This window comes from Gymnogyps californianus, chromosome Z (assembly GCF_018139145.2).
Source record: "Gymnogyps californianus isolate 813 chromosome Z, ASM1813914v2, whole genome shotgun sequence".
NCBI lineage: Eukaryota > Metazoa > Chordata > Aves > Accipitriformes > Cathartidae > Gymnogyps > Gymnogyps californianus.
This window is the reverse complement of record NC_059500.1, coordinates 56423391-56711748: the sequence shown is the minus strand read 5'-3', so window position 1 is coordinate 56711748 and position 288358 is coordinate 56423391. Positions and strand designations below refer to the sequence as shown.

The 288358-nt window shown below is 38.9% G+C and overlaps 4 protein-coding genes across 4 annotated transcripts; all 4 read right to left on the bottom strand.

The window, feature by feature from the left end:
* Nucleotides 1-17981: 17981 nt before the first annotated feature.
* On the bottom strand, nucleotides 17982-19676 carry TMEM174 (transmembrane protein 174). The gene is made up of 2 exons (XM_050913740.1): nucleotides 19045-19676; nucleotides 17982-18084 (listed from the first exon to the last, which is right to left on the bottom strand). The coding sequence occupies exons 1-2, from the start codon at nucleotides 19674-19676 to the stop codon at nucleotides 17982-17984; spliced, it is 735 nt and encodes a 244-aa protein (XP_050769697.1).
* A 6469-nt stretch (nucleotides 19677-26145) lies between these two features.
* TMEM171 (transmembrane protein 171) lies at nucleotides 26146-33839 on the bottom strand. Its single transcript, XM_050913126.1, has 3 exons — nucleotides 33167-33839; nucleotides 31299-31440; nucleotides 26146-26722 (listed from the first exon to the last, which is right to left on the bottom strand). Exons 1-3 carry the CDS (start codon nucleotides 33795-33797, stop codon nucleotides 26494-26496), a joined length of 1002 nt encoding a protein of 333 aa, XP_050769083.1. The 5' UTR covers nucleotides 33798-33839; the 3' UTR covers nucleotides 26146-26493.
* A 23176-nt stretch (nucleotides 33840-57015) lies between these two features.
* FCHO2 (FCH and mu domain containing endocytic adaptor 2) lies at nucleotides 57016-154061 on the bottom strand. The gene is made up of 26 exons (XM_050913746.1): nucleotides 154005-154061; nucleotides 143842-143933; nucleotides 137752-137826; nucleotides 136370-136511; nucleotides 136133-136285; nucleotides 131969-132073; nucleotides 126049-126147; nucleotides 124831-124927; nucleotides 104506-104550; nucleotides 102660-102732; nucleotides 97335-97359; nucleotides 89602-89656; nucleotides 86881-87059; nucleotides 86295-86306; nucleotides 85857-85881; nucleotides 85073-85115; nucleotides 84275-84369; nucleotides 78329-78432; nucleotides 76125-76254; nucleotides 71383-71494; nucleotides 70614-70769; nucleotides 68302-68434; nucleotides 65626-65825; nucleotides 62296-62360; nucleotides 59630-59794; nucleotides 57016-59396 (listed from the first exon to the last, which is right to left on the bottom strand). The coding sequence occupies exons 1-26, from the start codon at nucleotides 154032-154034 to the stop codon at nucleotides 59374-59376; spliced, it is 2433 nt and encodes an 810-aa protein (XP_050769703.1). The 5' UTR covers nucleotides 154035-154061; the 3' UTR covers nucleotides 57016-59373.
* Nucleotides 154062-170610: 16549 nt separating this feature from the next.
* Nucleotides 170611-227968, bottom strand: TNPO1 (transportin 1). The gene is made up of 25 exons (XM_050912466.1): nucleotides 227822-227968; nucleotides 227494-227607; nucleotides 223624-223699; nucleotides 208370-208519; nucleotides 203201-203307; nucleotides 201954-202087; nucleotides 199438-199519; nucleotides 198575-198697; nucleotides 194945-195063; nucleotides 192425-192485; nucleotides 191603-191771; nucleotides 189342-189494; nucleotides 187977-188202; nucleotides 185099-185270; nucleotides 183527-183613; nucleotides 182627-182734; nucleotides 182266-182424; nucleotides 182085-182172; nucleotides 180915-181013; nucleotides 180605-180700; nucleotides 177633-177708; nucleotides 176741-176840; nucleotides 175226-175300; nucleotides 172289-172431; nucleotides 170611-170720 (listed from the first exon to the last, which is right to left on the bottom strand). The coding sequence occupies exons 2-24, from the start codon at nucleotides 227596-227598 to the stop codon at nucleotides 172324-172326; spliced, it is 2673 nt and encodes an 890-aa protein (XP_050768423.1). The 5' UTR covers nucleotides 227599-227607; nucleotides 227822-227968; the 3' UTR covers nucleotides 170611-170720; nucleotides 172289-172323.
* Nucleotides 227969-288358: the final 60390 nt, after the last annotated feature.

Here is a 288358-nt window from a genome sequence, read left to right as displayed (position 1 = left end):
AGCAACTTCTAGTTTCAGTGGTTTTGCGGGATATATGTCTTGTCATATGGCCTTGGTATTTTAATTGTTGGTCCTCTCGCTGTAGAGATGCGGTCTTGACACAGCTGAGTTGTTAAGTCAAGAAGCCAGCAAGAGACAATCACAGGCAGGGCTGTCTCCTTCGCTGAGAAATGATAACCGAACACATTGTAAATCCAGCGTTATAATCTCAGTGGCAGTTTAACTCACGCTTACCAGTGCTCTTACCATAGAGACGCTATTCGTAAAAATTTCTCCGTAGTAAAATGGTTCGTTTTCGTTTGAGGTCTCTATGCATGCCATTTCCCAGTTTTCTGTGGTGTACATTCTTTGCTGGGAGTTCATGAAATTAACAAAAATGGATTTAAAAACTCTGGAATAGTCCCTTGCTGAGAATAAGTGTTGTGTTCTCGGGCTAATATCTGCTATTAAAAAATATTGTTCTTCTTTCCCCCTGTCTGTGGAACAGAATATCAGACAACTACTCTTTGTTTGCAGCAAACGTGGGGGAGAGGAGAATCCCCCTTGATAACACTACCGCGAGTGGTCAGGTTTCATTCAGAAATCTTGACGCTGCAATTGTGTTTTGTTTTTTTATCCGAATCTCAGTGACTATCCCCTTCCATCCCATTTTGCCACACCTCATTTTTCGCTCTTTTTCTCAGTCCAGCCTAGCTTTCCCTTCTCTAGACCCAAAAGTTCCTTTCCCCTTAAGCTCTTTTCCCTACACACCTTAAGGACCTTCTCCGTCATTCCTGAAAGACTCTCGTTATTAGGAGACATCCCCCCAGGGCGGTGCATTCAGCCTTGACCGCAGCCTGTGTGTCTCCAGTCTGACATACTGGGAATTCAAGAGGCACACTGGATGAAGGTCCAGATCAAAAGGAGACAATCCAAACAACGACGCTGAAGTTTGAGCTGTATCGTTTCCCCGTTCTTTCTAAAATATTTATTGAAGGCAACCGTTCATTAATTGGAGTAAGATAGGATAGCACTATTGATGCCAGTGGTATACCACAATTTATAGCAAGTACAGATCAGTATCATAGTGAAATGTCAACCTAACAGAGGCAGAACACTTCAGCAAAGAAGAAAGCCTGTTTGGGGGTTGGAGAGGAAGGGACAAGAACTAGAACTGAGACTTTTTTTGAAATCTAAAAAAGAAGGCAGCTCTGATTCCATTTGAGGTTTGTGCCATTTCTTATTTTATCCTTGTGGTTCACCAGTTCCTTGCTAAACAATAATAGACATTCCTACATAATTTGATATTTAGCTATTAAAACGATTCAACATGTTCTATACATAATTTAATTAAGATCCCACCTTAAATCAAGCGCTCATGTGTAACAAGCCTAAGTCCAATGTGAGACAATTGCTCTGCTGCTTTGAAACCCTGGTGTGGTGTGCGCCCACTTAACGCGGGGCAATTCCTGGGCTGTTTGCAGCCGGTCCCTGTGGATCTGGGCCTTTCCCTTTGTTAGACATCTACCATGTGATCCGTGTGGAAGACTGGAAAGGGCAGCCTTGTAACAACATTATTTCAGGAGGATAATAAGTAGCCATCATAAATTCCTTTTTTAATAGTTTATTGCCGGTTGTAGTCTATTGACAGTGCCTGTTTTATAGCATGGAGGAAAACAGTTCCTTGTTGGCACTAGTCACTAAAACTGTTTGATAGCTCTGGCCCTTTTTAGTGCCTTCAGAGAAAACCTAGTGTCTCATGAAATGAATCATAAATAGCTGAGTTGAAGTTGAACAAAAGACGGAAAGAGGGAGGAAAAAACCAGTCTTGCATTTACTGAAATATGTTTACTTTGGAAAATAATCTATTAACTAGTTTAACAAAGATACTTTAAGGTTCAATCCTGCTGTCTTGGCTGGAAGAAAAAATAAATTCCATGAGGTTTGTGTCTTGGGCCTTTATAAGGAGACTGTTTAGCAAAGACTGTCTTTCTTCTAGCTCACAGAGCACTACATACAGAACTCTTATGTACTAGATTTCACCTTTTTGAAAGCAGAAGCAACACAGTCGAATGCTTAGACCTATCTTGTCGTCACTATCCTGTTGTGTAACATTGGACAATTTATGCAGTCTCTTGGGGTAGGATACAATGAGATATACAGGTATTTAGAGAGTGCTCAGAAAGAACTGGATACCCACTGGGTCCCACAAAATCTCAACTAGGCTGTTGTGTAACTCGCCAGACGTTTATGTTTATAGTCCCTACCCTGAATCATTTTACTCTGAATCCTAGGGCCATCACTCCTGGTGATGGTCTTTAAGCCTGTTCAATATCCAGAAACCTAGATGTCCCAGTCAATACTGGGCTTTGCTGGCCATGTAGGAGGACTTGCAGTCTTTACGGGCACCATCATATAATTTTGCTAAAGGTTACTGTCCAGTCTTTCTCTTTTGCCCTTCCCTCCCCAAGGGCTGATGAGTGCAATGTGGATCCCGAGAGTCCAGTTTCAGCCTGAAATATTAATTTAAAATTTTGCTAGTTTTCTCCCTAACCAGGTCTTCCCTATGTGGCCTGTCTGAACAGGTGACTTTTAAGCTTATCTAGAGGCACCAGGAAGATCTGACTTTGGACCTAATTTATTTTGGATGAAATACGCTACCAGAAGCCAGCTTGAAAGACAGGATTAAATGATGGAGCCCATTGTATATATAACAATGAGACAGAAGCGACAGATATCCATCAGGTGCTTAAACTGCAGAAGGTCAGACAGGATTTCACGTGCTCCCCTGTCCCTAGCATTCTTCATTAGCCCATTCTGTACAGCTCCATGCTCCATCTCATAACTGCTTGGGCCCTCTTCTTAGGTGTGGATGCAGTGTATAGGAAACCTGGGCACTTTAGGCTGAATTTTGGATTTCAGTTCAGGCTGACTGGTGTTGCCACTAGTTTGTGACAGCTTTTGTTCCTCATTGTATCGCAGTCTCATGATTTTATGGGGTGAGAATCTGTGATTTTTTTTCCAAGTAGTCTCACATTGCTATAGTTATCCCTGCCTTGTTCACTTCAGGGTTAGATTTCTCTTGAACCCTCTTTTTGGACACTCCTCCTGAACATCATCCATTTCAATCTACTTCTCCATCAGACAACATTGTGCCTATGATTTATGATTGGCAGTGGTTCTCAGTTTTGTCCTAGGGCCAACACAAAGCATCGGCCTTGTCTGATGATCTGAAATCTTGTCCCAGTAAATGCCTTTCTCCTCATGTTATCTCCTGAGTGTTGGCATTGGCTGAGGAAGAAGACCTAACACCTCTGGTTTTGGTGCAGGGAGAGAGAGGTGCCTTTCTTTAAAAACTTTTAGTGAATAGTCATGATGGTGGAAATTGTGTACTCCCTGTGGTATGATCTGGGGTAGACTTCTCTGAGGAGTTCACAGAATCTGATCTGTTACAGAATGTGTTGGAAAACTAAGGAGGGGATAGGGAAGTCCAAGCAGAAGTTAATAATAAATATCAGATCACTCCTTCATTTCTGGCACTTATATTTTTTTATTTGCTATATGCTTTGAGTAAGACCTAAGGGCATTAATAAATGAAATAAATGTTGCAATAATCCTGTCTGTTATTTGTCAACCATCTGAAACTGCAGATGAAAGACATGACTTGTGCCAAAATGAGTATGCAATGCATATCTTGACTATTTTTGCTATGCCAAGCATGAGGCTCATGTGAATGGATCTCTGCAGCCACACACAGCCCCAGTGAAACCAACTGTGCAGCTGTTTGCATGCAACAGGCTACAGGGTTAGAGCCACAAGTCCTGATTTGCACGCAGTTACACACAGGTAACTTTGCACCGATGAATGGTTTCCTTTATTTTTATTGCCTCTGAAGCAGAGATAATTGTCTTCCTTATTTCATTTATGTTGTAAATGCAAAGTTGCTTGTTATCTTTCAGCGCTTGCAGGATCCTGGCCCACAGCAATAAAATAAACAAATAATTTATTTTATGTCACTGTTTCTTTTTAAGAATTCCAGTCACCTGTGAGCATCTGGTGCGACAGCCCATGTTTTATTAGTGTGCTCTACCTTTCTTTCCCTTGGGTTTCAAAGTCCACTTGCTAGACAGAGTCAGCAAATCCCTTTTTTCCACCGTCACAGCACACCTACAATTTTCAGAAGTCTGCAGAAATGTCTGTGCATGGAGAATAAGTACAGTTTTTTTTCCTGTGAGATATTCCACTTTACATATTCTGCCATAACATTTTGTCTTTCTAGATGGTTCATTTACTATTTTGTTTGATGTAACGTCTTAATCCTTTTCCCTCTAGCTTTTCCTCCTGTTGTTGGGACACAGTAAGGTGTGGAAATGCTGTGCAATACTGACACCTGCCAATATCTCTCTGGAGAGCACCAACGAACTTACCAGTGTCTCCTCATGACCTGACTCTCCTGCAGGGAGGAAAATCCTCTTGACTTAAGCAATAATTGGAGAAGACAGACAGAAATGTTGGGGTCTTCTATCCTTTTCTCTTAAAAATATTTTTTTTTCTTCAGCTGGGGAAAATAAGTGCAGAGAAGTCTTCCAAACCAAAGAGAAATTTAGAATCATCGAAGCAAAATACATATGCACCCAATTATTTTAGTGATATATTACTTTGCCTAATCATTAACTTAAAATGCCATATAAGAATTTGTAATCCACAGTAAATCATTTGGTAAGAATGATTTAAATGTACTGCTGACTAATGTAAAACAGTCTAGTTTCCACACTCAGTTGGCTGCCAAACATTGTTTAAGAAAAAGGGGGGGGTGTGATCCAAGTTGACATAAGTTATAGCAGATAGAATGCTCCAATATAGTGGCGGTTTGCAGATTATTGGGTTTAAGAGATAAGAAGAAGATGACATATTAAGTACCACCAGGATTGCCAGGCCTATTTTGTGCCTTAATTAGGATGCTTTGTAACTCTATGTTTAATTCTTCTCAAAGCCTGCTTGGAAATGCCTTTATGACCATCTTATCTGCAATGATACTGGAGAAGTGAAATGCTGGTTAATTTACTGACACAACAGCAAAATAAAGAGGCTACTTCTATGGTAGAGACACAAGGTTGCTCTTCGTAGTGTGATGACAGAGGAGTTAGTGTTTAAAAAACAATTAAATCAAGCATACTCTGTGCTGAAGTGCAGAAGGAAACAAGGAGCAGTGAGAGAAGACACGTCAAGTGGATGCTTTGTTGAGGAGGGAGACTGGGAATGGCCTTGGGCTTAAAGAACAACGATGCTGTGAAATGCAGCAAGCAGTAGTAAACAGTGGGTGTGAGGGAAACATCTTCTCTATCCCCACGTCTTTTAATTTAGATTTTTCTTTGAAAGAAAGAAAACAAGGATATATAAATAGTGATTTTAATGTAGACAACAGTCGTTTCAGTGAAGTGCTTCCTATTCACTATCTTGTAACAGATATACTATTTCTGCTGTCACAATCAAAGTATTCTAGAAAATGAACCACTTCTGGATTGGCCGGCATGTTGTATCATCTCTTATCTTTCCTTAGACTAAGATTATATCAGCACTACAGTGGTGCAAGGAGGGGGGAGGAGGTCTGCTCCACAGCCACTGCAACGTGATGCAGCACGGCTGAAAATCAACTTTGACACTCTTAGTAGTCCAGCTGTAGCATCATGGGTGAACTGTTTGAATATTTACTCAGCTTTTCAAACAGTTTGTTCAGCCCTCTATGCTGCCCCCGCTACATGATTGCCAGTATCTGAGGCAACTAGCTCTAGCCTTGCTGGCACTGCTGTCTCTTGCATTGCAGCCACAGCAGTGCAGTAGATCCCAGCAATCTGGGTAGGGTGTCTATGATCTCAGATCCCTTTGGTGCATTGGAAAACATCTACCCCATGGTGCCTGTCTGCAAATAACGCCATCACAGCTTTGCTCGCATGTGAGGTATGAGAGCACGTTCCCATCAGAGGAACGATAGGGAAATTAGCTCATTCTGCACAGTCACTATACAGTTCCTGCAGACCTCCCCTCCATGCCACCCCCTCCAATGCTCCTTTTAAAAATACGTCATGATCAAATGAGTGTAACTCTTCTAGACACTGTGCAGAGAACAGCCTTTGCAAACTCAAGTGTTAATACACCAGACAGAATCAATGGGTTTACAGAAAAGCAGAGATTAACAACATTGAGAATGCATATAGGAGTATGGAAAGCAAGGCTATTCCCTAGGAAGTTAAAAAATCCATTTCATTCATATATTTTATAGCCTAAATGGCCACAGATGACTAATGACTTCTGAATTAATCATTTTTGGAGTACCCAGCTGTAACACCTTAAAGCTATGTGGTTTTCAGAGCATTGTTAAGCATTTTCTGACAATCTTGTTGCTTTTAGGCAAAGGTTCTCAAAAAGCAGATGCATCTAAAATTAGTGTTAGAAAGCAGACAGCAAAGAGGGGAGGAGGCTTGTTAGAATGTGTTCAAGAGTAGGTGACGTTGAAGGGGGAGGGAAGGTTTTGTGCAGCAGGAAACAAGCTAGCCAGGCAATTACAATGAAACTAAGATAAACAGTTTCAAGAGAACTATTTGAGCTGTTTGGACCTACTTTCTCTTGCCATTATCACTGACCAGCATCTGTACGCCCAGGAGTAACTTACCTCCCACATGGTGCAGCACCTAGTTCTGTGGAGCTTTAGCCCTTGTGCTTACAAGTCATGTGAGTCTCATTGAGTGGGGGAGCCAGTCACCTTTTCCACTGCTTTGGGCACTGCACAGCCACCTGATCAGGAGCTGGGGGGTAAATGTCCCCTGCAAAGCTCCTGACTCACATACATGTTAAAGTATGAACTTGTCGGCAGAGTTTTTATGCCACTGCCTCTCCTCTCTCTCTCCTACCCTCCACAGATGATGATGCAACAGAGCTCTGATCTTGGCTAGGCTAAAACTGGCCAATGACATCTGACAGGACCTTGAAGGTCAGGAATTGGGCATCATCTCTGTATGCTACCCAGGAGTGTAGACAAATGGTGTCCAGTGGGCATGCCAGCTTTCCCTGCAGCAGAAGAGCAGAGACCCTGTCTTCCGCTCTGAAGCACCAGCTCGGCTCCCTCCCGGTGTCTTGGGTTCAGGGTCTGCAGCTGCCTCCCACAACATCCCCTCAGTCCCTTCCAATCTTTTTTTCAACACTTCCGTAGCTCCTGGCTCAAAAGGAAGCCATCCACATAAGACAGCTTCAGGGCTCCTCTGCTTGAAATTCTGTCCACTTCTTTTCTGCCATTTCCTTTAATCCTGTGGCTGATCTTGCCATAACCTCTAGCAGCAGAGGTTTGCCCTTTGAGGTCTTCCTTCCATCCCAGTGTGTCCAGCACCTGTGATGCTCCCAAGTGCTTGGCCTGTCCCAGTGGTCTGTACTCCCACTGCTGAGGGAGAAAACCCTGCAAAAATGGCACTCCAGGTCACAGCTTTTCTTTGGCTGCCTCAGAAAGTCTTGTCTGCTCAGCTGATAGCCTTGCTAGCTGTGACAAAATTAATGCGTAAAAGAGACATATCTGCATGCATGTGCACATCACTATATCGTCTAAACAGCGACATCTCCTGACACCCGAGCTGCAGCTGTGTTAGTGGGTTACTACTCCAATAAAGTTGTTGTTGTTGTTACACACAGTAAATGGCCTCCCGAGGGCCACCCTTAACAAAAACCATGTCTGCTCCTGCGTTTCATTCAGTGCCAAGCATGCTGTCAGCACTTAACAGCTATTAATAATAACAGAAGGAATTACAAAGCTTCATGGGATAGAATAAAGCCTGCTTAAAGGCAGTTCTTTGAGGGCTGTCCTACTTTGCTTGTATTCATACATCCAAACTGGATCTACTTAAGATGATAAAGTTAAAATTACCAATGCAATGTAATGCTGAGTTTGAAGCTTTGCCAGACATTAACTGCTAAGACTATTTCTATAAACAAAGTGCACTTTCTAAAGGAACATTCACTTCAGCTTTTAACTGTGATTTCCTGGGGAAAACAGTTGTGTTGGTGAAAATTCAAATATGCAGTTTATTCTTATGTTAATTACAAATTGTTTAGAAAAGCAGCAAAGATTTCTGTTTGGGGCGTTTTCTGGCAGCTATTTGATTAAAACTGGTTTGAAGAGTTCATCATATCCTTTGGCTCCTATAGCTGGTTGGTAAACAGCAGCAAATACCTGATATGAAGATAATTATTTTTCAGATGTATTGGGCCAATCTGGCATAACTGGGGGCAAATGACATTATTGTAAATGGTTGCACCTAGGGAACCATGGCTGAATTTATTCCAGTACTGCAGGTAATGAGCATCTTATAAGTTTTCACAGAGGGCTGAAAAACATATTCATGTATGAAGCATCAAAGGCAGTGTGTAGTTTTCCACTTTTGAAACAGATGGATTTCTCTCAGTTCTCTGTGGCAGGTCAGGCAAAGTTAGTCATGCTGGTGAGAGGCAAGAGAGCTGGGTAACATAAAATTCTGCTGTTGAGGGGCATCACATTAGGATTAGGTGGCTCTTTAGTAAATGGAAGATGGAAAATTTATCTGCAAGATGATACAAATTCTGAAATATTTTTATTATTATACAATGCGTTGTAACTCCTATTAAACTGAACAATGAAAATAATTTATGCTCTGATAAACAATGAACAAAAACATCAACTTCTGAAAAATACCAAAGGATACTTTTTCCCTCATATTTCCATTCTTGTTTTTCAGTCTTCAGTGACTTAATATAGACGTGTGTTAATAGGCTAAATCAAGATGTATGTATTTTAGGCGTGCCCACATGTGCATATCAACTACATACACTCATGCACCCCAAGATGCTCTAAATGGGCACGTGACTCGACTCTGCAATCACACACTGTTTTCTGTCCTCACTGCTCATACCGTGCATGCAACTTGACTAAAATATGTGTTCCAGTGCAGCAGAGAAGCATACAAGCAGAGATCTGGTTCTATGTTTAGGATCCTGTTATCACCTCTATGCCTTTGACAGTGAGTCCTTCAGACTAGCCTATTGCTCTTATATTTCCACATTGATTTTCATACACTGTTGAAACAACAGCAAAAAATAATAGCCAAACGAAAACAGTTATTGTCAGTTCTGTTTGCTGGATGTATAAAAGCACATGATGAATCTGGCAGCTGTAACATTTTTGTTAGTTGTTTTATGAGGTCTAAGAAAAATCTCTGACTTATATTGTGCTGTGGCAGTTTAATGGTGTTGCTTGTTATGAAAAATTGAAGGACCTAATGCTCCCAACACCAATATAAACAGCTAAGTGCCAGATAAAATGAGCCTGAATTAATTAAGTTACACCTGCACCAACAATACTCAGGCTGATACTAATTCTGAGCTGATGATATTACAAGTGAATTATTACCCAGTTAGATCACAAGCCCGGCTCTGGTTATGAAGGCACATTTATTCACATTAAGGTTTCATTATTTGTTTGGAAGCAGGGGCATAGTTTTGCAGCTCATTTGGATTTTTTTTTTACTAAACAGATGAAGGAGAGCTTGTTTTTTGTGAAAATAACAGAAAGGTAATATAAAATACTTGAACATGTAACGTAAAACTAAAACATCTCAGTAATGCTACCCTGTAGGTCACCACCTCCTGGTCTGCATGGCTAAGTAAACATTAAAGATTAACACATTTATTGCTTGATTTTGATTAACCATCAATATTAAGTGCAACACACAGAGCGTGAGCTAGGAAGGTAGAGGCATTTAAAACAGGTAGCATAATGTGTAAAAGGAGATAATTTTTTTTTCCCTTAGCCATTACCTGGTTCTCTCTTTTCTGCCATGTTGGGTCTTACTCTCTCTTCTTGACTTTTTCCTACCTTCCATTAAAAGCAAGGCCAAATCCTAACTAATTTCAACATGGAGCTTGAGCAATTTATGAAAGGGTTTGTGCAGTTGCCTACCACAGCAGGAGCCGTGCAAATCTTTTCCACTTTGATGCTCACAGTGCTGCAGTCTCTCATCAATTGCCGCATTAGTCCAGTTCCCACTGACACAGCACTGCAATAGGTGACTTTAAGCAAGTTATTCTACTCTTTGAGTGTGCTTGCTGGGGTTCAGGTGTATCTATGTTTGCGTATTCTTGTGCTTCGCACATCTACCTAGCAGCTTTTTTGAATATAATGGACTTTATTCAGAAATACAGTTCTAGGAGGAAATCTCAAATGTGTTTACTTGGAAGAGTTAAGAAACTATTTTTAACTGAAACATTGTTTAGGAAAGTGTTCACTTGTGTCATTTGGTGCGGTGAAGGGCTCCCCATTTTTTTCCCTCCCCATCACTGATTTGTTGTCCTTGCTCTTTTTTTCCTGCCTTTCCTTCTCATTATAGAAGTATAAGAATAGAGGCTATCCTCCACTGGCTTTCCCGCAATTCCCTGTTTTTCTCTTTTCTCACTTTTCTGGACATTCATGCCTTTGTCCTGTGGCTTTCTTGAAGCTGTGTGGAATTCGATGTCACTACAGTTAAGGGAAGGATTTGAAGATGCTATTTGTACTGCAGCTTCTTCTTTATGTTCCTTCCTGTTCTTTCCCAGCATATCCAGGTTTTAACAAGCTGAAAAAACCCCACAAACACACAAGAAGCATCAGACATTTCATACTACTGCCTTTATTCATCCTATCAAGCATTCTGTACCTCTGAAGATTTGTTAGATACAAATAAAGGCCACATTCAAGGACCTTAAAATACAAGAATAAAGTCAATATCTGATGTGATTGATTTGTAAAGATGAAGCATGTGCATATTTGCACAGCTTTTACAGACACAGCTGTGCTCATTCTGCCTGTGAAAGAAGGCATCTCGTCAAAACCCAACCCTGATGCAAAGGTGCTCTGTGCCCCTGTGGCAGCACGGTGCTGTCTGCTGGTGTCCTGATCAGTCCCTGTCCAGCCAGCTTGGAGGGCAGGAGGAGCAAGCACCTGCATGACAGCAAAAGACCAAAAAGACACAGAAGACTCTACAATAATGCAGAGTGTTGGCACATTGCAAAACACTCAAGTACCTCTGATTTTGAGGGCAAAATCTGGGGAAGTGGAACATATAAGCCTTATTTGAGCAAATATGGTAAAAATAATATTTATTTTCCCTTAATGTTTTATCAGGATTAGTAAAACCACAGTGTTGATGGATTATATATATACAAATTTGGAGCGATGTGAATTCACTATTTACAACAATTTGCTTGTCTTTTTCTGTCCCTTTCCATGGAAGATTTTGCAGAGAACTGTTGTTTTGTGGCAAAAATCCTATTGTACCTCTACAGTTCTGAAGAGATTAATTTCTGCTGAAGTCTTATTTGTTTATTTTCTTCCTGCCCTTAAGATGGCATGAGCAGAGTGAGGCCAACATTATCTAAAGAATGTGGTTTTTGAAAAAGGTAATGAAACAGTTATCATGATGCATGTGCTATGGCAACGGCTGTCCTGCTCTACATAAATGCAGAAGGTGGTATGTTAAATGGTGAAAAACAAATGGTGACAAACAAAAACAGCAAAGAGGTGCAAACCACAGCCTTCTCAAGCCGCCAGCTTTTGCCAGGTCTCTGTGTGAGGCAACACTGTGTGAGCCGACCACAGTGATATGTGGCAGGTGCCTGGGGACACAAGGCTGTGACAAGCCAATGCTGCCTTGAATGCTAGCGTGGCCTGCTGCTGTCTGGGTTTGGGTTGCAGAGCAGCAGAAAAACAAGAAGGGCACTCCAAGCGGTGTCAGTTAGCATGGAAGCTACCACCAGTTTCATGTTTAGAAGTTTAAAATGCACATCTTTCTTTTTTGGCAGTCACCTACTCGGACTGCATTATTGTTCGATATTTCCTTAGGTATGTCTTCAGGCTGACAAAGCCTGAAGCTTTACCTTAAAGCTAAGCTCTTGATAGTACCCACTGAACCATAAGTAAATAGGAAGCTGCAGCTATGCAAAACAAGAAAATATCAGGCCATCTACCCAGGGCTGTTAAATAGCATGCCCCGTTCCCTAAGTAGCAAGCACAGCATCTTACATATAGACTGATGACTCACCTGCAAAAATAAACAAAAAGCATCCACTATCTTTTAAAAAAATCTTACACAATATAACCCAAACAGGAGAGCAATAATCTCATCCTAGGATTTTATAAAAGATGTACAGCGGCTACTCTGCTACAGCATGTCCCATGGTGTTTGCTAAATAGCGTGCGTAGCTGCAATCAATTGCTCATTAGAGTTGCCACACATGGCACAGATACAAGCAAACATGGCATTACTGATTTCCCCTTGACCCTGTGCTGTTATCACATATGGGGTGAGGTTCAGGAGGGCATTTTCTGACTGATCACATGAGCTAGGGAGCCATTTTGGCCTGTTCCTTATGGAAAAACTTCTCCATCACTTTGCAAATGTTTTTCAGGAAGACACAAGCCTACGACATCTCAAAATTAGACTCCATGTAACTTTGGAGTTGTTGACACTGTGCCCTGAGACCTCTCAAAGTAACCTCCATCAGTACTGGGAAAGGCTCTCCCATGAGCTCACTGGTGTCAGGAAGCTGAGGAAAGCCTCATGTAGGTCCACATGGGTCTGCTCCACCACATGCAACTCCTGCAGCTGCTGCAAGTCACCCCATGCCTGTAGGGCAACGAGTGTTTCTAAATCAGGCACTTTTGAAGAGACTCTCCCTACAGTCCCCGCTTGCCCTGTGACACTTTGCATCACATCACAGGTGTGAGCTGAATAATGTCTATTGGATGAAGCTGAACCAGAAAATACACCCTAGGAGAATAACTTGTATATTTCAACTGCTAATTGGCATTCAGTTCACAGGACTAAGTCTGATCTAGACCTCTCCAACATGCAGTGAATGTGGACACTGGGCTCTCCGCACCTGCTGTTTCACTTTGCAGACCCACTCCTGCTGAGCAGCACCGCTCAGCTAATGCAGGCACAGCCCATGAGATCCCACCTGGCTGTGCTGTATGCTTCTCTGCCAGACACACTGGCGCACACTTGGGGATCGAGTGGCAATAGTGACGTTCAGCATGTCCTGCTGATGTCTATTCACTCTGACAGCTAAAGTGGAGCCAATAAAGATACTTGCAGCAAGCACAGATTATCTTACGTGCTGTATACAAACAGCATGCCCTAGTTCTTCGCGGATGACCCTTGGACTCCCCCTGCTCCTTCATGTAGAGAAAAGTCTGTCCCATTAGGTCACAGGGGTGAGGAGGAGGAGGAGAGCGCATGTGAGCACACAGTGGAGCATCTCTCCCCAAGCTGAAGTCCTTCCAGATGTCCACTCCTCCTGTGAGATCAGGGATACTCAGTTCTTCGGTGACTTCACTAGGCCTTTCACCACAGGCATTTTTTTCCTTAGGCAAGCCAACTGTCAGTTGTGTGGGAGCTCACGGTACTTTGTAATGGCATCTTTAGCATTCGTATTAAGGAAGAAAATCTTCAGCTCTCCTGGCTCAAAAGCCAGCTGGCATACAACAAGGCAGCAGGTTAAAATGTACCGGCTCTGCATCCTTGCCACCTGCCGAGTCAGTGGGGACACACGACCGCGTTAACGCCGTCCAATTTCAACTTGGGCGGGTGAGCAAAAGGGGGGCCCCGGCGGCGCCTGCCAGCTGCCGCGCCGCCATGCGGAGGCAGCCGCCGGCATAGTAGCTCCGCCGACCGGGGCTGCACCTGGGCGGCCCCGGCCCCGGCCCCGGCCCCGGCCCCGGCCCCGCAGCTCCGGCCCCGGCCCCGCAGCCCGGCCCCGCCGCCCCCGGCCCCGGCCCCGCCGCCGCCCCCGCCAGCCGCTCCGGGACACTGCGGCGCCCCCTGGCGGCGGCGGGGGGGCGGTACGTAGCGGGGGTGCGCCGGCAGGGCGAGGGGGGCGCTGGCCGGGGGCCGAGGAGGCGTCCGGTCAAACCGCTCCGGCGGCTTTCGGGGTGACCCTGCTCGGCCGGGGCCCAGCTGGGGCAGGGGAGAGCGGGGCGGCCCCGTGGGAGCGGGGGCTCGGGCTCCGCGCGGAATCGAGGGCGCGGCGCAGCATCCCCCAGCAGCCCGCGGGGACCCCGTGCCGAAGGCCTGCCGTGTGCGTAACTAGGGCTCTCTGGAAAGGAACGAGCCCTACTTACAGGTTTATTTTTTTCCCGAGACCCCAATTTCCTAAATCCCGATTCAGTTTAAAAATAACTAACTCACTCTTTGACGGATTTCAGCACTACTACTTCTGAACACCCACTTGTACAGGCTTTCTGCTTGGGTATGTGTGTGCAGGCACTTGCACAGGAGCATCAGTGGCACAAACAGGTACCTCTGGTGAAATTAGGCTTTTGTGAGAAAGTGCTACAAGACCAAAGCAAAGCAAATCTTGACTTGTATATTCCTGCACTTCCTCACAGATACGGCAGCACTGATGTTAAAAAGCAGACTTCAGATTTAGATTTTATCTGAGAAGAAATTCACACCCTGCAGCTGCATTTGGCATGTGGCATTTAGTGTTTTGAAATAGCTCCTTGATCTTAGAGCAGCTCTGTGCAGAAGTTTTACTGCAATGAACAGATTGTGCTCAGCTTCGTATCAATAGGCACGTCTCTACCGATTTCATATGTTAACCAGCTTATGGTCAAAATCTTATAAACGGAGTCATGTTAGGAAAAATCCCAATAACCCATTCAGTGTTACATAGTTGAATACTCACATACAACATTCATTCGCTGTGGCTAGAATTCGAGATGCATCTAACTATAATAAAGCATCATTCTGCAGGTCTGCGGTAGCATTGCAGGCAATGTGGGAGAAGGTAATTTTGCTTAAAGAGCACTGGTTTAAATGAAAAGTGGATTGAACAAAATCTCAAATACAATCTTCCGGGCCCTCTGAGGAGTTAAATCAGCATAATCTAGCAGAGCTGTGTCAGTTCACCTTGCTTGAAGGTCTGGCCAAATAGGCTTGTTCTTTCACTCATCATAGGGCAGAAAGAGATTGTAATGCTGAGAGGTGAATTCATGTGACGGCTGTATCACTGAGGATACAGTAACAAAAGCAAAAAAACCCTAAAGATAAAAACATTGTTAAAATAGAAAAAAGGATGAAAGTAGAAGGTGGAAGGAAGAGGAGGAAGAAAAGCCTTCATAGAATATTACTCTATTCTTAAAACCAATAATTGGCAATCAGTACAGCAAGGAAAAGTCGTCAGACCGGAGCTTCTCAAATATTTGTGCAGCATTAAAAGACTCCTACAGAATTCAGGCAGAATTCATCTGATGGGTCAAGATCATTTTAATACCTAGTTATTTAAATTTATTTATTCAGCCTTCTCTCTAAAAAGAAACCCAGGGCTCTTTCAATGAACTTAGTGTCTACAGAAGTAAATTTTAAAACCAATATGGAGTCCACAGTGCAACCTTCTGGATTTCTCGTATTTACTCTGACAGTATGATTTGATGTTGTAAAAATAAAGCTATGATTACCCCATGAAACACGCTTATGCCACGTATTTGAGAAAAAAAAAAAAGTAGCAGCAAAAGTCTGTGGTTTCTGATGGAAGGTATTTTCTTGTTGTGGGGAGGGTGATTGGGTAGAAATTTTGACCATGGTCCTGCAATTGGATCCATCAAGCCTGACCTCTGTGCTCCTGCAGTGCTTGCTGGAGTCAGCAGAACTACGTGCTAAGTGCAGGGATCTGTCCATGTGGAACTAACTGGGGATTTGGGACCTTCCAGTTTCCTGCTGTGGAGGGAGGATGAGTTCACTTCCACATAAATTCTGGAAAAGGAGCAAGAGATTTCCATAAGAGAAACTTGCATTTATTTTTAGACCTTCTGTTCTCTCACTCAGTCCCGTAGAGATCATGCTGAACATAGAGTGTCTGCCTTTCTCCAGCTACACATGCCTACCTGCTAACACCAGGCCATTGCTGCTGAAAATCACCGTTCCCCATATTTCTCTAATGAGAAAAACCTGGCACATAGTTTGTAGTCACTGTCCAGTAGCTGCTGCTGCAGTTGCTAATCCAGTTTTGCATCGGTTTAAGTGTTGTATCCAAATATGACCTCCGTCAGTGTCATGTCCATCACTGTGGAACACAGTGGTTGTCTTGTGCTCCTCCAAAAATGCTATATTTCTTGGCACCCTCCAAGTAGACAGGACAGCGAGGTCAGTGTGCACCTGCAGCTCCATGCAACTGGACAATGTTCTGAATGCACCTCTCCATCCAAAGCTACGTCTCCTGATTGCTAGCAAGGCTGCATGGACACTCAGTGACTTCCAGCTGCCAGGTTCATCCTGTACCGCCTGCCTGTGCTCAACACCAGGCTTCTCCAGCCCTCAGGAATGACATCAATGAGATCAATCACAGATTGATGACAACTGGCAGGAGCTGAGACAGCTGTGTTGGCAAGTAAGAGAAAGTTCATGCGTTCCATAATGGACACTTGCTTTTAGCCATGCTGTTCCAGGCCAGGAGACTGATGTGCAGGCACACCAGCAGCACACTGCTCGGTTACTTTGGACAGTGACCATTGCCCTCTAGATCATCTTGCGTGGTGCCTGCTCCAGCAGGTGTGAGCTGAGAACAGCTTTTGGTTCGAGTCCTTTGAGGGAGATGATAGGCAAAACTGATGGGATCCTGCATGGGGAGATACTGACTTGTCCAGCTGTGTCAGGGCACTTCTAGGCACACTCAAAAGCAGAACTTGAAGCATATGTGGAAATACAAAATAAAAATGAAAGGACTCATGGCATTCTCATTGCTCTGGGGTTTAGACAGCTCCTGAGCAAAGATTTTTGGGACCTCCGTTCTGGATTGCAAGATTTCAAAGCTTATGCACCTCATCCTTTGTTATATACAGCTGTAAATCCATTTGTTGATACAATGCCTGGAACCATGTTGATCTTGAAAGTTGAACTTGAACAAGAAAGTTCACTGCAGTGCATAGTTGCCTGGATGCTCTGGGGGAACCTACAGCCTGAGTTGTGTGCTGAGGATCCACATTCAAACAAGAAGGGACCTCAGGGTGCCTAGGACCCACATTCAAACAAGAAGGGACCTCAGGAGCGGTTCCACCACAGCTCTCCCATAGAATGAGGGTGCAGCAGGAAGAACCTGTGATTATTAAAGCCTTTTAAACTGGTAGGACCACACACCTCTGTCAACGCTTCAGAAAGGTGCCATTTTCTTTAGTGATATTAACCTAGTAGTTGTTAGGACTCCTGGTGGGAGACAGTGCTTTGCATCCCATCAGGTGGGGAAGGGACCTGAATTTGATGCATGCAGGATCTGTTAGACATCTGTGTAAAAATGGGCAGAGGTCACTATTTGTATTTTCTCTGTTCTGGGATGCTCTGGTTCAAGCAGGGTGCTCCAAAAATGGCTACAAGACTGGGTTGTATAGGTGAACCAAGCAGAGGAAGTCTAATCTGTAGACTGGACTTATTAATGACTGAGCTAGTCTAAGATATCAGATAGAATTAAGACATTATAGGCACTTTCATGGATCAGGCACTTGAGCACTTTTGAAGTTTCCCAAGCAATCAAGATGGAAAATACATCAAGAATAAATGAAGTGTTTTCTAATGATGCTGAATGTCCAGGAGCAAACATGACCTTCCACAGACATCTTGTGCATTCACAGTTCACAGTGGTTGCAGCAAGTCTGAAAATCAGGCTTCTTGTTGAGGAACCCTAATATGGATTTGGATCCTTGAGTTTAATAGCTTTACTATTAATAGTTTTGCTATTAAATAATTAATACCTCTGCTATTAGACTGCATAGCAAAGGGCTAATGAATTTTGAGGGAGAAAAAGAAGGGATTGGTTAAATATCTTCAGTGATACTGAACTGTGTATCAGTACCAAGATCTTGCTCACACTTGCTTATCACACAAGTGTTTAAAGAAAAGATTCTTGGGGATTAAAAAGCTGGTGTCTCTTAGAATTGTTGTCTGTCGTCCATGGTTATTTTATGAAGATAGTGGGTATATTTCCTCATAACGTGGAGGTGACAAGTCATCACAGGCGTAGTCTTCTAGCAGTTCTTCTGGCTCATCAGAAGTATCCTCTGACCTGAAAATAGGAAGAGGAGCAGGTGCAAAAATAATTTAGCAAACACAAAGCATGCAAGTAACCTCAGTGCTGTGTCCTGTCAGCCTTATCTGGGAAAAGCACTTCCTGACTTCTTGAGAAAATGCTACGAGATGAAGTTTTACTGCGATTCAACCATTTGCTGTGTTTTTTTTATGAAGTATAGAAGTGTCAGGAGGTGACCTTTGTTTTCATGCTGCCTATGCCTGTCACACATGTTGCGGAGGATGATGAGTGAGTCAGCGGTTTTTCAAACAGACTTTGATAAATGAACTAAAAGTGACTTGTGTTCTAGGAAGGATATAATTCTGAGTAATTCCTGTAATTATTTTTCTTTAGAGGAAAGAACTATATAAAATTATTTTGTGTCTGATTAAAGCAGTTTCATACTGCTCTGTAATATCAGCCATCTTGTTTATGCCCCAAAACTAGGAAAAGAGTAAGTGCTGGAATGTTGCTACAGTGGGAGAGGAGGCCAAGCGTAATCAGGAGGGAGAGCATCTGGTACCAAACTGATTCTTGCATTGTCATAAAAATGCTGTTTGTGCGCTGACTCGTGTGTTGTGATTGTGTTTGAGTGGAAGCTTCTGGCTGTACATATAATAACCTTCTGGTCAACAGTCTAAAGGTAGTAAGATAAGCATAAAAAAAAAACCATCGGCAGGAGCATATATACTAATATCTTCAAAAATAACAAGAGATTTAGTAGACTGAAAATTGAAAGGGATTCATAAGTGAATTTAATTTGGATAAAAATGCTTTCCAGAAAAATTATGTCTCCATAGTCTTTACTCAAGAAATACTCCTAGCAAAGAAAAAAAAAAAGTGTATGAAGAAGGATAACACCCTGGACTAGCTTTTGTTTCCTTTGAAACCATACATAGCACTCAAAATACTCAGAAGCCTGTGTCCAAACACATTAAGGCATTTCAGAAGATGTACCTCTGATTCCTGGTATTCTCTGCAGGATAGGCAGCGTAGTTCCCGTCTCCGGTAAAAGCTGGGTTATCCAGGGTGTAGGCAGGGCAGAAGTGAGCAGAGCCTGGGGTGGGAGTGGGTGAGGCACTGGAAGAAACAGCACCGCAGCAGCTGAGCACCGGGTGAAGGTAGCCAGGACTCACAGCAATGCCTTCCTGGGCTGGGTATGGTGGAGGGATGTACTGTACCACTGTGGCACCGTGAAAAGTTATAGGCTGGTTAATGCCAGTGAAGACAAAGGACTGTCCGCTTGCAGTCTGGTCGAGGTCTGACATATTTTCCTCTCTTTCTTTACAGGGTTTGCAGGTAAGCATGTTAAATTTACAAACAGCAATCAGAATAAAAGTCACCCCGACAGACAGCAGAATAGGCCCTAGTAACTGAGTCCACTCCAGGTGAGTAATGCCGTCGTATTTTATCCATCCCATCACGGTGAAAGTGATCCCCACCAGTCCCAAAAACACACCTGAAAAGAGCAAAGTGGTGCCGGCTTTATCCCCATCTGACACCAGGACATCGGATCTGTTTGGCTGATAAGGAGTGACAGAAAAGACATTCAAGGAGAAATCTTCTACATTGTTGTTGTTCTGCTCCATTACTGAGTATAACGTTATCTTCTGCCTCAAGAGAAAGGGGGCTTGTAAGGGACTCAGCAGAGCATTTAAAGTCGAAGGTTCAGGTTAGTTATACAAGAACTTTGTGCATGTATGGTTAACAGAGTTCATCATGTGAAAGAATAAACTTTGCTTAGAAGAATAAAGGTCTGGGAAGTGAAGCTTGAAGCGATCACTAAAGACTTCTTGAATTACCACCATCGCTTCCGAAATGGCCCTTGCATGGCTGCTTATCTCTTTGTTTATCCTCTTCTTTAATTTGGCACCCACTGCTACTTCCTCACTGTGCCCATGCCAGATGGGAGAGAAAGGAAGCTGCAGCCACCGCAGCTTTTCCTAGGCCCCCTGCCAGCTGATGCATTCAACATATGGACAGCATACGTTTAGTCAACAGCAGTGCGGTGACTCTCGCTCTCCTAGGGCCACCACTCCAGCAACCCAGATCTGCAGGAAAACGCGTGGCCATTGCTGGGAGTGCTTTGCAGTGCTCTGAAGCGTGACATTTATAGCCATGCCTGGACCTCTGTTACAGCTCGTTCTGCAGTCCAGAGCTTCTATGGTTTAAAAAATATCAAAGTAGGCTTTCTGATATTCTGCCAAGGGGGAGCAGTGGGTGGGTGGCTGGGAGGATAAGCGGCAACAGGGTGGTGAGGGCTGAACAGCCTGGGAGAGCTGCTGGTTGTGGGAGAAAAGTTATTTCAAGCCAGCCAAAGCTTTCCAGCTGTTTGAAGGTAGCATAATTGCTCTGTAATTTCCCCTTAATTGTGGACATTTTTTGTTGTGGGATCTCCACCCCTTCCTCAAAGTTTATACTGAATAAAGCCCACATACCCCGAACAGCGCACCACTGCAGGAATGAGAAAGCATCTCCTGTAATATTAAACCTGGTAAAGCAAGGGATCTTATCCTGTACTCAGAAGTACCTAGAATATTTTTTTACATCACAATGAATTGTTCTGTTGAACAGATGTCCCATATATTAAACAGACAGATTAATTGAATGTTGAGATTTTCTGTTTCCTAACAGTTTCAGACTAAAATAATTGCTGTCAGAGGGTTCTGGTAGAATGTCTTGGTTTAATTCCTTAAGGCGGAAACATCTCCAACTACTCAATCTGTTTTGACTAGCATGGCAGGGGAGTACACACAGGACAGAGATTCCTACCCAGGTGGTAGAATGTATAATGCTACTTCCTGCTACCAGCAGCTCTCAGGGAAGCAAGCTTATCCTGAGATTTATAAGATAAAAATAGCTCTAGAACTAGAAAACTCACCTTTCAGACTGCTTCTTCAAAATCCGTAACGGTGCCTTTAGTCTACTGTGCATTCATATCACACAGTGTGACAACAGCTCACTTCTGAAAGGGGCTGCTCACCGAATTTGGCACCTTCAGAGCTGATGCTGAATGCAATTGCAGATGTGTCTTTCTCATTTGCTAGCAGATAGACCTTGAGGAATATTAACGCTGGACTCCTCTAAAAAACATCTGGGAAGTTTCCAAAGTCAGTATTATGTGTCTTCTATTACCGAGGGTGCCAACAAATTTTCTGACAAATACACTCAAGATCAGCCTTTCCCACAGCACCAAGTCTACTCAGGACTCTCTGCACCACTTGAGCAAAGTGTTAGTGCTTGCAAGGCAGTGGTTTCGTATGATGACAACTAAATTACAAAGTGCTGAAATACTAGATAAGCTGTCCTTGTATTGGTAAGTATAGCCAAAACCTAAGTCACCTTTAACCTTATATTTGGTAAACTTAATGGAATTAGCTTCTGTTACTGCTCTCTGCAAGTCAGGTTTTTTCCATACCATGAATCATTCTTGTTGCTGTTTGCTGAATCTTCCAGGCTTTCCAACATCCTTTTAAAAGCAGCATTATATCATAATAGCTGTCTAACTAATGGTATATACAGATGTAGTGTCACCTTCCTCCTCTCATTCATTCAAGAACTCTGCAACCGCTATTTGCAACAGGATTTTGCTGGAGCACTTCCTCGGTCCTACACAATGGTCCTTGGATGCTGGCTGGAGTCAGAGTTTTCCAAGTCAGGTGTTGCATCATCCCATGGCTGACACTCTTTGCCTCTGGCCTAGGACATGAATTCATGGTTGTTGAGCAAGTACACAGTAGAGCTGGAGAATACAGGTGGTTTCTTCCAAGGCTACTTGTCACTTGAACTTTGAAAATGGCATGGCAAACACTGTTTGGTACAGTAGGATCTAAATCAAAGTTACACCTTTCCCTATAAACTGCCCTCTCTTTGTAAGATACAATTTCCTCTAAGCCTCCCCCCATTTTTCCCATTATTTCCCCAGACAGTGGCAATGCTGCCTTCAGGCACCTGTCAAGGTCTTAAGAGATTACCAGATCACATTGATTTTTTAAGGCCAGTACTTTACTTTGCCAAGTAAGTGTATGTTCTGGGAACTCACTTAAAGATACTGATTTACTAAATGCATCCCCTCTTACCTGGAATAACTCCTAAACAAATGAAAACAGTTTTGTGAAACCTAAGGAATTCGTCAGAGTGAGGTTTTCAGCATGGGTGCTGTTTTGAGATCTCACTACAGTTTTGTTCCCATCTGCTTCAGGGACCTTAGCCTGAACACAAGCACTGCTTTGCTTTGTTACTCTGCGTAATTTTCTGTCACCAGTGCAGACGTCCCCCACAGTGCCTGCTGCTGGAAGCAGGTTTTCTGTAATGCTCTGCACCTCCTCAGTTCTCTAACCTGTTTCAAGAGTCATCTTAGTAAACACTGATAGGCCTTCACTTATCTTTTTCTCCTCTCCTTCTGCTATTTATTTTTACATACTTGTTCATATTACCAGCCCATTGTAGTGAGGTTTTATTTTCTTACATGCCTGTAATATAGTCAGGGACTTAAGTCATAGAACATGCAAAAGATGTCGTATAAAAGAAAATTATACCATGGTATTGCACACTGGCTTTAAAAAGAGTAGGTATAAAGTATCACTCCATAATGAAACATTCAATTGTAGGGAGATTAAGGAGCCAATGATTTGACTAACAGAGACTTTTTCCTAGAGAAAAGGTGACTGTATGTGGCATCTTTAGTGGAAAACATGAATTACATGTGTAAGAGCAGTACCTAAAGAACCACCACGAGTAGGCCTTGCACCCTGGGGCCCTGTACTACTGCACTGCCAGCCTCAAAGCGTAAATAAGCTGCGAGAAGCAGGTTCAGCCAGCTGCCCACAACTGCATCTACCTGCAAGGTGGTTTTATATGCTCCCAGGGAATGTTGTCTTGTCATCAGGTACACCAAATTGAAGGTATTTCCATACCTAATTATCCAGATACATGCGTGTGTGATAGAGGGAGGAGCACAGATCTAAATGAAGGCTGACACATTCACTGCAGAAACGTGGAGGTATTGGCAAAATGTCTGTGTGGACACAGAAATGCCCCACAAGCCATGACTCTGAAAGGGTAGGGTGGAAAAGGCATAGATAGATACAGCACTACCAACCACAAAGGGCAAGGATGGAGTGGGTGCAATCCAGCGAGCGCTGCTATCCTAAAAACATTGCATCATTGCAGAGATCTGTGCAATCTGTTTTTCAGATGAGCTAGCTTTCCATTTTTTTAGCTACTGGTGATGTAGGAAGAAAGACTTCTAGAAAACAGGCATCCATTTATATTTTTGTGAATCCTTCTCATATTCAAAGGATTGTAGTGTTGCAGTTAGAAGCAGAGCAATGTCAGTGCAGGCAGCACGGAAGAGAGACCTTAACTTCACTTACAGAGGATAAGCAATCCTTACCTCCCACTCCGCCTGTTTAAGTAAGCGTGAATCAGTAACCAACCTGATTTGCTCCCTAGCATTTGTATGTCAAGCACTTAAGCTAACCTTAGGGCAGAAAAGGGGTTATAGCACCATTAGTGTGACAGTAAAGTATCTCACTTCCTCAATAAAAATGCTATTCCGTATTATTTTAAGCTACTTTTATAGTTTTACAAGGTGTTGCTTCCTTTCTAATATAGACATTGCACCCCTACTCCCCACATCAAAAATTCCTCCCACTAATGCTGTTCACCCATTGGCAGCCTTCAGTGGTGGAGGCAGACCTGCTAGCCTCTTACTCACAGTTTCTGACCTTGCTGAAGCAGATTTTGACAACACAGTAAGCAAATACTGTTGCCCTGGCTATGCTAGCTCTCTCAGTGCTGAGCAAGTTATGAAGATGCACCCAGCACATCCACTGAGTTTTCAAGGAATGATTCTCCAAGTCAAAAATAGAAGATGCTAATACAGCTGTACATTGAACTATTTCCTAAGCATCTTCTCAAAATGATACAGAGAGAAATTCTCTTTTCAGTCCTTGTTTTCAGAGGTAAGTAACACCTACCCTTCCCAGGAAATTCAGGTGCTGACTCCGAAGAGTCAGGTCAGCAGCTTTCTAAGGCGTGCTTTCCGTGAAGACTGCTTTTTTAGAAATAAAGTGGTCCACACTGGAGAGTCTCCAGTAGAAGATCAAAACACAATAACCTTGAGGAAAACCAAGAAGATCACATTTCAGATCCAGAGGACTCAGCTCAGAGTCAACATATTCTACTTGATTTCTCTGGTCTCTTGGGTACATCTTGGGAACAACTGATTGAGCAAATTGCAGGCAGCACAAAAGGTTAATACCTTTACAGTTAGCAATCAGATGTGACTATTTTTTTTTTTTTAAGAAAAAGATGGTGACATATTTCAAGATTTGTTTAAACGCTTTTTGATGTTTAATCTTTTCAGCAAATGAGTGTTCCTTTGTAATTCAAACAACAGAACAAAGCCAACATGGGTGTTTGTTTGCATGGGATCTTTTAGGTAAAATACCCCAGCTTCTGTACTTGCTATATAATAGCATCACAAATCCAGAGAGAGAGACAAGCTCCTTTGACATGTGCAAGGCTTTGTATGCATGAATCATGGAAGGCAGTGGGCATCACTGTCAAAAATCAGGTTAGAAACAAAAGCTTTAAAAAAAAATAATCAAAAAGATGGTAAACCATAGCTTGGATTACAGAAGGCATTCAAGGAACAGCATCCTTGAAAAACTTACTAGGTAAAAAACACTTGAGAGAAAAGAGGACAAAATGCCTGCTGGCTTTTATGGATCCTCTTTCTTCATATAGACATTTCCCATGGCTGAGTCATGCCAGTTTAATCAGCTCCCACATACTAAATCCCTCTCTGTGCTGCGTTTGCTCATTACTCTGCATGCATAAGCCCCTCAGCTCTATTGCTGGCTAAATATACCTCCCTCACTGGCTGGTTTGTTTTTGTGTGCCTGCACAAAGAGCTGCCCTAGCACGACTGAGGGAACAACGCAGAGGTGGAAATAAATGGCCAAATGCAGGAGCTCCTGAACATCTCTCTAAAGAGCTCTGCAAGCGAGAGGCATGTTCATAGAAAGATGACACAAGGCAATCCCTGTTCCCTAGGCACAGGAGGGAACTTGAGTGCTTAATTCAAACCTTGGCATTCTGTTACAGCCAGGTTCCCTGAAATTCAGCATGGCAGAAGACAAGCTGAGGTGTAGCTGAGGTCCCAGAGCACGTGGGTGTTCAGAGACTCAGCTGAACAAGACGGAGATCGCTCTTGCAAGATGTTCTAATGCTGCGAAGTTCACCACGCTGAACCAACCCCAAACACTAGCTCTGCCACCTTCTGTTTCTGGGCACAGACTCAGGTCTGTTTTTCTCAAACAGGGTTCAGAGCAAGTCATAAAGTGTCAAAAGTCAGCAGCAACTTGGTTCCTGCTAATTATCCTTACCTACTACAAGCAAACCCTTCAGTTCGGGAATGGGTGCAAACAATCACAAAATAGAACTAGAACCTGTTCTCACTCCATCCTGAAAGCAGGCAGCTACCGCTAACTTAGGGGCTGCACAGGGACAGAGGAGCTAAGGGGGCTGTATTTCTGAATGGTCTGTCAAGTGCTGTGTCAGTTAAAAACATCTGTTGCATGCGCTTCCATGAAACCGCCTCTCTTGCATTTGCTGATAAGTAACGTCTGCACCTGGAAGATACCATTGCTTAGTAGCGCTCACTCCCACAAAATAAGCACTCCTTGCATAAACCATGAATGATGATATATAACAGTAGTATAATCCCCCTGAAATCAGTCATCACCACAGTTAAACTGTTAGCCTATTAACTATCCTCAGTGTTGCCTTAGGGCTCTTAACTGCTGGCTAAAACTGATTTTCATAGGGATTATACTTATGTAAGGACCAGAGAGGGTCTAAATTAAGCTATGGAGTGTTTGTTACCAGGCAGACCAAAAAGTAACCATTTAAATTCTCCATAACATATTTGGTCCCAATCTTAAACACCCCTATTTGTGATGCTCTCAGAGTACATATAAAGTCAATAACTTTGCAAACAAGTATTTTCCACAGAAGTCATACAAAAATAGAAATAAAACCACTTCCTAATTATTTTTTTTGAAGCTCCAAACAGATTTAATTAAAATAAGCAAAAAAAGTTCGTCTCTACTTAGCGCCTCCATTATATAAAGAACAACTAAAATTAGAAACTGAAGCTGTAACAGAACAAGATGTGCATTTAACATTCTTGCAGTGAACTGAATCCCTCCAGACTACTTGCTCAGAAGCCCAGTATTATCTAATATTTCTTGAAACCCAAATTCATCATTTATGCTTTTTGATGAAAAATTAGACACAGCCAATATTATTGCTTTTATTACAAAATGTAAATAAATTCAAAAATTGTAAATCTAAGTGTACAATTTAATTTAAAAATGAAGTCTAACTGACAGTCCTCTATGAGCTCGTGTCAGATGTGGCTACGGAAATAGATGAAGAAGATGAAGAAGAAGATGGAGAGTATTCATTATTTGTTACTGATGCTTTTTCTTCATATTTTGGAGGTGATTCAGAGGAGAGGTATAGCATCGGTAAAATATCTGAAGGTGAGCTGCTTCCAGAAATTGTATATATGGTTTCATAGTCTCTAACAGCAACTGTTCTTTCATCATCTATAAGCTGTGCTCTATAAAACACAAAACTGCATATTAGCATAATTCATTTCTCTACAGTGAGTGAAATTCCACTTGAGTTACATAAACATACATGTATGCACACACTCCCTAAAAATCCCTGAAGCAAAGAACTTGCATAAGCATTAGGATTTCATTCTGTGGGCTACATTATGACTCATATGAAAATTCTATTACTTCAGAGGGGAAGGGCAAACAAGCTCCCTTCTAACCTTTCACCAGTCACAGCCTGGCTTATGGGTATTAGCTGCTTCTGGCAGGACTATCTCACAATCTTATTAAATCTTCTTCTGATCCTTAGCTCCTAATGTATCTTCCCTTTTGTACTCTATCACATACACACTGTCCTCTTCCCTTATGAAAGACAACTACTAGACTTAGAATTGCATCGCAAAAATCACAATCCTTAGCCCTTTGAGATCTTAGATGAAAGGCAACTTAAAACTTTTATGAAGCATTCCAGTAACTCTTTGACAGACATAAGGAGTAGCATCCCTGCTCAGAGCTGGAGAAACAGAAGCAACTGGACATGACTAGACTGCTAAGTTCCCAGTGACAGTCAAGGTGGGCAGCCAAGTATTCACTGCCCTCCTCTGACCATCATAACTGGATCCCAATCGGTTGCACCTGCATGGTTCTGGTACTCTGCTCATCTTGCCCTGGAGTTGGCCCTCAGCATATTGCTTCAGCTGCTTCCCAAGGAAAGGGTAGAACTCCTCATTCCCCATGACTCACTCCCAGAGCTGACTCTTGCCTTTGTGCATATACCCGTACCCCCACCAATACTGCGTGAGGAGCAGGAATACAGAGCATAGTCACCTCATCTTCAGTGCTGTTACTGGTGTGTGAGGGTGTGTGTTTAAAGGAGAGAGAAGAGAACATACTACAAGACAAATGCTGAAGTACTCTATAACAGATTGCAGGAAAAAAACAATCACTTCTGGAATCAGATCATGACTCAGCTTCCTACAAGCTCTCATCCAGCACAGCCTCCACCCCAGCACTTGCTGACAGAACGTGGAGCAATGGACTGAAGAGGCAAATCACATTTGCCTAGTGTCCTGGTTTCAGCTGGGACAGAGTTAACTCTCTTCTTAGTAGCTGGTACAGTGCTGTGTTTTGGATTTAGTGTGAGAATAATGTTGATAACACACTGATGTTTTAGTTGTTGCTAAGTAGCACTTATCTTAAGTTAAGGATTTTTCAGTTTCCCATGCTCTGCCAGCAAGCAGGTGTGCAAGAAGCTGGGAGGGAGCATAGCCAGGGCAGCTGACCCCAACTAGCCAAAGGGATATTCCATACCATGGAATGTCATGCCCAGTATATAAACAGGGGGGAGCTGGCCGGGAGGGGTGGATCGTGGCTCTGGCATCGGTCTGCAGGTGGTGAGCAACTGCATTGTGCATCACTGGGGTTTTTTTCCCCCCCTTTTTCCCCCTGTTCTTTTTTTTTTGTTATATTCCTTTTCATTACTATTATTATTATATTTCATTATTATTATTGTTAGTATTATATTTTACTTCAGTTATTAAACTCTTCTTATCTCAACCCATGAGTTCTAGCTTCTTTCCCAATTCTCCTCCCCATCCCACTGGGAGCAGGGGGGGAGTGAGGGAGCGGCTGCGTGGTGCTTGGCTGCTGACTGGGGTTAAACCACGACACCTAGTAACCACCCACGTATGAAATGGGTATTCCCTTCCAGCTTTGGGATCTTCAACCATGGCACTACGTTGGGAGGAACGAGGCTACTGCTTCTCCCGCATGAAAGGGCTTGGGAACCAATCTGCACTAGTCAAGATGCTGTGGCTGCTACCAAGTGCTGAGCCATGGGAGAGCATGATCGAGTGAAATACCCAGAGGTGGTATCAATTCACAGGGTCTCTGTGAGAACCCTGGGGAGCATGGAAGGGCAACAGCTAGAGCACCCCCAGCCACAGAACACCAAAGCAGGAGGTCAGGGTTTCTGCATCCAAGGTTGAAGTGTTTTGTCCACTCCACTAGAAACTGCCCCAACAAGCTGGGCTACAAACTGCCTGGTCTTCTACCTGTATTTAAACTGAAATGCTTTTTGAGGGTGCCCTTGGATCATATTTAAATTGGCTGTCTCAGGGCTACCAGAGGTCCAGGTTCACACTCGGGGCAAGTTATCTCTCCGCACACATCCTTTTGCTTTGTATGTACATCTGGGATGCACATACCAGAAGGGAGTTACAGCACACGCTGGACTTGTAGCACAGACAGGCTCAGTGTGGGGCCTAACTCCAGGACTAGCAGCAGCTGGTATGAAACACCTTCCAGCTGTGGATGCCTTCACCTAGCCCAATAAGAACACAGAGACTTCATGTAAATTCCTTCTTTCAGCAGCAGTTTATTTTCTCTCCTGCTTGCTCTGGGTGTCCTTTGATAGCAGTAGTATAGCTCTGAGAGCCGATATATTTCACTTGCAATCCGAGAACAGGCAAAGACTTCTACACTTAACAAAATAAAATGTTTCTTCAAACAACAATTTGTGCCTGGTCATGAGAGCCACTGCTCTCTCAAAAGCACTTTTGCTTGATCAACCCTGACATGTTCTCATCCCCACATCTACCCTTGTCATGCTGAATTGGCAGGTGTTTAGGGCACTTAGTAATGAACAGATTCTCATCAGCTGTGTACAAAAAGTACTCTCTCTAAAACAATTTAAGTGGAAGAACAGCAGACTGAATGAATTATGTGTGTAGATAGGGTTTATTAGGCATTGCATCGCTCAGCACAAGTAATCAACCTCAAGCTGGACCTCAGTCATTGGGAACCAAACACTGAGTGTCTCCCTTCCCTAGGTGATATCTACATGATCATTTTTTTGTTTGGGGGCCAGTCCCACTGTGCACTAGAGAGTGTTGCACTAGTAGCAAGGAAGAGTGAGTAGGGGTTTTGATACAGAGGTGTTTTTTCTACATTAAAAAAAAAATTTTTTTGAGAAAAGGCAGAAGGACAGTCTGGCTTGTGGCAATAGCAACAGAAGGCAGCATCTGCTGTCTCCAACAAAGATGGGGAGAAAATGTTTGGAAGAGGGCATTAGAAAATGGAAGACAACATGAGGAGCTAGTGACGGTGACTGACTAAAGAACAGAGTGCCTCACACAGTGGGCCTGAGCCTCAAGAATCCACCAGGTATACTTCAAAGGATGACTAAAAAAACCACAGACATGGCTGCACACAGCGTGGTAACAAGAATAAGCACCATTGCCAACACAAGTTTCCTCCTCCTGTGGCATTTAGGTCTTTGGGCAGGAAGAGGGTTTCTGCTTGCTTATTTGCTTCAAAAGGAAGATTAGCACTAGAGTTTTGAAGAAGTACCAGCATCAGGCACACAGCTGGTACAGCTGATCATGGAACACACTGCCTCGTGTGAGTGGAGAAGTCTGGAGTATAGTGGAAAGCTATTAAAGCAATGGCCCAACAACTACTATGATTGGACACAGCCGGGCAGGCTGGGGCTCTTGCTCAGTGATGGTGCTTAGGATGCTGCACGTTGAGTCTTGTAAACTAAACTTTACAATGAAGTCCCATACCACCTGCTAACTCACAGATCAAAACCAAGCTGACATAGGACCTTCCAGAAGGTAAAGCCAAGTCAATTCTGGATCATTAAGTGCCTGAAAGTAAGTTGGGGGCTCTAGGCATGTGGCATCTAGCTCTCCTGGCCAGATCTAGTTCTGGCTCCTAGTATGTGGCCCTTGCAGTGACCTCTTTCACCCTCAGGTTAGCAGCCCACTGGTGGTAACCCACAGGGGATAAATAACCCTGCAAGTTCTTGTGGTGCAGACAACTCTTCAGTCAGTCGGCAGCTCTTGCTCCCTGAGCTTGGTGGTGGCAGCATCTAGCAAATTAGCTGTACCCAATGTATGGAAGAGTGGCTGCATGGGTAAGGTACAACACCTTGAGATTAAGTTGGCATTGCAACCTCACTTTTGAGCTCCCTGGGGCCTCCTGCTCTTCTCCTGCAATATCAAGGTATCCTTTTATCTTGAAACACTGCCACAGCAGGAACAAGGCAGACCAGCATGGTAGGTCTCAGTTCCTCAAGACAGTGAGATAAGGGTCACAGGGAGAACAGAACACACTGAAGTGGTGTTCCCAGGGTCACAGGGCCTGTGGATAGGTGTCATGAAGGGCTCGCTGCATTGGTTCTACAGAGGCTTCCTAAAATCTGGCAGTGTGGATATCATGCCCCTTGGGCACTGCTGTCAGGGGCGCTTTCTCTTGGACAATCTGTGGAAGAAACCTAATCTAAGTATATTTAAATAAGGCCACTGATTTAAGGCTTTCTTTTCACTTCAAGTTCTTTTCAGTCATAACAAACTGGTAAGAATTTAACCCTCATGAAGGACACTGTGGTTTGTGATTCTCCTTTTATACTAGGTATATAAAAGGTTAAGGTACCTGAAGTAAGTCAAGCGATGCACTAGAAAACTTTGTAGTGCCTAGTAGAGAGTTAATTCACAGTGATTATTTAAGAACATGGTCTTGGATACCTTGAGAAACAGCTCAGATTTCCAAAGACAGAGAAGAAAACAGCCTTACCCATCGCTGAAGATAGAGTGGTAGGGTGGAGGATTTTCACTTGTAGGCAAACCACTTGACATAAGACAACGTGTCACAGTTGGTGACACAGGGTCAGCAAAATAAGGAGGTGGTGGAGGTGGGAATACCATTACAGCATCACCTAGGAAAAAACCCACCAATTACTACCTCTGAAAAATTAAGCACCACTGTTTATTCTCACTGTATCCTAGAATATTTCCTGTCTTTGGAATTACAGTATTTGTACTTGTCTACCTTTTAAGATAAAGTGCAATGATCCCACATACAGAACTGTTAAAGAACATTGGAGGTACATTCAAAACCAAAATTATCCCAAAACAAAGATGCAGCATATTCATAAATGGAAGGTTTCATTTAGAAAATACAGCTGGGGAGGGGGAGTGTTCCATCTAGCTGAGACACAAACCTCTTCACTGCTGGCTGTCTTCAGAAACTGGAAGTGCAAAGCACACAGTTACTGTGGGCTCACTTTAAGGGTAGGCAAGTATTTAGTTTTCCTCAAATATCTAAAATAGGGCAGTTTAAGTTTCTCCACATCTACTGCAGTGTTATAACAAAAGTATTCAAGTCATTAATGGTTCTGATGACTGATTTTGTGTACCTTGACAGCTTCCCTACTAAATTACTCGTAGCTGAAGGCACACTACTAACATCAGTACCACAACGCTATTGATACATAATTCACTATTAAGTGTACTGTGCAGCATATCTGCCAGTTTCAACTTTGTAACTGAGGAGTTTCAAATTATTTTTTTTTTTTAAAACAGAAAGTTCGTATCAGTCACTGAGCTTGCATAATTTATATAAATATTCACAGCTGCCTGGCACCTTTTTTCCTTTGTAATTTGTATGCAGCGACAGGTCAGGGACCTTCAAAAGTGTTGAGTGAGGTGGGGGTTGTTTTCTAGCTTAGTCACCACTGTTCTAGAACATCACTGTGCCAACCAGACCTCAGTCTTTAGCCTTTCAATTTTACTTTTCCTGATGGAAGTGTAAAAGGAATCCACTAATTCTGCTTTCTTGCCTTTGAAGACAATCTGAATTCCTTTCTATGACCCTTTGATTTATCCCAGTGGCTGGAAAAGTGACTGTAAACCCTCACATTTTCTGAGGGTCACCACATTACAGGTCTGTACATTGGTTTGACAGGCAGAAGGAAAAAAGTTTTGCACAATGAAATTTCAAGTCCTGTCAGTCAGATGACAGTCAAGCAATACTATGATTGACTCATTAATCCTTTCTGAGAGCTAGAAAGTTATCAGAATAATTTATGCATAGAATGTATTCATGGGGTATTAAAAGCAGTGCTATATGCAGGGGAGCATTCCCTGCTAACATACCACGTTTACTCAAATACTGTGCAATTAACAGAAGCATCTTGCAATTACATCTCTGACTGATGAAGATGTGGCCATGATTAAAACAAACAAACAAACAATACACTGCTTATGAATCAGATTTTCTGTTTAAGGGGTCAGAGCTCAAGGCTAAAATAAATCTTAAATATAGTCACAGAAGTCATTAGACCTGTGATTTGCAGTGTCAGCTACACCCTTTGGGAAAGGAAGTGGGATTGGACTCATTTGTGTCAGATTACGTGGCTTCTTTTGCACAGTCAGACCTTTCTTTTTATGCTAAAGGAAAGGTTTTGTCTTTGAGAGAAACGTAACTGAACTGACCATACAGAAAACATATGAGACAAAGCAACATTTTTCTGTTTTGGCTGGTTTGACATGCCAGAACTGACATGCTTAGAGCTCAAATGAGTAATATTCAGAGGTAAATCATTAGTGGAAAAAAAACTGCTACGAACTCTCAAATGTAAAGTTCACACATTATTTACCCACCTACTGTAACCTGAAAAGATTCAGGGCTCTGAGGATGCTCTTCACTTTCGCAAGATTCTTGGTTGAGATTTAAGTTTTGTTTCTTTTTAACATGAGCTATCACGAAGAAACACAACCCAGTGAGCACAATCAAAGGTCCCATGATTTGAAGTGACAGGAATCCACAGCCCTGGATGTCCACATCAGAACTGCCGGTGTGGTTGAGCTGTATGCTGTGCCAGCCAGGGCTGCAGCCAGGAACCCAAATGCCCAGGATGCTAATTAGCATTCCACTAGTTAAAAACAGGAATCCAAATATGAGAAACTGGGCAAACTGACAGCTCCCGCGACAAAAAACAAGGCTGTACACCTGCTCATTTTGCAATTGTCTTTGTCTTATATACAGCCTGGCCCTTGATCGTGCCAGTAAAACACAAACCAGTCCAGTTACAGCCAGCACGGGCCCAGCAGCCTTAAGGACCTCGTTACAGTCACTGAAGGTTCCAGATGGGCACGACTGGAGAATAAAGACTGAAAGCAGGAATCCAGCGCAGAGCAACACAGCTCCAAAAACAAAAAGGAAAAAAATAAGTTTCCCATGTTGTCCATTATTTCCTTCACCTCCTGGTGCAGGAACAGCCCCTGGATACATTACCACAGAATCTCCTCAAGCAGATGAGTTGTTTTTTTTTTTTTTTTTCCTGTTAGCATTAAGTGGCAGAAAACTACAGTAGATCTGTGAACATGAAAATACACAAATCAAAAGAAGAAAAAAACCAGTGGGACTAGCTACATTATAATACATACTTCTACATTTGCTACTTGGCCTATATTGTATACTCTTGGTGTATTTTCTGTTTTGTAGTACCTCCATTATGGATTAAAGGGCCTAATCAAGTTTGCTGCCATTGAATGCTGATGAAAAGACAGACCTTGCTTTACAGTTAGACTGAACACAACTGTAATTGCTGTTGCACAACTAAATGAATTGCTTCTTTAGATACAAAGTCTTATGATTAAGGGGACATTATTTTCAAAGGCTGAATCTTGGGAACAAGGACAGGGTAGCTTTCCCCTTGAAAACAGAAAGCTAGGGGAAATTTCTGTAGTGAATAGCAGGAAGTGACAGCTCTTGAGAGAAAGAACCTTAATGCAAATGAGTCTTGACGACTACTGGACTTTTTACCAAGTAAATCTTCTAATACATACCTTTTCAAAGCATATAAATCTTGCTTCTCCTTCCACAAGCAATACAGACTTTTCTGTTTCTCTCCTTAAATCAGGTTCCTGTCCTATACAGCTGCAAGAGCAAGTACACAGACGATTTTTGGTTCTGTTCTGAAAAGACAAAAAAAAAAAAGAAAAAAGAAAAAAGCCATACTAAAGACCGTGTACTTCAACTCTCACTGATTCCAGAGTTGGTAAGCATACTGCTCCCACACCTCCTTTCAACTTCCCCTACTCCTGAATCCTTTGTCTGTGCTCCAAGAAAGCTTTAAAAAGAAATATAACAAAGGTGGCTCCCAGAAGGCTTCTGAGCCCACAGGAGTCTAGATTCAGAAGTAAAACAGAAGAAAACAGAAACTAGTGCTGAGGCCAATAACAGTCCTTATGGTAATACAGATAACAAGTCTGCTGTATGTGGACAAACTGGGGCAGGGAAAGCCTGACTGAAAATTGCCATTTCAGTGAGTGGCACTGAAGACTGCCATTCAGTGAGCTCTAGGGAAAAAAAAAAAAAAAAATATTTCTGCCATTAGCCACAAGGAAGTTTGCGCTGCTCTGACACTCTGGCTTACAGGGCTCAGATGGACACCTGTACTCCATACCACGGTGACTAACAACCACAGAGATCTTGGTCCAAGTGGCTACCATCCATCAAAAGCCAACCTGAAACCCAGGGGAATTTCAGACTATGGAAAATAACAAGTCTGGATGGACCATGAGAAAGCTGTCCCCTACCAAGTGTAGGAGGTACTTAAGTGTGATCATATCGCAGCATTTTAACACTGCCCTCTTCCCCTCACCAGCAGTCTCCCATCACAACTTCATCTATGGCTTGGATATATCAGGAAGGATAGATACGGACTGGAAGAGTCAGTCACAGACAGAAGCCGGGAATCCGCTTAGTTACTGCTGTTTGTTAGTTAACCTTCAGCCTTTCCTCTACCAGCTTCCACTGCCCTGCTACTAATTCAGATGACTGGAAGCTAAAAGTCCAGTTAGATTGACAACTCCTTACATATACCTCAACAACAGTTATTCCACAAGAAAAACAAAGTATTTTGTGATTTCTGGAAGCAAACTGTTGAACATGTGTCAGCCACAAGCTTCGCGTCACTCCCCAGTAACTGCAGTGCCCCACTGGGATGAAAACAAAACACAACCATAAAACCCACTAGTCACTCAAATACATAATTATCTGTCTGCAATGCAAGGCAATCTATCGAGTCACTTTACTTAGCCACTTGTATGAGCAGGACCCAATTAAAGAATCGGCTGAGCAGATACATGAATGATGAAGTTATTAGATGTTTTACTGCTGAATATCAAACCAGATGCCCAGCAGCACAGGAGAAGGCAGAGAGCAGCATGCAGGTAAAAGGCACACTAAGCACGAGACCCAATGGGCAAGGAAACAGTCTGCACCACACAGCAGGAAGGCCACTGCAGGAAGCAATGAAGTTTCCCAGCTGGCTATCTCGAATAGCAAAACTGGGGGACCTCTCTTAATGCATCCCATTACAGTGGTCAGTTAATTTGTAAACTATGTCTGCTAAGTGTTTCTTCACTGTTCTGAATTCAGTCTATCCCTCTACTAAGATCAGTTTGAAAAACTGCTAACTGAGGCTCCCTTGGTAGAAGAGTCACAGCTTCATTCTGGAAGAAAAAAAAGTTATAAAGAGCACTAAAGATAGGACAGCATGTCACAAAAAGGAAATTAAAGACATTCTGATAGGTTTCAAACTGAAGACCTTTAGGCAAGCACACTTTCAATACTGTGTGAGCTGGAGTCAGTTTGAAGGCTCTACTGAGCAGAGAAAATGGATTAGGTTGCTCATGCCTCCTTCCTCAATTTCACTGGTCTTTCCTAAGTTAATAAAATTGTTTCTCATAACTGCATATGCTCCTTCATGTCTAGAAATTTTCCCCATTGTCATAATTGATCTGAGGTGGCTCAGATTTACTGACCTACCAACAAATGCACAAAACTGAGTAAAGGGCCTCTGAAATACAAAAAAAACCCCAAAACAGCAAAGCCCAGTTTCAGACACAACTGTCTTGAGATATTTTCTGCTGAGGCACATTAACCATTATAACAGGAATACACTACAATTAGCGAGAACTCTGAATCCTTTCTTCGCAGTTCCCTCTAGGGAAGAAAACATGGACATAAGTACAAGTAAATAAGGACAAAAGGAAAAAATGTGAAGGAAAAAAAAATTCCAACATTTAGCCCTTAAAAAGAAAAATTTAGAGATTTGTTCTCATTACGCCAACACAGCGCCTGCTTCTCTTCCACCAATCTTGTTGTTATGAGATTAAGTTAAAACACACATTAGAAATGAAGCATGTGCATATTTTCTTAATTCTTTCAGGCCACAAAAGAAAGAACATTCAGAACAGTCTGTTGCGCCTTTGAAGATGAAAGCCACAGATTTTATGCTGCAAAATCCAAGGGAGGACTAATTTTCATTTATGCTACCACCAAATTTTAACAGAAAACCCAACACAAGATTAAGCTTTATTTCTTGTGTTTCAGGAAGAAGTCTTTTAAGAAAGAAGCAAGCCTGGTATCGACTATGTGCTTGAAATACTTCTATTAGATCCGATATCTCCACAGGCATATTGACATAAGGGAATTTTCCCTTCATATTGACCCCAAGTCTGAGAGCAGACATGGAAATACCAGGTCAGAAACTGCTAGAACAAAATCCAGTAGTGTGGAGGCAGTTAAGTATGAGGGAACAGGGAATTGGAAACATAGCTTGTAAAGGAAGTCTGGTTATGAGCTTAAGTTAAATGATGTAGTGCTTTGCCCTTTTGTAAGTCTGGCCCATGCCAGGTATATAGAACAGGAAATAACATCACAATTCCTTGTCATTTTTCTGTGTAACACTTGTATTACAACTTTCACACTATGGACAACTCTAAGGGTTTTAAAATACAAGTTTTAATGATGAAACTGGGACTTTTTGCTTTCTGTTTGAACCTTCAGAGTTCATATTGTCCAAGAGTTCCACTGCAAACACCTGGGCTATAAATTTATTCCCCCTTACTCATATGAAATTTGATAGCCTCATGCAGTCACATGAATTCAGGAACTGAGGATTAAAAGAAAAAAGCATTGGAAGAATTAAAACACTGCTGTCCCTCTGTTTTATGTTTCCCAGAGTAGGCCCCATTCCTGCTCTTTCGCTTGCAAAAGTACCCACATCATTTCATGCAGAAGGATCAGGTCTAGCCTGTGTTGTTATTTCAAGAACTACAATACCCTGTCAGTTGTAGTCCACAATGGAAACCCCATTAGAAGTCACAAGCCATCCTTTTCAAGAATTTTCCATTTAGTTTTTCAGCCATACTTCCAATTTTTGAACTGCTACTGGGAAGCTGCCACTGCCATTGTGTGATTATTTTTTATTATTATTTTTTTTTTCTTCCCAGGTTTCAAATTAAACCATGACTCCTGATAGGACAAGCTACCTAGAAAGAAAAGTCCTCTTAACTTCATTCAGTTTAACTTCCACGTCAAAACACGAATGGGTCTCCACTTCCTCTCACTCCCTATATCTAATTTCCACTTCCATTCACATCTGCCTCTGTACCCATGCCATTTTCTGTTCTTTATCATATCACAGTTTCCCCCCTGGATTGCACTCTTAATTTGACATTCAGCAGATGCACCCATCCATGAGCACAGCTGGTTAAACTAAAGTAAAATGGAGATTGCAACCTTCATCCCCACACTCTTCCCTCTCCATGGTGTTTTTAATCACTTATATGAAGAGTAGGGGGAAATGCCCGACAGGATGTACTTTCAGTTTTCTACTTTCAAGCAACATTAAGACTACAAGCACTAACAAGTTTTGAGATGCCAAATATATCCAATTTGACCTCTTGTATATGCAGTCTCTAATTAGTGCCTGACAGCGCTCTCATCTCACAGAGCACGCAACTCTGATATCCCAGGAGGAGTATCTCCAAGATTTAGACGCTGTGCAAAAAGATCCCTAAGCAGGGACCGGATGCCACAGAAAGAAACTCTGCCCATATGGGGACAAAATGATTGTGTCAGCTCACAGTATAAGAAGGGTAACACTATGCTGTTATTTATGACCATTGCAGGTGGGGCAGGAGTCAACGTCTGGAGAAGTGCTGGAAAGCAGCTGCAGTAGGAATTTCCAGAAAATGGGATGAATCCTGCCAGTCTCCAGACACATGTGCGTCAGGGATCCTTCTCACCACAAACCAGCAGAGTCAGGGTCTCTGACCTGTGCCAGACAGAACTGCGCTCCATGAAGAAGCTGCCAACTACTATCCCTGTGGGCTCCAAGAGAAAATTGGCTAGAGTAAAAGCTGGTCCACAAATGTTCCCCACTCACTTTGGCAGGGAAGAGAGACCTGATGCCACGGCTGGATGCGAGGACCCCAAAAGGGTGTCTGGACACAGAGAGGAGCTTGCAAAGCAGTTTGGTAACACATTGGTTGGATGCCATGCAGGCAACTAGGACAGCACCTAGATTCAACAACTGGCTCTGAAGGGTCCCATGCATGTGGGTGGGATGCTTTTTACATGACACACTGGTGGCACACAAAGAGCTGGGACAAAGCAGCTCCTATTTTCTGGAGTACCTGCAGGGAGACTGGTGAGAAGGTAGACGGACACAGTTAAAGCCAGAGCTGACTTTCTTCAAACAGGTAACACAAGATAGAGCAATTTCTGGCAAGTTCTGGGAAGGTCTGTCCCATGGAGCTGACGTACCTCAAAGTGGCAAAAGGCACAGGCATAGAGACTTACAGATCTTCGAGATGATATGACTGTGACCATCAGGAAGATGTAGGACTCCAAAAGCTGCCCAGTTTCTTGAGGTTGGCCTGGGGCATTAAACCACAACCAACTCATGGACAAGCAATTAAGCTCTACTCCACCCGGGAAAAGCAGCATCCCATCGTATACCCCTCCTCATGCACCAGCCCATCAGGCATGCTCTCTTCTAAGTCACTGCGTCTTTTAAGTCACACTAAGGTCTTCAACAGGATGGACCACGGCCTGAAAGCACAGCTCCCGTGCATCATGCTGGAGCAAGGGGCAGGGCAGCCTGGCCACCACCTCCCTACTGTGAGGGAGCAGCACTTGGCACACACACAAGGCCAGCCTATCACCCCAGCGAGAGCCTCCTCACTAGTGCCTTCCCAGCCATATGCCACCAGCAGCAACTGGAGCATTCTGTGTCAGCAGAATAATTTGTAGAGGCCCCGTCAGAGACATCCCATCCTCTCACAGGGATGGCATAAAGGTCACTCCGGGGAAGCAGTGTGGGGAGCGGTGGGCTCTTCAGGGAGGAGATAAAGAGGCTTTTCTTACCCCAGGACATTTATGCCCCGGATAAGTGACACGCAGGGGCACAGCCCTAGCCTCCACCCGTGAGGGGAGTGAAAAACACGGCAGTGACAGCGGCCGAGCCGGCGGCGGCCGCCGGGAGACACGGCACAAGCCCACCCGCCCGCCGCGGCCCGCTCACTGGGGGCAGCCGGGGGACGAGCCGCCCTCCAGGACCGCCCGCCTCCCGACAGAAAGCCTGCCCGCCGGAGGTGCCCCCTCTCCCCACCGCGCCCTGCTTCTCCTCGCACCGGCGCTCCCAGGCTTCCCCCCCACCCCCGGAAGAGCGGCCCGGGACCGCCCGCTCTTTTCGCGCCCGCCCGGTCGCTTTCTTCGAGCCGCGGCGGGAGCTGTGCCGGCCCCGGCGGTCAGGGGAAGCGCCCCGCCATGGCGGCATGCAGCGCGGCGGCATGCAGCGCGGCGGCCTCCGCGCACCACGGCCCGGCCTCGGGGCCCGGGCCGGCCGCCCCCGCGGGTGAGCAGAGCGAAGCAGGTGCGGGAAAAGGTCGGCGGCGAAGGGCTCCTAGCGCCCGCCCCTTACCTGGCCGCGGTGCGAAGGGCTGCGGCGGCGCAGCCGGCGCCGCTATTTAAGCACCTGCGCCCGGCAGCGTGCACCTGGGCGGTGGCGGCGCCGGGCAGGGCTGAGCCCAGCGGAGCCGAGCTGCCTCGGGGGACCACGGGCGCGGCGGTCGCTGCTACAGCACCGCCTCCCCCCCCGTTGCCGAGCGCCCCGCCCGGCGACGGCCTCGGCCGGCCGGCGTCGCCCCTCAGCCGCCCCGCCCCGCCGCAGTCAGGGCGCTTCCTGCCCTCCCGCGGCCCTCAGGGAGGGGGCGGCCGCTGCGGGGGTCGCTCCGTCGCCTCTTGCCCCCGGGCCCGACCCGCCTCGGAGGGCTGTACCGGCGGCCGGCTCTGCGCTGGGGCCCTGGCCCGCTGCCCTGACGGGTGAGGAGGCGGTGCGAGGCGACGCCGTGTTAGTCACGGCCTTCGAGGCGCTGAGGTAACCCGCCGCACCTGGGCGCTGAAGGCCAGGCTGAGGAGATCCTCCCGGCTGGTTGTAAGCCGGCACCGCGGCGGTGCGGGTGTGTTTGCCGCCCGGCTGGGAGATTTCCAAGCTGATGGGCTGGAGTGCGGGTGCAGTGCGCTGGGCAGGGCTGTTGCAGGTGTCTCTGGAGGCGTGTGTACGTGGCCAAGGTCTAGTATGCCCCTGAAATACCGGTGGCTTCGAGGTGAGGTGGGTGAGCAGCCCTCTCGGGGAGGTTGCGCCGCATCTCTCATTTCAGGAGCCCTTCTTGTTGCTGTAGTGACTTTGGTGTTACCAACGTTAGCCTTACTTCTGCACACGTGGGAGCTTGCTAGGCATTAAAGACAGGCCAAGCCTAGATGTGACAGGCTTCCTTCAGTGGTGAGCCAGTTCAGCCACTGGAAATGGGAAGAGATGCTTTCTCTTTTGCTTGCTAGGTGCGGGCAGTGTGGAGGAAGAAGCTGGCTTTGGTAGTGGAGACGAAAGAGCCATGAAGTGCAAGAAGCAGCTGTGCGAGAGGACAAGGAGCCAGGGGAGGAAGGTCAGGATGTGCCACTTGTAAGTGGGTATAGCAGCGGCAGGACCTGAATGACAATGGGACTAAAGCTGCCCCACTGGTTAGACGCAGCCTGGTGGCTGGTGAAGTGTGAGGGAAACAATTTGGGTTTATGTGAGTCAAAATGAAAGGTGCCAGAACAGGGGTGAAAGGTGGAGTCATGCCCAGGAGATAGACGGCAGGAGGAAAAGGGAGTGGATTAAAGTCTTGCTTGACAGGGAGATAGTTTGGTTTGACGATGGGATTGGGGGGAAAAAGGGATATGTAGGATTTTGGAGGGGATCTGGATTTGGGTAGAGAACTAGGGAAAACTTGGAATTAATGAAGAACCAAAGAGTGTATGAAAATACATGTGGGGTGTAGGAAGGATCTTGTGATGGGGTAGAAGGCTTCAAGCTTTCCAGAGTTGTAGATTCCTGGATGTTAGTGACCCTTTGCTGTCTCAACTGGTTTATGTACCAACTCAGCTACCGCTGACTGGAAGGTGGGCTTCGGTTGTGAAACACTCAGATACTGCTGTGAAGAGTCTCACGGTAAGGAGAAACTGGGAAGTAACGATTCCTGTATTCTGTGAAGAGTGAAGTATTTCAGTGAAGAAAAAAAGCAGGGAATTAAAAGTCTGAAGAGAACAAAAGAAGATGAGCACTGTTGATTATGAACACAAGCTGAAGCTGAAGTCTTGCGAAGAGTGAAAGTGTCAAAATCTATAATCAGACTATTTTATGATGTGTGACAACAGTGACACAAGGAGATTTAATTATGTTTATGTGGCAGTTTTCTAATATCTGATTCTGGTTCTGTTGTTCTTCCAACATAGAGCTTTAATAATTAACACCCCACCCCACCCCCATTTCTGTGGTGCTCATTTCTGCATGAAGTATTTTGTCAGGCTAAACTTTCTTTAGTTGTCTGATACCATTAAATGATAGGACTACGGCTGTGATATATGTTCTCTCTCTTTTCCTGTTATGTAAATACTTTTTTCCTGTTATGTAAATACCTCTTGTACCAAACCTAACATGTCTTAAGAATTTCACTTTAAAAAAAAAAAAAAAAAAAAAGCCAGTCTTGACAAAAGTTAACAAGCTTGTTGGCTAGCATCTACATGCAAATGATTTCTCTCTCCAAAGCTTGTCGTCAGCTTTTCCCCTCTGTCCACCACTTGGGTTTCTTGTAGTGTTGGGCTTCAAGATTTGACACCAATGATGAAAGAAGGGATTTCAGGAATATCATTCTTCAGTTCGTGAGATTCTGACTCAGCCTGGTGTGAGTTTTCAGTGGATTAAGTGGATGTTGATTCTGTCTTATGACTACAGTCATAAAACAGTAATTTTGAGGCGTATCTTGTGATTTAAGATAAGAATTATTTTTTAACTTCTTTTTTTTGAACATAGTAACTGTGTAACTATGAGTAATGCATATTTTAATTCCAGACCCTAAGTGGTAATATTTGGCAAAAATGGAGCTAAAGTGTTTTTCGCCATACAAGAAAGTACTGAGAGAGTTACGTTAAGTCTGGACATAGTTGTATGACTGTTTTTTGGATGTTGATGCTAATAGAGAAAATAAAGTATTTCAGACTGGCATGGAGAGCAGTCCCAGAGCTATGGAAAGCTACAGTGCATTCGCACCTGGAGTATGACAGGGAACCCAGAAGTACCAGAAAGTCATTGCTTTTGAAATTATTTCTGGGGTCGCAGTCAGTAACACTTGTGAAGACACTGACAAGAAGATTACTATTTGGGATAATGAGCAGAGAAATCTAGTTGATGATGTATTGGTTGGGAATTAGTCAAGGCTCTTTTGATGGAAGCCACTACTTGTAGCGATAATCTGATGAAATATAAATGAAAATTACTAACTGGCATTCCTTTTTTTTTTTTTTTTTTTTTTAATTAGCAAACATGCTTATGAATGGCAAAGCCATTTATGTGGTTTGGATTGTTTGCCTAATGATGATGGTCTCTAGAAACAAGGCCACAAGTGCAGTAAGTTAGACTAAATGCTGGTCACTTCTAGAATAAAATTCCACTGTGCAGAAGAGGTGTTAATCTGTTAGGAGCAATATGAGACTGGTCAATAAAATCACAGCTGTTAGGGTAATTTTTCTCTTTTGAGATTAGACATGCGAAATACTGGATGTGCTGAGATTGTGCTTCAGTTCGAAACACTAAATATGATCTGCAGAACCTGTTCAGATGTTTGAAAACACAGTGAGAGAATCCAGACTGTCCTAAACTGTCCTGATGAGAATGTAACCCCTAGAGAAGTACCTAGTGTTTATAATTCACAGCATACTTGGAAGCTTTCCGGTTCTGTTTTTCTGAAATCGTACAAGATCCTTGAGTCAAGGCTGGTGCTACTTGCTTTGTTTCTGTGAGAGCTGACCTTTTATTAGAAGCAAGAGCTGCTGAGGAACGCATGGAGGTAACACGTAGTAAATTTTACTTTATTGCAACTTGCTTGCTGTGATGGTGTGGACCAAATGCGATGATGGCGCAGAAGTCAAGAGTGACTCAGTTCTCCAACTCTCATTAAGTTCTGTACAGCCAGTTCACAGCAAGCACTTGGTGTGCATAGAAACCGCAAAGCTCAGCTGAATAGCTAAGAACTGTGTGTTTTGGTTTATTTAAGTTCTGGTAGACTCAAAAGAGCTATACTTAGAAATATGAGGATATAAAAATGTTTGTTTTATTAGAATTGTCAATTCATAGGCTCAGAAATGACAAAAGCATTGCTGCCAACATTCAGTAAGCTTTTGAACTAAACTTAATTAACCCTGAAATAGTTCTTTTGCAGTTTGGCAGATAGCTACAAAAGAACCACAGAAAAGGGTATCATGCTGGCTGTACTGGAAGGGAGGGTGAACTAGGCATTGACACCCTCCTCTCAAAACAACAGCCAACTGGGTCTGTGGCATTGTGCTCACGCAGCATACCCTAGTGACCTGCGAAGATCCCTCCTCCAGAACGAACTGAGAAAGACCCAATAACAAAACCAAGATGACTGCTCTCTTCAGGGCCTGGGCATGCCAGGAGTGTTCACGACTTGGCTGGTGGTCACTGCCTCTTCTTCATAGATCTTTCCCACCTTTCCCCCCGTCCCTCTAAAAAGTGTGTGCATGCAACAGTCTCATTCAATATTTCTGTTAGTAAATCATAGAATCATAGAATATTTTGGGTTGGAAGGGACCTTTAAAGGTCGTCTAGTCCAATGCCCCCTGCAATGAGCAGGGACATCTTCAACTAGATCAGGTTGCTCAGAGCCCTGTCCAACCTGACCTTGAATGTTTCCAGGGATGGGGCATCTACCACCTCTCTGGGCAACTTGTTCCAGTGTTTCACCACCCTCATCATAAAAAATTTCTTCCTTATATCTACTCTGAATCTACCCTCTTTTAGTTTAAAACTGTTACCCATTGTCCTGTCACAACAGAACCTACTGAAAAGTCTGTCCCATCTTTCTTACTACCCCCCTTCAAGTATTGAAAGGAAATTAAGATGTTTAAAGAGAAGTGATTAAAAATTAATAAAATTCAAAGAGGTTATGCATTAACCCAAATAAAAATCAAATAGCTTTGTTTTGGCCGGGAGAGGTAGGCCTGTATCTCACATCTGCATCTTAATTTGTTGGGTTTGCTTATCATGCTTGCATTTGGCTTCTAAGAGAGAGGTGTGACAGATACTTCAGCTGGTGGCGCTGGTAACCCTTAACCTGTTGCATTGCACTGTGATGGCACTGGGCTCAGGAAATGAAGGTAAGCCCTGTGAGTGCTCCTGCACGCTGCACCCATCAGTATAGGGGTCTGCGTCAGACACCCCTTCCCTGGTTGAAGGCTGTGCTGCCTCTCATGAGGAGGTCAGGAATTGAAGCCTGGAGAAGAGCAGCTTGGTCATGCTGAGGAAGGAAGCAAAGAGGGATGGAAAGCAGGATGCAAAACTCTTCCATTTCTTCTCATCCAGTGCACAGAGACCCAGTCTAGACTTGAGGAAATCTTTCCCCGTGTAAGCTGCACATTTCTAAAGCAGTCTTGAAAGACCTGTAATTTTTTGTTGAAGACTTCATCATCAGTGTCCTTATTTAAAAGGAACACAGGGCCAGTAGGTTGAGTATACACTTAACCAGGAGAAAATGCACGTTGATAGTGTGTCGTTGACTGAGTTCAGTTAACTTTTAAATGTAAATGAGTGAGTCCAGGAGAAAGGACTCACTACAGTGAGTCCTTTCCAAGAGAAACCCCTCGCTACAACCCCTCACTACAAGAAAGACATTGAGGTGCTGGAGCACGTCCAAAGAAGGGCAAGGAAGCTGGTGGAGGGTCTAGACAACAAGTCTTAGGAGGAGTGGCTGAAGGAACTGGGGTTGTCTAGCTTGGAGAAAAGAAAGGAGGCTGAGGGGAGACCTTGTCACTCTCTACAGCTACCTGAAAGGAGGTTGTAGTGAGGTGGGTGTTGGTCTCTTCTCGCAAGTAACAAGCGATAGGACAAGAGGAAACAGCCTCAAGTTGCGCCAGGGGAGGTTTAGTTTGGATATTCGGAAAAAATTTTTCACCGAAAGGGTTATTAAGCACTGGAACAGGCTGCTGAGGGAAGTGGTTGAGTCACCATCCCTGGAAGTATTTAAAAGAGGTGTAGATGTGGTGCTTAGGGACATGGTTTAGTGGTGGACTTGGCAGTGTTAGGTTAACGGTTGGACTTGATGATCTTAAAGGTCTTTTCCAACCTAAACGATTCCATGATTCTATGACTCCAAGGGTTGAGTGTTCATTTCTAGGCTACAAGGTCAGACTGCTTACTTTCTGTGAACTGGGAGTCTTGCATTTTGGTTTGCCAGAGGTCTGCATCCAGGTGTTTTTGTCCTCCCATCCTATTACATTTTCCAGAGCTGTAGGTGCTGGTTTTGTGCTTGCCCAAATTACAGCAGAGTTTGAGTAGAAGAGAAACCTTGAACTACTCAGACTGAGGGCAGGTCCCAGCTGGGAGGTTATTTGCAGATGAGGATCCGTTTGGAAGTATACAATGAGATCTGCTGTTCGGAGGTTCGTACTACCAAAAGTGCCTGAGTTGAGTGGTCAAAATGCGCTGTTTACATCTGTCTTCGTGAAAGGATCAATATTTATACGAGAGAGATGGTGACACTATATCATCCGTGTGTGATATCAGAGCTAAGGATGCTATACTTAGCCCTTTTGGATTGATATGTGTTGAATGGGAAATAATATCTCTTTTAAGGTTATAGAGCAAAACCTTACCAGGTTGTGTGTCAGATGTTACTGGCTTGATAAATATTTTGAGCACTCCTTTAATTAATCTCCCTTGGTTAGTATTAACCAAAATTACCTTCTGAGTGCAGTTTTGGAAAATACTTTTTGCATTCGAATGTTCAAGTGGTGGTGCATAGCTGGTCATATTGTACTTTGTGTTGTCTTCTGTCAGTAGAGCATTGAAATTATTAACCTTTTGACTAGATAAATTTATCTCTGTAACATATACCTGTACAGCTTTTTGGCTGGAAAACCATTTGCAAAGGTAAAATTTTGTGTTGTATGAAAAGTGCAGGACTTCCTGTTTATAATGTATCAGAGGCTTTCTGTGCATCTGACGTGTTTCTTAGCTAGGACTAAATCATCTATCGGACACAAAAAATTAGAGCATTTAATTTGATGTTGTGAGACTGCAGCTTGAGGAAGGACAAACTTCCTGGAGTGTGAAAATTTTTTCCTGGGGGAGGGGAATAACAAGCCTTAATGAATCGTGATTAGTTCAGCAGTCTTTTTTTTGTTTTATCTTAATACTTGTAATGAAATCTCATTTCTTTTTAGGGGGAAGTTACCAGGCTATTAGATCATCAGCTTTAACTACTTTTACCGTAGTTGCCTGTACATTTTCCATCTAAATTCTCACTATTTCAGTGTCTCATCAGTTCTTTCACCTTCTAAGCAAGTTTTACGTTCTGAGCATCCTAGGTGATATTTAGCTTTGTTTTGATAGTTTCACTCATACAGGGGAAAATCCTCTTTGAATTTGGTCTCACTTCTCTTGAAGACTGGGACTTGGATATATTTGAAAAGATAAACCTGGCTAACAGTGAACTGTGGTTGGGTGAGGTAATCAAATTGTTGTTGCTGTTGAAGTTGTGTCCCCCTGCCCTCTCCCCATGGCTGAAGCGGGCGCCATTTAGGTGCCTAGTGATCATTACAGCCAGGTAAGTATAGGAAAAGATGTAGATGCTCCAGACGCATAGCCTGTGAGTAGGACTTGAAGGAGAGGCTGTCTTTGACTCATGAACAATTTTTTCTGCAGTTCTTTAACGGACGACTACTTTTTTTAATCTAATCCTGAGTATTCAGAGAGACACTTTTAAGTAGAACATACAGAATATGTTGGAGGCATGTCAGTGCAGGTTAAGATTACAGAGATATTCTTGCTTCCAGCTGTTCGTACTTATGAAGTTCCTGTGAGCACAGGCTTTTGCGTGGAATTCACTGCTTCATGAACTAACCGAAGAGTTAAGTGATGAATGTAGGTGGGTTGCCTCAAACAATGGAAGCTTCTTTTTAACAAGCCTACTTAGTATTTAGAGAGGAAGACTTTTGTAGTGAAATTAGACTTCACTATGTTTCATTGAGCAAGATTAACTGATTTTTGTGGATAAATAAAATGAGCTATACGAAGTTCAGTTTGCCTGCTGATATCACCAGGCCACACATCAAATGAAGGCTTCATCACACTGGACACGCTTTCATGTAGAGCATATCCCTGAGAAGGTTTAATGATGCCTTTAATTAGATATAGAGAGAGAGCTGAAGGAAAACTAAGAATTCTGTAAGTAAAGTACTGTTTACTGTCCCTTAGTAATGCAATTTTGACATACTGTGTCCTTCTCTTCAACATTTTTTCTTGATTAATTTTATCTAAAGGAGACACGTGCATAGAACATAAGGTGTTTCTGTTGTGTAGGTGATTGATCCAAACTAAGAATGATGCTTTCTAATACTGTTTATGTCAGCTTACAAGTTCTGTTTTTGGGGTAATATTTAAAGGATATGCATCTTCAGTTTAAAAATAAGGATGAACTACATTCTGACGGATCTGCAAGTTAAAAAAAAAAAAAAAAGAAAAAAACCTACAGGTATTATTTTTCTGGTCCTTCAACAAAGAAGTTATAAGCCTGGAAGGATTGTTTATTGGAATTGCATTTAAGGTAGTTCTCAAGAATTGTTGTTCAAACTTACAGCTTATAAAGCACTGCAATTTTCTAGTACAGCCTGTAAAGTGCAGGCCATGGCACATTTCTGTATCACTTCCTCCTTAAATTAGAGCACGTCTTAAAAAGTTACACAGTCTTTGTTTTAAAACCAAGTAGCTAAAGAATCTAGCATAAGCCCTGTTAGTCATACTCAAGTTCAGTTCACCTTTCCCTTACAGTGCTGTTGCCATACATGGAGTGCTGTTTTTCTACCTATGTTCATATCAGCTGTGATGAAGTCAGTCCTTTAGACTTTGATAGTATAAAATAGACTCAAGTCATGGGTGTCCTGTTCCACTCAAATTGCAAGTCCCATGGCTTTTTTTTTAATACTTTCCATATTGGCTTTAAAGTAAGTTAAATGGAATAATATTAAGATTATTTTTAATGTTTCTACCTCTGCATTTTACATTTCAGTGCATCTTATTTAAAAATAAAAAACAAGAAACAAGGAGTGTTAGCTTAATCATGGCCAGTACTTTCACATGATTATAAATGCAGTAGTTGTTTGTTTGTTTTTTTTTTTTTTTTAGAGGGACCTTGCCTAAGCTGATTTTTTTGGTAATGTTTTGCTTGCTTTATTTAATTATTTGCCATTATAGATGATGAGAATATATTTCTGTGCAATCTCAAAGTTTATTCTCCTATACTGTGGAATTCATCATCACAGAAGAAAGGCAGGTTACTCTGATTCTTCTGAGTGTCGTAAGTGCATGCCTGTGCATGAATGGATCCAGGCACTGGAGCTGAAAGCCTTTCTCTAATGGTACCTATGGGATGCTACTGCCACACACCTAAGCTACTTGTCTCCCAATGTGAAAAGTGATTTAAATGGCTGTGCGGCACCACAGGCTGTTGGATTCTCTCAAACTCAGATTTCTCTTACTTATTCAGGAAATTTGTAGCCAGAGGTAATTCCTGAAAGCCTTGAGATAGAGGGAAAGGGAGAGGGTTGGGTTATGTGCCACGAAGAAGAATTTCTGAATATTGATCATATCTTTTTTCTGACATATGATCTGTAGGCCTTTTTATACTATAACTGACTCCAGGCAGGGAGTCACTGATAAGCCTTGGATTATCTGGATAAAGATTCCAGAAACATAAGAAAAAAGTGACTCGGAGACTGCTCCACCAAGGTTGGTGTCTTATGTGCTTGAATCATATCAGACAGCTTAATCATCTTTAAGGGCCTGGTAGGATCTGACACAGACACTGGGAAAAGATGGGTGGAGATTGCAGGAAGATCCTTGGAGAAAGCAACAACAGAAATGTGTTCTGTCCAAATAAAGAAAATCTAAGCACGTTAGTATGTAGGGTACAGAGTGTTGCTTCTGTTGCGGATGAAAAAGATTTAGGACAGGATGTAGGGAGGTGTAGTTTGGACTAGGTGAAGCTCAGAAATCACCTTTCAGTAGGAACTTTAGAGGTCAGTCTGAAGTGAACCCTAGCCTCCAAAACTCCTTTGTGTAGGCAGATCTGTCACACTGGCCTGTGTCTTTTCCAGTCATTCTAGCTGAAGTAAAAGATGCCAGATACCAAGTTTTATTGAGGTGGAAAAGAGTAAATGAAAACAAAGACTTACCTCACTATGCCATTGAGGTCAAGAGATTAAAATCAACCTTTCTCCAGGGAACTTGTTTCTTCATTAGAAGAAACGCTCAGAGGAGGATGCTGAGAATGGAGCTTCAATCAAGTGGGTGTGAATAAAAGGAGGAAAAGAGTAAGGTAAGAGTGATAGTTAAATAGATGTTCACTGAACTAACGGAAGGTCCAGAAAGCCAATATAGCCTGGAGGAGGTTGTTCTGGTGAATGAGGGAATGATTGGTTTCACAGAAATCACTCTTTTTGGACCTTTTTGTTGTTAAAACCCACATTTTAATCTCTCAAGAGTTCATTAGTTTGGTAAGACTTCAGGTCTTTGCCCCTGCTTTGAGCAGGGGAAATGGCTAGATGATCTCCAGAGTTCCCTTCTAGCCTCAGCTCTTCTGTGATCCCATGAAGATCTGCGGATTTGTTGTCAGCAGTTCTAGCCTTGGATGTCTTTTAAAAATAGTTCAGAGGAGTCCTTAGTTATCCCAAAGTGATAGGTTATTTTGTCCTTATTTATTTGATCTTAAACTCTCTTCCTGCTATTCTGTGTGGTGATTAAGTGGTAAAAACTGTTTACACATGAGACCTAGCTTATTTTTTTTCTCCTCCAGTCTTTGGCATCTGCAAAACTTCAGGTATTTTAACATCAGGTAACTCGAAAAATATTGAATATTATGAAGTGTGCAGGAATCCATCAGAAATGTGCTTAAAGTTGATTCCCAGTTTAGTTACGTCTTAAGACTCATTTTTTAATCTATCATGTTCTTGCATTGCTCTAGTTATAAACCAAAATGTTGTGTACTGCTAAATCAGGTATCTTACATAAATCTTTTTTTCCTTTGACCCTATTACTCTTATGATCCAGATTTTCAGCCTAATCTTAAATTAGTTTAAGACCTCTATTCAGTACATCCATGACTGATACTAATTATCTTAACTGTATTTTAATTTTCTTACCAAGTTCTATATTACAGTTATTTGGATTGTCACCTTTTCTTTTTTTTTGTCATGGTGCAGTGTTAGCTTTCTTCTAATCTTCCAATAGTTTCCAGCATTTTAAGATTCACTGAAATAAAAATTAATAGTCCATACTATGGCTTATTCAACTTCCTAAATTCTTGGATGTTGTTTATCTGATCTGCTGGTTTAAAAGTATTTAGTTTTAGTAGATGATGTGTTAACATCTCTCTTTAGATACTGTTGGATTGCAAAGTATTTTCACCATGTGACTACATAATCTAGATATCCTTTAAGAAATATGGCAAAATATTTGTCGAACACTCTTCTTTCTCCCTGTTTTGTGTTCTTACTGATTCTGGCATTTCCAGCTAGTAAGGGTCCAGTAACACAGTGGAAGTTAAAGATTTTTGTTGTTGTTTTTCGGAACAAACTCCTTTCTATCACCCTCAGTTAAACTATCTACATGGACTGTCCTACCCCCTATGTTTATTTGCTTTTCTTATCAATCTCTTATGGTTTATGACTTCAGGGTTTATAGCCACTATTAAGAGAAGTCTTCCATTATGTCATTGGAACCAGCTGCTTTTAGTTCCCCTCTCTGGCTGTGGTTTAGTGAACAGCCAAGCCGGGCTGATGTGTTGCTGCCAAAAGGGGGAGATCTCATTCCCTACCCCTTCCCTGCTCTTAGGTTGGGAATTCCTGTGCCTGGTGTTTGCCAAACGCTGCGGCAAGCTGATTCAAGTGGCTTAACTTAGCATAAATATTTTCTTCTTCTTTTTTTTTTCCCCCAGGTTTATTGTATGTCTGGCTGGTGAGTTGACTCATAAACAGATATGATGCATGCCAGAGCTGGCACAAGGTGTGGTGGGTGAAGACGGAGAGCATGGCCTATGTCTTTTGGCAATATTGAACTGTTCAACTGGCTCATCATGAAGCTGTAGCCTAAGCCAGTTTGGTTGGTTTTAATTAGTGTAGGCATCTCAATCATGGGATCATTGCTTTATGAGCATCTAGAAAATCTAAAAGTTGACCTTTTGAAGTACCACCTGCCCATACTATTTGAACCTGATTATAAACAAGTGCAATCAAGTAATGATGACTTGGTTGTCACTAATATTTGGTTGTGCAATCCAACCAGGCAGTTGGATGAGGTATAATTTATGATTCTTTGTTTGGTGACTGCATCAGAGAATGTTTCATTTATGTTTTTCTTTCCACAACCTCTGTGCACCAGCCTCCAGTTTTGAGCTCTGTTTGGGGCACTATAAATGAGTTGCCCATAATCTGCTCACAGCCAGCAAGCGTGGGGGCTTCTGCAGAGTTTAGGACCCTCCTAGAGGAAAGCAGCTGCTGTACAAAATTATCAGAGCACAGAATTTCTTACCTCAGGAAAGTGACAGGCCAAAGGGAATCTCCAAGATCAGATATGGCTGACAGCAGATCACTTGAATGCTAACAGTATCTCTCTAAGTCAAGGTGTGGGCAGACTGTAAGTAGTTCCAGTATGGTCCTTACCAGCAGCCCTGTGTGTTTCTGATTTAAAAGTATATCTTGACTACAGCAAGGAGGTGTCTTGAATCTTGGTGCAGTGTGCTTTATTCTGGAAGGATGGCACCAGTTTGTTCACTACAGAAATACTCCCACATTATTTTTAACATATTCCTTGCCTTGACCTGATTGCTACAATTACCATAGTTGGGTTACAGAGATAACAGTGGAGTGCATACAAGATGCTGAGAGTATTCTCTGTAGAGCCAGTAAAGTCTGGGGAGAACACTGAAACACGTACCTTATGTGATCTAACATTCATTTGAATCATTATTTGCAAACGTCTGGTTAGATCTGGTTGTGTATCTATTGTAAACATACAATTCATGTGTGTCTTTATAGCTAATGGCAGCAGTAACAATAAAAAAACCCTACCTTGCTCGGAGAGAGGTGAAGAAGGCTTTGCTCAGCATTCATGGTGGAAGTACAGAGGCAAGTACAGAATGCTTTAAAAAGTCTACGAGAATAAAAGATCCTTTAACTAAAGGAAAGTGTCCAGAAGAGACTTAACAAGAATTTTAATTCAGTTGGATAACCCATCTTTGGACTGGACAGATGGGTGATTTTTTTTTTTCTGCCTTTACTGATGACCTGAATAGGAAGTATAGCTGAGTCTATGTTCCCCTGGGCTGGGAGTGACTCTTTAAGGGTAGAACTCAGCATAATTTTTGCTAATAAACTGGTGTCAAGGTAACAGTCACCACTTTAAGAAAGATGCAACACTTTTTGAAAGTTTCTTTTCAGCTGTTGGCTTTTCCTAACCATCGGTAGCATGAAAAGCAGGAGACTGCGCTGTTGCTGCCCACACAGGGGACAAACTGCTTCCTGAAACACAAATTATGGTTTTACTCTTTTTGACTAAAACCAGGTAATTGTAGGACTGTTTTAAGCTGGATGATCCCTTGGAGGAAAGGCTAGAAGATGGTATTTGCCAAAAGCCTCTGAATTCTAATGTGTGTTTTTGTGGCTTCTCTTGGGGATCAGCTGGCAGAAGTGCTGCCACCTTGAGCCGTCTGGAAAGGTCACAGCTCAGGGAAATGGGGGTACAGGTTCCCCACTTCTCCCTCTAGGAAACTTATTGTTGCCTGGAAGCGAAGGCGGATGCTTAGGTGAACTGTGCTCCCCACGCTCAGTCAGCACTGAGTGCAGTAATGCCAAGTTCTAGCTCATAGCTACATGGACAGAGCAGCACTTCTTGCAAGGGAAGACATCCTGCATGCTCTCCCACAGTATTAAAGATACAAGTTCAGTGTTGAGAACGTTGAGGTTCTCCCCAAATATCTTGCAAAACTCCAAGAGAAGAGCGGTAATGGCCCATCACCTTGACTTTGTTTTTTTAATTTTCAACTCCTTTATGGGAAAGTTGTGTCAAATACATATTCTTCCACTTAATCTAATGAGAACACTGGAGCCCACATTTGTTTTTCCATGTAGTTTCCTTATTCTGTCTCCTGTGAGTGTAGTGTTTGCTCTGTATTGCCTAGAGAAGTTATGTGAGAGTAACTGTGTTCATCTGAGGCCGAGTTTCTTGCCCTAGATGTACAAGATGCCATTCTTAAATCAAGTAATCTTCTGCATTTTAGACCTTAAATAAAAGTAAGTTTATTCTGTCTTCTCACTAGAAGCGGACATCCAGCCTACTGTTTGTTACCAAGTGACTCGGAACATGGAAATGTGCTTTCAGCAGGAGAAAAGCTGCAGCAGCATTTGGCCTGTACATGGGAATAGACTGCTGAGACTTCAGAGAGATGTCAGCTGCAGAGATGGCGGATCACAGACGGTGACGCTCCTCCTGTGCTCACATACGCAAGTACTTAGTGCGTGTTGTCAATCTAGGAACTGCTCAGAAGCAAGAAGGGACTCGTACACAGAGGCTGAGGGATTCTGACATGTGCAGGAGAAATGAGGTCAGGTGCTTAGTCAGGGGTTGAAAGTTGTGTCTGTTTGGACTTCGGTTCTCTTTCAAAATCCACAGTCCTGTAAGGCTCCAGTGAAATAGAGTGCAACACAAGTGGAAGGTAAATAACAGTTTTTGAGCTTGGGTTGTTGCGTTTTGTTTTGTTTTGTTTTTTTTTCTCCTTCCCAGCTTGTATTGGTGCATCTTGCCTGGATGCAATGTCTTATCAGTACTAACACTACAACAGCTTTAATATTTCTGTATTAGTGATGACTATTCATATAACCTATAACCAATGACAGTATTGGGAAGTGGAAGGGAAGGCTGTGGATATTATATAAGGAGTTTATCCAATTACAAAGCAGGAGGGGACATCTGGAGGGGAGAATTAGCAATTGTTGTAAAAATGGGCTGCTTCATTTAACTACAATGAAGGAAGAATCGAGTCATCACTGAACACATTACCACTGCTAACTTTCTGAAGCAGAAAACATGACTTAGGAAATGAGAACTTTAAGAAGGCAGAGTGGTGAAGTTGGCATGATTTATGGCTTGTGATTATTAACCTATTTTTAAAAAACATAAACAGCTGAGTTTTAGTAATGAAGAAAAAAAGTTAAGTTACAGAACAAGGCTTTTTAAAAGAAATACAGCTGGGACAACGGCAAACAAAATCATACTTCAGGTTATAATAATTACAATAGCCATTCCAGATTTAAAAACAGAAAGAATGGATTCCAAAGGAAGTGAAAGCAGCTACAGAAAATGCAGAATTTGAGTATTAAATGTTTAATAAGTAATCCAGAAGAGGCCTCTTGTGTTTTTAAGATTATTTTATTCTTCAAAGACTGTATGCTTTCTATTGGTTATTGAATGAACTAAGGGAGAACTTAAAAATCAACGTCAGTAAACATTGAGGTCAAACTGAGTTGAGAAGGAATACTCAGTAGTGTAATAATATGCAGCGTTGAAGATAAACATTAAGTTTTCAATTAAGAGGCCTGGTAATCAGTCCAGTCAAGGGCACCACACAGTAAATACGTTATTTGCTGCTTTAGTACCTTGAACTGTTTTTAGCTTACTCTATCCTTGGAGGAATTCCTGAGTTTTTTCTTGCAGGCTCTAAAGTGAAATTGCCCTTTCATGACAACTGAAATGGAAACCAATTAACTAGCAATTCCAAGAAAACAAAAGGCACACAGATATTAAGGTGCCTATCTTAAGCTTCTCAAACACACAAGACTTGAAATGTAATCCTTTTTGGCATGATGCAAGACCTTCCTTTCTAGTTAGATAGCAAAACCCACCACACTTGTTACTCCCATGCTGTTCCAGTTGATAATCAAATATCTTAGCTCCTTCAAATAACCTACATAAATATTATTTGGCAGTGGTAGAGGTAGTCAGTTATCCCTGAAAAACTACCTGATCATGTACTTAGATAATCACAAACCTGCTTGAGCAGTATAAATCCAGTTTATAGTAGTTGTGAGTAGTATATGGGCACTGGCTTACAATAACAAAAGTCAAATGTTAACAGAAGTGCCAGAGCAGTGATCTCTGACGCTTTTAAGTTCAATGAATACTAGAACTGGGCAGCGTTGTACCCTTTTGCATCCCTAACCAATAACCGAGGATGCTGGGGGAGTAGAAAGGAAATGGCTGGTGAGCTCTCCGTGCCATAGTCTGTTCTTTGGCCATTGTTGAAGACAGACTACTAGGCTAGATGGACCACTCGCTCTGACTGTCAGGCCCTTGCGTTCTTCACTCCTGCCTTCCAGCAGGAGATAAGAATCAAGCCCTTGGCCTATTGCTTTCCAGCACGACAAGAATGGTACTTCTTGCAATGATATCCATCCAGCTGAGAAAGTCAATTTAGTAAGTCATTACTTACTAAACTTATACAGGCTGTGGGATTAGTAGGAAAGAAACAGATTCAGACGCATTTGTTCAGTTTCAACTTTTGTTTCTGTGATCGCAGCTTAGAAGGACTATTCTCAGACTGCTGAAGTAGTACTTAAATCGTCTACTTTTTTGGACTGGTGGAACATAAGAAATCAGAAAGAATTACTTTAATCTTCTCACTGATTTTTTTCCTGTGCACTCAACAAAATATAGGCTTATTAAGGAAGTTAGGAAATGTACAGCATTTGATAGCACTGTTTACAGAAAGCAGCTCATGTCTGCAAAGTCCAGATTTGTCTGATAAAAATATCCGCAGCTTTGTCTAATCTAAGTTATTAGTTAAGCATATGAATTTAGTAAAGGCATAAGTCATTGTAGACATCTCAGGCATTCCAGTTTAGTAAGGCTGCAACTCTTTGCAGAAGGCATGTTTCCACCCACCTTCTCTGTGGTGTTTTTTAAATATATAAAAGAGTTCGTCTATTATCTGTACTCCTTATCACTTAAAAATCAATTATCACTTTTAAAATGTTCAATACAGGCATAGTTTTGTTCTATTATCTTATTGCTTAGAAGCTCTGTGGGATTAACTGCAAAAGTATAGGCAATATAAATCAGTATTTAAATTATATATTACATGTTTATTATGGGTGCAAATTTTTTTAAAATTTACATTTTATGAAAAATCAGAAGTATTTACAATTTTTGTAAGATAAACTTGTAAGTTCTAATTTACAGTCTGACGTAGTAACAATTCATAAAAATTCAGATCCTTTAGAGCTGTGTTTACAAATTAATTTTCTTAGGAGGCAGCTACAACGGATATTGCTGTATACACAAGCAAGAACCAGCTTGCTACATATGGTTTTTTTTTTTATCAAATAGCTACATGTACTTTTTACATTGTTTTTGAATTTCTTTACAAAAAGTCTATATAAACTTGTATGGCTTCAAAATTGTAACCTGCACCCAATGCAAATATATGTATAATCACCTGAATGAAGGCTAGTTTAAAAGTGCCAAAACATAACTACTTCATTTAACTTAAAAATGAAAGTAATACTTGATTACAAATAGCAATACAATTTTGGGTTTTCATTAATAAAATATTGTCATGTTAAACACAGTTTGATTGCAAAGCAGATTACAATTAAGATTCCAGTAAAAAGACTGTACCATTTTATGAGTTAGAAATTTACCATTCAATAAGATTAGCAAATTAACAGCCAAATATACTCTTCCAATCAAATCTACAGTACAGTATGTGCTTAGTGCTAACAATGGAACTCTTGTCTGCAAAAGTGTGTAGTATACATTAGAATTTATGTAGCCTCTACAAAGCTTAATTTCTTGTAAAGCTTCAGCAGTCCAATTCATTACTGGTTTTGCATGAATTAGTTCAAGCACATTTTATTGTTTTAATAGAGAACTTGAAATAGATACTGGTATTCAAAACGGCCATATGAAATTCCCACATGCAGGTTAATGAATTATTTTGCCCCAATACTTTTCATGTCAGCATTGAAAAAACACTTGATAATACGAATACATAGAAGATTTTCTAAATTAGTAACTTGCTTTAAAAAATGTTACTAATGTATCACTTCCCTGTGCTTAGGCTGTGGCAAGCAGATTAGATGACAATAAATATATTAAAATTGGTGGTTATAGAAAAAAATTTAAAAACTAATAGAAATGGCAGTACTTGTCATCCTGCTGCCATAAAACACCCTTCTAAAACGCTATTCCTCCCAAAGTACTATGTTTACATTCACATCACACAACCCCAAAAGCACTCAAAGTCTGCAGACTTGCAGTCAAAGTGAAGGGAAATGCTATTTGCTTTTAAAAGTTTGCTTTTACCACCTTCGGTGATTTTTCAGGATTCTCATCTTTGGTGACATTAAAGTTACTATCTCAAAGTTTCAACGTCCTGCATGACGCATCTCCCTTTACTATAGCTGCATTTATTGCAAGTACCCCATGAGGAAGTAATCCAGTATTTTAAACCTCTTAAAACAATCTCCAGTTTTTGCAAATCTGCCTTCTAAATAAATCCCCGTTAAAGGAATTTTTATAAAGTTGTGTGTATTATACAAACACCGTGCTTTCGTGATGAAGAGCCAAACTTTGAAAAAGGAAGTGAGGCACGTGAATAACAAATTGGATAGGCACAGGCTTTTTGTAAAGGCACAAATGTTATACAATTCATATAAAAATAAATTAAATCTACAGCATTAATTCAAACAATCACAACGCCCATAAAATCTACTAACTGCAGAATTAAATCTCTGCTGTCTTTTGCAATTTTATAACACATTGCACTTAGGAAAAAAACCCTATATAGAACAACTTACGTGTTAATAATATATGATACATGGGCATCAAGTTACATTTCTTTTATACATCTCTAACTCAGCTGGTTTTGTGGCATGAGTGGATAGAAGAACTACATGAGACTTTGCCTCTGCTTTCTTTAAAAACTGGCAGTTAAAGAATCTGAAAAAAGAATATTACTTATGGAAAGCTCAAATATTTCTTACTTGCTCTCCTACATTTTTAGATTTAATGTTTACAGCATAACATACAATTTCATGCTTTCATTACAACTATGGATTACTGTTTTGACTTCATCTATATAAATTTACTAAAATTTCAACAAATTTTCCCAAATATTGCAGTTGATAATTTACAGACAGTGTTGAAGTTAACTTCAGTGCTATTATAAAGTAATAAAAAGTTTGCAAAATGACTTTTAAAAGTGCATTTTCTCTTCTGTAGTTCAGCCTCAAAGTAGGTCAACATTTTGAAAAAATTAATGCATGTTAAAATAGTGTTTGAAAAGTAGAGGGCAGAGCGAGCTTCTTGCACTCCTTTGATCCAATGACTTTCACAGGTACATCAGCAGTCTGCCATATACCGTCCTGAAAAATAAAGGTAGGTTTTTTGTAGCCAGTAGATAAAACAGATTTTGTCAGTATTTTCCTGGGAGCAGTTTGAGTAACTATGGAAAAATAAAAAACCTGTGAAACAGTTTTCAGCCATGTTTTAACGAAAAGTAACTATGCATCACTTATTTAACAGTTTCACATTTTATAATTTAATACTATAGACTATATAATATTAATTTGACTATAAAAGCATGTCAGTGTCTTACCAGTGGCAAATCTCTTCTTAAGGAGGGAAAGCCGATAGCCAGTGCCTACAAGCTCTACATCTACTCCTGAAAGCGTGCTTCCTTCGCTAATGAATTGCACTGCAAGTGTTGCTGGTTTACTGGGTCCTTCTGAAAGTTCAAATTTTGCCCTGAGGGATCCAGAACCTATAAAAATAACAAAACTGAAAAGCTGGTTGTTTTGCAAGAACAAGACAATCTCCCAAAACTTTTAGTAGTAGGAAATGAAACGAACATCTATTCCTAGTGGCAGTCCTACATAAATTTTCGAGAGAGATGAGCGTACAAGCCTGGTTTTTTTCCAATACTGTGTTTAAGACAATGACTAGTGAATGATTAATGAGAAATGATACACATTTCTGCAAGATTATACAGAATGTGTGTATCAGACAGCCTGGTAATCACTTATTACTTGAAATAATCTGATTGGTCCCATTAATCATCATTTATGCTTGCTGGTCTGTAAGTACTTAATACCACCTATCTCATATGTAGTACTTTTCATTAGCAGATTTGAAAGTACATCTGAATATTTAAATGTTGTCACAATCTGTCTGGATCAATGTACATGAACAAAACCATTGGAAGAAATGCAGCTATACAGAATGTACCCAGAGGAAAGAAATTTTTATTTTTCTAATAAAGACAAGGTCTGATTAAATACTTCTACCCACAAATTTCACTTGATTTTTCAGAGCTAGTGGTGAAGTGTCATCACTTTGATGCTATTATAAAGCAGTAATAGTTCAAAATTACTTTAGGGACATTTCTGTAGTCAAAGCAAGGCATTTAAAAAAACCCACAGCATTGTTACTAGTCTCTTTTTCTAGCTCTTAAACAAGTCTTTTCTCGTTCTTGCAAAATATGCTGGGAAAAATGAGATTTAAATAATTAATATGGAATAATGAAAGTAAAATATTTTTACGTCTTCAAAACAACTTGCTATTCCTAGTCAATAGGAACTGCTAAATGACAAGGAAAGTTAGTAACTGAAATGTTACCGGGGTAAAAGCAGGAATTAATGAATTAAATTGTTTTATGCAATGGCTTGTTCTTGATAAATTTGGCTTAAGGTCCATTTCATTTCTTCAGTAGGTGTGTCATAGTTTGGGTAAACTGGAACTTCTTTCCACTGTAAGTATGGAAACTCATATATTCAAGGGCTTTGAAAGTTTATTCTGTGTTTTATCTCTGTCTGCAACTGACAGCTTACATAATGTGTTGGACCATAAAAAAACCCAAAACATTTTACCACCCTGTACACCAGAATAAAGACGACTTCAAGACATTTGTCCTAGTATTAACAGTGTTTGTGCAACTTCTCCCCTTGTTTCTGTAAGTGTAAGACCAGCATAGTGTTACTTTCTTTTAAACACTGAGTTGTAAGTACTATGTGTTTATACTTGAAGAAAAGAGGAAGACACATAGTGGGAAGAGAAGGGACTACAGCAGAAGCAGTGGGATATATGCAAGTCTACTGAACACACACAAGATGCAATCCACGTCACTGGCAGCCCATTTTATGCTGCTCTGCAGGTGTACAGTAGCTTTTCATCTGGCTGCATTTGTGTTTTAGTATGATTTTTTTCTTTTAAAAGAAGCTCCACAGTTTAGAAAAGGAAAAAAAAAGAGGGCTATCCCTGCGTAATCATGATGGAAGACAGATGGCAAAGAACTATGAGGCCAGTGAAGGACAAAGTACACCACACTACAGCAACAACCTCTGTCAGATATTCCCTCTGATTTTCTTTGAATGCGGACCACAACTTTGCAGCCTTTGCAGGAATAAAAGAGGTCTTCCCTTTCCAGGCTTCTGGTTTCTATATGAAACCAGTCATATTTACAAGCAAACTGTGCTCTCATAATGCCCTTCACTAAATTCTTAACAGGACTAAACGCCTTTCCTTTATACCACGAGTTCATTTCTCCACAGAGGCTTTGAGGATGAGATGCCTCCCTTTGGCTCCTGTTTTTCTGCTTCAGAAAAACACTGCACCTTGCAGAGGCTGCAAGGGCTGTGACATCAACTGGACTTCAGGGAAAGGCAGCTGGGCAGAGGACAACTATTGGTACCTTACAAAATGCTATATAAATTACCACTCTGAGCAGATGTGCATAGATTCATTTTTCTCCTGGAGTCGCATATGGTCAAAACAAAGACCCTCAAAATGTTGGTCAAGAATCATCTATTGTTGAGTTTATCTCAGCACAGGACTTTTGGGTCTTTTTTTTTTTTTTTTCTTCCACCCAGTTCTTCCACTTACTTCTTTCTACTTTATTTCAATTATCAGTGTGTGGAAAGACACAGATACTAAACACATTTTCCTTTGAATAACTGCTCATTTCCAAATCGCATTGATGTAATAATTTCCTACCCAGTCTAAACTCTATTTTAGAGCTACTAACTGCTTTCAGGGGACTTGACTACTTTTTTCCTTTTATAGCTAATTAATCAATTTATATTTTTACATCTCACTGTTAATGGAATCTCTGAGGAGGAAATTAATTGAGAAGAAAGTGAACTGGTAAACAGGATACAGCATGAGAAGACGTGTAAACAGGCATGAGGGTGTAGAGGCTAAAATGATTACCTTTTTACTGTTACAATTTTTCTGTACAAGAAAACAAGACAAAAGAGTTCAACTTGCCTCCATTCTCAGACTTCTCCGAAATGCTAGATATTTTCCAATATGCTTTCATCTGGTCTGCATTCCTGTAAGAGAATGGTAGGTTAGTTATGAGCACCAGTTTTAGCATATTGTTTCCCTAGATTTACACTGTTATGTTACAGACATCTCTAAACAGAGGTTTATAAAAATACTTGATCATTTTAAGGTAAATTTGTGGAAAACTATAAAAAGCAAATAGAAAGAGAGGAGGGTGTGTCTGTGTTGCCCCAGAGCAGCAGAGCTCAGAAGTACACACCACCTTTTTATACAGTTAACACTGTCATATGCCCCGGCTATGGCTCCACAACTCAAAACCCTCTGTAGTCTCAAAGGGTAAGGACAGGCAAAATGCCCTAGAAGCAGTTTGAAAGCTATGTCTTTATGCTTCCTGATGATGGTATGAGGGGGAGCAATGTTGATTGCTCTCCCCTATGTGAGACTCCTGGCAGCATGAGTTTTATTCCATTTCCAGTCTAGTAAAACTAGTTGATGTAAGTGACACAGGGTTTAAGCCAACTTCTGGTGCTGTAAAGGGGCAGAAAATGGCACCAACCACCAGAGCCTCTAAGCTGACAGGGCATTTTAACTCCTGGAGCACTTTGCAGCAGTTCCAAAGGAAAGTCAACAACTTAAAGCTGTGAGCAGGATGAAGTGCTGATAGGTTTGAAATTGCTTTTGGCACTGGTGTAGCAGGAGTGAAATGCTCACACAAGTAGCACAGGTAGTAGCAGTTACTTGCAGAAGGTTAAGTTATAAAACATTTATTTTAAAAAAAACCAAAACCTCGCCACCTGATCCACTAGACCAAACAGGTAGCACAATACAAATACTATAGGTGCCTGGGACATGACTGTATTTTTTGGGGGGCGGGGGGGAGGTCAGCTTTCTAGGCTCAAAATTCTGGCCTTGGGTCGTTGCCTAGGTGAAAGAGAATTTGGGCTCAAGTCGCTTAATCTGATGAATCTGTAATGAAACTGTCACTAAGATTTCAGTCTTCCTAGCTAACACTAGGTGTTCTGGGTGGGCGTTCCTGTTCTCACTCAGGCATCATTACAAAGGCGTTTGTGGAAGAAGCCTGGGCAGGGAGACTGGCTTCACCAGATGTTCTAGTCATGTTGTTCAGGCAGGATACTGAACCTGCCCTTGCTCAGAATAAGCTTAAGGTGATTTGGTTAAAAGTATTGCTCCCTTGAAATACCAAATCAAGAAAGATTCAGTCTTGCCAGCATTTTTTCCACTTAAAATGATACTGTATTACTACTTTGTCCAATTAACACATTTAAATGTATTGCCTCCAGAAACATCAGAACGTATCTGATAAATGCACCAGGTTTATTTTTTTTTCTGAACCTTGCTTTATAAGGTAAACTGATCTATAAGTAACAAGGTTAACAAAGCCTGACTTCCTTCAACTTGGTATTCTTTGCCCTCTTCACGTTGAAAAGACCCTCTTGGAAATAAACAGTTGTATTGGGTTTGCGTGGCAAGGTTTTGGTAGTGGGGGGGCTACAGGGGTGGCTTCTGTGAGAAGCTGCTAGGAGCTTCCCCTGTGTCTGACAGGGCCAGTGCCAGCTGGCTCCAAGACAGACCCGCCGCTGGCCAAGGCCAAGCCCATCAGCGATGGTGGTAGTGCCGCTGTAATAACATATTGAAGAAGGGGAAAAAGTGACTGGGCAACAGCAATTGCAGCTGGAGAGAGGAGTGAGAATATGTGAGAGAAAGAACTCTGCAGACACCAAGGTCAGTGAAGAAGGAGGGGGAGGAGGTGCTCCAGGTGCCTGAGCAGAGATTCCCCTGCAGCCTGTGGTGAAGACCATGGTGAGATGGCAGGCTGTTCCCCTGCAGCCCATGGAGGTTAACAGTGGAGCAGATATCCACCTACAGCCCGTGGAGGACCCCACACCAGAGCAGGTGGATGCCCAAAGGAGGCTGTGACCCTGTGGGAAGCTCGCGCTGGAGCAGGTTTGCTGGCAGGGCTTATGACCCCGTGGAAGGGACCCATGCTGGAGCAGTCTGTTCCTGAAGGACTGCACCCCGTAGAAAGGACTCACGTTGGAGAAGTTCATGGAGGACTGTGTCCTGTGGGAGGGACCCCATGCTGGAGCAGGGGAAGAGTGTGAGGAATCCTCCCCCTGAGGAGGAAGGAGCAGCAGAGACAATGTGTGATGAACTGACAGCAACGCCCATTCCCCATCCCCCTGTGCTGCTGGATGGGGAGGAGGTAGAGGAATTGGGAGTAAAGTTAAGCCCAGAAAGAAGGGAGGGGTGGGGGGAAGATGTTTTTAAGATCTGGTTTTATTTCTCATTATCCTACTCTGATTTGACTGGTAATAAATTAAATGCATTATTTTCCTCAAGTCAAGTCTGGTTTGCCCGTGACAGTAATTGCTGAGTGACCTCCCTGTCTTTATCTCGACCCATGAGCCTGTCGTGATATTTTCTCTCCCCTGTCCAGCTGAGGAGGGGAGTGACAGAGCAGCTTTGGTGGGCACCTGGGGTCCAGCCAGGGTCAACCCACCACAACACTCCAGGAATTACGTTACAGCTGGGCAAGTACCTACGTGCTGCCAAACCACAGGTGCAGTGGCTGAATTCTGCTCACCTTTTGCTGCACGGATGTACTGCTCTGCCTAGTCCCGCTACACTCTGCTTGTTTTCACAAACTTGTAGAAACATAATTACCCGAGATCTGTGTCTCACTTTCAAATGCTACTGTAAAGGCAGGCTTAGAAGGTGGTGGCAGGTAGCTGCTAGTCAGGTAATAATCTGCATGACGCTTGAATTGAGAGACAATGCTACTTGGCTTATGAAGAGCTCCTCAGTTACTGAGGTTTGTTTTAAAACCATTTCAATTAGAAGCTAATTTTTAAGCTAGAACAATCAAGAAATCATTTTAAGAAGTGCGTTTCTTCTACTCTCTCTCTATAATCCATATATATGGATATATTTATACACACACACACACAGTTTTTTAACCATTAAGAGATTTTGGTTTCAAATTACTGTATTAAAAATGTCTATCCTGCCTATTGGCCAAAAGAAAGCAAACATTGGAAATTTCATAAAAGCTTGTATTATTACACAGTTGGAATGGGTGCATATTGTCTCATTTTATTTTATGTGACCCCAACTAATGTGCACATGATCTGTTTTGGACCAGAAAATGTCCTAAACATCTGATACTACAGATTTTATCACGACAAAAAAATTTAGCTGTTTCTTCCAGTGAAATTTTTCAGGCTGTCTATGACACTAATGAATACACTGAAATGAATCTCAAATAATAAAAAGAAAAGTTATTAATGTTACCATTTTGCAGGTGGAAGTGATTGCATGTTTGTTACTCCTCCATCTACTGGTACCACAACCTGGACATTAGACAGCATACTAGGCACAGTCATAGACTCTGGATTGTACTTATAATCCACTCTCACATCAGTAGTGCTAGCATTACATTTCCAGTAAGTTGCAAGATTCAAGGGAGTGGACTGGATGCCGTTTGAAGATACCTGTAAAAGAATAAACCATTGAAAGCAGCTTAATTAAAATATCCCCCTTTTAGGCAGAATTAGGGAACGATGGTAACGAATATAACTCTAAATCCTGACAAAAGATCAAGAGAACAACTGACCTCTGAGTCCTTAATTGCAGAATTATGAAGACTATTGCAGCCTAAAGTAATTCCTGTTCTTTAATTTTAAATTAAAATAATTAAAGAAAAGGTTTTAAATCCCTCTGGCCCATGAGGCTGCTTCCTGTTCTGGCTTTTATAAGTCAAAATACTTTTGTTTTAGTCTTGTGTTCTGCCTCACACAAGAAGCATGCTTGTGGCAAAGTGACTTCATCCTTAGCAGTTGTGTGCCATACCAATTCAGCTGCCCAAGCAGCCAGCAGCAGAGCGCAATACCTGTCATTATGGGACAGGCAGCCAGCAAAACAGTTCTTACCTATTCAAAGCATTATCTTCCTGCTGCAGGAGGGCTGGATGCTGCTTCTGTAGCTGAGCTTGTGCTACGACCCTGCTGCATCTCCACCACCTTCCTAGTCTACTTCAAGAGCCTTCTATGTCCTGGTGCCCTCTCTCACCTTTCCTTGGCAACTCAGAACCTTTACTATCTCTGCCAGGGCTTCTGTATGCCAATGCCTCATTTTTCCCCGACAGTAAAGATCTTAAATAGGTATCATTCTTCCACAGTACTCATTTCTGCATTCTAAAGAAAAGTTTTGTTCCTTCCATCTTTCTCAGGAATTCTGTGCGCCTAACATGCTTTTTATAGATTCAGTATGCCAAGATTTTAAACTATATTGGGGGGATGTAGAAATAGCTGGGCTGACAGGTTATTTTGTTTTTTGATGTAGACAGTTGTCTCAGGTGTTCAACCATTTCAGTGCAGGCCTAGCAAATCCCTGTTCTCCCTTTGAGGTAAGTCTGTCTGTCTTGAATTTTCATGAAGGTTTTTTATTGACAGCCAGAACATCTCACAGATTCATAGAATAGTTGAGGTTGGAAGGGACCTCTGGAGGTCATCCGGTCCAACCCCCCTGCTCAAGCAGGGCCACCTTGAGCCAGCTGCCCAGGACCATGTCCAGACGGCTTTTGAATATCTCCAAGGTGAGAGACTCCACCACCCCTCTGGGCAACCTGTTCCACTGCTCGGTCACCCTCACAGGAAAAAAGTGTTTCCTGATGTTCAGAGGGAACCTCCTGTGTTTCTGTTTGTGCCCACTGCCTCTGGTCCTGTCACTGGGTGCCACTGGAAAGAGCCTGGCTCCATCCTCTTTACACCCTCCCTTCAGGTATTTGTATACATTGACAAGATCCCCCTGAGCCTTCTCTTCTCCAGGCTGAACAGTCCCAGCTCTCTCAGCCTTTCCTCATGGGAGAGATGCTCCAGTCCCTTCATCATCTTCGTGGCCCTTTACTGGACTCTCTCCAGTATGTCCATGTCTCTCTTGCAATGGACAACCCAGAACTGGACACAGTACTCCAGGTGTGGCCTCACCAGTGCTGAGGAGAGGGGAAGGATCACCTCCCTTGACCTACTAGCAATACTTTGCCTAACGCAGCCCAGGAGACCGTTTGCCACCTTTGCAGCAAACTTGCTGAGGGTACACTCTGCCCCACCATCCAGATCATTAATGAAGCTGTTAAACAGGACTGTAAACTCAGTATTGACCCCTGGGGTACACTGCTAGTTACTGGCCTCCAACTAGACTTCATGCCACTGACCATCACCCTCTGGGCCTGGCCGCTGAGCCACTTTTCAATCCATCTCAGTGTCTGCTCATCCAGCCTGTACTTCACCAGCTTCTCTATGAGGATGCTATGGGAGACAGTGTCGAAAGCCTTCCTGAAGTCTAAGTAGACAATATCCACTGCTCTCCCCTCATCCACCAGGATAGTCATTTCATCATAGAAGTTTATCAAGTTGGTCAAGCATGACTTTCCCTTGGTGAATCCATGCTGACTACTCCTGATGACCTTCTTGTCCTTCATGTGCCTGTAAATGGTTTCCAGGATGAGATGTTCCATTATATTGTGAGAGGTCAGAATGTCATACATTCTCTCATACTACAATTCATCAGCTACAGCATCCAAAACTTATGCAATTACAAAATCAAAGACAGTACAACTACCAACTCAAACAACACCCCACCAAACCCCCTAAATTCAAGGAAAATTTGACTTTACTAACAAATACCTAAAGAAGTAGTGTTTGAAGGTTGCACACGTGAATCAGAGTGACGTATGAGCAAGCTGAAACAGGTCATGAATCCAAGGGAATGACATGAAGCATAGCAGGAATGCACTAAGCCTGGGCAGAGCCTATGCATTGTGAACAGTGACATACCCAGAACTGGTCTAGATGAGGGATGACGGTTCATCTGCATGCTAGCAGGCAAAGAACAATTCTTTTAATTTCTGTGTAGATATCAAAACTGCCAGAGTTCCTTAAAAAATTCCGAAGGGAAAAAAGTGTTTACCTGATACTTTAAAACATCCACATTGTAATAGGATGCAGATGGATTCTGCTCTGATAATTTCTTGAGGTAGACAGTTATAGCTTGCATGTTCATCCAAAAATCCTTAGTAATGGAGTCACTGTGTGACTGATCACTACAAAGAACAAGAAAGGTAGGAATCAGAAGGCAACACTGAGTTTTATTATTTTGGATGTCTAAAAATTAAGATTAGATCTTTCCCCTTCTTCACTATTTCAAGCAAGAATTTGTTCTAACGCTTTGTAACACATAATTGTACCTTCCTAAATATTAAGACAAATGAACTGCTTGTTGTATCTGGTAAAAATTCTCGTTCCAGGTTGTGGAGCAGTGAGTTTCCTCCACTGATGATCTGCATCACAAGATGGAGTTAATGCTGAATTTGGATTTTACATTGAATAAAACACAATTTTAATACAATTAGGTGCCGTGAGGATGTGTGGGAGGTGGGGATGAAAGTGGTATCTGAAAAGGAACGTTACCCAATTTGGAATAAATCCTAAAATCATAATTAGCTTGGGTTATGACATAGCTGCACTAATGCACTATATTAAGATTTGTGCTGTATGTGTTACCATACTTTCATATATTTGTAGAGAGTGTAAGCTTTCAAAATCTTTTTCAATTAAAAGTGATTTTCAAAATTATTATAAACAATTGTTTCTCAGATACTTATAGTTGCACTCAATCTTAGTAACAATTTATTATATCACTTCTATATGTAGGTAACAGCTCACATGACTGCAGAAGCAAAATCCTGTTTGGGAGCTAGTGGAGCATGGTGTTCTGCAGATCAAGAATATTTTCAGCTCTGGTTCCAACAGGTTTATTTTGAATAAGGACGAAGCTTTTAAGAAAACTGATTCAAAACCAAAACTCAAATCACTTAAGAATCAAAGACCTCCTCTGAATGTCTGTGGATACAGTGAGGAGCTGCATTCATCCCTAAGGAGGAGTGCAGAGTGTGCCTGCAGAGTGAAAGCTGACAATGAGCACCTGGAACACAGTAAATATGACCGCAATGGGTTGAATGTCCTAGAACAGTGACTTACGTACCAGTAGTATGTCCAATTTACTTAGAATTTGGTTCTCAATACACTGTTGTGAGATTCATGAAATTTCCATTTTCAATAAAATATATAGATAAACACTTATCACTACAGAGGCCTTCCACAATTTAAATAAATTAAACCAGTAGTAAAATCTTTCTGCTGCTCCACAACCAAGTGCAATTCAAATCAGAAATTCTGACATCACCACAAACATCACTCTCATTAAAAACTTTAATCTCTATAAATACTAAGCAAATGATACCCTTTGTAGTATATGATGAAAAGTCAGATTATTACTATATGGGTTTAACTTCGTAAATATCCATTACATGCATCCTTTCTAATTAGAAGTGAAGTCTTACAGCACTCAGACAAGAATACTAGACATTTTCACTTTTTTGCAAAATACAATTTTTCAGTATAATTCACTTGGTCAGATACAGCTCTGCTAACATTTCAGTTATAAACTGTTATGTCAAAAAATGATTAAATTTAATTTTGTATGAATCATTCATTACATTAAGTATGAATGATCAAAATGAAATTAAATACAAAAGAATGGATGCATATGGTTTGATTCTTTCAGTAATTTAAAAAATGTAGGATCTAAAAGCATTTGACTAATTTTCAAATAATTTCTCCAATAAATGAAACAAAGTACTCAGCTGAAACAGTTCTCTGCTAAATAATTACAGCTTTTATACTTTTTTTTTAAAAAGATCTCCAAGTGCTGTGATCTCAACAATTATCCTCCTCAATCAGCAGCCTTTTTTCTTAAGAATTCTCCCAAGCATGCTGCTACACGCCTGAGAGATACAGTTATGTAATGGATCTGATCTACTGTAGAAATGATACAGCTTAAAAATACACTAGTATGTGACAAATGAGATTAGGTGTGGCTCCTACTACTTGTTTTCCATTTAAGGCTACTGTTTCATCATTTAATCTTACCATTGTTACTACTGTATAAAGAAATAATTTATAAAATGCATGTAAAAACACAGCTACATTTACAAACTATTTTTTATGGCTCCTGTTATACTCAGCACAAGTTTCAAGTCCAGTAATCACTGAGATTTTTAATGGTGGCATGGGAGAGAACTGAGCTGAACAAGATTAATTCAGGAAATTAGATTATGTATAAGCAAATCAACAAGACTGTAGAGAATTCTGATTTATATATACAACAACTCACATTTTACAAATCATGTAGTTCACTATTATATTAAAAAAATACAAAACCTGTATACAAGTTGTGCATTTGGAAGAATCTGCTCTAGTTTGCTTGTGTTTTTCACCCTGAAGCAGAGCACAGCTGGAGATGGGTTGCTGGTGAATACTTTAATAATCCCACTTGGGAATGATACTGTCATATCACCAGTAATCTTCACAATACATCTAGAAGAGAATGAAAACATCAGTTTCATTGCAACTCATTAACTGCCTGGTTTTAATACTAATTTTAAAGCAATCACTGTACTTTCACAATCTGATGAACTGAATTAAAAACAGAAAATCAATTTCAAATGAGAGTAATGTGACAATGTAATGTCACTTTCAACTTGGAAGTCAGATGAAATAAGTAAAGAAAAAAAATTCAGCTGGTTAAGCATACAGTAGTCTTGGTGGATATTTTTCAGGCTTTGAAAACATGGCACAACTATGCTTAGGCAAGGTCTAAGTAGCATAGCAAGGGATGTGACAGCAGGAATGAGGTGCTTTTAGCTGCCCAAATTTACGTGTAGCACTTACCTGACTATGATAAAAACCCTTCTTATTTTCAGTGTTCTCATTGAACACGTTTTTGTAAAGCAGGGATATACGAATTCCTAGCGGGATGCAGGCCAATACAGAGCAATAAGTCACTTTTGTCACTTATACTAGGGAAAAAAAACCCCTTTGAATCCCCCTTCTACTGTATATACATTTTCCCCCAAAATATTAAAAGTAAAACCAGTGTGTTTTCTTATTGTAACTTATTACATTCAAAACAATTCACTATTTAACTAACTTTGTGGGATCTGCTCCTTTAAAGTAGGCGTTAACAGATTCAGTAAGGGCTACTGCAACAGGCAAGGTGTCCTGGTTTCCAAGGCTGACAGGGCTGGGACCACGAGAAACACCTAGAATACATACAGTGTATAGGTTTAATCTTCAAAAAGCTTAGCAATAGATTTTAGAACGGTTGACTACATCTGTAATTTTCACAAGAGGTTACTACCATCAAGGTCACAGTAGCATCTGAAGTATTACTTAAAAAGTGTGTAGAAAAATATAAACATAGTACAGTACAATCGTACCATCAGAACACTGCTTAGCAGCCTAAGAAAACAGGACTATCAGTATGACATTATGTAAACGGACAGACGCAAAGAAATACATATGAGACAGAGAACACTGCATTAAAATGACTACTGATGAAGGTGAAGTCAACAGATCCAAAGGAAATTAGACATTGACTAGAATACTTAAAACCCGCCCCCCCTACTGTATGCTTATTGTATGGAAAAATGTATGATAAAATGGTCATGGAAATGCAAAGAATTCCCTTACAGTATGCATGAACTTAAATGCAAATACATTAATATTACCCTACATAAGTGCACTGTTGAACATTCTTTTAACTATTTCAGCCAACAAAGATTACAATTCCCAAGTAGAAATCGTTGGAGAAGCCTTCACAGGTGCCTGTGCCAACACAACACAGTTCCAATGCATAGCTATAAAAATCAACTCAGATCTCATGCTAAGGCTTTTTGAAATGTATGTGTACAATTGAAGAAATTGGTTGTCATGGGATTTTACTTTTCAGCAATTTTCTATATGTGTACTGAATATAAAAGACAATACTGGAAGTTCCGTCATTTTATTAGTGCAGCAGCGTAGTGGAGAGCATCTTACTAATTTGTTGTACCACTGCTGAAATGGCCTGTATCCCATAATATTATCTATCACAAAGGAGACACAATCTTTCCCGTTTCATGAGCAAAATGAGAAATTTTTCTTTCATACCATAAAGCAGAAACAAAATACTTCTGTATGATATTGCTCATGGCAAACTAATCCTATTTACTCTAAAACAGTGGCTGTGCCTTCTGAGCTCTTTCAGAAGCAAAAAGGAAGTTGGGACCTTGTTCTCCACAGAAGGTCTAATATGAGATATTAGATCTTAAATTCATAGATAAGTGAAAGAAGTAGTAACAACAAGAGAGTAAAAGACAGGAGTTGGTCTAATTCTTCTACCTCACACCTCACTCTCCATCATGATTTCTTGCCTAGGAGAGTAAAATGTTCAGAATACTTTTCAGCATGATGGGGGGGGGGGGGGTGGAATCTTAGTGCAACATTTAGGCCTCCTTAGATCAAAAGTGATACTCTAGTCACAAGTGTTCAAACCCAAAAATTCTTAGATGAATGAAATATTATGATGCTGGCTACAAAACACCGATTTATTTATTTTTTCAGTATGAACAGTAGGTTGGCTTTATTTATTCTTTCAGACAATACATGGGTCATGTTTCCAAAGTATTCTTTCTTTCCCTGAAAACTACCAATAAAAGCTGTGATTCTCAATAATCTCAGGAATCTAGAAATCATTATTTCAAGAAGCAAATGTGCAATAAAATAATGAGTTAAAAACAACCAGAAATTCTGTTTGGTGAAATACTGAACTCCAGAAGTATTCTCCACTAAGGCCAAAATATGCACTCAATGGATGTGGCGCTACGGTTGCTGGGGTGTTTTGCTGTCTTTTTCCCCCAACCTACTAAGGAATAACAAACAATTGCAGAGCAGATAGGAGGTGATTACCCTGTATTGATTACGCCAGATTGTTTACAGATGTATAAATTATTTTTAAATCTTTTACTTATAATGGCCTTGTGTATATTTTTATACTGATATTTGAAAATCATGCAGAGTAATGCAAATATATGAATGATATTCCTATTGGTAAAAGACAAATACTGATTTCTTGACTGAAGAGTGAAATTTATTAGGAATAATACGACTATTTTTACTTTTTAAGGGGCTCACCAAAGCAAATATATATATGTATATACCTTTCTCTGAGATGTATTTAAAGGACTACAAATGAGATAGTGTCTCTCTCATTTGCTCTGCCCCCACTGTTTGTCACCCTTTGATTCATAAAAATCTATGTGTTCTCCTAAAAAACAATAAACTGAAACAAACATAACTGCTTAACCTAACTCTGGAAGTCGTTGTTTTGCCTTGCTGCTGAAAATACAATGCAATGCAGCGATATCCAGCTTCAGGGCCTTTGACGTCTGCCGCGAGCTCTCAGAGGGATGGGATGTCACAGAGCTGTGCCAAGGCAGCCTTGCTGCATCTCAGGCTGCAGCCCAGCTCAAGGCTCCAGTTCTAGCACCTCTGGCAGTGACAGCAAAGCTGGCTTTGATGCCCTGCCACCTGCCTCAGCCCTGACCACCATTAACAGCCCCTCAGCTGTGCTAGTGGCGCAAGAGCTAGTGACACAACCATGCAAACAGTTGCATTGACACAATCAAGGAGGTTGCCAAACTGCAGAATAAAAGATTGCATCATTGGTCATAAAAAGGGCAAATAAACAAACCTGATCAAATGGTTTTAGTTCAGTTTAGGAACAAAGATTCACATAATTTTAATATTGGCTAAACAGCTGTCAAGAAAATAAAATTTATTTTAAAAAAAGATTACCTTTATTATGTGTATCTTCAAAGATTTGTATTGTATGTAAATATAGAAATATTTTTACCTACTTGTCTTATGAGAATAAGGACTGTCAAAGTAAAAAGGTATTCACTTTACTTGAAAGAAAGTAGTAATGACAAACCAAAGAAGCAAGACCAAGTTTCAGCTTGTTTGGGGGGGGACGGGGACGGGGGGGGCTGATAGACAGAAGATTATGTGATTTACAAGCAGTTATATCCAGTTTTGGTGATTTCAGCAACATATAACTTGTCAAGTAGTTGAGCTTTCAAGCTATTTATATGTGCCAGATACCAGAAATAGCTGGAGAAACTTGTTTCAAAAGAAATACAATTTTATTAGGTGTAGTGTATTAGGATGATTAGTTAACATGTAAATCTGCTTTCAGTACAATACCTGCCGGTGTCTCACAAAGCTTTTCAATTGTAGGAAGATTTCCAATCAAAAGATCATCCTCTATTACATTTAAATGAAACAAAACGTTGCAAGAAAACAAAATATTTCAAGCAAAAATAGATGTTAAAAAAATTAATATATATAAAAATACTTTGCAAATTAAAGAAAGGCTAAAGCGTAAAAGAAACGTTCAATTACGCATGCCTTCAAGTTTGCTTGGAAAAAGATAATTCTCCATTATTCAGAACAAATGAGGTATTGGAAACACTGGGTTGTGCAAAAGTCAAAAGAATACAGACAGTAGTGCAGAGCATATCCTCATGCCTCAAAGTCATTCAGCCGTCTGCACTGTCCTTCCCGGCTCTCTGGGACCATTTAATTCATACAGTCAGTGCAGATGGAACTGGCCTTGTTTATTTTTGCTAGGCCAGGTTAATAACCATGTCAAACCTCGGTGTCAGCACACACCTCCTTACCTCCTCCCTCACCTCACGATTTCTCTTGTCACTGTCTCCAACAACACACACTCAGAGCTGAGGTTTTATTGATGCTGCTGCCACCAACTTTTGGTTCCTTGGCACCAGTGCTGAAGCCTGAGGATGTGAGCCTGGATGGACTTTGGCAACCAAAATATCAGTTATCTTTCTGTGATGCTTCTTGGCATTTGGGAAACTGGTGGACACTGAACTGTAGCAGCTAAGGTTGGGCAGACCTTACTAGCTTTGGTCCTGCACAGGGCAGAAACAGCTGCACTGCTTTCAGTGCAGAACTCCCACTAGAAGCTGTGCAGATGCCCTCCTGAGCTGCTGAGCCTGGGCAAGGAATCCTTGGCATCGGTAACATTCACAGATAACTGAGTGTTAACTCAAGAATCTGATTTAACTTGGGACTAAAGAGGCAATAGTGTTCAGGAATGAAATACTTCAATTCTGCTAAAGAAACAAGTTAAAATGTCTTTAAAAAAAACCACCCCCCCCCCCCAATAAGTCTCCTTTTCATTTGTTATAACCAAATATCAAAACTGAAGGACTTTCCTTTATAAACATGAGAAAACCTGAAATTACTGGCAACACATGAAGACTAATTTGCTTTTCATCTTCATCTTTTTTGGTTGGTTGGTTGTTTTGCTTTTACTAAACACCTCTGTTTAGCTTATATACTTCATTAACTTGAAGAAAAAGATGCATTAGTTTCATTTTTTTTGGAAACTGCAATTACAGGATAACAAACAAAAAGAACATAAAAGAACTCAATTGTGTGAACATTTATATTCATTCAAATTTATCAGTATCCCAGAATATTTCTGCACCTATACAAGAACATCTTCTGCACAAATACATGATAACATGTTGTGCTTGATGAATGGATATACAAGCACACCAAATAAGAATTCATGGAATATTAGTTTTGAAAAAATATTTCCCTAAAGAACATGCCATAATTGGACCTATGGTCTAATCTAATTAAATTCACTGTCCTGTCTCTCAGTGTCATTCACAAGCAGGTATTGCAAAGGATGCTTGATGTACCTAGACTGGACTCACATATGGAATAACTAACTCCAACGAACGGTTTTCCTAACAGGTGGAACCTAGTGGCAGAATTATGCTATTTCTAAAATAAGTTAAAATGGTTAATTTAACTTACCAACTGTAGGTGTGTTTGCTGCACTGAGGGAAGCAGAAGAGGATATTGAGGAAATGCTCTCTGCACGTGCCAAGGGAGCTGCAGGAGGTGGACTTGAGTTAGATGTCAACGGAGGGCTGAATGGCCTAGGCTGAACAAAGGAGATTACAAGAATATTACACAAATTGGTTTTAAAGAGCTGAAAAAAAGACTGTAAATAGAATAGTTCTTCATTTCATGCCCCAGTCAATTTCATAGTGTTTCTCAACATAGTTCCTTTAATGCTTTATCTACCCTAGTTTTTAGTGTAAAACAGAGAACCCACATTTTCCATTGGAATCAATTCCACTATTTCATAGATGATCATTATTAATTTTTTGCCTGGGTAGTTAAGTCTAATATATTTGATTATGTAGCAGCCTGTCAATAATTGTGCTATAACACACTAGCAGAACCTAAGCCTACAGCCCTGTGTATGTGTGCAGCAAATGTGGATTTACAGAGCTAAAGGAGAGCTACTAACAAACTGGAAGTGAGTCCAGCAGAGGGCAACTAATATAGTTGGAACTGGAGTAGGGAACTGGAGAGAGGGACAGGCTGAAGGACCTGGGTTTGTTCAGCCTGGAGAGCAGAAGCCTAAGGAGGGATCTACTAGCAATCTTTTACTAGCTAAAAGGGGGTACAAAGAAGGCAGAGTCAGGCTCTTCTCAGAGGTGCAAGAGCTACAGCAAAGGAAATTTCAGCTGAACTTAGGGAAAAAATTCCTTCTTGTAACCTCGTTGTTAAACCCTGGGACAGGTTGCCCAAAGAGATTGTAAGATCGCCCTCTCTGGAGATTTTCAAAACTCGGCATGTCCCTGAGCAACCTGATGCAATTTTGAAGTCGGCCCTTCTTTGAGCAGGAGTTTGGCCTAGAGATCTTCAAAAGTCCCTTCCATCCTAAATCTCTGGATGGTTTTATGATTCACTTGACTGTTAAGGTATTAAACAAACTAATGATCATTTTGGGATTAAGCTATCTAAAAGGTACTAGAACCCCTGAAGCATCTATTTTGGCTGGGTAACTGGTTGGCTTTTTTTGTTAATTTCTGTTCTATCACACTTGTTGCTGGGTATGTGGCTTTTATACAGACTATGGGAATTGTAAAAGGAGTTGATATATAATGAAGACAACTGACAGTCTTCCACTGGTATCCAGATAATAGCCAATTTCTAAAACAACAGTATAAAATGAATGTAACTTCATGCAGAATCATACTTTATAGCAGAACAGTACCAGCTAAATTCTTCTCTTTAAATATGAAGACATGAAGAACAGATTCCTTGGTCTAAGAGCAATTACTACAGTTTTATATTGGAATGAGAAAAGACTCTCCAGATGAACCCTATTCTGACCTTGTTCTGACCTTACAGAAATGCAAAACAGTTCAAAAATGTTTCAGTTTTGTCAAAGCATAAGACCAGAATTTTGTCCATAACAAGAATATGGTGAAAATACCATGCTACTTTGAAAGACAGTTAAGAGGATCTTACCACGGTAACATTTTTCCAAGTCAGTAAGTCAAATGAAACCCAAAGAATCCTAATATTCACAGAGGAGATTAAGCATGGCTTGGTCTGATATGCTGTCTGGGTATTTGCATTCTTTGCCACATTCCTTATCGGCAGGTGGACCTGCACTGCAGGCAGTGAGCAGAGATGCAGGCAGTGTGCAACCTCTCACTATACGGATGGGCAGCTGCTGCAATCTGCCACCTCCCTTCTCCACCAACCAGCACCAAGGGCAGGGAGAAGTCACAGCAGGGCTACTTGTGTCAACACATGACTGATAAAGATCTACTTAATACCATTCATTCCCCAGAGCTTTGGTGATATCCCTAAATCAATGGAGCTTTGTTAATAACTTCGAAGTTTTCAAATGTGAAATACTAGCGATCTCATACACATGCTATCCTTTCATTATAAAATTATTGATTTGTTCAATTAAAAACATTCAGCTGCTGCAAAAATTATGTTTTGGACCTTTGTAGTTCTGTTAAGAATTATTTTGTTACAGTAATACAGTTATCATGAACAACTTCCATGCCTATCTGGCAATGGTGAAAATCTGCTTATGTGATTCCTTGAACATTGGCTGGAAAGTAACTCCACTGTGACAGTGGAAATGAATGGTATATCTGAAATCAAATTACAATGGAGAATTAAAAAAAACAATCAATACATACTATTTCATTAATCCCACTAAGTTTCCCAGTAGACAGCTTTGGTCTTGAAGCAGGCCTTGGAGGGGGTACAATGGTGCTTACAGAAAGAGGAGTTGTGGGCCTTGCTGAAAGAAAGCAAATTTAAGGAAATAAATATTAGAAAGGTCACACTGAACATAAATATGTACTTACTTGAACAGAATAACTGGAAGTTATGTTTCTATTAGAAATTCCTATTTTACAAGCTCCATTTTGTAAGATTTACCACTAATCATAAATGCTTTTTAAATAGGGCCATGTGACACCTTGAAAAGTGACTCTAAAAATGGCATCATGGGCTTTCGCATTGCTCTCAAATGATTTTATACCAACTATTCTTGGAGGTTTGTATGTAAAAAGATGGTTTTACCTGAGTTTCCTTTTGTATATAATCTATATGGATTCAGAATATAGGACAGTCTTTCATGTCTCACCACCAAGGGAAAATTCAGTGGAAATTCATATTTGGTCTTGGCTGACACTCTGTTTACACCAAATTTTGCCCACTGAAATCCCATTGACTTCAATAAGTATACACCAGTGTAACAGATAAATTATTCTGTTGATTGTAAGAACACACTAATTCCTTATTATCTCTTAGCCGAGCTATCAGAAGTAAAAAGCATTTAAAAAAAATACTGCCCCATGTCCTTTTAAACCTAACAGAAACAACTAACAGATGGTGGCAGCACTACAAAGATGCCACTTTTACAAAGTCACTTTTCTGAATAGAACGAATAGAACTGTATTTCAAAATAAATGTTAGATGCCATTCAATGAGCACGCCAGATCTAAAATATACTTCAAAATAGACTGAAATCCTAATACATGACTATGTTGTTGCAGCACATCCTATTATCTCCCTCAAATTATTCTGGATAGTTCTTTTCCAATTAAATCAGTTAATGTTACTTAAAATGCAACTTTTAAGTATGGAGTTTTCTCAGGCATTCAGCATAACTCTGCTGTTGTTTAAGCATGGGAGTTTCATCACTGACTTGGAAAGAAAGAAATTTGGCTAATACTGATCACATCCAACTTAAGAGTTGCAAACTCAAATGTGCCCAGATAAATTACCTTCTAAAATATCAGCCGTTGCTTTAAAATTCTTATTATGCCCCAAGATGACAGTGCATGCTAAACACTGAGTAGTCTGCTGCAGTACCACTGGTATTCAGTGAGTCATGGCACACTCGCCCAAATGCATTTTTCCTTTGGCGTCCTAGTATGTTGCATTATTGTGATATCATCCACGCTTCAAAATACTGGGTGTTAAAAAGGAACCAGTTTTAAATCCAATTTATTTAACTTTATTTAATCTGAAAATATCTATACAAAGCCATTTAGGAATGGAATTGTATTTGCAAATTCAATCACTTAGTTTTTGAGATTTCACTGCTGTCTGACATCCCACAAAAATACATTCCTATTTCTAGAAAAGCAAAGCTCCGCATAGTTAAGAGAAAGCAATGCCTTTAATTGAATAATTTGAATTTTTCTTCCTATTTCAAGCTGAATATTTATCTCAATGTCCTAACTTTCAAGGAAGTTGGTGCTAACAAGCAGTTTAGTACATTCTAAGTAAGAAGATGAGTTAATTTTAATATCAGGTGAGTGATAATAACAAAAAGAAAAATGAGCCCAAAGCTTGCTTTTTGGAGTCAGTTATTAGGAAAGAGCAGTACACAATGCATGCTTGCCATACCCTTATTTGTATGAGCACAAGAAGACACTAAGCTATAGTCCAGTAGTGCTGAAGATGATGCGGAAGAAATTTCAGCAGCAGTGCCAGTTTCTTCAATGAATAATTGTTCATGGCATATAGTATTACTGAAAAGGTCACTTCGATCCTCAGAAGCACAATTGTTGGAAGAATTCCCAAGCAAAGCAGAAGAGGCAAGGCAGGCATTTTCAGTTTTAAAATGCAATCTTTGGGGCTCCTTCTTGTCTGTGCTTGTGTGTCTAATTGTAAGAAGTTCATCAGCAAAGGAAATCCACTGACTCTGAGACTGTGAAACACAGGATAAAGTACTGGTACTCCCTGATGGCGCTGCTGTAACACCAGATTTGCACAAAGTGACAATGGTAAAGTCTGGTGAGGATGGGCTTGTAGACCCAGAATCTGTCTGGTGTCCAAGCAAAGACTGAGATACTCTACACCCAGGCAAATCAGTGGTAGATGAGGAGGAGCTCCTATTGTGCTCTTTTAGTGTAGCTGAAGGAAAAGGGAAGAATTGAAACTAGGACCAACACTGAAAAGATAAGAATTTCAATATTCACAAAAGTATTCAATATCGACTGCATGAGGATTACTAGCCAGCATGAAAAATAACTGCTCTACTAGGCTAAAAATCCCACCACTTACAAATAAAAGAAAAAAACCCCAGCCACATATCACATGTACTTCACTCATACTGCCAACCACATCACTTTCCATTTTTTAAGTAAGCCAAAAAGTAATTTATTGTGTTTCTCTCCACTTAAGGCCCTACTTCTCATGACTTTCCTTATTCCTGTAACTTCCTCCCTGTTGTGGTTTAACTTCCTCTCATATTTGTCTTTTCCTCCTTGTGTCCTACTCCATTTTTGTTTTCTCTCCATAGCTTTCTGCTTTTCATTTCTTTCAAAGTTATTTAATCAAACCTATCCTACCCTGTTCCTTCCAAACATTTTTATCCTCTTACCCTTAACATTTGTAATGGGAAGGCCCAACATAAATGGCTGTCTGATGAACGAATGAAGACAATGCAGTAATGAGATCCTGTTTGATACTCTTCTGTGTGTTATCAACCCATATCTAGTGAGTAACTATATGTATGAGGCATCATCCACCCCAGTTTATTTCCTCTCTCATCTTATAGTCTTCAGGCTGCTGGAAAACAGAAGTTTTCCACAAGTATTCCCTGCACTTAGCTGTTGCCTGTTGCAGTAGATGACAACAGAAGCAGAAAATGCAGGGTTAGTCAATTCTCAACATCCTGCAGATAGGCAAAGCTAGGAGCAACAGCAGAGTGACATACAGAATCAAAAAAGAGCGCAACATGTTTAAACATTCAGATCAAAAGTATAGGTGTCCTCTCTACAGTGGTCCTTTTGCCATGAACAAGTACATTCTCTAAGCCCACATAAACAGAGTTTTAACACAGCTTTCCCTTTCTAACAGATATTTTAAATATCATTCAAAGGCTTTAAAATACTACTATAAATCCTATTCAAAAAGCAATGTGGAAATGTTCAAAACTATTTTAAAAATACATGTGGATGAAAATGAGGAAGATAATAAAAAGAAGCATTTTTACAATATCAATAGCTGGCTAAAAAACGTCTGTTGTGTTTGTTCAAGATAACAAAGTTAGCTTAAACTTCTAATAAAGCAGGTTTATTCATGGATGACCAAAGTTTACTTCTGTGCTGCATAAACCACTGTCTGCTCAAATGCCACGGTAGTTTAAATGTTCAATGATTAACACAGAGTTACGAAACAATATCTAAAGAAATGTTTTAATGGTAAAAAGAAAAAAGTGATCTGTGGGACATGCTACATCATGATACGCAGACATGCTGTATACAAACCAACTAATTTATGTAATTTAAGTTTTGGATTGAGATTTTTCAAAAGCTTTAAGCATCAGCTTACCTATATTAACCTTCAAGTTGAAGATAAAACACTGATTTCAAGGAAAATACAATCAGATCAAAGTTGTGTATTTTTTAAAGTCTTTAGAACTGCAGGTTAGTGAGCATCAGAACTTGATTTAAACAACAATATGACCTACATCAATCCAGTATTTTTTTTTTCCCAAATGTATTAGTAATTTGTTATACTTTACAACACTCACTTTCTACTTAACTTCATGGATCATTTCAGAAGTGTAAATATCTTGGTTAACTCCTAGAAAAACAATCCTTTAAATAATTATTTAGCAGATAAAGTTTGCCAAGGCACAGATGTCTTATATCTAAAATTGACTCATGCCCACTGGACACTATATTCCACCAATTTCAATGAAATGTAGGGCTCTGTGCATAAGCCTCTTTCAGGTATGAGGGCTCGGGTAGATGACTCCCCCCCATATATGGCTACAGAGGATGTTAGAGATCCCAGTTACCTGTCACTACTCGTCAGCCAGAGACTACTTTCTCCACAGTTCTGCTGCCAGGAGGGACTGTATGAACATTTCCTGACCTGCTTTGACTTCCCATCCAGGTGTAGCAATAAACAACTGGATACAGTAACAACCACCAGCACAACAAATTAAGTATCCTCTGCCTTCCTCTACGGATTCCAACACCAGACAAAAGCTAGCAAAACAGATTATTTTGAGAAAGCACCACTTCTTTTCAGTGTATTCCAGTAATAGATATCTATATATAATTTATCCTTAAATATGTTACAAATTTGGATGCACCAGCCAATAATCTTGACTGGTTACTTAAGTGAAGAAGAAATAATCTAATGATTTCTGTAAGCTAGATTTGTTAAAAACCATAACTTTTAAGGACCACGAATTTGTAGTGAAAGAATAAGTTCCACTTAAAACCCAAAGGGTTACATAGCAATGATGGTGGCTGCTAAAAGGACATTACTAAGACCAAGAAGAGTTAACACTAGTTGTGCAGAATTCCCCTACTGATACATGTACTCTTCCTTACTGTTCTTCAATCTGTATGATCAAGCATAGAGGAAAACAGCTAGAAAGCCATGATTGTGAACAAAGAAGTCAGGTCTATTATAATTTTTGGAATATGACTACCTAGCTAAAAGAAGCAGTGAACACTTCCTTTCTCAGGCATGTGGGAGGAGAAGAGTCTCTACATTAAGACAGCAGGGGTTGGAAAATAGATACACAGTAGGTAGACTGAAAAGAACTATGGAAACATCTACTACTGTTAGTAAATAGTAGATTATGCTTTAAATCCCCTGAGATAATCAACATACATAATAAATAATTTAATAAATACTTTTAGTAAGCAGGTCCTAACATAGCCATATCATCTGTTTTTGTTTCGGTCTCTCCTTCCTTTTTCTGAACTAGTTTCTCAACATCTCCGGCTCTCAGCCTCTTCAACACGCATACCCACTCACATGCTATTTTGTCTCCTTCTCCTTCACCGCCTTTTGAATGCAACAATCTATATTGACTATTTTTGTGATTTTTTTTCTTTTTTTTTCTTTTCTTTTCTCTCCCCGCCCCCCCCCCCCCAAAAGACCAGGTTTCAGGAAAGCCTGCCAGTATCTTGCCCACACTAATATCCTCCAGAATCCTGCACCCCAAAATTCCCATGCAATATCAACCCTCCACCTCCCATACTCCTCAGCCCATCCTTTTCCTCCCAATACCCCTGCTCTCAGGTGGTGCCAGGAACTCCCCCTTAATTCTAGTCTCAGTCCTGCCATTTTTATCTAGCTCCCCTTAGATTATGCCTGCACATCTTCTAGCAGAATCATGGTTTCCTACAGGAAACAAGTTCCTCACAGCAAAGCTCTGTGGTGCCTTTGTCCTACATAGCTCAATGGACTTCCCTGGAAAGAAGAAACCCATCCCTATTCACAGTGCAAGCTCAGCTTGTCTCACAGTTGCTGCGACAACCTTCATTTAATCTTCCAGTCCCACCAGCTGCAAAAATAGGATTATATTCTAGATGGTCATCATTTTTTTGGAAAGTAAGAGAAGGTGACCAAAAAAGGCAGAAGCAAGACAGAATTTTGCTAAGGTTTCTACTGTTCCCTCCTCCTCCTTGCTCCCTAGCTTGAAAGCCTGATATACTACACCCTCAGTTGTGTATTGCTTGTAAGATAGTATACTGCTTTGCAAAATTCTTTCATTTCAATAGTCAAAGCATGTCCCCTTGCAATAACTAAAAAAAGCAACAACAGAACATCCTGAAGTATATGGAGAAAACATTTTCTACTATCAAATATTTTACCTGAGGAGGATGAGGATGCCAAGGAAGCTGAAGAGGAAGATTCAACAGAACTGCTGAAGAGTGGATCCCATGCCAGGAGGTCACTGTTCCCCTTTCTATATTAAGAGTTACAAATGGAATATAAATGAAAGATGCATATACTCATAAAAATCAAACTACAACTTCAGTTGTAGTTTGATAATATAATAAATATAATAATATGATAAATAAATTTGATAAATTCTTCTTTATTAGTCTTTGCATCTAAAAATAAAAAGTACTTACAAATTGCAGGTCAAGGAACTGATTTACACATAAGGAGACTATCTGAACTGACACCTTGGTGCAAGTTTGTGTGTGGACATACTTCATAATGTCAGTTAAATAACTGTCATTTTCAAGGAGACATACATCTTCAAATCCATCTATTTCAGGATATACATATATAAGGAATGTATACAGACCTGTCCAGATTTGGGGCTTGTAATCTTAAACACTTTACCATGGAACACTACAGGACAGAAACTAAACCTGTCTTATTAAAAACCTGAGGTTTTAATAAAAAACAGTATTTTGTAATCATGTAATTATAAATATCAATTGAGACAGATCACAATGAAGCAAATGCATCAGAAGGGAAAAACAATTGAATAGAAATCTCCATTATTACACGATTACTCCTTAACTCTTACGATGCAATAGATGCCTGACTTAAAAAATAGCAGTCAGCTGATATTTCCAATGAGTTTGAGTATTAGATCAAAGTAAGACCAAATTCCTGCAAAACTGCATTTGATAGAATTTTAAATTTGAACTTACTCATTAGTTGAAGCAGAAAGCTTTGATTTTGTTAACTCTTCACCTAAGCAAAAGACACAGTATTATCACCAAAGCTGTGACACTCTAAAAATTTCAGCTTCATTATAAAAAGATAGTAAGTATTGGTTTGCAGTTGAACGGTTGCAGTTTGAAACTAATTATGAATTTTTAAAATGGAAATCAGAAAATGCGTTATTTCTGATAATATAAATTCAGATACTCCTGAAATACCTTCTACTAGGAGAGGACTACACAGTGCAATGCATTTCGGGAGGAAGTGTTGTTCACTTGAAATTTCTTCCTTAAATTATACTGCTTACACCGATATTACTCTTCAGCAAATCTGGCTTGGTTTCCCACTGAAAAAACACCCTACAGGACAGAGACTAATGCTCTGTCCTCTATCTCCATTTTATGTGTTTGACTACAAAACAGAGAGAGTGTGCTTTGCTGGTTTGTGGATCATACTAAACTTGAGCGGGTGGAAGGGTTTTAAGAACTTGCACAGGAGTCTGTTCCATGGGGTCTGCCCTTTGGCTCCTGGAAGTGTTCCTCATCACTGTCACAGACAGCCTCATCTGTTTCCCAGAATAGGGAACAGCCAAGTATATAGAAAAAGAAGAGGTATCTAAAACTGACAAGAGAAATATTTTTTTCTATTTTTCTATTTGAAATACAGGTACCTCAGAAGTTTATTACTTCAACAATTAAAAAAAATAATCTATTTTCATGCTATGTTAAAAAACTAACATAAATAGACTAAAAGTTAAAGACTCACACTTACTGGATGAATTTTGATTCATTTGTGCCTGAAACAGGGGGAAAAAAAAAAAAGAGGAAAAAAATTCTTTTACCAACTGTCAAATAAAACGCACAATAGTCCCAGAGTTCTTATTTCCACTCAACTTGCTATGAGATACTTTGCTTTCAATGCCAGGCAAAACATTCTGAACTTGCAGAAGACCAGAACAGGAGCCACGACAGAACAACCGGTGCAAACCCACCACACCAGTATGAAAAGACAGGAATGAACACTGTAGAGCTGACAAAGGGAGCAGTATTACTAAATTCCTTTACAGGCTGGGGCGGTAAAATTAAACAGCTTATATATCACATGGTATATATGAACAGAAACATTCCTAAGGTTTTCGCAATAACTCCCCTCACGTACTACACTTGGTTTTAATCTAAAAATGTGAATAAAAAGCCATTCTGTACTTACAGGACTGTGTCTCTGCTTTCAAAACATGAGAGAAAAAAAGAGAAAAATCATAATTATTATTTTAGTATGTTATGCACAATATTTTCCTTAAAATCAGAGCTGTTCTCATTCTGATCTGAATATTGTACTAGCATACTTTAACGCTATTTATTTGTAATATCATCTCATGGCATAAAGGATCATTCTGTGGATTGGCAGAATACATCAATAAAGCTGCACTGTAAATGTTACATGTAGCCATATTATATGATCTGTTTTAAAGGTTCGTACATGATTGAATACTAACTAGTAAACTAAGTTAACTAACAGCTAAATCCACAATGTATTCAAATGTCTTGTGGTGGCAACACCAGAAAGACAAGGACTGAGCACTCCCAAGACTCAAAGGAAAGTTAAAATCTGAGAAGGGAGAACTACTTAATGTTACACTGCAATAATGTATACCATAGATGACCTAGTGCACAAGAAAAGAAGAATCATTCAACTTCAACCTAGAATAAATTCTGAACAGTAAAAAACGAGTTTACACCAAAGATTCTTCACCACTTTTCTACACATTAAAAATACAAGGAACGAAATAACTTACAGATATTGCTGGAGAAAGTGTGATGTTCCCTATAGATACTTTTAATTCATCCAAGGAAGGCATGGTATATTGAGAGCTATTATTTGGCTGGACAGGTTTTATTTCTACATGAAACCTCCTGGGTTCATCATCTTCAGAGTCAGAATCACTGGATGTATAGAAATGGTTCTCTTTGGTATGTTTTTTTCAGTTAAGGTGGAAATACTTCAAATTCATCTGCTTAATCCATTTCATAATTATGCTCTACAAAATGTTCCTATTAAGTGAACACCACAGATAAACAATGCTGCCTAACCTCTGTGCGCTTATACAAACAATTCAAAAATATCCACTGTCCAAAATTCACAACTCAGAGTTAAAATTTAGTTTTTGTATTCCAATCATCTTCATAACAGTATTCTGAAAGGCACTATGGCACTATGTCATATAACTGAACAACTGCATCTTTGAAGGCACCAGGATAAATTAGATTCTACAGTAGCAACACTGCTGCATGTTAAATTTATTATTTGTAAGACTCAACCAGAGATTCTAACACATGTGTGAAAAATGTCAAAATCCTTTTAAACCAAGTGAAGGACAGCCCTAGACTTTTTAATTAGCAGTGAAATGCCCATGGTACCCGTACCAAGCATTAACAGTAGAGGAAGCAGCAGCAGTGGCAGCCACCATTACTTGCCCCTTTCGCAGAGTGGCACTGAAAATTTTGCAAGGATGCCAGTTACGCAGAAGGCTGCACAGTAAACTGAACAATTTCAGCTGCTTAAAGCATTGTCTTCCTTGGCAAAAAAAGGAATCCCAATGACAGCTCAGCCCTCAAAATAAGCAAAATATACAGATGAATTTAGCCTTGCTTCTTTATATGCACAGGAGCCATGCTGAACAAAAGCTCTGAAAGGCCTATGCTAAGTCTTAAAAGATGCATTTGTTTTGACAAGAAAGAATTTGAAAATTTTCCTCTACTTAAACATGGAAGTTTCGTACCATCTAGGGGGAGCATACATAATCTATACCTCGCTTCTGTTATTTTCACTTGGAAATATGCCAGCCATTTGAATTAAATCTCTTCAAACTATTCCCTGACAAAGATTAAAACCTGAACCCTAAAGACATTCCAAATCCATTTCAACTGAAAAAATCCCTGAGTCATGGTGACAAAAAAGTCAAAGTTCTTCATCTTACAGCCTATCTGTCCCCCAAAATGGATCATACCTAGAAAAGAAAGTTTCAAAGACAAGTCGTTTTTCATTTCATCAAAAGATCTCGTCTTCAAAGTTATCACCGAGTTTCAAGGTTCATTTCCTACGAATCAGGCAGCTCTTGTAAAGTGCTTTCCCAACACTTAAGACTGGGCTTATTAAGACTGATTGCCATTATGATAAAATAATGTCCTCCAACAAATCATCTTGAGAGTTCCCATCAACAGAATAAATATCCACTCTTGGAGGCTAAGGGAGGAAAAGAGGAAGGGAACTGATGACTTCGTTAATCTGGTCAAGACTTTCAGAAGCTGAATTACTACCTGGCTGACAGGGACTGCAAATCATTGAGCTTTTTCACTGAATGTATGGCCTTTTCTATTGTTTCACAATAAAAAGGATAATGTAGAAAAAGATGCCCAGATGAATGATTTACAAAGCATGAATGTTGTTCACTCCTCTCTCCCTTTCATAAATATATGCAAAGCATGAAATAATACTGCTCTCAGAACTGGATAAAAGTCTTTGACTTTTATATCAATTTTGTAAATAGGAGATAACATGAACTGCTTTTATTGGTACAGGAATCTTCACTGGGGGCAACAGAGGCATATTCTGCAATGCTGATGAAAACAGAGAAGCTATGATGATGGACTGGCCCACTTTAAGGTGCTCTTAACCGCTTAAAAGTTTTCACAATTTAAGGTAATTGCAAACTGTAAGTTTACCTTTTACCTGCAGTACCCAGAGAATTCAGTGAATACATTTCAAAAAATGAGCTATCTTGCTAACGTATTAGGCTTGCTTAGATCTACAGCAATTTTCCTAGCTTTTAAGTAAAGCTTCCCGCTGTTTCTGATGGGAGGAAAAAAAAGAGGGCAAGAATTTTTTCCTTCAAAGGAAGAGAGGAGAAAAATCATGAACCTCCATAAAAAATGACTCATAACAAAAATCTATTCCGCATATCAAAGCTATTATTAAAAAGACAATAAAAGCTAGAAGCACCAATTAGAAACAGCATGTGGTGTAATGACTTCATTAAGTAACAGAAATTCTATTTCTAGACTGCTGGAGCTCCCAATCTTTTTAATGGTGTTATAAAAAAGTGGGAGGGTGCAGGTATAGAACAGATAACCATTCCGTATGCTTAAAAAAGTTTACAAAATTTACTTTACAAACTCTCTGAGAGCTTTTCAAGGAGAAAAATCTGCATGGTCACCTTAAAGCTTTTGTTCAGGCTTTTTAAATTTTATTTTGGTTTTTTACTGTCAGACGAAAAACATCCTCTTAAAGTTCCCAAGACATCTGATCTAATCTTTAACATTTGCATACACACAAAATCTAAGACAGACAAAATTTTGTACATTTTGCAAAAGCTATGCACATAAGAACACAAGGTTGCAACATAAGCACGTATGTCATTCATCTTCCTTTACTTAACACTTTATTAATCAGTACTTCCTCTCTCCAAAGAACTGTAATAACATCAAATAACTTGGCATAATACTAGTGAAAAGGATATCCTGTGTTGCTTCTGGTTTAATGCTGTATCCTTCATCATCTACATCAGGAATGTTCTAAAAACAACAACAAAAATTACAATATTGACAAATAACTAAAAAAAATGTTGTTCTTACAACAGACTGAATTTTGTATCATTGACAAATTAAAATTTGATTATGACAGCTCATGAAAGGCATTGGCATTCACCATTAATTATTACAGTTATCTCAAGTTATGATCTGTAGTTCAGAAGTAGCGTGACAAGATACCTGAGGAACAGAATACAACAAAACAACCTCCAACTTTCCTATCGAAACTGGCAAGTTTGAATGCATCTGCTTTTACTGGTACTCTATCAAAAAGGTCAGAAACCAACAGAAGCATTTTAGCTTTACTATAGAGTGTTAAATAAGCCTACAATTCTCTCAGCCCAAAATATTTTCTCAATTTCTACTTTTAATGCTCTCAGCTAAGCCACTGGAGGCTCTGATGGTGCAGGAGCAAAACCTTTCCTAAGTACTAGTCAGTATTTTAATATGTGGGTAAAAGCATTCCAGGTTACACAGGTTGCAGCTTCCTCTCCCCCCTTGAAAAGGCAGCAAGCTTGCACTGCTGGCTTTAGCAAAGAATATCCCCATTAATTAAAAGGCATGGATGAAACTTAAATACAAGGGCTCAAAATCAGGTTCCAAAGTTTTCCTTTACACATCTGACGCACCATCCTGGATTTTTAAAGCTAATAAGCATCTGGGAATTTCAGACTAGTTCCGTTTTTCAGTTCTTGCAGGCAGTTAAATATAAATTGAAGAAAATTATGTTAAAATAATTTAGAACGCTTAGCTAAGCACTTAGTTTCATAAAAAAGCTTTGGGGCAGAGAGAAACAAGTCTCTAATATAATAATACAAATTTTTAAAATGTGCAAAAAACCACACTGGTGTATATTATATATAAAGGGTTAAACTTGGATACACAGATACTTTCCCCATTCAGAACAGAAAAGCCCATTCATGACTTTGTATGCATAGTCAGTCTATGTGAACCGCTCAGATGCCTTAGTAAGTTTATTACAAAAAACCACAACCCAAGTGCCTTCAAAATGTAGCAATTTCACCAGTTATAAATTTCTTATAAAAATGACAAGATTCTTAGAAAAAAGTGATATATTCTAGTGTACCAATCAGTTTGTTCTACCAGAAAGTAGGTACTGGGAGGCAGTTTGACTAATAAAGATAGATACAGTATGGCCAAAATATACCTTGCTGTTTTAAGTCACGAGATATAACAAAATGACTTACACTGGAGACTTAAGTGGACTAGCAAGGAGCCACTTGACTTCACCTAAAATTTGAAGCCAAATTTAAATAGATATTCACTTTGAATAGCTTTTGAATTACAGAGGAAGATAAACATAAAAATGTAGTTGTCCTATTCCTTTTACAGATATCACAAATGGGATGTCTGATATTTTACTAAGAAAGATTGTCCTCTGTATAGCTCTAAATCCAGCACTTCTGAATTAAATAGAATGAATTTAAACATAGATCAAACTTTCTGCTAAAAAGAGTAAGACATACAATCCTGTATAGATGTAATACTGTACCCAATTAAATAGTGCATCAAACTAAGGCCAAAAAATAATCTTTAAGCTCAAATCTTAAAATATATAACATATAGATGCAATTTCTTGAAATACTTGTAAGAATTGGACTTCACTGCTCTTTGATTAAAAAGAAAAAAAAAAGAAGAAAAAGAACTGAACAACAACAAAAAAAAGTAATAAGAGTAGGATCATACGGTCCAGTACCTTAGCTCTACTTGCTCAAATCAGGGTTCTTAGCTACGCTTGACCTCAGGCTGACCTTGTTTATATACCAAAAACACTAATGAAACTTGACATCAAAGTAAACAGAACAAAAACATATAGCTAGAGGGTAGGTACATTTTCCTACAATACTACAAGTTCTGAATTCTGAAATTATTTTAGTTGTCATACTAGGCAATTTTCAATAGACTGGGATCATTCATGGTTAAGATGAATTGAAAACCAACAAAAATCTTTAAATATACAACATTTAGTTTTTCTTCCAGCTGGGCCACACATGTAAAGTATATTATTACTGGACACACACAGCACGCACAACATAGCTGGCAAATATGACTATTTTGATATAAAATTGTGAAAAAACTGAGTTTGCAGAAGTTAGTTTCATTGCATTATTTTTAATTTACTGAATAATCTCTGGGATAAAGTAAATCCTTAGAAAGCACTAAAATCTTAAAGTATTACATTTCTTTCTTAATATTTTCTTGTTAATTATTTCTGATCTTGCAAATTCGAATGACCTATTCCTCAGCAATGGCACTTTACCATGTAGCCTGTATTCATAACTTCAGACAAAAAGTCAAAGTTAGTAAGCACATAACAGAGACAGATGCTTTACAGGCTAAGTTCTGAACACAGGAACTGAAAAATTCCTTGCTTCTTTTTCAGCAGGCCTACATTACTACTTTTTTCTAACATTGTACAGAAAACTTAATTTGTATTTCTTTTTTTTTTCCCATTTCTAAAATTTAAATATATGAAATTTAAAACATCTGACTCTACACAGTGTATACAGTCAGAAATCATCCACTTCGTATTTCCAGCTTTGTCAATGATTCAGATTGATCTTGTACCAATTTATGATCATTCTTAAAATACCTTCTGCTTTCGTTATAGATATTGAATTTATATTTTTGTGTAAACCAATAGAAGGGTGGAAGAGATACTTAATGTACCTTTGTATTGACAAAGACAAATTGTGTCACACACAATCAAAACCGTACCTCAAAATCTTACTTACAAGTTAAGTAGTAATTTCAAATATTATTCTCAATATTTTGAACAGTTGAACAGGTGAATGGTTCTGCTTTCTGAAACATCAGAATTTATTTACTAATCTACATTTTGTAACAGTGGTAGAGGACACAGCATTTTGAGAGATACATATTCATGAATCTGATGCTAATGAAGGCATTTACTTGACTAATTCTTACTCCTGTCTCCACACCCCTACAGTTACAGAACTATATGTTATGTTGTGGATAACAGTGCGTCTTTTAAGTGTCAGGCACACAATACAGACAAGACCTGATTTCCCCTACCATGTTGATCAGAGGGAAAAACCACAACCTTCATGTACACGTGTCATTTTTTAACTTCAACACAGAGGAAGAAGATCTTGGCAAACTTCGGGTTTCTGTAAGAAGTAGTTATTAATACCATGGGGATGAAGGTCTGGTCTAGCCCCCTACCCAAACATATTATCTGTAGTCTTTGCAGTAAAAAAAAGCTCAATACTGATGTGAATTGAACTCTGTGGAAGTAACTGGAAAGCTGGACTTCCTTGGAAGAAGGTTTCACATTCTCAGAGTTTCTGTTAAGCAATTAAACATACAGCTACAAAAACCAGAGTTTGCCCTGTGTTTGCAGATGTAATACAACACATAACTACTTGAGCTATTATATAGTTTTAAATATACATTAAAAATTTAGGGCTTATAACTCTGTCTTTGCATTAGTATGTTCTATGAACTTTCTGGGGTGAATAATTTTTTAAAGCAATAAAATATAAGGACACAATAAATAACAAAGTAAAACTGCTTATAAAAAAAGCATGAGGACTAAGCATTCTATTGCCAAAACTTATTTTCTGAGTTTTGGTGAATACTTTGTCTCAGTTTCCTTGCTCTGTCCCATCTGTCATCCAAAAGCAATGGAAGAAGCCACACCATTACCATGCCATTAGTTCCTCTGGGCTACATACAAAGGACAAGAGAGGAACATGTGGAGTATATTGCAGTCTAGCTACTTCATTTGGCCCTTCCTCAGCAATGTTAGCACTGCTTATGCGTTGGTCATCGGTCAAGAAGCAAAGAACCTTCACCACACTTCAGCTTGATTTCTGTCTTTTTTCTTCTCCTGGGATATCTACAGTGGTTATGAGAGCTCCTTATCAAGTTTTCCTCAGGGTATGCTTCAAGACACAGTGTAGCTGAACAGCTCACTGTTTCTTTTCCTGCCAGATCAACTTTCTACCATTTTACTGAACCGGACTGACTTCCTGTAATCCAGATGAGGACTGAAGCGAACTCAAAGTAAGCAGCTGAGGCTCATAGCCTGGAACAAGAGAAAAAAGAGCCTCTCCACTTTTGACATATTTGAGATGTAAATTTGACTCAGGTATATCCTTAGGTTAAGACAGAGGTATTACATACTATCAGCCTCCTCTCCTTAGGGTGCCTATTTACCCAAAAGACATGGAAGAAGAGATCAGCCAGTCAGTTTCTTCCATTGCCAGAGATGCAGAAAGAAAGAAAAACAGGTATTCAAGGTGCCCCTCTCTAGTGCTGTGACTACAAAGCCTTGTACACTGTATCAATGGCAGCTATTCAAAATATGCCAGAACTAAACATTACAAAATGCAAATAAAGAAAAACATTTGAATTCACTAAATACAAGGTTACACTTGTGTTCCACTGATTACAGTTTGATGGTTCCAAATTCAATCAGTCCCCAGCAATAAAAATGGTGTATAATTCTATACAACTGTAATTATGCTACACTCAAATGTAAAGAGGTTAATGAAAAGTTTTGGATGTCTCGATATATTTGTTTGCATTCCAGTTTCCTATGAAAAAAAGTTTCAGCATTATGTTCTGTGCATCTGTAGCTCCCTTCTTAGTTACTTTTGAACTTACTGGACAATTTGAAATGGATGAGACAGACAGAACAGAGGACTTAAAGATAACTACATTACTACAGTCTTCATGAAAATAGGCAGTCAAGTAGAAGAAGGAGATCTGCAAGTATCCCAACCAACAGAAGGGTTGCAATCCAAAGTCAGTTCTTACTGGACACAAGTGGAACCTTGTAAATGCTTCCCCAAAAGAAAAGTTTCTACTGGGGCTTGTGTATTCCTATAGACCATCCCTAGAGACATGACAAACCCATGGGAAACAAGACAATTAGTTCTGCCTTTAGAAAAAACTTCCTAGGTTATGAATATATAGAGCCAGACTTCAGTTGCTATCTCTTTCTCGTGTACACACAGTTAACTTTCTACTTTTCTTAATTATCAAGGCTTAGCTTAATGGAAGTTACATGTGTAGATTGACATGTAACAACACAGAAATTTTAAATCTCATGACATACTGTCATCTACATCTAAACAGAGACTGCTTATTGAAGTGATCAACCTTTTTAACAAATTCCAGTTCTCAGTTCATAGCTGCCTTCCTACTCATGAGCACATAAAAACCTCTTCCAGCACTTACAAAAAATTATTGATAGGAATTACCAATTTATTCAAATGCATCACATTTTCCAATGTATATAATCTGGTAGCTAAAAAAAGAATGAGCATAAGCGGGTGGCTTGCCACAGATAAATTTGAGAACTTCCATTTTGGTACAAAAGACATTTTTTAGGACCATCTCACTGTTTCGTTTTCTGGAAACAGAGAATACAAGTTTGAACACACTGTATTATACATTTTGGACTAGTGAGAAGGCCCTAATGGTATTGACTACACACTGTATATTCAAAGATCCGCAATATCACACAGAACTGGTAGATAAAGTATTGCAGTCAGTTCTTACTGCATCCTTAACTTCTAAAATTTCAATATATTTACCTCAGTGTTTGTAGTTATAAATAATTGTAGAGTGGTTATCTCTTACATTCCTTTCACACAATTAAAATTCTTGACAAATAAACAAAAGCCACCTTTTAAAAAACGATCATGTTAATGATATAAAAGCCAGACAGAGATTTTCTGTGAGTGAGCAAAGCTGACCAAAATCGTAATTGGGATGCCTTAAATAAGTTGAATTTTCTGACGGCTGTCCCTCTATTTTCTAGCAATCAAACACAAATGATAATTGCTTTCAATTTTTAATTTTTTTTGCAATAATACTTTTCCAAGTTCAATTTCTTGAAATGTGTAATTTATTGCAAAGATTCATACAAAACAAATCCTCACAGAGATAACAATATAGATGGCTATAACTATTTAGATCAAGTTCGAAAAACTAAACAGAAAGGAAATCTTGAAGTAAAATACAAGAAAAATGAAAAACATTTGAAATGGGACCTTCCAGAAGAGGACACCAGCCTTAAAATGTAAAAGCACTCTGGGGTGCTTGTTTGTAAGGGGTGAAATGAATCTCATCTATGGTATGCTGCATCATTTTTCACGAGAACGACAGTAAGGCCTTCTGCTATTAAAGCATTCTACCACTCAGAATAATACTGTTGCTTGTAAAAAGCAAGAAAAAATGATAGACCAAACTTTAAATTCCAAATGCAGTCACAAAATGTTGGGCATAATAAAAAAAGAGAATGCAATGAAAGTATCAGTCTTGTTAGGTCTTTTTTTTAACCAAATATAAATTATATCTAGACAGAACAATTAATTTAGATGATCATATGGTGTGCCTCATGCAGCCAGAAAGAATGTCAGAAACATTTACACTTGAATTTTTTGAACTAGTTATTTTTAAAAAATGTAGACACCAAAACATGCAAAGAAGAAAATAAACATTGCAAGTCAAATCCAGTTGCGGTTCACTCCAGTGACTCAACTTGAACTGTCAAAAGATACTATTTCCATGAAAAGCCTGATAATTATAGGGATGAATCTAAAGTTACTTTACTTTAAATGTACCCAAGAAAAGAAATTTGCTCTAAATCAAGATGACTTTGCACAGGATAAAATAACTGTCTCGATGATGCTTACGAGGCTGTTCTTACACATATAGTTCTATTATGTGGCAAAATTTACTTTTCCTTATTTAGAAGAATGGTTCTACTAGATTTGTTAAACCAAACTTCTCAAAAGAAGGTTTCATATTAGGTACTAAGACTCCCGGATACTAAATCTAAAGACGAAAATCCACAAAATAGGTGAACTTGGAAACTTAAATTGTTTAATATAAATTGGCATCTAAATAAATGAACTGAAAAACAAATCAGTCTACAGAAAATCACTTAAATTATTCTGTAAATTATTCCCTAGTATAGCTATAGGGAGCTACAATCTGTTACATATAATCAGGACAACATACATGTTTAAACAAAAAGAAAAGACTCAATTAAGGAAATAAAAAAGCATTAACATACCAATTTAATTTGCAACTGTCACTTATTTGAATTTAATAAATAAAATTGTAAGATATATCACAGATCAAACTGACAGCAATGAAGAACAGGCCATTAATAAAGCGCATCTAGAGATAGCATTTAAAGCCATATTTTAAAGAGTATATTCCTACGCTCTATTGCCAGTGATAAAGCAAAACCCCATTGATATTAGAAGGATTTCTCAAAGGAAACAGTAGTAAGCAGAGAAATATGATGATGCAAAGTTGCGTCCACAATAAATGGAACCTTTTTCTTACTTAGAATCTACTAGCCAAACAATTTAAACTATTAACTTGAAAACTGAAGTAGTAAATACTTGCAGTAAAAATACCTTGTTTAAAACCTAAAATTGTTAGGAAATACAAATGTATTATTGACACATATTTGTATATACTGCTGAAGATTATGTACTGAGCAAAATTAACACTTCAGCTATGTTACCAAACCACTAAATCCTCTATCAGATAAATAATGCATTGCAGGGACTGTATATAAGTTAAGTTTCATTAGATTGTAGTGCTTGACAATATTAGCATATGCATTTGTTTTGGAAATAAGTCTACTTACAACTGAGTCTGCATCTGGACACTCCCTATTAAAAAAAAATAAAGAAAATATACAATTATAAAATGCACAAATTATCGTATTCATACAGTTCTGATACATCCTTTAATATTTTCAATTAATTTGAAACATTGCATTTGACCCTTACGCCTCTCAGACTCTGTTAAAATTTTCACTATAAATAATCCACATTCAACTGAATGACACTTAAATAAAAGCTGAAAGTTCATGCTCAAAACACTGCAGAAGAAAAACTCAAAAGAAATGTTGAGAAAGCAAACTCACATCATAGTGAAAAAATAAAAAAATAATAAAAAAAAAAAAAATCAACGGAAGCCAGGAGTACCACGCTGTATTCTGGATGAATATACTTAAAAGTCAGGTCTCTGTGGTTGATGTGCACAATAAGTAGAAGTCACCAATCCTAATGAAATAGTCCACATGCAATTGCAACACATTTTGGACAATAATCAGTTCCCAAAGAAATTAAGACTATTAGAGGAATTCAGAGCCTCCCTCTTTTGGAATTTCATTCTTAGTTTGTGTTTGTCAAGCACAGTTGCAGTCAAGCACTAGAAGATGCTGGAAAAAATAATAGAGTACCCTCCTAATAAACACTTAAAAAAAAAAGTTGTCAGCAGAGAGGCAGTGATTGCAAGCACATTATTCACAAGTGTTACATTTTTCCACTATAACTTCAATTTAAGCAGTAGTATTTAAAAAAAATGAATTACACTGATTCTCTCTGATGTCTCCAAAAAAGCAGAAGCAATTACATTTACAGATTGTGGGAATACTGGAGTAGCATACAAGTCCTCTCTAATTTGCATCCTGACAAATAAAGTTGTAAGTGCCAGTGTAACTGAGTAAGTGTTTTTATATAATCAAACCGAACATCCTAAACATGCACTTACAGAAAAAAGAGGAAAACAAAATCAAATTTATTGCAATCTAAATCATCTTCTCTGAAAGGCTAAACGGGTTAAATATAAAAGCTACAGTGTCTTTAAAAACAGGTGCAAAAACTTGCTAACATTGAAGCATTAATATGAAATTCAGTACAGCCTGTTAAAGAATTGACAGCGAGATGAAGGATCCCATCTCCTCTGAAAGGCCTCACACAAAAGAAAACATATGGGACCAAGTTTCTAATTGACTTTGTCTTAGCTCCCTCTGGTGGCTAAACTGAATTCACAGCAATAGAACTATTTTAAAAGCTATTTTACAGCTCAAAGAGACAAAGTATTAGACTACTCTTGAAAGAGATAACAAACAGATTTTCTGACATGTGGTTTTAAAAAGTGTCTGTACTTATACAAGACAGCCTGAAGTCCATAAAAGTTAAGAAATGTGAAAGATATGAGAAACTACAATGAAAGTAATTCAGCCCATAATGAAGATTTTCAAAATTAGCGAGCGAATAATTCTCAAAAAGCAACGGCACATCTAGTATCATTCAGAGGAGCACCAACAGCACCTCCCAGGATCCGTTCTCAAGACAAAGGAAAACTCAATAGTTTGCAAATGCTGATGAAGTGGAAAATGAGGACATCAGGTTTTAGACAGATGTGCACTTACATCACTAGATGCATGATCTTTCTTTTAAGATTAAAGAACTAGGTCATGCTTCTAGTATAAGGTAACATTTCAGTAAATGGGGATTCTGTAAGGGAATTTAAGGATTGTAGATAAAACCAAAAACAACCAAATCATGCAAAGCAGTAGTTAGAAAAAGAAGTGAAATCCTTGACTAACCTGTATAGCAATATGTAATAGAATACACCGTGTATGGTATTTCCCTGTGTAACTAGACACAACATCCAGTTTAGGTGCCAACACTTTAAAAACTGTATTGATAAACTGAAAAGCCTACAAACCATGAAAGTTTTTCTAGATGTGGAAAGCCTGCCCTACACAAACTAAACAAACTTGCAGCCTAATTTAACAAGAGATTAAGAAAGGACTTGACCTCTATGTGCAGAGAAGTTTCTGATGATACAGTTTTATCACGTACAGCCTATAACAGGATCATCAGCTGAAGATGAAATCAAGACAAAATTTAGACAAGCAATAAAATTTTTTAAAGACATCATAAATAAGTATTAGAATATTTTACTTAAGCACATAATGAATCCTCTGTTATTTATTTGTGATATTCTAGTTCATTTAGAAGTTGTGGATTAATGCAAGAATTTCTGTAAAAGCCTATGGCATGAGTTACATAGGAGGTCAATAGCCTACCATCATACTACTTTCTTTCTGACCTCAGAATCTATTCACTTTTGTATTGTGTGTAAATATAGAAACAAATATATTAATATAAATTAAATTTCAGCCCAACTTGTTGAAAGCAAGGCAAATTCCCTTCCAATTTCAGAGTAGCTGAGCTGATTGATATTTTCTGATGACATCACTATGCCATGAAAAAGAAAATTTTTTCGAGAAACAGACACTAATATTATCTTTCAATGTTAAATAAAATGTCTTTGGGAAAAAGCAGCTTTTAGAAAAAGTATTCAAATACTACAATGGATAAGCATGCAAAGGTAGAAAGTGTTTCACATAGTGTAGAAGCCAGTTTTCAGCCTTCAGTGCCTACGAAAATTTTCTTTCTGTTACAGGTCAAAGAAAAACATGATCTCTGAGTAAGGATACATTAAGTCATACACCTGGGAAGAGCTAATTTGAAGCTTCCAGGCCATTACTGGCTCCAGAAAACTACTATTAAAAGCCCTAAATATTTGCTGAAGCCAGATTACATTTCATCATCTGCCAAAGAATGGATGGAAGGAGATGGCTGGTTTGCAAGGAGGCTTATAACATAGATGACATGAGATTAGCTTGAGTAATAACCCATGTAGTGGCAAAATAACTATTTGGTTGGACAAGAAAAGCTGACAGCTACAGAATTCAATCATACAACAGTACTCAATACTATCAAAATCACTACTCTGCAATTAAGTAAATGCAAGACACAAAAGGTAAATGATTAAACATACTTTTTTGCTGCTATTTGATAGTGCAACAGTTTTGCATCACAAAAAAAAAGTGTAGTAAATAACTTTCCAGATAGAATGGATTACTTTTAAAAAGGGCACTAAAGCTGTTTAAAACATGAATATCAAATATTTATACTATTTTAATTAAATATTTATAACATTTTAATTTAATTACTTTAAACTAGACCTTCATCAGAAAAAATAATTCTTTGTAACAAAATAGTATTCTCAGATTACTGCTGACCAAAAATCACACTATATACAATACTTCTCTCACCATTTACTCCAGCTTAATAAAGTACAGATGAGAGGGTGGAGGAAAGACTAAATCACAGAAAGAACAGAAAAATAGAGGAATGACTTAAAAAACCAACACCTTGGAGCCCTAAAGGCATAATGAAAGAGAGAAGAAACAGCATGGTTTAGAAGTGCATTTCTATTAAACAGCAAAAGAAAAATACCTATAAGGCACTTTGTATGCACAAATAACTAGCACCTGCAGTTCTTGGGTGTGTTGGGTTTGTGTGGTGGGGTTTGGGTAGCTGGGGAGGGGCTACAGGGGTGGCTCCTGTGAGAAGCTGCTGGAAGCTTCCCCAGCTCCAAGTTGGACCCGTCACTGGCCAAGGCCGAGCCCATCAGCAACGGTGGTAGTGCCTCCGGGATAGCATACTTAAGAAGGGGAAAGACTGCTGACAAAAAGGAAGAGCTGCAGCAGAGAGAGGAGTGGGATGTGAGAGAAACACCCATGCACACACCGAGGTCAGTGAAGAAGGAGAGGGAGGAGGTGCGCCAGAGCAGAGATTCCCCTGCAGCCCATGGCGAGACGGCAGGCTGTCCCCCTGCAGCCCATGGAGGTTAACGGTGGAGCAGAGATTCCCCTGCAGCCCATGGAGGACCCCACACCAGAGCAGGTGGCTGGGCCCGGAGAAGGCCGTGACTCCGTGGGAAAGCCCACGCTGGAGCAGTTCGTGGAGGACTGCAGCCCGTGGGAAGGACTCACGTTGGAGAGGCTCGTGGAGGGCTGACCCCAGTGTGAGGGACCCCACGCTGGAGCAGGGGAAGAGTGTGAGGAGCCCTCCCCCTGACGAGGAAGGAGTGGCAGAAACAATGTGTGATGAACTGACCGCAACCCCCATTCCCTATTCCCTGTCCCCCTGTGCTGCTGGAGGGGGAGGAGGTAGACGAATTCGGAGCAAATCTGAGCCTGGGAAGAAGGGAGGGGTGGGGGGAAGGCGTGTTTTTAAGATATGGTTCTATTGCTCATTGCCCTACTCTGATTTGAGTGGTAACCAATTAAATTGATTTATTTTTTTGCCCAAGTTGAGTCTGGTTTTTGCCTGTGACCATAACTGGTGAGTGATCCCTCCCTGTCCTGGTCTCGACTCACGGGCCTTCCGTTGTATTTTCTCCTCCCCATCCTGCCGGGGGGAGGAGTGAGCGAGCGGCTGCCTGGTGCTTTGTTGTGAGTGAGTGGCTGCGTGGTGAGGCTGGGCCTCAACCACGATATTAGGTCATTAATTTTTCAGCATTATATTAAAAACTAAGGCTGGTAAAATATTTTTTACAAGTAATTTTAAAAAGTATGTATGCAGATGTTGCTCTGAGAGTATTTCTATATTGCCAAGTTTATAAAATTCTAAGCTATTTTCTATTCAATCAAACACTTCTATTGAGAAAACACATCTAGAAATTATAAAAAAAATACATTGGAATATCGTCACCATAACTACTAATATGTAGACTGTGACCAATCCATCTAAGAACTTTTATTCAAACTCACTTTCTGGAGAGTTTTAACTCCTGGGAGACAGAGCACATGCATCGGATATGGCAAAGGGTATAGCTGGGATATCAGTCATGAGTTAGAATGATGGTCTTTCAGAAATGAGTATGAGGTACTGAAAAAACATTCAAAGATTTTTCTGTCTTTTGATACTGTACACAAAAGTTTTTCTAATAAATGAATAACTGAAGCTTCAGTTCTGCAAACACAAGCATCCAGTACTTTTTCCATGTATAGAGCTATTTCATTAGGAGTACACATGAGAATGACATTATTTACAACGTTCAAATGTAGAACAAGGGAGAACTACTTACCTATGCACAGGAAAGAATGAAACATGAGTAGACTACTACAAATACATTTATGTTATTTCCTTAAAATTCTTAGTTACAAAAATCTTAAATAGCTGTGATGTTTTCATACTCATAGCATTCCTCTAAACTTCTGTTATAAACCCATTTTTACGTTAAACATCAGCTAATGTTTATCCCCATACTGTTACTAGTTTTCATAAGAGACAAGGCTTCAAGATGGAAATACACTTACACAGATTCCATATCTTTTTCTTTTTTCATTATTCCTGATAAACCAAAAGGCTTCCTCTTCCGTGGTTTTATCCCTATGGAACAAACACTTTTCATTTAAAGATCAAAGAGGTAAGTACGTATTTAGCAACGTCAAAGAGGGGTGCATACCAATGCCGATACATTTTAAATGCTGCCGCAAGTGATACAAAACTCTGGAGATAGGTATGGAGCCAAATTAAGGCAATATTATTCCAATTTGTTGTTAAGTAACATACCAATCAAAAAATTAAATTAAAATATGGTTCAACACATTAATAACATAAGTCCTTATAAAACTGATTTGCATTGTACATCCAACTCTCCAAGTTGGGTATGCAGACTGTCACTTTTTTAAATAGAAAAATAGGTGTACTGCCAGTTTTGAGGAAAGGGACTCTGCTCACAGAAACTCAACAGGTGCTATTGCTCTGGCTGATGCTGAATAGCCAATGCAGTTGGATCAGAAACTGAACCCTGCCTCTCCCAGCTACTGCAGTTCAACACCCTGTTGTTATTTCCCTGCATGTTCCCAGTAGCTGCAAGCCCTTGTCTCTCCTAAGAAGTAGGATCTTGGTCCCGTAAAAAAAGACAACGTCTCTTGGCTTTCCAGCTGATGCTGAGTTCATGATTTCCCAGTGCTGTAGCCAGCTCTAAGGCTGGATCTCACTGAGTCTGGAACTATGCCTCCTCTCTGTCGTTTCTTCCCCGTTTTTAGCACTGGATACATAGCTATAGTACAGGAAAAAATCTTGCTTTCATACCCGTTTAAATGTACTAAAATTAAAATACATTTAAATATTCCATCAGACTTGCTGTCACGTTTTTTGCTGAAGCAAAGTAGACCGCCAAACAAAATGACTAAGTGCAAGCATCTGATCCAACTAGTCTACAATTTTGTTTTGATTTATGTTACTACTGACAGCATGCTTTTGAGCAAAATGGTGGAAATAATTTGGTTTCCAAAGTTTAACAACTGACAATTCAAGCACATCATTAAAAAAAAAATCATTATATTCCCCTTTACAGAAATACATTACACAACACATAAGGAATCTCTCCACTCTGAGAAATTTTCAGGGTTAAAAAACTCAAAACTTCTCAAAATAGGTAGCTGTAAACTCAGCCAAATCTTACATTTTAATAGAGACAGAATTTGCTCCAAAATTATTTTTAAATGCTAGTCTGGGCTTTATTTTCTTTCTGTGCCTTACGCAGCCCCAAACAATGACAAATGGAGTATGAGAGTAGTTTCTGAACATGGATCCTCTCTGCTTCGGTCAAAAAAGATTTTAAGTCTCAGGTGCAATCTTGGCAACTTAAAAGTTGTCAGCTGCTATAGCTACACTGTCAACTCCTCTGTCGCAAAAGTAAACATATAGCTTATGCAAATAAAGCCGTTCTTAACCACTTAAAACAATCCCCGAAGTAAAATAAGCTACGCCAACAAAGAAGACCATAACACTGCATTAGACTTGGTGTAACTAACACGGTAACAATGGAAAGAGCCTGGGCCATGTTTTGACACTTGTAAATTAAGTTACAACACAGTCATAAGTGAATCAAACCCAAACCTCTGCAAAAACAGAGTCTTAGCCAAAGTACATTTATAAGAAACATTAAAATTCTCTGACCTTTGTGCATCAGGCTTATAAAGTGTCATAGGTCTTATTTTTGTTGAACTTTGTTTCTCAAAAGGAAAACTGCTTTTTAGTCTACTGGAGTACTTTAAAGTTATACAGATTCACACACTGAATACCCTTCACTCCACAGTTTCAGATCCTTATCCACAGCATTCTTACATAAATAACTATGCTACAACAACTCACCTTCAACTGCACTGGATGTGTTACATTCTTCAAATTCAATAGGGCCTTAAAGAAATGACAATGAATATAAACATTAGGTCAAATTTAATCTAAGATACTTTAACAGCGATTAATATTTCCTGAAAATACTAGATAATCGAATTATAAATTTAGGTGGTAACTGAAAAAGCACAATTACCCTGCCAACGGTCAAACAGATTGCAAAATCATACGTGTACACCAAATCATTAAATATTTTCACTCTTTCATACTGAAAAATTAAAATACTAGTGCACACTATCTAAATACAATTCAATTGCCTATGTTATTACAACCACATGAAACATCTCTAATTGGTATCCTCTTCTCGTTCAAAATTGCATCTATAATATAGTATCAGTGTGAAGTTTTCAATTTATCTTCTTTTAATGAACAAGAGCTATATAAAGAAAAATCAAAAAGGAAAAAGCACAGCTATAGCCCTAATTTTGAAATTCACACTTCTGCTAACTCTGTATTGTTAGTTCTTCTATTTCCTCTTCAGAGCCAATTACCTAGACAGTTAAAGGTGGCACGCAGAATCTTAAACAGAGCAATAAAGAAGATAAAAAACTTTAAAAAAATCATTAAGACTAAACAGGACAAAAAAAGCAGAGAACACTAGTTAAGTGCTGTATCTAAATAAATTCACTATTATGGCTTTCCATTACAGTTGACACAAGATAACAGTCAATTGTCATTGCAAAGTGAAGTCCTAATCCTCATTCCTTCAATCTGGCCAGGTCTAGAATTTATTTAACACCACTATGAGCCATTTTAAGGAGCAAACGTGCAGAAAAACCAGTGATTTTCTGTAGGACCTTGTTCAGGGAATGACAGAATCACACCAGCACTTGTGCAAGTGCAAAGAAAAACAGAGAGCACATGCAGCCAGGCACCATTACTTTCAGCCCATACTAAGAATGAGCCCGTTGGCCTCTGTTTGAAACACTAGCTTGCAATTGTATCCGCAGACGAAAAAAAGTTTAGCATGCTAGCACTGTGACACAGGGGTTATTACTTATCTTTCTATAATAATTTTGAGGGAGTGCACACAAGTTTATATATAGGCACATTACAGATAAGACAGAGGGGAAAAAAAACCCTGTTCCCAATTCTATACTCAAAGGCAGCTAAAATCCGCCCCCCCCCCCCCCCTACTTCAAGTGAGAATTTAAAATCTTGAAAAATTCAGTTAAAACCAACTGGAAGTAAAGCGATTGTGGAAACTTCAAATACAGAAACCACCTTCACTCCTGCCCCAAAACACACCTGCTAGTAAGTGCTCTGATTTATTTATCTTTATTATGAAGTTATCATTATTTGTGAGCATCCACTATAAAACCAAGAGCTGTGCAATTTTCAGGGGGTTTTCACATAAAATAAAAGGTGTACTTGAAAGCATTTTCCAGGATTTTCACTTGTACTCTTTTCAAAATGAATATGTCATACTCTTAGTCTTAAAATAAATAGCTGGTATAAACAGATCTCAGATACAAGAAACATGGAGAATACAAGCTTCAGTTTGATTTTAAATAGTACACCATAGCAAATCATGGTGCTGCAATTAGAGATGCCACAATGAAAATAAAAAATAATTTAGCTGTGAATTAGCATTGTAAATTACACAACTGGGATTAATTTGTATTTGATTCATGCAGTTAAGTACCTCAAATGGTTCTATTTGTAATGTAACCCCAGTATGTATATTTAACTCTTGCAGTGCAAAACTGTGTTCAATTCAGTATAAATGCTACACTTTGATAGCATTTCTCAAAACTGCAAATGAAAGAATTTATGCTTATGTCAAACAAACAGAAAGACAATTGAAAAATTGATGATGTAACTCAATACTCACTGATTTAAGCAAACTGAATTATTTTAGACATATTAGATAAAATCTACCAGATATTTTCATTGAAATTTTGCAGACTTCTAATGATTTTTTTTTTTTTTTAAAAAAAGGCGTGCTCAAAGTAATGACTTGTATTTATTGTAATCAAGATTGAGTCTGGAAAATTTTCCTTGCCAGTAAAAAAAAGATCTGAGTGCTTGTAAAACTAGCAACAGGATGAGAATCTGGGACTAGAACCCATCAATATCCCATTTAGCATAATGTAATTGTTTGGCCTCCAAATGAAGCTCTTGAGAGCAGAATATCAAAAGATCAATCTCAAATGGCAGTCTTAACTGCCCTTTAAATTTCAATTATTAAATAATTTCAAACACAAGTCTAATTATACAATGTAACAAGATGAAATACAAATCCCTAACAGCTCTCTCATTCTACTAAATATTGTAAATATATGGGCATTTTAAGCTGGTCTTCCAATCCTTTCTCCTTTGCTCTCCACTAAATTCACAGTAAATCAAAGTCAGCATGCTCCACAAATCAGCAAATCTGGGTATCTCACAAAACAAAAACCAGCAAAAAAAATCCAGAAAAATGGATTTAGAGAACTGTAGATGTCTACATCCCCACACTGATTTCATAAACATTTTATTTTAGGAATTTAAACTCTATTGTTCAAAATACATTGAGCAAGAAATTCAGAAAAATACCATATAACATAGAAGCTGAAGAACAAATCCATTACTTCTTCAGCACTACACTTCAGACAATACATTTTTCATCACTTCACTAAGGATTCAACTACTTCTGTTTCTTGCTTCTATACATATTCCCATTTGGCCAGGAAAAAAAAAACAAAAGCCAAACCAACCACAAACACTCATCCCCAAAACAAAAACAGAAGGAAAAAACTGTAAACAACAGAGACTTAAACATATTTTTAGAGAAAAACAATACTCAAGCTTTTTCAGAATACCATCTTTTTCTTTACCCTTTCCAGCTACTGAGACTGATCCCCACACTGTTAAGACTTTTACAGTAATGATTAAAATAAATATTCAAGGCTCAAGTAAAACTCATCCTTATTTCAGATCACTATCTTTAACTTTCACTTCTAACATAAGCAAAAAGCAACGATTTTCTTTAACAACACATCCAAGTTCCTGTACTTTGTCCATTACACTTGCCTAACACTTGTCTTTGAAGGTGAGTTTTTTACAGCTTGATAAACTTTTTATTTGAGGAGACAAACATTCATGCTTAGTACAGAAATGCACAGATATGAAGATCGGATTAGCATTTTCAATTAGATTTACCAAAAGCTGGTTTACCCCCCAAAAAATTCACTTCACTTTTGCAATGCTGTATTCTTTTCTCATAGGGAAGACAATAAAATGCAATCTGAAAAAAATCTCAGCTACTGAAGAATTGCCTGAGATAGTAAGGAGACAGAAGCTGCGCAAAAAATTTCAGTAAGCAGGTCCCACTTTTCACTAAGGTCTATGAAGTTAACTTGGAAATTTTAAATACACTTTCTTCTTAATGATACCTATTAGCTTATTTTATGATTCCCCAAAATGGTTAGAGTTATCATAGGAGTCCCTTCTCCCCACACGTGCTCTCTTTCCTTCCCCTGCATCTACTAGCTGCTTTACTGCAGGAAAGATAAATAAAAATCATGAAAATAGCATTTTCTTACAACAAATTGTGTGAATCAGTTACAATTCGAAAGCATCTTTTGATCCTAACTTACTTTTCCTACTTAACTCAAATTTCTATAGGGCTGTTCATCCTTTGGAATCTCAGAACTTCAAGATGCCAGTGGCTGTCCCTAATGAATCCACAGACATTAAAAAATCAAGTTCAGCATTTTTCTCCAATGCCCAAAGACGTTTGTTGGGTTTGTAAATTTGTATTTAACCCACCCCCAACAATATAACATGTTGCATTATTTGCTTGCAGCAAAGGCAAATTCATACCTTTTGCCCTTTTGAGCAGAGCAGAGTGAAATTTGTAGCAGTTTTTAATTTTCTTAGAGTTTTGTTCTGTAACTTCAGATCTCCCAACAATTCTGCTTCCTATATGCCTGCTGTAAGGAGCACCATGTTTTGCCTGGGGAGTAGTATTTTTAAACCAAAATAACATTACAGAAATAGACGTTTTCTGTGGCGCTCTATGGTGAACCAATTTAGAAAGCAGGATAGCTGTGATGAGCTTTTGGTAGCCCACATAACAGCTGGAGTCTCCTGTGGGCAGATGTCTTTGTGCCCAAAGAGGTAATAATACTGTTGCCCAGCCAGAAGTGTGTACTGTGATCATATCGTCTCCTGCTAGAACCAGCTGCAGTCTCCTAGCCAGCCAAAAGGCACACATATTGCTATGGGAGCACAGCATCAACAAGGAATTCAGATGCTTTCTTAAGAAGTTCCCCCACATTGTCCACTGTACTTGTGTATATGGTGTGTTGGGTTTGTGTGGTGGGGTTTGGGTAGCTGGGGAGGGGCTACAGGGGTGGCTCCTGTGAGAAGCTGCTGGAAGCTTCCCCAGCTCCAAGTTGGACCCGTCACTGGCCAAGGCCGAGCCCATCAGCAACGGTGGTAGTGCCTCCGGGATAGCATACTTAAGAAGGGGAAAGACTGCTGACAAAAAGGAAGAGCTGCAGCAGAGAGAGGAGTGGGATGTGAGAGAAACACCCATGCACACACCGAGGTCAGTGAAGAAGGAGAGGGAGGAGGTGCGCCAGAGCAGAGATTCCCCTGCAGCCCGTGGCAAGACGGCAGGCTGTCCCCCTGCAGCCCATGGAGGTTAACGCTGGAGCAGAGATTGCTCTGCAGCCCGTGGAGGACCCCACACCAGAGCAGGTGGCTGGGCCTGGAGAAGGCCGTGACTCCGTGGGAAAGCCCACGCTGGAGCAGTTCGTGGAGGACTGCAGCCCATGGGAAGGGCTCACGTTGCAGAAGCTCATGGAGGGCTGAGACCCGTGGGAGGGACCCCACGCTGGAGCAGGGGAAGAGTGTGAGGAGCCCTCCCCCTGATGAGGAAGGAGCAACAGTGTGTGATGAACTGACTGCAACCCCCATTCCCGCCCCCTGCGCCACTGTGGGGGGGAGGAGGTAGAGGAATCGGGAGCAAAGCTGAGCCTGGGAAGAAGGGAGGGGTGGGGGGAAGGCGTGTTTTTAAGATATGGTTCTATTTCTCATTGCCCTACTCTGATTTGATTGGTAACCAATTAAATTGATTTCCTTTTTTCCCCCAAGTCGAGTCTGTTTTGCCTGTGACCATAACTGGTGAGTGATCCCTCCCTGTCCTGGTCTCGACTCACGGGCCTTCCGTTGTATTTTCTCCTCCCCACCCTGCCGAGGGGAGGAGTGAGCGAGCGGCTGCCTGGTGCTTTGCTGCCGGCTGGGCCTCAACCACGACATATGGAAACAAAAGCATCTGCACCATCACTGCAAAAAAACCTCAAAAAGCTTTCTTCTCTGAACCACCGTAACATCTATCTTTCTGACTCCTGATTCCTTAATCGTTAGATGGTATAGACAAAAACTCACAGTGGGTTGGTGTTAATGGAGATTGCCAAACAGGTGTAATATATAGATGCAAGTCAAAGCATGCAAACTCGTGTACCACAATAACTTTTGTAACAGTTACACAAATATTTTAAGGTGGACGCACTACTCTTCTCCATGAAGCAGAAAAGTTTTCTGAACAGACTTGTGCCCAATGATTGAAGTATAGACAAAGGCTCAACACCAACAAGGATTTCAGCTCAAAATCTGGAAGCTTATAATGGCCAAAAGTTCTGAAGTAACTACACAGATTCACTGTCCTTTGCAACATACAAAGAAAGAAAAGCAGTTGTTTCACATTTAAGAAATATTGCTGATGCTGGGGACTGAAGTAATTTCCTGAACCAGTCTCTAGAGTCCCTGCTACATGGTAGCCCAAAGCACCGAAAAGGACCACCTAGATGTTGCCATACTGCAATAACGATGACAACGATATTCTGCAGTACTACAGTCAAAGCATTGAGATTTCCTTTGTTCTTTTTCTCATAACCAGACAGACAACAATGTGAATTGAGAAGGAAGCCTATTCTCAAGCATTCATATGAACACAAAATAAAAGCAAATACTAGAACTAAAGCAGCACTGTAAAAATAAAAAATACATTTTAAGACACTTATCGGAGTAAGTTAAAAAGTTCCAGCTGAGATCTAGTCCAACCCTTGCAAAAGTCTCTGAATTAATGTTCTTTTGGGTTAAGCATGGATAGTTTCAAGCTCAAGGTAACTTTTTTACAATCTGGTCTGCCTGTTGTTACATTGGTCCATAGAATGGTAACTATGGCTTAAGTGTCTCAAATACCTGTACGTAGACTTGAAAGTATTTGTTACTGTACACACACAGAACAGAAAAAAATAGTACAGTGCATAAATGAAGGTTAGCCTTTACAACAGAAAGAGATGTGAGTATCTAGTGGGATTTCAGTCACTTAAGGATACATACCTAGCTATCAGGATCCTAATGAGTATTTAATGTAGTATTCTACAAAGGGAGCAGGTATCAAAAATCAGTAAGCTCCTCTAATTGTATGTAAACATTCCCACCAAGCATCATCCTAAAGCGTTTTCCAAGGCAAGCTGCTGCAGCTCACAGCATTCTACCAGCTGGGGCAGATATAGACATGAAGAAAAGGCAAATGGTGATGGTTTTACAGACACATGGAAGCAGACAGCTGCTATTTGACAAGAGACTGAAGCAAATAAATCAAGAGTGGCTCAGTTCTTAGGCTCTTGAAAATGAGGAAGCTTTGGTTTACTAGAACAGAAAAGGCAAAAGGTAATTTGAATAAATGGATTTTTTTTATTTTAATTAATCTAATAACTTACAATAAGTGACACTGGCATAAATTAAGCACCAGTGAGTCTGCAGCTCGGGATGCATCTCCTACACTGTTCAGAAAATACATGTACTGTTTTCTTACTACAAGAGGCATGTGAGTATGTGTGCTTTCATGACACTAAGAGGCAAAGTGGATGGCTAGCAATAAGGAGATACTGATCTTATTCAAAGATGAATGAAAAAAATGTAATTGCACTGTAAATTATATTACGGTATCTACTACATATTTAACCCACGTCTATGGGAACAGTATTTTCAGAGTATACACAAGGCAACTACAGAAGAGAGTTTATAAATAACAACCTTACACCTGCTACTTAATTAATCTACAAAGTGGCACTAATTATCTTGAAGACAGTCAAGTTTGTTGTCAACTGCCTTGAAAAGAGTTATAAAACCTATCTCTACAAAACCCTAAAGATAGGTTTTCTAACCTACCTGTATACCTCTCACACAAAACCTCTGTGAGGGAGACATCGGGAGAATGTTTTGCTACGGTCAAAACAATAAAACATAAAGCAAGAAAAACATAATATTATGTCATACCCTGAAAAAGAGCCCCCAGTAAGTCTATCAATGAACTGGAAAATCCTGCAGAGCTAAAAAGGTAAACAAATCAAGAAGTCAACAAATCAACTACAAACTGCTTTACATTTGCATCTGCTTTTAGAAACTGTCTCCCTTCTAGTTTAAGAGGGGTATGCGTGACAGAAAGAAATGTTATCACACCCAAGCATATATTTTTATTAACTACATTTAATTTTCAGTAACTGGAAACACTCAGACACTCAAAAAAAAAATCTGCCCTTCCCCTCATCCTGAGGAATCAGTTTACACACACACGCACACATATAAATATTAACATATCTGTTTCAAGCAAAGGCTTTTAAAAAAACCCTGTAAATGTGCACTTGTAGTTACAAATACGATAACAAACCATAGTCTTGTTTTCTATAAAAACAGAAGTTTATCTCTTTGAGTGTAAATCATGCATGAAAGGAGGACAATTTTTTTTAAACTGCATATGCTTCACATGCTGCTTCAAATGGCAAAGCTTTGCGTGCCTGGCTCAGTGCCAGTTGACAGCTCAGCTGGATATCAATGCACATTCTGACCCCCCTTGCAGCGTGTCACTTCTGAATTGTTTCCGCAGTAGAAAGTTTATTCAACCTCTCTCTCAAATTCAGTGGACCGACCATCATTCTGCTATTTAATCATAGCAGAACAGGTTATTTTTCTGACAGCAGTAAAGCCAGACAGCAATTCCTAATGAACAGCTTGATACAAGTGGAATTTCGACTGTTTTAGCCTCAATTAATTCTGCTGTCAAAACAAATGACTGCTTTTAGTGTTTAGATGTCAAGCTGCATCACAAAGGTCAATTTTGTATGTACACAAACATATAAGCAATCTTTTTCTTTCTATCATCTGATCCTGTGACATGTTTATCAAAAAATTTCAAGCTTTCAAATTTAGAAGCCAGGAAGCCAAAATATATTTTCTCAACATTACTGTTTCTAACACTAACTTCTCATTTTTATTGCCTGTCCAAAAAAGAGAAGTGATTTTATAAAAAGATAAGGAGGATTTTATTTTTCCCTGGAAAATGACTTATTTTAGATTTAAAAAGAAGAAACAAAACCGAATTCAAGCATAGCTTATTTGTAGGCATGCAGACTAAAGATGAATGGCTGTTACCATCTTTGAGGTAAATAACATATTTCTGATATATTTATTATGCTAGTACCAGACTGCCGCAAGCAAACGTTAGTTTGTGGATTCGGTCAGCTCCACTTTGCCAAAAAGAGGATAAGGGACAGAAAATACAACTGGCCTGTTAACAGGCCAATCTGAGGGAAAACATTGAAATAATACTGGTAAAACTGTTTCCTTTAATTCTACAAATACACAGTTCCACCACAATAATCACTGAATTTCTGACTACTCTTTGTTACATCCTCAGGATTATATATCAGCTTAGCTAATACATAGCCTCTAGAGATGCTTAAGACTTGACTGAATCCTCCTTTTTTAAAAAATTCATGTTGACAGAAGAAAACTATAGCATGGTGATAGCACTCCTTTGGAAAAAGAAAAGATAGAGGTGACAGTGGCAGCTTAAATAACTACCATAGCAAAACATGTAGTAGCACTTCCAAGGAAAGTCTTTTTTTAAACGAAGAAATTAACATACAAGGAGAACATCTACTAAACAAGCAATCAATTCTAACACTGATCTGTTACTAGGCTTCCAGCCCTGCACTCAGTTCACCGGATCAAAAGAAACATTATTCATCTCAGGCTCTTCTGGTACTGTGGCTACAAGCTCCATGAATACAGCAAGCACACCACTCTCAAGCGGCAGTATTTCCACGTGGCTTACAGAGCAAAAACAAAGCAGAAAAGGATCATAACCTGAGCAGCTTTAAGGAGAGAGAAGATTTTTTTCCTCTAAACTAAAAAGGTGGCAAACATCTTCAGTTACAAAGAAAATATTTTTTATTGCTCAGGTAACACAAGAATTTTCAACAAGAGACATTAAACACATACCCAAGGCAACGTTTCAAGTCAGAGATGCAACTAGCCTGCAACACCTGAATGTGAAAACAAACACTGGAAGTTTCAGCTGCAATTTATGAAAGCATGAGGTCTGTGAGCAGCAAAATTAATGTCAGCTAAGACATCAATCTGCAGAACACTACGTTCTCCAAGTCCTGTCCTCCACACCACTCCCAGCCCCTTTTCTCGTCCTTTTCTACTCTTCTCCTGCTTTCTACTTCAACTTCACCCCGTATTTCCTTTCTGGCTGCATAAACAACAGGATGTGAGATGTGGATGGCTTTGAACTATCCACAGGCTAAGTGGCTGGCCAACGTACACACATATATACAAACACACACTCAGCTGTCTGCTGACTCTCCAAATGAGTAACCTACATCATTACAACTGCCTTTCTCTTACGTGGCATGACTAGTTTGGGTCCTTCTTCTCGACTCCTCATTTTTATAAAGTCTTTGAAACCTCTACTTTTCTGTCACATTGGGTTGAAGGTAGCAAAGTCTTGTGAGAGCTATATGAGTGCGTGGGGGAAAATACTAAGAAGCAGCAGAACTGCATAAGCCTAGTCTATAAATATAAGTAACAAGTGGCTCTGCCTGACTGCATGGTGCATGATTCACCTGCTGAAAGCAGACCATGCAAGTATGCAGTGATGAAAGAAATGCACACACACATTCAAGTAGTTTTCTTCTTCAAGAAGAGTCAGCTAAGATTTTGGAACACTAGATATTGTAAATACATTAAATTATAGCCCTCATCTTTAAAGGCTACTTCAAAGAATCATGTCTTTGTAACAGTCACACATCGTCCCTGTAAACCAAGAGGGGTATGGTTTCTTACTGAAGTTCTGAACTTAAACCCATGAAATCAAAGGTTAAGATGTTTAATGGGACCCATTTCCAAAAGAGAATAAAGAGGATAATACATTTTATAGTATCCAGAATTTTTCAGACAGAAAAAAATCTTTTTTCAGTTAGACAAAATCCTTTCCATGGGAATGTTTTCCTGCTTTGTAGTGCTTTGAAAGTGTTTTCCTATTTACTTCTACAGAAGATTCATTTTGTGGGAAAAGGAAGAAAAGCATACATGCTTAACCACCTCTCCACCTCAACTGTAAAATGGGAAGTATTAATTAGCATATGACAGTTTCCACACATGCACCATCAATAAGCAAAGAAAGTCAATGTGAAATTCCTCCTTGTGTGCTTTTTCTGCAGCTTATGGCGAGTATGAGACACTTCTTTGTGGGGGGAGAAAGTTGAAACCACAGGAACAACACTGAGAGACATGTTATTAAGGATTACCACAAAATCTCCCTTCCCCACATTTATGCCCAAAGAGCTATCGGGAGCCCAAGACAGTATAGGTTTGACCTTGAAATACGTCTTGGCATTTAAAGATGCAAAATATGCATACTATTACCCAATATTATCCATAATAGTATCCAAGTCAGTGGTTGCAAAGAGGGCAAATGCATGTGACAAGACCCCAGTTCCCCCCTCCTGTCTGTTCTTCCTGAACCAGGCTATCAAAAACGATACAGAACTACACAATCCTCTGAAGGATTGTATCAGCTATGACAGTAAAACAGAGAGGGACTCTCTGCAAACTAAATTCCCAAGGCTTAGGAAGAAGTTTAATGATAGTAATGTTGGAGATATGCGAGAAACAAAAACAAACGATGCTACTTTGTTAACGAGGCGTGACCTTGAGAAGAGAAATATGATGACACCATAAGTCAGCGGGTAAAGAAATACCAAGATAAGCACAAGCGCAACCAAAGAGCTACCTGAACTTTGAGTGAACTAGCCTAATTAACATACTAGAAAACCCACCCTTAGGTAGGGAGAGCCCCCTACCAACAGAAGCCCCTTCCTCACAGAACATGTGCAGTAAAAAAAGAGGATGCTGCGACTTTAAGTGGAGATGAGACTTGCGAGAACCAACAGGAACGAGAGTAACTAAGCAAAACTGTAAAAATACTGATAACTGTTGCTCGAAAGGTATAAAATGCTTTACTGTGTGTTAACCAGGTGTGCTAGCTTTGTGGAGTTACCACCTAGCACCCATCTCTGCGCAGACACGAAATAAACAAATATCGACTCTGTGTGTTAATCGGCTTTTTTGCACACCGGGTGAAAGAATCCTGATTTTTGGGACAACAGTAACAGCATTTCTTATACTGTTTTTCAAGATATCCCCTTTCCCCCGAAAAGAGCAACCAATAGAGAAAACTCTTCAAAACAAATTCATTTCAACATTAAATAAAGAATTTAAATTACAGACACTATTAATAAAAGATAGGAATTTGAAATTTTATTGTTATGGTTAAACCTGGGCTTAGGCCTGTGCAGCTAGCTCGATTAGCTACTGCTTAGACATTTTCCTTTTTCCTACCTTATATACTATTCAGGCAACAGGTCAAGAGGTATCCATCACTTAAAATGGAATTACTTACACAGAAGGCCACACAGGTGGTCTATAACAATTAAGACAGCAATAAAAAGATAATGAAGACAAAGCAGAAAAGATCCTGCACTTCCTGAGAACCACCACGGGCACACAAGGTTAAATACAAGTTAAGTGAGAATTCGTTTTTAAATGCCAGAATAAATATTTGTGTTCAAGAAAAGAGTACGACATACAGACCTAGTTGACTAGACAGTCAATGCAATGCAGAAGTGGTCCAATGGTAGTTTGTCCTGGTATAATGTACTATCACTTTGCAGTATTATTGTCAATGAAATTATGAGTTAATTAGAAGCAGGACCCTCTGCAACACAACTTAGTGACCACTAATACTAGACAGACTATTATATGCACAGTTTAGGATTTATTTCAATTTTATTAGAAAGGTAGACTATTAGACAAGATAGCTGGTTTTGAGTTTAAGTCCAACTTTAGCTTCCTGTGTTTACTTCCCCTGTTTAAAACGACATTTTTCCTCAAAAAGCTTGTGTTACAAGACTCAAGCCATTGCTCTTCTCTAACATTGCAGTCTACTAAGAATGACCTACACGTACAGATGTTTATAAATAGGTTTCCAAATCTTTCCAGATTTCAGGAAGTTTCATTTCTTGTAAGCTTTATCTTCTGATAGAAAAAAAAAAAATCAGGGAAAAGAATACACTTCTTCCTTCTAATTTTGCTAAGTACACTTCCTGTGAAAATCTCACGTTTGAAAAGGCCACTTAGTTTTTTTAGTTAATTCTGTCCAAAGAGCATTTGCTATTTTAAAAGAAAAATATGCCTCCAATAAATAAATTAAAAACCCCAAACCTTTCCCTCAGTATTAATTCCATATAAGGTTATGCTACTTTATGTAACTAAAGTACAGGTCTTATTTACTTTATTAGCATAAAACACATCTCAGTATATTTCTGTTCTCAGGTGTTTAAAAGCTCTTCAGTAATTTTTTTTATTATCATAGTAGCACCTATCCTGCATACTACTGCATTTTCTGATGACTATCACCTAATTAATATCTCCTTCCTACTTAAGTTACTGAAATGGACATTGCTTTGCTCCCACAGCCCCCCAAAATTATTTGCCTCAGGCTGCAACTGTTTTTGTTTGTTTGTAGCAAGAAAACTCAAGAGAACCCAACAGTACTTCACCTTACCGAGTGTCCAAGATTATTCAAAACCCAGCTTTTGCCCTGTTGTATCCACAGATGTTGTCTAAGGTATTTTCATCAATGCTACTAGTCTTCCACTTGTATTAAGAGACTTTTTGAACAAAACTTGTACAGTTAGAACTTTCCAGACCGTTAAAAATAAATAAATCACAATCTAAAACAAGTTTGGAACATAGGTATATGTAATTATTAAAAATCTATGCTGGCAGATGAGACTTCCTAAAGTCCGCATCAGCTTTGGCAGGTTTGTTGTTTATGAATGGACCCAATTTTTGCAGGCAAAACAAAACAGACATGTAGGACAGGAATTAAGACACATTTATTGGTACAGCTCTTGAGCTTCCAGCTCCTCATTAAAAACAGAGCTCTACAGCACAGGACCCTTAAATACTTTTTTTACCTGCCTCAAGCCCAGCTTCTCATAAAAATGCTCAAAAATATCCACACTTAATTTCTTCCATTAACTTATGAAATATAGCAATGGTCTGCCTTCCTTTACAAAGAATACTTTTCTGAATCCCTTGGGTACTGTCAGTGTTGACAAACTAAACTCATTCCTTAGTCAGCCTTCTGTGTAGAATTATGTGTGGGCACAGGCTTTGAGAAACTGTGACACTTCATGCTATTTATGCACCTAATCACAAGTGTTGGCAGCATTAAAATATTCACAATATTTACAGAAAATATAAAGAAAATAGTTTATACGAACATAAAATAAATACTTGCTTTGTTACACTTCCTTGCAGAAAAGAAGCTCAAAGATGTCATGCAGAGCTGTTAAAAAATTAGCATTAACCACTTTCAGTGTTTATTTCCATCTACTTTGTTGCTGTTTAGTGTCCTAGAAAAGCTTTATAAATGCTATGAACTATAATGTTATCAAACAAACCCATAGAAAAAATAAATGCCACACCCAGCACTGTTTCAAGTCTTTCTCTCAAAGCAGAGTTCATTATTCAAATGCTATAAAAAGCTAGTAGTTTTAATCAAAGGAAGCTTCAATACTCCATGGCCCTTGTTTTGCCTCTTGATCCTTGGGAAAGGACTAACTTCTTTCTAAAATTTCTTACGATGAATACAGTTATTCTTAACCCTTTTTTTCTACTTTATCCTGTTCATCTTGTACATTTCTTCATTAGATAGAAAACATGTAGTTTAACACAACACACTAACTAAATAGGAATATTAACATGGAGTGAGCACAACTGTGCATTTACAGTATTTGCACTCGCTTCCCAGTTGTGGTGCAGCTCACTTCAATGCTCTTGCATTCACTTTGGAAAAAACACATAAGCAGTACGGTCCATAGGCATTTAGGACTAAAATGCCCACATAAGCAATTAGAAAAGACCTGATAGCACATCATAAATTCACACCAAACTTTGCACTACCTACCCCCCGCCCCCCAACAGAGAGCCACATAAAACATTATTCTAATCAAATAATCAATAATTCAGTTGAGTTCACTGAATCAGAAATCAGGTGAATTAAAGCCTAGGTAAAATTTGTTTTTTAAATGTTTACTAAATGGAAGCTTTAATGCTTTATGATTCTGGTAACAGGCAATGCTGACAGCATTAATGAACTTGTAAGGAATCCAGATTAAACTGCTTTGCTTGCCATTCAAATAGTAAACATTATGGTTTATCAACAGTTTTGCAGCCTGTGAAAAGTCCACATGGCTTTTAGCAGGAATGCCATACCTAAATAAACCATTATTTTTTAAGACTTCAAAATACAAAATGTGTTAGCTCTACAGAAACAGAGCTCCCAGATGTATTCCCTCAGAACAGACAAGGATCACCAGCACATTGACAAGAATGCCAGGATATTTTTTTCTGATATGTGCTATCTTGTGAGGCGGTGGAGATCTTGACATTATAGCTGTCTTAAGTCACTGATAAATTTCTTAACTCTAGACTACGTGATAGCCTTCCCAGAAAGAATTTCAAAATGATAAAAAAACATAATCCTGAATAAATGTCTCCATCTGACATCCATGACCCTAAACTTTCCCATGACTGGAGTTACCAGGAGCCTTGAGACAATTTTTTCAGCATGGTCAAATACAGCAAAATAGGTTTCAGCAGCTCCAAAACCCAACAGACCAAACATATTTTTAACCAGCATTACTGATCGATTACTGACCAAATTGCCGATTTCTGGATTTGCTGGAGAGACGAAAGGGAGTAGAAATTCTACATCTGTCCTTTTTTGAATCCTGTTTTCTGTGAAAGCACCATTTGATTAAAAGGACTTACACTATTATTCCTAATATCTAAAAGGGCAAGGGAGACAAAAGTCAAATGTTTTACTATATGTGCAAGAGCCAGTGATGGCTGATCAACAGCAATTGTGGATGATAAACATTGTAGAGTACTTTTGTTACCATTTAATCCAAAGGGCTGATGGATTGCAGGCACTAATTTTACAATGTTTTAAAAAATGCAAAATTCTTCTAGCCCCTCCATAAAGTTCGAATTTATTGGGTGGATAATGAAAGGAGACAAGAAGTATTTTTATGGCCTTGTGTTTTCCACAGCCCAAATTCTAGATGCTTTTACTGGTACACTTAGAAGACAACTTGCATGTGACTATTTCTCTGTGCCAGATCTTCTCTGCCTACTTGTGTGTTGCAGTTGCAAATCATGTTATGGCTTATTCAGATTGTGAAAGATGGATCAAGCTAGCACAAAACCAACAATTTTTTTTTTTTTAATTATAGTTAAAAGATGACTCAGCACCTCTCTACACTGAATAATGGCACAACGTATGTAATAATGCCATCTGCAGATCATTGTTTTATTGGCGGGCTAAGGAGCCAGCAAAGATTATGGCTTTCCATTTTTTGTCTGTATTACAATAAAAATTTTTACTTCCTCTCTATTAAATTTTTAAGAAAAAATGCAAAAATAAGAGGAACAACTTAATAAATTACCAACAGCCATTAACAATGACACCAGAACAAATTAATGAAAATGAATCATCTAGATTTCGCTTTTGTTCCTGTTTTTTTGAACAATGCAGCACAGCTGAGTCTTCTCATTTGGCCTTCAAGGTACCTTCTAAGTAAACTGTGTAGTGGGCAAAAACTAATACAGGGACAAACATACACAGTTAGTTCCCCACATATGAGAAGAGGGCACAGTAATTCAGTAGCTAAAAATTAAAAATCATTCATGACTAACTACAGCTATATAGGCATTCACTAACCTCTTCAAAAACATTAGATATTATCCTGCCAATTTCAGACATAAGATCTAGAAAGAACATGAGCTCATACTTCCTAGCAGTTTCTATTTCATGTGACATCAACTTTTCATACTGGAACAAACAAATTTTTTAATAGATTATTAGAAGATTAAGTAAATAAAGCTAGAACTTATTGGTACGTCATTACCCTGGAACAGACACCATCTCTGTTATTGATTTAACATATACTTTGGGTGAAAGAAAAGCAGATATTATTCTGCAATAAATGAATTCTCCAAGAAACATGGAGCAACAGACTATCACAAACAGAAAACTGATTCATCAGAAGTGGCCAACAAGTTTTGATGAACACTGCAGGACCATGTGAGTGACAAAAGTATCTTCCAGCCGATGGAAGCAAACGTGCTATTAGACCTAACAGCAGGAGCACATCATAGAATAGTTTGGGTGGGAAGGGATCTTTGAAGGTCATCTAGTCCAACCCCCTGCAATGAGCAGGGACATCTTCAACTAGATCAGGTTGCTCAGAGCCCTGTCCAACCTGACCTTGAATGTTTCCAGGGATGGAACACTCCTGTTCCAGTGTTTCACCACCCTGATTGTAAAAAATTTCTTCCTTATATCTAGTCTGAATCTACCCTCTTTTAGTTTAAAACCATTACCCCTTGTCCTATTGCTACAGGCCCTACTTTCTTGTCCCCATCTTTCTTATAAGCCCTCTTTACTTATTGAAAGGCCGGAATAAGGTCTCCCCAGAGCCTCCTCCGGGCTGAACAACCCCAACTCTCTCAGCCTGTTCTCATAGGAGAGGTGTTCCATCCCTCTGATCATCTGGATCTGCTCCAACAGGTCCATGTCTTTCTTGTACTGAGGACTCCAGAGCTAGACGCAGTACTCCAGGTGGGGTCTCAGCAGAGCGGAGTAGAGGGGCAAATGACCTCCCTTGACCTGCTGACCATGCTTCTTTTGATGCAGCCCAGGATGGGCTGTTGGCCTTCTGGGCTGCAAGCACACATGGCTGGCTCATGTCCAGCTTTTCATCCACCAGTACCCCCAAGTCCTTCTCTGCAGGGCTGCTCTCAACCCCTTCATTCCTCAGCTGGTACTGATACCAGCAGTTGCCCCGACCCAGGTGCAGGACCTTGCACTTGGCCTTGTTGAATCTCATGAGGTTCACACGGGCCCACTTCTCAAGCTTGTCCAGGTCCCTCTGAATGTTAGAAACGGTTCGGAGAACACATTAAATTCTGACCTGAAGCCTTACTGGTTATTGCAGGTCCTGCCAGCTCGCGTTCTGTTTTTCAATGTTTTACAATAAGTGATGTTTTTTTCAGTTAAAATTAAAAGGTTTGCAACTGGATGTATATGTCTTTTTTTTTTTTTTTAACACTGAATGGAAGTGAGAAAACAAATAACGAATATAACTTCTTCAAATACTGTATTATTAAAAAAAACTAAACCAAAATTAAAAAAAATATTTAAAGTAAATTCAGTAAGAAGTAGGTGATAAAGCTGACGAGATACGTTATTTAGGTAGCAGTTAAAAAAGAACCATTGCAAAGAAGTCCATAAGTGAAGTTAAAAAACATTACAAAACATTACTGCTTGAAAGAAACATTATTTGTACTAGAAAAACAGTGTTAAACTCTAGAAGCCCCTGTATATTATGAATTCAGGTGACAGAAATTAGCCACCAGAGGGAGCCCATACAATCTGGTACAAAGGACATCACTGTACAAAGAGAAATTTCAGATATGCAGATGAGTTTAAGAAAATAATTGCCTGTATCTAGAAAAACTTTACTGTAAATTGTTTATAGTCCATGCAATAAAACAGCCCTTCTCAGTACTTCGTTTCAGATTAATTCTTATTTTTACAGATATAAATAACAGCAAGTGAACTCTGCTATGAAGAACTATAACTATAGCTAGAATATACTGAAATAAACTGAAATATTTTGTTATGCATTATCTTTTTAGTTTATTTTCTTCTCAAAATTCAGTATTTCAGAAAGCGGCCCACCATCTAACTTAGCATACTAGCCCACAAACAATATGGAAGGGAGAAGGCCTACATAGTCCTGGGGAATTTTGAAGTATTTCCTTCGAACAGATTTAGGATTGGAATCTTAAGCAACAGTGACATACATACGACATTTTTTCTACATCTGTTTTGTATGCCAAGTCAGTATCATTTTTACATCGAATATTTAGATCTATCTGAGGAGCCATTGCCTTCTCCAGCCTAATTAATAAATACATCACACGGAAAGACTTCCAACATTTGCTCCATGAGTTAAAATACCTTTCTATTAAGAACAGTTCTCAAATGCAGAAAAGTATTTTTTAATCAAGAAAAAGCAGTCCTTACCACACTGGATGTTTCCGTTTCATTCTTAGAAGGCTGATACCTCACTTGGCCTTCCAAATCTTTGTAATTGTCAAAGCTGTATGATTCTAATTTAATACAACGAATACAATAGAAGCAGTACCCATAATTAACATCACCAGCGGTCTGTGTTTCTAGTTTTTGACACTTCACAACTTCTTGTGTATTTGTATTCTTTTACTGCTGAATTTGCCTGTGCTTTCCCTCTGCACCATTACTGCTTTACAAAGTTGATATCAATAATTTAACACTGTAAAAGAAAATTCAAGGTGCATACATTTCCACACTGAACTCGCTATCTTTTCTTAGAATACTTTGCTATTAAAAGAGTTGAAGAAATGAAGTTTGCTATGGCAAAAGCTTTTATTTGGCCTCAGAGACTACAAAATGGATTTGAAGAACTCTTTAAAGCAGCAAATAAGTACAGTGTGTATAACTTCTCCCACTAAATTAAAAAGTGTTACTTTTCTTACAATTACTACGTTGTCTAGCAAAAAACCACACTAATAACATGGATGACTTGAAGTGCACAGTGCTCTAGGATACATTAGCAAGGGTCTTTGCAACCCAGGGAGTCAGAATCCTAAATGCAAGATGGAGATCCCTAGCCACGACATCTTGGCAATAGCTAGTCAAAGAGGTCTGAACACTGAATTTTCACGTCTTTGTCCTGATTTTAGACCAACTGAACTTGAACCCCTGAAGTTCATATTACTTCTTTCCTAATTTTTACTGAAAAATTGCAAAATACACAAGAAACATTTGAAAATTGTTCCATATACAATCTTACCTCAGCCCACTTGGATATCAGCATTAGTGGATCACAGAAAGACTATGAAACAACGTTATGTTAAAAATACCTCACAGAGGCATTGTAAGATACCTAGTAATCATATTTAACAATTTAATATAAATTCTCAAGATCTACTCTGTTATGTACATCCTTGCTTTGAAAAAAAAAAAAACCCTTTGTGCTTCTGTACTAGAAGACAGAGATGCTAGTCAGGACTCCCAATGCTGAAGAAAACAGAAAACAGTACTACTGAATTCCTGTATTCACACACCTAGTGACTGTGTATTCATGCCCAAATATTAAAGTGAACTCTTTTATTTTTCCTATAACATTAGATACACAGTACTGTGAGATTGTCTTTTTATGCTAGTCCAGGGAAGTCTTGTACACCACACCCAACAAGCAGTACTTTCAGAAAGTACTACTCAATTTGCTGCTTAGTAAAGAAACAATCTACATACAATCTGTTAAAATGGATAATTTTGTAAGCTAACCAAATAAACTGATACAACTGTTCCAAGAGTTCAATAAGCAGCTTTATAGACATCTGTTCTGAATATATCCACAAATTTATATTAAATAAAGTTTTGAAATATAATTTATGCAGAAACACATAGCAGACAACATATAGTTTGTGCAAGGAACTTCAGCTTCTTGACAAATTTCATTGATGTACCAAGGAACAGTATAGTTTAAAAGCCTCCTTGAAGGTCTACATAGAGGGACTCAGAGCTACAAATTGCCATGCTTTATGAACACAAATACTACACGTACATAATAAATTGTGTGTTATCAATTTCTGTGAATCATTTACTATCAAAGCTAATGAATTCTGAGAATTTGAAATTGTAAGTATATTAAAAATATAACACATTAACAAATAGGGGTTTGACCTTTTATTAGGAGTGGAAATCTACAGTTTTAAAATTAACATTTCCTACTTTTATTTTTAATCTCTTACCAGGTCTTTCCTTGCCAGTTCCTTTTGACTCAGCAAATTTCTGTATTAAACTCTCAACTGTAGTGTTTGTCATGTTATTAATAAACTCTTCATGCACCTTTAAAAAAACCACACCACACACAAAAGGAATTTAAAAACCAGTAATTGAAATAATGTAATTAACTTTAAAAAGTGGTTTTCTCTAGAGTTAAGGTTCAAAATACTTCTCTCCAAAATACATTACAGGGCTTCCAGAAATCAACAGGCATTTTATCAAGGAAATTTCTTCTTTGCTTTAGTATTAGCAAGTGTGTGTACAATACAGATACAAATTAGGAATGAAAGAATACAGCTTGATGATGGGTCTAGGATTTACTTCCATTTCTTCCATCTAAACAACTTGTGTATATATTATTTTCTGAATTTGTCAGCAACATGTCCCACTACAATGTCCGGAAGACAAGTAAGTCTCTTAAGCCAGCACCAGTTAAGGGTGTGAACTGTTACTACTGTATTATCACAGCTCCCACCTGCTTGAGTAAAAGCATTACTGTTGTCATGTTTTTGGTCTGACAATGGAACAACAACATGTTGTTAATAAGAAGTTTTTCCAACAAGGCAGTATGTATATGCTTTAGAAATAAATAACATGACCCTTGTGACCATCATTCATTAGCAGAAAACCTCAAAACTGAGGAAAATAGTGACTTTAAGTGTACACATATAAAACTACACTTCAAAACATCTAAAAATTAAGGACCACTTGTAAGGATTATTAGCTAAACCAACTTACGTCTAAAGAAAAGATACTATAAAGGATTCTGTTACTGAAGATCTTTTGCTCATAAAACCCAAAGTGTACCAAAAATTTGGAAACTTTTCAGAGTGGTGTAATTTCAAGTTTTAGTCAAAGACAAGCACAAGTATCCCGATTATGTGTGAAATGAGTGCTAATTTAATACCTAGGGAACAGAACTTTGACATACACTAAAAATTCTTCAGATTGTAAAAATGTTTTCTGTTAAGACGAAATTTATTCAGAGTTATTCTGTAAATTTTGCGATAGTGAACTTATAAATGCAACCAGAAGCCATAAAAATTTGAGCTTATGTTGAATTTACCATCATTTGAAAGATGTGATCTTGTAATTACCACAAACACAGTAAGAAATGTTCCATTTAATAGTTAAGAAAAATATGTAGCATAATCCAAACAAACAAATGATAATATAAAAATTACCTCTCCTATTTGTAAATGAATTTCTTTTATGGTATTTGACAATGCTTCTATAATCTCTTTCATACGAAGAAGGTGCGTTTCTTCAATGTCTTGAAATTTCTGTAAACCAATACAAGCAATTAATCATAATGAAAATATTTCTTGAAATACTAAACCTTAAATTTTAATAATTAAATACACTAAATGGAAAAAACCCACATTTATTTTTTTCAGATCTTGATCATGGTAATTACAATGTTCAAGAAAGGAAGGTGTAAAATTCAGAGTTATGAAATAATGTATTTTAAAATATAATATATCCTTTTGGAACCCTTATCCAATTTTTTTACTTACTCTTTAAACTTACCTCTCTCCTGATTTTTCAAAAAATCTGACCTATTTCTACTAAAAGAAAATAGGGTTAGAGGGCATTTAAAAAAAAAAAAAAAAATCTTTTCTCCATTACTGAAGAGTCTCATTTTTTCATCTAAACCCAGAAATCTTACTTCTGGATCTGTTTTGCACTTCCTTCTCAGCACCCTCTCCTCCTGCACACAATATACACATGCTTTCTCTTTTTCTAGTTAAATCTATATCCTTTGCTTCTTTAAATATGATTCATTAGTTTGATCTTTAAACTCACCATATATAATATTTGCAGTTTGTTCCATTTTACCCAAACTTCCAGCTGACAGCCATTTTAAAATCACTTCCAATGTTTTCAATGACCCCTTCCTAGCCAAAGGTCAGAACTAAAAACGTCCTCATCCTCCCCAACAGTCAACCATAATTGTCTTGAAATCTTTGTTCACTCCTCCTCTTTTCTAGTTCTCTTCCTATTTCTGTAACTGTCCTTTCAAGCATGTCCAAGCTTTGGAGCACCACTTAATCCTCTCTCCAATTTGTACAGGGTTCTCTGAAGACCATCTCACCACATTTCACACCTCCTACTACTCTGACTCACAAACACAACTCCATACAGTCAAGTCAAAGATCTCTTAACTTCTAAACTCTCAATCTTTCTTTTGCTATACTTATATACCTCTCTAGCCATCAATCAAGCAGATTAAACTTTTTTTTTTCTCCAGCAGCCTTCCTCTTAATTACAGAGGATACGGTCATCCTCTGTAGCCTACTCTATGATGTTACTTCTTTTACTGATTGCCTTATTATATAAACTGTATTATTTTGCTTTCAAAGCTATGGTCCATATCTATAATATCTGCTCTCAGTCACTACTGGGGTGTCAACACATGTGCACAATGTGTCCTTCCAATGTGTGCCTGTTTCCACCATCTCATTTTAACCTAAACAAAAAGTCAAGTTTTGAGATTATGCCAATGATGCTTCCTTCATGTTTGGTTTGAGGACCCCATAAAACTCCGCAAAACAGAGGTACCAGTCTCCTTTAAACTCTTCTCTATAATGCATATCAAAACAGTTGGCCGTTCAGAGATTTTTTTGTCTCATATCAGTGGAAAGCATCGCCCTCCCCCAATTGTTTCCTTATTTTTTGTTTATTGTTTTATACTTAAGATTTAAAGTCTTTGAAGTAGAGCCATCTTGGCCTTGTACAGTACATAATACAAAGAGGTTCTGATCAAAGAATAAAGCTAGGTACTATAATACATATACAACCACATCATTCATATCACAGATACAATCATAAACCAAATTGTTTACTTTCACTTTTGAAAGATCAGTCCATATTAAAAAGAGGTACTGAAATGAATCTGTAATGTTAGCGACCCAACAAATGCAAGGCATTTTTAGTGTTCTAAGCTACAATACAAATGAAAAATTGAGAGGATCTTTAGCTGTCCAACTCAGTATACACAGTTTAAGTAAGCATTACTCCTTTTTATAAACATGTATGTTTTCCTCTAAGTTTTACAATGTTTTTTAAAAACAAATTATTACTCATTCTTTATTTATATGCAGACTGCTCAACACCAAAATCATCTGAACTCTGCTCAATTCTAGATAATACAGAAGACTTCTAAAGAATAATTTAGCACTTTCAGCTGTTTGATCCTTTCCAATAATTGACTCTGCTATGTGATTCTGAAAAAAGCTTCTAGCAAGGTGGAAAATCTGGCAAATAAGACATCATGTTTTCTTAGCAACTGCATAGCAATTGCATAATACAACTATAGCTTTACTCAGAAAAATCTTTCAACGTGAGGAATTTCTGCCAAATTCAATTTCTAAACAACAGTGAACTATATTTTCCTACTTCTTTAACCACAATAAAACCTTCCATGTTTATCACAGCAAAAACCATAACTTGCAATTCAAGATTAGGAAGATCGTATGTTTCAAAATTCAACCTCTCAAAATCACATATCACGAGTCACTTCACTTTGATAACTGCAGGTAAGATAGTAAATGACAAACGAAGAAAAATACATAAAATTTATGCAACAAGATCGGTGGAGTTTAACTAAGAAGAGAAGAGCTAAGTGAGGACATTACTACATGATTACCTAGAACAACACCACAGCAATTCAAGATGTTTGTCCTCAGAAAAATGGTATGTGAACAGTATAAGACAGATTTAAGCTAAGCCAACTGATTTTGCACTGAAACAGCTGAAAATCCTCACACTCCTCATTGATTTTGCTTTCAGAACTAGTATATTTCAAGCGAAATATACTCTAAATTAAGATAATCTAGGGTGTGCTTCGTATAGAAGTGGGCTTCCACATATTCATGGGTGTTGTTATTTTTCCTATTGCATCATCTTTAAAGTAGCCCTCCTGCAACCAAACTGTAGATGCAAGCTACGCCATTATACTTCAAAAAAATTCCACAGATACAACTTATACTGGCAGAATGGCAATTTTCATTTCCAATGTGGACAGGTGTGGAAAGTTTCCAGGTGTCCATTATCACATTAAGTGAAAATTTAAATTTTAAGTAAAAGGGTTGTTGCATTTAAGGAACTAAGGACATTTAGACAAGTGTGATTTGTAGCGAGAGGTAACTTCGTACCATCTCTGTATTGGGAAAAAACTCAAACCAAAAAAAATCTTAACTGCCCCCCCCAAACCCATCAAAACCAAAGCACCCAAGAGCACTGTGAGGTTTTCCCAGTTGTAACATCTGATACAGTGAAAAAGATTTTTTTTCCTCTCGCTACTTCTCAGCCTGGTTTAAATACATAATACCTACCTAATAACACAAATAAGAAAGCTGAACAAAGAGAATGTTCATATTCTGTCTCTAGATACAAAATACTTTTCTCATTCTTTTGTTGTAGTGGATTGTTCAAATGGATTTTTTTTTTTTTTAAGTACATAATGAAAAGCCCAGCTAGTTTGCTTGCTGAAAGCCCCTACATTTTCCTTCACCGATTCACTGACAATAAAATCCATTTCAAATGCTCTTCATGTTTATCTTCTGTCAGTTCTAAACAAGAACTCCTTTTCATTACGCACCGCTTTCTTGCTCACTGGGGACAAGTTTACAGTGCAATTTAAGCAAGGCCAGCTTATTGAAGTCATATGTGTTAATTTTTTTCTTACTGTTTCAGAGAGCAATAAGTCAACTGCTGTAAACACAGTCTTTTTCTTGTAAGGTAAGGAATAGACAGCAGATAGTTTTTGTGACACTAAGTAAAAGATTTAAAGCAACCTGACTGAACTTGCTTCACAGTTGATCAGAAGCATTCACAGGATCTATTTCAGTGGGGGTTCAGTAACTTCCAGAGCAAGGTAAATAACAGGGCAGGAACTTCTTGATGCGGAAGAGCCACACTTGTATATGACTTGAAACAAATAAATGGAACGGTATTTTTTCTGGTATTACTTGATTTCTTTGTAGCAAAAGGTGGGGTCTACAGCAAAAGTCAGGCTGCACTACAATTTATACAAACCACACAATGATGGAGTTACTGGAACGCTTACTGAGCAAATACAATAGTTACATTAACAGGAACACTACAAAAAAGTTACCGTTTGGGGTAGCAGCAGTATGTGTTCACATGTCAATTTGATTCCACCTACGCTTATTTCTGGAAACTCTCCAGGAGGAATGTTACACTTCAATGATTCTTTTGTTCCTATTATATTATACTTGTTTCTAAGAATTGTTTTAAGATACATTTTAGTTAAGTTTAAAAGGGTTGCCTAGTCCCAAAATTCTCAAGTGATTGTAATCACACATGCCAATTCCAGTCCTAATCCCAGTCAAATTGCCTAGGGATAACTGGTACGCAAATATTTTGAGTTACAGTGAGAGACACATAATGCTAAGGCAACAGATGTAAATGTGTAAGGTGGACACATATGCAAGTGAGTCCAGGCCAGTGTCACACGTTAAATCAGCTTGAAGATGCAATTCTCTACCCTTGGTACCACATTGCCGCTGCCTTGTGTCAACATAAGTGCTTGTGTGATCTCTTAATAAACCAGACCGCAGGTCTCTTCTTGGTTAAAGCCAACCTTCCTTCATACATTAGTTTTAGCTGGGTTAGTTCTACAGCGTAGTTCCTCACACAAATACTTCACGACGGAAGAAGCATGGAAATAGGACAACTGCTACTTTTGACAGCAATACTAACTTAAAACATATATTGAAAATATATGTGCTTCACACATCAGAGAGAGAAGTACAACAGGCCTTATGGCCTAGACCACAATACCCATGAATTTTCTTGCTGAACTTCTATTTTTAATAAAGCCTTTTTATACCACTGAGTAACTGCAATCATCACTGTTTTACACTCCACAATTAAAAAAAAAAAAGCATTTAAAAGTCACAGATTTTTTAAAAGGAGAGAAAAATAATGTACGTAACCAAATTTAACTCAAACTGAAAAGAAAAGCATAGGGGGTACAGCTCCTTCAACCAGAACCGAGTCAGGATACTGCACAAAAAGATTCCTTCTGCAAACTCTTCAAGGAAAGGTTGTCAAGACTCCTAATGTAACAGTCATGTTAAAAGCAGAATTTTGCAATAGCATGCCTGAGCACTTCTTTGTTGCAAATGCCTGGACTGGTGGGTGGGAGGGAAGAGTTCTGATATGTAATGTATGTGGTATCCTTTCTCTAACAGCTGTGTTGAGTATCTACTCAGAGATGAACTAGATCAAATTCTAATGAAGTTCTCAAAGTAGAAAAGCAGTTTACAGTTTAGGACAGGGCAGCTTTTTACATGTCAGCCTACACAATCCCCATGCTGGGAAATCTTAATTTCCAAGGAGTTAAGGAAAACCCTAACACTTTCCCACTTATATGTTAAAAATACAAGTATGACTGAATCTCCGTAATAATTCCATCTATGCTTAAAAATTAATCTTTGAAACTAATGAAAAAAGCAAAGAATTTTCAACCAAAAAGAAACTTCCTATCTTGTAAAAGCTTTACTAAACCACGAAACATACACAAATAAACATGTCAACCAGTCCTCAACTAACTATTACGACTAAAAGCACAAATGATGAAGTTTGCTTTTTGAAATCTGGGGCAGCAGAAAGAAGTCTGCTATCAAGAGATTTGAAAAAGAAACTTTAAAAGATAACCAGAAGCAACATATGCAATGATACAGAGAACTTGATATCCTCTGGAATACAGATTAAAAGTCTAAAAAAACCAGAAACTTGAACAGATGTAAGGGCTTTTCACAACCTCAGGTAAACCCTGGGAAGACACTTTAACAAGCTGTAACTAAAGCGTTTTGCCAGAATGATAATGAAAAAACCACGACGGATCCCAATATTAAAACTCCTATGAATGAGTTCTGGGTGTCCAGCAATTCATAGGATTTCCCACATGATCACAATGCATCTACAATACTTCCAGAAATTCATTTTGTTTTCTTTCTAAAAATTATCTAAGTCATCTATCATCTAAATCATCCAAATCTAATATCATCTAAAAGAGATGAAATAGCATATAATAATCTATTTTAAAGGTAACTCATTTAATATAGCACTTACCTGTGCAGTTTCTGTCATTTTCTGTTCAAAATCAGATTTAAATGCAGCATATTTCTCCACATATAGTTTATAGGTATCTGTTGCTTTTTTTGATTTAACCGCTGCCTGTAGATCAGTAGAAAAAAAGTGTCAAATGTCACACATCCAATCTGATCCAAGGTTTTTAAAGTCACTATTACAAGAAAGCCCAGGATGATCTATAAAAAAATATTCAGGGGTATATCAAAACTGTGAAGTGTCATAATAAAATTTCACCACCAAATAACTCAGATTCAAGCCATTAAAGATTTCTATTTAAAGCTCTACATAAACCACATCACAAGGTAACAAAGCAATTACCTCATTTAAATCCCTTCCCCTTATCAGCAATGACAAATTTATATTATACTTATTTTGAAATCAAATTTGTATTGCTAAAATTAACCAATTAGTTCTTGTCAAATATTTTTTATGCAACAGCAAAACAGGAAGAAAGCAGGGTTGGAACACAGAGCAAACAGTTATTTGTGCAATTCTGAAAGAGTCAATGGTAAAAAAATCAAGAAGGTGCAGTTCTCTGTTGGAAACCAAGGAAGAAATCCAAAAGTACAGGTGTTACATCGATGGAAATTTTAAGATTAAGAGATATTTGAAAGTGAAGTTAATGCAGAACATACTGATGGCCAGATTTTTGCAGCTCAGTGTTGTTTATAATAGTCCTTTTTGGCTTTATAATGTATTGATTTTTTTTTTTTTTTCATTATTTGTTGCTAATAAACCCAAATCGTCTTTCTGGGAGTTTAATATTCTTAAAAGACAAAACAAAATACAAGAGAATCCCAATATTACATGGAGAACAAATCTGAATTAAGTGATTGTTTGTGGTAGAGAAAAAGTTATTTTCAAAGTTTACAGCATGACACACGAGATGGAGTTTTTCAAACCTTTGATATTCTTGCTATTTCCAAGTTAAAAGCCAATGAAAATAAAAATCATCTTGAACACCAGCTTTTTTCTAGCTTTTTTGTTCAACATGCCTACTTTATCTCATTGAAATTTCCCATGAGTTGTAACTCAAAAGTATTCCTGAACTGTTAATGACATCAGTAAAGACAGCTGTGTATTTACTATTTGTTCTAGTTCTGAATAGCTCTCCTCCCCTCTTTCAAATTAATTTAATCTGACCCACCGTAAAAACAGAAACTATTTCTCACTTGCAATGACTTGTAAAGCTGACCACTATCTATAACTTTCAAATGAGTTAATACAAAGATGCCCTCCGGAAAGAGAGAGTTATATTCTGCAATTTCCAATTCTCAGGTGCACCAATTGCTAGAACTCTATTTAGGAGATTTACAGTAAGTGAAAGAATAAGGATCAGTCAAGAATTTTTTGTCAAGTCACTATAAATAGAGAAGTTGACATGTCAGAGAACAACAGGAAATTATTACACAAGTTAACACTAACTTTCAGCTGCAATGAAAATTGCAGATACCTCCTCAGATTCTTCAATAAAGTATTTTTCCAAATATTTGGCTTTGTGATAAACTCTTAGCATATTGGTGCCGATCCCTTGCTTTCTGATAAAGTAGTTATTCTGCAACTTTGACAGAAAACGTTTTTCATGTTGTGCTAAAAGTAATAAACTATTCTCTGCCAAGGGAAAAATAAATGAATACAATCTTTGTCACCATGTTTCTGAAATTACAAGTGTAGATTTGAATAAACACATGACTGAAGAGATGTGATGGTCACCGTTACCTGCTCCCACTGGAAACATTTTTAAAGTACTTACAGAGCATTCAACTATGGCCTAATTGTTCAAACAGAAGTACCTAGGGAAGATACATAAAACAGTAAAAAATGGCCTTCATCCTATAGCGCTTCCTCCTTCTCCCTTCTCATGTAGACATCAGTCAGACTGAACATTTTTTTCTTTCCAACTGAACAAGGATAATGTTACATCTTAAAAAGAAGCCTTCCATCAAGTCACCTCCTACTGAAAAGTTTCAATCTATTTACAAGTATTCAGAAAAATTATACTTTCAATAGACTGGCAGGAAAACATCTGCCAACCCACATATTTCTGATTCATGTCTAGAATGCAACATTGACTGTCATTTGAGACAGAAGCTAGGAAAAAAGGCTAGATTTATATCAAAGATAAAACAATCAGAACATGGTCAACAGGATCACTTTTGTCATCAGTGAAAAGACAAGCAACTCTATCTGCTCCATCAAGACAGCAGTGTAAAAGGCACTAAAGATCATTCTAACAAGAACAGAGTTCTACACCCATCAGGTAATTGAAATGGACATAGGCAGAGGTATCAAGATTTAAAAAGAGCAGACATAGTTAGAGGCAGGGAAACATGACCTCTTTCCTCTACTACTTAGTTTCCTGAAAACAGGAAAAAGTTACAGTGACGCCAGCAGGTCAAGGGAGGTGATCCTTCCCCTCTCCTCAGCACTGGTGAGGCCACACCTGGAGTACTGTGTCCAGTTCTGGGTTGCCCATTGCAAGAGAGACATGGACATACTGGAGAGAGTCCAGTAAAGGGCCACGAAGATGATGAAGGGACTGGAGCATCTCTCCCATGAGGAAGGGCTGAGAGAGCTGGGACTGTTCAGCCTGGAGAAGAGAAGGCTCAGGGGGGATCTTATTAACAGATATAAATACCTGAAGGGAGGATACATAGAAGACAGAGCCAGGCTCTTTCCAGTGGCACCCAGTGACAGGACCAGAGGCAACAGGCACAAACAGAAACACAGGAGGTTCCCTCTGAACATCAGGAAACACTTTTTTCCTGTGAGGGTGACCGAGCCCAAAGAGGTTGTGGAGTCTCTCACCTTGGAGATATTCAAAAGCTGTCTGGACATGGTCCTGGGCAGCTGGCTGGAGGTGGCCCTACTTGAGCAGCAGGGTTGGACAGGATGACCTTCAGAGGTCCCTTCCAACCTCAGCCATTTTGTGATTCTGTGAATGGATCAAACTCCCCCATAACCCAAGAACAGTACTAAATACAACACCAAGATACTCATCCCTTGGGCTTTTGGTCCATAAATTGGAACCCTTTAAATTAGCACTGAAAGTAATGTTAACTTGTTTTTCTTCTCAATGGAAAAGACTTCAAATACTGGTGTAATTAGCTACTTTGCCTCATTGAAGGGACAACACAAAACCTCCTACTCCTTAATTCAATAACAAGGGCATTAAGTGGTCATGTATTTACCTAAGGAAATTTATCCAAAAACATAATAAATGGTGAAACAATTATACACAATTTCTGTAAAAGCCACTAAACAAAATTATCATATGATGCAGGTATTTACAAAGTAAAGAATTAGAACTGCAGTGCAGTTCAAACAGATAAGGAAGTAAGCGTAAACAAAACATAACTAGGTATTCAAAATATCATGCGCATTATGAAATAGCCACAACTACTACTTTTAACTAGTTTTAGGCCTTTCTGAGCATTTCACTTACTAACACAAGGTGAATGTGTTACTGATTGACAACTGTCATGGTTTAACGCCAGTCAGCAGCTAAGCATCATGCAGCTGCAACCTCACTAGCCCGCTACCCTCCCCCCGCCGCCCCGTGGGATGGGGAGGAGATTCAGGAAAGATGGTACAACAAGAAGGTACAATTTGTGGGTTGAGATAAGAACAGTTTAATAACTAAAGTAAAATATAATACTAACAATAATAATAATGAAACATAATAATAATAGTAATTAAAAGGAATATTAAAAAAAAAAAAGAAGAGGGGAAAAAAAGAAAAAAAAACAACCAGTGATGCACAATGCAATTGCTCACCACCCACTGACCGATGCCCAAGCAGCGATCCACCCCTCCCGGCCAACTCCCCCCTGTTTATGTACTGGGCATGACGTTCCATGGTATGGAATATCCCTTTGGCTAGTTCAGGTCAGCTGCCCCAGCTATGCTCCCTCCCAGCTTCTTGCACACCTGCTTGCTGGCAGAGCAAGGGAACCTGAAAAATCCTTGGCTTAAGATAAGCGCTACTTAACAACAACTAAAACATCAGAGTGTTATCAACATCATTCTCACACTAAATCCAAAACACAGCACTGTACCAGCTACTAAGAAAAAAATTAACTCTATCCCAGCCGAAACCAGGACAACACCACAATGAATTAAAGTAAGATGTCACAGAATTACCTTATCAACTTCTCTCTGTGTTGCTCCTTCCTTTTTCAAACGTTCCTGTTCGACACACTTTGCATTGTAGTTTTCCTTTGATTTCTGTAAGGCCTGAGTGATACTTTGAATATTTTGCACTGCTTCCAATGTTCCTGAAACATCTTCTTTAGTCTGCCAAATATCACATGGTTGTCAAAACCAAACCATTTTAATGTTAACAAGTCATTGGACATGCATAAGAAAAAAACAAATAACCTTTTTATAAGCTTTGATTTGTTCATCTCCATACTTGTGAACTTCTTTTATTAGTTCTTGTAATCTCCGCACAAGATCCAAGTGACAGCTTGCTAGTTTTTCTGTTGAGGTTTTGAAAACATCCCAAACTGGTGCAAATGTCCTAGATTGAGGAAAATAATATTTAATGTTCATCTGGATTTTTTCCTTTTAGTTGGCTATGATTTTTTTTTTAATAGTGCTGAAGTATAATTGATAAGTTTACAGAAGTTCACTTCTGTTCCTAAAACTGAAACAAACAAAAACCCCAACAACTGCTATAAATTCTTATTAAATATGTTTCAAATGTACTTGGAACCCTATCTACTAATTTTTCCATGCTTTATGTTTTACCTGTATTGACTCTAATGAGTAAAACACAGCAAAGTTCACTTAATCTTCTATATCATCAGCACACAATAATGCCAAGTGGTATTCCTAAAGATGATGCAAGAGCAGCTCAAAATAATTTAACATGTAGAAGTATTTTTACATGTATACTTGAATAGTGCAAACAAATCAGAAATTAGTTGGTTAGTTAAGTTTCTAGTTGTCTTACATCATTACAGCCACAAGATGCAGGAAAAAAATATTGGCAAAGATGGTCTGCCACTAAAAGGGATTTACTGATTAACAGAGATTAAACCGTATGGCAAAGGAAGGGACAGGTCATTCCTCAGATTCAGATTTCTATACTGAACGGACTTCTCCAGCTATTCTAAAGATACACTCCTACCTCAGTTTCCTGGTTAATGCTGCCAAAAAATCAATACTATACATGGCCTTTAAAGCACTGATGTTCAAACTAACATGCGGATACAGAACCTTTGAAGAGCAGCAACAACTGGTATCAAATTATCCACCGACGAAAGCTCCCCACATTTCTAGCTGTGATTACTACAAATAAAAAAATCTAGCCTCATCTAAGAAGTCTGAGGTCTCATTGGCATAATCTTTCTAATGAAAAAACATCCATTAATCATTCCAGTTTTAAAAAACATACCCCGTGTATAAGACTTTCATTAAACTATGGAATAAATCCATTGAAAAGCCTCATTTTTAACATCTCTGAGGACAAAGTCACATTCTTTATTATGTCTGAAAAGAACTCAACCTTAAACACAGAGGAACAGACAGTTCCTCCATGTTTGGGCTTTGGTTTTTTTAAACTGTGAATAAAGAACTGTACTGTCTTTGTTTTTGTCACAGCTGCATGATATTTTGTATGATTACCGAAGAACTAACAATAATTTTTAAAGGTGGCGAAGTTATGCTAGCTTCAACATCATCAATAAAATATTCAGAATCAAACTTCATTCTTACATATGCAGTTATTTATTTCTCTCTTATGTATACTTACTTACCCAAGTTGTGTGTAATTGCTTGCTGATTTGGCTAGTTTTGTCATTGACCTTGAATACGCCTCCTCTATTGTAGCCCTATCAAAGAAAGCCATCAAAAGCATAATTGAAATTTTGACGGTATTTGAAGACAGATGAATATGCATTCTACAGTGCAAAACAGAGAACTTCTTACTTTAGCTGAAAATTACTCCATTTTAATGACCCCTCAAAAACTACATGAAAAATCACACAAGTATATTAAAAAAAAAAAAAAAAAATCTAAGAACCCTGTGACAGAATGTGGCAGGGAACAGAAACAAGTAAAACCTAGGGACTCAAGACTTGAAAAAGATGATTCCTTCCTTCCTATACTCTCTGCTGTTCCCCTCTGCCTTTAACATTCTTTAGTATCAGTCAGAACAGAGTGACATAACAATCACCTGCCTAGCACTGTCTAAACACCAGAGATCTACAGAGCAACAAAATCAAATATATTTGTAACAAAAACATTAAAATAAACAGACTGAACGCTTACTGAGCAATCACATTAACTAAAATGGGGTCTTGTCCAGTCTTTTTGTAGGGGTGTTTTGGTTTTTTGTTTAAGTTCTTTGCATAGTGATATTTGAGTTTGGAAAACAGTAAAATAATGTGCAATGAAAAGTATCGTGTTCTACTGTTTATATTCCTTTTTAAAGAAAGTCTTTATACATTCTGTCTCAATACATTCTGATTTATATTGGAAAACCTCTTCTCTACTTAAAGTTTCATTATATTTTCCTGCACTCAAACCCACAATTTTACTTGTCTTTTGGAGATTCAAAATCCAAGGGTTAGCACGGAATTCCTCCTTAGAGCCTTTGCTGGGGCAATTGACATGGAACAGCAGTCACACACAACATATCACAGCAGTGACTCCCTGCAAGTCCTTCCCCATCAATCTTCCTCATCCTCTTATTACTAAGGTAAAGGCACACACTATTTTAATTTTCCACTCTAAATCAAAATTCAATATGTAGTGTCAACTTAGATTTAGAAGCATCCTGGATTCGAGTAAATACTGTAATTGTCTTTTCTTGAAAGTGCAAAAGCTTGAAGCAATTTCTTTCCTGCTGTGTAATACCTTTATTCAGGGGCAAAAGAGAGAAAAAAAGGGAGATGAAGAATTCACCCCTCTCTCAAGTTATACCATGACTATAACCACTTATGCTGAGGCAGAGGTTTTTATTTCTCCTTTACAGCAACACTTTTCAAGCAAAAAGAATTTTCTTATGAAAATATGAAACAAAGTAGCAGTAGTCACCTGAAACAGAGGGGCATGTCTTTAAACCTACTGAACTTCCAAAATAACTATCCAGTCAGTTGGACAATAAATTTGGAAAAGGGGATTAAACTGTAAAATACAGTAACTGAATTACATTTTAAATCTCATCTACAAACAACTGTGAAGTTATTCACCATAAAAAAAGCCAATTATCCTCCTTCCACATATATACATATTTTTGATGATAAGAAAACGTTTAAGTTTGCAAGGTTTGGAATTCTTGCTCACTGCACAGCAACAAGCACATATGCACAGACACCCAGAAGAGACACAGATGGTTTTTTAATTACCATGATGAGCAATATATTTGGATTATCAGTAGCTTCTATCAAAGTTTTCTAGATTTGAGAGCTCAGTGCCTTTTTTTTTTTCTCCCCCCCCCCCCTTTTTTTTTTTTGAAACACAAGATTTCTGACCAAAATCAACACCTCTTTTCTTTGGAGCAATTTACAGCATAGTTACCTGAGCAATCTCCACAAAACTGGAGTTCTGTCATTTACCACACAATATCAACACACAACAGTTACAAACACTAACAACTGAAAGATGCTGTTACTGATCAGTTGAGCATGTATATCTACATTCATCCTATCGACTGACCTTCCAGAGCACTCTGATGTACGAGTAACACACTATGAACGCCTCAGTAAATTAATTTTCACCCATTTGAAAACCTGTCTTTGCTTGGGATCTGTTAAACATTTAAAAGTTGAATGGGAATATATGCATTGCCAGTTTCTTCTGATCAAAGAGATTCTTTTTATGATACTTACAGGCAAGTGGTACAGAAAAACTTTTGAAAGGCTTCTGGAGAAAAGCCAACACAATACCTATTCAGTTCCTAGCTGAGCACAGTGGTTTCTTACATGTAAACAGTTTAGGTGTTAAATACGCCCAAACACAGGACAGTTCACCTACAAAATCTTCCCAGTATTTAAAGAAAAAAAACATGCGGGGGCAGCCCAACCTTCTTATATGTGAACTTCTTTAAAAACAAAATTTCTACATGCTTTATCAAGAACAGAACAAAGACAGCTATCTTTCAGCAGACAGACAGATAACCTGCCCCACTCAAGATTTACCAACATTGAGCAGATTGCCTGCCACAAAACTCACTCTTTCAGATGACACATTTCTGAACCACAGATCCAACTGTCTCTCACTTCTTTTAGTACTTGACCATTAACAAATACTCAAAAACAAAAACGTGAAATAACACTGTTGAAAATTGAATCGGTGTGGACTAACTGAACACAGCCAAGGAGGAAACCTTCTGCTCCTTCTAGGGACATCCAGTTGGAACAGCAGATACAGTATAGAAATATTATATTATTACAAATTAACACATTTCAAACATTTTTGTTTTTTTCAGAGGAGACAACTTTGCAATTTCAGAATGTTCTTACAGAAGTTTTGAAAGAAAAATCTTTAAAAAAATCCTTAAGCTGACTATAACAAAAAAAACCCATTTTTCCACATCCTATACAATTTTTCTTCTTACATTACTATTTCTAAGGCTGGAGAAAAGGGAACAATAGACTCTTTCCCGATTAGGCTGCACACAACCAAAACACTATTCCGAACAGCGCAAGTAACAGAGACTGGCTTCATAGAGACATGTGTCCTTTGTGCCCTTAGCAGTGTGTACATCCAAATACACTTAACCATCTTTCCTTTCTCTTTGAGATCACTCCATTAAAAAAAAAACAAATTCTCTGGCTAGCCTGGAGATTCTAGCAAGCCTGACTGACCAGGTGACTACTGTGAAACAGTACATACAAAGGTTACGTACTCTTAACTTGTTGAAAGTATTATCACCACCTCAGATGTGTCTCCTCTATCTATGCAGCAGTTTTTAGTTTACACTCTCCTATGTCTCCACTTCTGGGAAGAAAAGGCCAATATGTTCAAAAGGAATGGAAGGACAGATGTGAAGAAAATTCAAATGTATGTAAGCTTAGTTTTCACAGGGAACTGTTCAGAAAATCAGGTACATAAAAGTCAGGGCATAAACACACTACATCTAGGAAGCTCCCAATAAATGTTGTTCATCCACTTATATATTTCTAGCAGAAAACAGTACTGCAAAACAATATTCAGACTATGCTCAGTGGAGGAAGGAGAGAAACAGATAATTGTGTGCAACATCTCTGAATTTCTTTGCAATAAACAAAGATGCAAAATAGAACATGGTCAAGACAATTGGACTGTTGTAAAATACTGTTGAAGTACTGACCAATCCAATTTCTTTTGAGATTAAGAATTTGACCCCTATGAATAAGTGTGTGCTACTGAACCATATTTATTTCCTGGGAAATTGACTGACATCCCACAGTAACTTCACAATGGTAGCGAAGAGCTTCACTGCCCAGATATGGATATGGACACTTGCAAACATTTTTACTGAAGCAAGGACACCAAATATTTAAAGTCCAGCTATTTCTTTGAAACTACAAACTATATGCCACAAATTACCACTAGCTTAGACTGAGATTGATCAGTGATGCACCCCCCACTTGAAAAGAAGTACCTATTTGGCATTCAACTGCTTTTTTTAATGGCAGCCTGGCATACTGAGATGCATCAGTAAAGCAGGGCTGAAGAAAACACAATGGAACAGAGAGGATACCAGGTTAATATCCTGATGGGAGAAGGTCACTGGAAAGGACTGAACTCACTGCTGCTGGTCTGCATCACTGACAGATGTTTTCCAATCCCAGGGCAAGTTGCTCTTAAGGAACTATACTGAAGCCTTCTCAAATAAATTAAAATGTAGCACTAAGTGTCTAATGAATCTCAGTGTGTTAATGAGAACTGAAATTTTTCACGTATTTTACCAAAAATGCTATAAGATGGCTGCCTATCTCTTTGGCACATCCTGATCCATGCACAAGAACAGAAAATACATTTCTTGATCTCTCATTGAGGATGACGCGCCCATGTGGATCCTCATGTACTCCTACATGGTCATTAATCTTTAGTCTTAAATGTTATTTAAACTTGTTTAACTGGGAAAAAAAATTGTCTTCTTGACAAATCACTAGAATTCAGCTGAAACATTTTTAATATGTGGAGAAATGTCCAAATATTTTATTTACTGATTGCAAAGGCACATCTCATTTAAAATTTAATTTGGAGGAGCTTATAGAGTGAAAAAAACTAGAACACATTCTTTTTACTAGGAATTTTGTGTAGAATGAAGCGTCAAGTTTTATTTATGTCACTATAATAAAGCAAAGAATCCAAGCCAGATATAGCATCAAGTTATTTTTACGCATTTACATGAGACCTTTCGCCTTAGGACCAGTATGAGTAAAATGGAGCATGCCCATTCTTATCTCCATAACGGAGATAAGAAGCAGAGTGAATGAGAACTTCTGATCGAAATAGGGAGGTAAATCAAAATGCAACGGATGTAAAACTAATAAAATTAAATGTGTCTAGGTGATGTACAGCTCAGGTCTATGAGTTACTGCTATAAAAACTGAGTGATTCCAAAAATTAAAGCAGGTTTCAAAGGAAAGATCCAGGCACTCACAAAAATAACACAAGGCAAACATTTGTAACAGTCAATATTAAAAGCACAAGCTTGTGAAGCCTTAAGCATTTCATACTAAACATGAACAGCGTGATACTCCTCTGCTCAATCCAACGCAGGATGTCAGTGGAACCCTGTCTGGCTTCATAATGTCTTCTCTGGAATCAGGGATTCTTGAAACACAAGATTCCTTGGGTTGGGTAGTCCTTCCAACAGGAGACTGCCCATCACACGTGGACTCTGGAACTCACTCGTTTCTACTTAGTGGAAAGATTTTTGTCATTTTCTCCAGTTCATTTTGAAACTATGCAGATGTCAGTGCAACTGAGCACCTGCCAGATTTGTGGTGGTTACATTTTGTGGAAATTTAAAAGAAATTCTTTGTTGCGATCTATTTGAGGCCAAAACTGAAATTTTGATGAAAAATTCCAGAAAACAAAAGCTGGTTTTTTGGACAGCTTTTACTGCAAGAAATCTTCACTGAAACAGGTCCTCAATCAGTCTCTTGCAAGTTTTTTCCATGTGTCATCTGGTGCCAGTAACTGAATTAAGACAAAATTCTGAAGCAGACATACAATTAATTTCGTCCAGAATGGAAATTCTTATGTTCAACGTAGCAGCAGCAGTCGTCTTTTACAAAGAAGAACTAAAAACAGCACTAGGTCATCTGTTTTGGAAGTTGTCACATCTGCAGTTTTCAGTTCTGTCCCTTCCATCCCATAGAGAAGAACCTGTGTTATTTGCTGCATATTATTTTCTTGTCCCTACATATCACTCCCTTTTCTTTAACAAACCTAGTTTCTCAACATCTTAATATGAAAGTATAATTTTTGTAAGATCATACTAGCAGTTGCTAAAACCCGAATTCTACATCTATGGTCAAAAACTTTGTAAGACTGATAATTTTTGCTACTTTAAATTATTGCTTTTCTTCCAAACATGATGAAAAATTGAGATTAATTTAAATAAACTGCTGGACACCTAATGTGACACCTCTAGCTTTTTACTCTTGTTTTTTAATTCAAACCTGAAAAATTAGAAGCTTGTTATTAATTGATGCTTAAGAGTCACTATTCAGTTCTAAGTGAATGGAATAAACCTAGATATTCTTGTAGGATATAAGAGATATTTTTAAATGCTCATTGATTTTTATGTATTTTGCATGTTACTGTTAAACATAACGATAAACTTAAATAAAAATCACAAACAGTATATTAAAGAGCTGGGATTACCAAGGATGAATACTTACCTTTCTCTTATAAAGTCTGCTAAGTCTTTTGTTGACAAATGTCCATGTTTCATATTGTGATAGAGGACATCAAAGCCATTGTTCCTTTCCCCCTAAAGATTAATAAAAAGAAAGTAGAACTATGAAACACAACATGCTAAAGCAATTACAGAACAAAGTATAGAATCTATGCATTTTAATAACTAATCAAGTTCCATGAAGTGAATGATTTCTAATGCTTCAGCTTTTTACCAATTGCTGTTAGTTCACTTCAATCCCTATATGTAAAACAAACTAAAATCAGCTACTACTACCCTTATAATGACAACTCTTCTACTACATATTTCTAGGCTATATTCAAAGCCATTTCTTTTCTAGATTCCTACAGGTCTTGTATTCTTTCACTTCCCATCTTATTAAACACATACTTAACATTGTACTCTCTCTCCATTCTCTCACATCTTTCATTATTTCCCATGAACTAAAATTCACACTTTGGGATCACTGGGTATCCCGCTTCCTCAATTCTTCACACTTCATGTATCTTCCTCTGTTTTTTGTAAAATTAGTAAAATAAAAAAAAAAAAAAAAAAAAAAATCACTAATCTCTTTAAGTTTTAAAATTAAACTTAAAACATTTTCCAGTGAGTAAGGCGTACCTCACCATTAAAACTGAGACACTGCCCTAAACACTAATGAATAAACTCAGCCAGCTTATCACCTCTGGCACTATGGTGAACTTCCTCCGGACAGGAGAAAGCAACAATAGAAATGAAAGGAAGGCAAAGCAAGGCATGGCATAATAGCACTGCTACTATAAAAGTTTTCCTGTCAAACTATCCATTCCCATCCTCCCTTCCAAAAGCTTCAGATCCGTAACACTGCTGCTGCTACAAAAGACACAGAAGCATGCCCTCAGAAAAACTGCATGCATGTTCAGAGTGGAAGGGAAAGAAGGATGGAGTGGAATGGAATATTTCAGTTGGAAGGGACCTACAACGATCGTCTAGTCAACTGCCTGACCACTTCAGGGCTGACCAAAAGTTAAAGCATATTATTAAGGGCATTGTCCAAATGCCTCTTAAACACTGAGAGGCTTGGGGCATCAACCACCTCTCTAGGAAGCCTGTTCCAGTGTTTGACCACCCTCCTGATAAAGAAATTCTTCCCAATGTCCGGCCTAAACCTACCCTGGCGCAGCTTTGAACCATTCCCATGCGTCCTATCACTGGATGCCAGGGAGAAGAGATCAGCGCCTCCCTCTCCTTTCTCCTCCTCAGGAAGCTGTAGAGAGCAATGAGGTCACCCCTCAGCCTCCTTTTCTCCAAACTAGACAAGCCCAAAGTCCTTAGCCGCTCCTCATAGCACACTCCTTCCAGTCGTTTCACCAGCTTTGTTGCCCTCCTCTGGGCGCATTCAAGGACCTTAATGTCCTTCTTAAAATCCTGGACTTTTCACAAAGGCAGCTCTACATCTCCAGTGATAGGAGCCTGAATATTTGGTCATACACCCCTCCAAACATTTCTGTCCTTTCTGTTCTGGAAAAATGTGTTTCGGCAGCCATAAGGCACACCTGATCAGGGAAATTATACAGCTGAAAAATAAAGTTGGCAAATAAAAATAAGGATCAGTGATCCAGATCACTATGAGGACAAGAACAGCTGCATTGCTCAGCAGAAGAGGTGGGAGCAAGGAGGAGAAGGCAGGCAGGGATCTGCCAGCTTAAGTGAGTGAGAGCAGCCATGGATGGATGGAAGAACTTCGTAGCAGCCACAGTAGTAGGCCCACACTCTGAAGTGTTAACTGCACTAGATAATACATCGGTCAATAATGTAGCAAGTTGCCCGAAAGGACGCCACGCATAGACACATAAATTTACAAATAACGGACAATTGAAGGCAATTTGATTCAGATTACTAGCCAGGATTATTTGCTTTACTTCTTCCAAGCATGGGAGAAAACAAAACCAAACAAACAAAAAGAAAAAACACCTATACAATCACAGTTCTCAAGGTTGCAGTAAGTTGTAACCTGAAAAAGTTCATCAAAATGCAGATCAGTTTAGCGTAAATGCAATTACAGAAAGGTTTGTAAAAAGTACAAGCAGAACTAAATTGAATACATGAAAATACAGCAAACTCTAAAAGGACTATCTACAGAGCAAGGCTTTTATAAGTTTGAAAAATAAAAGAAGGATAAGAACACCAATTAGTACGAAATGTAATTTTTTTTTTTAAATGTTGTCTTACTCTTTCAAGTAAGAGTCTAAACAGTTTCATTCCCCTTTCACTCCTATCTAACCATTTTTCCTTGTAGTTTGCAGCCCACAATAATTTTGACTACTGGTGTACTAATAGGTAGCTTATTAACTTTCTGTATTTACTCAATATAAACCCTGAATGCCACCGCATTACAAAAACACCAGAATAACTCTGTAACTATGACCTCACCGATATTTTCAATTAGAATACAAAATAAATTCTTGTTTAACTACTCTGAAGTTGTTACTGTACCCAAATTTGGAGATAAACATTTACAAATAAGTGGTAGGCATTTCTTCCAGAAAAACGAATAAAATTCTCCTTTATGAATTGTTCTTTCCCTTTGTCTTAAGGTGTTTCTTCTAGCTAAATCAACACGTTGATCAAAATGTGCTGAACACAGACTGCTTCTGAACTTTTCATAATGGACATTTTAATGCGGACTTTTCTATACTGGAGCTCCATAAATTTCCTGCCACTTTAGAAATACCGGAAGTGTAGCACAGCCATGACCCAGCCTCTGGCTGCAGCCTTCCTGATGGCTGATAATCTATCAGAAATGTAACTTTGCAAACGTTTAGAAAATGGAATGAGCCAGAACAACCAATTCCCATCATCATCTTGTTCCCTAACTGTAACTGAAGGTTACTGCAAAGGAACTAATTCTTCCACTTAAATGAAGTTTTCTAATCAGTCCTACTCTTGTTCCTGACTTCACATTGAATAGCAGAAAGCACAACAGAGAAACAGGACAGACACTTCCCTCAATTAACAAAAGTCCCCTGAAAGCCATATCTTTTATACATTATCATTAGTTATCAGAGGCTAAGAGGCTACGTGAAAAATATTTCAAGGTTTAAACAAAGCAGCAAGTCCAAAGCAGGCTCCCAGATTTGAGGGCCTATGTGGTTTAAGCTTGGCACAACTAAAAGACATGTTTTCACTTGTGAATATAATGTCAAGTGTAGCCTATTTTACCAATATCAGGTTCTACCTGTAAGCACAAACATCTAGACTTCAAAATTGTTCAATAGTTTACATGATCAAGACTTCTGATGATTAACCCAATGACAATTCTATAAATTGTTATCTTCTACTCGTGTTTGTAGACATATGCATACCTATGTCAAATTCAGTATGGTATCTCAGTGCAGAGAGCAGACATTTTTCTTAGGAAAAGCTATATGGCCTATACACAACTCCTTCATTCAGTAGTTATGTTCATGAAGAGTTGCTCAAATAATTCATACAACAAAAATCAGAGTTAAGGCTCTGTATTGAGGATAAAGACAGAGATGTATGCTGTGGCTAAGAGGAAAAGTAGTTCAGTTTACAAAAACCAAGTATGTATCCTCTTACATGCCAAAATTACTTCAAAGTTTATTAGCAGTTTTCTCCTTCTTCCCTAGAGCCAACAAAACTCTCTCTTCAGAAGCTGGTGTTCTTGAGGTTTCCCATTTTACACTGCCATAAGAGAGCTCTTTTGTGTATATAGTATAGATGTCCCCTGACAGCAAGCCATAAGAGGAAACAAGACTTCAAATACAAGTAAACACTTCACTTAAATAAGCCTACAATGAGGCATTACGGACCAACTTTGCATACAAAGTAAGTCACGGAAAGTGAGGGCAGGCAGTCCTTCCATTTCCCTTCATCAAGAACTAACTGCAATGATTTTCTCATGGAAATGAAAGTAACCCTGTCAGCAAATGTGAAGTCAGAATTCAGCATTTCCATGACTTGTGCATAACAGGAAACAGATTACAGGAACTCTGTTTTACTGAACTACTTAATAGACTGAAAAATTTTAAGAATAAGTTTGTTTGTTGCATATAAAGATGATTCTGAATTTAAAACCTACATTTGGTAAAGCAGCCAGAAATTTCTGGGCAATCTGCAGCAGTGTTTATTTCCTATGTTTCTAATCAAATTGTATGAGTGCAAACTGTGCTTACTTTGGACTAAAACTGTTCAACATGAACATCTATTAGTGTAAAAAGTTAATACTCTCTATTATAGCACTGTCTTTTACCCAGTATAAACAAATGTTTCTCAATTAGTAAGGTGATTCTAAAGTTCCCATAACTGGTCAGATACGTACTACTTGTTCAGCTAGTGTAAGAAGCACGAAAAGGACAGCTGCAAATACTGTTTTCACAGCAACACTAAGCATATGTGACAATAAAAGGCACATGCCATTCTTAAACACATTTTTATTTCGGTCAAACTTTAGAAGCTTGATGAGAGAAGTTCAGACAAAGTTTGACTTTTTCTAACTAAGTTCAGCAAGTAAAGAAACATTTGACAATAAGTGAGTTACTGTCATTTCAAACTATGCTTTTAGAATATGCATGAGCAGTGGTTAAACGTGCACAATGATTCCTTTAACCCTTTAAACATGACCACATCACCACATTACAAAGAAGAAATGGAACAGACTGAGAAAACTACTTTTGATTATAAATGACTTAAGTCACAACCTGCCTAATCCTCTTTTTAAAATAGCCTACCAAACTCACAACTTACTCTCCAGGAAACAGGCAGACAAATACTCAAACTGCAACATTTGGAAGTGGTACTCCAACTTAACTACAGGATTTCTTTTTAACCATAAAAAAAAATTTAGGTCCCTAATTTACTTCAAATTGTCATAAAATTAAAACTGGATCATCTCCAAATTAAGTTTCCAAATCCTAGTTAAACCTCACAACTGCCTTTGGCAAACATGATATATCAATGAAATATGACCAACATCCCCCCACCTTGTTAGATAAATGCTAAATAAGAAAAGCCTAGAAAAGAATGAATGTGGGAAATAGAATCACTTCAATTTTTGCATTGAGAATAGAAAAATTTGTATCCTTTGCCTCTTGTCTTGGTCAGGTCCAGAGAAGCTGTCCTACAACTAGTTTTACACTTAAATTACTACTCATGCTCGTCTGTCAGATATGAGTATGGAAAAACCACACCCTTGATGAACAGATTATGCATGCAAGAATCCTAATACAGATAAATCATAATGGCATCAAAGTCTTTTTGGTAAAAAAATTTTGTATCAAGAAAATTCCAGAGTTGCACCGATATGCCAAGTAATAACTGTATACAATCCATTAATGGGGGACGGGGGAGCACAACTCCCTCATGTAGGTGAAATTCAGTATTTGCTGAAACTACATAAAACTGTTCAGCAACTACAAGATTTGATTCATGCAGCTTAAAAGATATCCTATTTTAACAATTAATGTACAAATTTTAGTGCAACAGAACAACAGAGACTGAGTGTTCATTCCTACAATTCTAAAATGAAAGTTCCAAATATTAACCAAAACCAATCTTTTCTTTACCCACAAACTTAGAAAGACATACACTACTCATTATGGTTTGTCCATTTGTACTGTCGACTTCTTTTCATTCACTCATAATGGAGTAATATTTTGAAGAAATAAAGCAATAGAAATTCTTCTAACTCCACGGATATATGCAAACTCATTTTAGATGCTGTGAAAAACAGCGTTGTCATTTTCTTTAAACTGTTACTCCTTGTTGCAGTTTCAAATAAGTAACGTGTTTCATCCTTTCCACCTAGGCAATTATTTAATTTAATGGGCCCTGTATACATGAAAATACTCCTGTGATTAATATTATGGTGTCACATTTTTGAAAGCTAGCTATCAGTAAATTTCAATTTCTGAGTGTCTGAAAGAGCTACAGAAAACTGAGAGCACCAAAACATGGGAAAAAAGCAGTCACCTGATGTTTACACAGGCAACGTATCTTCTTCGGTTCTGAAACTTTTGAGAAGTTTGAACACAAAAGCAACCCGGCAATTTCAATTTCCTTCTTCCAGCTTCAATAAATTAAAGGTCAGCTCTAGAGAAGCTCTATGCCTATGAGGAAGGACAGATATTTTCCTCTACATCTAGATAATTAAAAATTTTTTTTGAACAAAAAGATGGCAAGTTGCCAACTCATGCTAGATGCACACACGCAGAGGGAGGAGACTAAGCAAATATTGCACAACAGCTCTCTTGAAACTAAGCATCCAACTGTATGCCAAGCAGAAGAGTAGCACTGCGTAAACATATGAATGGAACTCCAGATGGAAGCATGACAAGTCTCAGTGTCACTCATATCACGTAAGTGCGTAAGACAATACGTCTTACACTTACTAGAGCAAGCCTCTTCACAAAGCTAAGATTATTAACCCTGGATACCGCCAGCCCTTACATGTTACAAAAGCTCCTGAAAAGAAAGGAATCCTCCTCACAGCCGTTCTCAAAAGCTACAGGTAACAGAAGCAAAAAGATGAAAGGAATTCGTCAAAGCCAATTTAAACACACATTTTAATATCCCAGAACTTCCAGAGTTACCAGGCACAGCATTACACAGAGACAAGTTTCAGCTATACACAGAACTTTCAACAGTTCAATCAAATTAATTTAAAACAATTAATAAATAAACACGAACTGGCTTAGAAGTGGGTTATTTTTGTTGACTTGACATAGTTTAGTAGACTGACAATTAACAAAAGTATCACCTGTACCAGTCAGTTTAAATACAATGTCAAAGCTTATGCAACACTTCCTAAGCAGTGTTAAGAAAACAGTAAGTCAATGACAACAAACACTTTTTATTCTACTGTACCTGTATCAGTGTACTCAGAGCGACAAAATGTAGCTATGCATAATGGAAGTAACTTATGAACGTGTTCCCTTTAAATTACATCATTGTTTTGATGTAGCACATACATAGCAGCAAGCACCCAATGTTTTATGACAACATCCTAATTAGGAGCTGGGAATGTTTGGCCACGTGATTTGAATGCCTAAAACTCAGTCATAAGAATCAAAGCCATTTATAGCCTGTACTACTAGTTCATAATTTTTGATACCACAAAAAAGTAACTGTATTCTACTGACTTTGAAAACTGCTGCTCTAGAGTGCTGTGCTCTATTAGCAGACCCCTACATTTTTCAAGTGATAGTAAAATTCTTCAAGTGACAGTACAGGTCTCTGTACTTCAACTTTACACATCCTGAAAATAGTCTTGTTTATCTCTCAATGACCTCTTAGAAGCAGCCAACAGATGGCAGGCCCATAAAACATCCGTTTTTCTTACATTATCTAACAAAAAAAAAAATTGTAACTATTCAAACACTTTTAAAAGCAGTACAAGATGAAAGTCTCATGCTAAGCTTCAAGACTATTACAACAAAGAAGCTAAGATTTGTTTTGTTTACATGAGCACTTTTAGGAAGTTCTTAAAAGACAGCAGCCTAAATAGCGTGTAAGAAATTGATACACATTCACATATATGTCACTCCCCTTTTCTGAAGAAATCAGTTAAGTCCCTCAAGTTTCTGATATATTTTCTGTGTATATATATATCAGTTACAGCAAACTACCAAATCAAGAGAGAGCATCCTACAAGCTCAAGATCCAGACTTCCATTTCCAATGCACAGTTTCAGCTACAAATTGATGACAGCATGTACACCAAATGATTAAGTATTATGTTTTGGATTCATTTTCACATCAGTGCTTCAGGAAGTATAATTATGCCATTGCATAGATGACAAAAACAATTTGTCTGGTGTTACCTAGAAGGGCAAGGCAAAAGCAAGAAACAGAAGACAATTCTTCTAAAGTTCTACACAATACGACCTTTCTTTCTCCTTACGGATTTCTCTTCATTATTTTTAGTCATTATGCATTCAGTGCATTTTAACAGCAATCTTCTAATTTCCATCTTAACTTTCTCACCACATTTCAAAGCATATATAGATTGCATCCCAAGTCTTCCAAAGCACTGCAGTAACAATTCTGAACAATAACCTGTTCTGAAAAGCTAGTAGATATGGAGAAGCCTAATCATTCAAACTGCACAAACCTGTAGTTTATGCTTGGTTCTGAGGATATATAGAAACTCAACACTTTCTGACTTCAAAAATCCATCATATTTAGACACTACAGTTAATCTTGACGGATATTTACCCACAACAGCAAAGAAGGAGCCCCTATTCCTTTTTATTTTATGTCTACACAAAATAAAACCCTGTCCATGGTATTAAAAAGGTTTCTCAGTCAAATTTTGCTAGTTTAAGACCCTGTCTAATGTCTTTGTTGTCACTGCAAGACAAACAAGAAGAATACACTTGTTCTCCTTTGTGTCATTTTTGGAGCTAGGAGAAAAACCTGCATCAACAGAAGAAAACGTCCTTCTCCTCGCACTCATTGCTGACCCACACTAGGAGTTTTGCCAACATAGCTATAAGGCAGAGACTTCGCAGAGCATAAAGAGAGCATAGGAAGTTTGGATAGATGTCTACTACCCCATATTTGCTGGTAGCATCTGTGAATACACAGACAGGGAAACAGAATGTACGGGAATGGCCCACTGCCTTCACTGATTTAACAAAATTATTGACTAACAAAATAAAATACAACTGATCAGACAAACAGTTAAATGAACATACCATAGTACATAATGTATTTAAATAGAAAAGTGTTTGACTTCAGTTGAGATAGCTGAATAAAAAACTTCTATTTTACTTTAATCTCAGGAGGAGGTAGTAACTTTCCTAATAAAAATGCGACTTTTTATATTAATTTAAATCTTATTTTTATGAAAGATAAAAAATTTCCGCATACTAGTTTAATACTGATCTCCCACACCGCGGCTTCAAATTAAGCAGATTTGTACACTAAGAGAGCAAATCTAATATCTTGTTTTATTAAATTTTAATATTCTGTTGAAAGCAAAACTTAACAGTCAAAATTAAACACAATGCTGCAAACAAAACATGAAACCTGGCTTGAGCTACGCTTTATATTCAAGAATAGCATACTGTATTTGTGAAATTAGCTTTCCCTAAACATTAAGGATAACTGTTGCTTACACAGAAAAAGCAGACATGTAAAAGATATTTTCTCTTTTTTTTGTTTCAGTCTCAACAAATAACCATTTTTATGTTTCCTCTATTAGTTGGTAGAGATGCACCTTAAAAATTAAACACGCAGAGAAGTAGCAACACTGTAAACAGCCCGACGATTACAAGAACACTTACTTTAATGTTTCAGACCAGCTATGGTCACAACGAAAACAAGTTTCATTTCACGGGAGGCTCAATAATAATCCAAATCCATAATTTAATTTTTTCTCCGTATATATCCACCACCTTAAAAACATATATACCTGTGCAGAGATGACTGACAAATTGCGTTTCTAAAAGAGAGTGGAAAGTCTGTTGTTTCCCTAGCTGGCTGCTGTTCAGGCTGTACCTTCTGACATGCAGACAGAGATAAGTCACTGGCACAAAAGCACAGAGCTCCCAGGCGCAGCTCTGCGTTTGCGTGATACAACTCTTAAGTTTTTACAGTCGGTGCTATTCCCCCGAACAACTGCATTGTTTGGGAGGCTGAACGAAGAGAGATCGGACTGCAGCCCAAGCCGCATCCACGCACCACGGTGCCTGCGAGAGCGAGACCCCCGAGCACAGGCTCTCCCGCTCGTGTCCGCGCACCCCTTGGCCCAGCGCCCCCACGGCGACCAGCAATCCCTCTCCCCCGCGTCTCTCCCCCGCGGACCCCCCAGCACCGCGCGAGGTGGAGGGCCGGGCAGGGGCAGGGGCGGTGGCGTCCTCCCCCACCGCGGGCTGCCCGGGCGATGCCAGCAGCGGCGCAGGCAGGTACCCCGCTCCCCCCTCGGCCCAGCCCGGCCGAAGCGAGCCGCGGCGGGCGCAGGGGGCGGCGGCCGCCATCCCCCCGCCGCGCCCCCCTCCGCGGCAAGGCCCCGGCCCAGTCCCGGGGGTGGCGTAAGAGCCGAGGCTGCTCCCGCAGAGGGGACCCCGGCTGCACCGTGCCCTGCCCTGCCCTGCCCGTTCCACCCGCGGCGCGGCGGAACCGGCGCGCGGCGCTCCCCTACCCAGAAGCTCTCCGCGAAGTACGCCATCATCACCCCGCCGCCGCCCCGGCCACCGGCGAGCCCGAGCTCTGTCCCGGCCGCCCCAGCCGCCGAGACGCGACGGAGGAAACGGGCGCCGCCGCGCCGCGCCGCCCTTCCCGTTACGGTGCAACCGCCTCTTTCCCCACAGCTCCTCCGCCCCCGGCCCCGCGCATGCGCCCAGCCGCCGCCGGCCGCCGAGGCTCCTGCGCAGGCGCATAGCGCGGCGTCGTCCCCTCCCGCTCGAAGGGGCATGCGCGGAGCGCCGGCCCCGCCGCGGCCGCTGTGGCGGCTGGGCCGTGCGGCCCGCCGTCCCCTCGTAGGCGGCCGGGCGCAGAGCCACCGCCCGCCGCTTCTGCCGCAGCGGCCGCGCGGTCCGGCAGCTCCAGTCCACGGCGAACGGCGGGGTGCCATCTCGTGAGTGAAGAAGCCCTGGCCTGTAGAAATACGAACGTAGTTGCGGAGGGCAGACTCGGAAACCTTGAGGAAAACCCCCTCAAACGTATTCAGTAACCACTAGGGAAGGGCTACAGTGAGTGCTGCAATGCATGGAGGAGAAGAGATGCATGCTGTTTGAAGTGGCTTCACAACCAAGCATCGTTCCAGCCAAAGTATGATGAGATCCTTCAAAGCGGGTGATGACTAGTCCTGCTGGGAACTTTGCTGATAAAGCATAGCTTACCCTCCCAACTGTCTCCTCTCACAGGATTCTACAGTTCCAGTGGCGTGCTCCTAAAAACAATGCTCTCCTTCTAAAGCCAAAGAGTCTGGAGAAACTGTTTACTTCAAACCTTCATCTTCTTCAATGACAGTTCAGTTTCCAGACCCTTCATTTACTTGATGTAGATTATCAGCCAGCGGGGGTGATGCCGATAGCTAGGCCATAACACAGAGCTATTCAAGTGCTGTCTGTGGCCAGTCTGTACCTGCAGTGCTGCTTTTCAGTGAGGGTATCTTAATATATTCTTCATGGCAGAGTCAGCACCACTGGGCTCTTTCTGGGACCCCAAAGAAAGGGGGTCTTGTTCTACCTTCTTTTCTTGTTCTACCTTAATGAGATGATTCGTTGCCTGAGACAGCAGTGAGGTTTTCATTATTGACTGAAAATAGAGGGCCAGGTCTAAGCCCTCTAAGCCCCTAAACATGTGGTAAGCGCTTTACCCAAACTTTATCTATGGTTTTGTCAGCACAAAGCTTTATCCAAGATACAAAAAGTAAGAAGTTGATACTCTATGCTGGGTGTTCAAGGTCCTCCCTTCCCCCTCAAGGAAACTTGTCAGTTCTGGTTTGAAAAATCTCACCTGCCTCCACGTTAATACTGATGTCCTTTGGCCTTTGTTCTGTAAGATATTAGGTAAGGCATAGAGCAGAACATTCAAGTCATCCCTAAGAGCCTGATGAATTCACCAACTTATGTCAAATTTATGTTGATTAAAGACTTCCATGAAAGCCAAATGGTTAGGAAAAATGTAGTTCAGAAGTTTACAGGGCTATATAATTTCATTAGACAAAAAAACCCTAGTTAGGGCAAACAAGACAGCCAAAGCTGTATTATCCATATCAATATAAGTCAGTGTGATTAATTCTGCATTACAAAATTTCAACTACCTTTACCAAAGATACCTTCATGGAAGATGAACAATATCATTCTGAACTGGTATGACAGTCATTGGTAACTGACTGTAGCTTTAGTCCATCACTTCCTGTAGCTCCATGGTAAATTTAGGAGTTCCTTTCTTTCTAGCAATGTTCTCCCAAACTTTCAATATATGCAAAGCTTGCTAAGTTGCCGATGCCAAGACAGAGAAAACTTCTGGGCCCCTTTCATAGTCAAAATTTCTTTAGAAGTCCCAAGACTGTTAGACCTGGATCTCTCTCTTTTGATAACAGTAGTAAGCATGTGTACCATAATTCTAAACAGTAGCAACATGCTATAGGACTACATTTAAGAAAAACTACTTTATGCATGTCATGGTTTAACCCCAGCCAGCAACTAAGCACCACGCAGCCCTTTCCCCCTCCCCCCTCCCAGTGGGTTGAGGAGGAGGAAAGGAAAAAAAAGTAAAACTCGTGGGTTGAGATAAGAACAGTTTAATAACTAAAGTAAAAAATAATACTAACTAGTAATAATGAAATATAATAATAATAATAGTAATGAAAAGGAATATAACAAAAAAAGGGGGCAGGAGAAAAAAAAAAGTGATGCACAATGCAATTGCTCTCCACCCGCTGACAGATGCCAGAGCCGCGATCTGCGCCTCCCGGCCAACTCCCCCCTCTTTATATACTGGGCATGACGTTCCATGGTATGGAATACCCCTTTGGCTAGTTCAGGTCAGCTGCCCTGGCTATGCTCCCTCCCAGCTTCTTGCACACCTGCTTGCTGGCTGAGCATGGGAAACTGAAAAGTCCTTAGCTTAGGATAAGCGCTACTTAGCAACAACTAAAACATCAGTGTGTTATCAACATCATTCTCACACTAAATCCAAAACACAGCACTGTACCAGCTACTAAGAAGAGAGTTAACTCTGTCCCAGCCGAAACCAGCACAATGCATCTATTTACTTGGTATACGTAAGCAGTCTGCATTATGATCTGAAGAAAGATATGGACATAATACTTTTTGCAGTGTGCGTTGCTATCTGTAAGGATGTACACCAGGGCAAACAGTGAGATAAAAGCTGCATGATCAGAGCTGAAGGTTTTTATTCCATAGAAGATAGAAAAACACCTTTCACAGGGACAGATACTATGCTATGATGGAAGGAGAGTCGGGTTCACTTCTACATTTCATAGAAAAGTTCCCATCTTCCACATTTTCAAAGCTATATAGTAATCCCTTATCTACTGCTACTTCTAGATGTGAAGCAGCTGCTGCAGTGCTGCAGCAGTCTACCATCGCACAAATATCAAACCCATCCTCAGGTTTTCAACAACAGCTTTCCACAAAAATTCGAGTGAAATGCAAAATCTTAGACCTGAACTTTAAGGCATCCTGCAGCATAGGTACAGTTATATAGAAAACCACTTTGATAGGGATGATGATCAGGATCAGTAGTTACGTTCTTAAGGCACACTGGAATTCCCCACAATAAAATTCTTAGGAGTGAACTTTCTCTTGAACTCCATATCCTATCATAAAATGAGCTCTACCAGCAACAAAGGGCTGCTATTAAACTTTACCATCCTACATGCCAATCTTGTCACTTATCTTTTAAAGTAGCACATACTGGAAAATCCTTACTAAAGGACAGTCCTATATTAATGCACACTTCTTCTTTGGAGACTGGCCTGGATAAGAAAATCCTAGATTACTGATTACCTTGCTTTATGTGCTGCTGGATATTATGGAGTGAGCATGACTGAAGAATCAGTCCATGTACTGTGCCAGTGCCATGGCAATATCCAGCTCGTTTCTACAGTTTTTCAGTCATGCTTCTTGCATAATACCCAGCAGCAGCTATTAGCAGATATCAGCGCTCAGTATCTTGCATTTGAATTTAAAATTCATGATAAAGAAGCACATGGAGGTGTGATGGGGAGGTGATTTTATGTACTGGGTTGGCTATTTTATGTGCTGAGTCAATATCCAGCCAGTTTATTAAGGTCATTCTAGAAGGTGACAGACTCTGAGCTACACTCACACAAGATCTTGAGGTTATGAGACCAGCTAAATATAGTACTTAAAGGCAGAGACTGATGCTCAGTCATGTTAAAAAACAAATTGTTAGACATATTGGGAAAGGAACAGAGAACTTCATCCAGTGTGTAAACCTCTGTGTGTGTGTCCTGGTTTCGGCTGGGATAGAGTTAATTTTCTTCTCAGTAGCTGGTGCAGTGCTATGTTTTGGATTTAATGTAAGAATAATGTTGATAACACGCTGATGTTTTAGTTGTTGCTAAGTAGCGCTTATCCTAAGCCAAGGACTTTTCAGTTTCCCATGCTCTGCCAGCAAGTAGGTGTGCAAGAAGCTGGGAGGGAGCATAGCCGGGGCAGCTGACCCGAACTAGCCAAAGGGATATTCCATACCATGGAACATCATGCCCAGTATATAAACAGGGGGGAGTTGGCCAGGAGGGGTGGATCACTGCTGGGGCATCAGTCAGCGGGTGGTGAGCAATTGCATTGTGCATCAATTGTCTTGTCTTGGGTTTTATTTCTCTCTTTTTTGTTATATTCCTTTTTATTACGATTACAATTATTGTTATTATTAGTTAGTAGTATATTTTATTTTACTTTAGTTATTAAACTGTTCTTATCTCAACCTGTGAGTTTACCTTTTTTTTCCCCCCCTCCTCCCCATCCCACTGGGAGGGGGAGGGGGAAGTGGCTGCGTGGTGCTTAGTTGCTGGCTGGGGTTAAACCACGACAGTGTGGGCACCTGCACCATGAATGCTATGCACAGTACTGGTATCCCTTATCTTAAAAAAAAAAACAAACCACACACCCCCCAATAAAAAACCCAACACCACAAACCAAAAAAACTCTCAGAAGACTGAGATAAAAGCAACAAAAAGAATCCAAGATATGGGAACTAACATTCACCGAGTAAACTAGAACTCTTCAGGCTGGAAAAGAGATGACTGAGAAAGAATACGATACTGAGAACTCATGAGTAAGAATAGAGGAGATGAGTTCAAAATGAAAAAATACGTCTTAATGAAAGCACAAGCAGAGAATTCAGTCCACCTAGAAGGAAAGGGAAACTGGACAAAGTTTCTAGATTTCTTTAGATAGAGAAATCCATAATGGATTACTAAATACAAAGACAATATCACTTATTCTGGAAGTCCCTGATCTGCAAGTTAGTGAAGCCTGTGAGAATACTTTGCAATAGTATCAAATTGTATGTATTTATTGTAGTCCTGTATAGTAAAACAAACATTCCCATTGCATATTTTGAGCAGCTTTCATGGAAGATCCAAATAGTTTTCTGGATTACTAATTTTTTAGTAGAGAGTTAAAAAAAGCAATTCATCTCCCATTTTTGCCATCTACATGAGTGTAAGGTTAGAGAAGCGCAACAACAAACCTCACAGGAAGGGTATGAAGAACTAAAGAGACTTCTTGGCTATACTAGTTAACAGTTATATTTCATTAATATAATCCTAATTTTTGAAAAATGATGCCATTTGGCACTAATGTGGGTTGCATACATGTGAAAGGAGGTATTTAGTTCAGAGTTCCCCTCTCACAAAAGCATCCCTGATTCTGCAGTTGGCTCTCTGCATCTCAGTTTACCCATCCTCCCGTATTTCCAGCTTCTAGTTTTATAAGTGTTAATATCAACTTATTTTCAACAATCAGTTCTTTTAAAGGGTGTAGGTCATCTGAGATGTGGCATTATATACACTAACTTGTTACTTGAAAGAACTTGTTAAATATGATACTAAAGATACAGTGCATCTAGACTACAGACATTAATATGATTGAAAAATAAAGACTGTATATTGTATTTTTACCTGTAGTAACTAAGTTAATTTGCATTATGTCTAAGCCATTTGAAAATGGATTATGAACTCTAGGTGAAATAACCGCATTCAATTATTAGTAAAACCCTTGATACATGAACCTACAACTGAATACGCTAATATTTTAAGATAAAAAAAGAATGAAGAATCCAAATAATTGCCAAAAATAATTCAGATTATTACATTATTTAATGTCATAATGAACTGCCAAAGAGCCAGTTGATATTTAAAGCTCTTTATAAATTAAAAATGAGTGACAAACTGATTCAGGTAAAATACCTAATCCAACATTGCACTTTATTTTTAAAGAGAACCTGAAGAAGTAGACGGAGGTGGAGCCATTTTATATACCAGATATATATTTCATATATCAGATTGAGGATATGCCTTTAAAAATCCATTTTCTTTCTTTACTGTCCTTGTTAAAAGAACTACACAAAGAATCTTGATAGGTAAACAGGAATTTATACTGCCAATTGAAGTATGTTCTGAAGATTATGAGCACCAGAAGGAGATATAAAAAGCCATAGTTTTTTACCACTGTGGTGGAGAACAAAAGATGGGGAAAAGGAAGACAGAATCAAGTGCTAGCTAAGTCCCTTTCAAGAGTCATTTAACTTTGGTAAGTACTGTCAGGTTACCGTGTAGGATTTAAAAACTACCAGGATTATGTTCTAACCAAGCAATTGTACCTGAATACCTGCAGACGTTACCCAGAAGTGAAATAATTCACTTGCTTATGACCTACACATTACCTTCATGACTAGACATTTATTGCAGCCTTTTTGTACAAAAAGTGTCATGAAATCCCATAGGCAGAAATAAAAGCTAGAAAAGCTTACGAAAAAAAATCTGGCTAGGAGAAAGAGGTTATAAAGTTAGCAGCAAATACAGCTAACTTGAAAGAATTTATTCAACGGGTATTGGGAATTCTCCAACACAATCTTAAGACAGGCTAGGCTCTTTTCTGAAATATATGCACAAACATAAATCGTGGTCTGATGAGAGATCGCTGGTGAGATTATGGGTACATTACACTTCTGGGTAGGATGGGTGTTTCCAACATCTTTTCTGAGTTTAAGATAAACCAAAATACTTGTGCACAGTTATAGATAACCACATTTATTACAGTAAGAGATGAACTAAATTTTTTTCAACTTGGTGCGATACCTCAATCGAAGTTCTTTCAAAGCTAGTAATGATTTCTGTGTTCTGTTGAAGATTTACAGCAAGTTTTAATGACACTGTTTTCAACATTCCTGGAATGATGTATTCCATTAGGCTGCATCATCTGACTCACTGTATACTTAAATGCACACTTCTATTGATCTAGTCACCAAGCTTGATCGCATCCCATTCATTACTTCAATTACTTAAATTATGAACCCAACAGCATTGTTTCACAGTGAGTCACTCGGTGCCAATACTCCACCTTTATTACTCTTCTGCTCTGTTGCTGCCAAAAGCATGTTTCATCAAATCAACCTTCAATCAAATGGAAGGTTTAGAAAGCATTAGTGAACATCAGTAATGACAAACTGGAATAGTTTAATGGTTGTAGATTCCATTTTGACTTCTTTTAGTCACACTTCAGCCCTGCATGAAAAATTCTGGGAGATTTTTAATATATTCAGGAGGTGCATTACTACAGAAACACCATACTGAGTTTTTTCATCTATATTCTATGAAAGATGGGGAAATATCATGATAAATTATTATGCTGTAATACTGTCAAGAATACATTCAATGGTTAGCTGAATTTATACTGTCAAAGTATCAATATATTTGACATTGCATACATATTTTAGGCACTTACTGCAAATATGTCAATCAATTACCTTGAAGAAGCTTCTTATTTGCAGTCAACCAGTAAAAATAACCTAAATGAAAAAAGACCGAAGTATTTAAAGCATTTTAATTCAATGAAAAGCGAACAAAGCTGAAGTGTTTAGAAGAGCAAGCTCTGATTGTATAACTTCACTTAGTAGCAAAGTGCTCCGTAGCACCTACCACACAAGCAAGATGTGGTGTCCACATCACAAAGATCTTCTCCACTCTGGTCATAATATATGACAGAAACAGAAAAGGTAACTGGCAGTAGAAGGGTCTGAAGCTAAGCTAGTAAGATTACATAGTATCTCAGGAAAGTATTCTTAGTACAGCATGGTGGAACAAATGGTGCTTGTGTTCTTAATTAAACCAAACACAGCTTATAATTATTACTATACTAACAAAGAGGAAGGGCAAAGGCTTGGGAATGAGTTCATGAAAGAATGTAAATGAAATAATGGAACAGAAAGATATCAGTCTGGACAGACTTTTTAGCTGTCTAGGTAAGAAGCTGCTATTTGAAATATTGTGAAAGAGGCAAAGTGATTTGGTTATACAGGTACTTAATTAGGATTGCACGTTAAAAATCAGAATGGCAGTATGAACAGGATGGGCAGTGAATGGTTTGCATTTGGGCAGAAGTCATGCTAAGTGAAAATAATTCTTATCTTTGATTCTTCACAACATCCATAGATACACAGACTAGTGCTTACTAATGGCAGCCACCAGCTTGAGTAACTGGAAGAAAGACGTGAACTTCATAGTGTCCTTATCACCTTGATAAAACTCTTAAAGCCTAAGTGCTTATGAAGATGTGCAGACTTGTATTAGTAATGGTTTAGAGGGCCTCCTGTCTCCACACACATCGAGTAACATCCTGTTATTTCTGAAAATTTGAAATTAAGATACTGAGGTTTGGGGTTTTTTTTTAAAAGAAACAGAAGTAGCCAAGATGCCTATAGTTCTTAATTAGACAAACTCAACTCTGAGTTGTTACACTGGGCAATTATTTGCCCAACAACCCGCTGTTAAACACTGCCATTTTATGGACTGAGAAGCAGTTACACAGATGAGTGAATGCTTGCAACAAATGAAAGCTGCGGTCTAAGGTTCCAGCTAGTTTCCATCTGGTTTTGGCCCAAAGACGACAACGGTTTCGGTGTGTAACGCCTTCAATAAGGAGGATGGGGATAAGCAAAACTAAAATTAGCTAAATCTTCTTATGGCAGAGTACTGGAGAAAGTGATGCAACGATCTTACTCCCTAGCATAAGGTATGTAAAGAATTAATGAATACTTGAATTCTTACTTTGCCATGTGATTCATCTGTTCTTCCAAAGTATTTCCAAAGCTAGAAGGTGCACAAATTTACATGCCTGGGGTTATTTTGGACATGGTTCCAAAGTGCTTATTTGAGCACGTACATTTCAGAATGAAAAATGCAAGACAATGACCATCAATGCCTTAAGAAGAAAAAACCCCCCATGATGTAAGATGACTCAAAGTTTCCTTTTGAGATAATGATTAAGTTAAAGGAAGACACTGAAAGATGCCTTGTGTCAAGATGTGGTTCTGGGAAGAAAAATACCACCTCAGAATTTAGTTGTAAAACAGTTTGCTTTTTTGGGGGGTTGTTGTTAGTTTTAAAGCAGATCCCTTTTTTTTTTTTTTTTTTAATGGTCTCATTCACTATGTTTCTGTTTTCAAACTATGGAACCCTTCAGTTTCTATATCTGCAAGCCACAGATCCCCTCAACAAGTCAACATGAATGTAAAGCTGGAAGACAGCTTGAGAAAACTGCAAATTAAATATGCCCTACATGTAAGGACATTCCTTGACAATCATTTCAAGGTAAAAGGACTAGCAAATTAACATTGTTTGTACAGTACTTTATCAGAGAAACAAAATTCTATTTGGCATTTGTATTAAGCACTGGGGGTGCAGAGAGAAATAAGGAAATACTAAAAAATATTGATACCAGTTACAGTAATACTGCAGTAGTTATGCATCCAAATTAACCTGTATGCTGTAAACACAGGGGAAGACTTTAAGTTCCCCTGTATATTTAATAGAGGAAATTTATGACTATCGATTTTGCCAAGGGGCAATAAGAAAAGGAAAAATGGGTCAATCCGTCAGCGTAACAGTTCAACATGTTTTATTTCCATATTTTAAATATAAATTAAGATTTGACAAAAATTATTTATACCTGATGCTACAAAATAAGTACCTCAATTTTCACTTTTATGATACAAATGAAAGTCTGGCAAAAAAGAACTGGTGTCACAAAAACCCCCTGAAAAACTACAATTAAAAAAAAATTCCTTACATGCCATCACTTACACATATGCATTAACGCACGTGCAGCATAATTACATCTGTTTTCCTTAAGAAGTGGACTGATTATTGGAAACAACCTCATTTTAAGTCTGCCATTATTAAGATTAACATTTGGGTGTCTTTTGGGAGGTTTCGATGGTATATACTGCTCATTTTATGCAAAACAAGGGTAAATGCCTCTGAAAGAAATGCACTTTACATATTAATACTTTATATAAGCAGTATGTTTCATTGTGAGTCATTCTGGGATAACAAAAGCTACCAACATCTACTCTGTCAGCACTTAACAGACATGAATTATTTTACACACACAATATTCCTACTGAAATGCTTTTTCATTCAAGTACATCTTTAAATTAGACGCAATTTTTTTTTTTAAAGAAATAGCATGACCTACGTTGAAAGTACAGTCCTTTGCACTGCTGCAATCTCACCACAAACTTAGTCATAACATTCATTTCACTTATTCAAGATGCTAGTACTCACTCTACTCATCTCTTGTCTGTATATACAGGTAGTAGTTAATCTCAGACTCAGAATGAGAGGCCACAGCTTAAGATCAGGCTCTAAGCTGACAGTAGGAGACTTGAACAAAACATCTGACTGACAGCAGGATGTTCTATCATACGTACCCTGCAACATAAGGGGAGTGGGGAGGCCTATTTGAAAGAAAACAAAACTTCCCCCCCATCCCCTCCCCCACAGCCACTGGTACGCTCAGGCAACAGCAACTGATCTTTCTGCTAATCAACTTGGTCTCCTCACACCTACACTGCTGTTAACAGCTATTTCATGGCCTTCTCCTCTTTCTGGAGGCAGAAATGGAAGTCCTCCATTAAGCAGACTTTCAGCTGAGTATGCAGCAATTAATTTCTACTATAAATTTTATTATAGTAAGTAGTTATAACAATACATTTTATTGAATTTAATCATTACACTATAGAAGCTATCTGTGCTAGATATATGTAATTGTCTAAATTGTCTACATGCTATGGACCAGCTGTTAAATACTGGAAATGAACATAAAATGTTCAAATCAAGATAGGTGGATTTTGTCCAGAGGGCTACTACTGTTAGTTTCACACTTTCATGTTAGAGACTCCTGTATCAGGAAGTTATATAAATGGAGGCACAGATCTTTAAATAGTTTGTATTACCACAGTCCTGTAAAAGCTAGATAAAATTAGACTAAGACCACTGCAAGTTTTGGTTCAAGGTCTTCAATAATTTTAATTTATTTCTAGTTTACTCCTTTTTTAATTCACATTACTGATAGCACAGGCAATGAGAACAATTGTTTTTTTCCCCTTTTCCATTTGGTCTGACTTAGCAAGCATCAGCTGTTTCAAACAAAAATACAGTCAATGTACCATTTCTCAGTAGCAAAGCAGTTACCAGTTATCACCCAACAGGCATTAATTCCAGTTCACATAAACCTCCTATTTCTACATTGATTTGCCCTCAAGCAGCATGAAGCATCTAAACTGAACTGACCGTAACTTATCCAAACATTGTTTTCTTTCAGATAAAATGAAAGTGCTTATTCAAGAGATTCCAGAACTTACATGTGTGAACCTGAAGAGTGCACTACTGGGTCAGGCAAAACATAAATTGAACATGAAATTTTAATCTTTCATTAAAAATTGGAATGCAACATCTATATTTAAACAACTTTATTAACATAGTCAAGCAGTGATTAACATTCACATCTATTATGTCACATCATACAAATGTAAATACAAAATTACTACAGTACAATATATATTCTCTGCATGATCCAAAATATTTGGTGGCCCCAAAAACTCTTTAAAATTCAGCAGCTTATCAAAAATTAAAACCATATTCTATTTAAAATGAAGTTCTGTTAGCACATAGGCAGACTTCAAGAAATATCACTCAATTTAGTACAGTTTGAGAGGTTGCAGGAGGATATGTTTGAAGGAAACATTCCAACATTGTGGCAGATACAGAAACATCAGATTTAAAGCTTTCAAGCAAAACTCATCCAACCTAAGTTGTCAGCAGAAAGATCCAGTCATCTTTCATTTTAAACTATTTTGTATACTGCACCCAATTAAAAATTTTAGAAGTGTCTAGTATTAGTAAGTCAGACAATGTACAACATAACTACCTATCTCTTCCCATGAAAAAAGATATTATTACACTGGATATTTCAACAGCCAAATGAACCTGCTTATACCAATCTTTTTTTCCAATTGCTGTCCTCGCAAAAAACACCCAGGCCTTCTCAATTTTGTTGCTCACCCAAAGTAAGGAAATAGATACCTAAGGCAAAAGTAGCACAACAGAACCAGCTTATAGAAAAATGATACTATACTGTAAGCGCTGAATTCTTCGAGATGTAGATTTGGCTTACTTAAACTATACTGCAACATCACACAGGGATTCATCTTATAGAGCCATTTTAAACTTCCCTCATATAAGTACATTCAAGTGAGTAAGTATCATTATTTTAGCAGAATATACTCTACAAGGCAAGCAACGCCTCAAGTTTCCCATTTAAAATAATAATAATCTAAAACTAGCTTGCTCCAACCATTAAGTGCAAAGAGCAAACATCAGTGGCAGACAAAAAACAGTTTCTATTGGAGAAGAATACCTAGAAGACTGATGGATGCAAGTCATTCTGGAGAATGCATAGGTGAGTGAAATACACAGCTACTGATCGAGCTTTATTTATTCAAGATGAGGTTACTGGAAATACTTATGTAATATATAACAAATATGTATGCAAACTACATCAGCATCTATCTGAGATAACTGCAGAATGTTTTGCCGTTTCACTGGAGAGCTTAACCTTTATCTAAGATAAAAAGTTACTCTTTAGACCCTATATAGAAGCTTTACGCACCTATCATCCTCATGAGAGTATTGAAGCAATTAGTGTTAAGTTGCAACTTCTTTCCTTGACAAAATCTTCCAATATAATGTTGCATTTAAAGCATTTTTCAAGAAGTATTTCAGTTGTTTGAATATGGATGCATTCTCCTCAAGGGAAGAATGTTTTTGCACCTTATCTGTTAATACATTCAATATGAATAAAATAGGTGAAGCAAAAGTCATTATTGTCCCACAGTAGAAGGTTAATTTAGAGTAAGTTTAAGACAGAGGAGCTGCCTAAATGAAATACATAAACTGATATAATTAAGACACATTATTATTAGCATGTGTTCTGAACAAAAAGGGTACAAGAGTATTCACCTGAGATAAAGCTAGTATTTGAATATTTCTAAGTAGCAATGAGTTTCGCTTGAGGAAAGCCATTTGAAGTTTCAAAATATACATTTTACTATTATACAATATATGCAGTTTAAGTAATTAAGATTGATGCTAACATAAAAGTCCTAACAAAAAAAAGAAATCACAGTGTGTATCAATATTGTTAGTTACAAAATTTATGCTATTTCATAACTTTTAAAAATTATAATGATTATAAATTTTAAACCCATTCTTCTAAAAGTGATCTTTTGAGTACAAGCTTTAAGGAGCAATAAACGAAAGCATAAGAATTAGCTTATTACAATTTAAATATATACATATTCACTGATTTAGAAAATAATCAAGCTTTGGAAAAAGTTTACAAAATTGATTATTTTTGCTTGCACTGGTTAAAATAATGAACTATTCTGATCTTTTTCCCTAAATGAAACGAGCTGTTTCCTGAATGTGTAATGAAAAAAATTTAGTATTAAACTTCACTTAAGACTAATTTAACAGCAATTTAGAACTGCCAAAAAGATGCATTTATAAGGATTTTAAATACACTTTCTGTTACCAACTTAGGTTGATCAGCAGCTTTTGTTCACTCTCAGAATCCTTCAAAAAGGGAAACTCAAAACAGGAAAAAGGCATATATAAAAACAGTAAACACTGACCTCCTGAGGTTCCTACAACAAAAATATTCAAGTAGAAAATCTACACCATTACTTAGCAGCGGCTATTTCTGTAGTTTAGCACACTAACAGCACTTTATTCAGTGTGTAAGGAGCAAATGAAGTAAGCCGTGCTTTTAGCATGCCAAGAGGCAGAAACACTGGAATGTAACAAAGACAAACTCACAATTCTACCAGCATAAACATTCAGTCAACATTCAAGAACTGTCAAGACTACACCACAAGTATTAGGATGCTTTTTATATATCCCATGATGCAATAATTGAATTATAAATGTTAATGCTGATTCAGAACTTTTCTTACCTCACATTATACCCTAAATGGCTTCTGCAAATCTCTGCGCTATATTATGCATTAGGAATATGGTTTATTTGCTTTAAAATATACCATGGGAGAACTTACTGAGACAAAAGACTATTTTGTCTGTACTGTTTATTTCTGCCTTATTTTAATTATTTTCCTTGCTGTTATACCAGATCAGTTCACATCTGTACAAATACCTGTTAAAATATATATGTAGAAAAGTGGCATCCTAAGCTAATCCGAGGTGAGGTGGAGTGGTTTTATTTGGTTAAAGGGGCTTTCTAAAATTTAAGAAGTTTAGTTAAACTCAGATTCTAGCTGTTATTCTACAGTATTATTTGGGTAGGTTTTCTATTCTACAAATTTTTTAATGTCATTTCTCTGAAACTCTTCCCTAACGTTCACACACACTCAAAATTAAAGCAAGTTTGGGTCTACAATAATATCCCACCTTGCTAAATTTTAAAGGTTTGGGGTTTTTTTCCTTCCAGAATTTGGTTTTAAAGTGTTTTTAGTGACTATTACTAATTTACTTCAGAGTTATTAGTTAAGAAGGAATTTTGTATTTGCTACCAAAGCAATGTAATTTGAAAGCAAGTTATCACATGCAATTTTGACCAAATTGAATAAATACTATGTACTAGCATTACTGAATGTACTTCATACAGTACCTGTCCAAACTATTCTTCAGGCATAATCCATTAAAATTTGCAAAGCCAAAAAAAAAGGGAGTGGGGGGCATGTAAAACACACATGCTATCATGCATTAAAAAAAAAAATAAAAATCAGAACTCTTTAAACAGCATTTATAAGTTCACACTCACACATCTCAAACTTCAGTGCAATGGCTAAATCATTCAACAGTCAAAGAACAGAACCATGCAAAGAAGAGCAAATTCTTAAAAAAAAAAAAACAAAAACAACCCCAGACAAACAAAAACCCCAAAAACTGTTATCCAGTATCCATTCTGCAATGCAAAGGTGAGAAACTAAATCTAGAAAAAGGCTGTTATGGCTTAATTTTGTTTTGCAGATTAATTATGCAGCACTTGAAAAATGGAAAGGTGTGGCTTCAGCTCTGACCAGCAGAGTTAAAAATCTCTCCATTTTCCTTTATCATCATGGGATACTCTTTAGGCAATCTAAATTATTAAAGACTTGCCACTTTCAGATGGACACAAGATCAAGTGTACCAGTTAGGATTTCACATTCACAGTACATAAGAAAATACACATGGAAGGAAAAGTAAAGGGTTAACTTAACAAGGATTTATTCACAGGAATACATGTAAGTAGAGAAAAAAAACACAACAGAAAAGCTAAACAAATGAAATGAAGAGGATCCAAACCAACTTTCACTCCGTAGCTTTAAACTTGCACCCTTGTGCATTTAACTACATCACAAAGGGCCACCAACATGCGCCGATACAGTGTAGATACCCTGCATTACATCCATTAACTTAAACATCTCTTTAAGATCATGCTTTGAACAAAAAGAAAGCGTAGAAGGTAATATGTTGAGTGGGAATAAACACAAATATAGCAATCATGTCATCAACTTCTACAATTGTCTTTACGTGCCAACTAACATTTATGCAGCCTTTAACGGGTCTTACCATGTAACTCATTTTTAGAGATTCTGATAAAATCACTAGTATATAACCATGCAGAAAGCACATCACACTGACAGCACAGAGGCAAATATTTTGCACAGCTATATCAGCTTTCCACATTGTGCAGGTGACACACAATACAATATCAATCTTATTCTTAACAGATTCTAAAAAGGTATTTCAAGGCCTAATTGTTAACTACAGTACTTTATATCTATATTCTTAATAAAATCCACAGAATCTTAAAAAGGAATTTTAAATGCAGGGCTATATTGAATTGGTAAACTGCAACACAAAACTGGCGCAACATAGGTAAATGTATACCAATTTCACTCTATGTGATGCAAGCATGCTACTTTCCCACTAATTTAAATTACTTCTGATCACTATGAGCCAGAACGCATGCCTGAACCTTAAACTGCACGTTAAGAATAATGCCTTACTCTAGAAATTAAATCTAATGAAGTACAATAATCAAATCATATCCACTACTTTAATTCTTTTTTTAATGTAAAAATTAAGATGTCAATCTTTCCTTTGAAGTGTCCCTCCCCTTACCCCAAAAATGAAAGGAGTGACTCATTTGGCAGCTTGCAGGTTGCTTCATTTTGTCGAAGTTAACCTTTATTAATTTACGATGGGGTTTCTATATTGTACACTGCAAGTGCCAGCTTCTAATACAGACACAAGCTGCATTTTAACTGTACTAACTTCATTTGTGTAGTTCTTCATTAACATGCAAATACCTAGGAATCCCATCAAGCAGGATGAAATAATGTAGAAAACCCTTACTTAAAAAAACATAAAAGAAAAAAGAAAGCCTTTTACTGTTTGTGACCCCCATTCTTAGGTTTCCTTTATTGTGCGCAAAATAGTTTTCCTCTTTACGTATCCCTATGGTTCAATTATATGGTTCTTATTTTGGTACAATTCCCCACAATATTCCAGAATGTGCTGTTTTGTGACTATTCTTTTTTTTTTTTTTTTTTTCTTCTTCACATCCAGTGCAGAGTTGTAATAGGAGACAGATTTCCACCCACAAAGGCTCCAGATGTTAAAACATTTCCCAACATCGACTTAATACAGTGACGGCAACACCTCCCTCCCGCCCCTCCCAGTAGGGTTGGGATTGTACTGTATTCCCTACTGGTTTACCCTTCCCCCCAGTAAAGGGTAACATTTTCCCTGGGTGCAGAGGCTCCTTCATAGTCTCCCAGACTGAAGGACCTGTAAAAGGAAAAGATAAAGGTATAAATAAATCTTACCTTGAACCTTAACTGACAGATCTGTGCATAAACAAAGAGCTTTTTTGCCTTTTTTAAGCAGTAGGTGCCAACCTTTAACTTAAAAATGAATTTATGCCTAGATTTTCCCTTTTAAGTTTGTTAAGAAAAGAGCCCATTTATATTAGGTAAATTATTATTCATGAAACAACAATGTATGCTTTAAAGCTACACTGACAGTTCCCCTATTGTGGCTAAGCTTAGATTTAAGATAAAAGCAGTCCTATATATGCTAACAAGCTTTTCCATTTTTAGCACAAAATTATGAGGTAGTTATGACATTGAGAAAGAATATTAAACATATCTGCTACTGACCTAACAACTTCACTTTTAGGTTGATTAAACAAGATAGCCATAGTGTCTCCTCAGTTCAAACTGAAAGTAATGGTGAATTTTATCACTTTGGATTCCTCTTCATTAGGAGGAGAAAACATCCTTGTCAGAACTAAAATGCCCTCATTGATATGAATGTTTGAAACTGGTTTATTTTTAATCCATTGTTCAGATAAAAAATGTAATTCAAACAGGATTTCTTATGTCACTGACTTTGACAAAATCTTAGGCTGACTTTTAAATAGTTGTTCATTCAACAATAAAAGAGAATTGCATCATTCACTCCCATAATTTCAGTACAAAAATTCTACAGCAAGTATCAAATTTATATAAAGACTGAATGAATAAACTTAATTCACCTTCTTTTTTGGGTAGTACAATAATCTCTTCACAGTATCACACTACTTCACACCTGGGAAATTTGCTTTATACAGTGTGCACAGACAGCATACAAAGCAAGGTGGTATAATAATATAACTATTCTAGAATGCACTATCACTGTTTTTTGCTGAAGTTGAATCATTCTCCACACAGAACTGTAACAATTCTGAATTGGTGCACAAAATGGAACATGGCAATAATAAACACATCAGACTCCCCAAAACATCCAGCTCTACAGTTACAGAGGAGTTACAGATTAGCGTAACATCCTTTATTCAGTGCAAAGATCATCTAGTATGTGATTAGGAGTATATAGGACTTCTCATGGCTGAAGTGTGTTAACAAACTTGCTTTCCTATCCTAGAGCAATATTCCTGCTTAGACCACATCTGCCGTCTACTAATTCATAAGACATAAGGGAGCCTGTGTCTTTAGTATGATGGCTTGAGGATCATATTCATCACTTTGCTTATTAAACTTGAATCGGCACTTTGTTATACCTACACTTCCAACCTTATCTTGATACACTACCATGCGTATCATACACTCACTTTTTCTTTCTTTCTCTCTCTCTCTCTGTAAAAATAAAATAGCAGAGTCAGACAACTGCTTTTGCTATAGCTACCATCATTTAGGTATACTATCATCCCTTTTTCTTCCTTCTTACAGGAAGGAAAGATATCTCATTCAGCGTATGTGAAAAATTTAGTCTGATGAATTAATTATCTCTCTTATAATACAGACAGGGGCGAAGTCTGTTATACAGCTCTGTTTATCAAGGAAGATTTGTGTGCTTACCTCTAATTATGGGACTGCAGCTACAGTGCATGAGGTTAAACTCCATAGTAAGCTGCAAGGCGCTCTTTTAAGGGAAGAGGAAACTGGTCAGAGAAACGCCTCCAATTCTCATCCCCAACTTGATTTTTAAATCCATGAAGAATCTACAAATGAGAGGGGGAAGATAATAACTAAACAGAGGATACATTATTTACTAGCAACATATGCAGTAAGCCACAAACTGCTGGATTGTACATCCGTTCATTTAAATTCTCCAATTTAATATTGAAATGCTACTAAGAAACAAAGGAAGTCTAGTAATGTCTTTCTTAACTGAAATGTTTTTTCTTTTAAGCGTGACATATAGAATATAGCTACCCACACAAATTAGTGTATACATATCTATATGTATTTTTAATGAGCAAGGTGACTTACAACCTAGAGTTAGGCCATTTCAGAATGCTAAACATTTTACCAATTGACACAGTTTATATATGTTAAGATTACTGTATTCACATTTCTTTTTTAAATGTGTAATATGTTGTGGGAAGAAAGCTGAGCCAAAAGTGCAGCCAGCGTTTGACAGAATGAATACCTGTCAATTTCTAGCACAAATACAAAAGCATCCTGTGAGAGCTCCGTTTTCTCCATGGAACCTGTAAGACAACTGTCACTAAACAGGAAGCTGTTTAAATCCTTTGTGTTTTGAAAGAACAGGGATCCACAGTCAGTAGTCAAAAGCCAGCGAAAGGGAAAACAAAAATCTACAGGTTTCAGTCTGGACCTTCCAATGTAATAAATTAACTGAAAACTATGAAAATTAAATGATACTATCAAAAAGGTCTTAGTATGTTAGCTCTCAAAACAGCAGGTTGAAAGGCAAACATTGGAAAGAACAAAAGCAGTTAAAATGGCTCCTCCTCATAGAATATTATGCCAAGAGAGTGAAGTTTTGTTTTTCTTTTTTAAATTCAATGATACTGAATTGTGGAACAGTCTGTCATGAACACATCCTCACAGAAAAGGAAATGTCACAGTTAAAGCTCATGGTACCAAGTTCACCCTCAACACAACATTCTCAAGCAGAGCTGATCTTAAACAGGGTGTAGCAATAAATGACATTACAGTGTCACCAGTTAACTTACTGCTTTTCTCGCCGAAAGAGACCTTCTACAAGCAGGCTCACCTCTCTTTCCTAACCCAAAGAGTCAGATTAGCCAGCTGCCAAGAAACTACTGAAAATCTAAGAATGTTCAGGTATGACAAAAGGCACACTTTTAAAATCATCTTCCAGTAGAGTTTTAGCAAGTGAGCTTCAGCTACAGCTACTCAGTGATAAAATTCTTAGGGTATGTGTCAGATTTCAACACTGGCAGTTCATCCACCCATGCTCTTGGAAGTGGTATTTTCTCTCTCAGCTCTAGTGCTAAAAACCAAATGAAAACAAAACAAGAAACACTGGACAATCCAGGTTTTTTTCCATTGTTCCTGAAAGGCATAATTATTGTTGGAAAAACATCTAACTGGACTACAGCAATCATGTATTCATGAGGAATTAATCTAAAAACTGTGCATGCCATCATTTGAAGAAAGCTTTGTCTCCTTTCTTGCATGGCAAGAGCACAAAATAATACACTTTAAAAAACAAGGATGTCCTTACGCTAAGTGACCAAGAACCGTTGTGTCTAGTTTGAATGCATTAGATCCCACATGGGTAACTTGGAAAGAATCTGAAAAAGAGGAGCCTAACTCACTGAAGCAAGTATTCAATGCTGAAGGACCAGTGCAGAAACATGCACTGAGACTGCTTGGGACAATCATCACAGACAGCATCTTGGACTTTCTTTTAAGCTTGCAAGTATTTGCTGTTTCCTTCTGCTGATGCTAGAATACTCACAGCTGCGCACTTCCTGGACCTGATGTTCCTTCGAAGAAGACCAGTTATCTGAGAGGCTAACTAGGAGAGTCAGATTTCTGTCTTTGCTCTTAAAGATGGGATACAAAAGTTCTAGCTTCTGTTCTGATGCTCAGACACGGCATTACTTGAAGAAAAAGTGCCAATACTGACCCATGATCCTAGTAAGTACTTAGGAGTATGCTCCATTTTTGCTTTAAGAGGAGTAACATGAACTTTTGACATACATCCTTCCTAAAAACAGAGATTTCACTTTACAACGTATGAGGGGAGCCACACTACTGAACAGTAACTGCACCTGTTCATGAAACTGAAGTAAGTTTCTTTTCTTTCTTTTTTTAATCTAAGACACTAGTGCCAAAACACAATATATCACATTCTGGGTGGGGTTTTTTTTGCTTATCTTACACAAGGCAAACAGTCCTTTCACTTAAATTCTGTTGACATTTTGTCTAGGGATGTATTCTTGTGTATAACTGTACGTTAGTTTCTTGAAACTTGCTCATTCAAGAGGGATTCTGAGGAGGATTAAGCAATCCCGAAAACTTATTTTCAGCAGGAGTAAGAGAAACAGATCAGGATACCACTGGAATATTTTTCATTTGCAATTTTCTAGATAATTCTCCAAAACAGAGTAGGCATCTTTGTGCAAAAAGGTCTTGAACCATACAAATCTCATTTTCTAGAAAAAAGTCTTAAATGTGATATAAAACCCCCTGTTCTTCCAAATGCAGGCAAAACATAGTAGGCTGGACATTATGAAAAGCTCTTTGAGGATGATTATCCCTTCAAATAAGATCTCAAGTGAACTTCTCAATACTGTTAAAAAAAGTTTGGAATAACCCAAATGCATATAAGAAAATATAGGTTAAAAAAAAAAGTCAGGATTTTTATGTTGTTTTGTCTGAAAATTTATGACCTTGCAAAGAAGCCTCCATGCCCACAAATACAGTAAGTGCTAACAGTGGAAATAGAAAGGAAGAAAAAACCAGAGGATCCAAAACAACCACCATTAGGATATACTGTTATATCAGAAACCTTACCTTACAGAACATGTCTCGGAGATCATCTTTTGGGCTAATCCACGATGCAACAGCATCACAAAAAAAAATAAAGTCCTATAAGATTAAACCATCACATACGTTAGAAACATCAATTTATAGGTCTGAAAACAACGCTTGATGTTCATTCTATGAACTGCAAGGTCTTTGATCCTAATTCACAACTGCTTTTGTTTTTATGTATTTATTTTCCAGTTAATTCAGACAATAATAGTAAGTTATTGTAAGCCTAAGTGTTCAGAAATAGAAATAGCTGAGTGTAGGAATAGCTTTGTTTAATCAGGTTTTTGATTAAATAAAACCACAGTTGGAAAAAAACCCCCCAACTCTCCCCTCCCACACCACATTTGTCTAACGTTAATTCTTTCAGTACACATACCAAGTTCAAGAACCAATCACCGTAATAACAAGCAACAAACTCAAGACCACAGTCGCAACACAGTCTCTCTCACGCATATCCAACTGGGGAAAAAAGTTGTTCTATTTGTTTAAGCAGAGCCAGAAGTTGTTTCTGGGACACACAGAATGTTTATCATACAGATTCAAAGCTAAAGCCACCCCAAAATCCCTATACTTAGTTCATCTGCTGTGATGCATTACGTCCTACTACACCATTAAAACACCAGTCTTTAATCATTAAGTTGATAATGCACATGTTTTTGGGTAGGAAGTGAGGATAACAACTACAAAAAGAAGAGATGGGATGATGAAGAGAGTCCTTAATTATCCCCTCCCCTTAAGCTATGTGAAAGAACAAAAGGACAGCAGAAGAGGGAAATGCTAAGTACAGAATAAGGCATAAGTGAAATGAACTGACAATTTCAAAACAAGGTAGAAGCTCAATTCTTTTGTTTCAGGAAGAAGAATTCCAGGCAGAGGAGAGGGAAAATCACCTTCATTTTCCTCTTAGAAAATATTACATTGGTACAGCTTTACTTTGGAGGTGTGGAGACTAAAGAGCAAGTCATAGTCTATTCTTCAGATGTACCATTTATTTTAAAGAGGTGCATGTTCCTTGTCACAGTGACTATTTAAGCAATATATCCAAAGTTGAAACAGAATCTTCCCTAACCAAGTTTTAAGAATGAAGGGGTGGTTACTGTTTTTGTTCTGTTTCTTGTTTTAAAAGCCTAGGTTACATCTGGAAAATAGGTCAACTTTTGCCTTATATTTTCATACAGATCCTGATCACAACCTGACAGAAGTATCAAAATACAGTTATTTTAATCAAAGTTCATTATTTACATATTCTTTGTAAGTAAAGGACAAAAAGTGAATTTAACAATACTCTTCTCCTTTCCTTTGCTAAGTGATAATTACTGAAGCATCATAATACATATCATTTGCAATATAAATATTTTGGCCTCCTTGACCTCAAAATAAAGCTATATCATGTACTGCAGGGAATCACGTCAAGCTAAACTTTTTCTACTCCATATACAGCTTTCACTAAACTTCACATAAGTAAAGAAGTTAAGATCTATTCATGTATCTTACTTGGACTACTCCACTGGGGTTGACCGAGATCATGGTACATATCCCACGGAACGCTGAATCCTTTTCCTCATTGTCTCTTATGTTTCGCAGAGAGGTGCACCTAGCAAGTTGGAGAGCAAAACTTAGCTAACTCTATTGCTTTTTCTTCAATCAAGTCAGAACTAGATGACAGTATTTGATGGAATAAGTCACACTGATAAGATGATCTGAAACACTATTTTGAACACTTAGAAAAACACCTGTTGCACAGAGTCTTTACTAGCATATTCCCATTAGGCATCATCTCCAGAATCTTATTCTCCTGTTGCACTATATACAGTTAGAAAGTGTGACCTGTATTCCATTAAATACAAAAGAAACATGTATCTGAAATATTTATAGAAACTATCATTATTGGAAGCAGAACACATAATACTATCACAGTATGAATTATGTCAGATACCACTTACAGAACAGTTATTTAACTTTTACAGCAGCAAGCAAGCTATTTTATACATAACAAATCTATAAACATATATTCCTTACAGCAATTCAAGCCTCAGACTGAATTTTAAGTAAAGTAATGCACGGTTTAAATTTTACAGTATTTGCATGCATTGTATTATCATTCTGGTGGATTTTAAAATGCTCTTTCATAGTCAAGCTTTAACACAGCAAGCATGTGACAATCTTATCCCATGCATAAATTAGTCGTTAGCCACAACATAAAGAATACATGACGGTGCTACTAAAAACTCACAAACCTGATAGGACAAGATTAGTCACATGGTTGGCAATGATTAAGGATTGAGATTTTGTAACCAACTGAAAATATATCTAAAAGTGAGATAGAGAGAAGAAAGAAAGAGAGTGAAGAAAAATGAATTAAAAAAAAAGATTGAATAATACACACCAGGGTCTTATAAACTGCTGTAGCATGGGGGCCACCTCTTGAGGACAAACGTAACCAAGACGACCAATTGTTATTGCTAAGGTAACGCAATCACGGTTATACACCACCAAACGCCAACCAAGACATGAGCAAATGAGGGGGAGGAGAAAAAATAAAGAAAAAACAACAAATAACTCAGAAACAGAAACCAACAGAATCTGTGTATGATAATAAACATAAGATTTCACCAGTGCTGTTTATTACCACCCCCTAAATAAGAGGCAGCAACATATATGGTATACTCTCCAGGGTAAAAGAAAAATTAAAGAAGTAAATGAGAGAACACCAAAAACACAATTTAAAATCCAAAGGCTTTCTGATGTAAGCAGTCATTCTGCCCTCTTCAGAGTAATCTCTTACAGTAAATTTACCTACCATACATTTCAAAGTTTTTATTCAAATGTACTATTACGGATACTCTTGATAAAAAGGAATTAACCATTTTCAGTTTCAGTATCAAGTATTCTGAACATTTTGGGGTTTTTGATATTTATAACTCAAGATTTTAATAGATCTACTTTATCAGTAAAAATACATTTATAAATACTTTTTCATGGAAAATATTGTGGTCTATCTAAAAATGCTAAATAGATGAAGCACTTCTCAAAGAGCACTAAATATTTGTCTTCTTCATAATCTCGTAGAGAATTTATTTTAAAGTGGTTGCTAACTCACAGCAACTGACTGCAGAAAATTAATTCTTTAATCCAAATATTACTCCTGTTCACAAAAGGCTTCCTCATAGAAGTTGTATAAGAATCTGACTTCTTATACCAAGGCATAAGGACACATGAAAAGCAAAATTGTTTATGACATAATTAGGTAGTTTGGTCCTTTGTTCTGAGGGACAGACTGAAGAAAATATCATCATGCAAATGTGTTTTAATGGTGTTTGCTCAACTCACGAAAGATTAATCTTTAGAAAAAGGAGAGGGTGGGGAATAATGTATCAGGATTACTTGAAGCAAAATACATGAATAATACTAAAATCCAGCAGATTTATATGAAGCAGAGAAAGGAAACCTATGTTCAAGGGACATACTATGCAACACTCTAATTAACAGGCATTTGTGAACAGTTTCATGAAACATGCAATAAAGCAGATGATGCTTTCTCCAATAAAAGTTTAGTGTAGGATATACTAGCAGTTTGAAACATACTCATTCCATGAAAGCTGCAGCTCACTGGTAATGTACTGTTTTGCCATGATGTTACTCAATTTCAATATGCAGTGTCTAAAATTTTCGGCAGATCTAACTTATAAAACTGCATTTGAAGCGCTACTTTCAAATGAAAATACACTTTTATCTGTAAATTCCCACAGCTACAGTCTGTAGAAGGAATAGTAATCTCTGTCAAAGCTCAACTTTTTGGCATGTACTGGCTATTTTCTATGCAATTACTTTTACTTAAGGTGGTCTCATGTTTCCATAGAAGTGTTTTCATAGCTCATTACATAGCAAGCTAAAACAGAGAACAGTAATATTCTTGCACATACTAGTGGCATGCAGCACAATATCCCACAACAAACTTATAATAAGTACACCACACTCAACATTTATTTGCAGTTATGCATCCACATTTAAAGTAACTATTAAGAGAATAAAAAAAAAAAAAAAAGTCAGTGTTTGGATGCTTCCAAATATTCTCTAACAATGATGGAAGCAAACATTTAAGTACTGGATGCCTCTCAGTTACAGGTATTACACATTCATCAGTGCAGAGGAAGGGGGTCAGGGCAGGGGACAGGGGAAAGAAAATTTATATTGCTATACTATTCCATGGTGTATTTCACAACAAGTAGGTATTTGCTCCAAAATTATCTTTTCAAAAAGTAGTACTTATAATATGCCAGACAACTAGGTAATTTCTCCTTCAAGTTCACCTTCCATACTAAACAGGGGTAGAGGGAGGCGGGCAGAGAAAGTGCAGCTTTTAAGTTTAGAGAATACCAGAGGAAAAATATGCATTGAAAATCTCTCTCCAGTTTATCTCTTGCTTAGCTCAAAAAATATACCTGTACCACTGAATTTGCATCATTTTCAATCATGTCAGGTATAATGACTAACCTGTCATTTTCTTACAAGACAGTTAGTTTTCAAACAGGAAAAAAAAAAAAGATTCTCAATTAGTAAAACAGTAAACCAGAAACCTGTCAAATTATTAATAAAGTTTTGCTGAAGTATGGAAGGTGCTCTTCATACCAGAACGTGCCCTCTATAAATGCAAAAGAAACAAGCCTCAGAAATTCCGATTCAGTAAGGCATTTGGGGATTACTCCCAATTTGGAAGGCAAAGCTGTGGGCCAGAACATAAAACATGCATGCCATTATTAGAATTCTTTTCAGAAATTTGATATTAAGTGACCAGGTAATAGAAGTTACACATAATTTCAGTTATGTGTTGGTAAAACTGCCATCACAGATCTAGATTTTTGTGCATGATATTACAAGTTTATCTTAAAAAAAAAAAAAAAAAAAAAAGTGCATTATTGTAACTTCAGAGAGTTCATTATTTGTTTTATATATGCCAATTACATTTGTTTCAAACACTAGACATATATATACAGTACACACGTGTAAGGACATGCATATATTAAAACCAGTGTGAACTAAGTCTTTAAGTGTTACTGCATACATTTGTCATATTCAATACATAAATAAAACTGGAAGAATACTTAATTAAACAGATGGTAAATAAATATAATGGTATAAAAGTGAGAAAGCAATAACTAAGAATCTAGATATATGATAGATGGTTTACTGCAAGACTGAGACTTGTAAGAGCTTCTGCAAAACAGAGTTGCTTTTGTTTATAAAAGCCAAATACATCACAATAAAATCAGTTCTGGTGTGGTTCCCCTACGCATTTTTTTAAACCATTATAAAAAATCCCTAATTCCCTTCACCGTGTATGGTTCAGTTTTTGGGTACCTGTGTTCTCTAACAACGTCTTTGGTGTGTTGGGTCTGTTAATTATTTCTACAAGCTGGTGCAACACCATTGGAATATAAGGCTGCATCTCTATACCTGAAACAGACAAAAAAAAAAAAAAGATTCAGAAGAAAATGACCATTAATATACATAATCTAAATAGATCGGGTACATTGAACTTACTAACAAGGACAAGAATCTCAAATTTAATTTAAATTTTAACATGAAAGTATCATTAAAAAAACCCAAAAACCACCCAGACAAACCATGCTAAATGTGTAGAGATTCAAAGAAAAAAAATAAATCTTACCCATCTGGATGGAGATTTCTCCAATTGCCCAGGTGGCATTGTTACACACAGAAATGAATTCAGGGTTGAGGTTGGTTCCCAAAATTGGCATGAAATCAGCTAGAAAGAACAACATTTTGAAATCTCATCACACAATACAACCATCTTGTCCCATTACTGTAAGATCACAGCAGAAAAAAAAAGTTTTTAAAAAAAATCATGTAAGCCTATTTAAATGCTTGGAAAGTGTTACACATGAATTAACAAGAGCTATATTTCTGCTATATATCAGATTAACCTGGATTTTAGAACCTAAGCAGATCAGTGCAAATCTTTTCAAATTATGATTTTAAAATGTTTCTAATAGGCTTTATCTTTATGTAACTCTAGAAACCTTTTTTCTCCCCTTCCCTTGCTGGGGCAGGAGGAGAGAGAGGAAGAGGGGAGAAGAAAAAAAACACAGCTACAAGTACTTGTAGTTTTATAATCTAGTTGAACAACCCTCAATCACCTGGATAGCTATGTATTCAGCTATGCTTGAAAAAACAATGAAGCCTAGAAGGCAATCACATCTTTGATTAAATTTTAAGAAAAAATTAGTCACAAAGATAGATTATAACATCTGCCAAATAGATTTTAAATTCCAAGCCTATCCAAGCATTCATTTGGCAAGTTAAATGTATCTCAAGAGTATCAGCGGGAAGACACAGCAAATACCACGGAAGTGTATAACTGATGCTACTTTCCTACTGAAATAAAAAAAAAAGCAAAAGACCAAACCACAACCTACACCCTCTAGCCAGGTTTTCTAATTTCAATATGTATATAATTTTATGTAACAATAGATTCTAGTAGAACAAAAAAAGCTATAAATTCAAGAATTTATCAAAGCAAGCAACTATTCTAATTGAAGTCTAAGTACATCTGTCTTGCTGTATTCCAGCACAACAGGTAGCTTGTTACATTATAAAAATCAAATGAACTTTTGCACTGTCTACAAAAATAAGAACACGTCTTTTAAACACACAATTCGAAGGAGAAAAGACTACAGACCCTTGCTGATAGAGGAAAATGAAAACTTACAACACCATGAAAAGGCAACCCACAGAATAGGGAGCTTAACAATGGCTAAACCAGCCTCTTATCAGTTTGTAAAACAAGTTAATTGTTTAATATGTAAAAGAAACATACCGATGCAAGGCTTAACATGCTGAAAACACGCCTTTGTCAGATCACCTAACAATGCAAAAGAACTCTGCCGTACCTCAGGCATTTTATCCTAAAGAGAAGAAGAAAAAAATGACAATTCTAGAAGTGTTTCTCATTTTCTTAAGAAAGAAAATCCTTGGATCAAACAGGTTACTCATCTCACCTGCATGCATTGGTACATTAGTGTCAGGATATTGCTGCGAGCCACTAGCTGTTCAATGTTGCCTCCAAGTCCTTCAGCTAAACCACTGAGTAAATCAAGAGCCACAATCATGAAATCTTTATCTGGAGCCTCATATTGGTCTGGCTGAGCATTATGCAACTGCAACAAATAAGTACGCATTTTCAAAATGAGTATTAGATTTTCTCAGGGGTATGCATTAAAAAAAGTTTCAGAACTGCAGCTTCATTTAGATATTCAATGGTTATACTACAAATCTCCCTGCAAACCTGTAACTTTTCATAGTTAATACATTGGTTTAAGGAGATATTCTGAAAACATTGGAATAGCAATAGAAAAATACCATGGCTTGTGCAAGGGTCTTCTGCACCAGATTTACACAACGCTGGTACACAGGTTCACAGTATGGAAGAAAGCCAGATTGCAAGGCAGTAGCAACTGACGACAGGCACTGGAATTTAAAAAAAAAAAAAAAAAAAAAAAAAAAAGGAAGAGAGAAAACAGTCACTACCTTTCCTCACACCCCTGAAGTGCCTTTTACTTGGGAGAGGTAAACTAAAAGATACTAGCATTTTAAGTATACCCACATGTAACTGATTAAGTAAACACAACCTAGAAAGGCAGTCCCGATTAGCTGAGCCAAGGCAACTATGAGCAAGTTGTTATTCTCTCCTACAGTTGAGAAAATTTCTCAGCAGCAGCATCTTCTTAGAGGTAGCCAAAAAAGTGCATACAAAAACAGTTACGATAATTCAGCCAGCACTTATACTAAGCTTCAGTATCTTGACCATGTATAAGCCCTAACATTACCTAAGAGTTAGGAAACTAATTTTTCTAGAGGTGCTTTCCTGCTTCACACTCAGAAAGTACAGAGAATAGACTACATGGTCTGGTTCATATCTTCAGCTTGTCTGACTACAGTTTTAATAGAGGGTTGAAGGGAGAGCAAGGAGAGAGAAGACAAGAATAAGAGCAGGATGGAACATTTCTTCTTTTTTCCTAAAAGAATCCTATCAAAGAAAACACTCCAGAATGACAGAAAAAAAATCTGAAAGATTTCTGCTAAACTTAATGACATTTTCTCAGTCACAAAATTTTCTTACAGTCAAGAGTATTTTCTCCATAATGGGAAATAGCTAACACTGTCAGCTTTTATAGTCATACTTCCTAGTAGAACCATCTTTAGCAGAAATTGTAATTCCTAAAATAAGTTGATAAAAAATAGTCAAATTTTAACATTTACCTCTAATAAAGGGAAGAGATCTTTATCTTCATCCTTCAACATGTTCCACTTCTGGATTAATGGAGGCATTAGCATCTGAATATATTCCTGTTCAGGATGAAAATGCATCAGCTGCTGAAACACTTCACTGCATACTATTTTATTTCAAAGCTAGAAAATTGATGTATTAAGAATTGATATATATTCTACTTTTTCAGCAACCCCCCCGATGTACTGTAATTCAATCATTGTTGCAATACGTAGAAGTAGTTTAATATTAGAATTTACAACTTGTGTCTTAAGATTTTTTGCTGAAGCACATAAGTGCCTTTGCAGAGTGAATCTTTTCTTCCACGTTTGGTTTCAGTCTAGCTGCCTGGGTTGTTACAAATCTATATGATTGCCTCAGGGCCTATGGAAAATGTTTTTACTAGCCATGCAATCTGGCTGTGCATCTGCCACCTGTTTTTCTCAACCATTTCCCATTGCCCTGATGTTACAACCCTATCCCTCCAAGTTCCTGAAACTTCTTCCTCAAGCAACTAATCATCCATGAAGAAAGTAATTTCCTATCTCTCCAGAAGGATGCACTTATCCTTTCTGTATAAAGATGTTGCATCTTCCCTGCCACTCCACAGCCACAGTCACAAGGACATTGAGCAAGGCATCCCTATAGTGCTGCTGCTCCCAGAAGGTATCTAAAGAGCCAACAGATGCTGCCAGCTAATGCTATGTCCAAAGACAGAAAATTCTAAGTGACTGAAGAAAGTCCCACCATCACCAGGAGCTCCCATTTAGCTTCCTCCTGGTACTGTCCAATGTCAAGGTGGCCAGAGCCAGAAAGACTGAAAAAGAGATCCTTTGATGGTATGGGGTCTCAGATGGGAAGTAAAATGCCACGGAAACAACTCAAACTGTTTTATTCTAGTGTGCCTATGTCATGTGAAGCACTACAGAGAAATAAAACAAATAACCATCATAAGAAGATGCACACATGTGACAAGTATGCATATTCTATTAATTAATATACGTACACTAAAAAAACCCTTCCACTATATTTGCCTGTGTATTACCTGTGCTTTGTCCAAAGGATTCTGTGTTTTTATATATAAAATGAATGCCTGTCTCGCTCTCTGATAAAGCAATATCTAGTGATGATGTGCTCCAATACATTGGAAAGAGATACACAGAGCAGCTTAGCTATACTTAAAGTGGTTACCAAAAAAAGTGTGGTCATTAGAAATTAAAACACACATTTCACCAATTTCTATAAAGTCCCATTTCATATCTATATTGATATATGTATCTCCTCTGAGCTGAAAAATTCTGAGCATGAGAAAAAAAAAAATCACAATGAGAAGCATATTTCACAAGCCACCACACACACAATCGTTTATTCAAAATGGCGAATATTTGTGTAGTGGGAGAATTACATGCAGTCTATGTATTTTACCTGTAAATTTTTAGTATTATGGAAATCTACACAGAAATACCAGCATTTCTGTTTTATAACATGTAAAGCACACTACAAAAAACACTGAACCAGTTTTTCAACTATGATGAGTGCTTCTACAGAACATAAGGTATACTCACTGGTTTGTTTAGATGATGTCCTACAGAATCTGCTAGAGTTCCTATAGCATCATAAAGAATGAGCAGGTTTTTATGCTGGTATTTACTAAATGCGAAGACCAAAGTGTCAAGTATATATGCAAGATAAGGAACAAGCTCTGTACAAGCCTCCTCTTCTAGAGTAGCAAAGGCACTGAGGGACAAAAAAATGGGTCAGTTAGTATCTTGGAAAAAACAAAACAAGACGACCCCAAAATGCCCCACACTACCCATTTCTGTTTAAACATAGAACTGTATTTAGTCCTCAAATTCATCCAAGATATGTTTTCAAAACGGTATTACTGAGATAACCTCAATCTATTTTGATTGAACACGTAAGGATTCAGCTCTTACACTGTGATGAACAAAATTAAAAAATATTGCCATAAAACCCATTACGTATACGCAGGAAGCCCCCACCAAGAAAAGCATTACTGTACACAAGTTGCAATATACTAACTGAAACAGTAGGAACCATAACAAAAGCTGTTTACTTAATTTTAAAATGGCCCACTATCTTTAATGTATGCTGTAGCTGCACCTAGAAGCCCTAGTGCTGTTGTGCCAGTACAACACCAACATCAGCCTGTACTCTCAGCAGTTCACTACATAGAAAAACACATACAGAAAGACATGGAAAACTCAAAGCAAAGACAGGGGATGAACAATTTTAGCCAGCCTTGGTCAAAGCACACATCATGGCATCATGGAAACTCTTCAGGTTGTCTGTCAAGTGTTTGAACAACAGCATTAAAAAACCCCACCCAAAATAAACACCACCACCCCCACCCCCCCAGACATGCTGCTTCAGAGAAACATTAAGGAAAAAATTATGAGCTACTGAAGATTTACTGGCCTAGCTTGTGTCAACAAGATTATTATTAGCCTGTCCCTGCACTAAAAACGCATGCATCACCGCATGAGGTGAACAATCCCCTACTAGCGTGCTACCAAATATAGAAATGCCTTTTTCTTAACACAATGCAACTGTGAATATGAAGTGGCTAGCATTCTTATTATTTTATTATATTATTATGAAATATTCTTTCAGAAAGGCATACAACGTGAGCAGGAAAACATGTTTCAGTAAAATATCTTTTTGGGTGTCACCAACTAAAGGAACAGTTTCTCAATAGTACAGAAATGAATGTTAGACATCTGCTATGATACAGAAGTTAGTGATGAAAACATACAGTATCCTACAACCAGTTTTCAGTTTGGTAGACATTAATGATCTGTGCAAATATTCACTGTAGGGATGCAGCTTTTTGCGCCTCTCCAAGAAGGATCATTGTATTTCCTTGCAATTTAGAAAGCTAGTAAGTATGTTTTGACTTGTAACAGCTGTACATTTTCCTTAAAGTGGAGTTTCCCAGATAGTTTTTTTTAGCTGCAACAGTGATTTTAATGAATCTCTGCTCTAAAGAAAACATTTCAAAACATGCTATAAATCTGATATTGAACTTTAAATAAAAAAATAATCAGGTGTACCGTTATTTTTAGTATTTCCATCTTCTCTCTTATTACTTTGTTTCCACTGTCCATTGCACTTCCTTCATAAGCACTACATGAGGTTATTTAACAACTGCAACACAGCTGTGTTCAACTACATGCACATTTCAACCATGTTTTGGACAAGAAAAAAATGAACAGAAGTGTGGGTGGGTTCGTTTATTGTTGGTTTTCGGGGGTGTGTGTGTTTTTCTTGTTTGGGGTTTTTTATAGAATCTGTACATAATCTGATTCCTTGGATCTGAAAATGCATGAAGCAAGTAGTGTTATATCACCATTTTCCAGCTCATTCAGGAAGGACCAGAAGACTATCACTATGAAAAGACAGAATGGAGCAGACATTAAAGCCCAACAAATTTGCTAGCCCAATGTTTGAAAAGGTTTAGAGACAAAAAGGAAACAAGTGTTTAATACTCAAGTCTTACTAGGTACATTTCATTAAATTCATTGTATCTGTTCTCAGGCAAGGATACATCGACCCCTTTTGTGCAAAGCTTAACGCAAGAACTCTGACCTCAGCGTTAGGCACTACTGTTATTTGGGGGTGGGTTGTAATAATAATAATAGTAGCAACAACAGCAGCAATAACAACAAAAAAATTGCATTTTTCAAGTGTTAAGAATACAATCAGATGCAGATGTAACTCTGCTTTATGAAGAAACCTTCTTGGCAGTCTGCTATGTACGCTCCTGCCCCACACAAACTGACATGTAAAAGCTTTATTTGATGAACTTCCTGCACAAGAGGTGCACCCATTCCCATTCCATTAATGGTGTGTCCATTAATGGAGCCATTAATTTATTTTTTTTTAAATAGCAGCAGACAAGGGGGAGAAGGGAATCTTATCTCCCAGGATCTCCCTTAAAGAGAAAAAGAATATCACTTAAAATAATCATAACCCAAATATTTCGGTAATCCTGAGCTAAATATAAACAACATCAGTAATTCAATGATAGGATAGTTTTCCATTGCAATCAGTATTGACCCTGTTCATAGGCATATTAAAAAAAAGTCAGATTTCTGGTCAATGAAACATCATATACTGAAAATAAACAAGTGTCACAAACAGATACTTTCTTTTACTACAATAAATTATTTAGTTTGGTGATTCATACACTCTGAAAACAAACTGGACAAGAGAAATACAAATTAACTTTTTTCATGTTATTACAACTTGGAGTAATTTGCGACTACTCCAGAAGAAGCTGCATCTGCTCCAATTTAGAAGAGAAAGAAATACATTAAGAGCTAGAAATAGAGTCATGCATTCATTGATAAAGGTACTAAAATAGTTTCCCATGAAAAAGCAGTGTCATGCATAGTGCTTTTTGCTTAAGCTTTGGCTTACCTGCAGGCAGCTTCTTGTACTCTCTTGTTGCTATCCAGGATACGCTTTAGCAACTCAGTCATTAATGGCTTCAAGTATGTGTCCGGGGGTTGACTAACTACCCAGTGTGCATAGCGACTAAGAGTCCAGCATGTAATGGAGCGCACAAGAGCCTTTTTGTCGGAGAGGCACTGAATAAGGTGAGGGATCAGCTCAGGAAGATATGGAATCATACCCTGCATGCAGCCTAGAAGGAAAAATATAGCTATTGCACTACCGGAATTCACAAAAAGTTCTACTGTTTTCTTTTTCCTAGAAGGGACGTATTTTCATACGTAGGAATATGCTTGAACAATACACAAGGCAAGTCTACCTAATTTATATTAAGTCCTAAAAAGAAACCTTACATAAACAATAATTAAAATCCCCAATTAAACTTACATTCATTTCAACTACACTTCTACTTCAGTGCTTCCCCAATCTCCAGAAATTCTGCTTTATTAAATGGAGTACGGCAAGTACATCCAAATAAAATGAATTTATAAAGCTTGGAGGTCCTATGTCAGTCTACTCAGAGTAACCAAGACAACAAGTAGGGAAAGACTCAGTCTTGACAACAAATCATCACATCATTAAAAAGAATTCCTTAAGAAATTTAAATTTCTTCTTGTTTTCTCCTAATATCATACCAATACTGACCAGCAATAAAAGCTACACGTTTCAAGTCAGCAGGGGCAGTAATACACTGCGATTTGCCAGAAGTACTAACTTTTACCTTGCTTGACTTGAAATCAAAACCAACAAAAAAATTCTCTAGTAACAAAGAAAAAAGTATGTTCACTAGGCACTGTGGGGAAAGAGAGATAATCCAGACATGGTCCCAAATGTATTCCTTCAGCTTGCAAAAGGGACAGAGATGCTGGAAATGCAGGCAAAAAGCCAAGCAAGACTGTAAGTACAAAGGAATGGAAGTTATCATATTTAAATTGGAGAACATCCACAAAAAGCACCTCAGGGCACTAAGTCACAGGAGTGGTTTCTCCATTTCTGAAAACGCTTGAATGAAATGTAAGGCTCAAATTTATTAAATATTCCTCTTCTATGAAATCAAGGTAGTATTTCACAAGACACCACTAAATATATGCTGCAGAGTTAAGAAAGGAGAACTAAAGGAAATTATCTAAGCTATTTAGCCTCCCAAACATGCATAGATTTGAAAATGAAAAATTAAATAACACCAATTAGTAGATGTAGAGATTAATCACTGAAACCAAACCAGCTAAGGCCATATACCTGTTTACATAAGTAAATTCACCTGGAAGGAATCACAGAGCTGCTTTAGAACGAATCAAAAATTCACCAACCTGATATGCACTGTTGCCTTACCTTCAGCAATTGCTCCAAGAACAAGGATACCAGATTCTTTAACTACCCATTCGGGATGGAAGAGCAATTCCTTCAAAAGGGGCAAGATGTGTGGCAGAAGTTCATCACGAAATACATTGGCTAGGACATCTAGAGCAGCAGCAGAACATTTCCCTGAGGGGAATCAACAGTGTTAATCTCTGCTTCTTATACAAGTAGTTGTAGTTAGGCAATATAATCCTTATTTTAAGTTTGAGCTGCCAGTGGAGTCTCAGGGTGTTAGGAGGAAAGATATTTCCATTTCATTACAATACACAGTGATCCACTGTGCTCTGGTGCAAAGCCACAGCTCTTAGAAAGCCAGTTTTGCAGCACTTACATTGGGGATATTAAAACACTCACTGACAGGAACCACACCATTAAATTGCAACATTATATACACTACATGATTTCAGGATGGCATAACACTAAGGAAGAGGGAAGGTCTGTGACATCAATGTAACATATTGGAGAAACGAAGGAGAAAGGAGAAATGGCCTAAAAATACTAGCATTTGATTCAAAAGAAAATGCTCAAACACAATCCATGTCTCAAAATAAGAAAAGGCAAAATCATTCAACTCTAGAGACTGAAAGGAATTTGCTGCCCGCTGCTCTGAGCTTTTATACCTTACTCCTATTCTGTGATGCACCAATATGAAGAGGAACACCTCAAAATTTGTTTGAAAGTTTTAATCCCATGTTTTTAGCAAAAAAAAGCTCATAAAAGAAAAATCAGGAACAACTTCAAGATTCAGAAATCCTTACTCTGTTTTTCTGCTGTGGTGTTGTCATGTCTAGAAAAAATAACGCTAAGGTGGTTTTATAAAGAATGCTTGTATTACAGAATTTATATTGCACTTTTTGCTTATTATGATCTCAGTTCCTTCTTAATCTGTCATAAAGGATCCAACCAGTCTCATTAGTAAGCAATGCTGCTAATTATCAGGCTGCACTGATGCTTCCTCTCTGTTCCGGCTGGAAGTCAAATATAGAACACTGGATAAGAAATAGGGCACACAATTCTGATTTTCAGATAATCCAAATTCTCTGAAGTCCAGATAACATATGCCAATGCAGACTTCTTAACTGTTCTGCTCTTTCTCTTTCAGGCCACCATTTCTGGACAACTTTAGCTTCCTCACCATCTTACTAAAAAATGTGGACCACAGGGCACCCTCTGTCATTTCAGCTATCGTTTTCAAAAAATATGTATTTAATTCTGCAATCTCTACACACAGCAGTGACAAGAACAGCATTATGAATCTAAAACTATACTTTTTTGCTTTATAGAAACAAGCATATTCGCACTCATATTTTCTTCTAAAATAATAATAGTAATAATTTTAAAAATTCAGGTATGTCTCAAAATTGTTTGACCATGAGGTGCAAGGTACATTCAACCGCTGTGAAAACTTGGGGCCTTGGAAGAAAAAAAAAATTTATGTGGATGTGTCTGAATCTCAAAACATTATTCCACAATGAGGCTGCTTGCAAAGCACATTTAAGTCAGATTTGTCAGAATTTCACTAGCTATTTTCTATCACTGAGCTTAAAAATCAGTTTGTGGTGTTTTCTTTCCTTACCACATGGCCTATTGGCCTAAAGGTCCTAAGACCCACACACAGGCCATCAGAACTGTGGTTTCCTCACAGCTATCTCCTCTCTTTATAACTAAGGGACTATATTCTTGCCAGAAGCAAATTCCTCACATAGAAAAGAACTACCGGTAATGGCTGTCAGCAGTAGCATGTTCCCATGGCGGGGGGGGGGGGACCAAAACGAAATACACAAACCAATTTAGAGGGAAGACTGAAGTAAAAGAAAGCATTATTAAGCTTCCTCCAGCTATCAATGTGTAAGAGCTTTGGTTTTTTTAAACTGAAATGAAACAGGTGATACATGATTTTTATTATCTTGTAAGATTAAAATTCTCAGTCCAAAAGTTCTGTTGGAACTTAGACTTCTGCTGCATCCAGTAAATGTTTGTAGCTCAATGTGCTATATTCAAAATAAGAAATAAGCTTACAGACGGCTAGCTTTTGCCAATACAGTTACATAGTCAAAGTGTCATCTGAAAGACCTCCCCTCCACCCCATCCACCAATTATGTCAGCAGATAGTTCTTCTTGTATTCAAAAGCAAAGCCTCAGTATTCCAACACACAAAGTCCTCTTTTTACTGTGGTTCTTGTATTATGCAAGTAGCTCTATTTTAAAACATTTTACACATTACTTTGACATACTTAAATTCCAGTCAGAAATAGTATCATCATCATCAAGTTCATCGTCATCATCATCATCATCTTCAATACCATCTTCTTCATGTTGCTGAGCCACCGTCCGTGAACGATGAAAACGAGGTCTTATGTCCTGTTCACTGTCTGGAATAGCTTCATCTTCTTCAACATCCCCCTGTCATCAGAATGTTTTATCAGATAAACTAGTCCAACTATATTGCTCAAGGAAGTTAAGAATGTAGTTTTAGTTCGAGATTTTATAAGCATATAAAGATTCACATTCCACTTGTGCTGCCTAGCTAACTAAAAATGCCATTGTTCCTGCATTCTGCTGCTGCATTTACCAGAAAAACAACAGGAAGATAGAAGCAAGAGAGGTACGCTCAAGCACAAATATCCTTCTTGTTAAGAAATTACTCTTGATGGGGACGAAATAGAAAGAAGTGATAGAGAAATTCTGGTACACAGACATATTCTAAAATGTAGTGATGGAAAAAGCCGTGTATTCAATCTAGATGTCATTAGAACTAATTCTGAACATTTTTTTTAGGCTGCACTGGTGCAGTAGTTCATGGGTAACAGTATCTCAGCTCTGTCCAAGTTGGATGGGACGGGACAGGGGCAAAGCAGGGAATTCCGCAGATTATTTTCCAATAGACATGGCAGCAGTCGCATTTAGTATTTGGAACAGCACACCTTGCCCCAGAAAGCTAATTCTCCATTGAACAGATGGTAGGCCAGATCTGCCCATTCTGATCTGAATCATTCTGATTTAGAGGTCAGAAGCTAACCAGATATTCTTACAGAGTAAAAGAAATTGATGCTCACCTTCAACAGAATAATATCGATCTCTGAATATTTCATACCATTTACCAGCACAGGTATCAGCCTACAAAGAAATATTGATACATGTCAAAATAACACACAAAAAAGCCGGCCAGTTTTCAGTTACCTGGGCCATAATTTTGTCTGTAACCCTCACGCCCCAACCCAAAATAAAAAAAAAACCATTAGCCTGATAGCAAAAGCTAGTACCTAAATGAAGCTTCATGTCATAAGGTTCATCAATACTTCGTAATCTGAAGAACAGTTAATTTCAAATTACAAACTTTTAACTAGAGGTAGCCAGATGGCACAACTGAGTTTTAAACTTTAAAAACCAGATATTTTTCCATATGATGAATTCATTCTGAAGCAGCTTTCAGAAATTAAGTCTAAAGGCTTTCAGTGAGAATTCAAACTCCCATAATATGCATGATAAACAAGTTGGCTTTCACCAATAGTACTTGTCACTTTATTTACTTGTGGCTGAAGACTCCACCTCATTACTCTTAAAGATGGAAGCCTAACTACATTAAGCCCTCCTATCCTTTTGTGATTACTTGAATAAAACAAGTCCCCAACATTGCAGAGATCTTGACTAATCTGTATTAGGATTTACTCTGTTATTAAACTGGTTATGGCTATGGGACTCCAACTGTACCGATGTATAGCTAAAAAAAGTACTAAGGGAAAAAAGTCAAACACTTCACATAAAAACACATTCTCCACAAAAACCAAAAAAAAAATCCGTAAAAATATGTATTACAAGCCAAATCAAGCTAATAATGACCATGGACTGAACCAGCACCAGTGACAGACTCAATCTCTCTATATTCTGCAGCTGAAGAGTACTGGTTTTGAAGGTACCAGGCCAGCAATAATATTCATGCATTGCAATGGCACATTACCTTCTGAACTTTGAATGAAGGAATAGTAAGGATACACATTATCACCAATTCATTGGCATTTCTGCAGCATACTTCATGAAGTATGCAGGACCTATGTATTTTATAAGAAAATCTACAGGAGCAAAATGGAACAAGATGTTAGATACCATATGAACAGGTTTTTAGAAAATCTTGTCCCACTTTTAATTTAATATAAAAAATTTTAAGATTATCATCAAGCATTGACAAATTTGTATAGCTCCCCAGTCAAACAGGACTCACCAACAAATAAGTTGCTTTGAACAAACATGACATTGAAAGATCATGAGAGAAATGTAATGTTACTCTTATTTGTTTTTCTAGAAATTTAAAAGCTTAAAAAAAAAAAAAAAAGTTGAGTATGACACTGTTGCAGCGTCAATGTTCATGTAGGCCAGAAGTGGTTTAATACTAGTAGTTATTAACTAGTAGTTAATAATGACTGTTATTGTCAGTATAAACATGATGTGTTTTGGAAGGGGGGTGGGTAGACTCAGGAATTGTGCTATCATTCTTTTGTATTTTGAGCTACAAGAGTAGGAATTAAGTAAAACCATTTTAAAACTTAAAAATTATTTGTCTTAACATTGGTTCTCCTGTTTTCAACTCCTATTCCTCCACTGCTACAGTAGGTGTTTTAATCTCAATTCTCTACTTCCTAATTGCTTACGAAAACTGAAATTTTGCTGATTTTTTTTAATTGCTTCCCATCTATAATGCTTATTTTTGCTGAGGAGAATGCGTCTCTTCTGTCTGTGATTCTGTTCTTCCACTCAAGATCTTAAGAGAACTGCCCTAGTAATTTCGAAAACCTTCTGTGCATATATAAATCCAAAGAGTATCCATTTACTGGGAACACTGAAGAATTCATTTCCTATTGCAAATGATTTCAGATTAGTCTGGAAAAAAGTTACAACCACTGTGGCATACATGCAGATGTTTATGTCTCAAACACAGATATTCACTCCTATTCAAGCAAAGATCTACATTTTGAGGCATAGGATAACTTTTTGAAACTTACAAAAAATAGGTTTTGAAACTTAAACTACTATCAGGCTGCAGAAGTATGAAGGAACACACTGTACATGCTTTCTTCCAAGTTTAAATTGCAATAGCAATTGATATAAAATTGATTCCTAAATCCAAGTGATGTCATGCTGTTTTGTTATGTTCTTTATAAAATGAAGAACCCTTTGCATGACTATGCACATAGAAGCATTGCACAGAGATGCCTACATCAGCAGTAGTCAAGACAACATGTTCATGGCACACCAGATATACAGGTAATGTCATGCGGAGATGTTTGTTTGAACTTAAGTGCATGTTAGCACATCTTTGTACCCAAGCTTGAGGTAAAGCACCACACTGACACAGTTTAGGTTGCTTCTGGAGGTCACTGGGTCTGAAATCCTCAGAATTCTTTTCCATGAACTCTGTGCTGCAGCCATTTTTACTATGCACAAGAACTAGCTACAGGAAAATTCTTCTAAGCATAGTGCAAGCTAGATACAGTCTCTATAAGAGTAACCAGGAACAAGTCAACTGAAGTTTAAAGATGACTATTTCAAAATAAATAGGAGTTGTAATTCTTAATACTTACTTAGTAAGATGCCGACATAATACATCTTTACAAATTGGCTGTTCAGCCAGCGTCAGCCAAAACTCACAAGCCTCCAAAGCCACATTTTCATCTTGGTCCTGGGTCCTTTGAAGCATGTACTACACAATATAAAAATAAATTACTTGGATAAGATAGAAGTTCTAAGTGTCCAGAAGAAGGTACCAACATTGCAAAGTGTGTTCGCAAAACCAGACTATGCTACCATAGCAATTTTGTTTCTTTGGGGCAAGGGAAAGAAACAGACATAAGAGATTACTTAAGGCTATCGTGATAATAAGCTAAGAGACTTCTTTCTTAATGCTAGATGATTCAGATTCTAAATTTCTTCATTGCCTAAGTGAGAACATTATTACCAAGAAACTGCAGAGAACCAAGATAATAAACAGCAGTTTCCTGTGAATAGATTTTTTTTTTATTCCCCCTTTGCACTTTTGAATATAAAGGTACAACTATACCCTTAATAAGATGGAAATACTTTTTATTTCCAGTACCATAAAAAAGCTTCCCTTCCAAATCTTGATTACCTGACAGGATGTAATTAAGTAGATCCCATAACAGGAAAAGAAAAAAAAAGTCTCACATTTTTCTAGCATGAATGGTAATTCAGAGATTCAGTATCAAATCTTTAAGCTTGGTATTAAAATTTATTCTTCCTTCAACCAAAAATAATCAAATACCTGTATAAACAAAAAGCCTAAGTAGAATACTGCTACATCAGTTTCTTATACACAACTGCCTAAACAATTTAGGGAAGACTCTTGCAACTTCCAAAATAGTAATTTCTGTGTTCTTCCATGCCAGCCTTTATTTCTGAAACAGTTGGTTCTTCCACTCATTTTAGAAAACCTCATGGAAGTCCATGCAGCTACCTTTCCTCATACATGGATTTAGAGAAAAAGAAATCCCTCTTCAGTTGCTTCAGAATACCATTTTAGTCTCAAAATTAAATAGAATGGGGGGACCTTTATTATTCTTATGCATTTCAGGGATGCAAGACTTGCCATGAACGGCACCCCTTCCTACAGAATTGCACTAAATCGCAAGCTTTCCCTAAGGGTTCACTATTGTGATTAAGAACTCACAGTAACAGAAATACTGCTCTATTCTGAGTTGTCAACAGATCGGAGCTCGGAAAAGTTGAAAAATGTTCTATTCATTGCAAGCAAGGCTTCCTTAATGCACCTTAAGTTAACAGATTTGGCATTTTTCCCAGAAGGCTTGAAAATCCACTATTTTGTTGTGGATTTGTTATTTGTCAGGAAGACAAAAAAAGAATGACAAAAAGTAATCTGTTTGAAAATGCCCCTCACACTGTCATTTCCTCTTTAAGTATCTATTATAAGTATTATACTATATGCTCCATGAAGTCAGATAGCAGTAGATTGAAAGGGCTACTTACACTCAGTGGTCTAAGATAGCCATATATACAGTCCGGAAATCATAGCAAGAACAGTGACCCTAGTAACAGCAAAATGTGGGAAGGGTATTTGAAGGCTTTTTTTTTTTTTTTTTTTAATATTATTAGGCCAAATTTTAATAAGTACTTTTAATGATAAGCTATAAAGTTCTACTGACTTTAGGCAATGCAAATAGTTGCTTTGTCACAATAAATTACCAAATAGCATAGGAAGATTATTCAGTACAGTTTTGTGTACTCTAACATAAACAATATTGTGTTAGTCTTGTTAAGTCAAACCATCAAGAAAAGAATAGTGGGATACACAAAACATTAAGAAGAACACATTCTTTGAGCTGTAACAGACATGTCTTTATCTGAAGAAAGCAACAGGGTGCAAAAGTCAGGATTTCTACTGAGAAAGATCTTAGGAGTCATATGTTTGGATAATATGCTCTGTGAGCATACAAGTGCAATCTAATAATTGAAATGTTAGGTTGGTCTACTCCTGACATATCCTGTTACGAAGTTCTCAGACAAAAAAAAAGAAAAAACATCTGCTTCTGCTCACCTGGAAGTGCATGCTCAAAAAACCCAATGAAATCCAAACTCAGCCATTCCTGTATGCTCCAGGGACTTGGCAAGAAAGTTTAAACCTGTCTGCTTCAAAAGCATGACGCCCGCCAAGACCTTCTTAGAATTGCTACTGGATCATTAATATTCTTAACTACTTTAAAAGTGATTCTCCATAAGCAAAAAGGACATCACGCAGATGCAAGTTTCTCTCTTTAAGACTTTCTCCACTTAGAGCAGCCATCAGCAGCAGCATTCAGCTTGGAGGCATTAAAGCCTCAAAGGTGCAAAACCTGACTCATTTGAATGCTGAACAATAGTCAGTTCTGGTATATTACATTTGCATATACCAGGATGTATACAGAACTGGGGAAATCAGTAACAGTACACAGTAGTCCCAAAACTGAAGGAAAAAAAAAAAAAGTCTAAACTTTCTGTTACAGAACAGAAAATCACTACTACTGTCTTTTGTAGAGAGGAAGCCTAGTAATAGTTTTCCCAACAGCAAAATACCAGATACAATGAGAACACAATCTTGGATCTTTTTCTGGTTGGTGACATCATTTCTACCTACAAAGTCCAGAAGTTCCTTACTGATCTTAGGAGGGCGAAGAGCCAGAGAAGTTACCAATTCTTGACAACATCATCTCCAAAGCTTTATTCTATCTCAAAAAAACCCCTCTCAACCAACCAAACAAAAAAACCCCACCACCAAGTACCAACAGTCCTTGCCTGTCCTATGTTATATGGGAACATGTCTGCCAAGACTGGTGTCATGGAATTCCAGACAACATATAGGAAGATTAGACAGCATGCCAAAGCTGTCAAGAGTCACTTCAGTTTTATGCATCTCTAATGCCTGTGTACAGGAGCAAAAAAAACTTAACACCTTCTTTGTGTTGTCTGGACATAGTCCTTATGGAATTTGACACTGGGTTATGACCCACTTGTCCACATGAAATCTGCATGAGAAACATATGATCTTAGCTATATTTCCAGTCTGGCAAGTAGCACATGTAAACACTACCTAGAAACTGCCAGTATTTCCCAGAAATGTGGAAATTACTCACAGCTCAAACAGCTGAGCAGACAAAAAAACAGAGCTGATTGGTCCTCTGGTAGACAAGTCTGCACTAATTTAGAATGGTAAAGGAACTATCAAATGACATTAACCTCTACAACTGAATGCAATGAGAGACAACATCATTAGTAGCTCAAAGAGCATCTCAGGTATATAAAATAACAAGCCTTATCCTTGTTATAGTCAACATATCTGAAAAAAGTGACAGCTTCAATGTGTAAATTGTAGCAGTATCAGCACTAGCACTAGATTTTTAACATGATCTTCTCACTTGGGGTCAAGCAATGCCTGGCTGCTCCATAGTATAGCTGATCCTGGCCATTTCAGGATCAATTAACTTAATGAAGAATAAACAACTGCCATATGCATTGCCTGTCAAACACAATGTCAAGTTGGCAACTAGCTAAGAAGAAAGTTTTGCAATCTCAGTCTTGAAGGAAAATGAAGAGCAGGCAAATGCAAGAGTAACATACCTGTTCTGATGAACGCTTTTTATTTGTTATTATTTCTGCAACCCCAAACAGGTTTTTCAGCATGCAGTCTGGGAAATGAGACTCACCTCAACTATACTAATCATATGAGGGAGGAGGCGATCCATTCGAACTTCCAGCAACATTACCAAAGCACGGCAAACATTTTTGCGTACTTCAGGCTCCTCATCACCAGCCAGTGCAAAAAGATTCTGTTGGAAAGTAGTACCAGTTGAAAAGCCTCAGTTCATCTAGTTCAACTTGTATTTAAATTGACATTACTGGCAAACTAAAGTATGCAAATATGTACTTCTGTACTCTCCCACCCCACACCTCAGAATACCGTTTTATTTCTTAAAGACATACAATTTAGCAAATGAACTCTTCAGACTTTCCATGTATACTGTACACATAACTGAAACACTGCTTAATATTAGTACTGGCACAAGAAAAGCATTTCCTGGATTTTTTTTTTCCTCCTAAACATAAATGAAGTTCTGAAGCAAGAAAACTCCATCAGTACATAATAGCAGCAAATCAAATACTCTAGATAACCCAAAATACCACCCTTCTAATCCATGTTCAGTAGCAGTATTCAGAGAGACCCAGACGGACTCAGTGACATGATGATCCTTATACTGCACTTTCCATCACAGGTAAGTGACAGACTGCTGCCATTACTTTTACACCCTTATGCAACCAGAGTTTCCTCTACTTACAAAGAGGAAGCATCTTTCAAAATACTATTTTTTGGGCTTGGAGACTGCTTAGACTAATCAACTCTGAGCACAAGCATACAGAGTGAACTTCAATCCATGGGGACTGAAGCTATGAACAGGCAACCAGAAATGGGGAGTTTGGGGGTAGAGGTGGTTGTAAAACATAATACAAAACTCTTGATAAATCAGATATGTAATTTGACTTAAACTCCCAGCCAAGAATGCACACCCACCTCAATAAAAGAATCTATGTGCAACATAAGAGCTTGAGTTCTGCTGATGATAAATTGATTGACACAGGCAACAGCATGAGACCTACAAACGGAACAGTTAAAACATACACTTTTCATGAGTTAAAAACATCTTCTAAACTGTACATAGGCATCAAAAACATTAGGAAGCAAATTACATTGTCCAAACATCTTCTACAGGCAAGAGGGAACAAATATGCACATCTATAGTATTACTAAGCAAAATTACTAAACCACTTTTTAAGTACCACCTTATACTCTGATATATCTAATAAATATTTAAAAATAAAGTATCCAGTAAATAAAAAACAGAGCAGGATGACTACACCTGCCATATTTGTTCCGAACAGTATGTAAGGATGTTCTTTTTGAGTGTATTATGATTATTGATCTTCTCAGATATTAACAATTCCATAGTATAAGTCAACATGGTGAAATTTTAGCATGCCCTTCTTTGTTGTTAAGTATCCAATGGCTTTGCTATATTTTTACTATTTAGTGAGACCGATATGTGTCAACAATATAGCTGTAGCTTAGAACAAACACACACTTGTAGTAGGATACATACTAAAACACTTGTGGTAGAAACATACTAAAACATGAAGCACTGATTCTCCTATTTCATTTCATGCAAAGCCATTACTTACAGGTCTCTTCCATTCTCAGAATTACAAAAATCAAATTCCGTAAGGAAAGGCACAAGGCAAAACTACCTGTAAAAGCCTTTGAAGATCCATTAAAGTACTTTTACTAATGTAACTCCAAACTTCTATTCTGTTCAGACATTTCTTGGAAGACTGTCTCATAAAACATTGTTCAGAAGTTGTCTCCTGATAGATTTAAATATAAAGTATTTTACTGACACTACTAATAGTTTTCATACTTCAGCACTATGTACTGAAACCAGGCTGCAGGTCAGCAGGTGGCCTGCTTTAAACTTGAAACTGGTTTAACAGACTTAAAGCCACAAACATCGCAGCATAGGAAAAAAGTGAAAGACTGTATAATGTGGTAAGGAAAAAAGCATGTTTTCTCCATCTCTCCCAGCTCCAGAGAATTATTAAGTTCATCTTTCCACAAGAGCAAGTTCATGCTTTGTTACATATTTTTCTTAGCGTGCATCTATTCTAGGTGAGTTTCTAAATCTTATTTGAATCCTATCATGATATATCCCAATTTATGCTCTTCCTCTTAGTCTTCACCATCTACTACTGTTGGCAATAAAGAATTGCCACTTTGAAGTTGTAGAATGTTTCAATGTAATTTTCAAACAGGAGTTAAAAAACACATTTCACACAGTCACAGAGAATCACAGAATGGTTGAGCTTGGAAGGCACCTCTGGAGGTCACCTGGTTCAACCCCTCTGCTCAAGCAGGACCACCTGCAGCCAGTTGCCCAGGACCATGTCCAGACAGCTTTCGAAGGTCTCCAAGGATGGAGATTCCATCACCTCTGCGGGCAACCTGTGCCACGCTTGGTCATTCCCACAGTAAAAAAGTGTTTCCTGATGTTCAGAGGGAACCTTCTGTTTCGGTTTGTGCCCACTGCCTCTGGTTCTGTCACTGGGCACCACTGGAAAGAGCCTGGCCATGTCTTTTTTGCTCCCTCCCCTCAAATATTTACATACATTGATGAGCTCCCCCAGTCCCAGCTCTCCCAGCCCTTTCCTCATAGCAGAGATGCTCCAGTCCCTTCATCATCTTCATGGCCCTTTGCTGGACTTTCTCCAGTATGTCCATGTCTCTCTTGCAATGGACAGCCCAGAACTGGACACAGTACTCCAGGTGTGGCCTCACCTGGAAGATGAGGGGAAGGATCACCTCCCTTAACCGGCTGGCAACACTGCAGCCCAGGATACCATTAGCCTTCTTTGTGGTAGGGACACACTGTTGGCTCATTTCAGGGTAAAAGCTACAGGTCTTTGTAAAGAATATTAGCAATAACAATTTAATTCTGGAATTTTTCTTCTAACCTATAGTTCTGTTACTTTGGAGAGATTAATACAGTTTTACAGTGAAAAGGTGATGAACTCATTTAATTTGACTCAGCTGAAAGACAAAAGAGGTTTCTAAGTTTTGGTGCAGTTAAAGTAGAAAAATTTTTCTGCAAGAACTCAGAAACTATTGTCAGCAAAAGAATTTTGACTCTCCCATTGCTGAAGTCATTACAAAATGAATGCAAAATTGTTCTTTCTAGTCAGAATATTAAGTTCTAACCACAGCATTGAATTTTTCATAATATGCAAAAACTTAAAAGAAACAGGTTGATTTTCAAAATCATAGGCTGATTGTACATTTGGCAGATGTATAAAGAGGTGAGACTGTTGTATTAACTAAGCAGATAAACATGGAAATTACTCATGCATGGAGTCCCTGTGGATCTCTGCAGGATCATTTAAAAAAATAAGCATGTTTTAAACAGATCTACAAAATAGCAACCTTGCTGTTCATGTAAATAAAATTTTAACAGGTAACTGTAGTACAACACCTAAACCTACCTTATTTTTGGACTGCTGTGCTTGAAGAACTGCAAGAACTTAGGTATCATGATATTGAGTGGTCGGTCCAATACATCACTATCTAAAATTTCAGCAGAATCTTCACATATCTTCTGAAGAGCGCCAAAAGCACCCTGTTTTTTAAAAAAAAAAAAAAACAACTCTTCTTTTATATTCTGAAGAAAGCAAAAATTTCAGGTTTTGTACAGAACAGGTAATTTCAGCACAACACAGTAAATGTAGCTAGTTAACACAGTAAATGCAGCTAACTAAATACGCAGTTAAATTGAAACATCCTTAAAGGCTTTTTATTTAAGCACTTTATACCGGCATCTGTAAGCTCTCAAGCTGGGTGAGTCAGTAATGGATAAGTGGCAATTTTAATTTTAGCATTCAATGCTCATCTATTCAACCATATTTTTAAAAATGCTTAAAAGCTAGTTCTTATTTGAGAAATAAATGTCCAGGTGCAGAACTATCCAATTTAATTACATACATAATTATATTTCCTTTCATGGTTTGTTATGGGCAAAACAGAACTCTGGATATGACGGTCAATTTGAGTTTCATTTTCAAGTGTTTTCTTCTTTTTCTTGAGAAAGCACCACTAAACCACTACATAACAGCATGGCATCTTGGACCATTATCTTACCTCTATATTATTTTATACAAAATGCTTCACACACTTCATGGAGACAGTATCAAATAAGTAAAATTGTGTGATCACAGATTTTTATTTTTTTAAATCAGACAAGGCTGTTTTTCTCCTCATAGTTTAAAACAGTTAAGTTGGTATTTATTTATTGTCTTTCATACACACTGAATAAAACAGTTCATTTCACCCTGATATAGCAATGACAGCTCGCTTTTCCAGATTAAGTTACAAGAAGAATGAACACTACATTTAAGTAAGAGAACATTCAGGGTCAATTTGATGATGCTGATGATGCCTAAAATATTAGGCATCACAGAGTGGTAACTTCAGGACACTTCTCAGCTGAGATGCTACAGCTACCCATCTGCAGTCTTATTCTGCTTTTATGCAATGAAAACAAATTTGTTTGAATGAACAGTAAGAACATGGAATGCAGGTAAAAGAAAAAATACTAAATTTGAGCCAACGTTCTCTGAGGAGAATACATGTGCACACACACACAAAATACTACAGATATACATACTGTCTATGAAGAGAGATAAAAACAATCAAATTCAGATTATAATCTTCTATTTCTGGTAAGTCTCCTTACCTCACAGGTATTGTAATCTTCAGAATCCAACAGGCTGCAAAGCTTTGGTAAGAGTTCAGGCCAATTCTGTAATTCCCCTTTTGAGGCAATGGTTGTTATCAGAATGCCTAAAGGAATCAGAGGGATGAAGGAAATGAGATCTCACATACCTTCACATGTTTCATACTAATTTTTCTCATATTCCTCCTCTCAAAGATCTAAGGAGTTCAGAAATTTCTTGTTTTGTTAAGAACTGGCAAGTATAAAAAGAGGAAGTACATTTAATTACAAATGGTATTTGAAGGGCTTTGAAATGCAAAGGTGGGTTGTTCCTTCCTGCTACCATGAAGGGCTCAGACGTGAGAAATCAAGCACAAAGTAATTCCAGTTAAGGAAACCATGCCAAAACACTGCAGGGCAGCTTTGGCTCTAAATTTACTAAACACTGGACAAATCTTGACCTCCAGTAAATACAGAGTATCCACCTCAAGTCACCTCTTCTTTATTATGATACAAAAGCATGAATGTGGGAATCTGTCAGTCAATAAACTTACAACCCAGTGGTAAGTTATGTGTTCACAACTTTACTGTGTGTACACAAAACATTAAGGACACATTCTAAGACCGAGATAGCTACTAAGAGCTTACACACTATGGCAGGTCATCCAGTGATCAGCTGTAGGGTTTGGCTGATTGAGATCCAGCAAACAGACAGGTCAGCCCAAAGAGTCACTAATTCTGTTTCCAGCACATACAGAAATCCCAGGAAAGACTAATTAGGTGACAGGAACAGGGAAGACTGCTTATAAACTAGGATTGACTTTGTACAAGTCCATTTTGCCTCAAGACAAAATGAAACAGGTAGCATAATCCGTTATGCTACTTACAGTTACTTCTAATGAGTATGAACACAGAAGAACTTGATACTACTACAACTAGTAATCTCCCAAGTGAGAAGTGATGAAAAAAGCTTTCCTAAGCTTTTTCATTCAGCTAATCACAATATATCATTTTTCTTTGAATAAAATGTTAAAATTCTTGTTAAATACACAAGAATACAGGACATTACAGAGTAAAGGACATTCCAGACAAGACACACAGCAGCTAAAAGATATTTTGCATCACGTTTCCTTTGATGCAATAGGCTGGAGAACCCACAAAGACAATGGCCAGAAATGAAGACAGAGGTAAAACACAATTTTACAGCTCCAGAAGTAGTTTGTATCCAGTTCTCTTCATAACCGCAACTGAATAGAAAAGATTCCCAAAAGCCTACGGAGATCTATGGAGTCTTAAAGACTGCATTTCTCCTGAATATTATCGTCCTGCAAAGAATATCAGATGCATTAATAGAAAATACTTATTTTACTGTTGCTAGATCTTAATGATCCACTTTTTTTTTAATTAAACTGAACTTTACAAAAAGAACAAAATAAATGAATTTTCTTGCCTCCTAGTCAAAATTATTAAATTGCAAAATTGTCTCCCTAACTTATATCTGGCACAGGTTTGTTTGTAGACTTAACGCAGGTTCAGGAACAAACACAAGAATGAAATTCCTGGAACTCCGCTGGACTAACACGTGACAGAAGTCATATGAGAAGTCTCAAAAGGGTAGGTAGTTTTGGAAAAAAGTTAGTTGAAGATCTTTTCAGGGTCCTGGAAGTGGTTTCAGAGGATGACAAATGGTCTGGCTATACTTGTAATATGTGCACGCTTTCACAGCTGAAGGAAAGACTATTTGAAAACTACAGTAAGTGTTCTTCCAAAAGGCTTATCCCAGACAGCAACAGGATAACCTAGGAGGAAATACTTCCAGATACATAGGCAAGAAGTGACCTGAGGCTGCTGCCCCTTGCAACAGAGACGTATGCAGTTCAGACCATACATGTCATTATGAACTTTCTATACTGTCTGCGGAGAAGCCATTTAATGCTGTGCTAGTGTTTTTGAAATGAGACACACACACTTCGGTGGGGACAAAAAAAAAAAAAAAAAAAAAAGAATAATATCAGACTATCAAGAACTTAGAGAGGCAACTACTATAGCATTTGAAGCTTTGCAGAAGGCTTTAAGAACAATGAGGAAACAGCCACATAAAATTAAGTTTTAGGCACTTATGTTCATGTTAAAAGGTAGCTTCATGAGCTTCTAATGAGCTTCATCTTCTTTCAAATGTGAAATTTTTCCCACCAATCTGCTGCTTTATTTGGCCAGCAGGGAACAGAAGACACCAGAGATTAGCCTTCGTGGCTTCCTCTGCAACACTTCAGACACAGAAACACAGATATCAGAGGAATAATCAAAGTAAAGAAATAATCAATTTAGTAGCTTGCAGCTTTTTGACAGGTTTGGGCTACAGCTGACAGTTAAAACAGGCCCTTCATTCTGACCAACATACTAAGCTGCAATGTTAGAAATCTGAAACTGAAAGTCTTTATAAAGATGGTCTTTGATTTGTAATGAACTTCTAAACAGTATTACAGAATCTGTTGATATTTCATTTGACAAATGTGAAATCTAATGAATACAGCAGCTGGGCTAATTGAGCAGTAAACATACAAGGGAACAAACTCCAGAGGGATGTCAGAAATTGTTAAAAACATGAGCATAATTGTCATGACAGTATCTTTTATGTCACTGTTTCAATTACATGCAACACCAGTTTATAGCATCAATTCTACAATAAAAAAATTGAACATAAAGAAAAAGCAGCTATGCTTCAGTACTTTCATGCCAATAACAGGACAGGGGGAAAGCTGGGGGTTTTGGGGTGGTATTTTGCCTCTGTAGCTCCTAAAGTTGATTTCTGAACTCCTTAATTCTAAAAAGCTGAACTTCATAACAAAATTCCCCCTCATGGGACAATCATTAGCTTTCACTTTCTTTCTGCAGTGAACCTCTCCAGTCCCGCCACTACTCTTAAACACTCAAACTACTTGCCCTGCTTGCTTTTAAGCAGGAGCTACACTATAGTCCTGCCCAGACTAGAAGCCCCAGAAAGTTTTAAGAACAGTTACAGACACTTCCTAAATAGACACATTTATTTCCTGGTAAGTTTGTGGGTCCTCAACACATGCAGCCATCTTTTTTGAACTTGAATCCATATTTCAACATTAGCACATGGGGTTTTAAAACCTGTACCACACTGAAGAAGAGAGAAGAACAACAGAGAAGTTCCACACCGTTACTCATTTGGGGATTAAAACAGGGAAAAGCTAAGTAAGGATACAACAATGTGTAGTTACCATTTGGTCTCAAGTCACAGTTCTAAAATCGACTCTATTGCCATGCTCATTCTCCTCAGCGAGGTGACTTCTGAGGATGGGATTAACCAGCTTGCCTCCATCTTGGCCAAAAGGTATCAGTTTTTGTCTGGTTAGCACTAGATGCTAGAGACCACAAAGGACAGTGAATGTTGCATTAAATCTTCTCTGATGCTATTTTGATGTACTTGCTCATCTTCCTCTCAGAATTCCAGAGATCTTATTTGCAATTGGCTCACTAAATTGATAGTGCTTCAGCTGCAAAAACCCATACACATCTCAAAGAGCAACTCTAACTCGCATGTGCCAACTCATACGCTAACAAGGCAGCCTAGGTAGGTAGTAATATATTTACACCTAGCTAGTACCAAGAGACCAGTGGGTACCAGACCAATCTCACTATTAAGACAGAAGACTACAAGGATCCAATATTTAATTACTTCAAACAGCAGGGTGCAAAGCATGTGCTAAATAGCAACTCTTACACAAGCATACAGTTCATCAGCTGCTACTCATCTTCAGACTTCATACATGCTTGAATAATCCCTGCAAGGATCACTTAAAGCTGAACAGTAATTGACCTACTAATCCACAAACATTCCGTACTTGGAGAAATCAAAGAATAACTGCTTGAAAACAAACTCCCCCCCCACCCCCCAAAAAACCCACCCCACAAACCATCACCACCAAACAACCCTAAGACAGCAATCCAAATGGAGCTGGAATATATTCTTTAGTCAGCTCCATTGTACTCCACTGACAACTCCTATGAACAAACAAGCAAGCGTGACTCTTCTACAACCTGAAATCACAAAAGTACCTGCCACTCAAAGACTTGTTTCTATTGTCATTAAGAAAATGGGACATTAATAAAATTCATAGTAAAGCAGCTTCACAAGTGACAAGACAGCAGGAAAAAGCTAAGAGATGAGCATTTTTCTCTAGTCCATAGTCCATAACCCAGATGCCTGAAGAAGGAACCCTACAGAAAAAGCAAAGGATTCTAAAGGGACAGTAACTGGTAGATTATAAGAGGAGTCAGCTGATACAAGCTGAATTTCTTTCTGAACCGACATCGACCCCCATTTTCTCTACTAGTACTCAAATATATATTTATTTTAGTTTTTTCTAGTTTTTTGAGTGGACAAGGAAAATAACTACAATGATGGTAGTAACTGGAGGAAATCATATTCTCAAAGAGCAGACAGAAAAGCAACTCTACCTAGAAATAAGTAAAAATAATGCCAATATGCCTATTTTACGGAAGAGGTGTACTAAAACAAAGTATCTACAAAATCAGAAATCCATGTAACAAAAAGCTTCTCACTGGAACTAGATGATCTTTAAGGTTCCTTCCAACCCAAACCATTCTATGGCTCTATGATTCTACCATATTCTGTACACCACACTTTATCTACTGTTTTCTGACAGAAGGTATTTAAAAACAGAAATTCATTATGTGAATGTGTTATGCATGGTACGATGATTCCCTGAAGGGATGCACATGTGTGTGCATATGGGGGGCAGAGCGCAGGAAATCAGCTAACAGAAGCGTTTCGTTGATGCAAGTGGAGTACCGAAATAGTTCTGAAGTCAGATGTTTACTTTGTTCCTGTTTTCAGGTATAGAAATTGGCAGCAAGCTCAATTTTAGTAGATTCAAATAAACTTATGTTCAGTTACATGTCCAGAGGTATGAACTGAATTGCTAAATCAGTTCTAAGAGAATAGGAAGCAAAATCAAGTGTAACTTTTGTGTATTCACACTAAAGATAAATATCAGCATTAAAGCATGGTGAAGCTGTGACAATTATCAGAAGCAAACAGTTTTAGGAGTTTAATAACTCTTTACGTCACTAGGGCAGCTCTCACCCATATCTCTAACATTTTCAGTATGCAGAAGACAGCAATAAGAGCAAACTTACCTACAGTAGCTCTAATTAAGGGGGAGGAATCACCAATGTTGTTCAGACATTCACTTTTAATAAAGTCAGTTACCCCATTGGGAAAGTTGTGAAAATGTGCTTTTACATTATTCTTCAAGATGAGACCACTCAAGGAACGTGTCGGTTCATCTGCAACAGAAAATAATTACAGTCAACCTTCAATCAGCTCATAGGAATAAGGCAGATTTCCAGAACAATGCAACAAGAGCAAAGCTTATATAGAGATATTAATCTTCATTTCCTTATCTCTCCTTCCAACTACACCCATCAATTCACGTAGCAAAGCTTTTCAGGTTCAGAGTTCACTATTTCTATTTATTCAAAATTAGAATATCAGCATTACAAATTCTACATTTTAAGAGAAAGTTTTGTATAGAGATATAGGCAAGGAATAGATTGGAAGTCACAGGATATAGGAGACTCATGAAAGAAATTGGTCAGCCAAAGACATTCAGACATTCTCATTATACTGACTGGCTTGCTGCAACACTAATACTGTAAGAAACTGATGACAAACCTGCTTTCACCATAGTAAGATACAGAAATGATGTAGGGACTATGCAGTAAATCCTCCACCCCTTCCTCCCACAGAAATACAGCGTTCAATTTTTCCACAAAATAAGGTATTGTAATCCCTTCCGATACCAACTGTTCTATTGATCTATTAAGTTAATAATTAGAGGGAGAAGGAAAAAAAAGTCTTTAAACAATGTTAACAGGTAAGTGTTATATAGCGTGAAAAATAAGAAAAAAGCAACCAGAATTGACCTGAACTGAGTAAAAATTTAAGTCTAGGCAATAGTTTGAGTTATCTTCACTGAGCTCTTTTTCCCTGCAAATTTGTCTAAGTGACTGGGGCAAGAAGAGGAAGGGAAGAATAACAGCCTAGATTTTCCATTTATATTGGAGCAGACTCACGTTTGGTTCTTCAACCAAGGGCATGAGTAACTTGGTATTACTTCTGAAATATGCTGAAAGTGAGATCTGGATGTTCTACACAGAAAGGATTAGTTTATAGTACAAGAAAATTTAAATTTACAGTTTAAAGCAACCCTCATCAGCAGAGGAAGCTGATTTAATTAGCATTTTAGCCACTTGTTTGAATTTTTTTGTATGAAGCCCTGATTTGGGCAAGAAATAAGGATGTTCAAAGTTCCTTTGTGCCAAGAATTAGTTTATACATGTATTTATTCCAGGCCTGCAAAATTATTAACATCCCAACAGAAATAAGGATAAGCAAAGTAAGAGATACAACTTTCAAATATAAAGTATTTTCAAAGTAAAGCTACTGCGTCACAACACCAAGACTCTTAGTACACCTGCAATGTCTGACTGATGGACATTAAAGACACTTTCCATTGTGATCTGTGCTAGTTAGAACAGAAACAGCACTGTTCAGAAGAGAGGTTTTTGTTCGGCTGATCAAAAATTAAAATTCATTTTAATCAACTGATTCTATTTGAGTGCCAAAACCAGACTGCCATCATATACTTTTAACCGTTTTTATGTTCATATTTCAGTTCTCCTAAAGAAGCCTTATTTTTCATGCTCCATAACTATAAATGTATTGATTTACAAACAAACATATCCTTTACATAGAATTCAGTAACTTCATAAACCAGGAAGCCACCCTATGCATACATATTTGAAAAAATTCTATAACTTTACCTACACCCACCAACTTCTAAACAATATAAAAATAAAAGTCCTTTCACTTGCACAGCACTGCATTTCAAGGGCCAACAACTCTTCTGGGAGAATGGAGAAGGAGGGAAGAAAGGGTTTATTATTTTAAATAAAAATATTAAAGACTGGATGAGTGGACAAACTTTTCTCAACCACAAAACTTGCTTGTGAGATGTGACAAGTATTACTACTATTATTACTTGGCAAGTCAAATCAAGTAATTTTGTAATTTTGTTTAAAGTTTTGAAGATATCATTACTAAAGATCAGGTGGAGAATGACCTAAAAAAAGTTCTCACTTGAACCCTTGATCAGTCTCAGGTTTGCCTGAAATACTCTCTGAATTAAAAGTAAAATCTCTGCATCAACTCTTACACCAATATAGTATGTCAAACTCCGATTGCTTTACATAACTGTAATCCACTGATAGGTACACATATCTTCAAGAAATCCAGTCCTCTATAAATTATTATTATGATTTAAAGTTGTGCCTGGTGAGGAAGGAAGCCAAAGGAGTCTTCCTTTAATTTCCATATGATTTAAAACCCTTGCAAGCCACAATAAACCAGCAGCAGCAGCCACAGTTAAGACACAGAATACAATAGTTACTCATTCTGTATCAGCCAGCAGTATCTTCTTGGAGTGAAAGAAGTCAGAGTGCCAACCAAAGTCTGATTAGAATACAGTACACTAGCCACTATTAGTATAAACTCCATCATGAATATATTAAACAGTGCGTTAAGGAAAAACATTAATCCTTTAGAATGCCTGGCTACAATTACAAAAGGGACAAGGCAACAGCTTCAATTTAACCAAGTAGAGATACAGACACTATTAAGTTCCTTGTGTCAGAAATAGGCAGATTAGCCAGCTGGTTGAGATAAAAATCAAGGTCACATTAAAGTGAAACTTCAGCACCATTTTTTTCTTCATGAACTATCTTATGGTATGCAGCAGCACGAAACATCTTAAACCCATTCCTTTAGCCAAGATAACAGAAAGACTATTCTTCATAGCAAGTGTTTATCCCACAGACCTGCAACAAAGATTCCATAGGATTCATAGTGAAAGTCACATCTCTGACAAATGAAAAAATTCATGAAGCAAGGAAAAGAAGATTAAAAACAAAAAGCAAAACCAATTATCACCATACTGAGAGGTGACAAGCAGAAATCACAAAGATGGACTTAGTGCTAAACAAACACCAACCACTCGAGCTGGAGAAGCAGCATAGAATCTGATACTCAGGCATTTAAAAAAAAAAACCCAACAAAAAACCACACCATAGTCAAAATCTTAGTTTGAAAAAAAAAATTTTCTGATATGACTGCACAAGGATATTTATGGAATCCAGGGTGTTCAACAACTTAACAGCTACACTGTCAGAAGACAGTAATATAGGTCTAGATGGAGCTCTTGCTGTAACACCAAGATTACAGGCAGATGGCCTAAGAGCTGAGTAAGACACTCTTTAGTCTTCATAGATTCTGTGGTAAGTTCTGTCAGCCATATGCTCCAGCCATCAAAAAAGATCACAGTCTTGCCTCCTTCTATCTCAGTCAACCTGGAAGTATAGAGAGTTGACAAGAACATATAGTACAAGAAAAAGAAGGAAAGCGAAGCAGACCTCTGGCATCTGATACCATCTTTGGTGCCAAATCAGTTCATGAGTGGAAGGTTCCCCTCTCACATTGCCTCACTTCATAATAAAACCATATCACATAATCATCATTTGGTTCTTAGTAAATTTTCAATTCTGTTGCAAGACTCTAAAACTAGTTCCAGATTTTAATGGTTTACAGACAAAGCAAATGGATGCATACCCACATTACACAGATATCAGTTATTTTAGGGTTACTGCAGTGCTTTTAAGATCTAGAGTGTATCCTCAAACAGCCATACTTCCTCTAATAAGGGTTTGTATGACATAGGGTGCATATGTGAAAGCGAGGAGGTTTTTGTAGCACACCTGCAAGTCCAGGTGAGCATTTGTTTCACCATGCCTTTTCATCCTCTCTTCCTTAGAACGTAACTTCCCAGATTGCTAAAAGAACTGAACGACTGGGATGAGGGTAGCATTTATCCAGTCACAGACTGTGATATAATGATTATGAGCATGGCTATATTTTGCCCTATTACTCTTGCAATATTGGCAACTTTAAATGTTAGGGAAATACGCTGTCATTCTGTGTTTTAACTAGTGATAGGGATTTAATATGTACAAACACAAAATGTGATCAAAATCTTGACTAGTGTCACTGTTGCATGTGAAGATTTCTGATCCATTAATGAGAGATCGGCTGTCTCTTAAAAGAGCTAAAACCAAAAAAATAAGGATCCTACCACAGTAGTGTCATATGGGAAGCAGAAGATGAATAATTTCTTCTGTCCTAATGTATAATACAGTACAGAGACACCTTCATGAGCTTCCTAGCAGAAAAAGATCCTACTTTTTTTTTTTTTTTTTTTTGATGTTGGACTTTTAAGTAACCTTAAGTATAACACTTTTGGCTTAAACTGGTATGGTTTACTATCATGTCAGAAGCAGGACTGACTATGTTTCAAAACATTCAGTGTATCTGAATACATAAATGACCTTGAAACGTAGTGGCTAGTCTGAAATTAATCAGTGCTCAATTGACTCATGCGAGTCACGGAAAATAATGTGACAGAACTGCCTAAGCTTAGGAACATCTGTAAGACACCAAAACAAAGCTGAAAATGTTCTGCTGATGCTGAGTGTTGCATATTTACTGAATAATAAGTAGCAAGAGCTATGCTTCTGAAGATTGTGGTGTAAATAAAACTGAGCTGTGGACACTGTGGGAAGGGTATTGAACTGCTGACCAACAATTAGCTTGCTGGTTAGTTATGGAAGTTTCTGCATTCGAATTAATAATGACCACAGGTCAATCAGAATGCCAATATTTGTACATCTCTACAGGCCTGCAAAGACATGAAAAGTTTAGAGAACTAATCCTCTGGTTTCACTCCTACGTTCAGCTTCTCTATCATATCCCCACAAACTGGTTGTCTCAGCACTTTTCCTCTCTAATGCTGTTTTATGTATCACCTCCTGATCCTGCAGTTAAATCAGAGCTAGAATTCTAGCAAGAGCAGAAGAATCCTTAATAAGAGATTCAGCGTGATGAGAGTATGATTCACTACGAGATCCCAAACTACATAACGAACGCAGGATATTGTTGCGGTTTGAGAACATCTAAAACGTAATGTCATCTCGCTTTGGTGTTAATTGTTGGGGGCAGGGCGGACGACAAGTACCTTTGCACTAAGTCAAATGCATAGGAAATGATGAGCATCCCAATGGAAGTCGCTGTCGTGGTTTAACCCCAGCCAGCAGCTAAGCACCACGCAGTCACTCCCTCACTCCCCCTTGCTCCCAGTGGGATAGGGAGGAGAATTGGGAAAGAAGGTAAAACTCGTGGGTTGAGATAAGAACGGTTTAATAACTAAAGTAAAATATAATACTAACAATAATAATAATGAAATATTATAATAATAATAATAATAAAAGAAGGGGGGACACACACACACCAAAGACAGTGATGCACACTGCAATTGGTCACACCCGCTGACCGATGCCCGAGCAGCAATCCGCCCCTCCCAGCCAACTCCCCCCTGTTTATATACTGGGCATGACATTCCATGGTATGGAATATCCCTTTGGCTAGTTCGGGTCAGCTGCCCTGGCTATGCTCCCTCCCAGCTTCTTGCACACCTGCTTGCTGGCAGAGCATGGGAAACTGAAAAATCCTTAACTTCAGATAAGCGCTACTTAGCAACAACTAAAACATCAGTGTGTTATCAACATTATTCTCACACCAAATCCAAAACACAGCACTGTACCAGCTACTAAGAAGAGAGTTAACTCTGTCCCAGCCGAAACCAGGACAGTTGCTTAGACAGCATTTGGCAGCGAATGAATTAGGATTTAGTCATTAATCTATCTGAAGAAATGACGTCGTCAGATGAATAGAAGTTTTGCCACTCTCTGAATATATCAAAGGTGAATGTTATATATTAAAACGTGACAACCTGTCATATGAATAGCTGTTGGAACACAAGGATTAATTGGATGAGTAAAATGAGGCTCAAATTGAGTAATTTGGAATAATGTTCAAACTGCTAAGTGAGTACCGGGAAGCACAAAATACAGGACACTCACCAACACTGGTGGTGTAGAGAGTGCATTGGAAGTTTTGACTACTACTCCTTTTGTCTATATCCTATAGGTATAGCTTAACAGAAAGTTGTATGGTGGCATGCACGTATAGGTCTCGTTTTAAAGTCGGACTACTTTGTTTCTCCAACCGATACCCTTCCTTGCCAGTAAGGCTTCTTCCCCTATAATGCCCAATTAATTCAAGACAAAACCTTCTAATTTTTATTTCCTAAGCCTGTACTCAGTGTGTTTCCTATTTTTTTTTTTTTTTTGCCATTCTGGCTGACTTTTCTGGACACTATAATCAGATTTTCAGTTAGCAATATTAGGTTGCACTCTGGTGAATGGCAGAAGAGTGTTTTGGCACTAGTGGTGGTGTTCTTCCTAAGCAGCTGTGCATCTAGCTACAATAATAAAATAGAGAGCACGGACCTGCTTTTAATTCAATACGCCTTTACACAATTTCATCTTTTGTTATTATTATTTTAGAAACTTAATTTTTTTTCTAGTATTTGGCTACACAACAGCTCTTACTAGGAACAAATTGACTGATCCTCTGCTACTTAGAGTACCAGTGAAAATGAGACCACATCATCATATAAGAAGCTTTGATGTGTGACCATGCTGCTCTTCCTCTTCAGAGTCATCTGAAATCCATCTTCAGTCTCTTCAATTTTCACCTACGACTTCATCAGCCTCATTTCTTTGGGGAGGGAGGAAAATGAGGGGAAACTGTGAGTGCTTGCCATTTTGGAATGCTTAAAGCTCCTGAGACAAAGCTTGCCAGTCAGAATTACCTCTGATCAGTAGTATATCTACGGATTCAGAGAAGAACACCCATCACTTGAAGTTATGTAAATGTTTTTTCCTTGGACATACCAAAATAAAAATTGGTACTGTTGAATCTGTACTTGCTTGAACAGCCAGTGTGTGCCACCAGATGAAGCAGACAGCCTCACTAGGAAGGAACGGTGTTGCCCAGTCCAGTGCTGCAGGGCTAAGCTGTTACAAGCTGCCCATACTGAGCTGAATGCAGACTGCAGTCATCACTGGTACTTATGACTCTGTCATGGCACTGTTGCTCCTGAATACCTCTGGCAAGCAGAAGGCACAGCTGAGCAAAATCTTCATGTGGTTCTGAAGAGTGAGTATTATGTCATTATAGAAGAAGAAAGGAGTTTAAAATGCTTTGCAAAAGCAGTAGTAATGCTTAGCCAGTTATTGGCATTAGCATCAAACTGTGGGATCAAGACGTGCTTTTACATGGCTCTTTAGATTGCTTTCAGTAAAGATACTCAATTCTGGAGCTGGTCAAAAATACTGTGGGTACTATTACTGGTGGCATTGAAAAAAATTTTTTTTTTCCCCCTGGGTTCCACTCCCTTTTGGCATGAAAGGAAAGGCATTTTTACTTGCACATGGGAAGTGGTAATGGGCATTCCTTTATAAGGCTAGATTTGGCTTCATGAAAGCGGTCAGCTAACCAACTGCACCTGCCCCAGCACTGCAAGATAACAAACACACTGAAACTGTTATATCATCCTAATGCCTCACAGCAAGTCTGCTTTCTGAAAAATCTAGAAAGAGGTGGTGATATTGCTTCCTAGAAGCCATCACAGCCTAAATCAGACACCAGCATGTAGCCTCATGAGTAGGAGGCACCATTTTTTTAGGTAGGGGGCACCTCAGAACTGCACTGAATCAAGTACTCCTTGGTGGACAGAAGTGCCTTTAGAAATCACACCAGCAACACCTCCCCTTTCTCTAGGAAAACACCACATAGGGATGCTTGATACTGGCATTTTAAGTACACTTAGATTTGACATGAGAAACAACCAAACATCACTGAGTAGGAAAGTTTGACTTAAAGCACAGAAAGAAATACCCCTTGCAGCAGACTACATTCAGCTCGTAAGATGCACTAAGGAAAGGCTTCAAATAGCTGACTAAATACGTCCAAACCTGCCCCCAAAAAGTCACATTTATTGTGAGGCCAAAACAGACCTTACCCAAGACTACCTGAACTTCAGAAAAAGGCATAGCAAACAAAACCGAAAGTTTGATAACCTTAAGAATCAAGGGAAAGACTCAAAACTTCTGTCCTTTCTCTCCACAAGCTACTTGAGAGAAAATATATTCCAAGACTCGCTCCCAAAATGCTTACAGTGAACAGCACTTTTGAAGAACCTAAACCAATGCGATTAAATGCATGAAGGCACTAGGCTAGTCAACAGGCCAAAACACTCCAAAGCTGCCTGGGAGGACTCCCAGCCAGGTACAGAGCATGGACCTGCCTCCAACATACACAAGACTCCTTGGGTGCCTTCCTTGCCGGAGCCTGGAAACACATATCGCCAGGAGTGTGTTGGTCCCCTATAGAGACAGGTGAATTCTCAGATAGCAGCCCTAGACTACTCCAAGGTAACTACCCAAGGAGTTTTGTCAATGTCAGTTGCAGGTCCATGCCCTGTAGGTCCTGGGAATTCTCCCAGACATCTCCAGGCGTGTGTTGGCCTCCCCTGGAGACAGGTGAATTCCCAGGCAGCAGCCCCAGACTCTTCTAAGGTAACCACCTGAAGAGCATTGTGTATGTTGGGGGAAAGTCTATGCCCTGGAGGTCCCTGGGGAATTCTCCTAGGCATCTTCTGGAGTGTGTTAGCCTCCTCTGGAGACAGGTAAATTCCCAGGTAGCAGCCCTAGACTCCTCCAAGGTAGCTACCCGAGGAGTTTTGTCGATGTTAGAGGCAGTTCCATTCCCATTAGCTCCCCGGAACCTCTCACAGGCATCTCGAGGAGCACTTTTGCTTCTTCTGGACACAACTGAATTCCCAGGTAGCAGCCCCAGACTTTTCTAAGGTAACTACTCAAAGACCACTGTGTATGTTGGGGGAAGATTCATGCCTGGTAGCTCTTTGGGAATTTTCTCTACAATCAAGAAACTTATCATTTTACTTTTTCTTTTTCACTGTTTTCCTTGTATGGGCTTCACGGATAGGGAAAGAGATAATAATGGAGATCCCATACTCTGATTCTGGATGCTCAGAATAATGAGCTCCAGGAAAGCATTCCTGAAGCATCGAAGCACGTAATGCAATCCACTGGATAACTTCAAAGTTTCTTTCAAGACTTTAAATAAATAAATAATCTGTCACTTCTCACATGTGGTATGTATGCCATACAACCAGGGCTTCGGAGAAGCCTTTTCCTTAAGTCTGCACTACAATATCCCTACAGAGGCATGGAAAGGAAGAATTAGCCAGCATATGGGGAAAAAACACAGAATTTTTAGTGATCTGACAAAATTCATTATCTCATAACTTGGTTTCCCTTAAGATATTTATGCACCTCTATGCATTGATTACTAAAACTCAGTCAGGCTTAATTTCTTTTTGTAATTCTTCATGTATCTGAACTTAAGGGAAAAAATGTTTTGCTGCTGTTTAAGTAGGACACTACATATGTTATGCAGCATTTTACACTGTAAGGGTGGATTAATCTGACTTGACTTCTGAACTGTAATGCCACCAGATTCACTCCTTGGCAGTTATTTTAGTATATTTAATAATGACATCATGTGGGATGATGGTATTTGGAGGGGGAGTGGTAAGGGGGCATTTGTTTTAATTAAACAGTCAAAGCTGCTGAGCCACTTTTCTGAATTAATCCTGCTCAAAGATATCTTCCTGAAACTGATAGCTGGTGAATTAGCACCTGACCTCACACAATGGTCTTTTTCTTGCTCAGCTTCAAAGATCTTTCAACACCAACATGCCAAGAAAGTTCATAATGGAATGGACTCATGAAAACTGCTGTCCAGATCAAGTTTAAATTCCAGCACTCATCAGAAAACATTCACATCAAACCCACAAGACCACTTTGGATCCCAGTAATAGTTTATAAAAAGCCATTTCAAATTCTGCTTGCAGAGCTAGATGAATTATTAGTGTCACGACCAGAAAATAAATTACCATCTGCATGGACTTCTGTTGAAACAAAAACTTAGGGAGGGGATGGGGACAGGACCCTCCTCCAAGGTAATGTTCCATGTCAAAGTAAGGTACTCTGAATGACTAAGTCATCACATGAACAAGATCAAGAGTTGCAGAGACACTGCTCTATCTTCAACTGGTTTATATAAATCCAAAGCATTTTGGAAATAAACTTAAAAGACCACCCTTAAAGCCTATGAGAAAGGCAGTACTAAAGCAGTGCTCTCAATCCCAGCTCATTCCCCTTCAGACTAAAAATTCGTCTCAAGGATTCTGATCCTTGACTGTGATAGCCTTATACCAGGCCATGATCAATCCACTGAGATAACACGTTGTTGAGACCAAAGACTAGAGTTCCCACGTTAGCATGGGGTGAAGAATCAGTCACTAAAACACAATCCAAGATCATAATCACAAAGGCTTTGTCTAGCTGCAACAGAATAGACAGCTACGGCTATACGGATCAGCAGAAAGCTACCAGGACCATGACACATTTGTCTCAATATTTCCCTATTAGCCTAGGTCCTGCCAAGAGCCCAGTGGACAGGGGAGAGGGAGACAAATGCAAAACTTTACAGAAACTGTGTACAAACTAACCATGTCCTCTGTCTCTTGTCTAAGAAGCATAAAAGGTAGATCTGAGAAAGGACGTGTGTTTTGCCAATAAGGATGGACAGTCTGAATCTTAACTAGAATAAATGTCTTATCAGCAGTTCTGTTCTTTTTTCACCACATAAAAAGGTATTACGTATCTTAAATCTTACCTAAGTGGTAAGCTTTGACACCACTTCTGTTCTTGCACCTTTTATATAAAACATCCACCAACATGAAGGCCACATTAGGCCAAGTAGAATGCCACGTTAAATCTGACCCCATATAAAGACAGCTTCCCTTTTTTCGCTCAGAGGTGTGAAGATCACAGTCAAAGAATGGATACATGCAGAAACATAGCAGGAATAGTCTGCAGAGATTAAAAAGTCTCAATTTAGTTTCTCCTTAGAGTTGGACAGAGAAATGTTACCAAAAGGCAACACAGTAGTCTTTGCTGATGCAAGTAGGCCACAGTATGCTGATACAACCTTGCATCAACAAAATGTTAAGGTACGATTATGGCACAGTCATCACACCCAATGCTCCCTAACTGACAAACTGAATTTACGAAGATTAGAGAGCATTCCTGGTGAATGATGATGGACATAATCTTTTGATAATTTAGCGCAAGCCAGATCCACTTCTCATTCACAAAATTCAGGATGCTGTGTGAGATAAAGCATGGTGTAATTCCAGGTTAAAAATAAGAAAACACCAGGGAATTGACAAAGTTGTCCTGCAAAAGGACAAGACAGATGAATTAAGAAGGATGCTATTTTTGTCAGTCTATTTTAGATGGGGGAAAAAAAGGGATCTTATAAACATTCATTTACAGAAGGTATAAACAAAGCAAGGCTTTGATACAGACAACTTTGGGAGTTTCATCATTATGATCAACAAGGTCCAAAACAAACTCAGAACTTCTGTTTACAGTATGAATTGTCTGTATTATGACACCTAGAGGTCCTTCCTCTGACCTGCCTCATGCTTCAGATGTCTTGGACAACTGCCTCAATGTACGTTAACTAGAGGGTAGAACTGGCCTCGGCAAGACAGCAAGGAGGCTGAAATTAGGACAGTACTTTCTCGTATTTTCCTTCAAGGGAACAACCTGGACTACAGAAGCAAAAATGCGAACAAGGAAAGGAGGATTTAGATGCATAACTTGGAACTAAGAAGGGAAGCTGCGGGTAAGCGAAGAAAGCAACATCAGAGGCAAAGTTGATACTCCCTTGCAGCACTGGACTGTTTCAGTCAACCACACAAAAAATACAGAAAGTGATCTGAGAAGCGGCAGCAACATGCACACACTCCAGAAAACAACTCATTAACAGAACACAGAAGCCTACAGGATTCTGAGCTCAGCTCAGGGGACACAAAAAAAAAAAAAAAAAAAAAAAAAAAACCCACCACAAAACCAACACTAAGGCAGGGCGTTATCTGCGAGGTTTTATATCTGCCAAGCCAAGAAGGAACAGCTACACTAACAGAGCATTTGAGTAATATTTTCATTTACAGATAAATTAGTAAAACCAAGCTTCTTTCATTCAGGTATTTTTCAGTTAATCTGGACTCCATCTCATCCAACTAAGGAAGATCCCTGAGCACCATGCCTCCTGGGAATTACATTCTAGAGACCTATACCTCAATCTTCAATGGCTTGGGAATGTATTTTATTCCATCAGTCTGCCTACTGTCTGACTTCCAGGACTGAATGCTGTTTCCTCAACATTTTTTAGATTCTGTGATATTTGTAACATTGGGGTTCATCCAGATTCACAACGGTATCTTTAGAAATGCACACTAGTTAAAAGAAAAAAAGAAGAAGAAAGGAAGTGCTTAAAGCTAGAGCATGTATATGCCATAGCTGCAAGCCAGGCCATGTATTTTCACTGATGAAATGGTAGCAGGGCAACACCTGTTTTCAGGAAGACCCAAGCTTAACAAGCTTTGACAGCTTAACAAGATCCACAGAATTTAAAAACAAAACCAAGAAAACCACCACATACATGTAGGAGTACCACAACAGACCTAAAACCAGCAAGTCACAAGCATTCAAACACAGAAGCCTGATGAAGCTAACACTGGAGCGAAAAAGAAGTTATACTTTTTGCAACTGAAAAGTAATATCTCTGGTGCTAAAACAAAGCAAATTTCCTACACATAAGGTTTACCTAAGTATCTTAGAGGCAGACCTCAGTGAAACAGCCAGCTTTGCAAGCAAAGTTATTTGCTTGCATGCCTGCAGAGGTGGAAGACTCAGGCCAAAGATAATTTGGTACAACCTCCACTGCAGTAAAATGAGGCTATTTAACACACATTTCAATCAACCATTGCAGAATTCCCACGTTCAGGAGCTGTTACCTAAATGTATCCTTTAGTACAGTTCTCTCAGCACTGGTTTCAACAGCAGCAAAAACTGAAGCAAAGGTTAGTCCCATCTGCTATCAAACCAAGCTCTTTTTCTCATGCACTATCAAAACACCTTAATTTTTATTGAATAAGCTGTCAGTGATGTTGGAAGCTTACTTTCATGGCTCCTTCTGCTGGGACGGTATGGCCGTAACAAAAGCATGAACTTCCAACTGTATGAATACCTCTGCTTTGGTCTGTGGTGTCAAGCACACTAGTTCTTTCCCCTAGCCAACAAACTTGGCAAGGCAGTAGGACAGGTCGCCAACAGAACCCTCTTCAGGAGAGGAAAGTAAAGAATACTTTCCCAGTTGTACTGAACATAGTTATCTAGCTGATGAGTCCATCACATTTTCCCCTCCTGGTCCAAAAGAGGATGCAACAGTATTGTAGCTACTGCATAGCAGTTCTAACGGTCTCTTTACCTTGCTTGGGCAGGACTTATGACGGATGATGAAGGGCTGTTGATTGGACTCAAAGCAAATCCAACCAACAGTCTTCTGTCGTCCCTTGTTAGCCCTACAGAAGCAAGGTAACAGGATATTTAGAACTTGGCAAATACTATGAAAAGCACCAACACCGGACTCAGTTATGGAACCCTCAATATTCTGCAAGTTTCCTGAACTACAAACACAAAGTTAAAAAATAGTTGCTTTGGACAAAAGATTATGACTCTAAAAATGTCACTGGTGCAGGACAAGAGCGTCTGAAGCAACAGCTGCTTCTCAGCAGTCTCACAAAAAACCTGATGAGAGGTATCAGTGCAGTCTGATCCCAAACACCTCTTCTTAGAAGTTAACTTGCTACTTCTCCCCAACTTGCTCACCCCCGAACCTGCCAGATCCTATTTTTTTTTCCTCAGATAAAACAGCTTTATACAACCATTTTGCAATAGTTAGCATCTCCTACTCTTCATCCAATTCCAAACAGACTGATGTGTCTAAACATTGAGAAGGGTAAAAGATGACTACTGGATAATCTAAGGAGATCCATTGGGAAGAGAGATTCTGACACATCACTGAACACACACCAGTATCTAGAACCTCAAGCTCAACTGGTGAACAGAATGAAGAAGGGGAAATTAGCAAGTAGGGCAGTGTTAGAAAACGAATTTTGGGGAAAAAAGTGTGGAACACCCTTCTTGTCACATCCTTTGTACAGACTCCAGATCCCACTACTGGACTCGCTCCGCTTTTCATTTTTCTGTTAATGGCACACAGCACATGGTGTATCTACACTGGCACCTTGCTCAAAAATTTAATATTCTGGCTGATTCAGGTCTTGAAAGCTCACTCTCTCAAACTTGAGGTATTCCCCCAAGGCCTTTCAGATGATCAGGAGACTTCCTACATAGAACAAAAACATTGGAATATACTCCAGCCTTCAAATATGAAAATATACTTTCTTCCTCCTCTCTGTTTCCTTCCTCCTGAAGTAAGCTGACAGCACAACGAAAATACTAGTTGAAACAAGATGAATGTTCTTGCTGATTCTTTGAATGTTACAGGACCACATGTAAGTAAAATCTAATTCAAAGGGAAAAAAGCAAGCACCCAGAAACACAGAGGCGAAACACTAGAAGGCAGAAAAAGCACCAGTAGCAGGATGCTAAGGAAAAAAACCCCAGAAAACAACCCAAACAATCAAACACATTAACTACAAACAAATGTAAAGAAGCCAGATGTGCTAAAACAGATCTTGAAACAAATCTCTTTCACTGTCAAAGACCTCACAAACCAGTAGCTGTAGTACACTGGAAAGACAATCTTCCACACACCCTGATCATTACTAAGGAATTGTCTGAATTTACTAACTGGTAGGGACTACACAGTATGCCATATGCAGTTTGTACTAACATCCATAAGAATACGACAACAGTAAGTAGCCAGTTGATTCCTAACTGCATTTCACTAGAATTAAGACTTTAGAATGAAGATTCTGACAGACATCATCTTTGGCAACTCTAGTATGTGATCTTCAAAATATTTAACAGTCTTATTACTAGGGAGATCATTATAATAACTGAATTTAGCAGCATGTTTTATAATGTGTATAGTCATGATTCATCGAAGTTATTCCACAATTTCACTGCAGTCTGATAGAGGTATGATGTTCCAACATTTCTGGGAAGATTTCACAGGACATTTAGAATGGAAACTATTCCAAGGCTGAAACTACAAGCACCAATAAATTATCAGATTTTTTCCACAGACTCCTGAGAGGATAAATGAGTTCTACATGACTATGGAGCTCAACCAACCAGCAAACTGGCTATAGGCATCAGCTTCCTATTTCTTTCAAGCTAAATAAAATAAATTTTTAAAAAAGGCAAAAAAAAAGTAGAATACAACAATCAATATCTTAAGAACTTACCTTCAGACTTCAACTTCGTAAGAACAAAAATCAGGTAGTTGTTGAAATCTGGATACTGATTGAGTTGTTCTAGTTTCTGAAGAGAGAAACTGTTAAGGAAAGTTGAATCTTCACACACAGCATTTATAGCTTTCTGGATACAAAGATTATTACGTGAGTTTGCTGCGTCACTTCAACCAGCTGTGACTAAGCTCACAATATACAGAGTATGAACAATCGAAAAACAGTTTCTGTAATTTTCTTACTGAAGCAATAGTTTTTAGTTGTGTAGAAATCTGAAAAAAAAAATCCAAGGACAGACACACAAATTAATAGATTGTTAAAAATATTTGTAAGGTCACTAAAAAAAGCTTCCTCTGTAGAGTTTTGGATTTCAATATTTACACTTAGAAGCCCCCCAAACATAAGGAATCCACTCAGACACAATCCCATAATACATCTTTTTTTCCCCTCCACAATAAATAAAAGCATTTCAGCATTAAAATACAACAGCTATGATTTTAATAAGCTACTCATTTTAGTATTAGACATATACTTCTTTATGATGCTAACTAGCCACAGCCTGAGTTTTCAGCAATGAGAACCTGTTTAATTGTACACGCACAGATATTTGTACCAAGAAGTTCACGCTTAACCACAGTCTCATTAAAAAAAACCCCCAAACCCGAAAACAACAAAATGCTCCTTAACTGCAGGAATAATGATTATTTTTCTGAACAGCTGTGAAGGTATGTAGCTGTTTTTCCTAAAATTTGTCATTACTTCTGCCTCAAATTTCCCAGTATTCTGCCACTGTTTGGCTAGAGCAGTGATCTGGCATTCTCCTTGTATCCTGTTCTCACACCCTGGTACTAATAGGTATTCTGCTCAACAATAACATTTTAAGTCAGTGCAGTGTCACCTTTAAGTTACTAAACCTACTAGATAACATCAGTATGGCAAACAATCAAGACATTTAACAAAATATGATTTTTAGAAGGGAGATTATTTGCTCCATAGGCATTTATTTTACTTGCTGTTTAGCTAAATCTCTAAACATTTAAAGTAGCTAAACCTTAGCCAAATACATGTATGTTAGGAGTTGACGGCCCAGTAAATCCCTTCCAGTTCTAAAGGATCCATTTCCTTCCGGGACCAACAGCCAGTGTCTCAATCACAAACTTAAGAAACTTCATTTTTTTGATATTTAGGCTGTTTGCATCAAGTAGTAACTTCGCTAGAGAAGCCTGCCCTCTTTCCACTTAATAAGAGAGCAAAGCGTACTTATCATAGCCACAAGCTCCTTTGCTATGAAACACATAGGAGATGAAATGTAAACAGGAGGATGGTCACGGCAAGTGAAAATAATATAGAACACTCTACATGGCCCCTAGAAATGAAAAACCACACACCCAGAGACTGTTGTCAAAGGTGCCAAGCCAAAGAGCTCTTTCAGGAACAGACAAGAAGGAGGGTAGTACATTTCAAAATTTTTTTTCTTCTTCTCCAAGCTTCAGAAACATAATCACCAAAACAGTCAGTTGAACATTACTAACAACTGTGAATTCCAATGGATCAAGTAGGAAGCGGCAGCAGAAGTGAGCAGAAAGAACTGAAAGAGCAGTATTTAATAGATACTTAATGAGAAAACACTTCATTGGTCTAGGAATCAAAGAATAGCTTATAGGCCGTATTTCCGTAACAACTTCTTCACCAACTTTAACTTTTTCTTTTTTACTCCAAGAAACATCTAATACCTTCATTTGAAAAATATCTGAAGCCTTACCAATTCATAACTTTGTTAACAAAGGGTTTTGGCTAATCTATACTCCCCACTTTGTTATACTTGATTTCTAAGCATCCGAATGTGCCAAAACAGTGTCATAAAGAAAGAGCATGACAATCAACACACTGATAATCTTCCAAAAAATTACGGAGTACTGAGAGTACTTTAAATTTGAAACCGTTAATCACCACCCTGCTTGGACATGCTACTAAGTAGCACTCTACAATACAACAGCCATCACAAATTTTTTGTGGAAACAGTCTCAAAGGACTTTTTTTTTTTTATTATAGGACACGGCCTGTCAAGTTGTATTAGAACATTTTCCCAAACTGATGTATAATAGAATGGTAAAAATGTGCCACTTCTCTAACCTCTACAGGCAAACATATGAGGACCTCCTTGAAAGCACAGGTATGTCAGCACAACAGGGAGTTACCGCTACCATTTAAAAAGAACTGCAAACATCAGTTAACAGCACCTTTGTTCGGTCAATTTCTACTCATCTTCAAGACAGACAGCATCACTCATATTGCGCGTACGCTGCTATTCTTCAATCAACAAACCAGATGCTATTTGAAGCAGAGCTTTAAAATACAATTTTACATTAAAGCTACACTATAAACACTGTTGCTATAAATACTTTTGTATTTTAAATACTAAAGAGCACCAGTTTAAGTTTGGGGCACTATCAGAACACTTTACATAGTCAGACACTTCTGTTTAGGATTTTTCAAAGGAAGCAATAGCATCTTAAAAATCTGAAACATAGCTGCAAGAACAAGATGATCGAGATGAAAACTACCTTCACCTTTCAGATAAGAGCAGAAGGCTTCCTAAGCTTGACCACATCTGTTACAAAAGCCTAGAAACGGAGCAAATTTGGCTTCAAGCTAAACTCTTAAAATAATGTAGATAGATATACATATACACACACACATAAATGTTCTTACCTACTTAAATAAATTGTTGCTTTCTGTGAAGAACTTCAAGCAAATGCCTTAAATAAAAAGGGATCAAGATGATAAACTCATATCCTTCATAGAATTTCAGGACTTCTAGATATTTTAAAGCACTTATATGGCTAGCTCAAGGAGCAGGAGACAGTAGATGAGGGGTTTATTTTTCAAGACCTATGGTCCTATTAGTCTTAATCTAAAACTTTGCTCTCTCAATCTTTGTTCCTTAAAGCCTTCCTATTTCATCACTTCAACAATCAAGAGAGACTTAGGGGAATAAAAACCCCAACAATCCACAACACTAACACCAAATGCACTGCAAAGCAGCACAAGAAGCCACATAGGGTAGATTTCCCCCTTCCAGTGAATTTTAACGAGTGTAACGAGCAATATTTCAGGCTCAGGCTTCTGGGCAAGCACAAACGTCCTCGCAACGCAGCAAAATGCGCAGTGTCAGAGCCAGCAGGCCAACGAAGGCGTGCACGCAGCGGCTCCGCCAGGGGCACTCCCCCACCAGCTACGGCTTTCGCCTCGAATCCCAGCGCCGGATTACCTCAGAAGGCCCCTGCTCGCCCCCGCTTTGCCGCAGGGGCGACGGGTACCCCGCGCCGCGCCGCCTGCTCAGCCCGGCGGGCCGCGGGGCACCCCCGGCCCCTCGGCGGGATCCGCCAGGGCGAGGGCCGCGCTCCCGCCCCGCCGCGGCTCGGGGCTGGGCGCTGGCGGCGGCCCAGCGTGGGGGGAAGCCGGGAAAGCGGCAGATAGCGGCGGAGCCGCGCCAGAGCCTGGGCTTTAAAAAGAAAAGTAAAAAAAAAAAAAAAAAAAAACAAACCCAACCCGGCCTTGGCTCCGGGCTCGCAACAGGTGCCCGGGCCCCCGCCGGGGGAAGGCGGCCCCGCGGCCCACAGGCCGCCTCGGCGGTTCAAACGCCGCGCCACGGCGGCCCGCTCCGGCGGGGGCTCAGCCCTCCTCGCCGTGGCGGCTTCCCAGGCAGGCCCGGCCGCAGCCACCGCCTGCCGCAGCGCCGGCCTGCTGCCGCGCAGGCCGCGCTCCCCCCGCCCGCCGCCCCCGGCCTCCCCAGCGCCCGCCCGGGCCGCCGCGGCCCCGCTCCGCCCGCCCCGCCCGCGCGGCGCAAGCCTCGGCCAAGGATACTTGTTGCACGGCTCTCTGCGTGGTGGTGTCCGGGGACTGGGACTCCTTGAGCAGCTGCAGGATCTGCTGGAGCCCCTGCTCGTCGGGCTTCCACTCATACTCCATCTTGGCTTGCTGGAAAACACCAGACAACAGGCGGCCGCGGTTAGCGGCGCGGCAGGGCCCAGGCCGGGGGAGGCGGGAGGGCGGAAAGGAAGGAAGGAAGGCAAGCAGGCAGGCCGGAGGGAGGGGGCACCGCGGCGCCCGGCCCGCTCTCGTCCCCCCAGCGTGCACCCCGCCAAACGCCCCAGCAGCCGCCCGGCCCCGCCGCCGGACGGACGACACCGACCTGCTCCCGCCGCCGCCGCCCGCTGTGCTCCGCGCCGAGCAGACTGAGTCACGGCGAATTTGTAATCTGGCCCGAAGAGCCGGCTCGCGTCCTCCTGGGTCCTAGCGCCGGCACGCCTCCCCCACCGGCGCCGCCGTCAGCCTTTCCCCGGTGCGTCCCACACCGTCAGGAGCCTGGAGGCGACAAAACGCGGCCCCCTCAATCCCGGCCGGCGGGAAACGGGGCGCCTCCGCCACCCACCCGAGAACGGAGAGAAACCTCCAGCAGCCGCGACAGGCGAGGGGCGAAGCGGCGCCGCGGCCCAGGCCCGGCCTCCTGGGACAGCTGCGGCCGCGGCCCCGCAGCGCCTAGCAGCGAGCGGGGAGGCTGCTGCCCACGGAGGAGAAGCGGCGGTGCGAAAGCAGACCCAGGAGTCAGGAACGCGGTACCTGCGTTGCCGTCTGCTGGACTTCTACGTGATTTGGTTGAGCGCTGAGCAGGTCTCAGGAGTTTTCAATTCCACGTCTAAAGCGGGAGCAGGACCAACTACGCAAGTGGCAGGGGGCGAGGGGGAACTCAAAAGAAACTGCTCTGAATACCTAGTGTGGCTTATCCTTAGCCTTAAAATATATCAGGGGAGATCTCAGGTCAAAATTAGCAATTTAGATCCATATATACATATGTATATATATAAAATACATATGCATTACATACATGTTTTTTATATATATCTATTTTTTATAATTATATGTATGCTAATGGGCAAAATAAGAATACATGCTGCTTAAAACTAGCCTAAAATATGAAAAAGAGTAATTCCTTGGCTTTTTACAAGCTTACTTTTAGTCACTGTGTTTGTAAGCATCTCACTTGAGTATATAAAAGCTAGTTTCACTTTCTGCTGCTTCTGCTGCAGTACAGAACTCAGTATGAGTGCTGCACACCACATCCTTAACAACTGTTCAGAGGCACTGAGGACACGGAACATGAGTGATTCCTAACGGTGTGTCCCAGGTAATTTGCTGTGTGGCTCTTCATCTCACCTCCCCAACACTGACAGTCAGCTGTCCAGTCTCAGGTGCCAAGAAGTGTCCTGAGCCAACTTTCCTTCTATACTATGAGCCACTGTTCTTGAAGGAGACAAAATTAGTACTGCACAGTCTCCAGCAAAAGAGCAAAAGGAACCATCACAGGCAACAAATAAGACAGGCAGTGTACTTATAATATCTACATATCTGGAAAATGAGGACAGTGAAAGAGGGTACTTGATGAATCAGGAAAGCATGCACACTGGAATAAGAAGCAGGAAATGGCTAAATAGCAAAGAAGTCTGCAGCACAGCACACAAGAGAACAAAACCAATGGAGAGAGCAAAAACAGCTTATAAAAAGGCAAGAAATGGGACATGTTTCTTAAGCTCTTCTATTTAAGCAATTGTCGTAGTTATCACAGACTTGTTTCGGAGACAGACTACTAAAGCAGTGCACCTCTTGACAGCTTGTTGCACTGAAATGTCTGCAAGATAAGAGTCAGTAAGGTAGGTGCGTAAAGGCGTGCCACCAGTTCCTAGGAAAGGATGGGCACAAAGTTTATATGAGATTTTTGTGACCAGGATGAATCTCCACTAGTTTCCCTTTAGTACAGGAAAGTGTCAAAACAAAGGATGTGGACCCAGGCCATTAAAACCGATGTTATGGCTCACACCATATGGGCAGGAGAGCTCTCCAGTGATGCTTGCACAGCTGAAGCAGATGAAAGCTGAGGTCCAACAAATCAAGGAAGTCGTAATTTGGGCTTCATTCCCCTAACTGCTTCCCTACCAGGAAGGTTGTAGAAACTTGATTATCTTTGAGACTTCTGGCCCACTGTCAAGTTTGTTTGAAATTGATGAGAGCTTCAGAAGTTACTATTCAGAAATTACAACACAAGGATTATGTTTGTCTAATCTTATCAGGAAACCAAGTGCGCTAGACAAAAATAACATTAAATATGGGAAACAAGGGAAGAGACCAGAAAGGAAGGTTGAGAGACAGAAAAGGAAAAAGCAGGAAGAGAAGCAGGCCATGGATCCGTAACTAAGAAAAACACAGGTTTCCTTTCCATGAATGTGACCAGAATTAAATCCTGGTAAGATCTTTCTGCAGTGGAAAGGAGAGAAAAAGGCCTACAAATCAGAGTATGAATGGGAGCCTCTACAATTAGTGGGGACATCTAAATGCTTTAGATGATCACCCTCCAAGACAGGTTCCTCCTTAGGTTCCATACAGAATCCTTTGCCACTGGGAACTACTCAGCATATATAGAAATCAAAGCAGAAACCTCATCTTGCTGGATACCTTCCCTTCTTGATCATTACCTCTAAGTTACTCTTACCTATCTCTAATCCTTCAAATTCTGTAAGGAAGCAGGAGAGGGGAAAATAATTTAACCGAGTCAAGAAAAAAACTTCAGATTGAAAGCAAAGAACATTATATAAAAAAATGAGAAAATTGTTTCTTTCTGTATCCTTTGCCTCTTTGTTTTCTACTACCTGTTTTCCTCAAGCAAGAATCTTCTCGTGTAGAAAGGAATTCGGAATCAATGTTAAACAAAGTACCAGGCAGAGGCACGAAAGCTGCCATTCAAAACATAAGATGGCCTGGTTCATCCCACTCAATCATTAGAATGCACCAGAAATATATTTGAAACACTTCACCTATATATGTTAAGAAGACAAAAGCTGACTGAAGACAGGAGCCCTGCACAAACGCTAAGGCTAATCTTTGATTTCTCTATTATCCAAGCTTCAGATGTCACGCGCTACCAGAATCCACTGGTATCACAACAATGTGTATTACCAAAAAAAAACCCCAAACAAACCCAACCCCCCCACCAAACACTAATCTGTATCTTTAATACACTTCTCTCTCCACAAACCTTGCCACGTTCTACTTGAGTATCCACAAAAAACCCAGAAGTAAATTTTTTATCTTTGGTTTTGTTGCCAATACTCTCTTCCCTTTCTCTCTTAGAATGTTCCATTAGATCAGGCTGAAATGACACATATCTGGCATTTGTCATACAAGGAAACAAAAGGAATGGCTACAATCTGTAGCACTGCTAACTCATTCAAGATCTGGTAGCTAGAGTAGTAGCTCAGAATGCAAGAGGCAGTCTTCAATTCTTGCTTCTTCCTAGGGTGATGAACCCTATCTTTTTTCTGGAAAGTGTCTTTACCATCACATTAGAGTGTATTTGGTGCTAGGTCTTTTAATCTCTCCTGTTGCTTTCCATTATGTTATAAACAGATATTAACAGGAACTTGGATTAGGAACTGTTTTCTAATCAGCAACCTGAATAGTAATTGATAGTTAATACTTAAGAGACAAATGTAGACAGCACAAATAGGAGATTCATAACAGAATACGCTCCCCACCCCTCCAGTAGTCTCAGTGCACTGAAAAGAGAAATAGGAGACTGGTGCAAATCCCTCCTGACAACCAGCCAGAAAAAGAGATCTGCACTACTAGGAAGATGTCCCATCCCTCAAATGCCACAGCCTCCAAGCTGTACCTTTGGGAAGTACAACTTCTCGCTGCTAGTGGTTTTGAAACTAGTTTCAAATAATTATTCTCTAATCCAAATTAATTCTCAAATTTGTCCTAATTTCAGAACTGTTAGACACTTTCAGCCACTTTACTGCTTAGAAAATTTTTCCCAGTCTTTAGTTTTACTACACTGGTAATATTGGATTTTATTATTTTTCTTTTAGAGAGAATTCTAATGAGCTACCCTCCTGTCACAAAATTCAGGCACTGCTACCTGTAAAATTGGTATTTAGTAATGGGAACCAATCATTCAATCCATTGCTAAAATCCAGGCTTCAAGTTTCCACGCAGACTGCTTATAGTATCTCTCTGTACCTCTGTGTATAGAAGGTTTGTATGCACAGAGGAAATAACTGATATTCCATAACAGCTTTCTGTGTAAACCCTCTTATTTCAGGCTAAAAGTGATGTGGATTAAGCTAAGCAGAAAAAAAGCTCTCATAGCACAAAATAAACGTGTCTATGTGAAGGAGCTCATGCAGAATAGCTACTGCTATATTATTCTGCAATGCCTTCTGCCTCGAGACATGCCCTAAGCTTTCACTTAAAAAAATACTGGTATTCCTCACATCCAGCGTATCAAAGGAAAATCCATTCTAAAACATTTAATGCAGTCTTCCTGAATTCAGCCATATGATACAAGATTAATATTTATTACACTATGACTTATTTGAATAGTCCTTAGAAGAAGATAGTTTGACCCTGTGAAGCACTGCAGAGGTTACTGAGGAGACACATGGAAAGACAGTCTGAAAGGATTTTCTGTCCATGACTGAAATGTCTATGAAATTAATTTTCTACTTTTCCAGAGCTGATTGGTTATTATGATTGAGTGTTTTAAACAGAAGTCTGAGGAAACTTTAGAAAAATATTTTTAAGATAGGATCTCAACATTACTTCATACTTGTGGAGAACCATATAAAAACATTAGCCAGAAGAGGCTGTAAGCTTACTACTTTCTAGCTAATGCAACAGTAACTAATTTCACTGTTGCAAGCGCAATTCTGTTAAACACAGGACTAAGATTTGCACAAATGGTATTGAGTTCCCATACACAGGAGTGGAATCTCTTTCTGGCAACTAAGGACACACAAAACGTTTTTTAAGAGTTCTTCGATGTCAGAGGATAATGAAAGGCTAAGACTTTATTATTCCTAAGTACCAACAGGAAATCCACCTAACAGAAGGTAAGACAAATCCAACATGATCCAACGTACAATGGTAAGCCTTGGACTAACGTAAAAAGTTTTGTGGAATGTACCACACTAAGAATTTGCTTCATTGGTAGGGTTAAGATTATCTTAAAAAAAGAAGTTTTTTTCTTCTATCTACAGATAGAATTTCTTCTATCTGTAAGGCACAATGTGATAGCAACATTCAAAGCAGCAAACGTATGGGCTTTCAGATTTGGGTACAGTTAATTGACCTTCATTTCCTACTGTCATTCATACCCTGCAGCTGGTAGGTCTCCGAGTAGAATAATAAGCTGAAGAAACCAAGAGAAATTATGTGAGCTTCCTACCCTCTTGAGACAATTCTAGCCATAACTGGTTTTGTCTTATGTTGTGTATCATACCAGAAATTGTGTACGTGTACAATTGATCCCATAGTACGACACCTTGTAATGAAGCTGAACTCAAATTCCCTGGAACACTGGACATTTCAATATTGGAGGCAAATAAAGCTGTAATGTGATTTGCTCTCCATGGAATATCAGCTTGACGATGGACTTTCTCTGAGAGTACCTACAGTTATGATAATGTACCTGCTCAGGAAATCTGCTACACTGTTGCCTGTGAGAACAGAAGAGCTGTCCTGGCTCATCATTGTGGCATCACTGTCCACAATTTCATGGTTTCTTTTCCCAAAGGTAGAGAGCAGTATTTCTTTTTGCAGATAATGTCTGTAAAAGCCTACACTGTGGAATCCCATTGAGCAGATGAAATAGTATGCATGATAACCTGACAGCCTGTAATTCCACTCTTCTGACAGAAGTATGTTCCTTCTTTATTTAATGAATATGTCTGGTCCTCATGCATCCAATAAGCACAGAGGAAAGAGTACAGCAATATAGTTTCCATACATATGAAGGTGCAAAATCACCACACCATTGCAGATAAAATGGATGACAGGCCACAGCATGCACTAACATTTGATGTTTTGTAGAACAATTAATTAAGACTTAATGCAAATTAGGTTTACAAACATCAACACATAGCACAGGCTTACATGTACAAGTCAGAACTGAAAACCAAGTCTAATGCTCTTGTTGGGTTCAATTAGATACATGACATTGTTAGTGGCAGAGACAAAAACCTGTTAAGCTCTCACCAATTTGGAAATCATCAGGAGTGCTTTGAATTCTACTTCAATAGGATGAAACACGGTTCTTATAATTCATTAAAAGTCCAGCTGACTGAACAAGTGGTAGACACAGTGCAAAACTGCAAAGATCTCTGGATTTAAAATGCCTTTGATCAACTAATCTTCTGGACAAGGATACATTTGGATGCATCATCTCTTCAAACTTGCTGTTATTTCCACAGCTAGAGATACCAAGTGGAAAGATATTGTGTTGCTAATGATTTGCCCCACTGTAATCACACATGCTAGATATTAAAATGGCAGTACATGTTCTTAATGCTGGCAGTCATAAAACAATCTGAAACTGAATGGAGGGCTGTTTGAGAAAATCATCACCTCCTGAATTTGTGACAGAAGATATCAAATCTATCAGCTGAAGTCTAAAATAGTAAAACCTCCCCCTCTCCTTTTTTTTTTCCCTCCAGGACACAAGCTTCTTTCTCCAAATTTTAGAGTACTTTACTTAGCTCTCCTACATGAAGCATATGAACCTCTGTAATTGCCTAACATGAGAGGGATATTTGAAGGCATGGAAAATAAAGATTAACTATGGACTGGGAGGGAAAAGTGGAATGCTCTGCCCTGGGTAACAAGCCCCCTCATTACTCTAACAGGCTAAACCTATTCCGAGGGGGTAGGTGGGTATGCAAAGGCAGGAGTCATTCTTGAGGGTCCAGAGTCTTATTTAAATCTCTACTGTCAAATTTCATGTCTGTAATTCAGCATGTGCTTTTTGCCAGCTTAAAAGTCTTTCAAGCAAGATGAGTGTCACATGCATATGAACCCCATTCAACTCCCTACTAAAGTATATAGTAAGGTTTCTTTCTCTTAGCTGTAGGAGGCAAAGCACCTGGTGTCTGCTGCAGGATTTTGGTTGAACTTAAGTTTCTGTAGCTGATGATTCAGGCTGCCCCAAGACAGAGATAAAACCAAAATGGTACATAGCTTTTGAACCTGTTCCTCATTAATAGATCAGAACTGAGACTTTTGAAAATATCTGAGAAAAGTAGCAGATATAATTTAAAAATGAAGTTATGGCTGAAAAAAGCCACATCCATAGATGAGAATGACATAAGACTGTGAGAAAAGAGATGCGGTGCCTGAAATTCTAGCATTTACATGCGTTCAGTTATGTGCCCATCCTTGTCAACTAAGAGACTAGTAAAAACAAAGAAACAAACAGATGCGAAATTCCTATCTCCAGTTACTGCATGTTTGAGAAAGTGGTCCTAGCCCCTGCAAACCTTGGAAGGAAAGTCATAGAATGAGAGACTCCACGGTGCCTGTTCCTCTAACAATGGCTCAGCTGTGACAGACAGGGCTTTTGTGGGAGGCCTGGTGGCGTAGGCATGTGGTAAACATCTCTCTCTCTTCTTTTTCAAAAACGTTAAGAGAGGAAGTCATCTCCTACACTGACAACAAGGAAGAAGTACACACAGCAAATGCGAAGGAGAGTACACCTCATCATGGGGTAGTGCCAAATTTAGGGAAGTTCTTGGCCCTGAAAAGAGTGCGTTGCTTCTTTAAAACAAAGTAATTCACAACTATTAAAAAGACTTAATCTAAGTAATTGGCAATCTGTTTTTAAGCTAACTTTGAAAAATCTGCACCATGATGAACCAAAATACATCATCAGTTCTCTAACTGTAGTCAATACATACTTTAATAAACCAACCAATTTTAATGCAAAATATGTATAAATCATTTATACATCCCCCACAAAACAGTTCACAAGTTTAAATGCTTTTTTGTACAACACTATCTTAACAGTCATAAATAATATTTATGCAGCAGAAACATCTTTGGTATATTTTACATTAAAAAGTAAAAATTAGGAATCTCATTAAATAAGAAACAGAACATGCAAAGGTACTGAGGCCCTTTTGCTAGTAGAAAGAAGTAACAAATACAAGACAAATGGTGTATTTATTTGCAAGTATGTTTTGATGCATGAGATGAGAATGATCTATTGAGGAAAAGAAAAGCTACAAATGTAAAGCAAAATTAAAACCAAATACACAAAATTAAACTTTTTGGCCTTCTGATTTAAATTATTAAAATTAGTTATTTTACACTGTTTAAATCAGACCACGGTCTTTTCACAGTATGCACCAGCACCAACTGTAAAGAAATGAGTACAAAGGATATCTCAAAAAACTGAGGAGTCTCCTCCGGTCAAAACTCATCAGGCATTATTAGGCATTCAGTACAGAGGTCAAGGCAAAAATGATATTGGGAGCACTAAGAACTGATTAGTCAGGATTAGGTTTTATTTTTACTTCTTGGCAAAATATTTTGCATTCAGGATGCACAGAATTCAGAATCACACACTCACCTACTTTCCTCCCCATTTTTTTCTGAATACTCAATGTATATTAAAACATTCACCCACAGAATATGCATGAAGACATGCAACTGTTTGTGACACTACCACTGTCAGATCTGTCATTGGTGGCAACACTGGTGCTTTCGTGATACTTGCAATACTGACAGCAATACTGTAGGCTAAACGATCATAACCAGTCATCGTAACAGAAGGCTAGTGTATTGTTCCCTGGATGGCTGATGAATTTCCCTGCTGCTGTAAATGGCTTATCTAAGGTCCTTAAGATGCTGTTGCCTCAAGGAAGCGACAGTATTTGGTTTTATGTTAGTCCCTGCATGACTCCAGCGAGCTAGTATCTGTCCTGCACAGGGACTAATAGGAGTCATATATGAACTGGTAGGGACGCAAATGGAAGAAGACTTAAAAAGCTTCAGACAGAAACTGGAATTCAATCTTTTATCCTGTGAGCCTGAGTACAGTTGTTTGGCCTTCTCTAATCTCTAATGTCAGATAAATATTCTGAAATTACATCCTCCTGGAAAAGAGTGAACAAATAATTACTGATCTAGAATGGAGCTCGCTCCAAAAGAGACAAAGCTGTGCATGTGATCATCAGTGAGGGGAATTAACTGCCCCAATCATACACATGAACAAAAAGAATGATGCCCTAACCACCTTAATCGAAGAAGCAAAACTCTTAAGGTAAATAAGCAAACAGGACTTACACTGAGACCGCTAAGGAATGACTGCAGACATTCCTTGTCTTTCAAGCCTCAGATGAAGAAGAGGGTAAAAAAGAATGAAGGGTAAAGGCAGATGTACAGACACCCCCCTGCCACCCCCAAATTGTCCCTACATATACCTACACAGTGGAATTTGCAGACACATTGAAAACAATTTTTGCCTCCTCTGAATATCAATATTTTTAGATGGCAAATAATAATAGGAGTTGAATTTATTATTGTTTAATATAAAAAACAGTCCAGGTGCTTCAACATTAACTCAGCAGCAATTATGTGAGACAAATACGAAAGAACAGAGAAATATCTTTAGCAATTAAAACCGTATTAAAAAATCCTTTAGAAAATTTCCAGTTTTCATCTGACCAGAACAATAAAACTCACTGGATAATCTGGTAAGGAAGACAGCATAATCTTTGCCATGAAGACTATTTTAATTAATAGATGCACACTGAATATCTAATACAAATGGATGTTTCAATGGAAGAATGCTTCAACTTTTTCAGTTTAAGCATATTCACTCATATTCTAAATGCTCTTGGATATGACATCTGAAGACGAGACTTAAGAGAAGTCTTGGACTTTCAATTAAACAAGATATTCAAGCTGCTACAGCTTAAAGCCAACAGACATTACAGAAGAAAGCCTATATAGTTCTTCTACACAGATCTTCATAGCCCCTTCCAGGAACGGGTGTTAAGAGATCACTGAATAATTCCAGGTAGACAGGTGGACTTACACTGACCGGTTAAAGAAAAGGCACAAATACAGGAAGTAATTAAAAAAGTAATGTATAATGGTGTAATTCTTACTGTATTCTCTCATTTCTACCCTTGTTTTTTGAAAAAGCATTCTCACAACTGTATCTGTAAGACCAGCTTTGAAGCAATGTTGAACCAGTGTAAAGGAAATTGCAAGCAAGTCTGAATGCAAGCAATGCACCTAAGCTAAAGCTTGTGCACTGAAGTGGCTACATTACTGTTTCTACGCAGCTAGAGATTGTTGTTGTGTAGATGAAGGATCAGGTAAAATTCCTTGGGGAGTTAATGCAGCCTTAGCCAAAAATGACAGACATTAAAAGTACTACCAGTCCCCTTCACAACTATTTTACCTCTTTCTAGTTCCAATGCAGCATTTCATGCCAAAAGAAGAAACATTAGAAACCAAAAATTAAGCTAAAGGTACATTATACATTCAGGTTAGAAAAGCCAGACAGATTTAAGGAATCTGAACATGTAAAAATGTAATTTGATGAGGAATGTCATTGTCATTCTTACTTGAGTTTTAAGTTTTCAATATTTTAGGCATTTAAATACTTTCATGTTCGTTTGTGAAGGATATCAGCATGGTATTTGAATCAGGGATTAGCTGCTGTGATTAGTTGTTAGTCTAAATAGCTACATATGTAATTCCCTTAAAATGCTACTAATAACACAACCAATACAAAACAAATATTTCAAGGTTTTTAAAGGTTTGTTTTTCTTTTTCCCTTGCCCAAAGGTAAAGGGAATTTATTTAGTGGAGAAATTGCAATCTAAAATAATTCAATTTACCTTAAATGCACAGGTCATTTAATAACTTTACGGCCATTTTAATACATTTTTAATAAAAACCTGTTGCAAATAGCTTCACCAACTCCACTACATAAATCTGCTGGTATTCTACATATCATCTTTATCTTAAAATAATAATGTAACCACTACATGAAACATAAAGCTATGAAGCGTTGAAACCACAGTTACAGGTTAAAGTGTCTATAGACAAGAGAGTAAATTAATGTCTCAGTCCTATGTATCAGTTCTTATCATGACGCAGAATCTGGCCTTTTTTTCCTGCTAGTGATTTTATGGTATACACCTTGAGGCTTAATTTATTGACCTGCAGCATGCTTTCTCATATGCTGCCCTTAAAAAAACACCAATGTAAAAGGCATTACAAGATACTTCCTGCCCTTTCTCACATTTTATGTGGAAATTCTCCTTTGGTGCAGTGTTCACAGATGTCTTAAGTCTCTTTCATAGTTCTCATTCTCCCTGTATCTGTCCATTGTAGAACATTTATCTTTTGTTTTGTAATTCAGTTGTAAGCCATATGCAGAAAAGACCATTGTTTTGTTACACTTGCCTAACGTGTTAGAGCCTTAATTCATATGTGGAGCTCCTGAGCACTACTGTAACTCAAATATTAACTATAAAATATTATATTCAATTGCAAAAAGATTTGGGCTATTTTCTGCATGACGTGGCAGCCAATTCTTTCTTTTTGTTTTTTGTTTTGGTATTTTTTTTAAATTTCTTTCAAATTATCCTCAATAACAAAACTTAGTATTTGACAATGTACTAGCTTTAAAATGGTGTCTCACATATAATTAAAAAATTCCATTTGTAAAACTTGGTCCTATCATCACAGCGTACCAATGCCAATAGTGTTAAAGTTGCTCAGCATGGATAAGACCAACACCAGATTTAAATATTTTTTCTGGATTTCAAAATTGAACTTAAAAGACTAACTGAGGAAAGCAGAGTTCAGTCCCAAACACACTTATGACTAAATTAGCACAATCTTAAAGGACATCTGTACAATAAACAGTTTTCTCTAACATACACTTACTGAAAGCGTAGACAGGACAGCTAAACTTCACTCAAGTAAAAAGATACACTTGCTTGCCTTCATTCAGGTCTTCCTAGATGCAAGGCTGAAGTAATTCATCTATACAATACTGTCACAACAGTGTCATGAATTTTATTATCTTAAATTGACATCATCTTCTGTAGGACCCAAGGATTAAATTGCAATGAAAACATTACACTATACGTGACCACTTTGTTGGATTTCCTCTGAACTTGAGGTATCTCTTGTAAACTCCAAAGAACATGCTATAAGGGATGCTGCAGAGCTCAAAAGCACATACTATAGCACCTTTTCTAGAATTCCTTCTGACAGATGTAATGTTTTATCACAGACATCAAATTCTCCTATACTGGATAACTTTTGAAATTAATACCTTACCTCCTTATTTATCACTTTATCATGAGGTCTCTCAATTCTAATACTTCTTTATGATTTCTGCTATTACCTCTGATAAAACAAGAGCATCAAGAAAACTGGATGAAAAATAGAAATGTTATTTTCTATTATTGTTCTCCCTACCTGTAGAATTTTACATTAGAACCACGTATTTCCAAGTATCATGTTTTATTTGTGAAAACAGCAAATCAGAATACCAATAACTCACAGGCCAACTTTTAAAATTTCTATCATAGTATAAGCCCAACTTGTATGACCTCAGATAATTTAGGATAGTTATTTGTTTTCAAGGGTATACCCTTTCTCCAAAGCTTCAAGACATAACTGTGGTAAAGAAGTTTTAAATCATCCTTATGTCCAATTAAATCTGCATTACTTCTGAATTTAGAAACATCCTGAAATACATTTATCCAAAGCAAGACCTACAAGGAGAGTCTCAAAAGGCAGCCTCTACTATCTTACTTTATCTTTTTTTTTTTTTTTTTTTTTTTAAAAAGGGAGAGTCCTTGTCCTGGTTTTGGCTGGGATAGAGTTAATTTTCTTCTTAGTAGCTGGTACAGTGCTGTGTTTTGGATTTAGTGTAAGAATAACGTTGATAACACACTGATGTTTTAGTTGTTCCTAAGTAGCACTTAAGGATTTTTTCAGTTTCCCATGCTCTGCCAGCAAGCAGGTGTGCAAGAAGCTGGGAGGGAGCATAGCCAGGAGAGCTGACCCCAACTAGCCAAAGGGATATTCCATACCATAGAACATCATGCCCAGTATATAAACTGGGGGGAGTTGGCCAGGGGGGGTGGATCACTGCTCGGGCATTGGTCAGCGGGTGGTGACCAATTGCATTGTGCATCACTGTTGGGTTTTTTTATTTCTTGGGGGTTTTTGTCCTTCTTCTTTCCCCCACCCCCCTTCTTCTTTTTGTTATATTCCTTTTTGTTACTATTATTATTATATTTCATTATTATTATTGTTAGCATCATATTTTACTTTAGTTATTAAACCATTCTTATCTCAACCCACGAGTTTTACCTTCTTTCCCAATTCTTCTCCCCATCCCACTGGGAGCAGGAGGGGAGTGAGGGAGCAGCTGCATCGTTCTTAGCTGCTGGCTGGGGTTAAACCACAACAGTCCCGCCCCAGTGGAGCTGAGGTTATCAAAGCCTCACTACGATCCATTAGCCCTGTTACCTAGCATAAAAGAAACAAAGCAAGGGCAGTAATCTCAATGTCGGCTGACTGTCAATCTCATGTGCTGATATAAAAATCCATATTCTAAAAAGAGAAAATATTAAAGCATGCAGCTTCATATATTCTATTCATTTTTTTCCTATCTAAAAGAAACCCATCTCAACTTTCAAACACATTGTACAACAACTAATTAAAAAAAAAAGACTGAATTCTGTGGTGGTTACATGCAAGATTAACCTCTTTCTCATAGAATTCCCTTATCAGTGTCATCTGTTCCAACCCACAGTTTAAAAGACTGCAAATAGAACTAGCAAACAAAACAAAGCATACCTTGAAATGTACACTGCAAATGAGGGAAGCTGTGAATACTGCCAGTTGTGCTTTATTTAATTTTTGCTTGCTATTTTGATTCTGTGCAATCACCAAGAAATTAAGAGAATCGCTAGAATGGACAGTGCCTAACCTAAAATACGCTTCCTTGCTAAACTGAAAGATGTATTTTACAATTTATGACAATAATGTATTACAAGTACTCATTGGCTCAGAGAACCAACAGGGTTCTCTTCTGGGAGAATAGGGTATTCTCCAGAAGCAAAGAATTGTGTAAAATTATAGTATGTTACCCAGTTTTTAGTGGAGAAACAGAGGAAGACTATAGAAAGTCTTCTACAGAAAGGAGGATGATTTTGGAAGGGAAGGTGTCTGAAGTCATTTGGTAACATGACCAAATGACCAACTGGATTTTTACATATGAAAGGTAAAAAGATTTTAAGATAAGCAGATATCCAAAGATGTGATACACAAACACACACATACTTGCGTTGGTGTATACACTTCTGTGTTAGAATCATGAAACAACCATACATTTTTAAATTTTTTTTAAACCGAAGATTTCCTCTCATCAGTTGGCCTACTTTATAACTCCTTTTCCAAGGGGCTTCAAATGCATCTCTGCTTCAGACTCCAGTGTTTTCAACCTAGTACTGACTGGTTTCTCACAGACAAGCGAAGAATGTAATTACATGACTCTCGTGTTCTTGTTAATGCAATTGGTTCCCATTTGTTCAAAAGCTCCATTTAAATCTCATCTTGTTTGTTTTTAACTACTCCTTACAGGCCAGATTCAACAACTAAAGCTTTCACCTCTTATGCCAACTCCACTTACTTACATTACACCTAATGGAGCGCAGTGAAGTCACTCCTGATTTCCAGCCATGTAGCTCAGGGCTTGCCTGCACAAGAAAGTCAGACCAATTTAGCTTAAACTTGCCTATACATTAATTTGGAAAATCCTGTGCAAAACAATTTATTTTAATTTAAGGTTGGCTTATGCTTTTTTTTTTTTTTCCCTGAGGAATTGACTCAAGCCCAACTGATGTAAACCAGACTGAAATACAGGTATCTATTTGGACTTTTGCCCTGATTTAGCTTATTTGGCATAAAAACCAGACCTGTGCTTTTTAGTCTCTGATGAGAATTAGACTCTTGCCTCTCCACACTTGTCTGCTACTGACTTTCCTTGTCTTCTCTATAAAAGAGGTGGCCAAACTGTAGTGCACATGCCACTCATGTCTGCTTCCATGGTACGTTCAATTCTGAACCGAGCCACAGCTTCTGGGTCTCACTGCTCTTATACAGGCAGCACAGTAACTGCCTCCTAGGTCCTGTAAAACCTGTGTAAACAGTTAGGAACTACTGCAGCCACCACCTGCATTCAACAATAATGAATAGCTCTGCTGCCCCCAGGCAGACCTGCACTTCTGGTTCAGGATACAGGAAGAAGACCAAGACATGGTGAAGTAAGAAGAACAGGATTAGGGAGATAGCATGCACCGAGGGGAAGCCAAGTTCCTCTTTGTCTCTGCAAGAAGTGAAGGTTCATGATTTGGGTGTGTGCAGGAGAAAGGATGTGGCTGAAGTCTGAAATTGGAGTAAACTTCTGTGGGTGCATGAATGGATAGGGAAGGTTAAGTGTGAGCACTGGACTGCAATCTTAGCTTTGAAGACGGGAACATGCAGTAGGAAAGCTGGGAGAAGAGCCATACATGAGGCTCTGGTTTTGCATGGTCAGAAAAACATGTGACCCTGAATGCCAGAAGTTACTGATGATGATCATATATCTGCTAACTAGGTTTGGAAACCCCTAGTCTGTGCTACCTCACCATCAGTTCTGCAAGTGTGTCCCTTCTGGGTTCTAATGTAGTAACAGTTTTCTTGCATCTTTGCACCTATTCACCTACTATCTATTTTCTATTCTCTGCCAAAAACATTTTGTCTTGCCTTTCCCTCTGCTTTTATATTTAGCATTGATCTATTATTTAAATTAATGCACTTAATGGCAGGTTCGTCATAAGCAGCACATTTTGAATGTTTAAAGGTATCTCACAATGGCTCGTAGAAAATGCTCTACAAAATTAAATTATTTAATAGGAGAATAATTTAAGAGTAACTTTCTATTCTATACTCAAGGTTTAAAAACCAAAGGTTTTCTTTAAACACGAATTTTATTTGATTTTATGCCTTATTTCAGATTTGACTCACATATACACACACACATATATGTACAAACTCAAAATTTCAAAAGCATTCAGTATACAGGAAATTAACAGGGATTTTTAAAAAATTGTTTAAATTTCACTCTGGAATCTGGTTTGGAAAAGAAAACCTTCTAGAGGCCAAAAGTGACATTTGGAAGTTTATTTCATAATATATCATTAAAAGATGCCATATTCCATGGCATCCATGTGTACATGCATAAACAGATTACTACGTACACTGTTTTATCATGTATATGATAGATCACATACATAAACCCAACAACACTGGGTCTACACAAGTATAAATCTATCAATGAGAGATTTTAAAAAATAAAATTTCAGTATGAATTGCATACTATACCTATATGAATATATTTTTATATATAATGTTTATAAATATATAATACTATATTCAAATACGTATAATAAATAATATTTAATTATATGTATCTGAAACCTATCAATATATGCAGAAAACCCACCCAAACTATCCAAATCAATACTACACAACGGTGGAAAGAACTGGAATTGGGGATCAAAACATAGTACTGTTACATGTATTTAAATGTTCATGGAATCTGGAACTGAATTAACCGGTAAAATTGATTCGTTTTGACCACAGAAATTAAAGTTGCAACTTAATTAAGGCATGAGAATAATGGAAAATCAGTCCTAGCCTTTCAAAAACAAAGGAAAGAAAAAATCCCCCCCTGTTGCATGTCACTGGCACAACTTCATTGACATTAATGCATTGATCAGTGCATACCAATTCCACAAACCTGTGGTACAATTTTTTTTATGACAGTGACAACACTGGGTCTACACAAGGAGATCTCTACCAATGAGACATTTCAAAGACAAAATCTCAGTCTTGATGTCAGCCCCGATCTTCAAACTGCACAGATTCTGAATATCACCTTCGATGAAGGAGGATTATGGCCTTGGCCTTCTGCCACCCTCCTTTGTAGCCATAGCATCTTGGCGTGCCTGAAGCAGGAACAGGAAGGAAACTTGATCGAATTACACTCTACTCCAGCTCTGCCAGTCTGCTTAACAGCTCTGTCCATACCTATCACCTGATTATAAGGTAGCTCCATCCCTGGGGTTGCCACCGTTAACCTAAAATTAAGCACACATATGTGTGTTCTCTTGAATATCCACATACAAGGACTCCTAAGCTGGATTCTAAATAAATATAATAGAAAAGTATGTCAGATAATCCAATAAAAGCCTACATTCATAAACCCATCATTAATGTTGTTTTCACCTTCCTGTCACAAGGCATGCTTAGCTCAATTTAGCAGCTGTGCTTACATCTGTATCAACTTCTGAAGTCACTGAAATGTGTGTCACTGCCTGTATCCAATGGTAAACATGGTCCTTAGTCAATATTAATTCTAACCAGAGCTTTCGTCCTTTAAGCTAGACAATAAACTGCTTTTTTAACCCCGTTTTTGCAGGATCTTAATTATCCCTTTGTATTACACTGCTTTGAGTATAAGCTAGCTAGATTTTGAAGAAATGCATTCTAAAGTAATTCTGATCATATAGAAACTGTTCTTCCCAATTGTAGGCACCTTTCCTCCATCCTCCCACATATAACTCAAAATAACTCCAGTTCACACAGCAGATGCAGAATGAAGACTTTTAGAAACAGATCATGTACTGTCATTTTTAAACATACTCTGGATTAGTAATATGGGCTCAGTTTTCAATTCTACCAAAGGCTCCTTATATGATCTTGGACATATTTTTTCTGTTCAATTACTTATGTACAGAAGGGACACAAGTCAACTTTTTGTTCAGTGAGTGTTGTAATGATTGAACAACATTTGTGAAATATTCAATTACCACATTAAGGACTACTTAAACATGCAAGAAGGCAAGCAAACAAGTTACGAAGCTGTGGTGGCTGGAATACATCGCAGAACAATCCTCACAGTAGGAGGATCTCTCAGATCCTGAGCAGAAATTCAAGTGAGAGGACTTATTACCTTCACACCAAGGAGGCAAATATCTCACAGACTAATCAAGCCATTTATACCAACCCAAAAAGCATTCCTGCCCTTTGTACAGTCACACCACAAAAGCTTTACAAGTTCCACTAGTTATTTCCACTGAGCGCCTAAATTAACAACCTCCCTAAGCAAACAAACAAAAGTACAAGACAGACAGGAGATTTCTCTCCTCTCTAATATTTCGTACGGAAAAAAAAATTAAAATGCCACCTAGCCAAATCTGTACAGCAGGGACCCCACGCACTCTAGAAAAAAAGGCAGGAAATATGGCCACGTTCCTGCATCCCGAGGCGACTTTCACTTTCCGGCTCGCTGCAATGCCAGAGTTTGCGGCCCGGCTGCGGAGACGGCATCAGCCGTAGCACCGGGAGGAGCCGGGGGGTGGAAGGGGGGTGGGGTGTGCCCGGCCCTCAGGCCCCGGCCACCCCTCAGGCCGCCGCCACCACCCGTCCCGCCCGCCCGCCCACCATCCATCTGCCCGTGGGCACGAGGCGGCAGAGCCCGCGGCGACGGCGGGAGGGGAAGGGGCAGCCCACGGCCGGAAGCCCACAGCTCCCCTCCCAGCGGCCGCGCGGAGGCCCGTGACACCGGCCGGGCCCGCGGCGGCGGGGCGCCCCGGCAGCGGCTGCCGCCCCGGCCCGGCCCTGCCTCCCGCTCGCGGGCAGGCCGCGGCTGCCAGGGATGGGACGTCCCAGCCCGCCCCTCGCAGCCCGGACACCTACCCACACCATCCCAGAGCCCGGCGGCAGGGGAGTGGCAAGGGAGCGACCCGTCCTCTCCCGCCGCAGCTCCGCGCCCGAGCCCGCTCCGGCCCCTGAAATGGCTGAACAAAGAGAACCTGGCTCCGCCGCCACCGCCCCTCCGATTGGCCGGGGGGGCGGCCGGGGGGCGGGGCTTGGCGCGCGGGGGAGGGCGGGGGCGCCACTGGCCGGTCACCCTGGCAACGGCGGCCTCGTCTGGGGCCTGTGGCCGCGGGTGTGATGGAGACGGCAGTGAAATGGCCGCCCGGCCCCACCCAGCCTCCCGGCCCCGGCCGCCGCCCTCGGCCTGTCCCGGGCTTCCACGTAGAGGGACGCTTCTTTCTGCCGGCTCCCTGCTGCTGCGAGGCTCTCCACTGCAAACGCACGCACGCAGGCTTCGTGCCCGGGCACTGCCTGCCGCAGTGATCCCCCTGGGGACCGGGGACACTTGCCCTTCCCAGATGCGCCCTTTCTCCCGACCGCCACCACCTCCCTCAAAGAGGCACAAGTGCGAAGGGCCACAAGTGCGAAGGACCCCTCGGGCAGCACCCACCCCCCCCCGGGAGCTCTTCACTCCTTAGCAGTACCTGTCCCTCTGACCCACCGGCACAAACAGGCTCCTCACAGGCACCCGTCCCTCTGGGCCCTGCCAGGCTCCCCAGGCTGGGCTCCTCTCTCTGCACCCCTCAATGCTCACCACGCCAGCAGCAGCAGACAGCTGCAGGGACTCCACAGGAGGTGGCTGACACACGTGTCAAAAATCATAAAAATGAAAAATGAGGCTACGAGCTAGGCAGCAAAGGTACAGCACTCTGCCTTTCATTTTGAGGAGGCAACGCAAGTGCATAGCCAGGGTTTTCCCAAACTTCTCTGGGAGTGAATGCATTGAGAGCAGCCCTGCAGAGAAGGACGTGGGGGTACTGGTGGATGAAAAGCTGGACATGAGCTGGCAAAGTGCACTTGAATCCCAGAAAGCCAATTGTATACTGGGCTGCGTAAAAAGAAGGGTGGCCAGCAGGACAAGGGAGGTGATTCTCCCCCTCTACTCTGCTGTGGTGAGACCCCACCTGGAGTACTGCGTCCAGCTGTGGAGTCCTTAGCACAGGAAAGACATGGACCTGTTGGAGCGGGTCCAGAGGAGGGCCACAAAAATGATCAGGGGGCTGGAACACCTCTCCTATGGAGAGAGGCTGAGAGAGTTGGGGTTGTTCAGCCTGGAGCTCCGGGGAGACCTTATTGTGGCCTTGCAATGCTTAAAGGGGCTTATAAGAAAGATGGAGACAGACTTTTTACCAGGGCCTGTAGGGACAGAACAAGGGGCAATGTTTTTAAACTGAAAGAAGGCAGGTTTAAATTGGATATAAGGAAGAAATTTTTTACAGTGAGCGTGGAACAGGTTGCCCAGAGAAGTTGTGTTTAAGGTCAGGTTCGACAGAGCTTTGAGCAATCAGATCTAGTGGAAGATATCCCGACCCACAGCAGGGGGGATAGACCAGTCGATCTTTAAAGACCCCTTCCAACCCAAACTGTTCTGTGGTTCTATAATTCTATGCCTGGTGTGGCCAGCTGTCACGGCAAGAAGACCGCTGCACATTCATTCACAGCTGTGGGTACCCCAACAAGTTACAGCAGCAATCTCTACTTGCGCTGCAATCCTATCTCCTTGACTGCAAGCACTAGGTACTTTTTTATTAAACAATGAAGCTAAACATTTTCACCCAGTTTCTAAAGCTTACAGAGGATTTAGAAAAGCACCATCTTGAGACAAACTCAGAGTTGGTAACTTTGCTTATGGTCCCCTCGTGCGTCTCCTGCTCCTGGGGACACACGATCTTCTCTCAGGCACTCTCATCCAGACGACCCTCTCTGTCTGCCTCTTAGGCATGCACATACCCCTCCTGCCCCGCTGCATACTACCAGGATTTCACAACAACCAAAATCCCTTGACAGTGTCTTCCATAAAGAGAGCTGCTTTCCCAGCCACTTAAGTCAGCACTGTAATGTTGTTGTGTTACGTCAGTTCTAGCATCGTGCTAGGTTACTTCCACTTTTTTAAAACTTAATTTTAGTATCTTTTAAAGGTCATTTTCTGTTCCTCATTGTTGCAGAGGAAAACTTGAAAACAACTGGGCTGAACACCAGGAGTTTATACCCATAACAAGTCCATCATCTATTATTTCAACACTTATGCCAATTTCATGATTTTCATGGGACCTGTCTGGTGATCTTGCAAGTACTAACACTTCAGTACTGTGTCTAGATCTCCTTGTGGTGAAAGATCTATATGTGCATGTTCAAAAGGCTGCTTCCCCCTATAAAAAGCTCTACCCACGCAGTCCAATTAAATATCTGTTATTTTTCTCAAGTATTATTTTACTGTGTAATGTTCAGAGCAGATTGTATTGTAGTTATAGACTGTATTTAGTTACACTACACTGATTTCCAGCTTAATACTTAGACCTGCAACAATCACTGTATGTCCACAATCTCACAATAAAACCCAACCTCTCTGCTAACATGAAAGTAGGCACGTGGGGCTATGTCTTCCAGTTCAGCCTTCCCGAGTACAGAGACTTAAGTCCTGTAGCTTATCTCCAGCTTTGGGGATCTACATGCCAGCCACAGCTACAGCAAGCAAGATGCCGTAGTGCTAGGGTGCAAATGTGTTAGTTGCAGTTGCTGTGGCTGGGAAAAAGGACGTAAGAGCCAAATTCTGGAGTCTCATATTGAAAACATGAAATTTTACAGGTCAGAGTAAAAGCTGCTGGTAGAAATTGTTAAAATTTTTTAATAATACTTTATTATATTGAAAGAAACAGAAGAAATATTCCAATCAAAAAGGGGTTAAACAGTACAGCAATAAAAATGCATTTACAATATATTTGCACAGTATAAACTGTATGCTTTATATGGTGATATGTGGCAAACATTTACAAGGCCTACATTTATGCAAGCAAAATGGGACCATTTAACTTTTACACTTTTTACATTTAATGCACAAAAACCAAGATACAAGATCTAAATAGACACTGCAAATACAGCATCTACTTCAAATCCAGGGAACCACAGCTTTCACGCTTCTGTGGTTCATTCACAAAAGATACCTCTCTGAATTTCCTACCGCATCAGTCGAGTCCTGGCCTGCTTTCCTCCTGACACAATGCTACGTGATTCTGATGTCCACCTGGATGCTCAGCCCTCTGCTATTCTTTTCCTAGTGGTTTTCAACCTGTTGGTCAGCTGCAGTCAAATCTGACTGATGGGTGAAGGTCTCCAAAAGATAACAAAGTTCAAGTCTTGTGACAAACAGCAGGGAGCCAGGTAGAGGAGAGGGACTGTACTAACGAGGAGATGTTGGAAGGGGTAGAAGGAAGGGATAGTTTCTGCCTGTTTGATATCCTGCCAGTTTATCAGTACCAACATACGGCTAGTTCGTCCCACACACGTAATTTAAAACGAGACTCATAATACTGTTTCTGGCCTTGCTGTCAGTCCAAAGATGTGGGAAGGAGCTCGTAGTAACACAGAGGGTTTAATGGGTATGGAGGGGAACTAGAAATACTCAAGTTATGGTGCATGTCCTGGTTCCTACTGTAGGTATTTTAAACAAGTTCATAGTACAAGAAAACTACAAAAGTGGCATAATCAACTACTCAAGTATTCCTGCTAAAAGTGACAGGGAAGCCAGTGTGGCCACATTGCTCTTGTACTTCACAATCTCCAATTGCAGAACAGCCTTTTTGGTGGCTGCCACAATTGAAGCGATCCAGGCCTAGTGTGTCCTTTCACTGGCTAGAGACCAAGGGATGGAAGAATGAAAGATGAGAGTTACCTTTGCTTGACTTTAACTAGATTTAAGTAAATACAGAGTACTAACTTCCTGACAACTTTCTTAAGATTTCTCTATTTTAAGAAAATGAAATATCATAAGCAAGCAATGCATTTTCAGTTAGCCAGGCTCCATTGAAATACACCTTCAGACTTGATGCACTAGGCTGCTGTACCTAAACAAGGCCAATAAAACTGTATATTTCCTTTTTGCTCTAACGATAGATAGCAGCACAGTATGTTTAAATAGTTTCTGCTTTCCACGCATGCTCAACATCAACTGAAAGGGTCCATCAAAGACATCTTCTGTACAAAGGAAAGTTTTTCCCTGGTGGTCCATTTCAGGTGCTGTCGATGTTCTATCAAGGACACATGAAGGAAATGGGTTATTGAATAATGAACTTTGTCTCCATGGTCATATACAAGCACTTAAGTCTGTTGTGATGGTGAGTTATCTGGGTACTAAACACAGCCTAGCTATGACAGCACACAGTGAACCATGAGCTAATTTACCCGTTTGCTCAGTAGAATAAGTTTGCCTGAGAAAGCCAAAGTTCTGTGCTAGGCAATTCCTAGGTTTATCTGGAACCAGCTTAATCATCTCTGCGTAGCACTACATGGTGCGCTATACAGACATACATTTAATTTTTCTTTTTATTGGAGGCTGCAGTTCTGTCTGTGTGACTGCAGATCTTTTTTTTTTAGGAGCGGATTTAGTTATTTTCACTATCATTTGTTATCCTAATCAATTGCCTTTTAAGTATCTGATTTTCCTTGGCAAGATCAAGCAGTGGAGATAAGTCATCTGGATGCAAGAGCAGTTTTCTTAGTCATAAGGGAAGCTGTGCAGTTCCCATGCAAATTTGTTCTCTAGATTACAAAGAATCACTTAACTGAATTTTTGGTTTGTTGAACAGAGAAATAGGAAACAACCTGAGGTGTTCTATGGATGGTGGTAATGTGTCCTGTGATTGCTCTGATTTTTTGTCTTCTATTTGTAATAAGTGTAAAGTTATGATTGAATAAAACCTTGAAATTAATGTAAAGGTGGTGTGATATTTGCCCGAGTTTGCAAATTTCAAAACAAGAGGTAGAAGAGGTATTACTGTCCAATTTATATCAGTGAGATGTCAACTTAGGTGGTCATGAACCATATTTAAATGTTAATATTACTGTTTTATTGACCACGAAAGTCAGGGGAAAACCAAAATTGTGATTCTACATCACCTAGTAGCTGGGATGTTTATTCTTGCTTAATGTTGGTGGATTTGTCAGAGTACTGGAAGTTATTGTGTTCCCTAGACAAGAAATAAGCGAGATGAAGAAACCTAGCAAAAAATGAGAAATCTGACAGAAAACTGCTGTCCTCAAAAAGGAGAACAAGGTGCAAATGTGAGTATTTGCGTTAAAACACTGTTTTTAAGGCTGTAAGAAGAATAAAACGGATGGACGGGCAGAAGGAAGGAAGATTTAAGTAGTTAATGAAATATATATTTGCATACAGTTAATTACTCTAGTAAAATATTGCAGGATTTGTTCAGCAATATGCAGTTTACATCTTTTGGAAGCATAATATGTGAGAACAAAGTAAGATGAATAACTTGGCAAAGACCTGGTCACTAACTGTGAGAAATACATGATTAACTGGGCGTGCTGCTTAGACAGAAATATCACAGATTAATTAATTAATTTCACAGACAAGATTAATTAATTTCATAGACAAAATTTTCCATTGACCATCAGTCTGTGCAAAATTACTAACTTAACTAGTTCCTGGTCTACAAGAATATGAAAATATCACTGCTATTTTGGCCATCCAAAGTGTATTTCTTTTTAGTGAAGTTCATGAACTATCTCTATTAAGCTGGGGACTGAAAGAACTCACTGTTAACAGAAATGACATATGAACTTTTTATATTTGGGTCACTGCTTGTGAGAATTTGATCCACGTTTTTCTAAGCTAAAAATATTTTTTCAACTACATACAGGCAAGATGGTGTTTAGTGTTAGCTGTTGAGATCTATCTCAAGTTAGTTTCTGTTTTGTATCACTACAAAGGAATAAGCCGCCTTCCGAAGGGTTTTGATTCACAATTGAAGATAAATTTAGCAGTAGCAGCTAAAGCTGTTATTGCCTGAAGCAATCTACACCAGCCATTTCTCTGAGATTAGTCATAGGATGCCAAGTACATTTTAAGTAGAATTTAAAATATAAATGCTCTGTAGGAAAAGTGTATTGATTATGATGTGTTTAAACTAAAATAAATGACACATATACTTTAAGGATATAGTTTCACTGGGCAGGCTGAAGGTCAGAAAGGTTAAAAGCTGGTATGTTAAATAAATGAATAGGGAAAATGTGTGAAGCAGGCCATCAACATGTAAACCAAGGCTGGTGGCAGTTGCAGACATAATAAGTTCATCATCTGTCCAGGTACCATTTTTAACAGAAAATTCTTCATGAACATTTTCTGTCATTTCAATGTTGTTCTTGGTTGGCCAACCAAGTTTTTTCGATAGAGCACTGGATCCTGTTTGATTCCTGTTTTGTAAAGCTACTTGTTGTCCATCTGGAAACAGTAGGAATTAATAGACAGGAGAAATCTTTGGAGATCTTCTGAAGGAGTTGAATGAGCTGCACTGAGAATGCCATCTGTTGTCACCAGCACTGTGTTTTACAAAAGTTTTCAACTCCTTTCCTGTGAGTGGAAAAGTGACAGTAGTAGAACCAGCAGAAAAGTTATAAGTGCCTACCAGGCAAAGATTTCTTATGTGAGGATGACAAAATTTACAAAGAGGGGGGTAGAGACACAGGCATAGACGGCTTACTTCTGCCTTTACAGTGAGTGAAGGCAACAGCAGCAAAGGAGTGCTGAAAGCCCCTCTTCTACTTTTTAGGAGCAGTGCTGGTGACTACATTAACCAACTGCGAAGGTCTGTATGTGGGTTATTTCCCAGATAGTGGTGCTGGAGGAGATTGAAAGAAAAGAAATACTATGAGAGGTTAGACATTGGCTAACCTGAGAAAGATGAAAAAAACTTTGTGGAGAAGAACTAGAGAAGGACAAGGTACTAGAAGAAAGAGAAGGGTTATAAAAGAGAGAAAAAGATAATGAGGATGTCTGGTAGATATCCAAGATGTGTAAGCAGTGGAGCTGGGAATAAAAATGGCTCAGAGAAAGGGAAGAGAAGGAGGATTGCCAGCTTTCTCCTCCTCCTTTTAATTTACCTAGTTCTTTCTTAGAATAAAGTGTTGTATAACTTACTTTGTTGCTCCTTGATTTCAGTTTTTATAAATTGCTATATCCTAAAGCACCACTTCCCAAATGATGAGGTGTGGCGTGTACCTGATGAAGCTGTCTTGGCCCCAAAGAAGTAGCCTGGGTGTTGTTGCATGGTGCTCCTGGGACCAGTGTGCTGGGGAGCCAGGGCAGGGCTGGCTGCGACGCTGGTGCACGGTCCTGTCTGCCTGGTGAGCCTGGTTGGGTGAGAGTCCTGCCAGCACCAGCAGTGCAGCTGGCAGGGCAAAGGAGAGGTGGTGACAGGTATGGGAGGCTGAACAAGCACTCTGTGGAATACCGCTAATTTTTCAAAGCGTGTCTGGCTAAAAAGACTTCAGGAAAGGCTGGCCTAGAAATTGCAGAGGTTATTATTATTTTGTGTGATAGCTGGAAGTCCCACGCACAAAGAATGCACCGTCTGTGGGGTCTAGAGCAATTACCAAATCCTTTAAAAAGGGATCAGGAGTAGTTTCAAGGGTCTGGATACAAGGGAGACCCAAGAACACACCTGTATGTGCCCCAAAATATTCTGATAAAAATACATATTGCAGTATTTTGCCCAAATAATATAATAGTTTTATTTCTTTCTCACAACTCTGCTCAAAGAGATGGCAATGAATCCTCATCTAGAGAATGAAAAACCACAACATTCCATCTGTAATCAGGTCGGCTAGATTTGTGCTAGCTTTGACACAGCTGTGATTTCTGTGTGCCCTCTTATACGGTATGCTTAAGAAGAAATACAGTTACTGATCCATTAGGATACATGGTCCCAAAGTGCTCAGCCATGATGACATAAAAATAGAGAAATTGATTGCTTGCATTCCAGCAAGTCATATTTGTAAATAACTTAATACTAAAAGCCAAAATGATGACATGACAAATGTAAATTCCCTGAAGTATAGGAACTGTATTATGAAACATCTCAGTATTACAAACACGATTAGGTTGCTTTTCTCTTCTGTTTTTAATTTTTTTGTTATGCTTACAGATATAAAGAAGAAATTGTATGTGTTTCATGATTACAGCTTAAAATATATTACAATATCTGAGTCATATCCAGGTCTAGATAGCCAGGAAAGTTGTATAGTAAAAACAAAATTATGACATCATCCCTAACTAACTCTGGCCTCATCAAAAGCATTGGCAGCATTCCCACATTTTATGTGGTGCTAGGATTTCACTCATTGCCCAATGGAGACCAAAAGGCCAAAGAGCTGGATTTCTCAAGGGCATCAACTTTTTAAATATGGGAATATCCACTTAGATATAATCACGAGGTCAAATATTTAGTAAAATTCTTATGTTTAACTTAGAAAAATGATTCCAAAGGAACTCTGGGTTATTACAGTACTGCTGTGACAACCACCTTTGAAAAATCTAATAGCATCTCTTGAGCAAGGCATCATCACTATAATTTAAAAAACATCAGCCTTTTTTCTCCCCAATAAAAATGGCTGTTGAAACAATGAATTCCAAGCTGATTTAGAAAAAAAACCGGATAGAATGATGAACATGTTAGGCATGAGAGAAGAAATTACTCTCTCTCCCTAACCCCCCAAAAGAAAGAATGAGTAATTGGACTTGTGTTTACTTAGATATTGGAAATTTATCAAAGAACAAGCATCCCTGGAAAGTGTTCCAGTACAAGCTGTAAACATTCTTGCTGAGGAAACATGTTTAGAAAGACATTAACTGACCTGTCCTGGACAAAATATCCCTCTATAAAATATCAGAGATGAGCCTGAAAAACCCTCACAGCTCTAAACAGTCATTAACGGAGCTAAGTTAATTTACAGTATTTGAGGCATTAAGTGTGATTGAATGGCAGCAGAGCTCTTGCTTTGGCATGTATTTCTTCATATTCCCTGGAGGCATTCTGACTGCTGGCCAGAAGTATCCTGGAGATTACTGAAGGCATTTATTGCACAACCTTTCTTACGCTCCCTGTTGCAGTTTGAAACCAATAATAATTTCACTGTTTGTGACCAAATTGTGTCTGATCTTATTGCAGATATAAAAGGAGGGGTGGAGACTATGCGATGTCCTTTTATTCCTTTTGCGTATCTTTGGGCATGGAATATTGTTAGTTCTCACCTCCATCTCAAAGGTGGAGGAGTGGGGAAGATACGGTAGCTGTAGTCCTCTCCCTGCTGCCTCTGCAAACCTGGGCATTGTAAAGGATACTTCCAGCAAGGCACACAGAGGCTTTCAGAGAGGTACTTCATACTGCACCAGGCACACTTCCCTTGGAGATGTGGGAGCTGAGAAAAGGAATGTGCCCCATATGGGATGAAAGTCAGCTGTTTATATCTTTCAATCTTAGCAGCACTGTGTTATTATTTCATTTACAAAAAGAAAGTCTATACGCTTAATCTATTTTTATACAGAATCTGTGGCTCTCTTTCATTGGCCTACAATAAAAGGATCCCATGATCTTCATCCAGTGCTATATTCTGGTGTTGGCTGTTGAAAGGAAAAACAAAGAGCCACAGTGGGAAAATTTTTATAATTCCGGATTTTTTTCTGTTAAAAAATTAGTATAAGCATGAAAAACTTAAATACCAAAATTTCTAGTTTGAATTCTTTCAAGGCTGTGAAACCCTATTTCTCTTCTCCAAGTTCTTAACAGGCGGTCTCCAGTCCCAAGAGGTTCTACATGGAGAAATTCTTTAAGTGCCCCATGCTCTGTCATATTCAGATTGTGTATTTAGTTTATATGTAGCCCCTTTTGTCATAAAGACAGCAGATTACTTTGGAGCTTGTAATAATTTTGCAGACCTTGGACTCTGTATCAATTTCCTGGCATTACTGCAAACTCTTTCCCACAGCCTTTTGAACTGACGGACTTCTGCCAGCCCTCAAATTTTCTTGCAGCCTTTTTTTGCACAGTGTAACATTACATTTTTGAATGCCACATTTTGGTTTTTGCTGGTTTGTATTGCTCCCCGTATGTCTATGACCAATTATCATGACCACATGGATCATCAGTGGTTTCAGTTTGGAAATTGTTTCCCTAGACAGCAGCTAGTAGCAGAGCTTGACAGCCAACATGCCTTATTCCATAAGAAATGTTGTGTACTAGTGAACCTATTTGTTTCCCAACTCTGTACAGGGAGGTGAGCATCCTTTCTGCCTGTCATCTTTAAATAACAATTATGTTCATCAAACATCTTCACTTCCCTAGCAATTAAAAAAGAAATAATTACTGAAGTCTCTTCCCACAGAAGATTTATATTACTGCCCAGTTGGAGAAGTGTTTCTTTTTGTGTCTTTAAAAGCTATGCTAATGATTTCTTTATAGATATAATTCTTCAACACTGATTTGCCATGTTTGTCACTGTGCTATATCCCTTCTGAAAAATAAAAAAAAAATCCATATAAATTAGAAAAACATTTGTTATGAACCAGAAAATGTGTTTAGGTAAAATAAGTCAATTTAATATTTGTTTCATTCATTCCTTTGTTATGCTGAATTTTAGAACTGATGGACAGATCATTTGCTGTCAAGGAAAGAGGCTGTTGTGGTTTAAACCCGGCCAACAGCTAAGCACTACACAGCCTCTCCCTCACTCTCCCCCGGCTCCCAGTAGGATGGGGAGGAGAATCGGGAAAGAAGGTAAAACTCATGGGTTGAGATAAGAACTGTTTAATAACTAAAGTAAAATATAATACTAACAATAATAATAATGAAATATAATAACAATAATAGTAATAGTAATGAAAAGGACTATAACAACAGAAAAAAAAAGAAGAGGGGAGAAGGGGAAAAAAAAGAAAAAAACCCCAGTGATGCACAATGCAGTTGCTCACCACCCTCTGACCAATGCCCGAGCAGCAATCCGCCCCTCCTGCCCAACTCCCCCCAGTTTACATACTGGGCATGACGTTCTATGGTATGGAATATCGCTTTGGCTAGTTGGGGTCAGCTGTCCCGGCTATGCTCCCTCCCGGCTTCTTGCACACCTGCTTGCTGGCAGAGCATGGGAAACTGAAAAGTCCTTGGCTTAAGATAAGCGCTACTTAGCAACAACTAAAACATCAGTGTGTTATCAACATTATTCTCACACTAAATCCAAGACACAGCACTGTACTAGCTACTAAGAGGAGAGTTAACTCTGTCCCAGCCGAAACCAGGACAGAAGGATATGGCAGTTCTAGGTGAGAAAAATCTCCTTTCTGAATACATAACAGAATATAATTCCATATAAACTGCAGAAATGGCTTTATTTTCTTTTGGAGATATTTTCCAAATCATAATGTATAGCATACACAGAATGGTTGAGGTTGGAAGGGACCTCTGGAGGTCATCTGGTCCAACCTCCCTGCTCAAGCAGGGCCACCTAAAGCTGGTTGCCCAGGACCATGTCCAGATGCATTTTGAAGATCTCCAAGGATGGAGACTCCATAACCTCTCTGGGCAACCTGTGCTCATGCTTAGTCACTCTCACAGTAAAAAAAGTGTTTCCTTATGTTCAGGAGGAACCTTCTGTGTTTCTCCCTCTGGTCCTGTCACTGGGCACCACTGGAAAGACCCTGGCTCTGTATTCTATGTACCCTCCTTTCAGGTATTTACATACATTGATGAGACCCCCCTGAGCATTCTCTTCTCGAGGCTGAACAGTCCCAGCTCTTTCAGCCTTTCCTCACAGAAGAGGTGCTTCAGTCCCTTCATCATCTTCGTGGCCCTTCACTGGGCTCTCTCCAGTATGTTCACATCCCTCTTGCAATGGACAACCCAGAACTGGACACAGTACTCCAGGTGTGGCCTCACCAGTGCTGAGGAGAGGAGAAGGATCAGCTCCCTCGACCTGCTGGCAATACTCCTCCTAATGCAGCCCAGCATATCATTAGCCTTCTTTGCAGCAAGGGCTCTACATAACAAATTGTTTTCTTGCATTGTTTTTATTAGGGACTTCTTTGTAGAAAATTAACTTTTTTTCAGCCTTTAAGACATTCCTTTTGCTATTGCTGTGCTTTTCTCAGCAACAATGTGATGGCAGTAATTTTTCTAAAATAAACCATAACAGAATCTACTTCATTATTTAACCTGAAGTACATAATTTGAGATAATTTCCAAACAATACCCCACCTCTAGTGCGTCAGTTTTGTAGTTCAGCACAACTAGTAATTTCCCAGAACAGAATCCATGAATGAACAATTATTGACATGCACATTGTAATGTTGCCTTGATGTTCATACAGTGCTTTGGAAATTTGTGCTGTGGTAGAACATGTTACATTGACCGTGGAAGGGTGTTGAAGAAAACAGAAATGGAGTAGCATGGTCTTGGCTGTTATACGGGTAGTGGACTTTTAAGGGCACAGTCTTGCATATTCTCACTCCTCCGGGTGAGTTTTACAAATGCAAGTTGTTCTTTTAGTTGCAATTCTATCAATTAGGACTGCCTGTCCTCAATTAGGACAAGCTGGCACAGAAAGTGAAGAGGTTACACAATCATAGTGGACCCAGAGGAGCCTCAGTTCTCTGTGCATTTCATCCATCAGTCTCTACAGTGATGTCGTCAGCAAGGAGGAGAGGTTACAAGGGAAGGATGGCCACAAAAACCTGTCTGTTTGGGGTTTCAATAAATATTTCTAAGGCAGACAGGCAATATAAGTAGAAATTACACAGACCGAGTAGAATGATGCTATGGTAAGAGACAGTGAAGACAGTCCCAGTAACGTTTGTTGCCTTGTGTTTGTTAACCTGAAGCTGCACCCATTTTGCAGGTGGGGAACCTCAAGCAGTAGAGATTCTACTTGATGTCCGTTAACCTTTAATGCATTAGAGTCTACCTGTATTGGGGGCCTTGTATGAGAGAATTAGAGCAAGACATTCTGAGCTGCTGCTGATTTCTATCTCCCGTTTGTTTCAAGCTTGTCTAAATGAAGAATTTTGAAAATGGATGCCTAGGTGACTTGGCAGCATCACCCAGGAAGTCTTTGGGACAGCTACCACCCTCAGTGTAATCTATCAGTTCTGAGACCTACACTTTATAACCACAAAATCGAGGGCTCTTCATTCTTATCTGTCACCAGGTTTCAGCCATTGTCTTTTCTTGTTCCAGTGTTGTCCATTATTTAACAATCGCAATGTAACACCTGGAAGATGCTATTTGTGTTTATGTTTTTGTTCTTCACCTTCATCACTGAAAGCAGTGAGAGCCTTAACACTTGTATGCCATTTGTCCCTCAATGAAGGCAGCTGATGTACATTCTTCCCCCACTTACTTAGATAAAGAACAGTTTAATGAGATTTGAGTGCTGTTTCTGGTAAGAGGCCAGTGGCTGGTTAGTGAACTAGCAGTATACTGACCTCTGCCTTTAACCTGCTTTATATTCACTGCATGTTGACATACCAGTGTAAAGCTTAGAGCCAAATATTTAATGATGTTTCCATGATTCCACATGCAAATTTTCACTTACAAGTACCTTTATCCATGCAGCAGGCTTACTGAATGTTACTAGATTTTCACAGTTCATCACTGAAACTCAGTATGTAGACATAGATGCTAGCTGTGTAGGGATCCTATGCCTCACCTTCTAGAAATGATCTTTGATTTTACATATTTTGAAGTATCTTTAAAAATAATTTGATAATTAAGATTAATTTCTTTAACCATTTTTCTGTAAGTGGTTAAGCATGACAAAAAAAAACCCTACGCATTTTGATTTTTCTTCACATGATGGACCATACTTGTGCTGGTATTTATCATATTTCCAAGATAAATTTTCAGAGGAATACCAGAGTCTTTTAAACTCCATTAAACTGATTTTTAGACCTTTCTTGCGTCAGGTAGTGGATAGAAAAGGGTTACAGCAGAATACATCTATAAAAATTCTGCACTAAATCAAACTATGCTGGAATGTAACAGTTGCTGCCTTCGTGAGTGTCAATGCTATTTGCTGATGCAGCTCAGTGCAGTTGAACCACCACAAGGGAGACATTTCAAGAGCTCGGTGTTCAAGCATCTCTTGGATGAAATCCATAAAAGAGCAGACATGAACTGAGTAATAAATCCTGTAGACATATATGCTGGTGCCATGAAATGGTATCAGTAATTCTATCCACACTCGTAATTAAAGAATCACAGAGGAAGTCTACCAATATTTTTCCTTTTAATAAAAAAACCAATCATGAAAGCAACAAAGTAAGAGATGATAGAAATTTTTATATAACAATGATATTCTATTTCCAGTTATTAATATTTCATAACAGTGAAATATATGACTGCCTTTCTCCCTGTAAAAGCTGAAACATAAAACATACGCCAAGAAAGGCCAGACCCTTAGACTTTTTATGCACAGAAGCAAGCATGAAAGATTCTGCATATATCCACTAACGTGCTCGCATTCTTAAATTCCATAGGAGTGTCTAACAGCTGGTTGTATATACCTGAACATCTCAAGACAGCTTATGACAGGGCAGATTGAAGGCTCCTAACTCATTAAAATCTACAGAAGACTTCCAAGCTTAAATAACTAGAAAGTTGCAGCCTGCTTTTTGCAAGGCTGTGCTGGTTTTGGCTGTGGTAGAGTTAATTTTCTTCACAGTAGCCAGTATGGGGCTGTGTTTTGGATTTGTGCTGGAAACAGTGTTGATAACATAGGGATGTTTTAGTTCTTGCTGAGCGCTGCTTGCACAGAGTGAAGGCCTTTTCTACTCCTCACACCGCCCTGCCCGAGTAGGCTGGGGGTGCAGAAGAGGTTAGGAGGAGACACAGCCGGGACAGCTGACCCCAACTGGCCAAAGGGATATCCCAGACCATATGGCGTCGTGCTCAGCAATAAAAGCTGGGGGAAGAAGAAGGAAGGGGGGGATTTTCGAAGTGGTGGCGTTTGTCTTCCCAAGTAATGGTTACGTGTGATGGAGCCCTGCTTTCCTGGAGATGGCTGAACACCTGCCTGCCGATGGGAAGTAGTGAATTAATTCCTTGTTTTGCTTTGCTTGCGTGCGTGGCTTTTGCTTTACCTATTAAACTGTCTTTATCTCAACCCATGAGTTTTCTCACTTTTACTCTTCTGACTCTCTGCCCCATCCCAGCAGGGGCGAGTGAGCGAGCAGCTGTGTGGTGCTTAGTTGCCAGCTGGGGTTAAACCACAACAAAGGCCATGAGTCAAAAAATGTTGAGGACACGGTTTTCAGGACTGGGCATAATAATAGACAAATAATTCAGAATTTCATGACCACTGGTACCAGGCTGTTATAGGATCAAATCCATCCTGAACCACCTGTGACCCTCGGTCTCTCCCAGGACTTCTGAGGTTGCTCTGACAGCTGTCGTCTTTGACAGAGTACTACCTAATAATCGCATCTGAGGATGCGAAAGTTATTTTGCCAAAAACATAGGTAGCATGGAAATTAAAACAGATAATAGAGAGAATCTTCAATGGCAGATATGTAAATGGTAATTAGATTGCATTACAAACAATGAAATCCTAAATCACACATAAGTAAGTTACAAATAGCAAGTAGTTATTAGGTGTGCATGGAAGAGTTTTCAAATTGTCTCCATCATGATCCATTAGTGTGTTTCTGTATTAACCTTGCTAACCTACAGATTATGGGCAGCCATTATTTAGGCAGGAGAAATACAGTTCCTTTCACATAGAGTATTTAGTGATTAAGAACAGAAAGATATTATTTTCACATACTGTGCCTCTCATTCAACTTTCTTTTCTGAGTGGTTCCATTGATTTCACACTTGTTGTAATGTGAATTTGACTGAACTAAATTTGACCCTTCACTTCTAAGTCAGCATTTTAATTTAGTTCCTCTAGTAGGCTAGGGTCCCACACTGTGCATTCAGAGCAGCGCTAGTCATCTCTATGCTTACATTTTCCTGTGCATATCTTTTTCAAAGAAGTGATATTAGCAATGCCATCGTAATGTGGACCATGTTCCTGGTGAAGAGTGCAAGCAAATTTCAGATGTAATTTTGAATGTGTGTTTTGATTTATTTTCCAGTCCCCCAGCCAAAGGATAACTTCTGTTATATGATAAATGCAGGAAGGATTTCAATGTCTGTGCGTATAGATTTTAAAATATGTGCACAGCGCGGGACCTGTGTCTTCACTAAAATTTTGTAAAGTTATTTCTTCCCAAGAAATGCAGAGGGATCAGTGTGTTTTGCAGTTGGCTGCTGGTGAGTAGGGCTATTTTATGTGCCAGACTTCCTAGGAGAATCCCTTGGAATGGACTTGCTTCTGGTCGGAGCATGAGACCTTGTGGAAGCGGCATTTTGGTTCACAAGAGGAAATCTAGAGTTCTTTCCCTTTGCTACAATTTTGACACATTGTACTGAATTTTGTATATCTGGGGAAATGCATGGTGCTTTTTCTGCACTATATTCCAGGAAGAATCAAGGCTCCAACTTGCCAAGTGACAATGAAGTTGGCTTTGTTAAAGCTGTTGGAGGAATGTTGGAGGAGGGGAAAATGGTCAAGATAAAGACATATTTGAAATTCATTTGGGAGTGGACAGGGTAACAACAGCAAAATCCCTACACCAAGACTACTTGGTACAGTCAGTGCAAGATCTTTTTAAATGAGTTTAAGAATTTGAGTTTTACTAGTCTTTTCGTGCTTCGCTGTATTAATGATGAAATCGACACTAAAATGCACCATGACTTAAATACATTAGGCCAACAGTTGTTATCTTGACTTAATAATAGTTTTTGTAAAATCTGATTAATTTTAAATTTGTAACACACCTACATTTCACAGGGGTAATTGCATAATCCAGATAATCTGGAGATAATCTGTTGATGACCCTAACCGAGACTGCACTGTGTTATATTCTGTACTCCTGTCCGTTCATGAAGCTATTTTTAACAACATGATTAAGAAAACAGTCTCTACTATAAATAAAAAGGCACAGCTCCCCATCCCAATTGTAAAAAAAAGATTTATACTGATAATAAATTATTGAAATAAAGGCTGAAAGTAGCCCATCAGGAAGGCCAGATAACAGCAACATAACTGTATTGATGCCTTTTATTTTTAATGGGGCCCCTTGTCCCATTTCATCAGTTGAAGAATGCCATACTGATACAGCATATTTTTTTCCTGCTTATTGGTTCTTTTACTTTTTGAGTGGGTGAAGAGAATGTTTGGCCATACGATAAGAAATAGCTTCATTTTTTAAGGATTAACCCATTTTAGACCAACACATACAAACACATTGGCCTAATTGCTTGGATACCTTTTAGCTCCTAAGAATAGAATGGCTGACATTTACTTTTTAAAACTAACTTTTTAGGCAGTATTTAGAGACATGATAACACATTCAAAAATGTAAAGAAGGAGAAGAACTACCATTTTGTACATATAAGAGATTTGCATTATTTTATTGCTAAATATAAAGAGATTACAATTAATTAACTAATTTATCTTTTCAAGCAGTCTGCTGTTTTCCTGCTAGTTGTGATAATATCTGAGTTATCAAATCTGACAGATTGATCCTATGGTTTGTTTCTTGGATAAAGAGTTCAACTATTTTTTCAAAAACATTCTTCCAACAGGTACTCGAGACACTTAAAAAAATGTTTAGATCTGCAAATGTCTAGGTATATTTGGGAAATTAATATTATGGAAAATATAATAAAAAAGCAGGATACAATTTAGCTGAATTCTGGGATAATTTTGTGACATAAGATGATATATAATTCCAGTTATTAATTTTGGGGTAGAAAATTGCAGTGCTGATAACATCATGAAGTGCTTGCTGAAATTCTAAATGCTGATAAGAGCAAATTTTTTTCTAATTTATAGCTATCTGGTAATTAATGTGGCAACCAAAGCAAGTCTGTATACTAAAGTGACTGGTTAATTATTAAAATGATAAGGTACCATCATCTGTAGAAGTTTCTCTGGAGCATAAGAATGAAAAAGAAGTTTTAGACAAATTGCTTTTAAGGCTTTTTCAGTTACTTCACTTAAAAAGTTTGCATTGGCCCTGTGGTAAAGGATTAATTGAGGCTTTGGAGCAGTCAAAGATGAGGTGATGAGGTTTTGAATGAAAATATGAGTGAAAATTTTGAGTGAAAATTTTGAAGTTATAAACCTTTCAACTCTGGAAAGATCCTTCTGAAAAGAAATGGTTGGGAATAAATAAGACAGACTGTGAAGTGGGAGTACATGATTACCTAGACTCAATAGAACAAAAAGATATATATTTGCTTTACTGGGAGAATGAGCCACCAGGGGCTGACTAAGGCTACAGGTATATTTAATAACCTAAAAAATTATTTCAGTTTCTTTTCTTTTGTCCCATACCTACCTACTCCCTTTCTGCCTCCTCCACGTATACCCTATCTTCTCCCTGTCTTTTGGAACTTCAAGATGCCAATTCTGAGCCAGCCTGTATGCAGCAAAAAACTGGGGAAACTGTCCTCCAAAAGAGTTTCCAAAATGTCTGCCCCCTGTGATGTCCAAAGAAATCACAAACAAGAGTGCTGAAGAACAGAAGAAAGTCTGGTTTGTGAAAGAAAAGGAGGTACCTGTTCAAATGGTGGGTATTTGGGAGGCTGGCTTCTGATAGTAAAGATCTCTCGCTGTAATAACCAGAATTGCAAATCCAAATTTTGTTTCCTTACTGCTGACACACCCAGGCTAGCAAAATTCTTTCTCTGGGGATATCAACAAACAATGACACATTGATGATAAATCAGATTGCCAGACAGCGTGAATTTTTTCTTCCTCTTTGTGTACATATGCTCGCATTACACAAGATGAACAGAAAAGGAAAACTTTTACTTTGCAGCCTTCACTCCATTCTCATCACTAAATTGCCTTGGTTAGACTCTGTTAATAAATCATAGGACCTCTTTGGGTTTATGAGCCTTCTGTCTGCCAGAGCTCCTTGAGCGTTTACAAAATGCCTAACTCTTATCTATTCCAAACAAGAAAGAAAAATTCAGCCTAACCCTTGCTCTAGCTGTTTATCTCATTAGTCAAGCAAATCTGGTTCATGGTGAGTAAATGTGTTTCTGATTCCTGAAATTGTTCTGGCATGAACTTGCTGGGCTCTTTTGAAGAGAGATTTGGGTACTCAGTGAAGACCAAATTCATATGGCTCCGGTCTGTTACACCCACTGTAATGAAATGCTGCAATAGGTATCTTCACTCTACTTTATCACACCAGCCAGCCCTCTGCTTTAAGAATCTACAGCTTAATGGACAAGGATCTGTGCAACTGAGTGAGGGAGAGCAGGAAGGAGGTAAAGTGAGAGGACTGATCATTTGAGATGGAAGGTTGCCTTCAGAAACTTCTCAGAAGCTAATTCCATTCTACAGACCCTGTGAAAGACGTCTGTGCTCACAGCACAGTGAAAGCGTGCTTGCTCGGTTGCTGCCAGAATTACCATCCTCTGTTCATTTATTTTCTCTCTCTGTTAGTCTGTTTCCCACGAAAAATGTCTGAAAGAGTAGACGAGCCAGTGAAGGGTTATAAAGATGCTGCAGCAACAAGGGGTCTGTTCCTACTACTGTTTTAGGACTTTCATGGTGAAGAAAGGCATGTCAACTCCCACTCTGCCTTGAAGAGTATGGAGGTGTGTTAAAAAACCTGTTTTTTCAGACAATTCCCTGGCTTGTCAACACTCATGTTTCACTCCACATTGTATCTGGTGCTCCAGCAGCTGACTCCTTTAGCTACATTGAGCTGGAAGTTTACGTAAGAAAAAGGAACAAGTGAAAACACTCCCTGCAGCATTTTCAGCATTTCATTTTCAGCATGGCAGATGTAACACCATTACCTGATTCCTGTTGCAGGACAAGATTTATTTAGGTATCGGCAGACACGGCCAATGACAAGGGACATGTTAGGACAAGACAGATCTCCGGAAGGCCCTAGATAAATCAAGGTGAGTTCTGGTAAGGAAGTGGAGAAACGTGTACCTTTCCAAGAACTTGTGCAGGAGCTGTGGTCAGAGGCAAGGCTGAAGGTCAAGCAGCTATAAAGCTCACGTGCAAAACAGGCTCTGGGAGGAATGGCAAGACAGCAGTGGAGTCAGGCAGACAGAAGGAGATACCAAGGCTGATGAAATAGAAAAAGGAAGCAAAAGATGAGCAATACTCAAATGACACACAGTGATGGGGGAGAACAGCATTTGGCTCATGGCCAGCATTTTGTTTCTCTTCAGCCAGGTCTAGGTTTTTAGGTCTTATTCACCATAGATACTAGTTGCAGCTAGGCTGCCAGTTGCCCAGGCAGATGTATTAATATGCAGTTAATTAAAAAAATCAATATCCAGGACTAGTACCTCCTGACACAACTTTGAAATGGTATTTGGAATCTGACAAACACTTTTTTTTTTAATTAAAGTCGGCATTTTTCTACAGGCGTGGAAAGTGCAGCTGTGAGGATGGTGGCGATGAGGAAATACACTCACTCAAGATTCATACAGAAAAGTGAATCTCTATCTAAACCATGAACAGTATGGATGAATTTTTGGGATGTGGACACTGAAGAAAACTTCCCTGCCATATAAAAAAACCCAGGTTAGAAGTGTCTGTGGTGGCTTGCCTGTGGTGAGCAGAGAGGCTTCGCTGGAGTAACTGTGCTCTGGTCCCCTGAAATTACCAGCTGGACGGTGGGCAACTCCATGAGGGTGCCACAGCAACTGACCCCACACAGGCGTTTCTTCTGCTGAGATGGAAAAGCTTACCTGTAGTTTGTTGTGAGAATGACTTCTGACGTACCCATGTTTATTTTACCCGTTTTTTTGCTAAGAAGTAATGACCTATGTGCACCTTAGAGTTAGACCTGCCACTACAGCCATCAGCTATGCCACTACAGTCAACACACTATATGTGTTGGAACATATAGACTGTAACATGTTTGAACTGTACCCTCTTCCATTGTTTTCTTAAAATAAAAATTTACTTATTTCCACTCAATGCATTGAAAAATGTGTGTGCTGCGGGAATAATACCAAAAATACCAGTTTTAGCATGTCATAAAAAAGTACTAAATATCAAATGCCAACTTGAGGGAAATGTCTATATTTAGTTTTTAGAGTGAGTGTGTAATTCCTGGATTTATGCACTCGAGCTGAGTTTTGTTTTTTTAAGCCATTGCTTAAATTGGCCATACTCTGCAGAATTTCTATGAATGCATCACATATTTTGCTGTTTCTCTTAATAGATTTCCCAGATTTTCCAAAGAAATAAAATGTAGTCATCTGTAATCGTCATAGTCCATGAGTTCAGCACCTTCCAAAGTACAAATACATAATAGCACACGAATATTCACAGCTACCGTCAAAGCCATGGTACATCACTGTGACATTAATACCAAACAGAAGGGACTTCCCACTGGAAAGCTGGTGCAAGTAGGCTTAGGCAGACTGTTCATCTATCCAATCATTTGCTGTCATGTGTGTCATGCAAAACTGGCACAACAACTTGTTAACAGGCATAATGTCGCTGCAACATATCACTACAACCGTAACTACAAAAGCACATATGTACACCAGATTGTAGGAACTACAGAAGGCAGACATGTTAGGAACAAAATTCTTGGCCAACACAGTTTATCCTAAACTCACATGTTTAAGTATCAAATAATAATTATAAATACTTCATATAACTCTTGTACCTCTTTAAATATCAAACATTTCTACAAAGATTTTTTTTAACACTGCCGAAGGGAAACTGGCAGAGAGATAGATTTAGGTTGAGCTTTCCAAAGTGGCACAAATAAATGTCACCACAGATAGAAATAGTCCTGTTCTTCCTGTACTTCAAGAAGTTTGTGCTATGAATGTGACTACTGCAGCTGTGCTGGGAAGGTTGCACCATTACATGAATGAGTACAAGTGAGGGGACAAAAGTCCTGCTAGTTTTTCTCAACTGCCAGCAAAGCCACAGTTAAACAATGTTGGAGAAGAGTTGCATTTTGTGTTTTTGAAGGTTTCTTCCCACACCTTCAAGCTCTAACTCTGAATTAATTAGATAAAGCAGAATAGTAAAATGGTGTTAAAATATAGCATGCCAAAAAGAAAAGCATTTAACTTCTATGCAGTTAGTTTCTGTGGCAGGCTGAGGGATATCAAATTTATGTTTCTGCAGAATGTGGAAATAATACTTTGCATGTTAAGCCCATCAGTGCCAAATGTCACTGTCCTACAAGATGTATTGAACTGCTGTGGATCCAGCTGCTACTAGAGTCCAACATGAGGGGATGTAACAATGAACACTTGAGAGCCCATTCTACAGTCCATTGCCTGGCTCTGTTCCTGTTCTGGCTTCATGCTGGCCTTCTGCTTGTGCCTTTCATGCCCTGCTGTTTTCACAAAGGGCATTTTCCACAAGTAGTGATTCAGTACCCTAAACTATCAGAACTCTGTTTTCCTCCTTCATTTCTTCCTTTTTTCCCTTGCCTTTCTGCAGGTAAAAACATGTTGTAACAAACGTGCCCCATTGTAGAATTTACTGTATTGTTTTTTACCAAAATTAACTTTTGGTTATTCACTTGGCTCTGGCTTTTAAACAAATGAAATGCCTTGCTCTATGTTTAGATGACTAAAATGATGTTTCAGTTATTTATTAATAATAGGCAGAGCAAGTCAGCCCAACAAGCTTCCTCTTGACAAGAAAAGCTTTCTCGTTCTGGATGAATAATGCAAATTGGAGAAATAACACTGCTCCTGCATTTTATGCGTAGGCAGATAATGTCCTATCCTTCAGCAAATGCATTAGGCAAACAAGAACACTTTGGGGAAACAGCTATCTCCCAGAATAGAACATTGTGTTCTTGCCATAGGAAAAAGAACTTTCCAAGTAAGTTACAGTATTATCAACTTCGTGTTTTGAGGTTTTAATGTGCAGCTGCTTTGGGTGCCTTGCCTTTGCAGTCATGACTGGAGTTGCTGCAGCAGGAGGTGTCACAAAGGAATGGTCCTCCTTAGTGTCAGCAGAAACACCTGGCTCCAAAGGGCTCGTGCCATCCCCAGCAGGTAGGAAAACGGGGTGATGCTTGATTCTGATGAAGCAATGAAATAAAGCTGCAGAGAGGTGCAGAATGTCCCTCAAATATATGCTCAGTACCAGCGCTTGGTTTACTTGCTGATAGTAATCTGCCCAGCAGGTCCTTAGAAACTGTGATATGTTCTCTGGAAAGAGTCAAGTTGTGCCCCCTTTTACTGAAGAGAGTTACTCTGATTTGCAGGCTTTGAATGCCTAGAGGTTCTCAGACTCCTCAAGGGCTTATGTGAGGAAGTCCCCACTGCCTCAGCCAGCTCAACATATCCTATTTCCCAGAAAAACCTTGTGAGGCTGGTGTTAAAGCCATGGATTTTTACACATATCGATAAAGAAATAACAGGAAAAAAATGTCCACAAGCCTCACACTATAAACTCTCTAAGGCAGGGAATTTCATGACAAGCATTCCTTATATATTCGCAGGATATAAAAACCATGTATTTATGCAACATATATGAAAGCAGCATGCATGCTGCATACAACTGACACATTTTTAGACTGTTCTGAGCTAGGTAATAATTCAATTATTGTTACTTATGTTTGTTAAATTACTGCTGCATAGAAAAAACCCAAACCAAAGTGTCTCTGAACTATTTAGGAAAAAAATGCAGACAAGGTAGGATGTTCTGACACTCCCATAGAAAATGTCAACATTTTTCTTTTCACTTTCTTCATCTTAAACATGTGGGTAGTGAAGATAGCTGATTAATGTGTCTGTGAGATCACAAATAAACTGGGTCTCTGGAAAAGATCTAAATAGAAAGAAGGCAAGAAGGCAGCATGGACAGAAACAGAGACAGAAAACTGGAGAAGGAAATAAAAGAGTCAGCTACACTGGCGTCTTTGACAGCTCCGTGTTGAGCGTAGGGAAGATGAAATGTGACCTGAGATGGGGCTGAATAGAAGACTGAATGTTCAACTGTAGTTTGAAAAAAACCTCAATGCATTAGAAAGTTAATTCAAAGCTAAGGTTTATCTCTGGGATGGTATAATATATATGTGACGTATGTGCCATAAACAAAACAGAAATAATTGGGTTATTTAGAACAATTTTCCCACAGGAGTCTGATGAGAAGTGTGCCCATGCAGAAAACACCAGAAGTTATTAATGCCCTCAGAAAATCTGCCTCCCGGGTTGTGGTTCAGTCATGTCCTGTGAATTTTGCGTACACATTCGCAAATATACTGTGTCCCTTCCTCCTCCGGGGCAGCGACTCCTGACTCCCAGCCATCTGTTCAGTGCCCTGGTCTGTACCGTGTCTGCACACCTAGCCGTCCTATCATGTCTGTACTGGCATAGTCTAGTGACCTATTGGAATTGTGTTTGGGTCTTGGACTGGACTGCAGCATTGCCTGGTGATCATTTCTTGGCTCATTGCCTAGACTGAAGATTTATTAAAAATTTTACGAGAATTTACATGAGACTCTTCAAAAGGAAAAAACCCTAGAAGCTCTGACTATGATTTATGGTTTTTGAAACTCAAGTGTCAGAATGAGGCAGAAAAGATTGAGAACATGCCAGGGAAAGTTCTTCCTTGTTGTTTCTCACTTCATCTAGCAGGAAAGTAAAACTGACCCTCTGTTGCCACAATTTGATTATTTTCTCTGAGCTACTGATAAATATGATTTTCATCCTGACTCTAGACAAAATAAGGTATCTGGCTAACACATAAAAGCATCCTGAATATCATGTTTATTCCTGAAACACACAAAGAGAACAGATAGTGCCAGCTGCTAGTCTTGTCTATTTGTATTGCTGCAATGCTTGGTGGCTCAACCAAATAGTCTCTGCTCGTACCCAGCAAGTCAGCAATAGACTGGGCGTAGAAATGGGGTTTCTCCGTGCACAGTGCACTGGACTACGTGCCTCAGTCCTGTTGTTTTACAGAATTTCCCCAGCTGAATTCACTTCGGTATGAATTATTTCAGGGCATTATCTACAAGAATCAAAATAGAAAGGTAAGAAGAGCCTCTATATATAACCTATTCTTTGGCAACAATGTGTACACGAAGAACCAATGTATGGCCTTGGTATTTTGAATGGGACAGAATGCTTTACTATTGTACATGTCTTCAGCAAAAAGAAAAAAGTTATACAAGAATGGAAGAGTGTGCCTTTATACCAATTCTCATCAGAAATTTAGCATTTTTGCACCTCAAGCTTCCCTGCTAAAACTAGAAACTAATTTGAGTCTGTCAATGTGAGTTAGTGCTGCAGTTTTCTAACTTCTGTTTTGCCTATTAACTGTTTTGTTAAAGTTGCTTTTTAAATCTGATTTCCTGCAGCTAAGTCAACAGCAGGTCAGTTTATAGCATCTTTTGGGTGAAATTAATTCATCTAAAAATGTGTAACATGGGTTTATTTTACATGAAGAAATTAAGTTTGTGAAATAAATCATCTGCTAGAGGGCTATTTGGAAGGACTAAGAAAGTTCTGTGGTTCTGCTTATAGTTCAATAACAAAACAACTGCCCTCCCTGTCACAGCTCACATATTTTCCTTTTGTGGCAGCTTTTAAATACCATGAAATTTACAGCGGTAGCATTTTATGTGGAGCTATAGAGAACTGTCCAGGAACATAACAGCAAGAATCAATGAGACAATTTTTGAGAGCAAAGGAAAATATGAAACACCCTCTAATAGTAGAACACATGTCCAGTTTCTGTCAAAACGGACCAATAATGTAATTATAATTGGTTTGAAACCTTCCTTATGATATATGGTAGATACACATGAAAGTTATGGTATAGTACTACAACAGCAATCATGAAGAGAAAAAACTTAAAGGAGTGAGAGAAAGCCAGTCTGAGAACTGGGACTTATTTTGCATTCTGGGCAGAAACACAAATTTAATCATATGTCTGTCAAAACTGGTACAAGAAGCAGCTGAATAAAGTAACCCACAAAACGTACGTGGTAAGACTCTCTAAACATGAAATTTTCAAACATCCTTGGGGAATATTCCTCTAAAAAATTCTAGTTTTGAGATGAACAGAGTTCTTAGATAGTCAAGGTGTTAGTGGAGAATTTTCGATATTGTGGCATTAATTTTGAATTCTTTAATACCCACACAGTCAAGTCATGCTAAAAGTGGCTACAAAGCATCTGCATAATTTTAATAGAAGAAATTCCTAAAGCTGCAAAATACTACTGAGCACAGATAACCAAACTGTACGGCTGTTACTCATCCCGAGTAGTAGTTACTCCTTGAGTAGCCCCTTGAAAACATTAGGAGTGCTTGCAGAATGAACTGCTACTTAGTCTGAGTAACAAGTGAGTAAAAGGAATGAACAGTTTGTCTAGTCTACCCCAAACCTTATAACAGGTGCGCAATAGTGCAGTAGTTGTAGAGACACAGCTTTTTTGGCAAATGTTCAACAGCTCCAATGCCATAATCAGCTTGCTGCCTTGGCATTTACAGTGGCCTATGCTGTTGCGAACACCAAGCTTTGCCAACAGTAGCAAATCAAGAGAACACACAACCAAGTAGAGCTTTGAGGTTGGAAAGGTCCCACATTTCATCAGAGGCAAAATGTACAGCTGTGCCCAATTCTTCATTTTAATCTTTGACTCAATAGGTAGCTTGTGCCTACTGAAAGACTCCTGTACCAAGCAAGGTGCCGTAGAGAAGCAACCTTCTCTGAGTTGCTTATTAAAATTTAACAGAAAGTAATCTGTAATCAGGGCTAATTTAAAGCAGATAATGCTCGTCATATTCCAGCTGTAGGCTCATAGAGTGGTATGGTGATCTAGGAGTCAGAGACTACAGCATGCCTATGAAAGCAGCTGGCTTTCTGCCCACTTGAATGAACAGCTCAAAAAGCCGGTTGCTCATAGCCTAAATGATGAGTCAATTATCCAGTGCTGCGGTGGCAGTGATGCTAGCATCGTTACAACTAGCATCAACTACAACAACTCAAAACAACAAATTGTCTCAGTTTAATTCCATCACTAGTACAGACAACAGCCATGTTCACTTTTTGTAAGTACAGGGAACTTCGGCTATGCTTGCCCCATCTAAATTTGCCTTAATTCCTTGCTCACCTAGCCTAAATTTGATTCCCTGTGCCTGGTGTTTCCTGATGCCTAGCTGTACACTTATTCAGGATCTCTGAACTTCTGAGGCCAACAGAAAGTTCACTGCATGGCTCAGACCTGGAGATTTATGTATCAATTAGACTAACTCTTGGCCTGAGCTTTATGGGGCAGCAGATGACATCTGCTTAGGGCACTTCTATCTCATGTAATTCAATGGTTAACGTAGGTGAGCCTCTCAAAGAAAATATGCCATAAACCAGCCATATATATAAAGAGTACCTTTCTTGTGCTTGAGCTCTGTGTGCTCAAAGCCACCAGGTAAGGCACACCTTGCAGCACAGTGCTCCTGGAGGATAACCCTTGCAGAATAAAACCAACTGGAGCAGCATCCTGGTGGGAAGCAATGCTCTGTAGCACCATGCAAAAGTGTAGAAATACACAAAAATCCCTCCCATTTGGGCAGTGGCACATGCTCAGTGTCCTGACTGGAGGCCAGAGTCCTGGCTAGATCCCACCTTACATTGACCCAAGGGCTCTGCAGAGAGAGGCTGCTCTCAACCCTGCCGTGGTCTTCACAAGCAGACAGACTTGTGTCCTTCATTATTTCAAATTGTGAATGAAACAAATGTACCTTACTAAGTAACATAGCAGTGGTATGTGCAATGGATTGTGTGTGGCAAGTAAGATCTTTCTCTCCTGATATCTGCAGCTGGGAATAGTATTAGTGGCAAAGATGAAGAAGGAATAGTGTGTCAAGCTGTTAGGTGCAGTGATGATAACCTCTGGTTTTGCCTAATAACAGTAGAGAGGTGATGTGAGAGAGGTCTCACATTAGAGACAGTATGTGGGACAATTTCTTCCAATATTCCTTCCTCTTTCTTCTGAAAATGTAGTCATTGGCGTTGTCTGTGAAAATGCATTTCTTTCTGAGGAAGTCTGGCGTTCTTAGCTTTCCAAGCACTCACCCAAATCACAAACCCGTAAACTGAAACTGTCTTAAACATTTTGTGAAGTACTTTTTTTCTCACAGGGAAAACCCATGCAAAGAGACGATGCAAACACAAACTGCTTAAATCCTGTCTGATTTGCAGATAACATGTTAAACCTGATTGATGTAATGACTTCACTGATGAAGATACCTTCACTTAAGCTTAAGAATATTTTTCAAACTATCATGGCTGCTAACTCTTGTGAAAGGTTATGGTAATTTTTCCTTGCATCTGAAAAACAAGACAATTAGTTTGTGGAGTTACTAAGTTACACATCTGGATTTTGTTTTTAAACAGTCTGGTTTTGAAAATATTGAATGTCTCCTTTACAGTGCTTTTCACTAACTACTCAAGATTTTGAGGATGCTACATGAGAGTGATTAAGGATTTACCACCTTTATCTCAATTTAGGCTCAGTGTGTAAGATCCAGGCGCAGAAGAAGTTTTCTTATTGTCTTATTTTTCCTTCATTCCATCAGCTAACTTTATTTGGTTCCCTTTTACTAAGTCTACAATTTAATCACATTGCCTTGTTAAGCCCTCCAAGCCTCTTGTTAAGGGGCAATAAGCACTTTAAAAGACAATTCCTGTTCATTATTAATTCAGAGAAAGAAATGCCCGAGTCACACAAATTTGTTCAGAGTTTCAATTTTACCTTTATCACTACACTTACTAAGCTCAATGGGAGAAATGCCATTGATATAGAAGTTGTGTTTTGTTAAATATTTCACCAGGTATGATGGCCTCCATTCTGCTTCCCATTGTTGCTCTAAGTGATACATTGCTCTGTAAAATCCTCTTGTTGGTTCCATTGAATGTTTCGTAAAACAAAATAGCAAAAGTTAGATCCAAAGACATTGGACCAAACAATAACTTGTTCTACAGCTCCGCTGAAATCCATCACCTGTGGGATGAGCTTGGCCAGCTGGTTCAATCTTTGCAATCATTTGCCACATAGTGGTCCAAATTTTCTTTAATAAATAATGGAATCATAACACAGCCCAGGTTGGAAGGAACCACAAAAGTTCATCTGGCTCCAGAGAAGTCTTGCATATTGGAGCAGTCTTGCAAGGATCCATAATTTGACATAAGGTTAAATTTGGGTGGTATACCACAGCGCATCTGCAAAGCATCCAGGGAAGTGTGTTGTTCAGTTCTTGAAAATGTATTTGCATTTATGAAAATGATATGGTGGATTTATCTGTTATTGTTATTATGTTGAAGCCAAGAGATTTCAACTGGTTTGGGATCCCGCAGAGTAAAACATTCTGCAGATATGCAGCAAGCTCTGTCAAGAGCTTAGGATTTACCTTATTATCTAAATAGAAAACAAAGAGTAAAAGGAAAACACAGTGACTTTCAAAATGCCTTGTAGCAGGGCCAGGAATAAGAAGCCAGTTCTTCCAAATACTTTTCTATGACCCCATCTACCACATTATCTCATCAAGATAAGCAGATTAAGTTAACATCTTGTCACATGAAACAGCTTCTACATGTAAATTATATGTGTGTGTGTCTGTGTATGTATGTATGTGTAGGTAATGCAGACGCATACCTACATATTTCCATAAAAAATTTTTAAAGTTTTCTTGGGTAGATGAGATTCTTTGCCCATGAGCTTTGACTTTCACATGAAACAGAAATATATTGACTATCTCCTTTCAGGATAAATTGTGGTACATTTTTATCCTTTCTATTTCTTGTTTATTTTCTGCTCCAGTAACTTCACTTGTCTTTCTGTTGTCTGAAAAATACTAAAGAAAAAAACACTCGAAACAGTAGCACTTCAAGAGCAAGCTTGGTGCCACCCCATAGTGGTATGACCTTCGTCTTACCTCTGTCTATATTTTTTTCAACAATGTTACACAGGCTCAAACGACTATATTGAGATTATTTACACACACAGAGGTGGTTATTGCTGCCCTTGCCAAGATAAACAGGCATGTGAACACGTAAACTACTGTCTTAGTACTTTTGAAAATTAGGTATCTGCGTGTTTGGACAATTCATACCTTAAAAACCTGATAATGGGATATCAATACATAATTTCTGTAATACATGAAATGCAATACATAATTAGTGTAATTATAAAAAATATTGACAATTTATGTATGTAATTATTTGCACTAGGGGAACAATGCCTAGTGTTTTAAAAACTATACTTGGGGCAATCAGGATAGAAACTTTTCCCTTCGTGTCTGTCCTGATGCAAGAACTTATGAAATCCTCAATGCTGGCTGTTCAGGCCATCACTGGAGACCTGTTTGGTATGTGATGACAGGGAAACTATCTTCAACCTTTTTTTTTTTTTTTTTTTTTAAATGCAGATGAATTTATAATGTTGGAGCCAAATTAAACATTGTTCATTGATATACTGAAGGCACCTAAAATGTGTCTACAAAAGGATAACAACATTCTTGATCCCCTCCCAGCTGCTCTCTCTCATCTCAGCTTCTCTCCCTGCCCCTCACCCTTCCCCTGAGCTTAGGCAAAGGTGAATTTATACGTACCGGTTTTGAAGCGCCCACATAGATACTAATGAGCTGAAAGTGCACAGACTCTCTTAGCTACAGAGGATGTGCATTTTACCATTCAATATCATGTTTTCTTAAGTATTTACTTAACTTCCAATGACTAATATAACCCCTATATCACCAAGAACTGTCTTTAACAGTATTTTTCTTAGTAGCATGTCCCTGAGGTGAGACCAAATGCCTGCGATTTTAGAGGTGTTACTCTGCTCTGTAAAACTTTGACAACTTTTTTCCTTTTCCAAAGGGATATTTGCAAGCAGGATTCTGGCAGATGTGGTCCACCGCAATAAGCTCCGGAAAAACCTCAGGTGTTTCTGCCCCCAGCTGTCTAACCCTGTCCCTGTGCCAGAGGCTTGCCATCCGCAGTGCCGGCAGCGGGGATGTGGGTTTGTGCGGTTCACCGCCAGGTGTGCCAGCTTCAGCTGCCATCGATGGTGACATTTACCAGGCTGTGACAGAGCTGGCCCACTTCTCTGCCAAAACCTGTGGGAGCAGACGCCAAACCACCTCTCAACGGACTTGTGCTATAGGGAGCTCTGATTGCTTGCACATGCACATGCACACTCACGTGTGCACATACTCATGTACACACACAGCATTTTTTCATGAATTCTTACTGTTGCTGTGGCTCTCCACCAACTGCAGCTTTGAAGTACCAGTGTTCGGGTGAAAGCGCTAACAATAAAGGAGCCAAGATTGCTTATAGAAGTTTACATGTAATTGGCAACTTGAGGTCATGTGCAAATCAAGCTCCTGTTTTGTTCCAACAGGACTTTAACTTTTGATAAATTTTGTAAGCAATTACCATAAAGTACAACTGCCAGCACAAAACATAGCAATGACCATGAAACTCTGTAGTACCCTGTGCTGCTGAACAACTCCGTTCTGCATTTCTGAGAAACATTTGCCATCTGTTTGAAGAAGAGTATCCCCTACAGCATTTTTTTTCGTTGTGATGATGGAAATAGCATAATGATTCAGTCTGATAGCTCTTCTAACGGCAAACTACTGGCATGCAGGAGCTGTGAGAAAAATTACGTTTGACACCTCATTGTATTCTGAAGCTGACAAAAAAAAATGACCTGCAAGGCTTTTTGAAGCAATAGCAAATGGCCATAAATTATTACACTGGACATGAGCACTGAAACTTCAGGTGTAAAAGCTGAGTTTGACCATCATGCCCACATAAACACATGCCCCAAAACTTTGGATTTGCCCCTTGAAGGCTGGAAATTTGGACTCAAATACAATTGTACTGAAACTCCTGCTATTTGGATTTAGCAAGTGTGACTTATGCCACTATGATTGCTTCTGCTTTTGGTATGCTGCCGCTTTCTGTTTCTGAGAGCTCTGCTCTGCAGAGATCAGCAGCCATTTTACGGAGGGCTGTTATAGTCTGCAGCAGAAGACAGACATAGTTTTGATCCTATTTTTAATACAATTGAAAATGTTTCATGTAGAAGTTGTTTGCTTATTGTAGAGAGACTTTTGTACTGTGAGCAGCAATCTAGATACAGGTGTATATTCAAGTATATCGCCAGCTGAAATGGATTTAGATATAATTGTTACATCTTGTGATTAAAAAGAAAAGTTGCTGTCTCTCTGTTGTCATTCACTTTTCAGATTTAGGAGACATTAGCAGGAAATTTTAAGCAGCTTAGCCATCTGAGCATTTTACATTAAAATTTTTTTCATCAGAAAAAGTCAGCAATCTTTCACATACACTTTTTCATGAACACCCTCCCCCCCCCTTTTATTCTTCTGATTCACAAGGGAAAAATCCATTTTACTACAAAGGGTTTCCTTTCCGGTCACCCATATTGTGTAATGTTTTATTTTGTTTTCATTTCATTTAAAAATAGCTTTATCAAAAGTAATTTTTTCTGGAACTTGCTATAACTAGTAATGACATAAAAAATGGACATTAAAAGTTCAAATGAAATACAGAATGTCAGTCTTAATGACACTTAAAAATCACCAGCTTTTAAATAAATAAGAAGTACTACATATCTAGAGCGAAAGCTGATATTTTCTACTAAGCTGTTGTTATCAGGAGCTATAGCGATGGGCTACGAAGCATTCCTTCCCAGGGCTGAGAAATAAGAGTCAAGTTTTGTTGCTATTGTTGCAAAGCACTATCAAATTCCAGGACGATGATAATAGAGCAAATTGGTTTTGAAAAGCTTTTAAGGGCAGAGTGTTAAACAACACTCCCGCTTGTACTGTCCAGAAGATTGCTTTGATAACCATAAAAGCTGAAGCAGCTGAAGATTTAGAAACCGACTGAGTGTTTAGACATCATATTACATACTTCTTAGTAGAAAACAGTTCACAGTTTTGCCTTGTAGATCTCTAATCAAGAATCAGCTGGACTGGGGATGAAACAGCTCTGAAAAGATACAGAACATCAGAAATTAAAGGGTTAAAGCTGGTGCTATCTCTCAACTGTAATGCAACTGTCAATCAAATGAGATGATAGTAATAATATACTTTGTATTTATATATTATAGCTCCTTGCCACCCAGCCTCTTAAAAAAACCTTTCTAATATTAAGCACTTAATATTGCCAATTGGTTCCCATGTTTTGTTAGTAATATATATGCCTGGGGACTATGCCATTTTTCTAGCTGGCTGTTCGCTATCTCAGATGACTTGCTGTCAGCACATTTTCCCGTCTCAGGTCGGTGGGAACTAGAAGTAAATATACTAGTGACTTCAGTGAAACCTCTACTCTGAATAAAGTCTATGGGGGATACATAGATTGGTGAACAGGTTGCCCAGGGAGGTTGTGGAGTCTCCATCTTTGGAGATACTCAAAACCCAACTCTGCATGGCCCCGAGCAGCCTGCTTTTGGTGACCCTGTTTTGAGCAGAAGGCCTCTTCCAACCTCAACCGTTTTGTGACTCAGCAGAGGTGTGTTGGCTTTCACAGCTCCAAAGGGAATCGCATGACTTGGGAAATAAATGCCAGCATCTTGGTTGTCACTCGCTGCGCTGAGCAAATCTGCAAAGGCTCCTACAGCCTACAAGTGTAGATCTTATGTAATGGGGCCCAGTTATCAAAATAGCTCAGCGTACGATTGTTGCCATTTAGGAAACCAGACCAGGAAGCTGCTTGATATTTTGGCAAATCCCTTCCATGTCAATGGCCTGTCTTAACTTTAACGGCCCTATGTTTCTTATCAAGAACTTAAGAAGATGACATTTTTCTTTGCAACTATGGTTACATATATATAGAACACTATGTAAATATATATGTAACCATAAATAACATTGCCCACATTTGTTGTAATGTAATAGACCCTGCAATCACAACCTACCATTGTGTCACATCTGACATGACTCTTAATATGTGACTCCTGTGGCACCGTACCACACAGAGTTCTTCTTAAATGAGGCTTGTAAATCTACTTAAGTGGGCAGTCTCCATTAGCTGTATAGTAAAAAGAACAATGAGATGCTTATGTTGTGTTTGTGTTGACTGCTTAGTTAAACGGTTACATCTGAGTTAATATTTAAACACATTGGTTCACAAGTACACTACTCCATAGCAGGGTTGTCTCCTCCTGTCTTAACAAATACAACAATGTAACGGGGCCTTTGCATTAGCTGGCATACAAAAGCTGTTACATTATAATGGTTTGACTAAAATGATTTTTCTTTTTTAAAATAGCCTAATGTGCGGAGCTGGTTTGAAATGAATAGCACTTTGCACATTGAATCAGAGATTGTACTGCATGGACAATAAGACACAGAAATAATAAAAAAGGCCTCTTTAGTAATGAAAAGCGAACACTCAGGTCTTGAACAGCTACTGTGAGTACTCCTGCAGAACAACTGGTGCACATCACAGCCTCAGAATTCTCTGTAATTGTAAGTAAGTCATAAGCATTTCACAAGACACATCTTGTGCTTCTAGTCTAAGGGAATTGTCAGGAAATCAATGAATTAAAAGTTCAGGTTTTGTGTAAAGTGAAATTCTGATGAAGGTATCTTTGTATCAGCAGCAAATTTTTTTAAGTTATGAAAATAGTGAAATAAGAGCAGAGAATCTGTCCTACTCCTAACATAATAAACAGCCCATTAAAACTTAAAAACAACAAGTTATCCTCAGACTAGGGGTTTGTTAGATCTTAACAACCCAAAGAAAAGTACAGATAGTGTTGAAAGGTATCCTGTGAAGGGAGCCTTATCTGCTGCCTACCCCAGGCCGTAGTGACTCTTGAGTCTGGAAGTGAATATATTTTGAGCTCTGCCAAGACTTTGCAGCAAATTAAAATGGAATAACTGAATATATTTGTCAGTATCAGAACACTCAAGCACTTGGATGATCACTATGTTGTGTGAATTTTCTAACTGGTATGTGGAATTTGGCTGCTGTTACATGAAGTGGTTTAAGAGTTGTTTTCTGGATTTAGTCCAGTTATAGTCAAGGCTGCTGCTGCTGTAAATCATTTGAGTGTTATGAAAGAATCTCTGCTAGGCTGACTACACTAGCAGGGCAAAATGAAGTGCTTTAATCGTGAAAGCTCTCCCCTAGCTGAAGAGCAGAAGCAGTGATATGAACTGCTGAAGCAGCCCTGACAAAGCTGCTACTGCGTTGTCTTCATATTGCCATTAACCCCAGGTCCTCCAACAGCTCCATTCTCCCGTCTTGTTAATCCCCATAAAGATCCCATGTTTCCAGTATTTAGACAATATAAATGGGTGAAATGTGAAGGCCAGTGGGAGTTTTGCCATTGCTGTTCACCAATACCCCAATGGTGACTGTGTTAAGTTCAGCTTGGGCTACAGGGTTACACAAATCCCTAGCGCCCAACCACTCGTGTCTTACCAGCGCAAGACATTAGACAACGGATCCTAATAGGAATGACACAATGCCATAGCCCTGTGCATCACAAAAATAGGCAGACTGGAATGTAACTGAGCCACCAGCTTCAAGGCCACAGCTCTTTCAAAAGTGTCCACAGGTGGCTGGGATTTTAAGACCCTTGCCTCACCATGCAGATCACTTCACCCCTCTCATCCGCTGGGAATGCTTCTGGCTCAGCAAAACCCCATTGTGCAGAACTCTGCTCATCTCCTCTTCGTCACCCTCACCATGCAAAGGTGCAGCATAGCTCCTGCCTTGGCTTGCGCAACTTTAAGGCTCAGTCTGTCACCTTTCTAAGGAAAATAGTCCAGAATGGGTGCAGCGGAACAGTTTCTGTGCTCTGGCTCCTCTTGTGGTCACATTTATGCTGCAGCAAGGGTGCCTTTGTGTGGTTTAGCTCACTCTGCCAAAGGGGACTAGAAAAGCACAGTGACTTCTCCAGACTAGTAAGTCTTCTGGACAAGCTCTCTGTATGAAGCACAGAAAGTGGAGAGTGTGGAGATCCTAACTAACTTTACCAGATAAAAATTGTAATGTGGGTAACTGGAGGAAGCATTTCCCCTGCAGGTTAATGTTTAGTGGGTTAGACAGACTGTACATTTTGTTAATGAACTTCGTGGTCTAAAAGAAAATCCACAAATAAAATGATTTGTTGGAAATTTAACGTTGGAAGTGCTTTTCAGTAGAGGCTTACTGGCAACACAAATCAGTTGCATAAAAATTTGACGTAAGCTCCTTGATAATAAGTAAGCCTAAACTAAAAAAAAAAACAAACTACAAAAATAGTTGCTAGAACTCAAAACTGCCCTAAATTGTGCTGTGCAATAGTCTATTAAGTGTCATTCTGTTAGCCAGATTTTCTGGAATATCACAACATATTGGCAATGACTTTCCCCTTGTAAACCACATTCTAAACTCCATTAGTTTAACTATCCTTTAAAGAAATCCATCCCTAGTTTCTAGTAAAATTTTTTGTTGTTTTTGCAACCATTATTTTTCATGAGATGATCAGCTTCCTTCAAAATATTGCAATTTTTCACTGCACATATAAACAGAAAATTGAATTTTCTCTCCTCTAGTTGAAACACTTTTGGATTTTCAGTCTTTAAACAAAAGTCAAATTTTCAGTGATTTTTTTTTTCCCCTGTCCTGGTTTCAGCTGGGATAGCGCTAATTCTCTTCTTAGCAGCGGGTACAGTGCTGTGTCTTGGATTTAGTGTGAGAATACTGTTGATAACATGCTGATGTTTTAGTTTGTTGCTAAGTAGTGCTTTTCTTAAGTTAAGGATTTTTTCAGCTTCCCATGCTCTGCCAGCGAGCAGGTGTGCAAGAAGCTGGGAGGGAGCATAGCCAGGGCAGCTGACCCAACTAGCCAAAGGGATATTCCATACCATGGAACATTATGCCCAGTATATAAACTGGGGGCAGTTGGCCAGGAGGGGTGGATCGCTGCTCGGGCGTCGGTCAGTGGGTGGTGAGCAATTGCATTGTGCATCACTGTTTTTTTTTTCTTTTTTTTCCCCTCTTCTTTTTTTTGTTATATTCATTTTCATTACTATTATTATTATTATTTCATTATTATTATTGTTAGTATTATATTTTACTTTAGTTATTAAACTGTTCTTATCTCAACCCACAAGTTTTACCTTCTTTCCTAATTCTCCTTCCCACCCCACTGGGAGCGGGGGGCGGGGGAGAGTGAGGGAGCGGCTGTGTGGTGCTTGGCTGCTGGCTGGGGTTAAACCACGACAGCAATTTCCCCACAGAATAATAAATTTACCATTTTTTTAATAATAGGAGTTCATAAAATAATCTCTATAATGTGATCTAATGGATCTTATGTAATGTCAGAAATATTCCTGTGTGCGTGGTATCCAAATGAAATAGTTATTTGTCTTATATATATTTGTGTGAATTCAGTAATTTCTTGAAAGATCTATATGATTAAGCTCCCTTCTATTACATTAAATTAGATTAGATTATGAACATTCATTCTTCAGAGGTACTCATGCTACGTAAAATGCAGAGGACAAAACTAATCAGTGCTTCCAGGCACTGGAATGAATACAAGCAGCTGATGCTACTGTTTCTATGTCATTGACTTATCACGTAGCCAATAATATGTATAACGTGATATTATTTTAAATGCTGAAAAAAATTACTTTCAAATAATATTTCATGATGAATTTTTTTAAACTGTTTTGAATAAAAATACCTTGGACAAATGCTCCAAAGATGTAATTAGAGATTCACACTGACTATAATTTTTAAAAATACGTTAAAATTACCAGAACAACAGAACTTCTATTTCAAAGAAGCACTCTAGGAACACATACTAATTATTCTTGCCTGCCTAGATCTTCCTGAACTTAATTCTTAGCTAGGATCAAATATCTGATCTGAACATGCACAGAAATTAATAAGTTGTTACCAACTAAGTAAACATAGGCTGAAAAAATATTATCAATGAGAATGCTTCAGTAACATAAGACAGCTGGAGTTGTCCAGGTCATGATTTTAAAAATAAAAATGTGTGCACTATACAATGTTTACTCTATGGGCAGTGGGTAAAAAACATACTCAGAGAGAAGATTACTGCCGGCCGCACTGTTCCCATGAAGGAGCTCAGGACACGGAAACCTTGTTCCTCTCTAGAGAAGATGCAGAGGTGATGAGAAGGGAGGGGATGCACCTGTGAACCAATTCAATTTTACCCTGCTTTCATAGGGATGGCTTTCCACACAGCTCAGAGATCTGAGCTGAAGTGTTACGTTCCACAGCACTATCCTTTGCAGAAACTGAGGTTTACCAGGAAAGTGCTAATTTAACTGGCAGTTCTATTAGTTTTCTTCGGTAATGCATGATTTCTCAGCCTCTCTTTAGTGTATTGGTACCAATACACTGAAAGTGAGCAACATAAAAAATGAGGCTTTTGGGAAGGAGCATATAGCTTAATATTTCTTTGTGTCAGAATGTGAGTAGCGTGGATTTCTCTTTCCCTTTCAACATTAAAAAATTATAATAGAGTATAACAAGCAAATAATTGAAAAATAGTATCCATGAAGTTATAGCACCAGTGTATAAGCATTACATATATCCTTCTGTACACAACAGCATGTTCTCTTTCCATATAAAAAAAGATAACTCTAAAAGCATCACATTTTCTAGCAATTGATCCCATCCCTTGACACTGGGAAAACCCCTTGTGTTTTGGAAAACTGTGTAAGATCTAATAATGCTCTATTCTTAGAAATCTGATTATGTGCTTCAAGAAGCTTAAAAAGATCTAGCAGTGATGCATGTTCAAAAAGAAGTGTGGAAAGGCTCTTGTGTTCCTAGGGGAAGTTAAAGCCATTCTTTCCTTTTTATTAAAAAAAATTGGAAAGAATAACAGAAAAAAGAACCAACCCTCCAAACTTTCTAGTCACTGCAATAGTCATACGCATGCTGAGCAAACACGAACACAGCTGTTATAGCTCTGCCATGCAAGAGGAAAAAAATCATCTGTACATTTGTTTACATACTCTCTGCTCTGACATTTGGCCAGGCCACACAGCTCCAAGCTGAAATGAAATACAAAAATCATATGCTGCTTACATGCTCAGTACAAGAGGGCTTCTCCTCCACAGCTGGTGTCCCTGTGCTGCACATATAAGCAGACAGAGAACTGAATCCCAATTAACCCCCCATCATCTGAGCGCATTAACTCCCAGTTCAACATCCAACAGGCTGAAACCTTCTGCTCTCCAGTGTGCTGCTTGCAAGGGAAGAATGCGGGAGGTCGGAGGAAGCCCGGCTCAGGGGGGAGCCCCAGCAGAGCTGGCTGCAAAAGTGACGTGGGACCCTGAGAAAGGAACTGGGGACCCACAAAAGCCCCTGAGCTGCACCCTGGCTGCTGGCAGAAGACCTGGCAGTACATGCAGGGGGTGTATGCGTCCCGCTGCCTGCAAGCAGGGGGGCAGTGCACAGGGGTTACATGGGGACTTTGGTGTTTTGTACCATTGTACAAACCTGCCCTAGGGCTGAACATGTTGATCTGAGTGTTGTCCCTTAAAAAAGGGACCTCCAGCACTCCAAAACTCAGCCTTTGAATGATTTCACTATTTATTTCTGGTGGCTCTTCTGAGATACCTTCATTTTGAAGTAGCATAAAATGGAGAATTATGGTTCCACTGGGTGCAGTTTCAGGATCTCTAAAACTTCCCAGGGGATGCTGAGAGAATATAAACCTATTGACTGCAGAGCTGCCATCCTTTACTCCTTTTCTCAGAAACCCTAGAAATAGCCCACAGGTCCCCAGGATCTACAGACCATGGATTGAAAGTGTTGCTAGAAAGAAATACCAAACCTATTTCTGCAAACAATTACATCTACTCATTTATTTTAATTTGTGTCTGTAGGTTAGAAAATGCATGGAAATGAACTTGATTATATCTAGGTCTAAGAAGTTCCAGCTACTTGCTACAACATCATGGTTCAGTTATTTAATTCCTGGACACAGTTCAGAGAGAGGTAAAATCAACATCCACTTGGTGGAATTTGTTTGCTTTTCTGTTCATCCCTCCATTGTTTTTCCAGTCCATCAAGATTTCTACAGGAAAATGGTATTTGTTTTCTTTTGGAGTTAACAGAAAGTACAACATGTTACCCATAAAATAAGAGGAGGCTTTACGTGTTGTTTTTTTCCTGAGCTTCGTGAGCCAGATTCTACCCACAATTAGTTACGAGTAAGTTGGACCTATACGTTGTTTGTGTATGCATACCACCTCTCCCTACCTCTTCAAATAAATTGACTGTAGAAATAATGGAAAAATCTTAACAAAAATGGTCCACTTTTTCTATTTTTTTCAGATTTGTTTCTGATCCTGTAGGCTTTGATCTAATTTGCAGGAAAAGGAATGTATAGATCAAAGCAAAACCCGGAATGAAATTCTAATAACTTAATGTATCTACCTGTCACATTAAGAATACAAGCAGGAGAACTGAATTTGAATATGATTTAAACACTTGTTGATCAGAAAATATATAAATATGCTTACATACACATGCTTTTGCTCAATTCCAGGCCTCTTTGAGCTCGTTTAGAATTACTCCAGAGACTTTGTGGTGCAATAGATCAGATTCTGGTCTAAATGACATCATGCTGGCCAAATGGTGGCAGTGATTAATCTCTAAATTCATCATTAAAAAAAAAAAAAATCGCAGCTGAGATGCCAAGTATGTTAAACCCTTGAAGAAAAATGATCTAAAAACTTGTCTGGAATGTGATGATTTCACCAACCCATGGGACAGAGTCTGCACACAGTTGCACATGTAGAAATCTGTTCATGGCTTTATGACAAAGTACTAACCTGACCATGGGCCAAGTTCAGACTTGGCATGAGGGAGTGCAGAATTGGTTTAAATGGATGGAGTTGCACCAAGGGGAACTTTCTCCCCAGAGACACAGAAAGGTCCTTGGTGTGTATACTCCCATTAACAAGGCTGTGTCTGTTCAGAGCCAGGATTTGCTGATCTCACTCTTGCTGAATAACATCCATTTAGGACACGGACATCTCACTATATTTGAAGGATGAAGTAGGAGAGCCACGCTGGAACCAGCCCTACAGAGTACCTTTCCAGTGCTTGGGCCTGGGCGAAGGCATACCCCACAGCACAGCACAGCCTGGGAGAGAGGCCCAGAAGTACGTATGTATGTGGTCTATTCAAGCCTCCAATAAAAACAGCTGACAGAACATAAATATGCACGGTAGATCTTGGGACAATAGATTTACACTCTTTGTAATTAAAAAAGATTCACAAAAATCTTTGTTAATGGTGTTTTAATTTCATTTAGCATATTTTGCAGCATTACATAATTAATGTCCCACTTTAATGCTCAGTAAAGACATTAATAAAAATAGTGGGGGTGGAAATGGTAGAAGAATATGAAATAACTTGGGGATTATGCTTGTCGCACTTGACTTAATGTATGGCTGTTGAAGAAAAGACCTAATATCCATATGCTGAGATTATTGACAGTCTGAGAAATGGCCAAGAATAGGCACGGTATATACAAGCATTGAATTTGTCTTTGTAGTTCAGGACTCAGAGGTAAAAGCCCCCATCATCTGGACACAGATCACCCGGGCAGAAGCTCTGTGGTTTTGATTCCACCGTTATTCTGTGAGAGTTATTCTAAGTGCGCTAAAAATGAAAAAGTGAGATTTAAGTAAGTCTTTCCTTTGTTCAGAGCAACAGCTAGCTGCTCCCCATGAAAGTGACTTGCTGTGGCAGTGTCTCCTGCCAATGCAGCCGTATCCTCAGCAGGGTACTCTGCATGGTGGGCTGTGTTTTAAAGCCTTCTTATCCTCCACAGAGAAGAAAAAAGGAAAAGATGGGGAAATTGCTCTGTGAAATATTATCCATAGTGTCTTCCAGGATTTCCTAAACTACTTCACCTTGAGGCACTTGGTAGTACTGAACAGAAATGAGTGCCGTTCTTGCTATCAGGGTCCTGACC

Excerpts from the sequence above, each read along its gene's own strand:
- FCHO2 (XM_050913746.1), bottom strand. The coding sequence starts at position 154,034 with ATGATGGCGTACTTCGCGGAGAGCTTCTGG. Across the intron at positions 85,116-85,856 it reads AATGAATCAAAATTCATCCA|GTGAAGAGTTAACAAAATCA; the intron begins GTAAGTGTGAGT and ends TCTTTTGCTTAG. Across the intron at positions 62,361-65,625 it reads TCACTTCCACCTGCAAAATG|GAATGCAGACCAGATGAAAG; the intron begins GTAACATTAATA and ends ATTCTCTTACAG.
- TNPO1 (XM_050912466.1), bottom strand. The coding sequence starts at position 227,598 with ATGGAGTATGAGTGGAAGCCCGACGAGCAGGGGCTCCAGCAGATCCTG. Across the intron at positions 191,772-192,424 it reads TCGATATTATTCTGTTGAAG|GGGGATGTTGAAGAAGATGA; the intron begins GTGAGCATCAAT and ends TTCTGATGACAG. Across the intron at positions 188,203-189,341 it reads TCTTGGAGCAATTGCTGAAG|GCTGCATGCAGGGTATGATT; the intron begins GTAAGGCAACAG and ends TTTTCCTTCTAG.
- TMEM174 (XM_050913740.1), bottom strand. The coding sequence starts at position 19,676 with ATGGAGCAGAACAACAACAATGTAGAAGATTTCTCCTTGAATGTCTTT. Across the intron at positions 18,085-19,044 it reads GAGAATACCAGGAATCAGAG|GTCAGAGGATACTTCTGATG; the intron begins GTACATCTTCTG and ends TCCTATTTTCAG.
- TMEM171 (XM_050913126.1), bottom strand. The coding sequence starts at position 33,797 with ATGTATCCAGGGGCTGTTCCTGCACCAGGAGGTGAAGGAAATAATGGA. Across the intron at positions 31,441-33,166 it reads ATCTTTTCAGGTTACAGTAG|GTGATGCTGTAATGGTATTC; the intron begins GTGGGTAAATAA and ends GTTTTTTCCTAG. Across the intron at positions 26,723-31,298 it reads CACTCTATCTTCAGCGATGG|AGCACAGCTTATAGATGATG; the intron begins GTAAGGCTGTTT and ends TGTGTTTTATAG.